Below are 288358 nucleotides of genomic sequence, written 5' to 3'. Positions count from 1 at the left end.
AGCATGACCCCCCTAAGGGCCTGCATTCTGGCAGTGACGTACCAAGACCTTGATGGGCATTTGAGGGGAGCACAGCAGCCACAACTGGGTGAGTACAGGGCATATCCTTGCCTGTCACATAGCCAAGTTGATGTGTTAAGTTCTGACATCTCCTCCTGATTACTGAGGATGGGCCATGTATGACACACAAGATTAATAACTGTAGATATGTAACTTGGTGCATACTGATGTGCCTTGCCTATTAGCCCAGGTACCTCAGGCACAACTGAGTACAATCTACTAAACAATTGCTCTCCAGGGACAACACAAGGCTTTTTACAGTGATCAATCAAGTAAGGTTTGTTGTTGTAGTGGGTCTAAATTATACAGAACAGACTTAGTGTCTGGCTAAGTGAGTAAATTAGCGTCTTCTCCCGAGAGGCCACTTGTTTTCAGTGTGTGACGAGTGCTGGTACCTCACTACTATCTGTCATGTGAAGGTGGCTATCATACATGTGATAGACCATACATTGTTCTTTGGGTGTAGCTACAGATCAAAACTTTCCTTTGGTAAGTGGGGAATGTCCATTGACATGATTTATGGCCTATCACTGTTGCCACAATTCCTTGTGTCAACATGTTAGCATGTGTCCCGTTCACTTTTGATAAAATGTGTACACTGCTGTTTCATGCATCATTTACCTGTGTTCAGGGGATTATTTCTGTATTCCCTCACATATATTTGCATGCCAACCTGTCTTTGGAATTGGACATATGCAATGGGGCTACATTTCATGTGGTGCCCCAGGCAGGAGTGTGTCACGATTGATTGTTTGCTCACACATACCCTCACCCTTCATTGCAGGTCATTTGGCTGCAGTAGCAATAATAGACATGACAGGTAGGACTAGAGTTTTTACACACAATGTCCATTTTCATGACATTGATGTGACATCATGTGGCAAAGTGCACTGCACATGTGAAATGGGGAAGATATGTTACCTGACTGTTGGCATGCAACATGGAGTGACTTGCAGTTATGTTGGAATCACATGTGGTAGCGTACAACCATTCATTCACGGACATCTAGGTTTGTAGGACCAAAATGGAGACAGTGGTGTAGCTTCCCATTGGGCAACATATCGAGGGCAATCTACAAGTACTTGCAAATCCCTGGGCCTCTACAACATATATAGGATTAATGGCATCTACTGATGCAATCAGAATATGTCATAGTAAGGGGTGCCAAGACGTAGTCTAGATTTCCCTGGGGCTAGCTGATTCATTGTGTTGTGGATTTTAGAGCTATATCTCCCTGACGATTTGCACATTTTGTTTACAGTATACATTTCCATGCGAAATATGTAGTTATCTCAGCTACATTAGTACTACCTCCATGACTCCATTGGGACAATTTACACATGGTGAAGTGTGAATTGTTGATATATTTCCAGTTTGACATGGGTATTTCCATGTCACCTCCTTCAGAATACTGTACTGCTGTCAGCAACATGCCAGGATTTTGGAGCATCATTTCCTATTATTGTGTTATTGTATATGTGACAAATAGATGTCTGCATGGCCTTGTGTGGGATCTGTTGGAATGAACTTGGCATTGGCCTACTATTGTATAATAACAGGTAACAGGTATGCTCCACAAGGCAAAGCATTGAATGTGATATGGTCTTCTATGTGTTCAATGGTTACTGAGATTGCACAACTTCACCCAGGCAATTGGAGTTGTCTGAGATCCTCTTTTTCCTGTGGACAACTGTTGACAGTTCACGTGGCATGCATGCATAAGATATGGTACATTTAGGAGCCACCTTGATGTAGTTTGTTGCTGGGGCCTACTTGACGTCATGGTAATGGTTGCTAATCACAGCTGTTCAAGTGTGATCAGCAACATGTGGTGACCCTTTTCCCCTTTGCATTTGCAGCATCATCCCAGGCAAGTGAAGGAGACAGGTTGCAACCAAGTGGTGAAGCATCTGGCCACAGTACCTCAAGTCATGACACCATCGACATGGAGAGATCCAGTGGCCCGGAGGGTGAGGGGAGTGCCACAGAGAACACAGGATCGACATCGTCACCTTCATAATCTACCTCTAGTGGCCACTCCCTAGTGGTGGGGAACCCATCAGGACCTGCTCCCGTACCATCCTTGTCCGCCACCCCCAGTTCTATCACCACCCTCCATGCGGCTTCCCACCCAGTTGGCCATGCCCACTCGCCCAAGCGGGTTGGTGTCTCCTTTGCCCCAGCCATCGCACCACCAGCCCCTGTGTACTGCCATTTGTTAAATTTTGTTTTGACCAATGACTTTGTGTTTCACCACTGCGCATATTAGTTGCTCAATGTTCACCAGTAGCACATGGTATGTTTTATTCAGTTTAGCCGCCTATGGGCTTTGATATTGCATTAGCCATTACATTCTGTATTCTGCCTATTGGCTTTGACATGCTGTATCCAGTCTAGCCGCCTATTGGCTTTGACATTGCATTCCTATTGGCTTTGACATGATGTATTCAATTTAGCTGCCTATTGACTTTGACATGCTATTAGATATTCTGCCTATGGGCTTTGACATGATATTATATATTGCATTTTGTATTCAGCTTAACTGCCTATTGGCTTTGACATGATATTATACATTATACATTGCATTTTGTATTCAGCTCAGCTGCCTATTGGCTTTGACATGACACTAGACATTGCATTTGATATTTAGGTTAGCTGCCTATTGCCTTTAACATGACATTGCATTTGATATTTAGGTTAGCTGCCTATTGCCTTTAACGTGGAGTTAGACATTGCAGTTGAGAATCCAAGCTGTATTTTTCCAAGCTGTGTTTTTGCACAAGATGAACCAAGATGTTTTGTTCTCACAGTAGACTAGACCTGATAAGAGAGAGTACATGGGTGTTTTTCTCTTCGCTTGAGCTTGGGAACAGGAGTAGTCTTGGAGACCTGGCCAGTCTCCAAAAGGCTTGCTCAGTTTCCCGGGTCTGAGAGGAGGGGGCACACCGTTGTAACAAATGTAACAGGCTGCAGAGAGTCAGATTCGAATCTGCCGGACCTCGTGCTGGAGCTTGGCGCCAGCTGCCAGCAATCCCGTGTGGGTAGATGAATCTCTTTCTCGCGGCTGACAGGGGTCATCAGCTTGCAGACCTTAGCAAGATGAAGCTGTAAATAGTTTCCCACACGGTGAAGTATTTGTTTTGCTTTGCATTCAATATCTTATAAATATAACCTGCTGTGTATATTGCAAACTGATATATTTTGTTTGATTAACGCGGGCTTGAAAGCTACTAATTCGTCAACATAAAAATTGTGGTTGGGGAAGAATTAACAACAATAAAAGTCTTCTTTGACCTCAGAAGTGCATTTCTGTTGTGTTATGTTAGTGCTTAAAAACTAGCTAAGAGGAAAGCACTACACCCTGTTACCCTTGCTGCCCTGAGTGAAAAGATTATTGACCTCCTGCGGAATATCTCTGTGGAGCAGATTGCCATTGTAAATGCCATCCATGGGTTGGCAGGCCAACTTCAGCAGGCAAATACTTTCTTAGAAGGCATTCATAGTGACATGTCTGGCCTACAGAGATCTTTTCAGGCTTTGGCCTCCTCGCTGATGACAGTCATCCACCCCCCAATCCTCCTTCCCACTACCTCTCACTTCCCAATCCAAATTCCCTATTCTCCTACCGGTCCTAAGCACACAGACACATCCGCATGCACCTACCTCAACACACACAGCAGCAAACATCGACACAAACATCACAAGACACACCTGCATGCAGGCACTTGGCATTCACCCACAGACACCACATCAGCCACCATTTCAACAGACACCCCCACCTACCCACACACCACATCCACCATACCCACAGACACCACCACAACACCCAGTGACACATCCACCATACACCCAGACAACAGCTCACAACCCACGGAACCTCACTCCTCAGACACCATACCCCGAGAGACCACCACAACACCCGCAGACACATCCACCACTTCCACCATCCCATCATCACCCAGCACTTCCACCTGCCAGCCCCCCTAAAACACACAAATGCCCACACTCACACACACAATAGACACCACCCAAACACAGGCACACTTCACACATGCACACACCCAAGGCATCTACACCCACAGACAAGCCCACCACTCCATCAACCTCCAAATCACCAACCCCTTCTGATGACCCTACCTGTTTTCCCAAGGAGAATATTCTTTTCGACTTTGCCCTTTGCCCTTTTACCTCCAAAACCCCTCCCAAACCCCCACCTACATCCCAACCCATCCCTTCGACATCCAGGTCCTCTCCTGTCACACCAGTTCCCCTGCAAGCACCCACACCCCTCCCCCCACAAGAAGATGCACACCCCTCTGAAGAAAAAGCCCCTCCTCCCAAACCCACCCATCCCAAATCTGACCACACCACACAGAAGGATGAGCTCTGAGATGCCTGCCTGCCACTTGATACCCCTTCCTGTGGAGGGTCCCTGGCAGTGATTGGAGTCTAGATTGGACACCATAATGTGCATAGACTCATATAAAGTGGCCAATGGCCTTTGCTTTTCAGCATTTGAATTGAATTAACCCAAGCTGTTATTTTGTTGGGTGCACATTTACCCTGCCATTGCTACTCTACCTTTATGTTGTTCCTTAATCACTTGTGCTGTATACCTACAGTTGTGTGTGTTTCACCCTGATTGATGATCCAGTTGCTGTTGTTTGCAATATATGACTTAGTGGGCAGTGCTGGTCACCTAAGACAAGGGTAGATGTTCACTGTATGGATATGTGGGTATTTATCCAATTGGGGTGTCAGTGCATTGTGTTATGTTTGCTAGGGTAAGTATTTCATCTTGTGTTGGCCAATGTCAGCATGTATGGTGTTAGATTTGTCCCCCTGATATGGATTGTACTTTCATCCCATGTGTGGAAGGTAGAGTTTTATATGTCCACACATGGAAGGTGTTCAATTGTGGTAGCTTCCTTTGCATTTGACTGACCCTGTGTCCATTTTGATGTTTGTACCTTACAGCTACTTCATCTAGATGTATGGCCCATGATGTTGGTGTTGTGTGTGCTTTCTTGACTTGCACTTACACATTTGGCAGATAGGCATGTCACGTTGCTCAAATATTGTTTGTCCCTGAGATACATGAAGGGCCAGTTCCTGTCCAAAAGCAGTTTTTGGGGCATGTGTTCGGAGAAATGTGTCCCAGAGCAGCCTCCTTCCATTAATGCTCCTGATGCTGCCATCCCTATTCTTCAGGTATTGTTTTCATTGTAAGCTTTGGATATTTGTTTCACAACCTATTGTGCATCCCATTGACCTTCCATTGTGTTGCAATGTGGGTGCTGTGTCGGTTCATCGATGAGCAGCACCTGCTGCAGGACGTGTGTGATGGGTTCTATGGTGGCACAGGCTGTGTAACACGGCCTGTAGGTGAGTTGCTTCCTTTATTCTCTCTGTTTCCACCTGAGATGTGGTGGTTGGACTGCCACGTCACGTTGGTGGTTGGCAATATCATAATGTTTCCAACGGAAGCACTGTTTCCATCGGCTTGTTTGGCCGGCCTCACCACCGTGGTGGTCTGCACAGCCTGGTGGTGCCAGTGGGACATCGGCGGTCTTTCCTTTATGGGACTGCCAGCATCGTCATATGGTGGTCCAAAAGCCAAGCAGATGGGGGTCGGGCCGCTAAATTCATAATGAGGCCCTTAATCTTTGAACATTTGTATCTTTGCTTGTGTATGTTGGATTTATTGTTGTTTTGGTTTTATTTTATTCAGATAAATATTGGATATTTTTCTAAACTGGTGTGGAGTGCTTTTGTCGTTTTTTCACTGTGTCACTGTGTGTGCGTGTAAAAATACTTTATACTTTGTCTCTGAGATAAGCCTGACTGCTCATGCCAAGCTACCAAGGCTGTGAGCAGGGGTTATCTTAGCTGTGTGTCTCCCTTAGCCTGACTAGAGTGAGGGTCCCTACTTGTACAGGGTGCAAACCATGCCAACTAGAGACCCCATTTCTAACAACTCCCTTTACATCTACGTGCACATTAAAAAGTGTGTTATTTAGAAAAATACTTACCTGTGTGATAAAGTACTGTGTGCCAAATGTGGACATACTTACCTGCGTTGTAAATGGATGCATGTAATGGATGAGTGATAAAGGTTGGTTCTTTGTTTTATATTCTGTTAAATGTGTGGTATATTAATTTAAGCTAATCCATTTTAGTACACATCATACCCTTTGAGAATATATAATATTACATTTAATATGTAATATTAATTTTAAAGCAAATCAACATAAGGTCAGTGCAAATCATATTCATTTAAACAGAGTCATATACATTTAAGCAGGGCTTCTGTTCATTTTGATATATGCTTAATTCAGTTCAAAGCATGCTACATTTATCTCACAGTTTCATATTTGTTTCAAAAAGTGTCATATTCATGTTACAAAATATCATATTAATTTTGATGTGGGCAATATTAATTTCACCAGGTGTCATATTCATTTCAAAGTGCCTCATATTCATCTTAGCATGTGTCATATTCCTTTCAATGAATGCCATTCATTTCAATGGATGTCATATTCACCTTAACATCTGTCATGATCATTTTAACACAAGTCATATCCATTTTAACATAGGTCATATTCATTTCAATACATGCAATATTTATTTTGGTGTGTATCATATCAATTTCAAAGCATAAAATATTCATTTTGACAAGTTTCATTTTAATTTCAGCATTGGTCATATTCAGTTTAAGACATGTTGACTTAATTTCAGTGGAGCTCATATTCGATTCAATGCATGTCATATTCATCTTAGCATGTGTCATATTCCTTTCAATGGATGCTTCAGTCATATTAACACATCTTTATTTTAACATGAATCATATCCTTTGCAACATATATCATAATCATGTCAATGTATATCATATTACTTTCAATACAAGCCATATTCATTGCGATCAAAGTCATGATAATTTTAACCTTACTCATTTTCATTTGAAAACATGTCAAATTCATTTCAATGAAGGCCATACTCAATTCAACTCATGTCATATTCATTTTAACATGTTATATTCCTTTAATCAATGTTATTTTTATTTCAATGAACACCATATTCATATTAACACCTGTCATATTAATGTTAAGCTGCAACTTATCAATTTTAACATATATCATACTCATTTGAATATCTTTCATATTAATTTCAAGGCGTGCCATATTCATTTTAACAACTGTCATGAGTATTTCATCTTTGGTTGTACTCATTTGACGGCAGGCCAGCTTCAACTCAATGGGCTTACATTCATTTCAACACAAGCCACATTCATTTTCAAACATCTCATATTCATTGTCATCTGGGTAATATTCATTTCAACACAATTCAAATTCATTGCAACATTTTTAATGTTCATTTCAGAATACATTATGTTATTTTCAATGTGCATAGCTTTCTTTTCAGAATATAAAATATTCATTTCAGTATCTTATATTCATTTCAATCTGTCATATTCATTTCAATGTATGTCATATTCCTCTTGGAATATGGCAATCATTTAAATGAATGTCTTTTTTATGAATATTGTATTCGTTTCAGTGATTTTCTTATTGTTTACAGTGAGAGCCATATTAATTTGAGTATGACTGAGATATATATCTCAGTAGATTTCTTATTCAATTTGGTGTGTGTGTTATTCATATTAATCACTAAGTAGCATATTCACTCTGCCAGGTTTCATATTTGTTTTGGTTCAGTTCAGATTCACTCTGCCAGGTATCATAATTATTTTGACACAGAGTACATTCATTCTGGTGTGTTTCATTTTTATTTTGCAGCACGCTATGCATTTCAGAAGGCGTCCTATATGGGGAGCTGTCATTTTGACATGAACGGCTTCCCATACTTTTAGCTGCTCACGTCTGAGAACCCAGTTTAACAATTTATTGGACAAAACCATCGGACATCACGGATTTAGTTTTTGATCTATGAATGTTTATTTTTCAGTTTAAAGCGTTCTCATTCTCTGATGATATATGAAATTAAAAATGTTAATGAAAATATTAAACCACATGCAAAGAGAAGACCTTTGAGGAATGAAAATAAGTTTTTATACCTTCTCTTTGTTGAACTAGATAGAATCTCTTGGAGCAAACACTGCTAAAAAAGAAAAGCACATCAGATTTCAAACTAACCATAAAGTCTGCCAGGTTACTTTCAATCACCCAACTGTATGAAGAGCTTATTCTGCACAAAGGCACTCTTCAGAGGGTGGTATGCACGTGCTAATTAAAACCACTCAAAGAACTTAAACAAAAGCCATCAATTAATTTTTCAGTTCCTGGTACAGAGCCAGATGGTTAAACAGAATGGTATGCCCTACTGACAACTCTCTGGCAAACCACGCTGTATACACATTTCTTCTCATGTATAAAAAAAAAAAAGTAATGATAAAATAAAAATGATGCATAGAAAAATACATTAGTCATCTTATTTACGTGCATACTTCACTCATTATAAAATTAATTTGTGGCCGAGCTCAGTGCCCGGTCCCAGTTATTTCCTTTCACTCACCACACTCTGAAACGATGCATCCCATACTATGACGACTGCCCCTCGGTGGTCGTCACACACAACAGGATTGTCACACACAACAGGGAGACACTTCCTAGGGAGTTCCAAGAATAAGACAACGCTTTCTCAGCCACACTCACTTGATGTGTAGCATGCTTCCTGTTAGACCTAACAGCCTTAGAGTAGTCACCCCTAACTTTTTGCCTGCCTCCCTCCACTTTTTGGACACTGTTTTTGCTGGTTTTAGGACTCTGCACACTTTACCACTGCTAAACAGTGCTAAAGTGCATATGCTCTCTCCCTTAAAACATGGGGACATTGGTTTATACCCAATTGGCATATTTAATCTACTTGTAAGTCCCCAGTAAAGTGCACTACATGTGCCCAGGGCCTATAGATTAAATGCTACTTCTGGGACTGCAGCACTGATTGTGTCACCCACCTGAGTACCTCTCCACCCATGCGTCAGGCCTGCCATTGCAAGGCCTGTGTGTGCAGTTTCACTCATTTAAAAGTACTTGTCAATCCTTAAACTTCCCTTTTTCTACATATAAGTCACCCCTAAGGTAGGCATTAGGTAACCCATAGGGCAGGGTGCTATGTAGGTAAAAGGCAGGACATGCACCTGAGTAGTTTATATGTCCTGGTAGTGTAAATCTCCTAAATTCGTTTTTACACTGCTGCTAGGCCTGCTCCTTTCATAGGCTAACATTAGGGTTACCCTTATAGACTGTTTGAGTGGTAGCTCCTGATCTGAAAGAAGTAACAAGATCATATTTAGTATGTATATATTTAGTATTGTCAGAATGGTAATACAACATCCTGCTGACTGGTGAAGTTAATATTACTGTTTAAGAAATGCCACTTTTGGAAAATGGGCATTTCTCTGCACTTAAATCCTTCTGAGCCTTACAATCCACATCTGGCTGGGTTAATTGACAGCTCCCTTGTGCATACACTGAGACAAACCCCAAACACAGGATGCTCTGTCACACTTGCATACATCTGCATATTGAATGGGTCTTCCTGGGCTGGGAGGGTGGAGGGCCTGAGACTTAGATGTCAAAGGACAGTAGCCTGCCCTCACACAAAGGACTGCCACACCTCCTACTGGGACCCTGGCAGACAGGATGAAACTGAAAGGGGACCTTGTGCACTTTTAAGCCACTCTTTGAAGTCTCCCCCACTTAAGGCACATTTTGGTATTTAAACAGAGTCTCTGACCCTACCAACTCAGACACTTCTGGTCAAGATACCACATGAGAAAAAACCCTGAAACAGAACATGCAACCTGCCAAGAAGAACTGCCTGGCTGCCCAAGGGACTCACCTGGACTGCTTTTCTGAGAAGGACTGCTGCCTTGTTGTTGCCCTGCTGCCTTGCTGCTCTCTGGCTGTGCTGAGAAGTGCTCTCCAAGGGCTTGGATAGAGCTTGCCTCCTATTCCCTGAAGTCTCACGACCAAAAAGACTTAATTCCTGCAAAGAACTCCTTGTGCAGCAAAAATCAATGCACAGCCTACAAGAAATGACGCACAGCCTGCATCACAGCGAAAAATTCATTGCATACCAAACCGGAACAACGCAGTCTGACTTCCTGACGAGGAGATTGACCTAGCGCCAGCATTGCGACCAGAACTTGGACACACGGCCCACTAGATGAGACCCGGAATGACGCAGCCCGACTTCCTGAGAGGAATCGACGCAGCACCTGCCGTGCAACTGAAATTTCCTTGCATCACCCACCGGATCAACGCAACTCCGGTGAATTTGTCCTGCGAGCGCCGGATTTCAATGCATCATCCCCGGGGTGTCCAAGAACGCCGCAACCTAAAGAGCACCCAAGCCAGCGCGACGGAAAACAACGCAAAGTCTTCTCTGTGTGGAAAATAAACGACGCATGTCAACATCAAGGCAGTGCGTGCTCTACGGGCGTCTGGAATGCAAAAACCCAGCACTTATGAGATAACGTAATTCATGCATTGTATTGATATGCTGTTGTTTAACCTTTTGCATTGCAGAGTTTAATCCTGAAGACTTATATTCAAGGTGCTTGTGAATACTGTTCATTTGCAATGTATTGCAGCCGCTTTCAGAGTGTGTCAGGGTGTGGTCCCTTTCCAGGGCCTTCTAGAAGCTTTCTCTGCAGCATGACTGGGTGTGGTTTGTGGGCTGAGCTAGACTCTATATAAGGGAGCCAGCCTAGCTCCACGTGCTCACTATTCAGAGGTCCCGGTGCAGAGCAGCAGCAATTTCCTGAGCTCCTATTCCGGAGGCCTACCTTGATCTTCCAGGCCTTTGCTCTTTATTTGAATTGGAGATCCTTGATCAGGGCAGTAAGACGGAGGTCGGGCTGGTCCCCCGATCCCGTTTTCGAAGGCATCTCAGTTTTTGGGCCTAGTTTTCATGTTGGAAGATTTTTCCTTGTGCGTGTGAAGGTGCTCTTGGTTTCTGGCATTTACATGTTGATATTTGAATCAGCAAGACGTGCGATTCATTCTAGGCATTTGACTTTTGAGATTCGGGTCAGCAACAATATGCGCAACCATTTCTAGACATTTGCATATTGATATTCGTATCGGCAAGACTAACGATTAATTCCCTGCATTTAACTCTTGATACTCATTGTGTGCTACCATTTCTTGGCATTTACATGGTGGCATTCAAATCGTCAAGACACGCAATTCAATTCCTTGCATTTAACTCTTGATATTCATTGTGCACTACCATTTCTTGGCATTTACATGGTGGTATTTGAATCGGCAAGACGCGCAATTCATTTCTCTCATTTAAAACCGATGTTTAAGATCGCTTGCAGAGTGCGCGATCATTTCATGGCATTTATATATCTTTGTTGAAATCAGCAGTGTGCACGATTCATTTCTCGCATTTAAAGCTAGGTGTTAAAATTAAAGATGTTACATTATATGTGCATATTAAGTCCTTAATAGAATTCCTATTGTGTTCCAGGAAAAGTTCAGATAACTTTTTGTCCTCATGTAAAAAGATCATGTTTGTTCTGAAAACATCATTCTAGAAGGTTCCTATAATCCTAGACAAGTGTATAACATTTCATGAAAAGTTTCATTGAGAAGTTGTATTAATCATTCTTGATTACTTCCCAGGTACCCAGACGTCTTGAGGCCTAGTTATAAGTCCTTTCTTAAGTTATCCATGGTTACAGTATGACAATGCTTAGAATCATAGTCTAGTGAAAATCAATGTGATATAATTTTGATATTGTGTGGTTTTAACTGTTTGCTTCCTACAGGTCTCCTTCCCAGCTGTTCCCATCCTAATCCCCTTTGCCCCCGCTTGGACTCTCTCAGGCTCTGTGATTTTAACTATTGGAGTCTTGGAGCTGTCTAGTGGTGGACATGGTGGGAACGTGTGCAGACCCTGAGGATCTGGTCTCCCTGACAGAATAGTGAGCCCACAAATTAATTATCCTCCTGGTTTGCGTGTGTTCTCAGCATGGCCACATTGGGCGAGCTAGTCAAGGTTATCTCGTAGCTCCAAGCAGAGGTAGTGTCATCCAAAAATATAGCAGCCACCCTAGCTGAGAGAGTGAGTCAGTTACAGGAAAGGGTAGCGAAGAAGGAACAAGATCCCTTAGGTGTGTCCTGGCCTGGTCCTTCTTCTCAAGCTTCTGGCGCAATCTTTCCTGGTTCAAGTGGAATTACATTTTACCTGCCAACCACACACTTTCCCTGATGCCCAATCCAGGGTGGCTTTCTTGTTATCATACCTGACTGGGGATGCAGCTACCTGGGCAATTCCTCTTGTGCGTAAAGACAGTCCCCTGCTTTACAATTGGATAAATTTTGTTTGTGAGTTCGAACGAGTATTTAATCGTAGAACTGTGACATTGTCGACAGATCGTGAACTATTAGACTTGCGACAAGGTAACCAGGATCTAGGGCCAGATGTAGGAAAGGAAAATGGGATGCAGAAAGGTGTCTCAGACACCTTCTGCGACTCGCTATGGGGTCGCAAAGACCCACCTCATTAATATTCATGAGGTGGGACGCAGTTTGCGACCCCATAGCAAGTCCCTGCAGCCACAGGGATGGTGGCCTGCTGTAGTCAGCAGACCTCCATGTCTGTGACTGCTTTTTCAATAAAGCAGTTTTTTGTTTAATTTTTGCAGCCTGTTTTCCTTAAAGGAAAACGAGTTGCAAAAAGAAAAAACTTCCGAAACCATAGGACCACTGCCTGCTCTGAAAAAATATTTTTTTCGGCATTCACAAAGGGGAAGGGGTCCCATGGGGACCCCTTCCCTTTTGCGAATGAGTTACCACCAGTGTGACACTGGTGGTAACTGAGAGTTGGTTTGCGACCGCATTCGCGGTCACAAAGCAACTCAGCATGGCGATGCGGTCGCAAATAGGAAGGGAACACCCCTTCCTATTTGCGAGTCGCATCCTCAAATTGCGAGTCGGTACCGACTCGCAATTTGAGGATGAGCATCGCGTTCGGCCTTTTGCATGCCGCAAACTGCGTTTTTCGCAGTTTGCAACATGCAAAAGGCTTCCTACATCTGGCCCCTAGTGTCCTACTTAGCTAACTTTAATCGGCTGGTGGCCGAGACATCCTTGCCTCAAGAAAAGCAAGCGCCCTTGTTCTACAAAGGACTTAAGGACGAATTAAAAGACATCCTTGCTCAAATAGACCCGCAGCCTACAGACTGTCAAGATCTAATAAATCACGTTTTGAGACTGGATCATCGTTTAGCAGAACGAAGGGGAACACACAAAAAGACTGAGAAATATTATTGGCGTGTTCACGATAATAGAGAATCAAGAACCCAGAAAGAAAGAACTCCTGAACCTATGGAAATCAGAACAATCAGGAGGCCTTTGACCAAAGACGAAAAGGGCCTACGTAGAAAGAATGGACAATGTCTTTATTGCGGGCGCAAGGGTCATTTCGCCAAAGAGTGTCCAATCAAACCAAAGAGCAAACGAGGTCCTGTCCAGAAACTTGCAGCCAATGCACAAGTCGAGCCGGAAAACTAAATCACCCAAGATGTAAAGAAGAGTTGCTCTTGGGTATCACTGTGGACCCTTCACAGTCTAGACATCTCAAGCTGGGCATAAAAGTTTAAGTAAAGAAGAAGAACTATTTCAAGAAGGCCCTTGTAGATTCTGGGGCTACCGGAAACTTTGTTGATGCCCAATTGGTTCGCGCATGGGGGATCCCAGGTATCGAGAAGAAGACTCCAGAAATAATACAAGCAGTAGATGGAAAACTCTTGACTGGAGGCCCAGTAACTCTTCAGACAGTCCCCTTGTCGGTGATCTGTGAGGGGGAGAACCAAAGAACCAAACATAAAAAGAAACTCATCCTTGACGGGATCCATGCTCCTCAGGATGGAATTATCCTTGGCTTACTCTGGTTAACTCATCACAATCCTGAGATTAATTGGGCAGAACGGAAGGTCGAGTTCTCTTTAGCTCTATGTGAAGAAAAATACTTCCAGACGTCTCAAGTAACCAAAGATTGCAACTCTTACATAGCCACTGCAGCGGAGAAAGAAGTAAAATTGCCCAGACAATATTCATCCTATGAAGATGTATTCGATGAAAAAGGAGCAGAAACCTTGCCTCCTCATAGACCTTATGACTGTCAAATTGATATAATACCAGATGCGATACTCCCCAGCTGTAGTGTATACGCCTTGTCAGAACATGAAAATCAACATTTACGAAAGTATCTCGATCAATTTTTGGAGAATGGTTTCATCCGCCCTTCCAAGTCTCCTGCAGCCTCTCCTTTGTTTTTTGTCCCTAATGTGAATGGGGACCTGTAGGAGGCTGTCCTGGCTTGTAGTGGGTACCAAAGGTACTTACACCTTGTGCCAGGTCCAGTTATCCCTTATTAGTAGAATAGAGGTGTTTCTAGCAGCTTAGGCTGATAGAAGGGAGCTATGACAAAGCAGCTTAGGCTGAACTAGGAGACATGCAAAGCTCCTACTTTACCACTTATATCATATGCACAATATCATAAGAAAACACAATACACAGAGTTACTAAAAATAAAGGTACTTTATTTTTATGACAATATGCCACAAGTATCTCAGTGAGTACCCTCAGTAAGAAGGTAAGTAATATACACAAGTTATATGTACACAAACCATAAATAGATAAGTAAGAGTCAGAAAAGTAATGCAAACAGTGTAGAATTACAATACGTTGCACTAGGCAAGCATAGGTATAGGGGCAACACAAACCATATACTCCAAAAGTGGAATGCGAATCACGAATGGACCCCAGACCTATGTGAGCTTGTAGATGGTCGCTGGGACTGTAAGAAAACAGTCAAGGTGTCCAAGATACCCCACCCCAAGACCCTGAAAAGTAGGAGTAAAGTACACCTACTACCCCAAGAGAGCACAATAGTCGTGAATGGGGGATTCTGCAAGAACAAAAAACACCAGCAGTGCACTGACAACGGATTTCCGGACCTGAGGACTTGCAAGGCAAGGGGACCAAGTCCAATAGTCGTGACAGTGTCGGGGGGCAGGAGCCCAGGAAAACCCCGGATGAAGGTGCAAGGAAGCTGCCTCTGGATGGAAGAAGCTTGGAATTCTGTAAGAACGAAGAGGACTTGGAACTTCTCCTTTGGAAGACAGATGTCCCACGTTGCTATGAAGGTTGCAGAAGTATTCCCACGCAGAAATACCGCAAACAAGCCTTGCTAGCTGCAAGGGTTGCAGTAGGGGTTTTTGAGTGCTGCTGAGGACAAGGAAGGACCAGGATGTCGCCCCTTGAAGGAGGAGACAGAGGGGCCACTCAGCAACTGAGAGAGCCCTCACAGAAGCAGGCAGCAACTGCAGAAGTACCCCAACAGGCACTTAAAAGATTAGTGAACCGGAGTCCACACGAAGTTACAAAGGAGGGTCCCATGATGTTGGAGGCCAACTCAGAGGGTTGAGCACTGCAGGACAGAGTGCTGGGGACCTAGGCTAGGCTGTGCATGAAGGAAATCCTTCAAGAGTGCACAGAAGCCGGAGCAGCTGCAAATCATGCAGTACACAGGTTTGCAGTCTAGCGTGGGGAGGCAAGGACTTACCTCCACCAAAATTGGACTGAAGAGTCACTGGACTGTGGGAGTCACTTGAACAGAGTTGCTGTGTTCCAGGGACCACGCTCGTCAGGCTGAGAGGGGAACCAGAGGACCGGTGATGCAGTCTTTTATTGCCTGCATTAGCAGAGGGAAGATTCCGTCGACCCACAGGAGATTTCTTCAGAGCTTCTGGTGCAGGGTGAAGGCAGGCTACCCCAGAGCATGCACCACCTGGAAACAGTCGAGAAAGCCAGCAGGATTAGGCGCTACAATGTTGCTGGTAGTCGTCTTGCTACTTTGTTGCGGTTTTGCAGGCATCCTGGAGCAGTCAGCAGTCGATCCTTGGTAGAAGTCGAAGAGGGAGATGCAGAGGAACTCTGGTGAGCTCTTGCATTCGTTATCTGAAGAATTCCCCAGAGACCCTAAATAGCCAGAAAGGAGTTTGGCTACCAAGGAAGGAGGATTGGCTACCAAAAGAGGTAAGAGCCTATCAGAAGGAGTCTCTGACATCACCTGCTGGCACTGGCCACTCAGAGTAGTCCAGTGTGCCCCCGACACCTCCGTTTCCAAGATGGCAGAGGTCTGGGACACACTGGAGGGGCTCTGGGCACCTCCCCTGGGAGGTACTGGTCAGGGGAGTGGTCACTCCCCTTTCCTTTGTCCAGTTTCACGCCAGAGCAGGGCTGTGGGATCCCTGAACCGGTGTAGACTGGCTTATGCAGAGATGGGCACCCTCTGTGCCCATCAAAGCATTTCCAGAGGCTGGGGGAGGCTACTCCTCCCCAGCCCTTCACACCTATTTCCAAAGGGAGAGGGTGTAACACCCTCTCTCAGAGGAAATCCTTTGTTCTGCATTGCTGGGCCAGGGCTGTCTGGACCCCAGGAGGGCAGAAACCTGTCTGAGGGGTTGGCAGCAGCTGCAGTGGAAACCACAGAAAGGCAGTTTGCAGTACCTGGGTTCTGTGCTAGAGACCCGGTGGATCATGGAATTGTCCCCCCAATACCAGAATGTTATTGGGGTGACAATTCCATGATCTAAGACATGTTACATGGCCATGTTCGGAGTTTCCATTGTGACGCTATACATAGGTAGTGACCACACAGTCCGGGGAATTTGCCCTGAACGATGTGGGGGCACCTTGGCTAGTGCCTGGGACCCCGCACACTAAGTAACTTGGCACCCAACCTTCACCAGGTGAAGGTTAGACATATAGGTGACTTATAAGTTCCTTAAGTGCAGTGTAAAATTGCTGTGAAATAACGTAGACGTTATTTCACTCAGGCTGCAGTGGCAGTCTTGTGTAAGAATTGTCTGAGCTCCCTATGGGTGGCAAAAGAAATGCTGCAGCCCATAGGGATCTCCTGGAACCCCAATACCCTGGGTACCTAGGTACCATACACTAGGGAATTATAAGGGTGTTCCAGTGTGCCAATCAGAATTGGTCAAATTAGTCACTAGCCTGCAGTGACAATTTTAAAAGCAGAGAGAGCATAAACACTGAGGTTCTGGTTAGCAGAGCCTCAGTGACACAGTTAGGCACCACACAGGGAACACATATAGGCTACAAACGTATGAGCACTGTGGTCCTGGCTAGCACTGGTAAATGGCTGTGAAATAACGTGGACGTTATTTCACGCAGGCTGCAGTGGCAGGCCTGTGTAAGAATTGTCAGAGCTCCCTATGGGTGGCAAAAGAAATGCTGCAGCCCATAGGCATCTCCTGGGACCCCAATACCCTGGGTACCTCAGTACCATATTCAAGGGAATTAAGTGGGTGTACCAGTATCCCAATGTGAATTGGTAAATTTAGTCACTAGCCGGTAGTGACAAATTTGGAAAGCAGAGAGAGCATAAATACTGAGGTTCTGGTTAGCAGAGCCTCAGTGATACAGTTAGGCACCACACAGGGAACACATGCAGGGCTCATACTATGAGCACTGGGGCCTTGCCTGGCAGGGTCCCAGTGACACAAGGACTAAAACAACATACATACTGTGAAATATGGGGGTAACATGTCATGCAAGATGGTACTTTCCTACAGGACCTTCGAACTTGTATTGACTATAGGGGTTTGAATAAGGTCACCATCAAGAATAAATACCCCTTGTCTCTGATTCCTGTCTTGCTGGAACAAGTAAAAAAAGCTAAAATCTACACTAAGGGGGTCATTCTAACCCTGGCGGTCCAAGACCGCCAGGGCTAAAATGACGGGGGCACCGCCAACAGGCTGGCGGTGCCCCGCTGGGCATTCTGACCGCAGCGGTTCGGCCGCGGTCAGAAGTGGAAAACCGGCGGTCTCCCGCCGGTTTTCCGCTGCCCAAATGAATCCTCCATGGCGGCGCAGCAAGCTGCGCCGCCATGGAGGATTCTGACACCCCATACCGCCATCCGGTTCCTGGCGGTTCTCCCGCCAGGAACAGGATGGCGGTATGGGGTGTCGCGGGGTCCCCGTAAGAGGGCCCCAAAAAGAATTTCAGTGTCTGCTTTGCAAACACTGAAATTCGCGATGGGTGCAACTGCACCCGTCGCTCCTTCCCACTCCGCCGGCTCAATTCTGAGCCGGCGTCCTCGTGGGAAGGTAGTTTTACACTGGGCTGGCGGGCGGCCTTTTGGCGGTCGCCCGCCAGCCCAGTGTAAAACACAGAATAGCTGCAGCGGTCTTCCGACCGCGGTGCGGTATTCTGGAGGGGGGAAGTCTGGCGGGCGGCCTCCGCCGCCCGCCAGACTTAGAATCACCCCCTAAGTTCGATCTACAAGGTGCTTACCACTTAGTCAGAATGAGAGAGGGTGACGAATGGAAAACTGCATTCAAGACAAGATATGGGCCCTCATTACAACATTGGCAGTAAAAGCCACTCACCGCCGTGCAGAAGACCGCCAACACACCGCCGTGGCCGCTATTATGACCCACATTTCTGAATCCGCCAAAATTCAGACACCCACACAAGTTCGCCACACCAAAGGTCAGTGATAAACTGGCGAAAACAAAACCTCCACTGTTTCAACAGAAATACTCCCACACTATTACGACAAACGAATCCACGTGGCGGTCTTTCAACCGTGGTATTCCATTGGCGGTACACACCGCCGCGCTCAAAATACACACACTTCTACAAAACACAGCCACATTGGACAATTCGAAATACACACACCTGATACACATACACACACCACTACCACACATCCATTACAATATAAAACACACACCCACATCACCCACAAACCCCTACTACCAAAAATTCTGAAAGAAGGCCAGAGAGAGACAGCACCAGCAAGAACAACAGCATCCACAGGCACACAACACCATCACCCACAGAACTTCCACGCACCTCACACAACACACCACTACATATAGGCACACTTATCACCACACACTGCACCCCACACATCACCTACACCACCCCATGGCACGGCAAAGACACCCCAGGTTCTCGGAGGAGGAGCTCAGGGTCATGGTGGAGGAAATCGTCTGGGTAGAGCCACAGCTATTCGGATCACAGGTGCAGCACACCTCAATTGCAAGGAAGATGGAGCTATGGCGAAGAATAGTGGACAGGGTCAACTCAGTGGGACAGCACCCAAGAAATCGGGAGGACATCAGGAAGAGGTGGAACGACCTATGGGGGAAGGTGCGTTCTGTGGTCTCAAGACACCACCTGGCGGTTCAGCCGACTGGCGGCGGACCCCCACCTCCTCCCCCACAACTAACAACATGGGAGGAGCAGGTCTTGGCGATTTTGCATCCTGAGGGCCTCGCAGGAGTAGGTGGAGGAATGGACTCTGATAAGACAAATCTTAACTATTACATCCCCCACCCTACCTGCATGCCATCACATACCCCCACCCTCACCCTCACCCCCACCCCCAGCACTCAAACTCCTCACGTATGTCCCAACATCACAAACCACCCATCCCAACACCAAGCCCTGCATGCAACAACAAAGCATGGACACCCATCACTAAAGCAAGTCCACTGCACATACCCATACAACCCCCTAAACAATCATCACACAAGGTCCCACACAGGAATGCAAGCACTGGGGTACACGGTCACCCACCCATTGCACACCATGACACACACAGATGTAATAACCATCCTTTTATACCCCTGCATGACTCCTACCCAACGTCACCGGACAGGAGAGTCCACACATGTCCACACCACCAACAGAAGAGGCCCACAGTGATGACAGCAGCTCTGTCCAACTGGATCTAGATGACCATCCCGGCCCATTGGGGACCTCGGGACAGTCGGTTCCCCTCACCCAGTCACAGGCCACCACAGAGCTTCCCCCCTCTGGAAACACCAGCACAGCACCCACCCAGCGGGCCCATACCTCTGTCCCCAGGACACGTCAATCAGCTGTGTGTCCACCACTACAGGGAACCAAGGATAACCCACCACCCCAACAACAACAGGGACCTGGGGGGAGTGGTAGTGGGCACACGGTCCAGGGGACGGAGGCCCAGGAACACAGGGGAACTGGGAGGGCTGCTGTGCGACAGGGGGCAGACAGGCCAAGGGAACCCACTCTCCACAAGGCCCTCTCCTCCATCATGGGAGCCTACCACCACTCCCAGGAGACGATGGCAACGGTACTGGCCAAGTTTCAGGAGACCCAGCGCCTGCAGGAGGAACAGTATATGGGCTTCAGGGAGGAACTCAGAACCATAAGCTCCACCCTGGGCACCATCGTAGGGGTGCTGAAGGAACTCGTCAACACCAGGAGGGACACTGTGGCACTACAAGGGGCCCCTGACACTAGCATGGAAGATGAACTGCCCACTACCTCCGCTAGTGGACAGGATGCCCCACAACAGGACCACCACACCAGCACCCCACCTCCTGCAGAGGGAGAACCACCCCGGAAACGGTCCCTGAGATCAAGGAACAAGACAGAGCACGGTGCAAAGACCCCGCTAAGAAATGAGACCACCCTGATTCTCATCCTACTGTCCCACTTTGTCACCCTGTCCATACTTAAACTGCCCCAGCTCCACTTCCTATGCCCATATGGGCAATGCACCTGTGAGACTAATAGACTGGACTCTGCTATGGACATTCCTCCGCCATCACCCCTCACCATTTTACTACCCCCTCCAATATTGAGCACTTAAATAAACACACTTAAAGCACAAAACAATCTGGAGTCTGTCTGTGCTTTTGAAATAGTGTATTAGCAATTACAGTGACAAAATGCTCTTTCAATTGTAATGTCAACATACCTATGTCACACAGCTCTAGTCCATGAGGAATCTAAGCAGATGTCACACAGTGGGACCCACATCTGTGAAATCGTAAGGGAAAGTGACAACTCAGTGACCATACACTGGGTGAAAACGACAGACAGTTGAGAGGTAGTAGTGTTAAAGTACATGTAGTAGGCAGGTCTGTACTCTTACCTGTGTCTCACTGGAAATATTTCTGGATCACTGAGTCCCTGTTGTTCATGTCTTCTTCCTCTGCTTCCTCGTCTTCACTGTCCAGAGGCTCCACAGCTGCCACAACACCGCCATCTGGACCATCCTATTGCAGAAAAGGCACCTGTCGTCGAAAAGCCAAGTTGTGAAGCATACAGCAGGCCACGATGATCTGGCACATCTTCTTTGGTGAGTAGAATAGGGATCCACCTGTCATATGGAGGCACCGGAATCTGGCCTTCAGGAGGCCGAAGGTCCGCTCGATCACCCTCCTAGTTCGCCCATGGGCCTCATTGTAACGTTCCTCTGCCCTTGTCCTGGTATTCCTCACTGGGGTCAGTAGCCATGACAGGTTGGGGTAACCAGAGTCACCTGCAAATGGCGAGGGACAACTGTTAGACACGCACTAACCTGGAGGGATATCCCCAGACCCAGACAACCATTCCCACTGTCATGCTTCTAGGTGCTCACCTAATAGCCACTACCGGTGCCTCTGGAGTTGACCCATCACATAAGGGATGCTGCTATTCCGCAGGATGTAGGCATCATGCACTGAGCCAGGGAACATGGCATTCACATGGGAGATGTACTGGTCTGCCAAACATACCATCTGTACATTCATCGAATGATAACTCTTCCGGTTTCTGTACACCTGTTCACTCCTGTGGGGGGGACCAAAGCCACATGGGTCCCATCAATGGCACCTATGATGTTGGGGATGTGTCCCAGGGCATAGAAATCACCTTTCACTGTAGGCAAATCCTCCACCTGAGGAAAAACGATGTAGCTCCGCATGTGTTTCAGAAGGGCAGACAACACTCTGGACAATACGTTGGAAAACATAGGCTGGGACATCCCTGATGCTATGGCCACTGTTGTTTGAAAAGACCCACTTGCAAGTAAATGGAGCACTGACAGCACCTGCACTTCAGGGGGGATTCCTGTGGGATGGCGGATTGCTGACATCAGGTCTGGCTCCAACTGGGTACACAGTTCCTGGATTGTGGCACGGTCAAGCCTGTATGTGATAATCACATGTCGCTCCTCCATTGTCGACAGGTCCACCAACGGTCGGTACATCGGAAGATGCCGCCATCTCCTCACATGTCCCAGCGGACGGTGCCTATGAAGGACAACAGCGAGCACAGAGTCAAACAACTCAAAGGTACGTACCCACAGTTTACACAGAACACCATTCATACACAAAAGGTGGCCTGTATGTGTGTTGAGTCTAGGCCTAGATATGTGTGAAGCAGTTGAAAAAGGAGCCATGTGGGCCCCTGAAATGGCGGCTGCCTGACCTCTAAAGTGGGACAATGGGAGGTGAGGTAACTGCGCTGGCATTGTACACCGTTGCGGTAGGCGGTCGAAGACCGCGGCGCAATGCTACATTGGTTAACATTGGACCCTATGGGTCCCAGGAGCCAATGACGATGTACGCCGGTGGTGACGGTACGCACCGCTGCGGATGTGACCGCCATTTTCTATCTGTTCAATCACTCGATACCTGATCTTCGACAGTAGAGGACCTACACTGCAAGTGCTGCTGTGACCTCGGTCTGGAAGAGACAATGGCTCAAGTGTCTGGGGAAAGGGCCCCTGCCTTCACATCGGAGGAGCTGGAGAAACTCGTGGAAGGGGTCCTCCCCCAGTACACTCTACTCTACGATCCTCCAGACAAACAGGTAAGTACACAGGGAGCATGTTGTATGGGTTATGCCTGTGTAGAGGGCTGGATGTAAGAAGGAAGGGGAGAGAGTACTGCGTGCATGAAAGACGGTGAATGCATGTGCCACATGGCAAGGGTACGGATGGGGGCCAATCAGTTTGACGGTGCAGTTGGTAATAACTTCTCTTTTTCACCCTGTACATTTCATGTAGGTCAGTGCCCACCAGAAAAAATAAATTTGGCGTGCCATCGCCATGGACGTCCAGACCCTGGAGGTCTACCACAGACGGAGCACCCACTGCCGGAAAAGATGGGAGGACATTCGCCGCTGGAGCAAGAAGACGGCGGAGGCTCAGCTGGGGATGGCTCCCAACGTGGGAGGGGTGCCCGTCGCACCATGACCCCCCTGATGTTCAGGATCCTGGCGGTGGCCTACCCGGAGTTGGATGGGCGCTTGTGGGCATCACAGCAGCCACAAGGGGATGAGTACACTCTCATTATGCTGACTTTGCGTGCAGTGGAGGTGTCTGGGTGGGGGAGGTGGGCTGTGGGTTTCCCTAAGCCAGGGCGAGTTCCGTGGGCAAGGCGCCTCCGTAAGGCAGGCCATGTGGCACCCCACCCCACCTCTGTAGAGTGACAACTACACCTACTCATGCCCCTGTGTCATCTATGTGTGCAGATGTCGTCCATAGCCTTGTAGGCCATTTCCCAGGAATTGAACAGTGGAGCCCAAAAGCGTGGCGTAGTGCAGGGGGCTTCTGTGTCTGTCCTGTCCGCCAACGGTAGCGATAATGCATGCACTCAACATGTCTTTCTTCTGTCCCCCCCCCCTTTTTGTGGTCTCCCTGCTCTTGTGTGCATTAGCATCATCAGGCAGAGGAGCAGTGGCACAGGAGCACCAGGGGGCTGCATCCCACATGGCCATGGAGGGCCACACTACGGAATTGGACTTCACCAGTGGGACGGAGGGTGAGGGGAGCTCCACGGCGGGGACAGGAGCTGACACCAGTGACACAGACTCGTCCTCTGATGGGAGCTCCCTTGTGGTGGCGGCAACATCTGTGCCACCCCCATCTACAGGTACAGCTGCCACCCCCCCTTCCAGCACCGCCCTCCCAGCAGCCCCTCAGCCTTTGCCCCGTGCCTTCGCCCCAGGCACCTCGGGCCCTGCCCCAGTCACCCCTGCTACCCTCAGTGAGGAGACCATTGACCTCCTCAGGTCCCTCACTGTTGGGCAGTCTACCATTTTGAATGCCATCCAGGGTGTAGAGAGGCAGTTGCAACAAACAAATGCATTCCTGGAGGGCATTCATTCTGGTCAGGCGGCCCTTCAGCAAGCTTTTCAGACTCTGGCCTCAGCACTGATGGCAGCCATTGTCCCTGTGTCTAGCCTCCCCCCTCCAACTTCCTCCACCCGACCTAATCCCCTGTACCTCAGCCTATCCCAAGCACACCTACAGACCAGCATACACACACTGCAACACACAAGGGAAGCTCAGGCAAACATAAGCACCACACATCCCACAGGCACTCACGCAAGCATCACACACATGCAGACACACCAACATCCACTGCCTCCACTGTGTCCCCCTCCTCCTCGTCTCCCTCCTCGCTCCCAGTCTCGTCTACACTTACACCTGCATGCACTACCTCTACAGCCACTACATCCCTCTCCAGCACACCCACCAGCACACCCCACTCACGTGCAGTCACCACCCCCACTACCATTCACACGTCCCCTGTGTCCTCTCCCAGTGTGTCTGTGACGCCCCCTCCCAAGATACACAAACGCAGGCACACAACCACCCAACAGCCATCCGCCTCACAACAGCCTTCAGCGCATGCACCTTCACCCAAAGTCAGCAAACGTACACCTCCTACAACCACCACCTCTTCCTCCACTCCCAAACCCCCTCCAGCTACCCGTCCCAGTGTGTCCCAAAAACTTTTCCTGTCCAACCTTGACCTCTTTCCCACACCTCCCCCACCCTGTCCGTCTCCTAGGTCCCGAACTAGCACCTCAGCCACAACATCTCCGGGACCAGTGGTGCCTGTAGTCACCGGAATCTGGAGTGCACCGGCCACCAGGGCAGCCAGTGGTGCACGGAGCCACAGCACAGACAGTCCCCCACCTGTGAAGCATCAGAAGTTGGCCAGTGCCCGGTGGGAGAGGAGGAAGACTCCAGCCACCAAAGCCACTCCCAGGGGCCCCGGTGGGAGTGTGGAGTCAGCTGTGACACCTTCCAAGGTGGGGAAGGGCCTCAAGAAACCCGGCAAGTCTGGGAAGAGCAGCACGGCGGAGAAGACCGCCATCATCCCCGCTGCCCAGGATGCCACCTCCAGCACAAGCCCAGCTGCCCAGGACAGGCCCGCCAGCACAAGCCCAGCTGCCAAGGACAGGACCGCCAGCACAAGCCCAGCTGCCCAGGACAGGACTGCCAGTACAAGCACAGCTGCTCATGACAGGACCACCAGCATAAGCCCAGCTGCCGAGGACAGGACCGCCAGCACAAGCCCAGCTGCCCAGGACAGAACCGCCAGCACAAGCCCAGCTGCCGAGGACAGGACCGCCAGCACAAGCCCACCTGCCCAGGAGGGGCCCGCCAGCACCAGCCCACCTGCCCAGGAGGCCACCGCCAGCACAAGCCCCGCTGGGCCATGAAGGACCGCCAGCAAAAGCCCCGCTGGGCCATGAAGGACCGCCAGCAACTGAGTCCCTGCAATGGAGACCGCCACCTCAAGCACAGCTGAACAGGGCACCGCCATCTCAAGCACCACTGCACAGGGCACCGCCATCTCATGCACCGCTGAACAGGGCACCGCCATCTCAAGCACCGCTGAACAGGGCACCGCCATCTCAAGCACCGCTGAACAGGGCACCGCCATCTCAAACACCGCTGTACAGGGCACAGCCATCTCAAGCACTGCTGAACAGAGCACCGCCATCTCAAGCACCGCTGCACAGAGTACCGCCATCTCAAGCACCGCTGAACAGGGCACCGCCATCTCGAACACCGCTGAACCTGAACAGGGCACCGCTGTCTCAAGCACCGCTGGCCCATGAGCGGCAAGGACACTGACGCAACTGAGTCCGTCACGGGGTGAATGATGCACTCTGGGCACCATGCCCCCTCCAGAACCAGTGGAGACTGTCACCCACTACCTCTGTCCTTAGCAGGATGAAGCACTCTGGGCACCATGCCCCCTCCAGAGCCAGTGGAGACTGTCACCCACTACCTTTGTCCTTAGCAGGATGAAGCACTCTCCAGAACCAGTGGAGACTGTCATCCACTACCTCTGTCCTTATCAGGATGAAGCACTCTGGGCACCATGCCCCCTCCAGAACCAATGGAGAGATCCATCCACTACCTCCGTCCTTAGCAGGAGGAAGCACTCTGGGCACCGTGCCCCCTCCAGAACCAGTGGAGACTGTCATCCACTACCTCTGTCCTTAGCAGGATGAAGTACTCTGGGCACCATGCCCCCTCCAGAACCAGTGGAGACTGTTATCCACTTGAGAGACTGTGGCTTTGCACTCCCCAGGATATGGCAGTGGGCAAACCACCCATTGTAGAGACTTGAGAGACTGTGGCTTTGCACTCCCCAGGATATGGCAGTGGGCAAACCACCCACTGTAGAGACTTGGGAGACTGTGGCTTTGCACTCCCTAGGATTGAACAGTGGGCAAGCCACCCACTGTAGAGACTTGTGAGACTGTAGCTTTGCACTCCCCAGGATATTGCAGTGGGCAAACCACCCACTGTAGAGACTTGTGAGACTGTGGCTTTGCACTCCCCAGGATATGGCAGTGGGCAAACCACCCACTGTAGAGACTGTGGCTTTGCACTCCCCAGGATGGAACAGTGGGCATGTGGCCCCCTCGTGGATTTGGCGTCGTACACTCAAGTGGCTGAGGTGCCCCCCCTTTCCCTCCCCCTGAGGTGCCTGTTTAGTTGCTCTCTGATGCCCCTCCAGTGTTCTCTCCATCATGGTCGGGGATCTTGTGTGGGCCTCGCCCATACAGTGTGGTCCCAGTGTTCCACGGACTTTCTTAGAGCACTACCTGGACTACTATGCTTGGTATATATTTTGTACATGGTGTATATATATATATTTCTGCCTACTTGCTTTTAATATATTACAATGGTTACACTAATTTTCTATTGTCTTTGCATTCTTCCGGGGGGCTTGGGGGGATGTAACTGTGATGTATTGATTTGCATTAGTGTGTGTGTTGTAGTGGGTGAGGGTGGGGGTGTTGCGTGTTTATGTCCCTGTTTTTTCCCCTCCCCCTCCCCTGTGTCGTAGGTGCAGTACTCACTGTGGTCTTCGCCGCCGGCGGTCATGCTCCTGGTAGAGGAGCAGGAAGACTATTGCAGGGAGAATTTGGAGTTCCGGATCCATGGCATCCTTGTGGGGTGTGTAGAGGTGAGCGTTTTTCCTTCGGGATTCCTGTTTCTGCTGTGTTTTTATCCGCGGTGAATCCGCCCCGGAAAAGGTGGCGGATTGGCCTGTCATAATAGTATGGGCGGTACATTGTCTCCCGTCTGTCTGTTGGTGGTGACCGCTGCGCTGTTTGTTTGTACTGCCGTGGCGGTCGGAGTGTTAAAGTGGCTGTCTTTGTTGGCGGTTTCCGCCACGGTCGTAATTGTAATTCTTTTACCGCCGGCCTGTTGGCGGTCTTAACACCAACCACCAGCTTTAACACCAACCGCCAGGGTTGTAATGACCACCATGGTCTCTTTGAATACACCGTCATGCCTTTTGGTCTGTGTAATGCTCCAGCAGCATTTCAGTTTTTCTTGAATGACGTTCTTAGAGAGTATCTAAACATATTTGCAATAGTCTACATCGATGACATTTTGATCTACTCTGACAATGAAACCGAACATGTGCAACATGTCAAGAAAATTCTTGCAGCCCTTCAAAATCACCATTTATATTGCAAACTAACCAAGTGTGAGTTTCATGTTACCACAGTTGAGTTTTTAGGGGTTATCCTTACCCCTCAAGGTTTGGTCATGGCATCAAAGAAAGTACAAGCTGGATCTGATTGGCCCACTCCAAAGACTGTTCGAGATGTACAATGTTTCCTGGGGTTTGAAAACTTTTATCGCAGGTTTATAAACCATTTCTCTCAAACAGTGGCCCCAATCACCAAGTTATTGAGAAAGAAAGAACAATTTGTATGGTCTCCAGAAACTGACAAAGCCTTTTCAACTTTGTAAGAAGCTTTTTCCATTCCCCCAGTCTTGACTCACCCTGATGTGGATTGTCCATTCATAGTGGAAGCTGATGCCTCAGATGTGGCAACTGGTGCAGTCTTGTCACAACGAAGCAAAGACACTGGCCAACTTCATCCTGTAGCTTACATGTCTCGAAAGCTGAACAAAGCCGAACAGAACTATGTCATTGCTGAAAAAGAGCTTCTGGCGATTCGTGACACCTTTAAAGAATGGAGACATCATTTGTTGGGTGCCAAGTACACTGTCACAGTATATACTGATCATCGCAATCTCCAGTTCATGAGTTCAGCCAGACTTTTGACTCCTCAGCAATTACGCTGGATGTTGTTTTTTGCCGAATTTGATTTTGTGGTAACTTTTCGTCCTGGTAAAGACAATCGCAAAGCTGACGCCTTGTCCTTCCAAGAGTCTACCGCAGTGCCTGCAGTCCATCCCTCCAGAGCTATCATTGCTCCAGACAAGGTCCTATGCATCATAAAAACTGAAGATTTCTTTGAAGATATCCGTAATTCCTTCACCATTGAGAAAGGGCAGACATGGGCTCAAGCAGACCCCAAAAGGTCAATAAAGCAAGGACTACCTTTCCATGATGCTCGCTTGTTCGTGCCCACTACCAAGCTTCGCAAGTTAGTATTTCATTGGTTGCATATTATACCTACGGCAGGTCATCCAGGAACTCCTAAAACTCTTGAATTAATCCAACGCTACTTTTGGTGTCCTACTCTGACAAAAGACATCAAAACAATGGTAAACAACTGCGAAGTCTGTGCTCGCACCAAGACAAGTCATTCAAAACCGAAAGGGTTGTTGCATCCACTCCCAACTCCACGTCGACCTTGGGAACACATCTCTTTAGACTTCATTACAGGATTACCATTGGTCCAACAACATTCAGTAATCCTTGTGGTAGTAGATAGCCTCACAAAATATGGACATTTCATTGCCTGTAAGAAATTGCCCACCTCCAGTGAACTGGTGATCATCTTACTAAATAGAGTGGTCCCTTGTCCTGGGCTGCCAAAAATGATTCTTTCCGATCGAGGGTCACAATTTGCCTCCAATTTCTGGAAAACATGGTGCAAAACACTTCAACTCATGTCCACACTATCTACTAACCATCATCCTCAAACAGATGGGCAAATAGAGAGACTAAATCAGACTTTGAAGCAATACCTGCGTGCTTACGCTGAAAAAGCACTTCATTCTTGGACATGAATGCTCTGGTTAGCTGAGTTAGCCTACAACAACTCATTTCACACTTCCACTGGTGTTACACCCTTTTTTGGCTTGTTTGGCTATCATCCTGAAACTTTGCCCATCACGATCCCTCAAGAAAGTTCTCTTACACCAGCTGTGTCTGAAACCATTCAACACCTTCACCAAACCCAGAAATTGATTCAACAACATTTAGAAAAGGCCAAACAAAAATACAAAAAGAATTACGACAAGAAACATTGTGAGGGACCTCAGTATCAACCAGGTGATAAAGTGTGGCTTTCTACCAGACATATGGACTTCAAGAAAAAGCACATGTTTAATCCCAAATTCATCGGTCCCTACACTGTCTTTCAGCAAATCAATCCTGTGACCTATATACTGCAATTACCAAGGTCACTACATATTCATCCAGTATTCCACACTTCCCTCCTGAAAAAAGCAGTCCAGAAGGTCCGCCCTCAACCAGCTCCAGTTCTAGTACAGGGGGAAGTGGAATACGAAGTCAAGAAGGTGTTGGATTCCAAACTGAGAGGGCGTAACCTATGGTACTTAATCTCGTGGAAAGGTTATGGCCCTGAAAGTAACTCATGGGTTTCCGCATCTGATGTTCATGCTCAATTACTTGTGAGAAGCTTTCATCGTCTCAATCCAGGCAAGCCAGGCCCCAGAGCGCGTCTGGGAGAGGGGAGTACTGTCAACATCAGGGCAGTGCACGCTCTACGGGCGACTGGAATGCAAAAATCCAGCACTTCCACAACAACTTAATTCATGCATTATGCTGATGTGCTGTTGTTTAACCTTTTGCATTGTAGAGTTTAATCTTGAAGACTTATATTCAAGGTGCTTATAAATACTGTTCATTTGCAATGTATTGGTGCAGGCTTTCAGAGTGTGTCAGGAGTGTGGTACCTTTCCGGGGCCTTCTAGAAGCTTCATCTGCAGCATGACTGGGTGTGGTTGTGGGCTGGGCCAAGACTCTATATAAGGGAGCCAGCCCAGCTCCACATGCTCACTATTCAGAGGTCCCGGTGCAGAGCAGCAGCCACTTCCTGAGCTCCTGTTCTGGAGGCCTACTTTGATCTTCCAGGCCTTGCCCTTTTGACTTTGTTGGTGATCCTTGATCAGGGCGGTGAGACGGAGGTCGGGCTGGGCCCCCGATCCCGTTCTCAAAGGCTTTCGAGTTCTTGGGCCTAATTTTGCATGATAAACAATTTTACTCTTGTGCGTGTGAATGTGTGCTTGGTTTTTTCATGGCATTTACATGCTGATACTCGAATCGGCAAGACGCGCAATTCTTTGTTTCTGTGCAACTCTTGATATTCATTGTGCGCTACCATTTCATGGCATTTACAAGGTAGCATTCGAATCGGCAAGACGCGCAATTAATTTCTTGTGCTTAACTCATGTTATTCATTGTGCGCTAACATTTTATGGCATTTACAAGGTAGCATTCGAATCGGCAAGATGTGCTATTCATTTCTTGTGCTTAATTCATGTTATTCATTGTGCGCTACCATATCATGGCATTTACAAGGTAACATTCGAATCGGCAAGACACGCAATTTATTTCTTGTGCTTAACTCATGTTATTCATTGTGCGCTACCACTTTATGGCATTTACAAGGTAGCATTCGAATCGACAAGACGCGCGATTCATTTCTTGTGTTTAATTCATGTTATTCACTGTGCGCTACCATTTCATGGCATTTACAAGGTAGCATTCGAATCGGCAAGACGTGCGATTCATTTCTTGTGCTTAATTCATGTTATTCATTGTGCTCTACCATCTAATGGCATCCACATGATTGCATTCGAATCGGCAAGACGCGCGATTAATTTCTTGTGCTTAACTCATGTTATTCATTGTGCGCTACCATTTAATGGCATTCACATGGTGGCATTCGAATCGGCAAGACACGCGATTCATTTCTTGTGCTTAACTCATGTTGTTCATTGTGCGCTACCATTTCATGGCATTCACATGGTGGCATTCGAATCGACAAGACGCGCAATTCATTTCTTGTGCTTAACTCATGATGTTCATTGTGCGCTGTCTCAGCAACTCCTCTTCATTGTCCAAAGGACATTCCACTTTTCTCATATGGCTTGTTTGTATCCAGTTCAGAACTCCAGCACACTTCACAGCTGTGGTCGTGATTAGTACTATCTGGAAAGGGCCTTTCCTCCGAGGTTCCAAACACGTCTTCCTCATGTTTTCGGACCACAACCCAGTCACCTGCTCTCAGGTTGTATCCTTGAACTTAGTACGGTTGCAGTGTGGTGGCTTCCACCTGCTGAAAGAAAGAGTGAAACACATAAGCCAGACCTTTGCAGTAGTCCAACACCACACAACTGCTTCAGAAACTTTACGGATTTTTCACTGACAGTGTTTCGCTCAAGCAGCAACTCCTTCTTTCTCAGTCTCCCTGATTTGCAAGTAAAATTTGACCTGCAAATTTCACTCTCAACTGATCAGTGGGTCTGTCCTGGGGCACAAACAACTTGCCAGATTTCAGTCAAACTTTTTCATTCACTCACTTTGACTCACAATCTGACTTGTCGACCTCAACTGATCAAATGAATAAACCGGACAAATTACAACAAAACCCAAGTGTCTCATATACTTTTTTCAATGTACTCCGGAGTCTTATACCATGCAGGGTACTTATACCAATAACCACGTGGACAATTTTTTAGCACAAAGCGCAACACACATGTGAAAGTTCGATGACTTTCCTACTCTCACACTTCGGAGTATGTACACTCCTACCACAACTTCATTTGGAGTACACAAACTCCCTAGGCCCTCCGAGACATCACAATTCACCTGTGATTTGCATAAGCTGTGCAAGCGCAAAACCTACTTCATTCACACCATCACTAAAACGCTGAGGTCATCCTCAAACAATCATTGGCAAGCTCTAAGATTTTAGGAAAGTCAGTTTAAGTACTTAGGGGCAAATTTTCTTTCCACTTTGTATCATTGAATCTATAAAAACCTTCAAATTTTCACCAATTTTACTGAATCTGCTAATAAATTTGCTCTTACTACCATCTGTGGGAACACCTGTTGTTTCTCACTTACTATCTCTGGGACCAAATACTCTACTACCTCTCTCTGGACTGTATGAGAGGCTCTTAAGGAGACAAACCATGAACCGGGCTTTTCTAATGGGCTCTTAAGGAGACAAACCTTGTACCGGGGTTTTATAATGGGCTCTTAAGGAGACAAACCATCCTCTGCTACCATCTCTTTGAACGTGTCAGGCCTTATTAAGTCAATTTACAAGAGAGATGCGTATAGGTCGATGGACCTTATGGCTGTGCTTCGAGTAGTTCCCACAATATATCCCATGCCAATAACAACTAATGACATCAATAATCAATAGGAGTCAGTAATTTCCACACACCATGACCTCACGCCATGAATAACCACACCTTTATGTAAAAGTTAGAATATGTATTTCCCTATATTAATAATGCTAATGTCACGTAACTTAGGCCCTCATTATGAACTTGGCGGCAATCATCGCCGACCACTGTGCTGACGGTGAACAAAAGACCGCCAGTGGCAGTGAACTGCATACCACCGTATATTGGTGCAAAAAGACAAACCTCAAAAAATCTTGCAAACTCCACCCACCGCCAGAGCCAACGACGGAAGAAAGGCAGTACACCTCACCCCGCCACCACCAGGCAGACAAATCCCCCACCCACCAAATAATGATGTACAATTCAGCTCAGCAGGCAGTGAATATAGAACGACCATTGGCAGTACGGACCGCCACGACCAGCAATGGGACCCACCAACAACAAATGCACACATTGGCAAGATTGAAAAGCAAACACCTGACACACATCCACAACACTTTAAAACACACACTTACACACCCCACAATCCTTTGCAACGCCAATAGCAAAACAGAGATTGACAACACAACACGCATACACTGAACTAACCATCACACAAGTCACACACACAAATCACCACCAAAACTCATACATTGCACACCCACAATCACAAGACACACACCCAACCACACAACAGCACCATCACCAATACACCTGCAACACACCACCCACAACACACACCATAGCACCCCCTAAGAACCCCCGCTTCACAGACAGGGAGCTAAGGACCATGGTGGATGAAATACTCAGGTTCGAGCCACACCTAATCGGGGCACAGATGCAGTAGACATCCTTGGCCAGGAAGATGAAGCTATGGCAGAGGATAGTCAACAAGGTCAACGCCGTGGGAAACCATCCACACAGAAGGGATGACATCAGGAAGAGATGGAATGACCTGTGCAAGAAGGTGTGTTCCATGGTATTGGAAATGGCCCTTCTGCAGGGTCACCCCCAAACCTTTTGCCTTCCTCCTCCTAATTTCCTGACCTCATTTTTGCTGGCATTAAGGCTCTGTGCACTTTACCACTGCTAACCAGTGCTAAAGTGCATATGCTCTCTCCTTAAAAACATGGTGACATTGGCTCATACCCAATTGGCTTATTTAATTTACTTGTAAGTCCCTAGTCAAGTGCACTACATGTGGCCAGGGCATGTAAATTAAATGCTACTAGTGGGCTGCAGCACTGGTTGTGCCACCCACATAAGTAGCTTCCTAACCATGTCTCAGGCCTGCATCTGCAGTGCCTGTGTGTGCAGTTTCACTGCCACTTCGACTTGGCATTTAAAAGTACTTGCCAAGGCTCAAACCCCCCTTTTTATACATATAAGTCACCCCTATGGTAGGCCTTGATTAACCCACAGGGCAGGGTGCTATGTAGGCAGGACATGTACCTGTGTAGTTTATATGTCCTGGTAGTGTAAAACTCCTAAGTTCGTTTTTACACTGCTGTGAGTCCTGCTCCTTTCATAGGATAGCATTGGGGCTATCCTCATATACTGTTTGAGTGGTAGATCCTGATCTGAAAGGAGTAGCAAGGTCATATTTAGTATGGCCAGAATGGGGATACAACATCCTGCTTAATGGTGAAGTTGGATTTTATATTACTATTTTAGAAATGCCACTTTTAGAAAGTGAGCATTTCTGAATATTTGAATCCTTCTGTGCCTTCCAATCCACGTCTGGCTAGGTTTAGTTGACAGCTCCCTTTAGCATTCACTCAGACACACCCCAAACACAGGATACTCAGCCTCACTTACATACATCTGCATTTTGAATGGGTCTTCCTGGGCTGGGAGGGAGGAGGGCCTGCCCTCACACAAAGGACTGCCACACCACCTACTGGGACCCTGGAAGACAGGATGGAACTGAAAGGGGACCTGGTGTACTTCTAAGCCACTCTTTGAAGTCTCCCCCACTTCAAATGCACATTTGGGTATTTAAACAGGGCCTCTCACCCTACCAATTCAGACACTTCTTGGGGTAGACTACCTCACAGACACTTCCTGGAGACGAAAACTGGAACCAGAACCTGCATCCTGCCAAGAAGAACTGCCTGGCTGCCCAAAGGACTCACCTGTCTGCTTTCTGTGAATTACTGATGCCTTGCTGTTGCCCTGCTGCCTTGCTGCTCTCTGACTGTGGTGAAGAAGTGCTCTCCAAGGGCTTGGATAGAGCTTGCCTCCTGTCCCCAGAAGTCTCAGGACCAAAAAGACTTCATCTCTACAAGAAGGAATCCTTGTGCAGCGATAAACGACGCACAGCCTGCCAGAAACGACGCACAGCCTGCATCGCAATGAAAATGTCCCCACATGCACTGCACCATGCACACCCACATGCACTGCACCCTCAGACACTGCTGCTGCCCCCATTCCTGTAGTCACCACAACAGCAAACATCCAGTCATGCAACCCAGACACCACCCCTGCACTCGCCACGACTACATTCACAGACAGTTGCAGAACACTCACTGTAGGAGGCTGGCCTGGCTTATAGTGGGTACCTTGTGGTACTTAACCTTGTGCCAGGTCCAGTTATCCCTTATTATTAGATAAGTAGTGTTCTAGCAGCTTAGGCTGACAGAGGTAGCTATAGCAGAGTAGCTTAGGCTGAACTAGGAGACATGCAAAGCTCCTACTATATCACTTATATCACTTAGCACTATATCATAAGAAACCCAATACTCTGAATTACTAAAAATAAAGGTACTTTATTTTAGTGACAATATGCCAAAAGTATCTCAGGGGATATACTCCCTTAGGAGGTAAGTAACATACACAAAATATACACACAAACCAAAATCAGGTAAGTAAACAGTTACAAAAGTAGTGCAAACACTGTAGAACACAATAGAATGCAATAGGAGACAATAGGCCCAGGGGCAACACAAACCATACTCTCCAAAACTGGAATGCGAACCACAAATGGACCCCAGGCCTAGTGTAGTGTGTAGAGGGTCGCTGGAAGTGTAAGAAAATCCTAAGGGTGTCCAAGATACCCCACCCCAAGACCCTGAAAAGAAGGAGTAAAGTTACCCTACTACCCCAGAAAGACAGTAAGGTCGAGATAGGGGATTCTGCAGACAACAGCTGACTGCAAAGCACTGAAGACGGATTCCTGGACCTGAGGACCTGCAAAGGAAGAGGACCAAGTCCAAGAGTCACGCAAGTGTCCAGGGGGGGCAGGAGCCCACTAAACCCCAGGTGAAGGTGCAAAAGGGCTGCCTCCGGGTGGAAGAAGCCAAAGATTCTGCAACAACAGAAGGCGCCAGGAACTTCTCCTTTGGTCAGAAGATGTCTCACGGTGTGCTGGAGGATGCAGAGTTGTTTCCAAGCAGAAAGACTGCAAGCAAGCCTTGCTAGCTGCAAGAGTCACGGGTGAGGATTTTGAGTGCTGCCAGGGCCCAGGAAGGACCAGGAGGTCCCCCTTTGGAGGAGGAGACAGAGGAGGTGCTCAGCAACACAGAGAGCCCATGCAGAAGCAGACAACACCCGCAGAAGCACCTGAACAGGCATTCAGAAGATCTGAGCATGGCGGTCGTCTCAGCACAACAAAAGGGAGTCCCACGAAGTCGGAGTCCAAGTCAGCGAGTTGGGCAATGCAGGACGGAGTGCTGGGGACCTGGGCTAGGCTGTGCACAAAGGAAGTCTTGCAAAAGTGAACAGAAGCCCTAGCAGCTGCAGTTCACGCAGTACACAGGATTACTGTCTGGCGTGGGGAGGCAAGGACTTACCTCCACCAAATTTGGATAGAAGGGCCACTGGACTGTCAGGTACACTTGGATCCAGCTCCTGTGTTCCAGGGACCACGCTCGTCAGGATGAGAGGGGACCCAGAGGACCGGTGATGCAGAAGTTTGGTGCCTGCGTTAGCAGGCGGAAGATTCCGTCGATCCACAGGAGATTTCTTCTAGGCTTCCAGTGCAGGGTGAAGGCAGACAGCCCTTAGAGGATGCACCACCAAGAAACAGTTGAGAAAGCCGGCAGAATGAGGCGCTACAATGTTGCTGGTAGTCTTATTGCTACTTTGTTGAGGTTTTGCAGGCGTCCTGGAGCAGTCAGTGGTCGATCTTTGGCAGAAGTCATAGAGGAAAGTGCAGAGGAACTCTGGTGAGCTCTTGCATTCGTTATCTGATGAGAAACCCACAGGAGAGACCCTAAATAGCCCTCAGAGGAGAATTGGCTACAGAGAAAGGTAAGCACCTATCAGGATGGGTCTCTGACGTCACCTGCTGGCACTGGCCACTCAGAGGTGTCCATTGTGCCCTCACACCTCTGCATCCAATATGGCAGAGGTCTGGGACACACTGCAGGAGCTCTGGGCACCTCCCCTTGGGAGGTGCTGGTCAGGGGAGTGGTCACTCCCCTTTCCTTTGTCCAGTTTTGTGCCAGAGCAGGGCTGGGGGGATCCATGAACCGGTGTAGAATGGCTTATGCAAGGAGGGCACCATCTGTGCCCTTCAAAGCATTTCCAGAGGCCGGGAGAAGCTACTCCTCTCAGGCCCTTAACACCTATTTCCAAAGAGAGAGGGTGTGACACCCTCTCTCAGAGGAAATCCTTTGTTCTGCCTTCCTAGGACTGGGCTGCCCAGGCCCCAGAGGGGCAGAAATCTGTCTGAGGGTTGGTAGCAGCGGTAGCTGCAGAGAAAACCCCGGAAAGTTAGTTTGGCAGTACCGGGGCTCTATGCTGGAGCCCCAGGGATGCATGGAATTGTCACCCCCAATACCAGAACGGTATTGGGGTGACAATTCCATGATCCTAGACATGTTACATGGCCATGTTCGGAGTTACCATTGTGACGCTACATATAGGTATTGACCTATATGTAGTGCACACGTGTAATGGTGTCCCCGCACTCACAAAGTCTGGGGAATTTGCCCTGAACAATGTGGGGGTACCTTGGCTAGTGTCAGGGTGCCCTCACCCTAAGTAACTTGCACCTAACCTTCACTAAGTGAAGGTTAGACATAAAGGTGACTTATAAGTTACTTAAGTGCAGTGTAAAATGGCTGTGAAATAACGTGTACGTTATTTCACTCAGGCTGCAGTGGCAGTCCTGTGTAAGAATTGTCTGAGCTCCCTATGGGTGGCAAAAGAAATGCTGAAGACCATAGGGATCTCCTGGAACCCCAATACCCTGGGTACCTAGGCACCATATACTAGTGAATTATATGGGTGTTCCAGTGTGCCTATCAGAATTGGTCAAATTAGTCACTAGCCTGCAGTGACAATTTTAAAAGCAGAGAGAGCATAAACACTGAGGTTCTGGTTAGCAGAGCCTCAGTGATACAGTTAGGCACCACACAGGGAACACATACAGGGCACACTTTATGAGCACTGGGGTCCTGGCTAGCAGGATCCCAGTGACACAGTCAAAAACAAACATACATACAAGTAAAAATGGGGGTAACATGCCAGGCAAGATGGTACTTTCCTACAATCACCAGACCTGCAGACACCCACACAACATCCATATACACAGGCAGCCTGTCTTCTCCCACCATGTCCACCCCCCATCCTCCCAAAACACTAAAACTTTCACACTCATCCACACCACACACATCCACCATACATAAGCAGACTAAACAGGCACCTGCATTCACGTCCAGCATACCTACCATTCCCTCAACCTCCACTTCCAGACCTGGCTCCAAATCCCCTCCAACTACACCTAAGAAACTTTTCCTCTCTCGTGTTGACCTGTTTGAACCCACTCGCCTCCCGGTTTTGTCCCTAAACATTCCCATGCCCTAGCCCAGTCCAATCCTTCCTCTTCAAAGTCCTTAACAGTCCACCCTACCCATTCCTGTGCCCCTTCCCTAGGGAGGAAGAAGCCCAATGTTGCCCCAGGTCCCTCTGTCACCCCCCGGTCCAGGCCCACTCCCCCTTCCTCCAAGGGTAAGCCCAAACCCTCTCTACCTCCTAAACCTAAGCCCAAGACCCCACCTTCCAAACCTGACTCACCACCCCCGCCACCCCTGCCCCTGATCCCTGAGGTGCCTGGTTGCTCCACAGATGCCCTTTCTCAGTGGAGTTTCCTTTGCCATTGTAGGAGTCAAGTGTAGCCTATATTTGCCTTTCAGAGACTTGACTACGGACTGGCCTATGGCCTTGTTTGGACATTTTATATTATTTATTCTTATTAAATTTGAGTGCCCAGCAGTCCTGTTGGCACAATATAGACTTGTTGTGCAGCGTTTCACTGTGGGGGTGTGGTGTGCACAGGTGTGTGCATTGGTGCAGGTATTTGTTGGCTTGTGCCTGGTAAGTACATCTTGTTATGGTATGTATTGCTTGGGTTGGTGGGAGGGTTTGGGAGTGTGTTGCGGTGTGGGTGGGGTGGATGTTTGAGTAACTGTGCCCTTTTCTCCCATGTGTACTAGGCTGCGGTACCTACCGTCATCGTTTTCATCGTCGGTCACGATCTGTAAGAAATATGGCAAGGAGAAGCACTGGGATTATTTCCAACTCTCGCTCCATGTCTGCATCAGTATGTTCTGTGTGCCTCCGGTGAGTGTTTCCCTTTATATGGGTCATTTCCACCAAGCTTTTCATGGCGGTGGTTCCCTCCCCTGAACTGATGGCGGTGTGGTGTTTAATATTTTTGTGGGCGGGTAGGGCCTTTCCGCCGGGCTGAGGGTGACCCCCCCCGTCGTCTGAGGGGCTACCAAAAGTGGGGGTGGGTGGATTAGCCCGCTGTCTGTTTCTCATGTGCTTTATTATTTGGCGGTCCGGACCGCCAGCCTGTTGGCGGTAATTACCTCCACCTCCGGCGGAGAGGTGTTTACTACCATGTTTATAATGACCACCTTAGTCCCAAAATCAAATGCTAAACATGCGAAAACAATACAGGCTGACCAAAGTGGCGAAAGAACCACAACCTAATCAAAGATTGAGCCACATTCTAAAGTTACAGTACAAACTAATAGCAAGAATAACTGCGCAAACGTAATAACATACATTTAGGTTCAGCAAAGAAAAGACATCAACTGTTATTACATGTAGCGAACTTCATCAGTGAGAACCCTAACTAACATCGGATTAGAATGGTATGTTTGGACTTCATGCAAACCACATTTAACTATGGCTCTATCAAAAGTAGCGGTTGGTACCTAGGGACAAAAGCAAATAGACATAACAATCAATAACATCGACTTATACTTTGCCTCTATATGGTTCTGCAAGCTGTGACAGTCTTCATTAACAGGACATCAGTTCGGTCAGCAAAACATCAGGATTCAGCATCAAAGTTCAGAAAAAGCAAAGTCTTTTCATGCAGTTCAGAAAAAAATAATAACTAAACTCTCAAGAAGAAAGGTGAGAATGGCCTCTCTCCTCTTAGTGCAGTCCGGCTAAGTTAGATTTCCTAAAACTACTTCCCACGTCCTCATTGGTCAGAGAATTTGCATGTTTACACTTAGTCCAATTAAAATAAAACCCCAAATCCACAACTTTACTAGCATATGGTTCACATGTCAATGACTGGCTCCTCTTCTCCTGTTCCCATCATTTGGCTTGTCAGGTATTATTTCTAATGAGACTACTGGATTGGGAGTGGCAGAATCATCTTCGGTGTGGGAGACTAAGGGGGTCATTCCGACCCTGGCGGTCCAAGACCGCCAGGGCCGGGGCCCACGGAAGCACCGCCAACAGGCTGGAGGTGCTTCAATGGCCGGCGGTTTCCCGCCGGATTTCCCCTGCTTGGGCTGAATCTCCATGGCGGCGCTGCAAGCAGCGCCGCCATGGAGATTCCGACCCCCTTCCCGCCATCCTGTTCCTGGCGGTTTTTACCGCCAGGAACAGGATGGCGGGAACGGGTGTCGTGGGGCCCCTGGGGGCCCCTGCACTGCCCATGCCTCTGGCATGGGCAGTGCAGGGGCCCCCTAACAGGGCCCCATAAAGATTTTCACTGTCTGCATTGCAGACAGTGAAAATCGCGACAGGTGCAACTGCACCCGTCGCACCCCTGCAACTCCGCCGGCTCCATTCGGAGCCGGCTTCATTGTTGCAGGGCCTTTCCCACTGGGCCGGCGGGCGCTCCTTTGGCGGGCGCCCGCCGGCCCAGCGGGAAAGCCAGAATGGCCTCCGCGGTCTTTTGACCGCGGAGCGGCCAAATGGCGGTTTCCGCTTGGCGGGCGGCGCCCGCCGCCCGCCAATGTCGGAATGAGGACCTAAGTCTGGCCCACTGCAGGTAACACCTGTCGCTCCAATCCGGGTTTTGCTCAGGCTAACTAACAGTGCCTCATCTCTACCCAAGAATAGGGATGACTGGGCAGCCGAGCACATTACATACTTGGGCCCATACTTATACTTTTTGACGCAAAACTGCGCCGGTGCAAAAAAATTACCGCTGGCTAACGCCATTTTGGTGCACCGTGCGGGCATAATATTTATACTTTGACACATGGCGGCGCAAACAACAGGTGGGAGTCATTATTTTTTACTCACACCGCGGCGTCAAGTCGTAAAGGAAAACTACGTTAACGCGGCGGAAATGACTGTGGGTCGATTTACGACACCACAAACCGGATATGCGCAGTTTTTTGACGCAATAGCGTCAAAAAAACCCGCGAACACTGCCAGTTCACCAAAGGAGAGCCAAAATGGATCCCAGATGCCACTAAAGACCCCAGGAAGATGACAGCAGACCAGGAACCAGCCAGGAGGATCCACACAAGAACCAGGACACTTTTAAGAAGAAAAGAAAGTGTTGCTTCAGTGCAGAGGAGCAGGAAATCCTGGTTAAAGAAGTGACGGAACACCAGCACCAACTGTTTGTCACCTCAAAGTTGCCAATCAGTAGGAGAGAGGCTATATGGCAAAAAATTGTTGACAAGATTAACAGTGTGGCAGAAGTACGCAGAACAGTCATCGAGTGCAAGAAACGCTGTCATGACTGCAAACGCGGGACCAAGGAAAAGATGGCCAGGAACAGGAAGGCAGCACTGCAGACTGGAGGGGGGAGTCCAGCACACCAGGAGACCCTGGACCACATGGAGGAGATGGTTGCAGCCGTCATCCCTGAGGAGATCGTCACAGGGATTCAAGGACAGGACAGCGCAGACTACCAGGAGACAACGCACATGACGGGTAAGTCGCATGGGGAATTATAATGCAATAATGTCAACTTCAACCGGGGGGGGGGAAATACCTACTACACATTGCATGTAAGTCATCATATACATGGAATGGCATGGGTAAAGGGGCACGGCAGGGGGGCATGGCCTGCACAAACATAAGCTGGGGCACACCATTACACTACACCAACAACAGTCCCATGGGGGCATGCTGTCATGCCAACGATGGTGCAAAGGGAAAGCAACGACAGGAGGGAAGCCCACTACGTCAAACTGACATCCTGGCACTCATCAGCCAACATACCTCCTACATTAACTAGGGCCCTATTAGCAATCATCTAGCCAAACTGACAACTGCAATGTAACTGCAGCAACAGTTGCCACTACCAGCTCTGATCTGTGTACAGCTCAAGTAGCCAATGGCAGTAACCTCCCCATGGAACATACATACCTAAATTAGGGGGTGAGGATGACAACTGCAACAATCTCCAGAAACAAGACAAAGGCCCCAGTACACTCAAATGCCAATGCCCATAGTTGCCGCAAGCATCAGCCAATGTAAACAACAATAGGAGCGACCCATGCTGCATATGTCAGGGTCCATCCTGTGCCTGGGTAACAAGGCAACATCACAAATGTCATACTGCTCAGACAACAGCATTGAAGAGGGGACACATGTAACTGGTCACTGAAATACACCTGCACAGTCAGAGGGGGAAATAGGACACTGATACGATTATCAGGGCAATCCAATGTACCACACATTACCCAACATCAGCAGGAAACATTAACAATGTCAACATTCATATCACATCATAACATTGCCATGCATAGGATATCCTACATGTAAATTACAATTAAGTCGATGTGAAAGATCAGGGATTGGGGCAGGTCCTGATAGTTAAGTGTGCTGCCAGGGCCATCAGAACACCCACAGCCAGTGAAAGGTCTCACCATGAGAATGGATATACACGGAGGGTCGAGTAGGACAAAAAGGTGGCAATTCTCTATTTGGCATAAAGCAGCACCTAGAGGCAATGAGGCTGACAAGTCTGATAACTCAATAACATACATATAACACACAGGTGGGCCATAGGCCTGAAACAATGCCCATCTGAAGGACTGCAGATATTAATACAAAACAAGATCACAAAGTGAATTCATCAAAAGGCAGGCACGTCACGTCAAAATTGTCACAACACAGACACACTAATTGTACCCTGTTTCATTGCAGAGGAAGATGGATCTCCTGATGATATGCCTGTCCCAGATTTCCCTGATGACATGGATGACGAGCCGATAAACATTCCCCAGGAGACTATCCAAAAGGTCCTTGAAACCCTCCAGACCCCACCTTCAGTCACAAGGAGGAGCACAGAACAAGCAGCCATCGCAGAGGATCCACCCACCACCCCAATTGTAAGACCTGCCAGCTCCAATACAGCTGAGGACTCAGACGACACTGGCACCAGCTTTGAGAGAACTGTAGTTGGAGTACAGCGGGAGCTGGCCAAGGAGGTGCGGGTGGGGATGCAAAATATGGCAGCCAGACTTGAGGGGGGTGCGTTTGTGCATGATGTCATCTGCAGATCAAGCAGCAGCTATGCAAGCCCTAACATCCATACTGCAAGGACTACAAGAAACTGTCAAGGAATTCACCACTGCAGTAAGGGAGTTGCCACAACACCTCGCACCCCAAACCTTCCACTGCATGCACAAATGCAATCATGACTCCCTCAGGGCCGACCTGGCTGCCTACCATCATGATGTGGCTGCTATTCTCAAGAACAAGCAGATCCTCCTTGCTGCAGTACTGCCCTCAAGACCTTCACAGGGAGCAGCGACCGGGATGTCTGACTCCACGTCTTCTAACACTGAGGACCCTGTTCTCAGGCCGGGTCCGCTCCCCCACCGCGCTAGCGTTCCCTGCTAGTGCTCTGCCTGCTGCCTGCTCGCCGCAGTTGCTGATCGAAGTTCGAGGCCCTCCTCCACCCGCAGGCTCCCGCCTGCGCCTGATCCCTGGTGGCCCAGTGGTGGGCGGTAAGTATCAAATCTGACCTCTTCCTCTGTCCGTCTTTCTCTCTCCCGATTTCCCTCCTCCTGCTTGTCTGCTGCCCTTAATTGTACTCTGCCTTTAGCCTCTGCTCGTTTTAATCTCTTTCTGCCTTTAGCTTTCTGCCTCTAGCTTGCCCGTTTTGCTCTCGCTGTTGGTTTCTTTCAGTGCCCTTCTCCCCCCGCCCGCCCCCGCTCTCCTTTCCCGCTGCTGCCTCCCCTGCAGCCCCGCCCCCATCCTCTCCCATTCGCCACCCGCCTCCCAGCTGCTGTTCCTCCCTCCCTCCACCCTTCTTAATGCAGGCCGCTGCGCGGCGAGGGTGCGAACCTTGACCTGTTCTCAGGCCGGGTCCGCTCCCCCACCGCGCTAGCGTACCCTGCTAGTGCTCTGCCTGCTGCCTGCTTGCCGCTGTTGCTGATCGAAGTTCGAGGCCCTCCTCCACCCGCAGGCTCCCGCCTGCGCCTCATCCCTGGTGGCCCAGTGGTGGGCGGTAAGTATCAAATCTGACCTCTTCCTCTGTCCGTCTTTCTCTCTCCTGATTTCCCTCCTCCTGCTTGTCTGCTGCCCTTAATTGTACTCTGCCTTTAGCCTCTGCTCGTTTCTCTTTCTGCCCTTAGCCTGCCTGTTTTGCTCTTATTGTATTCATTGTTTCTTGCCTTTAGCCTCTGCTCGTTTTAATCTCTTTCTGCCTTTAGCTTTCTGCCTCTAGCTTGCCCGTTTTGCTCTTGCTGTTGGTTTCTTTCAGTGCCCTTCTCCCCCCGCCTGCCCCCCGCTCTCCTTTTCCGCCGCTGCCTCCCCTGCGGCCCCGCCCCCATCCTCTCCCATTCGCCACCCGCCTCCCAGCTGCTGCTCCTCCCTCCCTCCACCCTTCTTAATGCAGGCCGCTGTGCGGCCGCGCCGCCGGCGCGCCAGAGGCAAGCCCGTCTGCGCCCGTCCGCACCTGGACCGCGCCCAGCGCCAGGACCCCTGGCCCCCGACGTTGCCAGCCCACACGACGGACTTACGACGCCGCCACCCTCAATGCACTCAAACCCGACGTGAACCCCCCCTGCTACCGAGCCACCCCGAGGCGCACCCACGGACCCTTCACCTGCCAAGCCTGCAATTTCACCTGCCTCCGGACCTGCACCGCACCTGAAAGGCCAAGCACCAGCAACAACCACCTCAAGTGCATCCTGCTCAACACCCGCTCCGTCCACAGACACGCCGTCGAACTCTGGAATTTGCTTGACACAACATCACCCGGAGGGACCGCGTCAACAAGACCGGAGGAGGCATCGCCATCGTACACAGGAACACCATCCGCATCACGACCAACTCCGACGACACCCTCACCGCCGCCGAGCACCTTCACTTCCTGATACACACCGACCCCAAGACCACCCTCAGAGGCACTCTCATCTACAGACCCCCGGGACCACGCACACAATTCAGCGAAGCCATCACAGACTTCATCAGCCCGCACGCCCTCACCTCCTCGACTACATCCTCCTAGGGGACCTCAACTTCCACCTGGAGAACAACACTGACAGCAACACCACCACCCTGCTGGACAACCTCACCAACCTCGGACTCAAGCAACTGGTGATCACCCCCACCCACTACGCCGGCCATACGCTTGACCCCATCTTCTCCTCCAGCAAGCACATCTCCTTCAGCCACTCCACCGGACTTCATTGGACTGATCACAGCTGCGTCCACTTCAACTTCAGGAGAACCACGACCCACCACCACCCGCAACAGGCTCCCCGCAGGAGCTGGAGCAAGATCACTGCCGACCAGCTCACCACCTCCCTCAGCCAAAACCCTCCCGCTACCGCAACGGACCCCAACGAAGCAGCCCGCAACTTCACAAAGTGGCTCAACAACTGTGCCGACGATCTCGCACCTCTGAAGAACCCACCCAGCAGACCCGGCAGCAAGAAAGCCTCGTGCTTCACCAACGAACTCAAAACATCCAAGAAAAACTGCCGCACCCTCGAGAAAGCCTGGCGCCACGACCAGACTACAGAAAACATGACAGCCCTCAAGAACGCCACCCGCATACACCACCAGCTGATCCGCACCACCAAAAGAACAACATTCAAAGAACGACTGGACAACAACACCCACAACAGCAAGGAACTCTTCAGCATCGTCAAAGAGCTCTCCAACCCCAGCGCCGGAAACAACGACATCACACCCTTGCAAGACCTCTGCGATTCACTCGCCTCATTCTTCCACCGCAAGATCGCTGACATACACAACAGCTTCGGTGCACAGACTGCGCACCACCACCCTCTGCAACTGGACCCTGGTCAGCACCGAAGACACCACCCGCACGATGAACACCATCCACTCCGGATCCCCTGCCGACCCCTGCCCCCACCACGTCTTGAACAAGGCCAACTCCATCATCGCACCCCAACTCCGAGACATCATCAACATCTCCTTCACCACCACCACCTTCCCGGAGAGCTGGAAGCACGCCGAGCTCAACGCCCTCCTGAAGAAACCGACAGCGGACCCCACCGACCTCAAGAACTTTGCCCCATCGCGCTCCTCCCTTTTCCTGCCAAAGTCATCGAGAATACCGTCAACAAACAGCTCGCCGCCTTCCTCGAGACCAACGGATCCCTCGACCCCTCACAGTCTGGTTTCCGAGCCAACCACAGCACCGAGACCGCCCTCATCGCAGCCACCGACGACATCAGATCCCTGCTCGACAACGGGGAAACAGCTGCCCTCATCCTCCTGGACCTCTCTGCAGCGTTCGACACAGTCTGCCACCGCACACTGATACAGTGCCTCAGCAACACCGGAATCCAAGAAAAGGCATTGGAATGGATCATCTCGTTCCTCGACGGAAGAACCCAGAGAGTCCTCCTCCCCCGTTCCGGTCCGCAGCCACCGAAGTCATCTGCGGCGTACCTCAAGGATCCTCGCTCAGCCCCACCCTCTTCAACGTCTACATGAGCCCCCTCGCGGCCATCGCACGCCAACACAACCTCAACATCATTTCCTACGCCGACGACACCCAGCTGATCCTCTCCCTCACCAACGACCCCGCCACGGCCAGAGCCAGCCTACACGAAGGAATGAAAGACGTCGCCGAGTGGATGAAGAACAGCCGTCTGAAACTGAACTCAGACAAGACGGAAGTCCTCATCCTGGGATCATCTCCCTCCGCCTGGGACGACTCCTGGTGGCCCCCTGCCCTGGGCACCACCCCCAAGCCAACGGACCACGCACGAAACCTGGGCTTCATCCTGGACTCCTCCCTCTCGATGACCAAACAAGTCAATGCCATCTCGTCATCCTGTTTCAACACCCTGCGCATGCTCCGAAAGATCTTTCGTTGGATCCCCACGAAACCAGGAAAACGGTCACCCAGGCGCTCCTCACCAGCCGACTGGACTACGGGAACGCCCTCTACGCAGGAACCACAGCCAAGCTTCAGAAAGGACTCCAGCGCATACAGAACGCCTCCACACGACTCGTCTTGGACATCCCCCGCCACGCCCACATCTCCGCCCACCTGAGAGACCTGCACTGGCTCCCCGTCAACAAGAGAATCACGTTCAGACTTCTCACCCACGCACACAAGGCTCTCCACGACCTGGGCCCCAAGTACCTCAACAACCGTCTCACCTTCTACACGCCCACCCGCCAGCTGCGATCGACCAGCCTCGCCGCCGTACCACGCATTCGCAGAACCACCGCAGGAGGAAGATCCTTCTCCTACCTGGCGGCCAAGACATGGAACTCCCTCCCCATCAACCTACGGCAGACCCAGGACCATCTCTCCTTCAGGAAGCAACTCAAGACCTGGTGTAGTGAATCCTAGTTTATTTTAACGGGTTAACAGGAGTTAGCTTAGCCGTAGGCTTGTAAACTCGTGCCCCCGTCACCCAGTGACTTTTAACCTACTTAGCTTGCTCTGGCTTAGTCCATTTAATTATTTATTTCCTTTAAAATGGCGGCCTTGTTTATAGTTAGGCCACTTGTTATGGGTTCTATTATCAGTGTCACTGCGCCAAGGCGTCAAGATCAAGCACCAAAGACAAACATACAGTAGGCATTCACACTTAGGGATTTTCCCTCTCTATACTTTCGAGGGATTGTTGATATTAATTGCCGTCCCAAGCATGCCTGTTATCTATTGTTATGAATAACACTTATGTCAGGGGACCTTGTAGATCTGTATAAATACAACACACTTTTAGACAGATAATCAGAGGGATTCCGACCAGAGGGCATCGCCACCATCGCTGATACCGATGCTGCAGTCATCTTGACACTAATCCAGTCTTCGTGTCCCTGCGGAGTCTGAGATTGAGACCTCATTCCAAGGTAACGAGGGTTGGGGGCTCCTCTCATGGACATGGTTTTGGCAGATTAGGTTTAACGAACCCAGCTCTTCCTTTTTAAGTAGAAGGTTAGACCTACTCTCCTTAGGGTGGTAGGGTTTATTCCATCTTTTACATATACATATATTTTTATCTTATATTGCATAATGGTGGGGGTCTTTATAACAATGACTCTCCTCTTTACTATACTGTTGCTTGGTATATTCATTATCCTAATCATTGCAGTTCATGCAACTTATCACAAATTGCAGTTATGTTGAATAAAAACTATTATAACTTTACTGCATCTGTGTTATTGCCTTTGTTTGTATGAGACATTATAAATCTGTGAGAAAAGGGTAATTTCCGTTTAACCACGACAACCCTGAGATATTGTATTTTGAGTCCATGCGTAAGCGACTGCTACAAATCACCTTTTACTATTGTGTTTTCGGTGAGGTACTGCTAGTAAGCCGGTAAAGGTTTGGACAACAGTTACAAATAGTTGTAGGAAGAGACCTAGTCACCTACGAACGAAAGTACTGTCATCCTGAGACCAGCAGTCTTGCTCAAAGCAAGAGTCCAAACTACGACATGGCGCCACCAACGATGGTGTTTAGGCACTAATTTACGGGTACCCTGACTATCACTGTCTCACAGACAACAGGTACCCTCAGTACCATTATACGGAGACGTCCGTGGTCTTTGGGAGAATCCTCCTCAGCCAAACAGGTAACACCTGCTTAGGCTGTAGGTTGTTCGAGCTCGAACTCACAAAAGGAAAAACTTCCCCTATTTTGGTGTTCCGTTTCTCTAAAAACAACTATGGCTAATACCATAGAAATTCCTGCAAATGCTAGACATGCACTTACACAACATTTATTAGCGCATGGCCTTACAGAAGAGGGCGGGGAAGTTACTTTGATTATAGAAGCAACTGAAGCATACCAAACGGAAACATTTTATTGTTGGGTTGCCTTTCCTGAGGCTGACCAACGAACGCACACATTTCACACTTATGACATTGCGGACGTACCCGTAAGGTACGAAGCATACCAGTATCATGAAATATCGCTCACATATCAGGAGCATCAAAACTGGTTTGAAGGCGCCCTACCACATATACTGCGGCGGGTGAGGCTAGGTCCTTTAAGTAATGAAGGGCCGACGTGGCCCATGTTTGCCACATATACACCTCATCCAGGCATTCAGACTATGCCGCTTGTAGATTTAAGGATATTATATAATGAATTAGTGGCATTATATAGACGATTAGTACAGTTCGTAATGCGAACATTGAACACTGCACCAGCGCGTCCAGCACCGCCAGTAGCTGGTGGTTATCAATTGGCTACTGGGATTAATCCACAAACGGTGCATACCATTATGGGTAAAATGCCCTCGGATCGAGAAAGAATACCGTTCTGGATTGCTCAGAAAACAAATCAGCTGGAAGCTGTGTTCCCCCATACGGGGCCACAGGAGAAACATAGATTGCTCACTATGTGCTTGCCATTCGGGATGGTTCCCTCGGTTGATGAATGTGCCACTTGGGGTACAGTCTTCGCTGCCGTTTATACTACCACGCATGGTACCCCTACAGTGGCCAATTTGCCAGAAGTATTGAAACAAATACAAAATGAGCATGGGGCTGCACCAGCCCTAGATCTGGGGATGAAATTGATGCGTAATTTTGACGCCGTCTCCTCAATAATATTGAGTAATATTAAAGGGGAAGCAGTAGCACTGGCGATACGCCAGCGTCTCCGGGAAATTCCACACCAGGATCAAGAGAGACAGCTACCCAAAATAATCTCTGATACCTATACTAGTATAGGACGGGATGGGCTGGGAGCCAAACCTAAAAAATTAGACATAACAAGTACCACCCTTAAGGAAGGTACGAAGCAAGCACAAGAGGGCTCTAAGAAGCACTGGGAAAAACAAAAAGATTTCAAGGATAGGAGAACTAAAAGAGCTGATTCTCCTCATCCGGAGTACTCCGAGAGGAGATATAATCTCAGAAATAGGGATATCATTAGAACTCCAGACAGATATACTGATTCACGTCCTTCTCGTTCCTTTCAGGACGCACCGGATAGACGTAGCGAGAGAGGGGGCCGTCAAGATCGACGTCCGGAATACGTGAAAGAAAAGACAGACTCGCCACAGTCTACTGTTAAAAAAGAAGAAAAGACTCCTCAACAAAAGCCACAATTTAAAAAGAAAAAAGTGGCTGCACTGACCATTAAAAATGCCAGTAGTATTGAGAACACTGTTGAGGAACAAGAAGTGGGCAGTGACTCTGTTGGACAGCGCGGCAGAGGTCACGATATGTCGCCAGAATCTGAAAGATCATCTGGATGCGACAGCATCTAGCGATTACATCGCAGTTGAAACGGCGGATGGCCGCGTACTTCCACCCGATCGGGTTTTTGATTTAACAATTCAGATAGAGGGAGACGTGGAACGCATTATTAGTGTGATATTCTGGGATGAACTTACTAGTGATATCCTGTTGGCCGAGAGAGACTGGCCACCTGAACATGTCCGCATGCTCCCACATGGGGAAGATGTCATTTTGCCTTCTTTCTCCAATCTTGTTCCGGAGACAGAAAAACAAGCATTAGCTGCTGAATGGGCTTTAGCGCAGGCACCTGCATTATACCGTAATCATGTAGGATGGGACAAGGACTCTCCTTGCCATGTTATTCCCGTTCGGTCTACACCACACCCGCAGCCACAATACCCTGTTAAACATGACGCAAAAGCTCCAGTGACGGAGATACTGTCACAACTTGAATACCAGGGAGTAATTGAGCCCTGTACATCGGCAATGAATAATCCGCTATTTCCCGTTGCGAAACCTGATCATTCATATAGAATAGTGGTTGATTATAGGCACTTGAATAGTCATGCACGCACTTATGCTATACAAAATTCACACAGCACAGCGCTAATAAATAATATAGTGCGTAAAAAATACAAAACTACATTGGATATATCTAATGGTTTTTTCTGCCAGAATTTAGCACCTGAAAGTAGAGACCTAAGTGCATTTTCCTATGGTTCTCAGTAACGCTTTTGTCGTTTACCCCAAGGCTATAAAAACAGCCCATGACTGTTTTCCGCCCGTGTCACATCAATCTTACAGGAGCTTGATTCCGAGGCATTATCATATGTGGATGATATCTATCTCACTGATGACACCATTGACATTCATCTTGCCAGGGTCGATCGGATAATTTTGGGATTTGCCACCTTCGGATATAAATTTAATTTTAAGAAAAGCAAGATAGCATTTCTTAGTGTATTGTTCCTCGGATATGAACTATCAAACGAGGGGGAGAGCCTGGCCCGCACTTCCTGGAGAAGTGTGCTCAGCTACAGCCTCCGAACACGCTTAAGAAATTGCAGTCATTACTGGGTTTCTTTAATTTTGGCAGAACATATATTCCAGATTATGCTGAACGCGTAAAGCCACTATATAACTTAATTCAGCCCAATTATTCTGGCAGGCACTGGACAATTGATCACACACACATCCTAAGGGACTTACAACGAGACATGCTAGAAGCTAGACACTTGTACACACGGGACAATAAAACAAATTTGGTCATCAGAATAATAGCTGGTGCCCTAGGATTTACCTATGTCACCTTTAATGAGGGTGACACGGTGCCAATAGCATACAAATCACATTTGTACTCCAATGCAGAAAAACGTTTTGCTCCTACTGAAAAAATTCTGACGGCAGTTCAGATTGCCGTCATAAAGGAGAGACCGCCTGCCCAGGGGAAACGCATTGTTGTTGTCTCCCCGGTTCCGGCCTTAGAGGCTGTCACTAAAGCGAGCGTTCCTAACGCTAAGGCATTGCATCCACGCTGGATTCAATGGGCAACATCTCTGACCGCCACTGATGTTGATTATGTGTTTGACCCCAGGCTTCAGACACAAGAATTTCTCCAGTATGAACAGGAGTACCCCGCTCCCTTACACATATTGCCAATAGACAGTTATGATACCATCATTTACACTGACGGATCGGCACAACCGGCTGTGGGTACTAAACATCAATACTGCTTGCGCAGCCGTGTGCGGGGTAATGGAAGACGGAGTTTTTCATCCTCATAACACGTACCTTAGGGGACTGCACAGCACAGTTGGCCGAGCTTAAGGCTCTTCTTCTAGCGCTCGAACATTCAGAGCCAGGAACGCAGACTTTGATCGTCTGTGATTTGTATTACTGCGTCCAGTCATACAATGAATACCTCAATCATTGGATACTGAACGGGTTTAGAGATTCTAAAGGGAACACCATTAAACACAAAATATTGTGGGGAAGGGTGGCTGATCTTAAGGATAAGCTGCCACGTGTCCATGTAGTTCATACATTGGGGCACCAACGTGTAGGAATACATGTTGCCGGTAATACATTGGCTGACGAAGCAGCCAAAGCTTCAGTAGCTACGGCTTCTGTGGCTGCAGTGACTCGTTCTCGGACGAGATTGGATAATGAAATACTGCTTGCCGTTAAAGCCTCGGCTGCAGACAAGCACCTTCCGAAAGGATACCCTACGAACTATACATATCATATCAGTGCACAGAATATTGCTTTTGCAACAATTCCAGATGTTTGGTGATCGAGTGATCCCAAATGAAGATCAGAGATTGGATTTAATTACAGCTGCACATGAGGGTGTCGCTTCTGCACATGCTGGTATACAGGCCACTATCACCATTCTACAACAACGGTACTGGTGGCCTGGTCTATGCAGACGGACTAAACAGTATGTCCTTTGCTGTGACATTTGTCAGCAGATTAAGGGCTCGGCTATCAGACGCCCTCCGCAGACATCTCTCTTAGTGTCAGACAAACCACTCCATTGTGTGTACCTGGACCATTGTGGTCCTTTGCAACCTGATGGTGCATACAAATACATTTTAGTGGCTGTAGATTCCTGTTCTAGATTCCTGTGGGTATGGCCACAGCGGTCGGCTGACGCCCGGACTGTTATAAAAGATTTGCTGATCTTTATCGGTACATATGCGGTTGCAGCATTCCATCCGGACCAGGGCCCTGCATTTGCCTCTAAGGCTTTCAGGGACACCATGAGGACGATGGGTGTTGAACTCCATTACTCCTCACCATACCATCCCGAGGGAAATTCGGTCGTGGAGAGGCGGAATCGTAATCTAAAGCAGTCCTTAACAGCTCGAGTATTAGGTTCAGGCCGTAGTTGGTTACACCACCTATATGGGGTCCAGAGAGCACTGAATAATCTGCCAAGACGGTCTTTGAGGGGCAAGTCTCCATATGAGGTTCTCTTTGGGACAACTATGTATGTTCCCGATCTTGATGCCCCTGGTATGGTGGCAGCAGAAACACCATTTGACATAAAAGAACGTCTCGCTGTTTTACAGGAGCTTCAACAATTCTGTGATGATAAATCATCTGCAAGCGCTGCCACCTTGGGAGTAAGGGATTTGGCGAAAACTTCGACTGGCTGGATTCCTAACGTTGGGGATCTGGTTCGAGAGAAGATCGCTGTGAGAAAAGAGTTTGGTCCCGCATACAGAGCACCTGTACCGGTCTTGGGAATAAAAGGCACCAGGACTGTCATCCTACCGCCATTGTCTGGTTCCAAATCAAACAGATTCATCTCCATTGATGACATCAAATTACACCATGTGGCCGATTCTTCACAGTAGACCAGGAGGTCCCTTGGGTAGTTCCCGATCCCCTCTCACTACCCAACAGGACATCCCTCTACATAGTAGGATGACCATGGCTACTACTGACTATACAACTATGTCAGCTGCTGTTCCAGACACTTCCTCGACCATGGGGAGGGCAGAAAATGAACTTTTGTTGGTTCCTGTAACAACTTCGGAGAACAGACCGCTACAGGATTTGGCTGTATTTTACACGAACACTTCCACGACTGGTAACGTCATCTATCATGAACCTCCAAGACCAGTGGATGGAAATTCGATGAGTCCTATGTTTGCGGAGACTTCCTCTGGCTATTTTGTGGACATTGATGATTTTTCTTCAGATTCATCCTCAACTGAGGCTGACAAACTTTCCAGAGGTAGCAAGTTCTATCGATGGCTTAAAAAGAACTATTTGATATATCCATGGAACTATCTCTGGTTCTGTTTGACATTTATTGCATTGTTTTTATGGATTGGTTTTGTGACTGTTTTCTTTTTACTGATTAATGGTCACTATATTGCTGATCGCTCCTCAGTGGAGCCTGTTGATGTAATTTTAACACCGCATCATTCATCACATAAGGTCCGACGTGATTTGTCCCCTGTCAATATTACAGCTATTCCAATTTCTGATGGGATTGTTTGGGACAAAGTTCCGTTCGATATATACGGGCCTACAGAGATAATTCAAATACCATACGTGTTCAAAATTTCTATGTCTGATGTTATTACACCTAATGTTGTCTCTGATGATTGGGATGTCCAAACAGTGGATTCCATGCTAAATGAAATGAAGGACTACTCCGCTTTTGGAAGTGATGATGTATATGATTTTACAATGAATTATGGTGAAATGTTCTGCTATAATAATTGGGGACATCACTACCTGCACCGTGCAACTAGATATAGGCCTCCTTTTAACTACACACAATGGGAACATTGTTCAACACCACGGGTGGGGAGTCCACAGTATTACAGTGACAAATTCACATACTTTTCTGTGCATGATACAACGAAAGCTGAATCATATTATTTTAAATTACCTGAGACACACATTAGAAAACTGTTGCTAACAGATACCAAACTGATTTATTCAGATCCCTTTGTTTCCCGACTTTCAATTGAGGGTTATGAATATTGGAAGAACACTATCGATTTGAAGAGTGTATGGGGGACACATGATTGGCAGATACAGGGTAGGGAGGCTTTGTTTCGAGCTTGCTTAATTCCTGTGCAAATGATTTTTTTAAATGACACTGTTGAGCAGACACTTTTCGAGCAGTAATGGACCCCCATCCCCCTCTACCCAGCGCCTTGAGACCCTTGCGGGTGAGTAGCGCGCTATATAAATTGTTGATTGATTGATTGATTGATTGAGGTGTGTGTTGCCCCTTCATAACCAACAACAACAAGGACAAAGCAGGCAACACACACATCAGAAGAAGAAGACATGGAACAGATCACATTCACAAGGAAAAGTACCCGGAAGCACTAGTCCCTGCCACATGGCCGACATTTACCAAGGTCCTGCGCTTTGTAACTTGCCAGTCGTGCAACATTTGTACTCAAGCAATGTTCTGCAAACCACTGTATATCTTGTCACCCAGCCCAGTGATTGTCTCTCTCCTACTCATTGCCAAATCCTGTCCCTCTGCACTGTCTGAAACAGCAACCCCAGCATGACAAAAGCATTTTGGTAAACCCTTGTGTTGGATCCCAATTTAAAATGTCACTATAATGGACTCACAGAAATGGACAATGTACATATGGCACTACAGCACTTTTCAAAAAATAGCACTTACACCACAAATCTGTCTCTGGGTATGTGACATATCAACTGCGCAGTAGATAATTGGAATGTCCCTACTGTCAAATAACGTAGCTTCTCAATACAACTGTCCAGATATTATGTAGTTAGAGAAATCTGCACAGTGACCATGATTGCGTCATACTCTGCCCATCCTGAGGGAATAATCTGATGAAGTGAGAAACCATACACCACCATGCTGTGTTGGACTTTGCTTTCAACATGTATGTGTGAAATAGTTGTGGTCCTCTGCTATAGGCCTTCAAAGGAGATATGTACATGATATATGTCATTAAGAGTGTGTGTGTATGTGACCATTGTATGTTAGGCATCACATAAGCTCTGGGATGTTCCGTGTCCTACTCAGTATCTCAGCAATGCTCCATGAGGCAACACTCTTATTCTGATAAGTAGAGATGAAGCTGTGTAAAAAAGGAATAGCCAGACCATGATATGGTGATTATAATAGGTGTTTATTTAAAATAGTTAACTAAAGTGGTGAAGGTGATCATATTCAGAAGAAATTATTTACAATCTGTTGCCGCCTGCGTATACCAGCAGCTGTGTTCTGTGGTTCCCCCTCCTGTTGCAGGCCAGCATCCTCCTCTTCCTCCTCCTCAGGCATGTGTGGCTCTGGTTCCAGGAGGGGAATGTTTCTTCTGACACAAATGTTGTACAATATTGCACATGTGAGGATGATCCTAGAGACCATCTCGGGGGAATATAGGAGGCTACCACCAGTGATGTCGAGGCCGCGGAACCTTGACTTGAGGATGCCGAAGGTCCGCTCGACAATGCTGCGTGTCCTCCTATGGGCCTCGTGGTATGCACGCTCTGCAGCTGTACTCGGGTTGCCAAATGGTGTCATAATCCATTGCTGGATGCCATACCCCTGATCAGCTGCAATAGAAAATGAATGGGATCACGTTGATGTAGCTGGCACTATTGAAAAGACCTTTAATGGCAGTAGTTGTCTTGTGTTGTCTGTGCCTCTTTTGTGTACTAATGTGACATCCTATGCTTGTAGGCTATACCATCTGCATTGTGTTGTTTCCTTGTCTGAACAAGTGTTTGTCTGCTAACCGTTTGTCAGCAATATGTTTGGGGATTTTCAGTACAGTGTGCCCTCCCTAGCATTTTGACTTGTGATACAGGTGTCCGTGTGTCTTCACTGGGGGTGAGATGATAGTTCCATGCAGAGTTAAAATTGAAAGTGTTGTTAGCACGTTCATATGAAAGTACTCTGGACATCCCATACCTTTAGACTTAGGCAATGTATTAATGTAAAGGTCATTGGGACACTTACAATTTGCAAGGTGACATTTAGGCAACCACACTCATTGACGTCTTTACATTAGGCTGTACAGTAATTTCCGATGTGTGACAGGTTCAATGGTGACTTCAGAAACATGGCTAGTGATGTCATGACCTCAGTGAGTTCCTGTTGACATGTTGCTGTTGTGGTGTATGTGTTGTGTGTCCTAGTGGGTTGCTGTGCAGTGTATATATAAGTAGGTTTTTGTACTTACCAACAAATAGTCCATTGCCATACAGTCCATCCTGGAAGTGTTGATTGATGGTGCAGTGACGGAAGATGAATGAGTCATGGACACTCCCAGGATATTTAGCCACGATGTTGGTGATCAATCCCTGGTGATCGACAATGGCCTGCATGTTGATGGAATGTGTGTGCTTCCTGTTGCGGTAGAGGTGTTCAGTTGCAGCAGGTGGCACAAGGCGTACATGTGTGCAGTCGATTGCACCAAGGACGTGTGGGAAGCCACTGATTGCGTAGAATCCCTGTTAAGTTTCCTGCTGCTTCTGCAGTGTGTTAGGGAAGCAGATGTGGTGGGGTGTCAGTCGAATGATGGCATCCAGTACTTTGGGCAAAAAGGCAGAGAATGATGGTTGTGATATTCTGCCTACCAGGGCACCAGTTGTTTGAAAAGAGCCACTTGCCAGCATATGAAGTATGGCAAGCAGCTTTGTTTCTGTTGGGATGGTGTGGGTGTCACCAAAGTGGGGGCCAACTGCTGTTCAATGTTTCACAGCAGCTGCTGAATGGCCTGCCAGTTCAACCGGTACCTCTGTATGATGTCGTGTTCCCTGAGGCCCTGAAGTATTGTTCTTGGGCGGAATATCCTGTCCTGCCTTCTGCGCTGCCTTTGGGGTCCCTGCTGGTGTTGTTGTAGCTGCTGTTGTTGTTGCTGGGCTCTGTGTCTGCGTGCATGCTGGATTAGAATGACCTCCATGGCTCCCTGTTGCTGCTCTGCTGCTCTGCTGTTTGTTCTGTGTGTTCTGATTAAATACAGGTGTGTTTGCCCCATTTTAACGCCTGCCCTGACCCAGGCGATAATTTGTGAAGAAAATTGGGCTGTGCGTAATTTTCTGGCTCCGCCTCCTGACCGTGCGTCATTTTTGCCCGAAAGCATAAATACGACGCACGGCCCTTTAAGCCATTTTTTGGATGGGAATGCCTACCTTGCATATAATTAACGCAAGGCGGGTTGCCGCATCCCAAAAATGACACACACGGCGGAAATTTGTCGTCCGCGGGCTCGTGCGTCAAAGTTTAAATACGGGGCAACGTTTGCGCTGATTGTGCGTCAAAATTTTTGACGCACAATCGGCGCAGACGGAGTATAAATATGCCCCTTGGTTTCTCAGGGAAGCCGTGGTCAGTCAAATCTCATCCATTTCTCTCAGTTACATTTAGTCTCATAAATAAATGATAAACAGAGGCAGTGTATGTTTCAATAATGAGTTTAATAAAACAACTGCATCTTAGATAGCAAAGCGTTAGCTGCAATAATCAGGACAACACAACATGACAGTATTAAAATTGTGACGAGGAGAGTGAAGCATAGAAATAACGCTATCATATTGTCACTGTTGTCAATAGACTAACTCCTATCTAAACTATGATAGAGCACAGCGTGTTGAGCTCTAATTCTGCCCTTAAGGTTCCCCTGGGAAGACATTATCCACCATACCTGAGCAAAGGCCTGCAGTCTGCGTTAGCCTCTGTTGCAAAGCATTCGGCAATCAGCATACAGTCGTGGCTGTAATCTCCCTCTAATGTGTAAGGGACAAGGAAGTGTTTTTTTAACAACACAGCTGATGTTCTGGGAAAATGTCCCTACGTAAGGATGTGTGTTTTCTACGAATGTTGGAGGCTAAACTTCTACCACGTTCATCGGCAATGTACCGTGCTGTAGCCTTGGAAGAAGCACAGAGTGATCAAGAATGTCTTGTTTGAGAACAGAGTGCTGACCTAGGCGAAAACAGTTAGATAACCAGAAAATAAAACAAGACCGTAAAAGTTGCTATTGTAACAATAATAAAATGAAGCTGAATAAAAATATATCTAGGTTAAGGTGCATAGCGGCTTGGCTTGGTATTTTAAAATAACGTGCGTGGAACAATAGCTAAAATGGCTACACAACAGTATCAATATTGTTGCAGCTTATACTCCAGTCAGTGCATCCATTGTCTTCTCCCGGAAAGGTCAGTCTTACACATACTACCATATATAATGTTTCTCTAGTAAGTACAGCATCTTTTATCAAGCAGTTTCTCATGAAAACGAACTTCAGCTATGAGCACTTGGTCAGCACAGTGGAAAATCACAATTTAATTCTCTAAGCATCCATTTTATAAGTCACCTAAGAAAATGCAGCTTGACATGAGGCCGTGCAACTAGGTCCAAAACCTTGCTAAATTAAGGCCCACGATTTATAATGCTAATACATAATACATAACCCTTAAAATTACATATTACTACATTAATCAATCCTAAGCTCAACATTTTACATTAATAAGCTATTAATAGGTACACTTCGTAAATATTAGTGGGAGCACCTTCAAATACGTGCCTTAATTTTCTCTACGTTAATACATGTTTCTACGGAAATTCATCACTCAGAATACATGAATATTCATTCGTAAAATTCTGCGTTAACATTCTCATATGTACTAATAAAGAAAAAAGCGGCATGGTGAAACAAAATCTTTCTCTAGGATCACATAATTTGGTCAAGCAAGAAAGCTAGGATTGATTCCATATTTTGTTTGTAGTTTCACATAGTACAATTTAGACACTATATAGAAATGTCTTTATATCTCCTGGTTTACAGCAAAGATGAATACTTTGACTTTGATTTTTGCCACCTGGACTGAGAGCGTGGGTGGCAGGCAAAAGCCAAATTAAGAGCTGTCTCGTCTTAAGGTTGAAAATGCAAGAGGCACTAGAGCAGAGCTACAGCAGGCATCTGGATTGAACTTTGAGTGTCTCATCCACATCTACCTTCTCACCACTACAACCAGCAGCAGCAGGTAGTGTCACAGAGTTGGTTAACCAAGTCCTGCTCCACCATGGCTTAGTCTGCTGTTTGTTCAACTGGTGCCATCTTCAAAGTGCTCAGAAGTGATTATGTTGTGCATAGAGCTATACAAGCATAGTAGCATTAATTCAATATTAGCTGGCCCCAGCCCTTAATTTATAAAAGAATAAGTGCAAGGGCCCAAGGTTTTGCTCTCAAGGCCATGGAGGCACTATCAAAGAGTTGTTGTGCCAAATATCAAGGCTGCGTAGTCTTGATTCTACTTTGTGCCTCCTTAATCCACAGCAGACACTCCCTGTCCCTCTATTGGGCTCTTCAAGGTTCTTTTCATCTCTGCTTTCTACATTTCTGGCTGTTTTCCGTATTTTTCTGCATCCTTCTTTCCCCCTTTTGATTCTTCTCTCTCTTGTCCTGGATCCGATATTGTTGAGGAAAAATAAGTGCCCGTCCCCAGAAACAGATAACGGTGGGCTCCACCTGCAACCACTGGCTCAAATTAAGCACTGAATGGATCATGTCTGTGCATTAGTTGAAGGAGACGTTGCACAAGTATGGGGGGTCCTCCTTTTTGCCCTGGTCACACACACACTTTTTGGACAGATACTGGTGTTTACCGACTCTTGGCTGTGCCCTGGTTACTGCTTCCCAGTCCCAGGGCCAGAGCTCTGTGTAAAATGGATATGTAAATTAGGCTAATTATAATTGGCAATATTAACCTACCTATAAATCCCTAGTATATGGTAGGGCATGTAGGTTTATGGACCCCAGCATAGATAGTGCACCCATAGGTGCACTGCTGAGGTACCCAGTGTCATTGTAAGGGCAGGTCTGCCTTGCTGGCTGCTTTTAAATTAAAGTTACATGCAAATTCACTTTGGAATTAAAAGTACTTCCAAAGTCTTAAACTACCTTATTTTTACATATGTCACCCCTATGGTGTGCCCTATGTTCCCCTGGGTTTGGATGCCATGTAACTATAAGCAGGGACCCTATAAAAATTGTTTTAGGAGCCCTGGTGAGGTAAACAGCCAAATTCGTTTTTCCCTCATTGTAATGAATGGGCCCCATAGGCTAGAATGGGGAGACTTTATTTTAATTTATAAAGCCCCCCTAAGTGTCAGATACTTCAGGTTTGGTATCAAAGTAATTGTTATAATAAATCCCATAACTTACAATTGTTGGATTTAATATAACTTGTTCAGGTCAATAGTTTTAAACTATTCCTAATAAAATTGCCAACTACAGCCCTGTAGTGCTTTGCTCTGATTGTCCAGCTTCTGGCAGCCTGGCCAGGCTGCCTTGATGAGGTGCGAAGTAGCCTCGGCTGAACACAAAGAGATATGCCTAGGGGAGGAGAACTTCCCTCAGCAGATGGAAAAGCAGGAAGAGGGGAGGGCTGCCAAACTGGTCTTCAAAGGCAGGGAAGGACATTTGGAGCAACCCAGCACCTACCTCACATCCCGAAAACCCAGACAATTAGGTGCTCCCTTGATTACATTAGGAGAGGGCAGGAGAGGGGTGTGTTTAGGATTTTTACCCACACCAGTGGGTGGGCTCAGTCAGATGTAACCTTCAAAAATCATTGTCAGCCATGATGGGTTTTTGAAGAATATTGTTCCCTGGGATTGATTTTTGCCACACTTCCCAGGAAGTGGTCATCACAGGGTGAAGGACCCTGTACCTGATTGGAGAGCTAGGACCCCCCTGTTTTTCACCCAGGAGCAAGGATAAAACAGGCAGACCTACACCCTCACTTCAGATCCCTACAAGGAAGAACTAAAGGAGAAGAAGGACTGCCCTGCTAGACCACTGACCTGCACCTGGACACTGCACTCTGGAGGACTGCACCAGCTGCACACTTGGGCTTCACCACAAGAAGGACTTTTCCTGGCTTCAACTGGTTCAAGGAGGGACTCCCTGTTTGCTACAGGTGAAAAATTGCTAACCAGAGCCCCTTGCACCAACTCCAGAAGAAACTGACCAGCTGACCACTGTCCAAATTGGAGTGTGTACCAGGTGCATTCTGGGAGTTGTAGTCCGCACCCTCAAGGAGCCATCTCAGAGCTTCTGGGACCTTGGGGGTGAGCTGTGAACCTCAAAAGAACCTTAAAAAAACATCTGGGAGAAAATCCAGAAGTTTGGAGAACTTTTTTTAAAAAGCTCCATAAAGGGACCGACCTGCCGCGGCAACTCTAGACAGCTTGCCTCAACCGCGACCCAGCCTGACTTGCAGGTTCGTCTTGGTGAACAAAATCTCTGAAAAAGTGACTAAGTCCGAACGTATAAAGTTGACCGGGACCTCCCAGGTAGTGTATCCGAAGAGGGCTCCAGGGACGTCAGATCAAGATTCAGGTTTGCCCCGGTCGAAAGATATTCATCTTGAAAAAATGACTAAGTTCGAAGGTAAAAATCTCCACCGAGGGCTCCCACGACGAGTATCCGAGGAAGAGTTCCAGGAGGTCAGATGGGACTGGCGACTTGGTCCCACTGAAGAAAATATTCAAGAAAACTACACAGCCCGAAGGTAAACTTTTGACCGAGGCATCTCGCGGGCTGTAGCCAAGCAGGGCTCCATCGCGGTCAGCCTTCAACTTTGACTTTGCCACGGTCGAGGTGCGACCAGAAGACCAGATTATCGCTATTAATTTCTAAGCACTTAAAAGCATTAATTCTGTAAAAATTCATATATCCGGTTCCCTTTTTCCGCTTTTCTTCATTTTGGTGTCATTTTAAAGGTAATAATATTTCCTATTGTTATAAATTGGTTTTAGATTTTTAAACTGTTTTATATAATTACTGTTTTGTGATATTTGAATGCTTTATGCTTTGTCTCCTAAATTAAGCCTTGTCGCTCGTTGTCAAGCTACCAAGCGTTGAGCTGGATTTAATTTATTGAGACCTAACTAGATCTAAGTGGAGGTTGGTGGCCAATTGCTAAGTGTAGGTACTTATCTGCCCTTACCAGCAACCCATTTTCCAACATCCTCCTATTATTATCTTGTTTTAGACTCTTTCAGTGGGGCTTAAACCACGTTTTATTTCTTCTAATTGCACGATGACCAGCTTTTCAAAACCAGGAGCCAGGAGAGTCAGTAAATGTTAGCACAGGGATACAAAGACGGGTCATTCAAAGATCACTGTGGTATCACACAACTCGAGAGACATCCCTATTGTTTTTGTGGTAATCAGACAGTAAACATGAAATGAAAACATTGGGCTCCAATTTAAAATTTCTTATTTTAGCATAGGCCTGTGAGGTTTTAAATGAACCAGGACTTTTGGGATCTGCTGAGTCTGGAATAGTATGTTGTCTGATCTGTGTGCTCCAATTTAGTCATTTTCACTAGCAATCTCATTGTAGGTAAGCATAGCATCAAACAGAAATACTGTTGCAATGGAATTTCTTAAAAAGGGAAAGATGGAAATGATTGACAATTTGAGCTTTTACCCCTTCTGCTGCAGCAATAGTAACAAAAGGCAGCAGCTCTGCTCCTAGAAGAGCTGCCAGGTTTACTGAGTACATAAGTGACTAGGCACACCATACCAGTTTTTTTTTTTTTCTTGTTGGTACTTGTAGTCCTTGTTTATAATCATGTAAGTAAGTGTAGAAGTAAAGAATGCAAAGGGAAAGCCTAGACTAGAGCAGCTAGTCATGCATAGCCTTGGGAACCTTGGGGTAAATGCATAATATGATCCAATATTGGTATTGAGGGGTTTTGATAACATCATAAACCACAAGGATGAAGACCGAATGGCTTGTAAATGTCCTCAGAACCTCAAAATGGCAACATACAGAACCATATTACGCATGTGACTCCATATATTTTTTTTTTGATAATGCATGCTTATTTCAGTAGGTAGTTTGAAAAATCTGTGTGATTCCAAGTGCATCTAACACTGAGCACTGTCTGGAATTAAAATGTTTAAGTTTAGGGTTCATGAATAAAGTGTTAATAATGCTATAGGAAAGGCTTATGGATATTTGTGGTTGTGGGTCTGTGGTGCTTAACACATAATTATAGATTTACCTTTGTTTCTAGCTCAAAGGAATGAACATAATTCTACCAGTAATGTGCAGCATAATTCACCTGTTTTTTCTACATAATTTAGATAACCTCACTGTGGAGTTCTAGTGGCCCCGACAATGGTAAAGGTATAGAGCATGGTTTGAGGTATTTCACAAGCAACTGTGAACTAGCTCCCATATTTCATGGTTCCCTGTATGAAATATGGGTTTTTCTACCATTGCATTTTGTGCAATAAAGTGACCGAAGCAGATAGATAGATTAACAGAGATATAGCTAGATAGATAGTGCCAACACAAACAGATATAAACAAAGACAGAGATACAGACATACAATTAAAGATAGAGTGAGGTAGATAGATTATAGATAGTTGGATAACTAGATAAAAATAGAAGCAGATACAGATGTCCCTTCCTGTTTCTTCCTCAGTCTCTCCCTGTTGTTAGCTCTCATTGACCTTTTGTCTCTATTTTTCTGCCTCTGTCTCTCTCACTTTCTGTCTCGCTCTCTCGTACATTCTGTATCACTGTGTACCTTTCTTCTGTCTCTCCCTGTCTTTCCATGGACTTTCTTCTCTTGTCCTTTGTCAATATCCCAGTCTTTCTTATCTGTCTTTCTATCTCTTGCCATCTCTGTCTAAACTTCTCTCTCTCTCTCTCTCTCTCTCTCTCTCTTTCTCTCTCGGTCTCCCTGACCTTTATATCTCTAATATTTCTCTCTCATTCTTGTTTCCCCCATATCTTGCTCTTTGTCTGTCTCTCCTGATTATCATCTCTTTCTACTCATCTTTCTTTCCATCTTCCTTTTACTCTCTCACTGTCTTTCTCTCACATCTGTCTTTCTAATTATTTTTATGTCTCTGCCGTTCCATATCTTTCCTGATGTATCTCTCCACCTCATTTTCTTTCTCTTTCCATGCTTTCTCTCTCCCCTTTTCCTTCCCTTGTTCTTTATCTTTTCGTCTCTCCCTGTCTTTATATTGTTCTTTCACTCTCTCTCTGTCTCTAGTTTCTCATTTCTCCCTCTCTTTATCTGACATTTCCATCCCTAGCTTTCTCTTTCTTCTCTTGTTTTTGTCCATGTCATGCTCCCTTCCTCTTTTCCTCTCAATCTCTCCACATCTTTCCCTGTCTCCTTCTTCTTGGCCAATATTAATGTCATGGGATTAGATGTGTTTTGAAGTCTGATACCTAGGTGGACCATGTGGGAAGGTGTGTCTATTAGGTCTCCAAGACGGCCTTTGTAGACGTGTGCAGAACTACCAAAGCTATGATACACACATCAGAAATACAATATTTATTGATGTCGAGTACTGTCAAGGTTTTGTTTTTTAAAATTTTCGTTGGAATTGGTGCATCATTACACATTATTGAAGAAAGACTAAAATGAGAACACTAATTAGGTTGAGCAGATTCAGACCTTCCTACATATACCTATAATTATGCCTTATTGTTTCAGCCACTCATTGGTATTCAGCAGATTTTCTCATATGTTATTTGTGCCTAGCTGAATTCTCTTCTCTTGGTGTGCATGTCGTTTCCATATGTCTACTGCGATTCAATTCATGTATTCAGTCATGGTCTTTTCTCAAAAGCAAGGCTTTAATCTCTGGATGATCCGTCAGGTCTCTACTCAGTATTGCTCATCTTGAAGGTTGAGTCATGGATGTAGAGCCTCAGCCACATGAGAGGCAATGGGTGGTGGTGGTGATAAAACCTTGAATATAAATGGGTACCATGACTCGAGGTATTCAGCCTCAGTTACCCTAATATCATTGATACAAGTCTAGAAGTGCAATTGAAGGATTCATTTTTGTTGGACTGTACTGGATAGACAGTCTGTACCATTTTATTAATTAACAATAGATGGTAGCAGATCCCCCTATTGCAGTCAGTCTCATGCCTTTATTCTTTCTATGAACAAGTATTTATTGAGACCCCTTGAGAATGCTGCATCATATAGGCCATTGGTTTGAGTCCCTGACAAAGCCAACACAGGCTTTCATCCTTCTCAGGATAATAACTTGACTATGGTGTAGGAAAGTGCCCCTTTTGATATGGCTACCTCTCCCCACTTTTTGCCTGATATTGATGCTGACTTGATTAAGAGTGTGCTGGAATCCTGCTGACCAGACCCCAGCGCCAGTGTTCTTTCACAAAAACGGTACCATTGTTCCCACAATTGGAACACCCATGGCACACAGTTAAGTCCCTTGTAAAAGATACCCATGGTACAAAGGGCCACGTGGCCAGGGAAGGCCCCCAAGGGCTGCAGCATGTGTTATGCCATGCTGGGGAACCATTCACCAAGCACATGCACACAGCCTTTGCAGCTTGTGTGTGCTGGTAGAGAGAAAAAAACAAAGTCGGCATGACACCCCTCTCAGGGTGCCATGCCCACAAACCACTGCCTGTGGCATAGGTAAGTCACCCCTTTAGCAGGCCTTACAGCCTTAAGGCAGGGTGCACTATACCACAGGTGAGGGCATAGCTGCCTGAGCAATATACCCCTACAGTGTCTAAGTCCATTCATAGACATTGTAAGTGCAGTGTGGCCATATAAAGTATATGGTCTGGGAGTTTGCCATTACGAACTCCTCAGTTCCATAATGGCTTCACTGAAGTCTGGGAAGTTTGGTATCAAGCTTCCCAGCACAATAAACCCACACTGATACAAGTGTGGGATATATTGAAAAATGCACCCAGAGGGCATCTTAGAGATACCCCCTGTTTTTTAGCCAAACGTCTAGTGCAGGACTGACTGGTCTGTTCCAGCCTGTCACTTCCAGATGAATTTCTGACCACATGGGGTGAAAGCCTTTGTGGTCTCTGTGGCCAGAAACAATGCCTGCACTGGGTGGAGGTGCTTCACACCTCCCCCTGCAGGAACTGTAACACCTAGTGGTGAGCCTCTTGTTACAGTGCCCCAGGGCACTCTAGCTAGTGGAGATGCCCGCCCCCGGACAAAGCCCCACTTTTTGTCAGCAAGTCCAGTGGGAAAATTAGGGAAAACAAGGAGGAGTGACCACTTCAGCTGGGACCATCCCCAATTGTGTCCAGAGCTGAAGTGACCCCCTCCTGAGAAAATCCTCTATCCTGGTTTGAAGGACAGGGACCAACATGGTTAGATCTGTGTCCCCCTCCCCAAAGGGAGTGGACACTGAAAGGGTGTAGTCCCCCTCAGGGACAGCAGGCATTGGTTACTGCCTTCTGACCCTTGAAAAGCACCTAAATCCAGGATTTAAGGGCTCCCCTGAACCTGGCTCAACAGATTCCTGGCGCCCTCAAGAAGATGAAAGAAGAAGGACTACTAAGCTGACCCCCAGCAGAGAAGACTGATGACACCAACTGACTTGGCCCCAGGCTTACAGGTCTGCCTCAAGCTTCTGAAGCCAAGCAACAAAAAGGTGACACATCCTGCAGGACCAGCGACCTCTTAAAAACCTCAAGAGGACTGCCTCCACCCCAGAGGACCAAGATCTCCTGTGGACAGTGGCCCTGCCCAGAAGGAATCACCAACAAAGGACCCCAGAACCGCCCCAGATCCGTGGCTCGTGCCCACTCTGCACCCGATGCCCACAGCCCATGCCCAGGGGGCCCAACTGACTACAGCTGCTCCCCAGGCGATTCTGACCTAGTCCCCACCCTGGGTTGACTCCTCCTGTCCAGCACGCCAACACCTGCAGCCTAAATTCGGAGGACCCGCCTCACTGTGAGAAAACCAGATGAAGATTCCTGACGCCAAAAGGTACCCCTGCACCCGCAGCCCCCTGGCCTACGGGACTCTGACCTCTGGTGAAGCATTGTCCAGCAGGCGGCCCTCCTCCTTGTTCAGCCTTTTGTTTTCTTGAACCGACCCAGTGGACTTAGCCTGCAGCATCTTTGTGACCCCCGGGTAGCCCCCTATTGTAAAGCCATACGACCCCGATACTGTGTATGCACCCTGCACCCGACCGCCCCTACGCTGGTGAGGATATATGCTTGGCGCTGACCTGTGGCCTCCCCGGTGCTCCTCTAAACCCCCCAGGTATGCTCTCCGAAGACGCGGGTACTTACCTGCAAGCAGGCCTGGTTCTGAGTGCCCCCAGTCTCCGAAGGAGCCCATGTTAATTCTGCCTCAACTTTGACCTCCGTACCTGGCCGGCCCGTGTTGTCAACAATTTTGTGGTTCTCAGAATAAAGTAACAAAATATATTTTTGTTATATAAAAACCATTGGCCTGGAGTTAGTCATTGAGTGTGTGCTTCCTTTATCGATTGTGTGTGTTCAACAAATGCTTTGCACTACCCTCTGAAAAGCCTAACTGCTTGACCGCACTACCACAAAAAAGATCATTAGTATTATCTACTTTAGCCTCCGTTAAGCCTCTGGAGAACCCCTGAACTCTGTGCACACTACGTCTCATTTTAATATAGTATATATACATAGCCAGCTTCCTACATATGGATAAACTGGGTAATAGCAATACCAGATATTCACAACACTTTGAATTTAAAACTGCAAACTGGTTGCATACCTGCAAATATTGAAACATAAAACATCTAAAGATGTCCAGGCACACAAAAACCACAATGCCTTCTAACACACATGCACAAAGTCCAGCCACATATAAATCCATGTCGACAGCCCACCAGACATTCTGTCAGTCACTCATACACACAGACCTCGAGACATGGTGCATTGTATTGGATGCTCATATAGATTTTTGGAAAAGCTGTACAAAAGTGTTAGATCTAACAGGAAAGACAAAGGGGAATAAAAGAGAGAAAGGGAATGAAGAATCTGCCTTTCAAACAACATGATTTTACTCAAAACAGAGCAATACGTGGTAGGCGATTGCTTGTCAGAGAAAGCAGAAGAGTAAAATATGCTGCATTTTGAGGAACACTATAGTAAAAAGGGCAAGAGGTGTGTATCAAGGAGGAGAAACCAATAGCGTGAGGGACAGGGGCTCTAAGAGATGCTTACAAATGGTAAATTATGAGAGATATGTTTATGATGACCACTAACTACAACACACAGGCTAACGCATAAGCAACCACAATTCTCAGCTACAGTCCCATACAACAAAGATAGTCAAAGAACAACAGCCACAATTTGTTATTAATTTTTATTTTGCTTTTCAGGAGAATCCCTATTCTCCTGTACATTTGTTTTTAATTATAAAAAGTGTAAGTACTCCAATAAGCTTTGTGAAGTATCATCTTCCACAGTCTTCAATAAAACTCCTATGGTGGAAACCTCTATGTTTCCTTAAAACGTTGTGACCAGGGTTCCAGATCTTCCATGCTGTATGTGCACCACTGCACATTAATGTTCCCAAATCCTCCTTGTGGAAAACCTGACAATCCTGCCTCATCTGTAAAAATGTTGTTAGACCTGGCATCCTTGGCAAGGTCCCATGATTTCTATGCCTTCAGACATCCTGTTTTTGCTGACTTCATTTTTGCTGGCCTTAGGATTCTGCAGTTTACCACTGCAATCTGTGCTAGGGTGTTTGTGCTCTTTCCCTAAAACATGATGACATTAGATCATACCCAATTGGCATATTTAATTTACCTGTAACTCCCTAGTAAAGTGCACCATCTATGCCCAGGGCATGTAAATTAAATGCTTCTAGCAGGCCTGAAGCACTGAATGTGCCACCTACTTAGGAAGCCCTCTAACCAAGACTCAGGTCTGCCGCTGCAGAGCTTGTGTGTGCAGGTTTACCCTGCCATGTCACCCCAGAAAAGTAAACCTTTTCCTAGGCCTAAACATTCCCTTTTCATAGCTATAAGTCACGCTTGGGTTAGGCCCTGGCAAGGCCCAGAAGATAAGGTGAAATATATGTAAAAGGTAGGACATGTACTTTTACATTTTACATGTCCTGGTAGTGAAAACCTCCCAAGCTCATTTTTCACTACTGCAAGTCCTATCTCTGCCTTAGGATAACAACTGGATGACATTATTACAACTTCTAAGTGTAATTCACAATTTGAAAGAAATTGACTTTTCGAGTTTGGTATCTCTGGAACCACAATTCAAAATCACAACTTATTGTGGTTGGGTTTTTGAATTGCAATTCTGAAAATGCCACTTTTAGAAAGTTGGTATTTTCTTACTTTAGCTACTTGGTGACTACTGTCTCTGATCACATGCCTGGGTTGGATGACACCTGGGCTTTGTGTTTTCCTCCTAGACAGCAACACATAATGGGAGCTTAGGTGGGACTTGATGGGCTATCTTAGCAGGATGGGAGGGAGGAGCAGGACCCAGCTTCACCAACACCTGAATAGGCTATGTCCAGTCTCCACACAGAGGGCTTCATACCTGCTTGTATTGAGTCTGGAGCCAGGGCAGGGAAAGCAGGGAGTCTGTGCGCTTCAAAGGAATGTCTTTGAAGTCTCCCCCACTTCAAAGGCCCATTTGGGTAAATGTACTGGACCTCTGACACCCCAACCTGCTTCTGCACCTGGATGCTGCTATATGTGAGTCTGTCCTTCCAAGTGGTGCCACCCCAGTCCTGGGCCTTTGGAAGTGGACCTCAGGTATTTACATAAGCAGAACCAACGCATCCTCTGCAGAACCAACACATTGCCACGTCTGCATGGATTGAACTTGGAGCAAAGGTCTTGTATTGCTGCTGCATCTGTCATCTTGGGATGCATGTATCACCTTCAGAACTGCCACTACGCAACGCTTTCCCCAGAGAAAGTTTCTTGCATCTCCGTCAATGGCAATTTCAACAACAACGTTGAAACTCCGCATTGCAGCTTTACAGGTCATCGGGATCGACACATTGCCTCGACTGTGCAATGCATTCTCGATACCGGTCCTTGGATTCCAAGCCCCGTCGCCTGGATCCTTGATGTCAATGCAGCAAGATCTCACACCACGGCCTTGTTGCATCTCAGAACCAGTGCGTCGTCTCTGCTAGAAAAGTTTTTTTTACCCCGAATCTACGCAACGCTCAGCAACCTCGGATTAAGGTACCTTTGTTCAGCAAGCCTAACTGAGTCCCTGTAGCCGGCCAGCACTCCATCACAGTCGGCCTGAACTTTTTAGTTTGTCAAAGTCAAGCATGACTAGCTAACCCATTTTTGCGTTTTATGCTCCTTAGCACTATTTTCACTCAAAACCTTTTAAAAACTATTTCACAAGTTCTACTTATTGGACTTTTGTCGTTTTTGGTCTTGCTTTATTTAGCAAAGTCAAATCTATTTACTAACTTGGTATGCTATCTTTTTGTGTGGTGTTTTCACTGATTTATTGTTTGAAGTGTTGCACAAATACTTTACACACCGCCTCTAAATTAAGCCTAACTGCTCTGTGGCAAGCTACCAGTGAGTGAGCAAAGTTTAAATGATGATTTGCCTGACACTTACCCTCTCCCATTTTGGACCTCTAATTGAGGAGGTATGCTGTGTCAACAAACTCCTTGTCTGCAGTTACCTCAAGCACCCGCATGTAATAACTCCAGCCACGGCACACCCCGTCATTCTTTGTACAATAACGTTTGCCGCGGTCCCTCCCTAGGCAACCAGTTGTGGGACGTAAACCGTGTGGCATGAGCCGGCACGTGACCCCTGGGCTCCTGTGAGTAACAAAATGCCGCCCAACCCCCCCCCCCCCCCCCCAGACCCCTCCGCCCACCCTCTTCTGAAGGGACTGCACTACAGAGATAGTGTGAACCGGACAGAGCAATTTGGGAAATTCCCCAGCACGGTTACAGCCGCAAGACCGCAACACCTAACACACTGCATTCACCCTGAATATATACATGTGGAAAAATACGACTAGGAAACTGCGTGTAATTAGAAACAGAATCATTCAGCTAGAGGTCTGTAATGCAACTCTGCCCCAATAAAACAAACACAATTAACTCATTATTCAGAAACGCAGTTTTAAAGCCCAGAAGACGACCTCGAAAAGTGAAACACTGACATCTAGTGGAAGAACAAAAAAGCAAAAATCTGATTTTTTTTCTTTCAAATTAAAATGTTGGTTCACAGCCCATTTGGGACACAATACGCCAAACACTTGTTCACTATCTTAAGACACTTTCATGTAAATTTTCAAGAAAATAGACTGAAAAATCGTGATTAACACTTGTTTTTTTCATTAATTAGAGAATTTGATTAATGTGCGCTCAGTAGTGCTTTTTGTAGCATATTTGCCCTAAATATATGGATAAAGCATGGCGCGCCAGTGTTGCCTTTTACATGTAGCACACATTCCACTGACATGACTTTAAAAAGGCTACTAAATGTCCATCAGACATGCTCCTTTATTTGTAAACCTACGTAGCAAACAAACGATAGCAGTCAGAAATCAGATTTCTGCACATTTTTATTACTTGTGCATTAGATAAGTGAAGTCTCTTATTTTGTTTTGATCCTATTAAAATCGTTGTACCCATCACACATTACAAAAAATGCATTCATCTCATTTAATCTTTTGATGCTGCTGCTTTATTTTGAAATATTTGTAAAGTTTTTTTACAAGCATTTAAATGTTATGGTGTCTTAGAAAACATTAGAATTTGACATCCTCCAGCCTTTCCTTTCACACTTCATGTACCCTAGCAAGATCGGAACATGGTTCATATTTATTTTTTGCAGTTTTGTATAGCAGGAACTCGTCCGGAAGGTACTACAGCGACTTGCAGGAACACCAGTTACATTACACAAGGGCACATTCATTTTTGTTAGGCATGGGGATGAAGTGATTTGACCAGAATCACAGGATATTCAGTTCCCCAGTGTTCCCAGAATCACAGGATGTTGAGTGGATGCTGAGACTCAAACCTGGCTCTCCCACAGTACAACATTCTCTCACTTTGTAATCAAACAAAGGAAAAGTGAGCACTGTAAGGGCCTCTCAGCAGAGGTACCACACACTCACAATACAGTACACAGGGAAGGTGATAACGGGAGACAGATACACTTGATACTGGGTATCAGCAAGTGACCACGAGCGATCATCCAGCCTGAATTTATACCTTCGGGCCTGCCCGGCCCTTTAGGCTATATATTTGCTACAATGAAGGATAGAGACCAGATTATCACTTTACACCCCTTCCAACTTTTACTGGTATAGGATAACAACAGGATAATCACAGAACTGGGATGAAACATGCATGGTCTCTCAGTCTGCTGCTGGGTGCCCTTGAGTATTGGCTCGTGGTTTGTCTATCACTCATGTCCATCTGGGTTTCAGGGGTTTGGTTGCTTGTTTCTCTCTGAGCCATTACTGGCCGGAGTCTGAGTGTAGCCATATCAGGTATGGGTGCGTCATCAAGAGATCCCTGGCTGTTGTCTTGCTCATGATCAGCTGACCTGGCTGGCTTGAACCAGGATATAATTCTAGGCACCGTGGAAGCTCCTCCTTCAACAGTGACCATGGTTCTTTGGATTCTTGTGATGTCCCACAAGGTGCGGAATTTCGATCCTAGGTGTCGATCTTTCATGATCACTTTGTCTCCAGCGACGTGGCCTGATACCATTGCCCTGCGAACTTGGCTGGCCTGGTCATTTGTGACTTGGTGCTTCTCCTGCATGACGTGGACATCAATGACTGCTGGCCTCCAGCTGGTCCAAGCTGGAATGATGTCACAAATGCACCTCCTCATTAACCAGTCGCTTGGGGCACACCGCACAGTGCTGTGTGGTGTGTGTGGGAAGGCCCTCCGAAATCGGTGCAGGCAGGATTGTACGTTTTCTTCCCATTCCAATCTGATTCTTCAGGCTCTGTTACGGGTGGGCATGAAGCACTCCACATCGCCACTGGCCTGGAGCCACTTCAAAGTCACTTTCTGATGTTTTATGTTTGAGCTGTAGAGATACGATTGGAACTCTTGCTCCTGAAAGGGGGGCCCATTGTCAGTCTGTATTTCGTCTGGAATCACTAGTAGCATGAAGATCGTTCCCAGCGCGGGTTTGACACATCCGAACACAGTGGATATCATTAGTTACATTATACAGTACTTGAGTTCCACTATAGGGTACTTGCTGTGGCTGGCTGGTCGTTACTAGCCCTGTGTGTCCGCCATCAGGAAAACTGCTGAAGTCCATGTTGACACATGATCATGGAGTTAGACATGCCTCTTTGGTGATTAATGGGGCAGCTAGTGGGTCTCCGCTTGTGATGGAGAACGAGTGGTTGTGTCTGACTCATTCATCCAACCATTTGTCCATGCCAGGGAACCACACCTTGTCTTGGAGATGGTCTTTGCAGTGCCCTGGTGCCTGCCCCTGGTGTGCGCGTTCAATAACTCTTGCCCATAGACTCCTCAACACGACAATCTGACGTCCTCGCAACAACAGAGCTTCTTCACTTGTGCTGAGCTCGTCTCGTATTGCCAGATCTGGCTCATTGCCGCTTGCTTCTCCATGGTGAGTGCTCTTGTGCCATCTAGGTAGTTGCATCATTGTCTTCCCCGAAGCATATCTTTGGCTTTAGGCATGCATTTGTCACTTTCAGTGGCCTTGTGGATTTCTGTCAGAGAGAGGGCTCTTGGGCAGGCATCATGGACAATCATTCTTACAAATTCATCTGCACCCTCATCCTCTTCAACGTTAAAGACACCAGTGGGTGTAATTGGTGTCTAGATAGGTAGTTTGTGGGGTTGTTCACCCCTGGGTGGTATACAACCTCAAAGGAGTACTGTTGAAGTTGGACAGCCATTTGCTTGATACGCGGTGGTCCATTTATGACTGTGCAGGCAAACAGGTTAACCAATGGTATATGGTCCGTCACTACTATGAATTTCTGCCCCCAGAGAAATAGGTAGAAGTACCGGCATGCCCACTGAATTGCCAGTGCCATGCACTCAATTTGGTCATAACAGGTCTCTGTGTCTGTGAGGGCCCTGCTGGCGTAGGCAACGGGAACCCACAACCCTTCATGTTTTTCTTGGAGCAGGACGGCTCCAAGGCGCACAGGGCTTGCATCTACTACCAGTTCTATTCTGCACTTGGGGTTGAAGTATGCCATTGGCATATTTTGTAGGAGTGCTTCCTTCACCATCCTGAAAGCCTGATCAGTTCTGCTGTCCCATTCCCAGGGGCAGACATGTTTGGATAGGACAGAGTGGCCAGGTTGAAAATTAAATCACTCACAGTAGTAAGCCATACCCAGGAAGCTGTTAGTACGGCCTCAAACTTCTTTCCATCCGTCACTCGAAAAGTAATATCCGAAGAACTCGACAACATTTGTGTAGAGGGAGCACTTTTGTCTGACCACAGCCAGCTACGTCATTAAGGGCCAGATGTAGCAAAGAGATTGCGAGTCGCAAACGGCGAAAATCGCCACTTGCGAGGCGCAAATGCCTCTTTGCTATGTAGAAATGCATTTTGCGAGTCGGATCCGACTCGCAAAATGCATTTCCACATAGCAAATAGGAAGGGGTGTTCCCTTCCTATTTACGACTCGCAATGCAATTCATTTTCATTTGCGACTGCGAAAAAGGTCGCAAATGAAAGCGAAGTTACCATCCACTTGAAGTGGATGGTAACCCAGGCGCAAACGGGAAGGGGCCACTACCTGCCCTGAAAAATACCGAAACTAAAGGTTTCGTTTTTTTTTTCAAAGTGCAGCTTGTTTTCCTTTAAGGAAAACGGGTTGCACTTTGAAAAAAACAAACTGCTTTATTAAAAAGCAGTCACGGACATGGTGGTCTGCTGTCTCCAGCAGGCCACGATCCCCGTGAGTGCCCCTACTCGCAATGGGGTCACAAACTGCGACCCACCTCATTAATATTAATGAGGTGGGTCTTTGCGACCCCATTGCGAGTTGCAGAAGGTGTCTGAGACACCTTTCTGCATACCAAATTGCGACTTGCAATATGCGAGTCGCAGGGACTCGCAAATTGCAAGTCGCAATTTGGATTTTTGGTACATCTGGCCCTTAGAGTGGCTCTCAGCTTCACGTGGTGATTTTCTAAGGTGTCAGAGAATATTAATATGTTGTCACTCATGTTCAGTACGCTGACAAGCCCAGACAAGTTCTCTGGGATGAAGTCTTGGAACACCTTTGCTGCAGACGAGATACCAAAGTTAAGTCGTCTGTACCTACAAAGACATATATGGGTGAAAAAGGTAGTGACATATCTACTTGCTTCATCAAGCTCAAGGTGGTGGTATCCAGCATATCTAAAACAAGCAAGCATTATTCTGATTAGCTACTATGGGCCTGATTACAACTTTGGAGGAGGTGGTTAATCCGTGGGTCGACGGAATCTTCCCCTGCTAACGCAGGCACCAAAAGACTGCAGCACTGGTCCTCTGGGTCCCCTCTCATCCTGACGAGCGTGGTCCCTGGAACACAGCAACTCTGTCCAAGTGACTCCCACAGTCCAGTGACTCTTCAGTCCAAGTTTGGTGGAGGTAAGTCCTTGCCCCCCCACGCTAGACTGCAAAGCTGTGTACCAAGTGATTTGCAGCTGCTCTGGCTCCTGTGCACTCTTCCAGGATTTCCTTCATGCATAGCCAAGCCTGGGTCCCCGGTACTCCATCCTGCAGTGCACAACCTTCTGAGTTGTCCATCGGCGTCATGGGACTACCTTTTGTGACTTCGCATGGACTCCAGTTCACTTTTCTTCTAAGTGCCTGTTGGGGTACTTCTGTGGGTGCTGCCTGCTTCTGTGAGAGCTGCCTGAGTTGCTGGGCACCCCCTCTGTCTCCTCCTCCAAGTGGCGACATCCTGGTCCCTCCTGGGCCACAGCAGCACCCAAAAACCTCTACCGGAACCCTTGCAGCTAGCAAGGCTTGTTTGTGGTCTTTCTGCGTGGGAACACCTCTGCAAGCTTCATCGCGATGTGGGACATCAATCTTCCAAAGGAGAAGTCCCTAGTCCTCTTCTTTCTTGCAAATGTGATGGATATCCCGCCCGCCATATTACGAGTCCATTATATCCTAGGGAACTCGTAATACGGTGGGCAGGATATCCGTCACATTTGGGACGGATTAACCCCCTCCACCAAAGTTGTAATCAGGCCCCATGTCCTCAACCATCAGGTTGATGTGCTGTTCCGGGCGTATTGCTTTGTTTGGGAGCTGCATGTTGATGAAAGTCTTATGGTCCTGGTTCTTTTTAGTCCTGAGGGGTATCATGAGGGATGCTACCTAAGGGGTCTGTCCTGTCACTTTTTCAATTACTCCTAGCCATTCAAGTTGTTCCAGTTCTTTTTCTTCCAGTGGGCATAGGTGGAATAGCATTCTTCTGTGTTCAAGGGCTACAGGTCTTCTGGTCTCATCAATATGGAGCTTTATTGTCAACCCTTTTAGGTGTCCTAGGCCTACAAACAACTGCAGGATTTTTTCCAGGATGCTTGCTACATGTGATTTATGCATCTGACGGGCAACGAAGACCAGACCTAAATCCTTCACTGTGTGACATCCCAGAAGGGTGGTGGTGTTTTCTTTGGTTACATGAAATCTGGCTTGCAATGTTTTTCCTTCATTTTCTACCATTACTTCCACAACTCCTGTCAGGGATCTTGACTCCTGTTAGAAATGGGGTCTCTGGGTGGCAGTCAGTTTGTACTCTGTCCAAGCAGCGACCCTCACTCTAGTCAGGGTAAGGGAGACACACAACCAGAATAGCCCCTGCTCACCCCCTTGGTTGCTTGGCACAAGCAGCCAGGCTTATCTCAGAGGCAGTATGTAAAGTATTTGTGCAATCACACACAGTAACACAGTGAAAACACTACAAAAGGACGCAACACCAGTTAAAAAAAAATAGCCAATATTTATCTGAGTAAAACAAGAGCAAACGACAAAAATCCAACATACACAAGCAAAGTTATGATTTTTAAAGATTAACCTTCAATATAACGATTAGAAATACAAATGCTTTGAATTGGTGATAACACAGATTCATGACAGAGTCGTTCCCTACAATCTGACGCTAATGGCGCCAGTCACGGAGTCGCCCAGACCCCCAGGTATAGTACCTTGTGAAAATGAGGAAACAAGCAGGTGCACGGAGTTGGGGATCGAGGCATCACTGGATCCGGTGTTGTGCCAGTTTAGGTGCTGCGGAGCCAAGGAGCGGAGGTGTCTTTGCTACAGAGCTGTGGAGGTGAGGCAGCATTGGTGCAAATTGTTGGATCCTTGCACTTCCGGCGGGGTCGAGATCTGGTGGTCATGACCTGGTGCGGCTACCTCGCTGTCCCTCCACGAGGCTACAGGGGCTGGGGCGGAGTCGGGTCTTATGGATGTCAGTGACACAGCACTTTAGGACTCACAGAGATGTGGACTTCAGCAAGGCTGTATCGTCTTTGGGTCTGTGTGGTCGTCGCACTACAGCAAGGACCATGGCTTCAGTTGCAGGCGGAGGCGTGGGATACGGCCGCGGTGCCAATCCGGAGTTGCTGCACTTGGTTCTTCTTGGTTTTTCACCAGCTTCTCCTTTCAAGTGCCCAGGGACTGGATTAGGCAACACTTGCCAGGATAGGAGTGTCAGCAGAAAGTCCAGGTGCTGGCAGAGGAAGTCTTTGATGGTCCTGAGATTTCAGAACAGGGGGCAAGCTCAGTCCAAGCCCTTGGAGAATCTTCACAAGCAGGATACATAGCAAAGTCCAGACTTTGTTCTCTCTAAGGAAGAAGCAGTAACTGCAGGCCAACCCATCAAAGCACTTACAGCAAAGGGGCAGTACTCCTTCTCCAGCTCTTCAGATCTTCTCCTTGGCAGAGTTTCCTCTTGATCCAGAAGTGTGCTAAAAATCTGGGGTTTTAGGTATGCTACTTATACTCCTTTCTGCCTTTGAAGTAGGCAAACTTCAAAGGAAAGTCTCTGTTGTTGACAAGATCCTGTCTTGCCCAGGCTTGGCCCCAGACACACACCAGAAGGTTGGAGACTGCATTGTTTGAGGACAGGCACAGCCCATTCAGGTATAAGTGTCAGTTCCTCCCTCCCCACTGTAGCCCTCGGGACCCATCACGATATGCAGGCTACACCCCAGCTTCCTTTGTGTCACTGTCTAGAGGGAATTCACAACAGCCCAACTGTAAGTCTGACCCAGACGTAGAATGCACAAGCAGGCAGAGGCCAAAATGGTTAAGCAAGAAAATGCCTACTTTCAAAAAGTGGCATTTTCAAACTGACAATCTAAAAACAAACTTTACCAAAATAAGTATTTTTAAATTGTGAGTTCAGAGACCCTAAACTCCATATCTCCATTTGTAAGTGCAGTGTGGCCATATAAAGTATATCGGCTGGGAGCTTGTCATTATGAACTCCTCAGTTCCATAATGGATTCACTGAAGTCTGGGAAGTTTGGTATCAAACTTCCCAGCACAATAAACCCACACTGATGCCAGTGTTGGATATATTGAAAAACGCATCCAGAGGGCATCTTAGAGATGCCCCCTGTATTTTATCCAAACTTCCAGTGCAGGGCTGACTGGTCTGTGCCAGCCTGTCACCTCCAGATAAATATCTGACCACATGGGGTGACAGCCTTTGTGCTCTCTGTGGCCAGAAACAAAGCCTGCACTGGGTGGAGGTGCTTTACACCTCCCCCTGCAGGATCTGTAACACCTGGTGGTGAGCCTCAAAGGCTCAGGCCTCTTGTTACAGTGCCCCAGGTCACTCTAGCTAGTGGAGATGCCCACCCCCCCGGGCAAAGCCCCACTTTTTGTCAGCAAGTCAAGTGGGAAAATTAGGGAAAACAAGGAGGTGTGACCACTTCAGGTGGGACCACCCCCAATTGTGTCCAGAGCTGAAGTGACCCCCTCCTGACAAAATCCTCCATCCTGGTTTGAAGAACAGGGACCAACAGGGTTAGATCTGTGTCCCCCTCCCCAAAGGGAGTGGACACTGAAAGGGAGTAGTCACCCTCAGGGACAGTAGGCATTGGTTACTGCCTTCTGACCCCTGTAAAGCACCTAAGTCCAGGATTTAAGGGCTCCCCTGAACCTGGCTCATCAGATTCATGGCGCCCTCAAGAAGATGAAAGAAGAAGGACTACCAAGCTGACCCCCAGCAGAGAAGACTGAAGACACCAACTGACTTGGCCCCTGGCTTACAGGTCTGTCTCAAGCTTCTGAAGCCCTGCAACAAAAAGGCGACGCATCCTGCAGGACCAGCAACCTCTCAAAAACCTCAAGAGGACTGCCTGCACCCCAGAGGACCAAGATCTCCTGTGGACAGTGGCCCTGCCCAGAAAGAAACACCAACAAAGGACCCCAGAACCACCCTAGATCCATGGCTCCTGCCCACTCTGCACCCGACGCCCACAGCCAGTGCCCAGGTGGCCCAACTGACTACAGTTGGTCCCCAGGTGATTCTGACCTAGTGCCCACCTTGGGTTGACTCCTCCTGTCCAACACGCCAACACCTGCACCCTAAATTCGGAGGACCTGCTTCACCATGAGAGAACCAGATGAAGAGTCCTGACACCAAAAGCTACCCCTGCACCCGCAGCCCCCTGGCCTATGGGAATCCGACCTCTGGTGAAGCAATGTCCAGCAGGCGGCCCTCCTCCTTGTCCAGCCTCTTGTTTTCTGGAACCGACCCAGTGGACTTGTAGCATCTTTGTGACCCCCGGGTAGCCCCCTATTGTAAAGCCTGGGGACCCCGACGCTGTGTATACGCCCTTACGCCGCTGAGGACATAAGCTTGGCGCTGACCTGTGGCCTCCTCGGTGCTCCTTTAAACCCCCAGGTAGGAGCCCATATTAATTCTACCTCAACTTTGACCTCTGTACCTGGCACGCCCCGTGTTGCTGGTGATGGGTGTTTGTGGTTAACTTGAACCCCCATCCTGTGTACATAGTAATACCAGATACTGGAATTGTAGGTCTTGTACTTACCTCAAAACTGTGCTAACATTTCTTCCCCCCAGAACTGTTTCTGAAAATTGCACTGTGTCAACTTTTAAAACACATTATTGCTATTGATTCACAAACCGTATAACTTGCCAAATTGAAACAACTGTTTGATACTTACTCTCAAATGGACTTACCTGCAAACTGAATTTTGTAGTTCTCGTAATAAAGAAACAAAATATATTTTTGCTATATAAAAACCATTGGCCTGAAGTTAGTCACTGAGTGTGTGCTTCCTTTATTGATTGTGTGTGTTCAACAGATGCTTTGCACTACCCTCTGATAAGCCTAACTGCTTGACCAAACTACCACAAAAAAGATCATTAGTATTATCTACTTTAGCCTGCGTTAAGCCTCTTGAGAACCCCTAAACTCTGTGCACACTAGATCTAATTTTAATATAGTATATACATAGCCAGCTTCCTACATATGGATAAACTGGGTAATAGCAAAACCAGATATTCACAAAACTTTGAATTTAAAACTGCAAACTGGGTGCATACCTGCAAATATTGAAACATAAAACATCTAAAGATGTCCAGGCACACAAAAACCACAATGCCTTCTAACACACATGCACAAAGACCAGGCACATTCACAAAGACCAGGCACATATAAATCCATGTCGAGAGTCCACCAGACATTCTGTCACTCATACACACAGACCACGAGACATGGTGCATTGTATTGGATGATAATATAGATTTTTGGAAAAGCTGTACAAAAGTGGTAGATCTAACAGGAAAGAGGAAGGGGAATAAGAGAGAGAAAGGGAATGAGGAATCTGCCTTTTAAACAATATGATTTTACTCAAAACAGAGCAATATGTGGCAGGAGATTGCTTGTTAGAGAAAGCAGAAGAGTAAAATATGTTTCATTTTGAGGAACACTATAGTAAAAAGGGAAAGAGGTATGAATCAAGGAGGAGAAACCAATAGTGTGAGGGACAGAGGCCCTAAGAGATGCTTACAAATGGTAAATTATTAGAGAGATGTGTATGATGACCACTAACTAGAACACACAGGCTAACGCATAAGCAACCACAATTCTCACCTACAGTCCCATACAACAAAGATAGTCAAACAACAACAGCCACAATTTGCTGTTCATTTTTATTTTGCTTTTCAGGAGAATCCCAAACTCTCCTGTACATTTGTTTTTAATTATAAAAAGTGTAAGTACTCCAATAAGCTTTGTGAAGTATCATCTTCCACAGCCTTCAATAAAACTCCTATGGTGGAAACCTCGATGTTGCCTTAAAACGTTTTGACCAGGGTTTCCGATCTTACATGCTGTATGTGCACCACGGCACATTAATGTTCCTAAATCATCCTTGTGGAAAACCTGACAATCCTTCTTCATCCGTAAAAATGTTGTTAGACCTGGCATCCTTAGCAAGGTCCCCTGATTTTTATGCCTTCAGATGTCCTGTTTTTGCTGACTTCATTTTTGCTGGCCTTAGGATTCTGCACAGTTTACCACTGCAATCTGTGCTAAGATGTTTGTGCTCTTTCCCTAAAACATGATGACATTAGATCATACCCAATTGGAATATTGAATTTACCTGTAACTCCCTAGTAAAGTGCACCATCTGTGCCCAGGGCCTGTAAATTAAATGCTTCTAGTAGACCTGCAGTACTGATTGTGCCACCTACTTAAGAAGCCCTCTAACCAAGTCTCAGGTCTGCTACTGCAGAGCTTGTGTGTACAGGTTTACCCTGCCATGTCACCCCAGCAAAGTAAACCTTTTCCTAGGCCTAAACCTTCCCTTTTCATAGCTATATGTCACCCTTGGGTTAGGCCCTGGCAAGGCCCAGAAGATAGGGTGAAATATATGTAAAAGGTAGGACATGTACTTTTACACTTTACATGTCCTGGTAGTGAAAACCTCCCAAGGTCATTTTTCACTACTGCAAGTCCTATTTCTGCCATAGGATAACAATTGGATGACATTATTACAACTTCTAAGTGTAATTCACAATTTGAAAGAAATTGACTTTTCGAGTTTGGTATCTCTGGAACCACGATTCAAAATCACAACTTATTGTGGTCCGGTTTTTGAATTGCAATTCTGAAAATGCCACTTTTAGAAAGTTGGTATTTTCTTACTTTAGCTACTTGGTGACTACTGTCTCTGATCACATGCCTGGGTTGGGTGACAGCTGGGCTTTGTGTTTTCCTCCTAGACAGCAACACATAATGGGAGCTTAGGTAGGACTTGATGGGCCATCTTAGCAGGATGGGAGGGAGGAGCAGGACCCAGCTTCACCTACACCTGAATAGGCTGTGTCCAGTCTCCACACAGAGGGCTTCGTACCTGCTTGTATTGAGTCTGGAGCCAGGGCAGGGAAAGCAGGGAGTCTGTGCGCTTCAAAGGAATGCCTTTGAAGTCTCCCGCACTTCAAAAGCCCAACTGGGTAAATGTACTGGACCTCTGACACCCCAACCTGCTTCTGCACCTGGATGCTGCTATATGTGAGTCTGTCCTTCCAAGTGGTGCCACCCCAGTCCTGGGCCTTTGAAGTGGACCTCAGGTATTTACATAAGCAGAACTGACACATCCTCTGCAGAACCAACACATTGCCACATCTGCATGGATTGAACTTGGAGCAAAGGTCTTGTATTGCTGCTGCACCTGTCATCTTGGGACGGATGTATCACCTTCAGAACCGCCACTGCGCAACGCTTTCCCCAGAGAAAGGTTCTTGCATCTCCGTCAATGGCAATCTCAACAACAACGTTGAAAATCCACATTTCAGCTTCACAGGTCATCGGGATCGACACATCGCCTCGACTGCAATGCATGCAATGCATTCTCGATACTGGTCCTTGGATTTCAAGCCCGGTCGCCTGGATCCTCGATGTCAATGCAGCAAGATCTCACACCACAGCCTTGTTGCATCTCAGAACCAGCGCATCGTCTCTGCTAGAAAAGTTTTTTTTAACCCGAATCTACGCAACGCTCAGCAGCCTCGGATTAACCCCTTGGATGCAGGGAATCGGCCACTGGCCGACGCCCGCACTACCTCCCTGGTGCGGGTCACGACCAGTGGCCGACACCATGGAGGGAGTTAATAAATCCTCAGATGTGTTGCACCCAAGGATTTTTTTAATTCCCCGGGAGACACAGAAGCTTTTCCGTGTCTCCCCCCACCCCCCACCCGCCCCTTTGTGATGTCCGGCGCGCTGACGTCACTTGCGGCTGCTTCCTGCTCCGATGGGGAAAACGGCCACAAAGTGCCTTCCCCACGATCGGAAAGGCCTCGTAAGAAAGGGGAGACTCTCCCCTTTCTTACGAGGCCTTCCTGAAAGTGTTTCCTGGCCCCCAATTGCAGCACAGGAAACACCACTAGGCACCAGGGATTTCACTTGGGGGGGTCGGCTCCCTCGGAAAACGGGACGCCCCCCTTCCCCCCGGGGGCATATTTAAAAAAAAAAAAGGGTAGGTGTCACCTGGGGGGGGGGGGCGCGATCGCGCGCAATTTTAGCCCCTGCTACATTTTAGCCCCTGTGGGGGCAATTTATTTTTTGTTGTTGTAGGGTTTCCCTGGGGCCCATTTTGGCCCCCAAGGAAAGCATACAACAACTAAAAAAATATAGATCTATATATATATATATATATAGATCTATATATATAGATATATCTATGTAGATATATCTATCTACATGGATATATCTATAGATAGATCTATATATATATATATATATATATATATATATATATATATGGTTCTATGGAGATAGATATATATATAGAGATAGATCTATATATATATATATATATATAAATCACTTTTGTCAATACGTGTGTGGTTCCAGACCCACATATATATTTGCCACCAGTTGTCTTGCAGTTGCAGCTTGCGTCTTCAAAGCAATGCACATACTTCGACTGACGCATTTCAACTGTAGCTTTTAGGCAGCAATAAAAAAGTCAAGTAAGTATTGTGATTATGTTTCTGCTACAAAAGGGTCAGACTTGTCTAGTGGCAGTTTTAGTGCCATAAAGAAGCGCAGAAGGTTTATATGCCTACTGCAAAGAGCAAATCTGTATTTTATGTAAATAGCTGAGTACATTAGTAAAGTCAGCCATTACCTGCGCTATAATACAAATGAAATGTATGTGCGGGGTGGAGGGCTGCTATGGAGAGATGAAGGGCACTTTTGCTGGGTGGTAATGAGGGAATCTGAGGAGGAGGGAGTGGGAGCACCAATAATGATTGTTAGACTGGGCGCAGGAGGTGCTAAAGACTTTGACGAATGGTAGGTGACAAGGTGTTTTTTGAGTGTCTTGAAAGAACATGCTGATTGAGGGAAGAAGCGCAGGTAAGGTGGCCTCTACTGTTGCACGTATCTCACATACACCATCGATTTTGTGACTGTCTACGTAGGCTAGTGTTTTAGAGCAACAGTTTAGCCAATAGCAGAGATGGCATCTTGATGGATGACTGCTACCGTCACTCGGGTTATAGAGGACAGCTCTGACATAGGATCAGAGACTGAGACATCAGATACTGAGACAGCATCTGAGGGATAGGACAATGGTGCAAACTCTGGGAGTGATTTTTCAGTCTGATGAGTCCCATTCGATAACTCGGCTTCCAGTAAATTATAAGGGAGGTGATGAGGACAGTCCTGCTGTCACTTCGCAAGCACAGTCTGTGCAACGGGGTAATAGTGGGTTAGCCCAACCCAGAGAGCAGGTGAATGCAGCGCCAAGCAGAAAGAGAGAGTGCTCTCTTGGGAGCTCCCCAATTTAGTTCAGCCCCAAATTCCACCGCCCAAATCGTATTGTGGAGACATCAAAATTATCTATTGCAAAACAAACTGGTTTCGTAAGGCAGGCACCTGTGTTTTTGGTCCTGGGTTTGACACCCATATAGAGAAACACACTAAACCCAAACATTTCTAGAAACTAGACATTCGGGGGAGTCCACAGAGGTGTGACTTGTGTGGATTCCCCAAAGTTGTCTTACCCAGAATACCCTGCAAAGCTGAAATGTTGAATAAAAACTCTATTTTTCTTGCATTTCTGTCACACAAACTACAGGAATATGCTGGGATCCACAAAATTCCTACCACCCAGTGATTCCTCACCTGTCCTGATAAAAACACTACCCCACTTGAGTGCCTACACCTAGTGCCTGCTTCAGGAATCGATCACCCCAGGGTCAACAGCTGCCTCATGTAAGGACCAACATTGACCGTTGGGTGATCTATTCCTGTCGCGGGCACCAGGCCTACCCACACAAGTGAGGTACCATTTTTATCGGGAGACTTGGGGGAACGCTGGGTGGAAGGAAATTTGTTGCTCCTCTCAGATTCCAGAATTTTCTGTCACCGAAATGTGAGGAAAATGTGTTTTTTTGGCCAAATTTTCAGGTTTGCAAAGGGTTCTGGGTAACAGAACCTGGTCAGAGCCCCACAAGTCACCCCATCTTGGATTCCCCTAGGTCTCTAGTTTAAAAAAATGCACAGGTTTGGTAGGTTTTGCTAGGTGCCCGCTGAGCTAGAGTCCAAAATCTACAGGTAGGCACTTTGAAAAAAACACCTCTGTTTTCTGTCAAAAAATGGGATGTGTCCACGTTGTGTTTTGGGGCATTTCCTGTCACGGGCGCTAGGCCTACCCACACAAGTGAGGTATCAATTTTATCGGGAGACGTGGGGGAAAGCTGGGTGGGAGGAAATTTGTGCCTCCTCTCAGATTTGCAGAACTTTCTGTCACCGAAATGTGAGGAAAATGTGTTTTTGTTAGCCAAATTTTGAGGTTTTCAAAGGATTCTGGGTAACAGAACCTGGTAAGAGCCCCACAAGTCACCCTATCTTGGATTCCCCTAGGTCTCTAGTTTTCATAAATGCACAGGTTTGGTAGGTTTCCCTAGGTGCCGGCTGAGCCAGAGGCCAAAATCTACAGGTAGGCACTTTGCAAAAAACACCTCTGTTTTCTGTCAAAAAATGGGATGTGTCCACGTTGTGTTTTGGGGCATTTCCTGTCGCGGGCGCTAGGCCTACCCACACAAGTGAGGTATCAATTTTATCGGGAGACTTGGGGGAACGCTGGATGGAAGGAAATTTGTGGCTCCTCTCAGATTCCAGAACTTTCTGTCACCGATATGTGAGGAAAATGTTTTTTTTAGCCACATATTGAGGTTTGCAAATGATTCTGGGTAACAGAACCTGGTCAGAGCCCCACAAGTCACCTCATCTTGGATTCCCCTAGGTGTCTAGTTTTCAGAAATGCCAAGGTTTGCTAGGTTTCACTAGGTGCCGGCTGAACTATAGGCCAAAATCTACAGCTAGGCACTTTGCAAAAAAAACGTTAGATTTCAAGGTAAAAATGTGATGTGTCCATGTTGCGTTTTCTGTCGCGAGCATTAGGCCTATCCACGCAAGTGAGGTACCATTTTTATCGGGAGACTTGGGGGAACACAGAATAGCAAAACAAGTGTTATTGCCCCTTGTCTTTCTCTAAATTTTTTCCTTCCAAATGTAACACAGTGTGTAAAAAAGACGTCTATTTGAGAAATGGCCTGTAATTCACATGCTAGTATGGGCACCCCAGAATTCAGAGATGTGCAAATAACCACTGCTTCTCAACACCTTATCTTATGCCCATTTTGGAAATACAAAGGTTTTCTTGATACCTATTTTTCACTCTTTATATTTCAGCAAATGAATTGCTGTATACCCGGTATAGAATGAAAACCCATTGCAAGGTGCACCTCATTTACTGGCTCTGGGTACCTAGGCATCTTGATGAACCTACAAGCCCTATATATCCTCGCAACCGGAAGAGTCCAGCACACGTAACGGTATATTGCTTTAAAAAACTCTGTGTTGTAATTTAGTTGTAATATTTTAAGGTAGCAACATGTAATTACATATAGGCAGATTTTGTTAGATTAGAGGTTATGACATATTTAAATATAAGTGGTACGTTCCCCCCTCACCTTCCCTTTAGAATGGAATGTTCTGACTGTTAGGTAGAGGAGTTCACAATAGAATGTTGGGAGAGAGAGCTGAGAGAAGAGGAGATGTAAAGAGCTGATGAGGAGAAGTGGAGATGAAAATAAAGCGTGATTCTAAAGAACCATTGATCTCTTTTCATTACAACACTGGCGACGATTGAAGTGCGAAAGGGGGCACTTTCATCTCTACCCCTTGTGCTGCATCCTCATCAAAGTGACCACCATTTACTTAAGGTACTGTTATTCTTAATTAAATGACTGGATAATCTAGGAGTCATAAGGATCATCCCGTTTATTCAACAAGTACTTTACTACAAAATGCAGCTATGCAGATAGCACTATTACAGATTTTTCAAGTCTTAAAATATTAAGCATAGTGTTGACAAAACATAACGAAACCTAATATTGGCAAAGTTAATTTAGAAAGAAGAGCGTAAACCTATGTGGAATTATCATACTTATTCAGGAAGAAGTGATATGAAACCGGCAAGAAGAGTTCATAAGGTTAGCCTTTCAATTCAACAATAATTGTACAAGGAAAATAATATAAGGCACACATTATGAACCTTTTCTGAGAGGGAAGGTCAAGAAGACACAATCAATCACATGACAGATATTCCTGGAAGGAAAGGAAAATAAACGTGTCTTTTACCAGCATTATTTCAGGAGAGGCAAGCACAGGTTATGAACAGCGACCTTTTCTGAGAGGGAAGGTCAAGAAAATCAATCTATCACACACAAGTATTTCATCTATGAGGATATATTTTTAAATAACACAAGTTAATCACCTATACTGACATTAATGCAAAATGAATGCACAAGAAAATAAACAGGTCTTTTTCTGATTACATTTTATGAAAGGCAGCTCTGAAACGGAACGTTCGTATTATATTTAACTGTGTGGAAGCGCGCACAATTACATGAGGAGCATATCTCATTAACTTTTAATCCACAAGAGGTTGTACTTTGCTAATTACCTCAGCTTTAGTGGAGTTTTTGAAACGGTTGAGGATCATCTGTACTTCGGTTTCAAACGCAGTTTCACTGAATTGTCTTACTCCAGCAATTGGACCTGCATATTGTTGTGACGCTGACAGGCACAGCATGAACATTTAAGAAGCATTGGTAATGATATTAGCCTGTTGGTGGTAACGCTGACAGGCACAGCTCTTTCCTGCTTGTGGCATTGTGGGAAATTTACTGTTCTCAGGGCTTTTTCTCTAAATCGGCCTACTGTTCTCAGGGCTTGTCCTCTAAATCGGCTGCAACACTAGACTGTGCATTTTCTTTAATGTCTTCATAAATATGCATTCAACTGTTACTATTTAGATTTAATAACATGTGATGATTGCTATATTTATTTTCTAACTTTTTAATGTTTATAGTTGCACTTTGAGAATACACTTGATAGTACATAGTAATTGCTATATTTTATACATACATAACTATTTAAATCACACTATCCTTTAGAAATGCTGCAGCGGGCATGTCCCAGCCAATTCCATTTTTAAATGAAACTGGAGAACCTAACATCCCATGGAAAGAATGGTTCAAAATTTTTGAATCATATTTAATTGCCATCGGTGGAGATAAATTCAACCCACTCAGGAAACAACACATATTGTTACACAATTTAGGGACGCATGGCAGAAAAATGTATGATACGTTACCTGAACCTGATTTTCCAGATGGACAAGTACAGGATGATTATGTCACCACATATACGAAATTGGAAAAACAGTTTGGAGACAGAGTAAATGTGGTCTTAGAACGTCATAAATTTTTCTGTCGTTCCCAAGGCAAACAAGAGAGTGTGACTAATTACGTTGCTGCTCTAAGGGGATTGAGTACATTATGTAACTTTGGGAATCTTAATGACTCACTGATTCGAGACCAAATAGTCCGTTGTACTAGTAATGTAAAAATTCAGGAAAAATTACTACAAAAACAACCTGATCTGCAGGAAGCAGAGGAAATAGCAAAATCCATTGAGCACATACAGCTATATTTACAAGAAATCAGATCTCCTTCTGCTTCTTCTGATCAAGTTGCAGAGATTAAGGTAAATGCAGAAGAAGAAAAAGTTATGAAAATTAAAACTGGAGGTAAACCACCTATAAAAACCACTAATCCTACAACAGGATTAAAATGTTACCGCTGTGGGAGCAGCACTCATTTGGCGAACTCTACCTTTTGTCAAGCCAGGACAGCCATATGTAGAAAATGTAATAAAAAAGGCAATTTTGCCAGAGTGTGTAGGGAGGTGTCTAAATTTGATAAACAATATGAGCATAAAAAGGTAGATGATTCTCAAGAAGTTAAAAAGATAATACTGCAGGTTAAAAAGGAACAGGAAAATTCTTTTAAATATCCTCAGTGTAATATTTCCCTTGATGGCAGTCCAGTAACAGTTTTCGCTGACTCTTGCTCACCCTTTACAGTCATAAATGAACTGGATTTTAAAGGTATTGGTAAAGAAATGTCCGCCAGATTGTCAAAACCAGACATTAATCCCAAGGGTTATAGCAAAGACCCCATCCCTCTTAAAGGGATGTTCAAGGCTTTAATATCATTTAAGGGTCGTACCACTGTAGGGAAAGTTTATGTAGTTGAAGAAGGATGCAGTTTACTGGGTTGGCAGCATCAGAAGGAGTTGGGAATCAAACTGGACCCTAATAATCCGGAACAAGTGCTGCTCATGGACAAAAATAACTCTAATGAGTTGATTTTCCAGGAATTTCCTGAGATTTTTACTGAAAAGTTAGGTCTACTGGCAGGCTTCCAACATAAAATTAAATTAAAACCTAAGGCTAAACCGATAGTACATAAAACTAGACAAATTCCACACTTACTTAGAGACCCTCTTAAAAAGGAACTTAAGAGACTAGAATCTCTAGGAATTATTCAACCAATTGAGAGTTCAGAATGGTTATCTCCCATCGTAATTGCCAAGAAACATAATTGCGACGACATTAGGGTGTGCATTGATTTGAGAGATTTGAACAGAAACATTTGGGTGGAAAGACATCCACTTCCTGTTATTCATGAAATATTAAGCACCATGGGGGAGGCAGCATGTTTTTCCGTGCTGGATCTCTCCAGCGCATACCACCAGGTTGAACATGACCCAGATTCTAAATGGCTCACAGCTTTCACTACACCCCTAGGATCGTATATGTTCAATAGAATGCCGTTCGGGCTTGCATCAGCTGCGGCCGTATTTCAAAAAATCATGCAACATGTTTTGGAAGATACCCCTAAGACTCTATATTTTCAGGATGACATTTTAATATATGGAGCAAATGTAGAAGAACATGATACAAACTTGAAAAAGGTACTTAGTAAACTAAAAATGGCGGGTTTGACATTGAGAAAGGATAAGTGTCAAATTAGAGTAGATTCAGTTGATTATTTAGGGCACACTATTTCTAAAGATGGGTTCAAACCTAAAACTTCATTAGTGGAAGCTGTTAAGAAGGCAGAGGCACCAAAAAACAAGGAAGAATTAAAATCTTTTCTAGGCCTTGCTGAGTATATGACAAAATATGTCAAGGGATTCTCAGAGATATCATATGACCTAAGAGAGTTATTAAAAAACCACACACCTTACAAATGGATAGAATGTCATGAATCTGCATTTCAAAGGATTAAACAAGCCATTGTAACAGCACCATTCCTGGGTACTTTCAATCATGAAAGGAAGACTATTCTTACTACTGACGCAAGCAAAAAGGGTTTGGGAGACACTTTATCCCAAGTGGTTGATGGTAAAGAGAGAATTGTAGCATTTGCTTCTAGGGCTTTAAATAAGGCAGAATCCAATTACTCAGTAATTGAAAGAGAAGCTCTGGCTTGTTTCTGTGCTATAAAACATTTTAAATTCTTCCTTTGGGGTGCACAATTTACTTTACGTACAGACCACAAACCACAAGTTTATGTTTTCTCTACAAAAAGTTTCTACAACTGTACACCTAGAATTGCTAGATGGGTTTTAGGCCTGGAGAGCTTTTGTTTTAAGATTGAGTACCTACCGGGTAATAATAATTGTGCTGCGGATTTTCTATCTAGAGTACCGTTGACTATAAATGAAGATATGAGACCCCGGAATACCCAGTAATGGTTGTTTGTACTCTGGCTATCAGTGAAGAAGAATGGAAGTTGGCTGATCATAAGGATGAATCCCTATCCTTATTGAGAACATTAGCGAAGGAGGGATGGCCGGAATTTAGGAGGGATCTGGACGAAACTCTAAAAAACGATTGGGAGGTTAGACATGAAATAAATGAAAACTGAAATTTTGTTTTAAGAAATGATAAGATAATACCACCGTCAGGATTGATACACAAAATTATCAATCTGGCTCATGAAGGTCATTTAGGCAGGAGCCTCACGAAAGCTCGTGTTAGAGAAAGATATTGGTTTCCTAATATGGACTCTATGATAGAAAATGAAGTAAAAAATTGCATTAAATGTGCGTGCAGTGACAAAACTAAAATTATTCGTAAAACTCCTATATATCCTGTGGCTGTACCAGACAAGCCTTGGACAAAATTGGCATTAGACATCATAGGGCCTGAGAGAGCGTATTTAATATTACATATTATAGACGTGAAATGCTTATGTCTAACAATGCTGTACTAAATAAAACACTCATTAAAGCGTATTTACAAAAATGGAGAATCATTAAAATTTATAAGCTAATGTCAACTGTAAGAAATAATCGTTTATAGTTTGCCTAACGGAGTACATTAAAAAGTATAGAACTGCATTCATTAGAACTCGTATATCTTAAGTTAGCATGAGCCAAGCAGAAGCTGTATAGCTCTCACATTAATTAAAGCATATTTTTCCTGTTTCTTCAGTGTGCGGACTTGCAAACGACCATGACCCAGCTATTGTTCTTTCTGTATTAGTTTGAAACATGGGGACATTTTCCCATCCGCATGCTAGCATCTTTTAGTATAAAATGATGTGCTTCGAAACATTTGTAGATACTTCCAAGGACAATGAGACGAGGGAATGAGAACTTTTAACCTGAGACGTGTGCCAAGATGATGAAGTAACCCCGGATATGCCACCTACGAAAAGCCGATTATGAAGACCAATCAGAAGACCAAACAATATTGAGAGATGACAAATGCATTACTTAATGTATAATTTGATAGGTTAACAATGATGGGGTGTATTGACTAACCAATAGAATTTTGGGGGAATGAATCACGAGAAAGGGATAAAAACCCATGACACAGGAAGTAAATGTCATTAGGTAGGGAATGATATTGATTGCATCCCGAAACTCTGTCACACTATTTTATGACTTGAGGTTTAGACAAACCATCCTTGCCCATATTACTGTCCTTTTACTCTCTTCTCTTTAAGAGGAGAGTGTCTTGCCTCTAACTTAGATAGACTGATGGTGATCTGACTGGTGTCCTGAAGACGAAGACTGATCCTGAATGCTGACTTAATCAGAGGAGGGTAATTATAAAATTGCTAATGAAAACTCATTTTGCCTTTCTTTCTAGGTACCAACTGCTGTATGTTTTATTAGAGACCGTAGTTAGATGTTTTCCAAATTGGTGTTCAAAATTGTTTTGCATGACGCCCAACATGCTAATGCTAATTAGAGGATAGACGAGGTATTTATTCTGACTGACAAACTGACGTGACTGACATGGTGCTATGCTGAACTAGTATCTTAGAAAATCCGATGTGTCATAATCTGCTTATATCTATCTGATTGTCTATGCTACTGATCTTTGCATTTATTGAAACTTATTGTGTTTGTCATCTTGTAATCGTGCTTATATGCTTATTGACTTTGAGATTAATGCCTTTGCTACTAGATTGTAATCAATAGGGAATAAAACTTATAAACTTCATCAAGGTGTGGTTATTCATGACTGAAAGGTCATGGTTGCGCCAAAGGTTTATTAATGTCTAAAGTAAGATATAATTTGGTGTTAAATGTTGACAATGTTATTGACATATTGATTGATATTTTGATCAGTTATCTCGTCCTATGGTGTCTCACCACTGGGCCCAAAGATTCATTGGCCTAAAACGAGTCCTGATGTGTATAAATTGACATAGACGGACGCGTTAACAGTTCTGGTAGCAGAGTACGGTTTGGCCCTTGGGGGCCCTAGGACGGAGTTTTCATTGTTAATTTTGTTTTCTGTGATAATGAAATTTGGCAAAGCGATGAGTGGCTAGGTTCACTATGGGCTTTCCCGGGATCTCGGAGCCTGCCTAAATGAGTTGGGAATGTTCTCGGCGCCATAATATGTGTGGTTAGGGACTTTTGCGCTTATTAAATCTTATGCACTTTTGCAGGTGATTGTGAATATTTGAGTATGATTAGGCCAAATTAAGTGTTGTTTAGAAGGAGTGGGCGTACTCCACAGCATGAGAGTAGGGAAGTCGGCGTACTTCATGTGAATGCAGCGCTTGTTGCTCAAAATTATCCACGTGGTTGGTTGTTGTATACAGGCCTATTGAGGTCTGAGACTCCGGAGTATGATGTTAAAATGGTTTATTTTGTAATCTGTGCGGTTTAATAGGTCAATCGGGCGTGGTTGACAGGTCGAGTTTCGAGTTATGATGCATGCGTGAAACCTTCGATGGAGATTTGACAAGTTCTAAAGTGCACTAGAAGGAGTCATTGACAAGTCGAGAGTAGGATTTGCAGGTCGAATTCTGCTTGCGTATGAGGGAACTGAGAAGGAGAGAGTAGCGGCCGAGGCTTCAAGTGAAATCTCTGTAAAGTTCTGACGCAAATGTGTTACCCTTCCTGTAGTAAACCGGCAGATTTGTGTTGTCATTTAAGTGCTAGCAATAATTTGCATTAGTTTGTATGAGTTGTAAGAAGTTAGTAAGGTGTGGACAAGCCGCAAGACTTTGTCAGCTGCAGTGTGTGAGTGTGACGTCAGTGGTGCCGCGCTGGGATAGGTCAGATGTCGAGAGGGGTCACACACGGATTGGCTGCCGTCCGTGAGAGGCAATAGGTTGAGCAAAGGGTAGGTGAAGAGTGTCCTGGGAACTAAGCCGTTTTCCTGAGTAAAAATAAAATAAAATGAATTTTGTTAAGGCATTCAAAAGCGCTTTAAAGGGAGATGTATATATCGTTGCAACTGATGGGGAACCTACACCACCTGAGGGTACACCAGCTTACACGGTTATGGAGGAAAAGGGTGTCGCACCGTGTTTATGGATAAAACAATGGTGTAAACTAACAGAGAAAGAAGGGTGTCTAGCGTTTCCTGAACATGGAACGTTTAATCAAAAGGTGTTAGAAAATCTGAGGTGGATGTTAAGTACGCAGAAACCACCTCCTCGACCAGCACAATATTAGGCTTTGGCAATTTGGGATCTGATGGCTCTTAAACATAGACAAGAAAGATTTCACAGGAGATTGACAAGAGCAGAAAAATCCTATGCAGAGGCTAGATGGGATAATGAGAACAAAATGTGGAGACGAGGAATAGTGGATGGGTTGAAGCTGTTTCCGGCAATAACCCAGGGAGAGGAAATACAGGGAAAGAAAGCTTCTTGCAAAACTGACAAAGAACCAGGCAAAAACAAAGAGAATAAAAGATCTTGGGAAGAAGAGGACGACTCAGATGATGAGGCGTTTATGGATAGATTGTTACATGATCGTCCGCCACCATATGCGGTGAACGACCGTGCTCCAAGTACTAGCTTGGATCCCGGGAACCAGACGAAAGAAAAGGGTGTTACTGATACAGTGCAGTCTAGCGATACAGCTTTGATACAGAATGGTGTCAGTGTACCCACTGCTCCAGACCCGCCGATACAATTACAGCCTCCACCACAGATAAAAAGAATTTATCCCGATGTTCCAGTACTCGAGACTACTACGAACTTGGTGGTGCCCCCAGACCCGATATTTACAACACCAAGACTAGTTCAGATCGAGTCAACCCCACAGTTAGTGTCACAACCGCCAAAATTGATACCTGGGTATAACCCAGTAGCGGGTCCTTTAAAAGAACCTGCACCAGGATTATTAGAGCAGACTTATGGTGTTGAAGCTCCAAGAAGCTTGGGAGCAGGCCAGACACCTGCCGCTATATCACTACCCATTACGGTTGGTCCCCCGGTGCCGTTGTATGCACAGGAGAAAACAAGGACGTGTGAACAGGGAGTCATAACTCATGAAATGATAAGAGGAGGGCCTATTATAACCCCACAAATAATGGCACAGAGAGGACAGGATTGTGAACAATCAAGACCCTTAATGGACCTTAGTCCAATAGGGGCACCTCTTGAGGCAATGCGACAAGCAGGATTGGGAGTCCTGACTCCCCAAACTATGAGTACAAATACCTCATATACTCCAATGATACATGCAGGGAACATCTCACTGCAGGGTTTTACAGTACAACAGCTAAATGAGTGGTTAGAGAAAACTTGCACATCACAAAAGGCTACAGCAACTGCAATCGAACCTGAGAAAGAGAAACGCGATGAATACCTAAATCTAGTACGATTAGGGGCAGAAGCTGCTGAATTGGTGGATGGAATAATGGGAGTAAATAGATTGGAGTCTTACACTGAGACAGAATTAAGGTACTTATGCCCTAAAATCACCAAAGAGGTAGGCAAAGTACACCAGAAATTAACGAATTTGGCAGACAAATACAATATCGACATTGGAAACACGAAACATTTGAAACGGAGTTACAGATTAGATTTTGACTCAAAAGATTTTGAGCACATGAGATCTGCAGGCATGAAGACACATTTGAAAGAGCTGCTGCAAAGCGCACAAATTTGGGGAGCACTAGAGAAATGGGAAGGCCGATGGATGAAGAAAAGAGACAAGGGGAAAAGAGATAGTCCAGTATCTAATGAAACAACAGTCACACCAAACCTAGAGACAGTGAAAATCCTACCTATGAGAGAAACAGCTGGTGGTGTTTTGGTGCATGTGCCTTGTTCCAGGGGAGACATTTTGTCCTTTACGAATGATTATCCCAGGTTAAGAGAAAAACCGATCGAGTGGTACCAACAGACAGATAGATTCGTGAAGCTTGCGAAGTGTCTCTGGGAAGACTTAAATACCTTGTTTGAGATTATTGTTCCGCCAGACTTGTGGCTTGAGTGTAAAAGAGGGGTAGATTGGCCCACAAAGAAACCAGCAAGGGATAAAGTGAATGGAGCGCCTTCTGAAGAGGTGATGAAATATTATCATAAAGTAATTGAGTTTTTGAAACAAAAGGTGTCGCCGAAGGTGACTGATTGGCAGAAAATCGACCGGACCTCTCAAGAGGTTAAAGAGTCAATACATGCATATTATGAAAGATTGTTGAAGGCATTTAAACATTACAGTGGTACTGACACAATTGAACCGAAGGACATGAATCATCTTGTGTTCAGATTTGTCGAAGGGCTGAGACCAGAGGTCAGCCAAATGATTAAAAATCATTTGATTTGTTGGCAAGCTAAACCGATTGATGAAGTATTACAGTACACGAAATACTGTAGTGATGAAATTGAGTTAAAGCAGAAAAAGTTGAAGGAGAAGGTGATGGTGATGCAGATAAGGGCTGCACAGGCTGGAATACAGGGAAATGGTGTTCAGCAAATGATACAGCAACAACCACAATTGAATGGTGTGTTTCAGGCACAGCCAAGAGGTAGAGGTCGAGGGTTTGTGAACCGTGGTTCGGACATGAATAATGTTGTTGTTCAAGGTGATGGTCAAGGAGTGAAAAAGATGTCACCATGCCATGCGTGCGGGGCCGTAGGACATTGGAAACGGGATTGTCCAAATATAATACAAGATGGTACAGTTCAGCAGAGTATCAATGCCGGTACATTGCAAAATTTACGAGGTTCAAGAATGAGACACCCGAATCAGAACTATCAAAATAATTTGGTGCAAATGTCAGGGGTGCAACCTATGCAGCAAATGCAAATGCCGCGTTTCCAAACAGTGTCAGTACAACCAATGCAACAGCAGATCCCTATGGTGCCTAGACAGCAAATGCAGTTACCCCTAGCTCCGATGGGACAGCAACAGGTGACGCTTCCTCAACAGGTCACAGGTCAAGTAACAAATCAAAATAACACTGTACAACAATTCCCATTACGAGGTGAAAATGAGATGAATGAGGACTGGTCAGATGATAGCTCAGACAGTGAAGAGTGCAGACTCGCCGCATCCTTAGAGGTAGACCAGAGAGGCCCATATGTGGAGGGAAAAGTAATGGGCTACAAAGTCTCATTTTTAGTCGATACAGGAGCTACACGCTCTACTGTTCGCAGTGCAGAGGTACCAAGATTACCTCTCTCAGGGCACACCATACGAGTGGTTGGTGTGGCTAATCAATACCTGACTAATCCAATCACTGACCCAGTGCAGGTTGAAATTGGAAATTTCCAGGGCCTGCATAGATTTGTTGTATGCGATTCAAGTCCAGTATCCTTGTTAGGAAGAGACTTATTGTGCAAAACCAAATGTTCAATTACCTGTTCCAATGGTGGAATAGAGGTTCAGACAAACAGTGATGATGAGGCAGATGAGGGTCAACTCATGGAAGAAGGAGGAGAGATGAATGAAGATTACCCTCTAATTACCCTTTTTCCAGTGTTCACCTTGATTGATCTACCTGCTGATCTGCAAGGATCAGTGATAGAGAAGGTGTGGGATTTGACTTGAAAGGAGGTTGGATTAATAAAGGGAGTAAAACCAGTCAAGGTGCAGATAAAACCGAACGCAGTGTTCCCACAAGTGTCACAATATCACATGACTCAGGATGTCCTTATTGAAGTAACACAGATAATTGCAGATTTTCTCAGACAGGGAGTTTTGAAAGAGGTCCTGAGCAGTCCGTGTAACTCTCCAATTATGGGTTTGAGGAAGCCCTGTGGGAAAGTTCGAATTGTGCAGGATTTGAGAAAAATAAATGAAATCGTGATAAAATGCTGCCCTGTGGTTCCCAACCCAGCAGTAATAATGTACCAGGTTCCTTGTGATGCTGAGTGGTTTACCGTAGTAGATCTATCACAAGCGTTTTTCTCGATTCCACTTCACGAAGACAGCCAGTTTTTGTTCAGTTTCAAATTCCTGGATAAGGTATACAGTTGGTGCAGAATTCCTCAGGGGTTTTCTGAGTCACCATCCATCTTCAATCAGATATTGAAGAAGGATTTGGAACCTCTTGTGCTACCTTATAATTCGACTCTTGTGCAGTACATTGATGATTTGTTGATTGCATCCAAAACCAAAGACAACTGCAAATATGATACCATTGCCTTATTGAATCATTTAGGGAAAAACAGACATAAGGTGTCACCTAAAAAGCTGCAGTACTGCCAAAAAGAAGTAAAATATTTGGGGCATCTGATTGAAAAGGGGTCTCGAAGAATATCAAAAGAGAGAATAACAGTTGTTTTACAAATGAATCCGCCAACAACAAAGAGAGATGTCAGAATGTTCTTGGGAATGGTGGGCTACTGTCGCCAGTGGATACCCAACTTCTCGATCATTTCAAAACCATTACCAAAACTGAAAGGAAAGGAAGTTAAGGATGAACCATACACAATCTCATTGACAAAAGAAGAGCTTGAGTCATTTCTAGAGCTGAAAGAATGCATGTGCAGGGCTCCAGCATTAGGAATGCCTGATTATGAGAAACCATTTTTGTTGTTCTGTCATGAACGTGATGCTTGTTCTTTGTCTGTTTTAACACAGGTCCATGGAGATGCAAATCGCCCTGTAGCATATTTCTCAGCTACTTTGGACCCTGTCGCAGCAGCCTTACCGGGTTGTTTGCGAGCAGTCGCAGCAGTTGTTCAAAGCCTTTCACAATGTGAAGGCATAGTCATGGGATATCCCTTGACAGTATTGGTTCCACATTCTGTTGAAATTCTGCTGACACGAACTAAGACACAACACATGACAAATGCCCGACTTACCAAATATGAGACAATTATTCTGGGGTCACCAAATGTCACATTGAAAAGGTGCACTGTACTGAACCTGGCAACTCTACTTCCCATTGAAAATACAGAAATAAAGGATGGGGAAGAGTTTGAGCATGATTGTCTGGAGGTAACTGAGCTCAGTACCAAACCTCGCTCAGATATAAAAGATACCCAGTTAAAGGAAAACGATTACATTATGTTCGTTGATGGGTCCTGTCTAAGAGATTCATCAGGAACTTTGAGAGCTGGTTATGCAGTATGTACCATATCCGGTATAGTTGAGGCCTCCTGCCTCGAGAAAGTGTTTTCTGCACAAGTGGCAGAATTGATAGCTCTCACAAAAGCCTGCCATGCTGCTGTAAATCTGAAAGTCACAATCTATACAGACAGCAGATACGGATTTGGAATTGTACATGATTTTGGTCAACTCTGGTCACAAAGAGGGTTCATGACAACCTCTGGTTCACCAGTGAAAAATGGAGAACAGATAAGAGATTTGTTACATGCGATTCAGTTGCCTCTCGAAATTGCTGTGGTGAAGTGCAGTGCTCACACCAGATCACAAGATTTTGTGTCAATGGGGAATGGTTATGCAGACCAAGTTGCCAGATTTTGTGCATTGAATTGTATATCATTCAAAGAACAGTGGGAACTGTTACCACAACCTGAGAATGACACAGCCTTAAGTTTAGCATTACGGGTGGTTGATACTTTAGACGAATTAAAGACACTACAAAGCCACGTTGGTAAGGAAGAAAAACGTTCCTGGCAGAAAATGCAGTGTGTACAGAGAGCAGACGATATTTGGGTATCAGGAGAGGGAAAACTAGTTTTGCCAAACAGTCTTCTGTCACAATTTGCCCGATTGTATCATGGGCAGGCACATTTGGGAAGAGATGCCATGATCAGATCATTTAAGATTGATTGGTTCAATCCAAAATTCAGACATGCCGCAGAGATTACTTGTCACAGATGCGTCATTTGTCAACAGATGAACGCTGGGAAAGGAACTGTGGTAACTTTGAGCCACATTGGGAGAGCTGGTGGTCCATTTAATAAGATACAAATGGATTTCATTGAAATGCCTGTTTGTGGAGGTCTGAGATACGTGCTGGTGATTGTGTGTGTTTTTAGCCATTGGATTGAGGCATATCCCACACGTAGGAATGACAGTCTTACAGTTGCAAAACTACTACTCAGAGAATTAATACCCAGGTTCGGGTTTCCGGTTTCTATAGAATCGGATAGGGGAAGACACTTCGACAATGAGGTGATTAAGCTTCTGTGTGCCGCACTCAACATTGAACAAAAGCTGCATTGTAGCTTTCGCCCTGAAGCATCAGGACTAGTCGAGCAGATGAATGGTACTTTGAAATCAAGAATAGCAAAAATGTGCGCAGCAACAAACATGAAGTGGCCAGATGCATTGCCTCTAGTGCTGATGTCTATGAGAAACACGCCAGATAAGAAAACGGGATTGTTCCCACATGAAATCCTCATGGGCAGAGCAATGAGGTTACCGGCGGTACCTGCAAATGCACTAGTGAATATTACAGATGATATGGTGTTGGATTACTGCAAAAGTTTGGCTGACGTGATTCGCTCTTTCTCTCACCAGGTGGAAGCTAACACGTTACCACCAATCGGCGAACCAGGACACTCTCCGCAAGCTGGAGATTGGGTGGTTGTCAAGAAGCACGTAAGAAAATCGTGTCTTGAGCCGCGTTGGAAGGGGCCATATGAAGTGATATTGACGACCACCACTGCTGTGAAGTGTGCCGGGGTTCCCAACTGGATACACGCCAGTCATACAAAAAGGGTAGCGTGTCCTGTTGAAGAGGAACTTGAAAATTCCGGTACAGCAACTTCAAGAGGAGAAGTCTCAGAGTCAGAAATCAGTCAAGAAGAATCTGAGACTACAAGAGAGCACGCTGAGAACAGCTGTGTCCCTCAAAATATCAGTGAGTTCGAGAGAGGTGACGAAGTGCCAATCTCAGTGGAGGCAGCAGGAGAACAAAGTCAAGGAGAGGTTCTCCCAGAAGCAGACGAATACAATTCAGAATCTGAATACAGTGTCGAACAAGGAGAGAGAGGCGAAGAAGTGGCAAATTTAGATCAGAACGAATCAAGGTCTGCCGAACGAGTTCCAAGCCTATCAGGAGAAAACACTATATTATCAGAAGAAGGTGCTGTCCAAGGTACTGAAGGAAAACGCCGAAGTAAGACGAACAGAGGTGACAATTGGCCAGACAAATCACACTTTAGAATAAGAGAAATAGCAAATGAAACAATAATAGAGGAAAGCGATACCTCACGAGCAGACGATCTGAGTGAAGGAGAACAGCAAGGTGAACGAAGAATAAAAAGAAAAAGAATAGCAAACAGAAGATATACCGGTCCTGAATGGGCATATGCTACAACCTCTGAATGGCAACAAGAATTCTTAGCATTCTGTTTTGATCGAGAAATACCAGGACAGTACTACGGTACCTGAAGAAAATACAACAAGAAAACTGAAGGTAAAAACATCGAAAATTGTGAAAGCTGAAAAATAATAAACAAGAATCTTAGAGAAGAAATAAAACTACCGGAAAGTGACATTAAACCTGGATTTGACTTATAGAAACCTGATTACGACAAGCTGCTAACCTGAATTGACGAAAAGGGTCCTCGAGTGAGTGAAGACGCTGTAAATTACGCAGAAAAAGTTTGCTACTCAGAGTTGATTGTTAATCCGCTATTTGATTCTATACAAACATGGCTTATAGTAACAAAGGAAGCAAAGTGTGTGGTTGGTTAGGACTTATGATAGGCGCTATATGCACAATAATGATTGTGGGAGTGATTGTGGGAATGCCATGGAGAGAGAGTGAAACTACTAATGCAATTTCAAAACCTGAGACTACTACTACAACTAATAAACTATCACCATGGGAGAAATTTGAACAAGACACAAGACATCTGCATGAGGGAACTAATGCAAAAGGGGAGCTTTCTACTAATGTTTTCTATCGCCTATTAAATGAGTATGTGGAAACTATGAATGCGAAGGACTGTTATGTGTGCACTAAAATTCCTTCATCTGTGCAGGAGGGAGTTACTTATCATAGCCTCCCTCTTACGTATGGGATCAGTTGTAGCTTGCTACTAACAAGATTTTATGATCAAGAGCATGTGCAATATTTTTATTCAAATTTAGACGTTGTGTTTTCTTTTGTGCCTGTTATTGAATTCTTAAATAAGTTAGCTAAAGTGCATGATATAAAATTAGTTAGAGGATTCTTTGAGCCAACACTAACATTTGGAACTGCTTTTGCACATCGCAATAACTTAACATGCTTACTGTCTCCTGTAGAGAAAAGTTTTTTAGATCACACAGATGATAGACGAAAAACATTAAAGGAAAGATTAGAAAAAGGTTTAGAAAAACGCACTTATGCAAATGATTATGCTTATACTGAAATTAAAACACAAGGCAAGTTAGCTATAGATGCATTACACGTAGGTAGACTCTGTATATATAGACCAAAATCTGATCAAGATAATTTGTTTGTGGGAACGAGTGAATGTAGGCATGTGTTTTTGTTTCAGAGCAAATGGACCTTTATGTTAAATGGACAAGACCCAGCGATTCCTGGAATCTATTACATCTGTGGGTTAAATGCATATTACCGTCTCCCTAAGGGATGGTATTGGACATGTTATTTGGGAATAATATTCCCAAAGATTTACCAGATTGATGACTTAAAACAACTACCTAAAACGTCTGAATTACATCATACCAGACAAAAACGAGAATCAGTGGCGGCTGTCATTGGTGACATATTTGGAGCTATAATCCCTTCAGTGGGGGTTATTGTAAACTCTATGAAAATTCAAAAGTTGTCTACTATTGTGGATAACATGCTGACAAACTTTACAGGAGCTATACTTCTGATGGATACTGAACTTGCTGCAGAAAGAGCTATGACTCTTCAAAACCGGCTTGCTTTAGACATTCTTTTAGCAAAGAGTGGCGGTGTGTGCAAAATGCTTAATGAACGACATTGCTGCTCGTATATACCTGACAATAGTAAGAAAATTAGAAACATGCTTACTAACCTGATTAAAGATAGTATAGATTTGAAGGATCTAAAAGAACTTGGTGTTTGGGAGAAAATTGGAAAGGGAATTGCCTGAGTGGGTAGCTGGTTTACCAACATTTGGAATGGGGTACTTGCAAAAATTATGATGGGATTATTAATTGTTCTGATTTGTATACTGGGATTTTGGGGAGCATGCAAAATTAATAATAAAGTGAAGAAAAATCTGGCTAACAGAACAAAAAGAAACGAAGAAAGTGAAAGAGAGAAAATGTTTAATGAAATGTGGGAAAGCTCACATAAGGGAAAAGATGTTGAAATGCACATTATGCGTAAAGTGAAGAATTAAAACCTGGAAGATTTGTGATGACGAGCGTCATCAGAGGAGGGACTGAGAGAGCGTATTTAATATTACATATTATAGACGTGAAATGCTTATGTCTAACAATGCTGTACTAAATAAAACACTCATTAAAGCGTATTTACAAAAATGGAGAATCATTAAAATGTATAAACTAATGTCAACTGTAAGAAATAATCGTTTATAGTTTGCCTAACGGAGTACATTAAAACGTATAGAACTGCATTCATTAGAACTCGTATATCTTAAGTTAGCATGAGCCAAGCAGAAGCTGTGTAGCTCTCATATTAATTAAAGCGTATTTTTCCTGTTTCTTCAGTGTGCGGACTTGCAAACGACCATGACCCAGCTATTGTTCTTTCTGTATTAGTTTGAAACATGGGGACATTTTCCCATCCACATGCTAGCATCTTTTAGTATAAAATGATGTGCTTCGAAACATTTGTAGATACTTCCAAGGACAATGAGACGAGGGAAAGAGAACTTTTAACCTGAGACGTGCCAAGATGATGAAGTAACCCCGGATATGCCACCTACGAAAAGCCGATTATGAAGACCAATCAGAAGACCAAACAATATCGAGAGATGACAAATGCATTACTTAATGTATAATTTGATAGGTTAACAATGATGGGGTGTATTGACTAACCAATAGAATTTTGGGGGAATGAATCACGAGAAAGGGATAAAAACCCATGACACAGGAAGTAAATGTCATTAGGTAGGGAATGATATTGATTGCATCCCGAAACTCTGTCACACTATTTTGTGACTCGAGGTTCAGACAAACCATCCTTGCCCATATTACTGTCCTTTTACTCTCTTCTCTTTAAGAGGAGAGTGTCTTGCCTCTAACTTAGATAGACTGATGGTGATCTGACTGGTGTCCTGAAGACGAAGACTGATCCTGAATGCTGACTTAATCAGAGGAGGGTAATTATAAAATTGCTAATGAAAACTCATTTTGCCTTTCTTTCTAGGTACCAACTGCTGTATGTTTTATTAGAGACCGTAGTTAGATGTTTTCCAAATTGGTGTTCAAAATTGTTTTGCATGATGCCCAACATGCTAATGCTAATTAGAGGTTAGACGAGGTATTCATTCTGACTGACAAACTGACGTGACTGACATGGTGCTATGCTGAACTAGTATCTTAGAAAATCCGATGTGTCATAATCTGCTTATATCTATCTGATTGTCTATGCTACTGATCTTTGCATTTATTGAAACTTATTGTGGTTGTCATCTTGTAATCGTGCTTATATGCTTATTGACTTTGAGACTAATGCCTTTGCTACTAGATTGTAATCAATAGGGAATAAAACTTATAAACTTCATCAAGGTGTGGTTATTCATGACTGAAAGGTCATGGTTGCGCCAAAGGTTTATTAATGTCTAAAGTAAGATATAATTTGGTGTTAAATGTTGACAATGTTATTGACATATTGATTGATATTTTGATCAGTTATCTCGTCCTACGGTGTCTCACCACTGGGCCCAAAGATTCATTGGCCTAAAATGAGTCCTGATGTGTATAAATTGACATAGACGGACGCGTTAACAGGCCTATCAACATGAAAGGTGTTGTGAAACGTTTTGCTTTAGTACTGATTGATTATTACTCGCATTGGATTAATGTAAAAATGGTAAGCCAAATCACCACTGAATCAGGTATAAATTTCCTTAAAGATGCTTTTGCTATGGAAGGAATACCCGCCACTTTGATCACTGACAATGGAGTTCAATTAACTTCATCAAAAATGAAAGATTTTCTTAACTCTTTAAACATACACCACCTCACTACAGCGCTATATTGTCCCAGGGCAAATGCTTTAGTCGAAAGGACCAACCGCATGATTAAAGAGTGCATCCAGTTAGCTAGTGTAAACCAAATAATCATTGAAAATGCTATTCGAGACATGTTATGGGCGTACCATTCTACTCCAAATTCAGTTACAAAAATGTCTCCATTTTCTGCTCTAAAGGGCAGGAAACCAAGTACCAAATTCTTCCCTTCCTGGTTAGGTGGAGGAGGAAAAAGTGATGCCATAACTCCACAATTCAGACTTAGAATAGAAAATCATCAAAACAATTACAAAAAAAGATACAATACTAAACATGGTACTAAATAATAAGATAAGGATAAGGTTTATGTTAAAAATCCTGTAAGGGGTTTTTGTCCGAATATGCGAGGCACTAAATTTTCCGGTCCTTTTGATATTGCCAAAGTGAAAAACAATGTGGTTACGTTAACAAATGGTCAGTGTTGGAGTATGGACAGGATTGTCCAACAGCCATCAGCCCTCGTGAGGAGTGAAGGAAATTCCATGGAGAAAGGCGAGAGTGAGGAGATTCAGCAGAGACGTGATGTCGGTACAGAGAGTACTAATAGAACTTCTTTTAAAACATCGATGTAGTGTATGTCAAATTATCTATTGAATGTATATATTTAAGACATCCATGTAGGTATGTCAAATTATTATTGAATGTATATATTTTTGATCACTCTGTATATATTGTATGTGGAAGGGAAAATGTGTTGTAATTTAGTTGTAATATTTTAAGGTAGCAACATGTAATTACATATAGGCAGATTTTGTTAGATTAGAGGTTATGACATATTTAAATATAAGTGGTACGTTCCCCCCTCACCTTCCCTTTAGAATGGAATGTTCTGACTGTTAGGTAGAGGAGTTCACAATAGAATGTGAGAAGAGGAGATGTAAAGAGCTGATGAGGAGAAGTGGAGATGAAAATAAAGCGTGATTCTAAAGAACCATTGATCTCTTTTCATTATAACACTCTGACATTGCAGGAAAAAGTTACAGAGTAAAACGTGGAGAAACATTTATGTTTTTTTCAGCTCACTTTCAATATTTGTTTATTTCAGCGGTTATTTTCTGTAGGAAAACCTTGTAGGATATACACAATGACCCCTTGCTAAATTCATAATTTTGTCTACTTTTCAGAAATGTTTAGCTGTCCGGGATCCAGCATTGGTTTCACACCAATTCCTGTCACTAACTGGAAGGAGGCTGAAAGCACCAAAAATGATAAAAATGGGGTATGTCCCAGTAAAATGCCAAAATTTTGTTGAAATATGTGGTTTTCTGATTCAAGTCTGCCTGTTCCTGAAAGGTGGGAAGATGGAGGTTTTAGCACCAGAAACCCTTTGTTGATGCCATTTTCAGGGAAAAAACCACAAGCCTTCTTCGGCAGCCCTTTTTTCCCATTTTTTTTTTTTAAAAACGAATTTTTCACTGTATTTTGGCTAATTTCTTGGTCTCCTCCAGGGGAAACCACAAACTCTGGGTACCATTAGAATCCCTAGGATGTTGGAAAAAAAGGACGCAAATTTGGCGTGGATAGCTTATGTGGACAAAAAGTTATGAAGGCCTAAGCGCGAACTACCCCAAATAGCCAAAAAAGGGCTCAGCACTGAGGCGGGGAAGGCCCAGCAGCTAAGAGGTTAAGGTACCTTTGTTCAGCAAGCCTAACTGAGTCCCTGTAGCCGGACAGCACTCCATCACAGTTGGCCTGAACTTCTTACTTTGTCCCAGTCAAGCATGACTAGCTAACCCATTTTTGCATTTTTTGCTCCTTAGCACTATTTTCACTCAAAACCTTTAAAAAACTATTTCACAAGTTCTACTTATTGGACTTTTGTCGTTTTTGGTCTTGCTTTATTTAGCAAAGTCAAATCTATTTACTAACTTGGTATGCTATCTTTTTGTGTGGTGTTTTCACTGTTTTATTGTTTGAAGTGTTGCACAAATACTTTACACACTGCCTCTAAGTTAAGCCTAACTGCTTGTGCCAAGCTACCAGTGAGTGAGCAAAGTTTAAATTATGATTTGCCTGACACTTACCCTGACTAGGATTGTTTTGAAACATTTTAAGTCATTAGAACCTGGTTGAAACCTTCTCCTGAGTTATCATTATATGGACCATGCCCCCCCCCTCCCCCCCCCATTCTTCCCCACAACCCCGCCTTCCCCAAAACCAAATGTTCCTGACTACGGGCCTGGTTTTATGGGAGTAACTCCCTGATGTAATGGAAAGGGAAGACATCTTTGGAATGGGAGAATGAGGGACACTAATGCAACACAATATTCATTTAAGGAGGTACTGGGACGAGTAGGGAACTGTTGGAGGATTGTTAATCCATCGGAGCATTTTACAAAGTCTTGACGGATCCTATGGCACTTTATTCCCTCTCACATTTTGGACCTCTAATTGAGGAGGTATGCTGTGTCAACAAACTCCTTGTCTGCAGTTACCTCAAGCACCCGCATGTAATAACTCCAGCCACGGCACACCCCGTCATTCTTTGTACAATAACGTTTGCCGCGGTCCCTCCCTAGGCAACCAGTTGTGGGACGTAAACCGTGTGGCATGAGCCGGCACGTGACCCCTGGGCTCCTGTGAGTAACAAAATGCCGCCCAACCCCCCCCCCCCCCCCCCAGACCCCTCCGCCCACCCTCTTCTGAAGGGACTGCACTACAGAGATAGTGTGAACCGGACAGAGCAATTTGGGAAATTCCCCAGCACGGTTACAGCCGCAAGACCGCAACACCTAACACACTGCATTCACCCTGAATATATACATGTGGAAAAATACGACTAGGAAACTGCGTGTAATTAGAAACAGAATCATTCAGCTAGAGGTCTGTAATGCAACTCTGCCCCAATAAAACAAACACAATGAACTCATTATTCAGAAACGCAGTTTTAAAGCCCAGAAGACGACCTCGAAAAGTGAAACACTGACATCTAGTGGAAGAACAAAAAAGCAAAAATCTGATTTTTTTTCTTTCAAATTAAAATGTTGGTTCACAGCCCATTTGGGACACAATACGCCAAACACTTGTTCACTATCTTAAGACACTTTTATGTGCATTTTCATGAAAATAGACTGAAAAATCGTGATTAACACTTGTTTTTTGCATTAACTAGAAAATGTGATTAATGTGCACTCAGTAGTGCTTTCTGGACTATATTGTCCTAAATATATGGATAAAGCATGGCGCGCCAGTGTTGCCTTTTACATGTAGCACACATTCCATTGACATGACTTTAAAAAGGCTACTAAATGTCCATCAGACATGCTCCTTTATTTGTAAACCTACGTAGCAAACAAACGATAGCAGTCAGAAATCAGACTTCTGCACGTTTTTATCACTTGTGCATTAGATAAGTGAAGTCTCTGTATTTTGTTTTGATCCTATTAAAATCGTTGTACCCATCACACATTACAAAAAATGCACTCATCTTATTTAAACTTTTGATGCTGCTGCTTTATTTTGAAATATTTGTAAAGTTTTTTTTACAAGCATTTAAATGTTATGGTGTCTTAGAAAACATTAGAATTTGACATCCTCCGTCCTTTCCTTTCACACTTCATGTACCTCGGCAAGATGGTAACTTGGTTCATATTTATTTTTTGCAGTTTTGTATTGCTGGAACCCGTCCGGAAGGTACTACAGCGCCTTGCAGGAGCACCAGTTATATTACACAAGGGCACATTCATTTTTGTTAGGCACGGGAAGAAGTGATTTGACCAGAATCACAGGATATTTAGTTTCCTAGTTTTCTCAGAATCAAAGGATGTTGAGTGGATGCTGAGACTCAAACCTGGCTCTCCCACAGTACAACATTCTCTCACTTTGTAATCAAGCAAAGGAAAAGTGAACACTGTAAGGGCCTCTCGGTAGGGGTACTAGGTACTCACAATACAGTGCACAGGGAAGGTGATAACGGGAGACAGATACACTTGATACTGGGTATCAGCAAGTGACCACGAGCGATCATCCAGCCTGAATTTATACCTTCGGGCCTGCCCGGCCCTTTAGGCTATATATTTGCTACAATGAAGGATAGAGACCAGATTATCACTTTACATCCCTTCCAACTTTTACTGGTATAGGATAACAACAGGATAATCACAGAACTGGGATGAAACATGCATGGTCTCTCAGTCTGTTGCTGGGTGCCCTTGAGTATTGGCTCGTGGTTTTCTATCACTCATGTCCATCTGGGTTGCAGGGGTTTGGTTGCTTGTTTCTCTCTGAGCCATTACTGGCCGGAGGCTGAGTGTGCCATATCAGGTATGGGTGCGTCATCCAGAGATCCCTGGCTGTTGTCTTGCTCATGATCAGATGACCTGGCCGGCTTGAACCAGGATATAATTCTAGGCACCGTGGATGCTCCTGCTTCAACAGTGACCATGGTTCCTTGGATTCTTGTGATGTCCCACAAGGTGCGGAATTTCTATCCTAAGTGTCAATCTTTCATGATCACTTTGTCTCCAGCGACGTGGCCTGATACCATTGCCCTGCGAACTTGGCTGGCCTGGTCATTTGTGACTTGGTGCTTCTCCTGCATGGCTTGGACATCAATGACTGCTGGCCTCCAGCTGGTCCAAGCTGGAATGATGTCACAAATGCACCTCCTCATTAACCAGTCGCTTGGGGCACACCGCACAGTGCTGTGTGGTGTGTGTGGGAAGGCCCTCTAAAATCGGTGCAGGCAGGATTCTATGTTTTCTTCCCATTCCAATCTGATTCTTCAGGCTCTGTTACGGGTGGGCATGAAGCACTCCACATCGCCACTGGCCTGGAGCCACTTCAAAGTCACTTTCTGATGTTTTATGTTTGAGCTGTAGAGATACGATTGGAACTCTTGCTCCTGAAAGGAGGGCCCATTGTCAGTCTGTATTTCGTCTGGAATCACTGGTAGCATAAAGATCATTCCCAGGCGGGTTTGACACATCCGAACACAGTGGATATCATTAGTTCCATTATAGAGTACTTGCTGTGGCTGGTCGTTACTAGCCCTGTGTGTCTGCCATCAGGAAAACTGCTGAAGTCCATGTTGACACATGATCATGGAGTTAGACATGCCTCTTTGGTGATTAATGGGGCAGCTAGTGGGTCTCCGCTTGTGATGGAGAACGAGTGGTTGTGTCTGACTCATTCATCCAACCATTTGTCCATGCCAGGGAACCACACCTTGTCTTGGAGATGGGCTTCGGTCTTTGCAGTGCCGTGGTGCCTGACGCTGGTGTGCCCGTTCAATAACTCTTGCCCATAGACTCCTCAACACCATGATCTGACGTCCTCGCAACAACAGCACTTCTTCACTTGTGCTGAGCTCGTCTCGTATTGCCAGATCTGGCTCATTGCCGCTTGCTTCTCCATGGTGAGTGCTCTTGTGCCATCTAGGTAGTTGCACCATTGTCTTCCCGAAGCACCTCTTTGGCTTTAGATATGTATGTGTCACTTTCAGTGGCCTTGTGGATTTCTGTCAGAGAGAGGGCTCTCGGGCAGGCATCATGGACAATCATTCTTACAAATTCATCTGCACCCTCGTCCTCTTCAGCGTTAAAGACACCAGTGGGTGTAATTGGTGTCTAGATAGGTAGTTTGTGGGGTTGTTCACCCCTGGGTGGTATACAACCTCAAAGGAGTACTGTTGAAGTTGGACAGCCATTTGCTTGATACGCGGTGGTCCATTTATGATGGTGCAGGCAAACAGGTTAACCAATGGTTTATGGTCTGTCACTACCGTGAATTTCTGCCCCCAGAGAAATAGGTAGAAGTACCGGCATGCCCTGTGAATTGCCAGTGCTATGCACTCAATTTGGGCATAACAGGTCTCTGTGTCTGTGAGAGCCCTGCTGGTGTAGGCGACGGGAACCCACAACTCTTCATGTTTTTTTTGGAGCAGAACGGCTCCAAAGAGCACAGGGCTTGCATCTACTACCAGTTCTATTCTACACTTGGGGTTCAAGTATGCTATTGGCATGTTTAGTAGGAGTGCTTCCTTCACCATCCTGAATGCCTGATCAGTTCTGCTGTCTCATTCCCGGGGGCAGGCATGTTTGGTTAGGACAGAGTGGCCAAGTTGAAGGTTAAATCACTCACAGTAGTAAGCCATACCCAGGAAGCTTCTCTCTTCCAATTCATTTCATGGGACAGCTACTGATCGTATGGCCTCAAACACCTTTCCATCCATCACTCAAAAAGTAGTATCCAAAGAACTCAACAACATTTGTGTAGAAGGAGCCCTTTTGTCTGACCACATCCTTCTAGGTGATTTAGAGTGTCTCTCATCTTCACGTGGTGATTTTATAAGGTGTCCGAGAATATTAATATGTTGTCACTCATGTTCAGTACTCTGACTAGCCCAGACAAGTTCTCCGGGATGAAGTCTTAGAACACCTTTCCTGCAGACGAGATCCCAAAGTTAAGTCGTCCGTTCCTGCAAAGACATATGTGGGTGGAAAGGGTAGTGACATATCTACTTGCGTCGTCAAGCTCAAGGTGGTGGTATCCAGCATTTATGAAACGAGCAAGCATTATTATGGTTAGCTCCTATGGGCCTGATTACAACTTTGGAGGAGGGGGTTAATCCGTGCCAAATGTGACGGATATCCCGCCCGCCGTATTACGAGTCCATTATATCCTATGGAACTCGTAATGCGGTGGGCGGGATATCTGTCACATTTGGGACGGATTAACCCCCTCCACCAAAGTTGTAATCAGGCCCTATGTCCTCAACCATGACGTTGATGTGCTGTTCCTGGCGTATTGCTTTGTTTGGGAGCTGCAAGTCTCATGGTCCTGGTTCCTTTTAGTCCTGAGGGGTATCACGAGAGATGCTACCCAAGGGGTCTGTCCTGTCACTTTTTCAATTACTCCTAGCCATTCAAGTTGTTCCAGTTCTTTTTCTTCCAGTGGGCATAGGTGGAATAGCATTCTTCTGTGTTCAAGGGCTACAGGTCTTCTGGTCTCATCAATATGGAGCTTTATTTTCAACCCTTTTAGGTGTCCTAGGCCTACAAAGAACTGCAGGATTTTTTCCAGGATGCTTGCTACATGTGATTCATGCACCTGACGGGCAACGAAGACCAGACCTAGATCCTTCACTGTGAGACATCCCAGAAGGGTGCCGGTGTTTTCTTTGGTTACATGGAATCTTGATTGCAATCTTTTTCCTTCATTTTCAACCATTACTTCCACAACTCCTCTCAGGGATCTTGGTTCCTGTTAGAAATGGGGTCTCTGGCTGGCAGTCAGTTTGGACTCTGTCCAAGCAGGGAACCTCACTCTAGTCAGGTTAAGGGAGACACACAACCAGAATATCCCCTGCTCACCCCCTTGGTAGCTTGGCACAAGCATCCAGGCTTATCTCAGAGGCAATGTGTGAAGTATTTGTACAATCACACACAGTAACACAGTGAAAACACTGCAAAAGGACGCAACACCAGGTTAGAACAAATAGCCAATATTTATCTGAGTAAAACAAAAGCAAAACTACAAAAATCCAACATACACAAGCAAAGTTATGATTTTTAAAGATTAACCTTCAATATAACGCTTAGAAACACAGTTGCTTTGAATTGGTGATACCCCAGATTCATGACGGAGTCGTTCCCAACAATCCGACTCTAATGGCGCCGGTCACGGAGTCGCACGGATCCCCAGGTATAGTGCCTTGTAAAAATGAGGAAACAAGCAGATGCACAGAGTCGGGGATCGAGGCGTCACTGGATCCGGTGTTGCGCCAGTTCAGATGCTGCGGAGCCAAGGAGCGGAGGCGTCAGGTCCTTGCTACGAAGCTGTGGAGGTGAGGCAGCATAGGTGCAAAGTGTTGGATCCTTGCACTTCCGGCGGGGTTGATATCTGGTGGTCATGACCTGGGGCAGTGACCTCGCTGTCACGCTAAGAGGCTGCAGGGGCTGCGGCAGAGTCGGGTGTTGTGGATGTCAGTGACACAGCACTTTGGGTCTCACAGAGTTGTGGTCTTCAGCGAGGCTGTAGCATCTTTGGGCCTGTGGGGTTGTCGCACTACAGCGAGGACTACAGCTTCGGTTGCAGGCGGCGGCATGGGATACGGCAGCGGTGTCAATCTGGAGTTGCTGCACTTGTTTCTTCTTGGTTTTTCACCAGCTTCTCCTTTCAAGTGACTAGGGACTGGATTAGGCAACACTTGGCAGGATAGGAGTCTCAGCAGAGAGTCCAGGTGCTGGAGAGGAATTCTTTGATGGTCCTTAGATTTCAGAACAGGGTGCAAGCTCAGCCCAAGCCCTTGGAGAATCTTCACAAGCAGGATACATAGCAAAGTCCAGACTTTGTTCTCTCTAAGGCAGAAGCAGTAACTGCAGGCCAACCCAGCAAAGCACTTACAGCAAAGGGGCAGTACTCCTTCTCCAGCTCTATAGATCTTCTCCTTGGCAGAGTTTCCTCTTGATCCAGAAGTGTTCTAAAAATCTGGGGTTTTAGGTATGCTACTTATACTCCTTTCTGCCTTTGAAGTAGGCAAACTTCAAAGGAAAGTCTCTGTTGTTGACAAGATCCTGCCTTGCCTAGGCCTGGCCCCAGACACAGACCAGAGGGTTGGAGACTGCATTGTTTGAGGACAGGCACAGCCCATTCAGGTGTAAGTGTCAGTTCCTCCCTCCCCAATGTAGCCCAGGAGACCCGTCACAATATGCAGGCTGCACCCCAGCTTCCTTTGTCACTGTCTAGAGGGAATTCCCAACAGCCCAACTGTAAGTCTGACCCAGGCGTAGAATGCACAAGCAGGCAGAGGCCAGAATGGTTAAGCAAGAAAATGCCTACTTTCGAAAAGTGGCATTTTCAAACTGACAATCTAAAAACTAACTTTACCAAAATATGTATTTTTAAATTGTGAGTTCAGAGACCCTAAACTCCATATCGCCATTTGTAAGTGCAGTATATGGGCTGGGAGTTTGTCATTATGAACTCCTCAGTTCCATAATGGCTTCACTGAAGTCTGGGAAGTTTGGTATCAAACTTCCCAGCACAATAAACCCACACTGATGCCAGTGTTGGATATATTGAACAATGCACCCAGAGGGCATCTTAGAGATCCCCCTGTATTTTAGCCAATCTTCTAGTGCAGGGCTGACTGGTCTGTGCCAGCCTGTCACTTCCAGGTGAATTTCTGACCACATGGGGTGAGAGCCTTTGTGCTCTCTGTGGCCAGAAACAAAGCCTGCACTGGGTGGAGGTGCTTCAAACCTCCCCCTGCAGGAACTGTAACACCTGGTGGTGAGCCTCAAAGGCTCAGGCCTCTTGTTACAGTGCCCCAGGGCACTCTAGCTAGTGGAGATGCCCGCCCCCGGACAAAGCCCCACTTTTTGTCACCAAATCCAGTGGGAAAATTAGGAAAACAAGGAGGAGTGACCACTTCAGCTGGGACCACCCCCAATTGTTTCCAGAGCTGAAGTGACCCCCTCCTGACAAAATACACCATCCTGGTTTGAAGGACAGGGACCAACAGGGTTAGATCTGTGTCCCCCTTCCCAAAGGGAGTGTACACTGAAAGGGTGTAGTCACCCTCAGGGACAGTAGGCATTGGTTACTGCCGTCTGACCCTTGAAAAGCACCTAAATCCAGGATTGAAGGGCTCCCCTGACCCTGGCTCATCAGATTTCTGGCGCCCTCAAGAAGATGAAAGAAGAAGGACTCCTAAGCTGACCCCCAGCAGAGAAGACTGAAGACACCAACTGACTTGGCCCCAGGCTTACAGGTCTGTCTCAAGCATCTGAAGCCCTGCAACAAAAAGGCAACACATCCTGCAGGACCAGCGACCTCTTAAAAACCTCAAGAGGACTGCCTGCACCCCAGAGGCCCAAGATTTCCTGTGGACAGTGGCCCTGCCCAGAAAGAAACACCAACAAAGGATCCTAGAACCACCCCAGATCCGTGGCTCCTGCCCACTCTGCACCCGACGCCCACAGCCCGTGCCCAGGTGGCCCAACTGACTACAGCTGGTCCCCAGGCGATTCTGACCTAGTGCCCACCCTGGGTTGACTCCTCCTGTCCAACACACCAACACCTGCAGCCTAAATTCGGAGGACCCGCCTCACCGTGAGAGAACCAGATGAAGATTCCTGACACCAAAACGTACCCCTGCACCCGCAGCCCCCTGGCCTAAGGGGAATCCGACCTCTGGTGAAGCAATCTCCAGCAGGCGGCCCTCCTCCTTGTCCAGCCTCTTGTTTTCTGGAACCGACCTGGTGGACTTAGCCTGCAGCATCTTTGTGACCCCCGGGTAGACTCCTATTGTAAAGCCTGGGACCCTGACGCTGTGTATGCACCCTGCACTCGATCGCCCCTACGCCGCTGAGGGTATATGCTTGCCGCTGACCTGTGGCTTCCCCAGTGCTCCTCTAAACCCCCCAGGTCTGCTCTCCGAAGACGCGGGTACTTACCTGCAAGCAGGCCTGATTCTGAGTGCACCCAGTCTCTGTAGGAGCCTATGTTAATTCTACCTCAACTTTCACCTCTGTACCTGGCCGGCCCGTGTTGCTGGTGATGGGTGTTTGGGGTTAACTTGAACCCCCATCCTGTGTACATAGTAATACCGGAGACTGGAACTGTAGGTCTTGTACTTACCGCAAAACTGTGCTAACTTTTCTTCCCCCCTAGAACTGTTTCTGAAAATTGCACTGTGTCAACTTTTAAAACACATTATTGTTATTGATTCAAAAACCGTATAACTTGCCAAATTGAAACAACTGTTTGATACTTACTTACAAATGTACTTACCTGCAAACTGAATTTTGTGGTTCTCGAAATAAAGTAACAAAGTATATTTTTGCTATATAAAAACCATTGGCCTGGAGTTAGTCATTGAGTGTGTGCTTCCTTTATTGATTGTGTGTGTTCAACAAATGCTTTGCACTGCCCTCTGATAAACCTAAGTGCTTGACCGCACTACCACAAAAAAAGATCATTAGTATTATCTACTTTAGCCTCTGTTAAGCCTCTGGAGAACCCCTGAACTCTGTGCACACTAGGTCTCATTTTAATATAGTATATACATAGCCAGCTTCCTACATATGGATAAACTGGGCAATAGCAATACCAGATAGTCATAACACTTTGAATTTAAAACTGCAAACTGGGTGCATACCTGCAAATATTGAAACATAAAACATGGTTCAGTTGGTCACATTTCAAGCATGATTTTCCTTGTGCTGGGCACACATTGGGTGTTCTCTGTGACAATCCACAGTTTTCACACCAGTTCTTGGATTGTTTGGGAGTGGGAGATGTGCTTGGCCGGGCAGGGCGTTATTGGATGGCATGGATTTGCTCTTCCTTGTTTTTGACCGTTCTTGTTGCGCTCAATGGAGCTGCACCTCTTGCAAGTGCCACCTCCATGTCTTCAGCCCCGCTATCTGCCAGCTTGTAGGATCTCAGCAATATCAGGATATTGTCTAACGTGATGCCTGGTTGGCCTAGTATGAGTTTTCATTGGGTGGATGACCGGCAGTCTTGGTTCAGTTGAGCTCTGATTTCATCTGGCTGGTCGATGTCAGTGCAGGTGCTTGCAAGTTTGCATAGGTGTGTGTAGAACACATCTACAGATTTGTTTTCTGTTTTCTGCGCCTGGCTCAGTTTCAACCCTTCGTAGTTGGGGTTGAGTTGGAGGTCAAAGTGACGGTTTATGGCAGCCACAGCAGTGTCAAAGTCATTGTCTTTTCCTGTGTTGGGAAGATGTTTGAATAGGTTGCACAACTCCACACCATCCACGTGAGCATCCCAGATCTCTTTACTGCTCCGTCTGTTTTGCGTGTGATGTAAAAGTACTGCTGGAGCCGCCCAATCCATTGATGCCAGCGTAGGGCAGCCATCTCATGGTCCACCATCTGACTAAAGGACAGCAGTGTAGTGATGGACTAATTTGCACAATGTTGGGGAACAGGGTACGCTGTGTCGCATGGCACTTGGCCTAATCAACAGTGGAGGTAGGCATCTCTTCCACGTGGGAGCATTACTAACCTCATCACCAGTATAAGAGTCTCTCAGTGGACGGATTAGCCACTCACAATACAGCACACAGGGCAGATAATAACGGGAGACAGACACACTAGATACTGGGTATCGCTGAGTGACCACGCGCGATCACCAAGCCTTTAGTTATACTTTTTGGCCATGTCCGACCCTCTGGCTGTATGTTTGCGTACTTCACAGACGGACAGACCCATCTGCTACCTAAAGGACTTACCAGGGTCCATGCTACCCTTTTTTTGGAAACTTTGGTTTTCACACAGATTACTACCTGTGCTTACCACTACGGTTACTAAGCCATTTAACATACGGACTTCCCCACAGATACGGACATCATACCAGACACCATCTGACACAGTTTTCCAGTCTTACCCTATTACCTCTTTAACGTACTCCTGGGAGTTAGCGCTCCACACACGGCCTTGTGATGAAACACGTGTTGGCTGTACCAGTTTCTGACTGTACTTTCGATTCATGATTAACAATCCGAATGAAGGACTGTAGGAGGCTGGACTGGCTTCTAGTGAGTACCAAGGGGTACTTACACCTTGCACCAGGCCCAGTTATCCCTTATTAGTGTATAGGGTGTCTAGCAGCATAGGCTGATAGATAATGGTAGTTTAGCAGAGCAGCTTAGGCTGAACTAGGAGACGAGTGAAGCTCCTACAGTACCACTAGTGTCATATGCACAATATCATAAGAAAACACAATACACAGATATACTAAAAATAAAGGTACTTTATTTTTATGACAATATGCCAAAGTATCTCAGAGTGTACCCTCAGTATGAGGATAGCAAATATACACAAGATATATGTACACAATACCAAAATATGCAGTAATAGTATTAGAAAACAGTGCAAACAATGTATAGTTACAATAGGATGCAATGGGGACACATAGGGATAGGGGCAACACAAACCATATACTCCAAAAGTGGAATGCGAACCACGAATGGACCCCAAACCTATGTGACCTTGTAGAGGGTCGCTGGGACTATTAGAAAATAGTAAGGGTTAGAAAAATAGCCCACCCCAAGACCCTGAAAAGTGAGTGCAAAGTGCACTAAAGTTCCCCAAAGGACATAGAAGTCGTGATAGGGAAATTCTGCAGGAAAGACACAAACCAGCAATGCAACAACGATGGATTTCCAGTCGAGGGTACCTGTGGAACAAGGGGACCAAGTCCAAAAGTCACAAGCAAGTCGGAGATGGGCAGATGCCCAGGAAATGCCAGCTGTGGATGCAAAGAAGCTGCTACTGGACAGTAGAAGCTGAAGATTCTGCTGGAACGACAGGGCTAGAGACTTCCCCTTTGGAGGATGGATCCCCCACGCCGTGGAGAGTTGTGCAGAAGTGTTTTCCTGAAGAAAGACCGCCAACAAGCCTTGCTAGCTGCAAATCGTGTGGTTAGGGTTTTTGGATGCTGCTGTGGCCCAGGAGGGACCAGGATGTCGCCAATTGCGTCTGGGGACAGAGGGGGCGTCGAGCAAGACAAGGAGCCCTCTCAGCAGCAGGCAGCACCCGCAGAAGTGCCAGAAACAGGCACTACGAGGATGCGTGAAACGGTGCTCACCCGAAGTCGCACAAAGGAGTCGCCGGAGGACAACTTAGGAGGTCGTGCAATGCAGGTTAGAGTGCCGTGGACCCAGGCTGGACTGTGCACAAAGGATTTCCGCCGGAAGTGCACGGAGGCCGGAGAAGCTGCAAAAGTCGCGGTTCCCAGCAATGCAGTCTGGCGTGGGGAGGCAAGGACTTACCTCCACCAAACTTGGACTGAAGAGTCACTGGACTGTGGGAGTCACTTGGACAGAGTTGCTGGATTCAAGGGACCTCGCTCGTCGTGCTGAGAGGAGACCCAGGGGACCGGTGATGCAGTTCTTTGGTGCCTGCGGTTGCAGGGGGATGATTCCGTCGACCCACGGGAGATTTCTTCGGAGCTTCTAGTGCAGAGAGGAGGCAGACTACCCCCACAGCATGCACCACCAGGAAAACAGTCGAGAAGACGGCAGGATCAGCGTTACAGAGTTGCAGTAGTCGTCTTTGCTACTTTGTTGCAGTTTTGCAGGCTTCCAGCGCGGTCAGCAGTCGATTCCTTGGCAGAAGGTGAAGAGAGAGATGCAGAGGAACTCGGATGAGCTCTTGCATTCGTTATCTAAGGAATCCCAAGAGACAGAGACCCTAAATAGCCAGAAAAGAGGGTTTGGATACCTAGGAGAGAGGATAGGCTAGCAACACCTGAAGGAGCCTATCAGCAGGAGTCTCTTACGTCACCTGATGGCACTGGCCACTCAGAGCAGTCCAGTGTGCCAGCAGCACCTCTGTTTCCAAGATGGCAGAGGTCTGGAGCACACTGGAGGAGCTCTGGGCACCTCCCAGGGGAGGTACAGGTCAGGGGAGTGGTCACTCCCCTTTCCTTTGTCCAGTTTCGCGCCAGAGCAGGGCTAAGGGGTCCCTGAACCGGTGTAGACTGGCTTATGCAGAAATGGGCACCATGTGTGCCCATGAAAGCATTTCCAGAGGCTGGGGGAGGCTGCTCCTCCCCTACCTTCACACCATTTTCCAAAGGGAGAGGGTGTAACACCCTCTCTCAGAGGAAGTCCTTTGTTCTGCCATCCTGGGCCAGGCCTGGCTGGACCCCAGGAGGGCAGAAGCCTGTCTGAGGGGTTGGCAGCAGCAGCAGCTGCAGTGAAACCCCGTGAAAGGCAGTTTGGCAGTACCAGGGTCTGTGCTACAGACCACTGGGATCATGGGATTGTGCCAACTATGCCAGGATGGCATAGAGGGGGCAATTCCATGATCATAGACATGTTACATGGCCATATTCGGAGTTACCATTGTGAAGCTACATATAGGTAGTGACCTATATGTAGTGCACGCGTGTAATGGTGTCCCCGCACTCACAAAGTCCGGGGAATTGGCCCTGAACAATGTGGGGGCACCTTGGCTAGTAACTTAGCACCCAACCTTTACCAGGTAAAGGTTAGACATATAGGTGACTTATAAGTTACTTAAGTGCAGTGTAAAATGGCTGTGAAATAACGTGGACGTTATTTCACTCAGGCTGCAGTGGCAGGCCTGTGTAAGAATTGTCAGAGCTCCCTATGGGTGGCAAAAGAAATGCTACAGCCCATAGGGATCTCCTGGAACCCCAATACCCTGGGTACCTCAGTACCATATACTAGGGAATTATAAGGGTGTTCCAGTAAGCCAATGTAAATTGGTAAAATTGGTCACTAGCCTGTTAGTGACAATTTGAAAGAAATGAGAGAGCATAACCACTGAGGTTCTGATTAGCAGAGCCTCAGTGAGACAGTTAGTCATAACACAGGTAACACATTCAGGCACACTTATGAGCATTGGGGCCCTGGCTGGCAGGGTCCCAGTGACACATACAACTAAAACAACATATATACAGTGAACAATGGGGGTAACATGCCAGGCAAGATGGTACTTTCCTACAAGGACCTACTGGAACACAAAGAAGGACTTTGGATTATTCTCTTACTGCTTTACTACATTTGAACATTTGCTCATACTGTATTTGAGCTATACGCTATTTGAGTGTTGTGGTCTTTATTTGTTCATTTTATGTTTGCAACAATGAAGGGTAAAGGCCGGGTGGTACTCTACAAACACTATTCTGAAGCACACATAGAAAGAGGAAAAAGCATCCCAGGATTGTTTTTGAGCAGGAAGTTGTCCCTTCCTGCACAAAAATAATCCTTCATGCAATGCAGGTACCCTTGCACCACAGGGCAAGTGTGCCTGCATTGATGCTAGGCTGCCAAAATGGTGCCAGCGCAGTGGGAAAGGACAAGAATGCGATGTATACCATCCTGGGCCAGGCCTGGCTGGACCCCAGGAGGGCAGATGCCTGTCTGATGGGTTGGTAGCAGCAGCAGCTGCAGTGAAACCCCAGGAAGGGCAGTTTGGCAGTACCAGGGTCTGTGCTACAGACCACTGGGATCATGGGATTGTGCCAACTATGCCAGGATGGCATAGAGGGGGCAATTCCATGATCATAGACATGTTACATGGCCATATTCGGAGTTACCATTGTGAAGCTACATATAGGTAGTGACCTATATGTAGTGCACGCGTGTAATGGTGTCCCGGCACTCACAAAGTCCGGGGAATTGGCCCTGAACAATGTGGGGGCACCTTGGCTAGTGCCAGGGTGCCCTCACACTAAGTAACTTTGCACCTAACCTTTACCAGGTAAAGGTTAGACATATAGGTGACTTATAAGTTACTTAAGTGCAGTGTAAAATGGCTGTGAAATAACGTGGACGTTATTTCACTCAGGCTGCAGTGGCAGGCCTGTGTAAGAATTGTCAGAGCTCCCTATGGGTGGCAAAAGAAATGCTGCAGCCCATAGGGATCTCCTGGAACCCCAATACCCTGGGTACCTCAGTACCATATACTAGGGAATTATAAGGGTGTTCCAGTAAGCCAATGTAAATTGGTAAAATTGGTCACTAGCCTGTTAGTGACAATTTGAAAGAAATGAGAGAGCATAACCACTGAGGTTCTGATTAGCAGAGCCTCAGTGAGACAGTTAGTCATAACACAGGTAACACATTCAGGCACACTTATGAGCATTGGGGCCCTGGCTGGCAGGGTCCCAGTGACACATACAACTAAAACAACATATATACAGTGAACAATGGGGGTAACATGCCAGGCAAGATGGTACTTTCCTACAAGGACCTACTGGAACACAAAGAAGGACTTTGGATTATTCTCTTACTGCTTTACTACATTTGAACATTTGCTCATACTGTATTTGAGCTATACGCTATTTGAGTGTTGTGGTCTTTATTTGTTCATTTTATGTTTGCAACAATGAAGGGTAAAGGCCGGGTGGTACTCTACAAACACTATTCTGAAGCACACATAGAAAGAGGAAAAAGCATCCCAGGATTGTTTTTGAGCAGGAAGTTGTCCCTTCCTGCACAAAAATAATCCTTCATGCAATGCAGGTACCCTTGCACCACAGGGCAAGTGTGCCTGCATTGATGCTAGGCTGCCAAAATGGTGCCAGCGCAGTGGGAAAGGACAAGAATGCGATGTATACCATCCTGGGCCAGGCCTGGCTGGACCCCAGGAGGGCAGATGCCTGTCTGATGGGTTGGTAGCAGCAGCAGCTGCAGTGAAACCCCAGGAAGGGCAGTTTGGCAGTACCAGGGTCTGTGCTACAGACCACTGGGATCATGGGATTGTGCCAACTATGCCAGGATGGCATAGAGGGGGCAATTCCATGATCATAGACATGTTACATGGCCATATTCGGAGTTACCATTGTGAAGCTACATATAGGTAGTGACCTATATGTAGTGCACGCGTGTAATGGTGTCCCCGCACTCACAAAGTCCGGGGAATTGGCCCTGAACAATGTGGGGGCACCTTGGCTAGTGCCAGGGTGCCCTCACACTAAGTAACTTTGCACCTAACCTTTACCAGGTAAAGGTTAGACATATAGGTGACTTATAAGTTACTTAAGTGCAGTGTAAAATGGCTGTGAAATAACGTGGACGTTATTCCACTCAGGCTGCAGTGGCAGGCCTGTGTAAGAATTGTCAGAGCTCCCTATGGGTGGCAAAAGAAATGCTGCAGCCCATAGGGATCTCCTGGAACCCCAATACCCTGGGTACCTCAGTACCATATACTAGGGAATTATAAGGGTGTTCCAGTAAGCCAATGTAAATTGGTAAAATTGGTCACTAGCCTGTTAGTGACAATTTTAAAGAAATGAGAGAGCATAACCACTGAGGTTCTGATTAGCAGAGCCTCAGTGAGACAGTTAGTCATAACACAGGTAACACATTCAGGCACACTTATGAGCATTGGGGCCCTGGCTGGCAGGGTCCCAGTGACACATACAACTAAAACAACATATATACAGTGAACAATGGGGGTAACATGCCAGGCAAGATGGTACTTTCCTACAAGGACCTACTGGAACACAAAGAAGGACTTTGGATTATTCTCTTACTGCTTTACTACATTTGAACATTTGCTCATACTGTATTTGAGCTATACGCTATTTGAGTGTTGTGGTCTTTATTTGTTCATTTTATGTTTGCAACAATGAAGGGTAAAGGCCGGGTGGTACTCTACAAACACTATTCTGAAGCACACATAGAAAGAGGAAAAAGCATCCCAGGATTGTTTTTGAGCAGGAAGTTGTCCCTTCCTGCACAAAAATAATCCTTCCTGCAATGCAGGTACCCTTGCACCACAGGGCAAGTGTGCCTGCATTGATGCTAGGCTGCCAAAATGGTGCCAGCGCAGTGGGAAAGGACAAGAATGCGATGTATACCACTGAAACAGCACATGACTGCCCTTCCACTTTGACGCAGAGCAGTGCAGCAAGGTGACCCTAAATTTATATGTCTCTTTACTGCTCTTTCCCCTTCTGACCTTATGAACTCCTGCAGGATTACCGTGGGCTACTGCAGGGTCTGAGGCACCCCTACTTCCAGCACCCCAACAACCATCTCCTTTCAAATAAAACTACAGATATAACAAAAGAGCTCTGCTTTAATTGTGGTCTTACCTTTTCATGATTCTAAGAAAAAACACACACGCACCCCTCCATCTTATCTAATGACCATCCACATTGGAGAACTGGATTGTAGGACTGTGAAGAATAAATAATCCAGTACTCAGAGAAATGCGTATTGATAAGCAATTGAGCCACTGCCATCACTCTGAAGGACAGCTTAATGAAAAAAAGTTTTTTCTTCAGGGCACAGTGTATGGCGTAATAATAATGTCAAGTGAGGACCAAGCATTGCAGAGAAGGCCGTATAAGAGCTATATGATCCAGACTCAGGGTTCTTGACAAGACATAGGTACCTAGAAGGGCTATTCCCCCTAATAGGTGGCCATAAGGTGTTGCGGTAGCTGTGATAGCTCGTTCATTCTAACAGAAAAAAAGTTAAAAAGTGGAAGGTAATGGGGTCAGGTGTGAGGAGGTAGTGATGGTGCTTAAGGCTCACCAGTGCCGCTTATGGATGCTTGAGGTGATCCTGCTGTCTTGGGTCATCGTTGGTGTGCGCTTTGCCTCCTTGTGTTAGCACATCATTGAAGGAATGATGCTTTGTAGGACAAGGCAAGGCACAGTGTCAGCTGCAGGAAGGGGTAGGAGCCTCTGGCTGGATGAACTATCGGAGAAACAAAGGCCCGTATTTATACTTTTTGACGCTAAACTGCGCTAACGCAGTTTAGCGTCAAAAAGCTTTGCGCCGGCTAACGCCATTCTGAAGCGCCATGCGGGCGCCGTATTTATTGAATGGCGTTAGCCGGCGCTAACAGACCGGCGCTGCCTGGTGTGCGTGGAAAAAAACCACGTACACCAGGCAGCGCCGGCGTTGGGGAAAATGGCGTTAGGGCGTCTTAAAATGGTGCAAGTCAGGTTGACGCCAAAAAATCGCCTCCACCCGATTTGCGCTATTTTTAACGCCATTTACATGACTCCTGTCTTAGTAAAGACAGGAGTCATGCCCCCTTGCCCAATGGCCTTGCCCAGGGGACTTATGTCCCCTGGGCATGGTCATTGGGCATTGAGGCATGTAGGGGGGCACAAATCAGGCCCCCCTATGCCAAAATAAAATATAAAAATAATAAAAAATTATACTTACCTGAACTTACCTGAATGTCCCTGGGATGGGTCCCTCCATCCTTGGGTGTCCTCCTGGGGTGGGCAAGGGTGGCAGGGGGGGTCCCTGGGGGCATGGGAGGGCAGCTGTGGGCTCATTTTGAGCCCACAGGTCCCTTAACGCCTGCCCTGACCCAGGCGTTAAAATCCGGCGCAAATGCGGGGTTTTTTGCCCCGCCCACTCCCGGGCGTGATTTTTGCCCGGGAGTATAAATACAACGCATTTGCGTCGCAGTCATTTTTTTAGACGGGAACGCCTACCTTGCATCTCATTAACGCAAGGAAGGCGTTCACGCAAAAAAATGACGCTCTTTCCTCATACTTTGGTGCTAGACGCGTCTAACGCCAAAGTATAAATATGGCGTTAGTTTTGCTCCGAATTTGCGTTGTAAAAAACGACGCAAATTCGGCGCAAACGGAGTATAAATATGCCCCAAAGTTTCTCAATGGAAAGAGAAAAGAGATTGGTGAAAAAAAAAATCTGTGGAGGAGAGTGTGGAGAGAGGGATGGTTATGCATGTATGTATGTTATGGTTATGCATGTATGCATGGTTATGCGATGGTGTTCTTGGGGAGAAGTATTTGGTTGTTCTCATGGGGTGGGTTTGGCAGCCAGGAGGAACAGAAAGCAGGTGACCACTCATAATGGAGTGGGAACTGGCTTCATTGGAAGAGAGTATAAAAGTGGTAAGTATGTTTGGGAAAAGGGAGTGGGCACAATACAGCTGCCCTTAGTGAAGGATGGTGAAAAGGAAATAGATAGTAGCCTATAGGGACAGGCCGGATAGCGATGATGGACAGGATTTGGAAAGAGGAGTATATTGAGGTTTTTAAAGTACTTAATAGAGCCCTGAAGGCAAAGGAATGGTCTAAAGATGAGGAGTTGGAGTCATCAAGGTGGTCTAAAGTTATAGTTACTGGGAGGAATTGGACGGTGGCCTTATTAATATATGCTAGTCAGGGATGGTTGGTGTTCGAGGACAAAAGAGACGGATAAGGGAATTCAAGCAGTTTGTGTTAAATAAAATAGCTTCGATTTTTTTCTTTGTGATGGATTGGTGCTAAGACTGGAGAGCCCCGAATATGTGTGGAGAGGAAAGCCTTGCCCTGCAGGCACATGCCAGGGCAGTGATATTTAGTAGTTGGCGTTGGAAGGTTTAGCAGTGCTAAATGTGTTTGCATGTGGGCTTTTAAAGCTCTGGCCTAAGGTAGAGTCAGCGGAACCCCATTCAAGTAATGAGCTGGGGTGGAGAAGGCCGATGAAGGCAAGGAGGGAGTGAGTGGTAACCAGCTAGGTGTGGGTTCCACCTCCTCAACTATCGCTTGCTGGTGGTTTGCTTTTCAAAACTAATCGGCGGGCTGGAGGAGGAGTCTAGAGTCTTTTTAGCCTGACTTTCAGTTTCATTTGTTAGAGAAGTGTTTGAGTGCGCGTTGTGCAGAGGAAGAGCTTCTTGTCTTCATCTGCTTAGCCGACTTATTAGTGAGTGTTTCGATAACTTTATTTACTTTTTAACTTAGCTAATGCCTTCCCCTGCACTGCTTGTTCAATAAAAGTAAGCCACTCATGACTGAAACAACAGTCACATCGCTGCTTGATTGGCGTGTTATTGTTGCTGCAGTCAGACCCTCCAGCATTTCGTTGCATAAAGCCTGTATACTTAACCTAATTTTCTATGAAACATTGAAAAGGTTTGCACTTTCTCCTGGTGGTGTTTGTATATACTCCAAAGCTTCCGAGTTATCATAAAATGAGGCCTTGCTGCAGGTCATCAGGGGCCAGATATATCAAAGACCCGTTTTGCTTTTCTAAAAAAACGAATTTTAAGAAATCCCTATTTGAGAAATGCAAAATGGGATGTAAGAAAATAGCGAATCCCTAATAGCAAATTTCTTAAATCCGCAATCGCTATTAGGGAATCGCTAATAGGGAATGGGACTCCATTCAGCTCTATGGGTCTGAAGACCCATAGGTGCGAATGGTTTTGCATTTCCTAATTTGCGAATTCCTGTTAGGAAGTCGCAACTTAGGTAATGCAAATCCAAGGGTGCTGGGGACCTAAGGCCCCCTTTGACGCACCACCCCAAACAATTGTGCACATGTAAAGCGCACACATGACCTAGGGGCAAGTGTGCACTACATGCCACTTTTCAAAATGCATTTTTAATGCATTAAAAAAAATTGCACATGGTTACCACCAAATCTGAATTTGTGGCAATTGCATTTCCTAAATGCCCAGTTCGCATTTAGGAAAAGCATGATACATGTGCATAGGTAATCGCAAATAGGTATTCCCTATCTGGTGATTACCTATTTAGGGAATCGCAATTTACGATTTGCTAAATAGAGTCGCAATTTTAGGGAATCGCTATTTTAAATCCTGAAATGCTATTTTGCATTTGCAAATGGTGTAATTTTGCGGTTTGCACCGTTTGCAAATGCAAAATTGTTTGATACATCTGACCCCGTCACACCCATCACTTTCACTTGCTTGTGGGCTTGCCTTTCAAAAATCCCTCAATGTAGATGGTGCTTTACGTTTGTCCCACTTTGGGGCAGTTTTGTTACCGCCTTGCAGACTGCCCCTGTTACATGGATGATTACACGATTGGCCATAAAGTTTCCTTTGTGCGCACTCCTTTTTAGGGTCGAGTCTGCGTTGCATGCGCTCGTGCATGCATATTGCAGCAAGACACTTTAGTTACTTTGAAAAGGGCTTGGAGCCCTGTCGACAGTGTCCTTCATTGGTTCATGGGCTTGCCTAGTAAAATCTGCTTGCTTTCATTAGTCGAAGGCACGTACACGTCATGCCTTTTCCGGTGGCTAGCCCTTCTTGAGCGCAGTGACCAAGTACAGAAAACATGCAAGGCTTGCTGTTTTCTGTCTGATCGTGGACTACTTTTTTCTCTATTTTCCACGCGATTTCGCTTGGCAGAAGTCGAGCCAAGACATCATGGAAGTCTTTATATGGTGCCGGAATGGCCAGTGTGTCGTCCGGCTTGATAGCCAGTCTGTGCGTGGACCCACAATGCAAGGGTGTTACTACTAATGGTTTGTCTTGGTAACACGAGTGCCAGCAATGTTTAGAGTCTAATATCACTGTCCTTGCTGCCCAGTCAATATTGGGATTGTGTAACTGAAGCCAGGGTATCCCCAAAATGGCTCCAAATACTGGGGTATCTATGAGGTCAAACTGAATTTGTTCTGTATGGTTGTTTGCACAAAGCATGGACAAGGGTGTTGTTTGATAAACGATAAGCCCGGAGGACAATGCTAAGCCATCTATGGCTCTGACTGGTTCAGGGACATCTTTTCTGACAGTCGTAAAATTTAGGGTTTTAGCCAAACCCAAGTCTAAAAAGTTTCCGGTAGCCCCAGAGTCAAGCAATATGGGAATTACCTTACAAACCTGAGGGGACAACACTAACATCACAATAAGAGTTAGATGTTGAGGTACTGGACTGGTGGTATTAGCCAGAAGATGTGAGGCCATATTGAAAGAAGCGCTCAATAAAATGGTCTGAGAAGTTATCGAGCCAGTTAGTTTTCCGCCTGGTCAGGAAGAGAGAATTCAGGCCCTGTTACTGCTCAGATGGCTTTCTTTGGGGCAGTAGGCTTGTTAGGACATTCCAGAGCAAAATGCCCTGCCTTACCGCAGTATAAACACAGTTTCAATTTTTTCCTACGTTCTTTCTCTTCCTTAGATAGTGGGCCCTGAACACTGCCAATTTGCATGGGCTCAGGTGTATCATTAGTGGGAATGGTGGACTCCTTTTTCTCAGTTTTGTGCACCACTAAGCGTGTGTCACCTCGGAATCTTTCTCCCTTACGTTCACTCAAGCGGTGATCCAATCGTACCACCAGGTCAATGAAATCGGAACACTCTGTAGGAGTTTCCACAATTTGGGATAGACCTTCCTTGAGATCATCCCGAAGGCCACGATAGAAGAGGGAGGTCCTCTTCTCCTCGGGCCACTCAGTCTCTGCCACCAACCGATAGAAAGAGGTTATATAGGACAGTAGATCCTTGTTTCCCTGGTGCAAATTCAGCAACTCATTGTCACTGACTTGCACAAAGAGGTGTTTGCCGAACAGTTTCCACAAGGCTTCCTTGAACCGGTTGAAATCATACAGTATAGGGTCATTGCGCTCCACCAGCGGAATAGACCAATTAGCTGCATTGCCTCCCAAATAAAAGATAATAAAAGATACCTTTGCAGCATCGTTGGGGAATGCAGCTGCTCGACACAAAAACGGTAGCTGGCACTGCTTAAGAAAAATGTTGAACTTGGCACTATCTCCAAAAAACCTTTCCGGAGGAGCTAAGGGCACAGGGGTTGGCGTTGTGACCATTACCTGCATGGTTGTGTGGTGGAAGTCGTTGGGCCTGAATAGGGTCTAGGAACATGATTAGATGGATCAAACCGAGGGGCCTGTAGTACTGGAGATCTTTGTTTTAGTTTGACTCCTCCCCAAGGGGTGTCTTTTGGTTTACACCACTGTAGTTCAGTGTGCAACTCCAGGTTCTCTTGCTTTAAGGAAATAACTTCCTTCTGTAATCCCACTAGGACCCTAGTTAAATCTAATAAAGATGGAGCATCCTGATCAGCTGGTAAAGCCTGTGCTAAACCTTTGAATGTACCCATTGAGGAATCCATTGCCCAGTCAGCCCTGTATGTTGTGGCTTGGCTTTATGTCGACATGAGGCCACTCACCTGAAAAGCAGGATGTCTGCAGGGGTGATGGTATGCATCCCGACCTCCGGGTACACCTATCTGCACTTCCTCGCAGACACAGAAACCCCGGCAGGTGTCCCAAAAGGAAAGGGGGAATGGAAGAGAAAGAGACAAAACACTGCCAGGTCTTGCCGGTCCAGCCAGGCACCCTGTATCTTTGGGAGGGCAGGTCGTTGTTGAACGAGTGATAGTAGAGTTAGTGCACTTAACTTCCTTGAAACTGAATCTCTCTTTCTGATATGGGCACGGGAGCGGTGGAAGAACACTGGGATGCTCCAGCACTTTTCTTGGATAATAATAACTGTTAGTACAATTACTGCATTACCAAAAACCCAAACTGAGTACCATAACAATAAGTACTGCAACACTAGGGCTGGATTCACAGAGATTCACTGTTGCACACCACAATTAGAACTGCGGTTGCACTTATCATGCACAAAAAAAAAAAACAAGGGCATTAATTATATCACATGTAACTTTCCTGCATCCAAAGGGTTAAGCTAAAAGGAACAAAAACAATCCAAGAAATACAAATGTCTACTCTGGGTTCAAACAGTTAGGGTGACACAGTTTGGTTTGGTTTCATTGTGTGTGTGAAAAACCCTTCAAAAAGCAAATTCCTCAAACCTGAAACACAGGCATGTCACAATTTAAATCCAAGAGTTATGCTATTAGAGAAACAAAAGTCACGTAAATGCTCTTTTAAAATTGCACTGTCACTTTTTGTAGTACTTGAGCTCAAGCAGATTTCCTGAAGCACACTTAGACAAGTAACTACAATAATAATGTAGAATGTTCAGAAATGCATTTGTCTCTTCAAGATAAGCACTCTGCCAAAATACAAGGTCTGAAATACACCAGCTGTTATAGGAAAGCGCGGCACTCAAAGAACAAACTCCCAGGAGAATACTAGTCACTTAGCTGCAGTTTTTTCCGGAGTGTTGGAGGAATGCCTGGTGTCAGCTGGTACAGGAACGAAGAAAACAACTGCCTCAAAAGCCCTGAACACGAGGATGACAGCAGGGGCTCGACTGCCAAGTCAGATGCTGAGATCAGGAAGCAAAACAAAGCCAAGCAGGGAGGCATGCTTCACTCTGCTATTTATAGCCAATCAGGAAATCAGTTGAGTTTCCACATGTGGATGAATCACCACACCCATTTAGAAGCACATGTCTACACCACAACCAATTAAAAGCACATGTCTACACCTGCTCACATTAGCAATCAAACATTGGTAAAACAAGCATTGATAAAATCAATTGTGTAACATAGCACATTATGTTCACTTAGAAACATGAATGTTCAACCAAGAACAGATACATGATTTAACCCTAATCCCTGGGGATGCTGACAGATAATGCAGGAGGCACCTTGGGGATTCCTTACAACATGTCTAGTGGCTGAATTGCACATTCAAACCAAGAAAACTGTGATCAATCCTAGCTTCCTTGCTTGATCAAATTATTTACTCGAAATACCTTCGTTCAGTGTATATTCCATGAAAATATATTCTCCCTTGGTGGTTTTATAGACCAAAATGCTGCTCCTTCTGTAATAATAACCTAAGCCAAATACAGGGGCACACAGTGTCTGAGTTGCCTCTCACAGTTCTCTAAAGACATTGTCATCAAAGAAGAAGGGGTTTGTTTCCAGGTTCACTTTTAGAAACCTATGACTTCTAACAATTGCCCCTCAATACAGTGATATCATGTAATGTACTAAAGTGCAATGTTCCGGGAAGCCTTATTCTATCTTTACGTGATGTTTGTTGAATGGTTTACATGAAAATTGTTTAATGGCTTAGGCAGTGCATGGACTCTTAGCACCACACCAGACAATGGACTATGTTGTCCCTATTAATGTGCTCACTTTCCCACCTCTATCCACCAGTCACAATATCACCTTTCCCCATCCATTAAAAGCTGCTAATGAGCATTTTAATTGTTGGGACAATGGTGAGAAACAGTGTTCTGACGCTGTTTCATGCAGAAGAGTTGTGAAAGGAGAATGAGCCACTTCTGGGCACAATGATTCTTCTACTTTATGCAATTTTTCTTTTTTTTCGAATCTATAGAAGCACAGATAGGCCCGTACCTTCATGAACCATATCAGGATTTATGTAAACATTATGGTAGACATACTTGTTATGAGTTTGTTTGCTTTATTCTTATGCTGTCTCACTTGTATTTTCTCTAAGACGTCCATCTTTAGGATGTTCAGAATGAAGTTTAGGCAGCAGCTGGTATCCCTCCCATAGGCAGGGTGCCACTCTCTGTAGCAGTTAATTTTGGGTAGCACCATATCTCATTACCACCTGGCATATGCCTTTTCGCTTGTTTCTGGAATGTGCCAACTGTGCTGTGAACGGACCTGGACAATGATAGGTGTGGTGGCACGTTGTTCCCTATTACCAGTGTGCAATAGTTATGTGTGAGGTAAGGTGCAATTAACTGGTACTGACAGGATACTCCATCAGTTGGTGGAAGATCAGGGGCTGAACTATGCACTTCTTAGATATTTTGCAATATAGCCTACGGGTTGGGGCACAGTGATGTTTGTAGCCTGGTGGTGGAGCAAAGATATTGTTCATTTCCTTTTTGCCCATATACTGTGCAAAGTTGGAAGAGTTGGTGGTTTCTGTAGGTGTTGTGGACCTTGTTCTGTGTTGTGTGAGTGAAATGTTATGTCTGAGCTGCCTGGAAGTGCTTGTAGTCTGAAGGGAGAACCTCATTATCTGGTTAGTATTGTGTTCTGCTATGGCCAATATAGTGACCATTAGTGGGGTTACACGATAGCACTGGTCATGCTAGTGTGTCACTCGAGGGGTTCACATAAAGTACTGAACCATCACACATACTAACACACTGAGAATATCGAAATGTCACATATAAGCAAAGTAAAAACTTAACAGCAATGCCCACCTGTACCCGAATAACTTTGATCATGTCCTCATTGAACAGCCCTTTCTGCAACAGCAGGTCCCAAAGATCGGACACCTGTTACTGAGTGACAAGGTGCAGCCTGTTCCTCTGCAGGTGGCTCTGCTGGGGTTCGTCAAGAAATGAGAAACTATCACCAACCATGAGTCTCCGGAAGTTTGAATGTATAAACAGGAAGTGTGCCATGGTGAAAACAGAATGCAGAAGAAAGCTGCATTTACCGGAAGTCAACGTCCCCAAAAAAATGGGGCTCTCGTTTGCTCGACTTGGAGCTATTAGCGTTGCAAATTCCTAACTGGACTTTTCTAGTCACACAAATTGAAAATGAAAAGTAAAACAGTTGGTAGAAGCAAGACAAAGCGCCACCGCCGCCATGAGTGTGAGCGCGAAAGTTATTGGCTCCCTGCGTGAATGTCTAGAAAGGATCGTGGCTGGGAAGAAAGGTAAACCAAAACCAGAGGAGGGGCCATCACATGCCGTAACAGGAGGAAGCGTGACGTAGTGCGATGGCCAACAAAAATGATCACTTAGTTAAATCGCCTGTGGGAGGGAACTCAGCACATAAAGGAAGGACATTTCACAAAATGCACCAATTAAAATGAAGCATTTAAAACAAGCACATCAAAGAATGAATAGAAAGAGTAGGCGTGGATAAAAGCCCACAGAGAGATTACAACAGGCCAAAGCGCTTGCTAAAACGAAAAGGTAATGAGGTGTCAACCAGCATGTGTCCACTTCTTGGTCTCTTGTCAATTCAGTTCTCATACTATGGAAGAAGGAGAGTGGAAGACCTGATTTTTTTCTTTCCAAAGATATCTGGATGTTTAACTCTGCCCATTCTCCGACCCCGGGCAAGCTGAGGCCAAATGCATGCAGCTAAAGAAAGAGAACAAGCATTTGCAATGCAGTAGGTCTCTCGTTAACTTGCGTTGAAGCTATTTGCATTTTAAATGCATAACTGGACTTTTTTGCTGCATATTTTGTTCCTTTCTGCCACATAAATCCAGAGGCCCTGCATATAACTAAAGGGCTAGTAGGCCCAATGGAATATTTTTAGGTTAAGGGCGCAAGCGCTTTGACGTGTTGAAAGTCTTGTGGGCTTTTAACCACGCCCACCTCACGCCCATCACCTTAATTCGTTGAAAAATCCTTTGAAATCATTGGTAAATGCTTTATGTTTGTCCTGCCTTGTGGAGGTTTTGTTACTGCCTTGCAGTCTGCTCCTGTTAAATGGATATTTGCACGATTGCTGATGTGTTTGACTGTGAGCAAACATCTTTTCCTTTTTGTGTCTCTTCTTCGCACTCATGCTCATGGCGGCCATGGAGCTTGGAATCAGCTCGCTAATGTCAACTAATGTTTTACTTTTCATTTAAAGTCGCAAGAAAAGTCCAGTTAGGAATTTACAATGCTAATAGCTCTAACCCGAGCAAATGCGAGACCCATTGCATTGAAAATGCTTGTTATAGCAAGGCGTTCTTTAGTCTTGCAGCTGCAAAGGCGACTTATGGAAGAACAAGCTGCTCTGCATCATATGTAAACATATTGTTGTTATAACGAGAAGGCAAGTGGTCCTGTATTATTAATTCATTGCACTAGTCTGCATGAAACAATAAATCACCATCATACTGAAAGAAATAAAATGCAGGAAGTACCCACTGGGACCCAAACTGCACATCCTTGCTTACCAGCTTCAAATCTCTTTAAAAACACTAAACAAGACCTACTGAACAGGTTCACTGCCTTGCTACTTTAAAAATAAAATATGCATAATTGTTTTACTGTCAATGAAAAAGGAGACAGTAGGCAAATCAGTTTACTTGCACATAAGCTCTGCAAAAATGGTCTGTTTATTTAAATAAACTATTGCTTAACTCTCAGATATTTTATTATTAAAAGCCTCCATAGCTCAGGCTCCAAAAGACATTGACATACTGTACAAAGAGTGCAAAAAAGGAGCATATGTTTAAAAAAAAAAAAAAAAAAAATAGAATATGATGGACATTCAGTATATCGACCCTAAAGCTATTCATCAAGCAAATAATGCACAAAATGTTACTTTCATACTTAATAAATGAATCAGGGTCCACAGCTTCCTGTATCTTTTAATCAGCTAAAAATATTCTGAAAATCATTCAACTCTACACATAGAACCATTCATGTGTCTTCCTTGGAAAAGATCACAATGGTATAGTTTCATAGAAAAAAAATACTGTTCTATATGTCTACAGCTTTGTGGTTTTCGTATGACACCTCAGTGCCCCATGGGGAACCAATGAAAACAAACAAGCAGTCAGCACCTCGAAGCTGCAGCGAAGAGGGTGCGATCATGGGTCCCATGGACTACATGCTTAGAGAAGGCTTCCTATTGGCTGCCGTCAGGGAAAAGTCCTGAATCTGCATAGAAAAGGAGTTAACATAGAAAATTAATAAACATGTTTGATAATGTGCCTACTTGAGTGACCACCAATAATCACACAAAAATGTTGAGCTTATGTTTGGATTAATGTAGTAGTATGTCATATAAATGGTTATGAATTATGTATTTGCTTTATTAATCATAGGCCTTAATTTAGCGAGGTCTTGGGCCTAGTTGTATGGCCTCATGTCAAGTTGCATTGCTTAGACGAATTGTAAAATGGCTGCTTAAAGAATTAAATTGTGATTTTCCACTGTGTTGAACTGTTGAACAAATGCTTGTAGCTGAAAGTTTTTCCCATGAGAACTGCTTGCTAGAAAATGTTGTACTAGCTATAGATACTTTGTATAATTTAGTATGTGTATAGGCGATGTTTCCAGGAGCAGACAATGGAAGCACTGACTGGAGTATGAGCTGATACAATATTGATACCTGATGAGTACAATGACGGGAACAGGAGAAGAGGAGCCAATCATCGACATGTGAACACTGGCTTTAGTAAATTCTTAGATTTGGGGTTCTACTTTCATTGGACTAAACCTTAACGTACAATTCTTTGACCAATGGCAACGTGGGAAGTAGTTTTAGGGAATCTAACTTAGCCAGACTACACCGAGAGGAGAGACTCCATTTAGCCATATTTTTTCCAGCCTGCTCTGAGAGGGAAGAGGCCATTTCACCATTATTTTCTTGACCGTTTGAGAGGAGACGTGCTCAACTTTCCTTAACTTTGTTGCCTAGAAGAGACATTCTGTTATGTCTATTCTTGAGACAGTTCTATCTTGAACTTTAATGCTGCATTCCAATGCTTTACTGACCGAACAAGATGTCCAATTGACGAAGACTGTTACCAAACTGAGGCAAGGTATAAGACAATGTTACTGATTGCTATGTCTAATTGCTATTGTTCTTATGTACCAACTGCTACTTTTGATAGAGCCATAGTTATAGGTTTTCCAAATTTGTGTTGACTAAATTATTTTGCATGAAGCCCAAACATGCTATTCTAATCAGAAGGTTAGCTAGGATACTCACTGACAATGCTTGCTAAATATTAACACCAGTTGATGTCTTTTCTATGCTGAATCTAAATATATGCCATTTAATTTGCACAGTTATTCTTGCTATTGATTTGTACCGTAACTTTAGAATGTGTAGTGGTCCAAGCTTTGATTAAATTGCTGTTCTTTAGGATATTTGGTCAACCGGTATTGCTTCTGTATGTTTATCATTTGATTTTGAGACTAAGTTACGTGATATTAGCATTGTTAATATAGAGAAATAAACATTCTAATTTTTACATAAAGGTGTGGTTATTAACGGCCAGGGGGTAATGGTGTGTGGAAATGATTGACTCCCAAGATTATTATTGATTGGTATTGCTATTGATTTGTTTTATGATTGGGTGTGGTGGGAACTAATCTAAGCACAGTCAAAAGATTTATTGAACCTCTAACGCGTCCCCTTATAATCTAACGATAAGAAACCAAATAAGGTCAGACGCGTTAACAGTGGTAAAGAGTTACTGGGAAAGTTCAGCGAGTCCAGCACTGGGTGATGTCTACGACCATGGGGAGGGCTCTTTTGCCAGAAAAAGAGTCAAGGGATGGCACCAAGCTGAATGTACACACAAGAAAAAAAAGTAGCTATCCTTTCTCTGGTGGTGCCATTCAGCACAGAGTACCCTCTCACCAGACTCCTCTTTACCGTGGTTCTGATCTGGTTGCTGCACTGGCCGGCCTAAATGTGCACTATTTCCTTCAAGGCTGAGCCTGTGCTCTGCTGTTGCACTGGGAGTCCCGGGAGAAGCGGCGCAAATATGGCACCAGAAGTGGGATGATCCCAGCTGACACAGGATGAATACTGCGGCCTCCCGCCATGGTGCTGTGCAAGCAGAGAGCAGCTGCTCTATTGCACCGGAGGTCGGACGAGGTTTCAGTGCGACTCCATCAAGACCAGCCTCACTGACACTCAAGTCAGCCGCAAGTGGCCATGTAGCACGAAGGGGACAGACAAAAGTAAACAAGCATTTGCAATGCAACGGGTCTCGCGTTTGCTCATGTTAGAGCTGATCGTGTTGTAAACTCCTAACCCGACTTTTCATCTATCGGCAAAAGTATGTAGGTAACCCAAAAAAAGTTAAATTAAATGTGTAAAGCTTGGATAGGTCCAAGGTACAGGCAATCCTGGATTGGGTAGCCCCAAGATCCATCAAGGAAGTGCAACAGTTTTTGGGCTTTGCAAATTTTTATCGGAGATTTATACCCCACTTTTCTACCATGGTATCTCCCATAACTCGTCTCCTACAAAAGGGGGTTAAGTTCCTCTGGGATGCAGAAGCTGAGAAAGCCTTCCAACATCTTAAAAACACATTCACTGAAGCACCCATTCTCCATTATCCCGACCCAACTCAGCCATTTTTCGTGCAAGCAGATGCTTCCCAAATGGCAGTGGGTGGTGTCTTGTCCCAAAGAGATCCTGAGTCTGGGCATTTCCTTCCAGTAGCTTACTTCTCAAAGAAATTGCTACCCGCAGAGCAAACTTACACGGTGACGGAGCGGGAACTTCTGGGCATCAGGCTTGCCTTCCAGGAATGGGGTCACCACCTACTAGGAGCTAGACACACCGTAACTATTTACACAGATCACTGTAATTTACAGTTTTTTCAAGCTACCAAGGCCCTGACACCTTGTCAATTACTCTGGCTTCTATTCTTTAATGAGTTTGACTTCGTAATCACCTATAGGCCCAGTACTACACAACAAAAGGCAGACACATTGTCTAGGATGGGTTTCTCCTCTGATGTTGCGCTAGAACAGGTCAGAAGCATTATACCCCCAGAAAAAATCGAGGCTGTGTGCACTTCCCAAGAGTTCCTTGAGAAAATACGGGTAGCCCAACACAAAGTTCCCTGTTCAAGTGATGTGTATAGAAAAGAGGGTTTAGTGTACCATGCTGATCAGTTGTACATCCCTACCAAAGAATTACGGGATACAATGTTACATTGGGGACATGATTCTGTCCTACCAGGTCACCCGGGTGAGAAAAGATGTTAGCTCTCTGTCAAAGATGGGTTTGGTGGCCTACACTTGTGCAGGATGTCAGAAGCTACGTCCAGACTTGTTCCACCCGTGATAGGGCTAAAACCCCACATATTCCAGCCACAGGATTGTTACTTCTCATGCCAATTCCGGTGGCCCCATGGCATACCATAAGTATGGATTTTTATTTCTGATCTCCCAGCTTCCAACGAACACACTGCAATATCGGTGGTTGTAGATTACCTAACTAAAATGGCTCATTTTGTTCCATTAAAATGCCTCCCTAGGGCTTCCAAGCTCTCTGATTTGTTTGTCAAACACATTGTATGGCTTCATGGGTTGCCCACATCAATTGTTTCCGATCGTGGCCCCCAATTTATATCACGGTGTTGGCGTAGCTTCTGTTCCTCTGTCAGTATGGACATCCGCTTGTCCTCTACATATCATCCACAAAAGGATGGGCAGACTGAACGTGCCATCCAATCGCTGGAGCAAATCCTGAGATGTTACATTGACACACGGCCTACTGAGTGGGATAAGGCTTTACCTCTTGTTGAATTTGTATATAACAACAGTGTCCACATGGCTACAGGAGTATCCCCAATTTACTGTTTGTTTGTTCTACACACAAGAATGCTACCTATAACTGGGTCCCAAACATCCACAAGAGTCCCATCAGTACAGAAACACCATAAAGAGTTACAGGAGATTCAAAAACAATTACACCATTTAAAACTCTACCAAGCTCAAGTAAAAAAACAAGCAGACAAAAGGAGACCTGCTCCCTCTTATTAGATATTAGATCAGATGTAGCTCTCATAAACAAATCTCCATCTTGCAGTATCCAGAAAATGAAACCCCCAATTTCTAGGCCCCTTTCCTATTGCCAAAATCATCAATCCTGTGGTAGTAGAACTGACATTGCCAGATGATTTCAAGGTACACCCCGTGTTTCGTGTGTCGTTACTCCGTCCCTATTGCCCTGATATCCGCGATGCCCCACCACCTCCCCCGGTAAAAATACACAGGTAATGGAAATATGAATTGGCCAAAATTCTTGACTCCTGGCGTGTCCGTGGTGCTGTACACTATTTATTGGCTTGGAAAGGCTATGGGCCTGAGGACAATTCCTGGGAACCCGCGTCCACAGTTCATGCTCCACGTCCTACTAAAAAACTCCATCTCCTGCACCCTTCCAAGCCCCGCCCTTTGAGAGGGTCCTTGGTGGGGAGGACTGTCAGGAATTCCCAAGGTGCCTCCTGCGTGATCTGTCAGCATCTCCAGGGATTAGGGTTAAATCATGTCTCTCTTCTTGGTTGAACCTTCATGTGTCTAAGTGTACATAATGTGCTGTGTTACACAATTGGTTTTATCAGTGCTTGTTTTACCAATGCCTGTTCGCTAATGTGAGGAGGTGTAGACATGCGCTTTTAATTGGGTGTGGTATAGACATGTGCTTCTAATTGGGTGTGGTGACTCATCCACATGTGGAAACTCAACTGCTTTCCTGATTGGCTATTAATAGCAGAGTGAAGCATGCCTCCCTGCTTGGCTTTGTTTTGCTTCCTGACTCAGCATCTGACTTCGCAGTCCAGCCCCTGCTGTCATCCTTGTGTTCAGGACTTTTGAGGCAATTCTTTTCTTCGTTCCTGTACCAGCTGACACCAGGCATTCCTCCAGCACTCCGGAAAAAACTGCAGCTAAGTGACTAGTATTCTCCTGGGAGTTTGTTCTTTGAGCGCTGCGCTTTCCCAGAACAGCTGGTGTATTTCAGACCTTGTATTTTGGCAGAGTGCTTATCTGGAAGAGACAAATGTATTTCTGAACATTCTACATTATTATTGTAGTTACTTGTCTAAATGTGATTTAGGAAATCTGCTTGAGCTCAAGTACTACAAAAAGTGACAGTGCAATTTTAAAAGAGCATTTACGTGACTTTTCTTTCTCTAATAGCATAACTCTTGGATTTAAATTGTGTCATTCATGCCTGTGTTTCAGGTTTGAGGAATTTGCTTTTTGAAGGGTTTTTCACACACACACAGTGAAAACAAACCAAACTGTGCCACCCTAACTGTTTGAACCCAGAGTGGACATTTGTATTTCTTGGACTGTTTTTGTTCCTTTTAGTTTAACCCTATGCATGCAGGAAAGTTATATGTGATATAATAAATGCCCTTGTTTGTTTTTCTTGTGCATGATAAGTGCAGCCACAGTTTTAATTGTAGTGTGCAACAGTGAATCTCTGTGAAGCCAGCCCTAGTGTTGCAGTACTTATTGCTATTAGTTGAGACACTAAACTAATTATGAAGTAATTACCAGTGGCGGCTCCTCCGTTTGGGCGGAGGAGCGTCCCCCCCTCCACACCCCCAGCAGCAGCAGCTGCAAAACCTTTTAAAGAAAACAACAATAAACTATGTTTATTATCGTTTTCTTTGAAAGGGGTGGGGCCACCGGGGTGACGTGCACTGAGGGGGAGTGCTGAGCACTCCCCCTTCACAGCGCATTTGTGTGTTTGGCCGGCCGTCTCGGGCCGGCCAAACACACATGCGCTGTAGGCTCTTCCCAGCCCTGCACAGGCTCCCAGTCTGCCTTGGAGCGCCCTGGCTGGGTGCTCCCGACCAATCCTGATGCTGCTCTGAGCAGCATCAGGATTGGTGCAGGGCAGGCTGGGAGCCTGTGTCTGCAGCGAGGAGTGTTGAGGGACAGAGGAGCGGCAGAGGAGGTAAGTGATTTAAAAATAAAATAAAAATTAAGGTGGTCATTCCAACCCTGGCGGTCGGTGTTAAAGCTGCGGCAAAACCGCTAACAGGCTGGCGGTAAAAAAAATGGAATTCCGACCCTGGCGAAAACCGCCAACAGAGACCGCCACTTCAACACACCGCCGCCACGGCGGGACAAACAAACAGTGCGGCGGTCACCGCCAACAGACAGGCGGGAGACAATGTACCGCCCACCCTATCACAACCCACCAATCCGCCACCTTTTCCGGGGCGGTAGCCCCGCCGATAAAAACACGGCGGAAACAGCCATTTCAAACAGGAAACGCTCACCTCCATACACCCCACGAGGAATCTGGACAGCATGGAACCCGAACTCCACATCCTCCCAGCGATTGTCTTCCTGCTCCTCTACCAGGAGCACGAACGCCGGCGCAGAAGACAACGGTGAGTACTGCACCTACGACACAGGGGAGGGGGGAGGGAAAAAATTACGGGGACACACATATGCGACACACGCACCCTCACCCTCACCCACTACAACACACACATCAATGCATATCAACACATCACAGTTACCCCCCAAACCCCCCAGAAGAATGCAAAGACAAAAGGAAATGATTATAAACTTTGAAATATATTGTATGACTGAGTATAAAATATATCACACATCTAAAACTTTATATACATAAATTGTCAAGTCCGATATGTGTATCAGGCATTGTTCGTAGGCCACTGGGCCCAAATCACATGGGCAAAGCCCACACAGGATACCTGACTCCAACGGAGAGAACACTGCAGGGGCATCAGATAGGAAAACTACAGGCACCTCAGGGGGAAAGGAAGGGGGGGCACCTCAGCCAGATGAGTCCACGACGCCAGATCCACCAGGGGCCTCCATGCCCACTGTATCATCCTGGGGAGTGCAAAGCCACAGTCTCTCAAGTCTCTACAGTGGGTGGCTTGCCCACTGTGCCATCCTGGGGAGTGCTAAGCCACAGTCTCTCAAGTGGGTGGCTTGCCCACTGTTCCATCCTGGGGAGTGCAAAGCCACAGTCTCTCAAGTCTCTACAGTGGGTGGCTTGCCCACTGTGCCATCCTGGGGAGTGCAAAGCCACAGTCTCTCAAATCTCTACAGTGGGTGGCTTGCCCACTGTGCCATCCTGGGGAGTGCAAAGCCACAGTCTCTCAAGTCAATATCAGTCTCCACTGGTACTGGAGGGGGACTAGTGCCCAGAGTGCTTTGTGCAGCCCTGCCCGACACAGATGAGGGCCTGCCCCTTCCGCCAATGGGCCAGTGGTGCTTGAGACGGCGGTGCCCAGTGCAGCGGTGCTTGAGCTGAAGGGCCCAGCGGAGCGGTGCTTGAGATGAAGGGCCCAGCGCAGCGGTGCTTGAGACGGCGGTGCCCAGCGGAGCAGTGCTTGAGATGAAGGGCCCCTCGGAGCGGTGCTTGAGATGAAGGGCCCAGCACAGCGGTGCTTGAGACGGCGGTGCCCAGCGGAGCGGTGCTTGAGATGAAGGGCCCAGCGCAGCGGTGCTTGAGACGGCGGTGCCCAGCGGAGCGGCGCTTGAGATGAAGGGCCCAGCGGAGCAGTGCTTGAGATGAAGGGCCCAGTTCAGCGGTGCTTGAGACGGCGGTGCCCAGCGGAGCGGTGCTTGAGATGAAGGGCCCAGTTCAGCGGTGCTTGAGACGGCGGTGCCCAGCGGAGCAGTGCTTGAGATGAAGGGCCCAGCGCAGCGGTGCTTGAGACTGCGGTGCCCAGTTCAGCGGATCAGCCCATGGCGTGGAGGTCATTCGCCATCTGACCTGTGGCTGGCTGCGCCTTCCTGCCCACCTGAGATGGGCCTGGTGGGGCCCTCCTGGGCTGCAGTACCGGGCCTGTTGGTGTCCTCCTGCCCACCTGGGATGGGGCATGCGGGGCCCTCCTGCACAGCTGGGCTGCTGGCGGTCTTGTCGGGCGTGCTGCCATTCCCAGCCTTCCCTGGTCGCCTGTGGCCCTTCCCCACGTTTGGCGGTGTGCCAGGTGGCACCACACTCCCTGCCGGAGCCATGGTAGGGATTTTGGTCCCAGGTGTTTTAGGCCTCTCGCGCCGGGCACTGACAATCTTCGCATGTTTTTGCGGCGGTGGGCTGACCGTGCCTCGGCTCCCTACTGAGCTGTCTGCCCTTGAGGGTGGGGGACTCCACAGTCCATGGCAGACTGTCTTCATAGGACCCGCTGTTGTGGTGGCTGAGGTGCTGACTGGAGTCTTTTTAGATGGACGGGGTGGGGGAGTTGTTGGGAAGAAGTCAAGTTTGGAAAGGAAAATAAGTTTAGTAAGAGAGGGACGGGTAGGTGTAGTAGGTATGGGAGTGGAGGAAGAGGTTGTGGTTGTAGGAGTTTGAAGTCTGGTGTCTTTGGGTGCAGGTGCTTGGGCTGGAGGCTGTCGTGAGGTGGATGGCTGTTGGGTGGGTGGCTGCCTGCGTTTGTGTATCTTGGAAGAGGGGGTGACAGACACACTGGGAGAGGACACAGGGGACGTGTGAATGGTAGTGGGGGTGGTGACTGCACGTGTGCGGGGGGTTGTGGTGGGTGTGCTGGTGATGGACGTAGTGGCTGAAGATGTTGTGCATGCAGGTGTGAGTGGAGATGTCACAGGGAGGGAGGAGGGAGACGAGGAGGAGGGGGACACAGTGGAGGCAGTGGGTGTTGGTATGTCTGTATGTAGATGTTGCATGTGTGAATGCTTGTGTGATGTGTGGTGCTTATGTCTGGATGAGCTTCCCTTGGGTGTTGAGGTGTGTGCAGGCTGGTCTGATGGTGTGTCTGGGATAGGCAGAGGTACAGGGGATTGGGTCTGGGTGGAGGAAGTTGGAGGGGGGAGGCTAGAGACAGGGACAATTGCTGCCATCAGTGCTGAGGCCAGAGTGTTGAATGATCGCTGATGGGCAGCCTGACCCGAATGAATGCCCTCCAGGTATGCATTACTCTGGTGCACCTCCCTTTCTACACCCTGGATGGCATTCAAAAGGGTAGACTGCCCAACAATGATCATCCTCAGGAGGTCAATGACCTCCTCACTGAGGGCAGCAGGGGTGACAGGGGCAGGGCCTGAGGTGCCTGGGGCGAAGGAGATGCCCACCTTCCTGGGTGAGCAGGCACGGGGCAAACGCTGAGGGGCTGCTGGGAGGGCGGTGCTGGTGCGCTGGGTGGCGGCTGTACCTGTTGTAGCGGGGGGCACGGATGTTGCCGCCACCACAAGGAAGCTCCCTTCAGAGGACGAGTCGCTGTCACTAACATCCGCACGAGTCCCCGCTGTGGAGCTCCCCTCGCCCTCCGTCTCACTGGTGAAATCCGAGTCAGTTGCATGGCCCGCCATGGCCATGTGATATGCAGCTCCCTCGTGCTCCGATGCCACTTCTCCTTCGCCTGATGATGCTAATGCACAAATGAACAGGAAGACAACAAAAATAGGGGGGTGGGGAAAAATAAAGAAATGTTGAGTGCATGCATTGGCGACACCGTTGGCGGACAGGACAGACACAGTAGCCCCCTGCACTACGCCGTGCACTTGGGGTCCACTACGCAATCCGTGGGACATGGCCTACAAGCCTATGGGCGACCCCTGCTCACATACATGACACAGGGCAATGAATAGCTGCACTTGGCACCCTACAGAGGTGGTGGGCGGGGGCACAGGGCCATGCCTTACGGAGGGGCCTAGTCTACAGATATCGCCCTGGCCTAGGGATACCCACAGCCCTCCTCCCCCACCCAGACACCTCCACTGCGCGCAAAGTCACCAGGATTTGAGTGTACTCACCCCCTTGTGTCTGCTGTGATGTCCTCACGCGCCCATCCAAATCGGGGTAGGCCACCGCCAGGATCCAGGACATCAGGGGGGTCAAAGTACGACTGGCACCCCTCCCACGTTGGGAGGCCATCCCCAGCTGAGCCTCCGCCGTCTTCCTGCTCCAGCGTCGGATGTCCTCCCATCTCTTCCTGCAGTGGGTGCCCCGTCTCTGGTGGACCCCCAGGGTCCGGACCTCCTTGGCGATGGCACGCCAAATAGCGATTTTCTGGTGGGTGCTGACCTATGTGACATGTACAGGGAGAGAAGAATAATCATCACCTTCTGCATACTCGATGTGAGTGGCCCCCCCATCCCCACTCTTGCCATGTGGCACATGCTCTCATCCGTCGTTTGATGCATGCCTCAATCGCTCCCCTCCCCACCATCTTTCATCCACCCCACTCAACACAGGCATTGGCCACAAAGCATGGTCCCAGTGTACTTACCTGTTGGTCTGGAGGACCGTAGAGTAGTGCATACTGAGGGAGGACCCCATCCACGAGTTTCTCCAACTCCTGAGCAGTGAAGGCAGGGGCCCTTTCCCCAGTCGCATGAGCCTTTGTCTCTTCCAGACCGTGGTCACAGCAGCACTTGCTGTGTAGGTCCTCTCCTGTGGAAGATCAGGTATCGAGTGATTAGGCAGATAGAAAATGGTGGTGACGCCCGCGGCGGTGCGTACCGCGGCGGTGCGTACCGCGGCGGTGCGTACCGCGACCGCCGGCGCACATCGTCATTGGCTCCTGAGACCCATAGGCTTCAATGTTAACCAATGCAGCTTTGCGCCGCGGTCTTCGACCGCCTACCGCCACGGTGTCCCACGCCAGCGCATTGACCTCACATCCCATTGTCGCACTTCACAGGTCAGGCAGCCGCCATTTCAAGGGCCCACATGCCTTATTTTATACTGCGTCACACATACCTAGGCCTTGCATCGACACTCATACAAGCCATTCAATGCATTGGGAATCATGTTATGTACAAGCTGTGGTTACGTACCTTTGGGTTGTTTGACTCTGTGCTCGCTGTTGTCCTTCATAGGCACCGTCCGCTGGGACATGCGAGGAGATGGAGAAATCTTCCCGTGTACAGACCGCTGGTGGACCTGTCGACAATGGAGGAAAGACATGTCATACTGACATACAGGCTTGACCGAGCCACTATACAGGAACTATGTACCCAGTTGGAGCCAGACCTGATGTCACCAATCCGCCAACCCACAGGGATCCCCCCTCTAGTGCAGGTGCTGTCAGTACTCCATTTCCTAGCAAGTGGGTCATTTCAAACAACAGTGGCCATATCATCAGGGATGTCCCAGCCCATGTTTTCCAAGGTGTTGTCCAGAGTGTTGTCTGCCCTGCTCAAACACATGCGGAGCTACATCGTCTTCCCTGAGGTGGGGGATTTGGCTACAGTGAAGGCTGATTTCTATGCCCTTGGACATATACCCAACATCATTGGTGCCATTGATGGGACACGTGTTGCTTTGGTCCCCCCCAGCCGGAGTGAACAGGTGTACAGGAACAGGAAGAGTTATCATTCCATGAATGTCCAGATGGTGTGTTTGGCTGACCAGTACATCTCCCATGTTAATGCCAAGTTCCCTGGGTCAGTGCATGACGCGTACATCATGCGGAATAGCAGCATCCCTTACGTGATGGGTCAACTCCAGAGGCACCGTGTGTGGCTATTAGGAGACTCTGGTTACCCCAACCTGTCATGGCTACTGACCCCAGTGAGGAATCCCAGGACAAGGGCAGAGGAACGGTACAATGAGGCCCATGGGAGAACTAGGAGGGTGATAGAGCGGACCTTCGGCCTCCTGAAGGCCAGGTTTAGGTGCCTCCATATGACTGGTGGATCCCTAATGTACTCACCAAAGAAGGTGTGGCAGATCATCGTGGCCTGCTGTATGCTTCACAACCTGGCTTTGCGACACCAGGTGCCTTTTCTGCAGGAGGATGGTCCAGATGGTGGTGTTGTAGCAGCTGTGGAGCCTGTGGAGAGTGAAGAGGAGGAAGGCGAAGAGGACGACATAGACAACAGGAACACAGTAATACACCAGTATTTTCAATGACACACAGGTAAGAATGCACACCGGCATATTACATATACTTAACCCCTACTACCTCTCTACTGTCTGTCCTTTTCCCCCAGTGTATGGTAACTGAGTTGTGACTTTCCCTTCCGATTTCAGAGATGTGGGCCCCACTGCGTGACATCTGCTTTATTTCCCCATGGACTACAGCTGTGTGACATTGGTATGTTGGCATCACAATGTGAATATGCCATTTGGCACGGTAATGTCTAATACATTTGTACAAAATCCCAGCCAGACTCCAGATTGTTTTATGCAATAAGTGTGTTTATTACAGTGGTCAAAATTGGTGGGTGGTTGCAAATCGTTGAGGTGTGATGGTGGATGATTGTCCATGGCAGAGTCCAGACTATCAGTATCACAGGTGCATTGTCCAGATGCCTGTGGAAAGTGGAGCAGGGGCAGTGTAAGGTTGGACAGGGTGTCAATGTGGGACAGTGGGATGACAATCAGGGAGGTATCCTTTGCTGGCGGGGGTCTTGGCCTCTTACTCTGTCTTCTTCCTGGATCTCAGGGCCCGCTTGCGGGGTGGTTCTCCTTCTGCAGGGGGTGGGGTTCTGGTGGCCTGTTGGTCTTGTGTCGGGGCCTCCTGTCCACTAGCGCCGGCGGAGGTGGTAGGCAGGTTCTAGTGTCAGGGGCCCTTTGTGGTGCAGCAGTGTCCCGCAATGTGGTGACTACCTGATTCAGAGCCACTACGATGGTGCCCATGGCGGTACTGATGTTTCTTAGTTCTTCCCTGAACCCCATATACTGTTGCTCCTGCAGAAGCTGGATCTCCTGAAACCTTGCCAGGACCGTGGCCATCGTCTTCTGGGAGTGGTCGTATGCTCCCATGATGGAGGAGGGGGCCTCGTGGAGGGTGGGTTCCCTGGCCCTGTCCCCCCCCTGTCGCACAGCAGCCCTCCCAGTTCCCCTGTTTCCCTGTGCCTCTGTCCCCTGGACTGTGTGCCCACTACCACTGCCCCCAGGTCCCTGTTGTTGTTGGGGTGGTGGGTTAACCTGGGTGCCCTGTAGGGGTGGACACACCGCTAATTGACGTGTCCTGGGGACAGAGATATGGGCCCGCTGGGTGGGTGCTGTGCTGGTGTTCCCAGAGGGGGGAAGGTCTGCTGTGGCCTGTGGCTGTCTGAGGGGAACCGACTGTCCAGAGGTCCCCGATGGGCCGGGCTGGTCATCTAGATCCAGGGAGACAGAGGTGCTGTCATCACTGTGGGCCTCTTCTGGGGGTGGAGTGGACATTTGTGGACCCTCCTGCACGGTGACGTGGCATTCGGGTCCTGCAGGCGTATAAAAGTATGATTATTGCTTCTGTGTATGCCATAGCGTGCAATGGGTGGGGGCCCGTGTACCCCTGTGCTTGCATTCCTGTGTGGGGGCTTTTGTGACGGTGGTTTGGGGGGGGGATGGGTATGTGCAGTGGGCATGCTTAGGTGATGGGTGTCCATGCTTTGTGGTCGCATGCAGGGCTTGGTGTTGGGATGGGTGGGTTGTGAGGGTGAGACATTTGCAAGGAGTAGGTGTGATGGGGGTGGGGGTGAGGGTGGGGGTATGAGTTGGCATGCTGGTGGGGATGAAGTAGTTAAGATTTGACTTACCAGAGTCCATTCCTCCGCCTACTCCTGCGAGGCCCTCAGGATGCAGGATCGCCAAGACCTGCTCCTCCCATGTTGTAAATTCTGGGGGAGGAGGTGGGGGTCCGCCGCCAGTCTTCTGCACCGCGATGTTGTGCCTGGATACCATGGAATGCACCTTCCCCCGTAGGTCGTTCCACCACTTCCTGATGTCGTCCCGATTTCTTGGGTGCTGTCCCACAGCGTTGACCCTGTCGACTATTCTGCTCCATAGCTCCATCTTCCTGGCAATGGTGGTGTGCTGCACCTGTGTCCCGAAGAGCTGTGGCTCTACCCGTACAATTTCCTCCACGATGACCCTGAGTTCATCGTCAGAAAACCTGGGGTGTCTTTGCAGTGCCATGGGGTGGTTTGGGTGATGTGTGGGGTGGATTGTGTGGTGCTAAGTGTGGTGATGTGTATTGGTGTGTAGTTTGAGGTGCGTGGTAATATTGCTGGGTGACAGTGAATTGCACGTCTGGGTGCTCGGGTCTCTTATCTCTGTGCGTGTTCACGAATCTCTAGGAGTAGGGGTTTGTGGGTGATGTGGGTGTGTGTTTTATATTGTATTGGGTGTGTGGGAGTGGTGTGTGTATGTGTATCAGGTGTGTGTATTTTGAATTGTCCAATGTGGCTGTGTTTAGTAAGAGTGTGTGTATTTTGAGCACGGCGGTGTGTACCGCCAATGGAATACCGCGGTTGAAAGACCGCCGCGTGGATTCGTGTGTCGTGATAGTGTGGGCGTATTTCTGTTGGCGTGACGGTGGAGGTTTGGTCATCGCCAGTTTCTCGCTGCCCTTTGGTGTGGCGGACTTTTGTGGATGTCTGTATTTTGGCGGTTTGCCTGTTGTGGGTCAGAATGACCGTGGCGGTTTACCGCGGCCACGGTGGTGTTATGGCGGTCTTCTGCATGGCGGTAAGCGCCTTTTACCGCCGAGGTTGGAATGACCCCCTAAATGTTTATTCCCTCCCTTCCCCCCTTCCTGCCCCTCCCTGCCCAACTGCCCAACCCTGCCCAACCCTGCCCTACCCAGCCCCACCCCCCCTTCCGTGGCTCACAAGCTTGCTACTAGTATTTACAAGTGTGTGATGAAAAGGTACATGCTTTAAAGTACTAAAAGAAACCTATGCCTACCCAACGGCTTTTTTGAAAATTACCTTGCTGTCTGCTTACATTTCCAAGCACCTTTTAGAGCTTGCACATGGTAGGTATAGTGTGAACGCTGACAAAACAGGTGAAAATAATGTAAAAAAAACTGAAAAAACACTGATAGTTGTGTTTTAATCCTCACCTCATCATCCCTCATATGCTTAAGTGGGATCCAGAGCACAGATGCGAGGAATGTAGGGGGAGAAGGAACCTGATTGCACAATAAACATGAATGACACAGCTCTGAAATAGTCATGGCTTATCAGTGATTTGCTGAAAAAGCTGGTGCTGAGTGCAGATTTTTCACATGTACCTGATGGTGTTTGCCGGTAGCAAAGGCAGCCTAATGTTGATGCCACCACATGCTTCCGAGTTCCTCGCCCTACACTTCCTTGCTCTTTATCTTACTCCTACAGATTTTGTTTTTAAACCTGCCTTCTCCTTTTGCCAAGGTTTAACTATCTTTCTTCTTCCCTCTTTCCCACTTTTCTCCCTTTCCCTCTCTTGCTTTGGATTAATGTCTGATGATAAATAAATAAGTCCTGGTCTTCAGAGCCCAACACTTGCAACCACTGGCACAATGTAAACTGCTGTTAGCATTAACTGAATAAATAAAAAAGAACCTTGGCCTGCTCATCGGATTACTGGGAGTGCACTGGTCTGCCTCTCCCAGAGAAACCCATAATTTAAGGAAGTATCTTAATGTGGAAGAAGAGGACTGTTTATCTAATAATCTGCATGACCGGATTCATCCTAGCATGTTTGACGTGGGCTCACCTGCACTCATAATTAGATGTATCCATCTCGCTAAGGCCTGCTGGAGGATGGGCATGATGGGAATACAGTGCAGCATATGCATCAGAGACCAGGCCTGGCAGAGAGCAGGAAGGGAGATGAGTGGGAATATGAGGGATAAGGAAAAATGATTATAGAAACACAGAAAGGGACGGTGGCTAATGGAAAGGGTGCAGAGGGGCACGGAAAGTGTGGCAGTGGCATACGCTTTAAAGGTTAGTCAAAGACGCAAGATGGTATGGCACACAGAAACAATGAGTAAAGGTTGAAAAAAAGAGGAAAGCCGGACAGAAAAGGGGACAGGTGATGAACTGTGACACGACGTGGTGCTTAAGTGTGTGTCTTTCACAGTCAGTGGCATAGCAAGGGTCTCATGGACACTAATGCAAGTAGGAAAAATAGAACTCTGGCTTCTGGGTGGCTATAACAAAATAGCAATAATTAGATGCATGGGCCCCTTGCACTCCTGGGGCTCGTGCAATCTGCTACTGACAGCTGTGCCTCCATTTCCAATCCTGCAAAAGTCAGCAGACATCGCAGGTGTTGACTCAACTGAGAAAAACTCTTTCACAACATACAAAAATACAAACATTCATTCAAACAAAAAATTATTGGGATGCTCTCTACAATTTTCAATGGAAAGTCTCATGTATACCCCCAAGAGAATACTTGTGCTGAAACAATATTTGAAGAAATTCACATCAGAGGAAGAGGCAGTCGGAACTTGTTCAGTGGCTTGGAGAGGAAACCAAAGGGAGGGTTGTGGCGCTGATATGCAACCTGTTTCCTTACTGGCCTCTTCTGCACACATTGCCCTTGAAGCTGCTGTCAAATCCATTTTCTGCATTTCTAAATGAGAAGTGCTGGTCAGAAATATTAAGTCAATTAATTGATTCCCACTGTTTTGGGGGCGGCAGGTAAACTAGAAATGTGGATATAAAGTGCTGCAACAATTTTGCAAAAAACTGCATGTAGCATTTTTGCTGCCCCAAAATTTGCCAGTCCATGCCGCAATATCCGGGGGGTGTCTCTGCAGTTGCCTACTTTATTTCCTCAATATACTTCCATTCTCAGGAATTCAGCTCAGTGAGTTATGTTACTGTGGCTTTATTAAACCTGAAGGGTCACTGATTAGAAAGTGTAGCACATTCTTGCAATGGGATTTCATGCCTGCATTGTTTGTGTGTCCGTGATCCATAATTTTTTTCTTTACTGCCTGAAGGACGTGGATGACTGCAAGTTTGCACTGGAGAGTTTTTAGAACTTAGAGACTTTGCCTCAGCGAAGGCGATGGGCCCAACTACATTAACCGTTTTAGGAATTACGTTGAATTTAAAGTTGCTGCAAGCGAGGTTCTCACAGAAGACTATAGCTGTAGATTTGTTGATGGTAGACAAAATGTGTAAGTAAAGTCGGTACAATGTTTTTTAGGTCATCTTAACTTTGTAGGGTGGTGAGATCTGGAAGACCATTTTTCAGGAGGTTGGGGTTGACATTAGCAGGCACCTCCTATTTACCATATCCCAGAGCAGGACTGTTTGCATGTGTGAAGTCAGATGTATGTGTTTGGCAGCTTTTGTGAATAATTTCACTATTGTTACTTTGAGAAGTCTTGCTGATAGGGCAGAATAGAAAAACAACTTTTTATATGCATCTGATGGTTTGATTATGAGTTTGGTTTGTTGCTGCAAGGGAAGCAGTGCTTGTAACACTGCTCAGGGCCTAGGTGAAGGAGGAAATAAGTACTCAGTTTTTGGAGTACTATCCATCACTTGTGGTGTACAAATCTGTGGGGAAGGTCTTTCAGGAACAGAAGCATAAAATGTAATGTTGACAAGACAGCAATAGTTGAGATGTTAAACAAAAAATATGCATGAGACAGCTGGGTTCTGTGGTTCCTCCGGCTTTATTTTCTTGGTTGTTTGCATTAGAACATTGCGTTTCATGCACACCATGTGTCAGGAATTTATAATGATATTGCACATGTGTTGTCCTGTTCACAGTTGATGTGATTCCATGGGATGGTACTAGGAGCAGATGGTGGAAGACAAAGCTGCCAGTGGTGGTGTGGGAAATAGGAGGGTAGAGCAGATGACTGAAAAGTCGTTGGCTGTCTTTAACCAGTGCATTATCTGGAATTCAAAGAGATGGATGGTGAGCAGAGAACAATTTTAAAATAGACGTGAAGAGGAAGTTGCCTTAGTGTGGTCACTGATTGACAAGGGTTTGTCCCCATTAGCAATGGGATGTAAAATGGTGAACATAGCATTTCATGGGAAGTTATTTTAGGGCTATGAGCCTTCAGTGAGCATTTTAGAAGTTTTGAAGTTTGGGTCAGAGAATGTAAGGGACAGGAGAGTGAGGAAGCCAGTGACAACTCCATTGCCAAGACTGATTACAGTGTATTTGAGTAAAGTGTGTTTCAATACTTGAAATAAAACACATTTGTCTAACGAATACCTTGGAAGTATTTTAGGACTTTTAGGATTTTTATATTATTGCAGGATAAGAGAGGGAATGGCCTTTTAAATAGTGATGTTGTTGGTAAAGGGGGATTAACGAAGGGTGGCTAAGAAGATCTAAATTTAACCATGGATTATTTGGTTGCAGGCTTGTAAGGTGTATTTGGTTTGTCCAATTGTGTGGTGACAGTTCCCTGGGGACAAGGTTAAGGTGTGTGGAACAGGTTTTGCACAAGCGAATGGTACCCCAAGACCCACAGTTTCCAACTTTTGAAGGTGGACAAGTAGGGTTAATTTGAGAGATATTTTGGTACACCTTCCTTTAGGTTAGGCACAGTGAAAGAGACAGACAGAAGGGGGCTGGCAGATGCACAGATGATGGAATTAGAAAGCTAGAGTTCCAACTGTTTTAGGAGATATATCAGAAGAGAGGAGGAGCTGGATGTGATTTGTTGGTTTGTTTGACTGTTCTTCCTGTTGATTACATTGTTTTGTTGTGTTCGGTTGAAGAGTTCACTAAGGTGTGGATTTGAGGCCCTCTTTATGAAAGGGACTAGCAGGTATGCAGCACAATGCCCCAGTGGAAATACCTGGGGTTTTCTGAAACTTGGCTACATATTAAATGGTGAAGTTGATGTTCTGGGAGCAGTTGTTTAAAGTGAGGCATTGCCCTGAGGCTTTGGTAATTCATCTTTGGGGAATGACGTTCTTTTGAGGTGTATTGCTTTATTAAGCAATATGAAATTAGAGAGTTGAAGCATTGTTGGTGAAGAAAACAATTAACTGAAGGAGAATTTGGGCAGATACAATGGTTATGGGAACAGTACCAATTCAAAACAAGGCAATAAAGAATGCTAATATTGACAGTGCCAGCTGTTATGTGAACATGGAGATAAGGAATTTCTGCAGGCTGGATCATATTGAGAGGGCTAGATGTGGTGACCTCCATTTTCTTTTGAGGGGACAGGATGCATTTGTAGTGATGCAGCTTTTTTCTTTTAGGGTTGAGAGAAAGGGCTAGGGTTTAAGTGTTTGGGGGTCTAGGTTTTGTTAGACTTAGGGCAGGAAACTCTCTGGAGGAGAGTGAGCAGTAGGCTGTAGCGAAGGTTAATCTCACTAATGATCGTGTGTACCAGCTCAAAGTGGGCAGGGAGGGGAAAGATTGATGAATTTCAGGTGAAAGGTTTCAGAATTGGAAAGGATGGATGTTGCCAGAAGAGGTAGGGAGCAGGCAGCTACGACATGTAAGCGTATTGTGGGCTGTTTTGGAGTCTGGGTTTGTGAGGTTCAAGATGGGAAAACTGAAAACAAACATTCATGTGTTGTTTAAGTGTGGGGAGTAGTTTTGGTTAGGTTAGTGAAGTTGTGTTTCATTTCTAAAGCAGTGGCCAAGATGCTGTACATTGTAATACACAGATGCCTCATTAGAGCAGTATTTTCAGCATACAATTGGAGAGTTGGTTGATTTTGTGCATATCTTCCAAAGGTGTTTTTGGAGGTCAAGTAGCTGACTGAAAAATGTTGGCCTAGGAAACACCTCTAGACTCTGGCCATGATAAAGAAATACTTCCATGGGAGCTGCATGAATGCTCTGAGGTAGTGGAAGTGAACTCCTGATTTGTGACACTGCAGAGCATGATGTGCCAACCTAAAATGGAGCAGGACTGTTTTCCCAAGCGTTCCCAGAATTACTGAAGTTCCAAACATACATAATGAATGTCAGAAAGTCTAGAGTGATGAAAAGTGCCACACACACAAATCTGTTCCACATAAACTAAGGTTGCCTAGTTCACCCAATTGTCTGGCAAAGGTAATATCTACAATAAAAATCACATTAAGAAAAATATAAAGCATTGTTGCCAAATCTCGAGGTTCAATCCATGGTCTCTGCAGGACCTGGAAGACTACTGGGGGAGATCCCAGTTTGTTAAAGGCAGGAAATCACTGACCTCTGATTTCAGAAACCTGGAGGAGTTTTGCATCACATGGCTATTCCTCTGTCAAAGACCACAAGTCGGTGTAGATTATCTGATCACTGTTGGATATAGCTGCCACCTGGTTAGCAAAGATTGGGACAAATCTGTGAAATCCATTCTCTCTATCGTGCAAATATAAACTTAAAATAGCAAACACATGGAAGAAACCACAAAAACGTTTTGAAGGACTATCTAAACGAACATTGCAGAAAACGGAGAGATTACTGCCATGTTCAAAAAGTACAGTGATGATTTTACGCAGATTCTTATTTTACTACTAGCCTTTCAAGAACAGCAGAGCATAAATAACTCACCTGCTAATTTTTCTGATAAAGCTGGCAATTCGTCTGCACACCGACACTATTAAGGACATAGTCAAACCGTTTTTGATCTGCTAACAGAATGAGCTTCATGGATGGGCATTTTTGGAAGGGAACCCATGTCGAAAAATGACAGCAGTGATAGATGGCAGTCTTTGCCGACTCCTAAGGTTTCTGATTTCAGTTGAAACCTATTTTAACCACCACATGAAATATTTGTTTTACAGTAAAAACCATAAGGCATCAAATTCTGCTGTAATTTTACTGCTTTGGCACACACTAATATCAAACATTATAATTGGAAACCCCACCTCTTTGCCACCTTTCGGAGGCCAATGCTAAGTCATTTAATATACTGTTGTGGCCATCTGCTCGGTTCCTGTAGCACTAGGGCGTTCTTCCATTCCCATTTTGGGAGCATGGCACACATCATATTGCTTCAACTCTCTGTATTTTGCTGGTTAGTGGCCAGCAGGTTCAGAGCCGAATTCTGAGCATGGCCTCTGTCCAGGGTAGGCAGCACACCCACAGTTGTGTTCTCCTTCACTGAGAGTGGCACAGGGCCTTACTTTCAAGAAAGATCAGTATTTTGGCAACCATGAACACTGTGTATATGGATGCCTCCAGAATCAATAACATCTCACAAAACAATGCACCTTACACATCTGTTATTAGATTTATCCTGTATGGTCTAAAAAAGAAGGCCTAAGGTAGCTGCATCCCTTCATACAGAAGGATCATAGGTAATTTCATGAACAAGTCAAGTGCCCATGAACCATACAAAGAGGCCCTTTAGCTGGTTTTGGTGCAACTGCACAGCTTGTAGTACATACATTAGCTGAGAACTATGATGAATTAGTATATGCACCACAGAGCATATGCTCAGAAACATTAAGAGTCAAGCACTACTCTATGTTTCCTAGTATGTGCAGCAAATGGTGCAGGTTCAGCAAAACAGGTGCATGTGCCTGTTCTGAGCCTGCACAAAGACATAGACACAGCCTCAGGATCACCAAGTTAATCTTTTATTCTTAATGCCTCCATGTCAAAAAGAAGCTTGAACCCACTGGGGACGAAACAAGGCTTCACACTTGGCAATAACACATGTTCAAAACACTGGTGGGCAGATATGATATTTTTTATGCAGCACAGTGCAGCAACCAAAGTTACCGTGCTTCGTTGTACAAGATGAAAAAAGAAACAAAGAGCTATGTTTTTTAAACCTGGCCTACTGTTTCTCACTACCCCTCTGCTGACACACAAACAGGCTGCCCTAGCTCCATGCAGGCTTGCACTATGGTATAGAATACAGAATCCTGCACCTAAATAAACTGTTAAACACTCCCCACATTCTATTTGTGCTGTACAGTACACATGTGAGTTGTGGAATGCTTGGAAAAATGAGAACAGTGGCTGCTTCAAGAAAGCATAATTTCTTCCTGCAAAGGCAGGTCTGGCTACTGTAGATGGGGCTTTGTGTCGAAATTTACAGGTGCAAATTTGGTGCAAATTAGCTTCTGCTGACAAAAAGGCAAACTAAGTACCCCTGCAAGAGTTTGCTTCCAAGAGTTTGTTTTGATTTGAGTCACTATAGGACTTGGTCCCGACACAAGACTTTACTAAACCCGGCCCTGTGACTTCATTTAATGGAAACATATTGAGCTGTGCCTGTTCTTTCCAGCAAGTTGGAAAATGCATTATTACAGTGCACAATCCACGGAATACAAAAGTAAGGAGCCTTGTGCAACTGCCATAAATGCTGGAAAGGAACATAGCTGCCCCAACCCCAGCCACTGCTTTTAATATATATATTTAAAAAAAACAATGCTTAGAGGTGCTTATGCTGGCTTTCAAATAAACACAAATTCCCGCACACATGGCCCAACAATAAACTTGAATTGTACAAGCATCCTGCAGGTGATGAAGCGTCTGAGTGGAAGAAGGTCCTGGTGTTGAGATAGATGCTGTAGTCCTTGCTCCATGGTGTGTCCACTGCCTTCTTACAGTTTATCCACCAGGGACTCTTGAACACCTGTGAAAGAAGAAGGAAAATAAAGGCAAGGCTAGTAAAACCTTCAAAGTTCCAATAACGAACATCACAAAGTAACACTGCAATACTACAATTGTGGGAGTGTGTTCAACAATTAACAAAATAATGCTTATTTAGTGATGTGTTTAAGTTAGCCTAATAAGGCCTCAGTCAGCCTGTGTTGACATTTTGTTTGTGTTTGCAGAAAGTGTGCACTTTTTTTCATGTGAACGTGCCTCTCCATGTTTATGTGTTCGGTGTGCTTTTCCATTTCCGAAAAAATCAACCAAATAGAAGCTAAAATCTATTCATTGTCTATTAATTGGTGTCCTGCTGAGGAAAACATGTTCAAGATGTTTTTGATTTTCTAATAATTCAAGGCCCTTTACTCAAACGTTTCAGAATGATCACTAACTAGAATAAACTCACAATTGTATTGTTGCTTTCTTTAAATGACATATTACATTTCCTAACTTCTGTGGACAAGCTAATCACCTTTCAGTATGTGTTTTCTCAGAAAAAAATTATATTCAGAGTGAAAACGATTCCTAGCTTCCTTAAAATGAATTAAAAATAGTAATTAGCAAGGTTATGTCCATTGTTAAGAATGTGCAGAAGAAACTGTGTAATGTTTCCTCTAATGTTTTTTTCTTTTTTGTGGTTATATCATGTATTAGGTTAACCAGTCACACTCTTTTGGAAGTACGTGATTGCAAACTAACTATTTTGACTGCTATGCAAAAGTAACATTATTGCAGTCAATTTACGAAATGTCATGATATGAATTTGTGTGTTTTCATTGTCCGAAAACCCCCCAAAAGATTATTTTTGGGAAGTTTGCCAGACTTTCATGGGGATTTCAGCTGAGAGAACCACTGTTAGTGTGTGCATTGCACTAATATTTGATTCTAGCTGATTGCTTTATTTGGATATTACTTTATTTCAGTCCTCTTGCAGAATATTACTTTGACTATTTTGATTTGAGCTAATTCATGATTGACTAATGACTTTTTGCCTGCTCTAATGATTGTAATTATAAATAAACCTTGGTTTTAACTTGAAATCTTGTCTTGTGAAGGTTTTATTGTCACTAGGTATTGTAGGTGGCATGTTCTGGTTGGCTTAGGCGAGACCCTAGTCAGGCAGAACCTACCACTCCCGTTAGGGGTGGGTGATTACACTCACTATATAACCTGCGCTAACCCTTTGGTAGCTGGGCACCGAGCAGTCAGGCTTATCACAGGGGCAATGTATAAAGCACTGGCACAGCATGCACTATAAATACACAGTGTCACAAAAGAGACTTCACACGAGGTGTATGTAAAGAAAGATTGTATTCAACACACATTAGTTAACACAACATGAACATCATGTAAATCTGGGTATAAATCATTCAGAAAAATCACTATCAGTACTAGGCCAAACCATGTTTAAAACAATATTAGCAGTATGTACATTTGGAAAAAATCCTACTTTCCCTCCCAGCACCCTTGTGTGGTGCAAAACATTTTCAGCACGAGACCCATCCCAGCAAGTATCCCAATTCAGTATTACACTGTTCTAGGCTGCACCCCAGTTCACAACGTTAGCAGCAATGTGTACACACTCGTAATCTAGCACTTTCAAATAGCTCCACGGCCTAGGCCGGACAGGTAAGAACCAATGTCAACCGTGATAGACTTCTGGCAAGGAAACAACATGTAAGGCAACACCACTGTGCAGTGTTGTCAATCACAGGCAGGCACTCCCACACACTCAGCCCACACTGCTGTGCAGTGCCACGGATATCAGGCAGACTCTAATAGCACACACTCGCACGTACTCGCTATGAGCACCCTAATGCAGTGCACAGATATCAGTCAGGTCAGTTTTCACTGTACCCACTAACCCCGTGACATAAACCTCCCTCCACCCTTCAACCAATCCCTACTACCCCAACACCCCACAAGCTGGAGATGAAAGCAACCCTTCCCCCGATACTAGGCCGATTGTGGCCAGGGTCACACTTAATCGGGGTTCGGGGAAAAGGTGGTGGGAAAGAAAAGATAGCAGGCTGATCAGGCAACAGTTGACAAATGGAGGCTTGGCCACCAGTCCAGAAATTCACTCAAAGGTCTCCGCACCATGCCTTGAGGCGCAGACCTAGGTCTGCAAAGCACAGTGTGAGGGTCACCATAGGACAAACTCTGATCACAATAGTCCTCACCCAGGCCAGGCACTCCGGTACACAAATAGTTACCGATTCCGCACCTCCCTGGAATGAGGGACAACGTCTGGTGTGCGATGACCTGAGTCACACCAGATGATTCAGTTTGCACACAAAAAGTTACCAAATGCTGTACCTACCTGGAATAAGGCACAGCATCTGGTGCACAATGATTTGAGTGGCACCAGACAATTCCGATTCACACGAAACGTGACCAATGACGTATCTCTCTCGCAAAGGCACAACTTCTGGTGTGCGACGATTTCAGTCGCACCAGACAATTTGGATTGCCCAGTGAAAAAACCCATGTCCATTCCTCCCTGGAATGAGGCACAAAGTCTGGTGCTCGATGATTTGAGTTGCACTAGACAATTTCAAACACACACAAAAGACGCAAGTTCAGCGGTGCACAGAAGGTAGAATGCAGCACTGCTCCGGGTACTCCCCCACCTCCAAGGGTTGCAACCTATGAATTGGACACGTGATGAGCGTGCAGTCGGCTTGTCGCATGAGAGAAATGTGGCATGATCGACAATTCAGGTCACGCACAGCCCCATAACCGGTGAATCCACTCACAACCAACAAGACACTTATGCGAGTAATGACCCCACAATGAAGGGCCACACTCCTTGAATGGGGCAGTAATTTGAAGGCTCTGCACCAAGCAATTCGGTCTCCAGGCACAATACTTGGTTTCACACCACTAACGGGTGGAATCCAGCAGTTGATGTAGGCAATTAGGAGGGCACTGCTCTCCAGAAGACACAGGTAGAAGGTATAGGCCCCTCGCAGGAGGTGTTTGATTTACCCAAGACCTCCATTGAGAACAGGGGGCAAGCCAACAAGCACTTGGAGAGCAAACTTCAGAGTGCCACAAAGCAGCAGGCAGGATTCCCAGGCCAGCCACAATGCAGGAAGGGTGTGTGGTCCTTCCAAGGTCAGTAATACTCCTTTGCACAACAGATTCCTCTGGTAGTGAGCACCATACGGTCCAGGGTTGCTGGTCGCACATCCCTGCAAGTGTATTCCTAGTCTGCTGCAGTGGGATCCCAGTAGTTATACTGTAGTGTGCCTTTGAAGTTGGGGGTGGTTCAGAGGGTTGCCCTTTGAACCACAGATGTCTCCCCTAAATGTTAACCCTATCTGCCGACAGGTCATGGAATGCAGATCTTATTCTTTAGTGGGGCAATGATCTGGCCCGAGAGGCCAAGTGTCAAAACCTCTCCCTCCAATCTATCCAGCCAGGTCCTCAAATGCAGAGGTCTGTCATTCTAGATGTGTGCCCAAGGTTTACAGCTGTCACTGGGGATTGCATGGATGTGGTCCCCAGCCTCCAGTGTGGAATACAGTTGAATTTAAAAAAAAGCACACATAGCATTTTAGAGGAGAGAAATGCCCACTTTCTAGAAGTGACATTTCTCAGTGATTATTGACAAAACCACCTTTACCATAGGTCTAGGTTTGTCAGGATGATTTGAATGATAGGAAACAGTAGGAGGCTGCTCCACTGCAATCCACTATTGCAGTTAGGAGTAATAGTAAACTTTTCCTGTGTTATCCTCCGGGCAGAGCAATCCTCATTAAAAGTGAAAACACACAAGGGTATTCTTCCCTCCCTGGCACATTTGCCGTGGCACACACATAAGCCTGCAGGGGCAGGCTGGACACAAGTTTGAGAACACCCAAAGGTTCAAGTGCGCCTATATAGGCCTACTGTGACAGGCTCAGTACATATAAAAACACCATTGTGCAAGAGCGCACCCACTGGTTAGCACCACTTCCTGACAAATGTAGGAAGGACATGTGCGCTTTCCCACTGTATGAGAGAATTAGCTACCAAGGTGGAAGAGCCGAAATCCTAGGTAGGGAAAACACATGTGGAGGTTCTTCACTTCCATGGCATGTAACACCTTGAGTACCTGTCCTGCTCTAGGGGTAGTGTAAGGCCTACTCAGCATCAGCCACGGAGTGGAAATTGCCACTTGGGGGCAAGAGCAACTGCCCCTCCACAGGCCTGCGCTGTCAGGCCTAACACATGTTTGAAAGGCTATTCTTGTGGGTGGCAAAATCAGTGCAGCGTCCCACTAGCAGCCAGGGCCGTACCCATCCCTGGTTTTTGGTGTTCCGTTTTTAAAGGGCACTCCTGGGTACCGCACCTCAACCAATCACGTAAGCTCCCCTTCCTGGCATGAGTAGGAAGGGCATGTGTACTTTCTCACTGCAGCACAGTCACACAAAGAGTGTCAGCAAAAAAAAAAAAAGAAAAAAGAAAATGGGAGTAAAAAGACAAAAGTTTCAGGGAAATCCCCTAAGAAGGGCCAGGTCCAACATTACGACTTAGTCATACAAAGACATAGTAGGTTTAATGAAGACTTTGACAGACCCCATCCTGTGCATCAACCCTTTTAATCATTTAATTAGTGTCAACAACTTTAATAAGAAAGTGCGCAGTGCCATTTCTAACCAAGTTTAAAGGACCCTTTAGAAGTACTAGTTGCAAATGGAATATCCTATTATAGAGATCAAACCCTGGAGCAGGTGTACCCAACCAGTCCATTGCGAGCTAAAAGTACTTCCCAGACACCATCAAAGTAGCTTGTGGCCTTGAGCTCATTTTTAAATAAGCACAGGGTCACATTTTCCTTTTAAAGTTAAGGGAAGGCTGTTTTATTTTGCATTATTATCATCAGGTTACAGATTGTGGGGCCTGATAATGAGCAGTGCTGTCAGATTTATGACCCAAGCTGCACCTGGGGCACTGAGGTAAAAAACTGAAGCAAAAAGGTATTTAACTCTTAAATAAAAGTCATTGTCAACTCAAAATTGGAAGGTGAGAACAAAATGATGTTTCTGAATGCAGTTAAAGGGGGTAAAAGGGACAAAATGAAAATGTATCTTAATGATTAAGTTAACTCTTCATTTTAATTTTCTGCCATTTCAAATGTGACATTAACAAACAGCAGGCCTCTTGCTCACAGTGTCCTGTCAACACTGTGTCATATGTATAACTGAAAAATGCCTATATTTTTAATTGGAGACATATTTAAGTCAAAAAACTATTTTCTGCACTGTAAATGTTTTCCATTAAAAAAAAATGGTTGTATGTTTATAATGTATATGAAACAGTGCCACATATGGCGGAAGGTATGTCCTGCGCCACAAGTACATACAACACAGGCTCTCAGTCACCCATACACATATATCCCATTCATAAACATACATGTTCATACATCCCCCAAAGACCACGCTCTCACAGGCGCACATGGTAGCCTGGTCATGGTGCCACTGGTCAAAGTATTTAGTTCAAAACATAGTGTCTGCCTCAATGGACAGTATGCTTAATGTCAATAAAGCAGGCCGTTGGGGTGTCTAGTAACAATGCACAAGTTGTTTAGCCTTCAGTAGCTCACTATGATTTTCACTGAACAGAAGTAGCTCTCACTACAGAAAAGTTTGGCGACCCCCTGCCCTAGAGTTTTACGGAAAACATAAAAGGAGGACAGCATTTTCTTTAATGGAAGAATCAAGAGACAGTTTAAAGAGTAAACAAAGACCACTGTAGACATTTTGAGAGAGTGCAAGATGTTAACATGGTCTGCAAGAACATTTCATTTTCTGGCAATCTCAACCTACCCTCTGAATGTTCCACCCCCTCCTAACCCAGTGAGGTTTGTAAATACACTACTAAATCATGAGTGTACGAAACTTATGGAGGAAGTAGTTAGATCCATGTTGTTACTGCACTGGTCAAAAGTCAAAGCATACAGGTTGGTAGTCTTAACGCAGATGTGACTTCAGACAACTATTCTATACAATTCATTTCACCTCCTGCAGGGTTAGGAGTTGTGTAAATTCCTTGCCCTCTGAACAAACCATGATCCTTGGCCTTGTAAGTAAAAATATATTGTTTAATATTGATAAGAGCTATAGCTCTAACTTTACAATCCCAAGAGCAGTGACTGGGATGATATTCAGTGTTTTTTCTGGTCAACAAAAGTTGAAATAGGTAAGACACTTGAAAACACACATTTGTCTGTGAACAATTCATTTCCAGATGAATACTCTTCAACAAGTTATGAAATTAGTTTCTCAGACATAATTTCTCACAACAATAGATCTACTGAAAGCATTCAGGAAATGCTAGTAAAATGTCCTCAGATTTTCTGTATGAGAGGATTACTGGCAAATTGGACCATTTAGTCTAAAAGCTTCTGCCAGGGAATTTACAAGGGTGTTGCCTCCTTTGATGACATTGTTGCATGCAGATGAAATTGAAGTCCAGCCATGTTTGAAAGACCACCTGGTCTTTTCTTTCCCCAGAGATCAAGCTCTCAGAGATGTGCATTGGCAGTGCAACTTCTTCAAACCTATGGCTTTCTACATCAGTCAGAGGAAGCCTACTCAGTATATTGGCACCTGACTCCACATGTATATAGTTAATGGTGTTCCTTTGTGCACAGAGGGCATGCAGCCCATGTGCTGTAAAAGGATTTGTATGCAGCAAATTATTGACTTCCATTGAAGGGGGTATGGTAGTATTCTTGTGAGTCACAATAATATTATCTGCTCTTACCGATTAGAAGAAATTACCTTACCTATTGTATAGCATAATATTGTACTGACTGTTTGTGTATATGTTGCATTGTGTGGTAGAAGTAAAGTATTTTTTCTGAGCATTGGCCTGACAAAAATGTTTCTTACCTTAGATAACAATCTTTCTGGTGGACACTATCTAAAAGCAGATTTCTCACCAAATTAATATTCACCAGGTGTCAGACTGGAATCGGGAACTTTACAGGTGTACTATTGTGCGCCAACAGGTGGCTCCATTTAAGCACTACCCATGCTTGCTAAAGACAGTTGCTTCAAAGGCTGTCTGTGCCTTCAAACGCAGAGCCCTTCTGCAGATTGGCATGACCAGTGTGCAGATCTCTAGACTTGGGAACTTTTTAGATGGAAAAAGAGTCCAGTTCACAGAATGGGGAGGTGAGTAGGTCGGTGAGGAATCTGCAGCTAAAGTATCCACCAGAAAGTTTGTTAACAAAGGTAAGTAACTCATGATAGATAGGCCTAACTACAGATTGCTCCCCTTGTGAAAAGATACCCTAGGACTACCGCCCAACGTGGTGGGTCTATGAACTGATTCATACTAAAATGTCTTGCAGGTCCGAGGGGGCAAACACTCCTCCTGAAAGACCTGAATGTGGAGGCAGAGTGCTTTGTGAACCTGTGTACTAATACACACATAGCTCCCTGACAAATATACAGGAGTCAATGCAGTGGTAGCAGCTTTGGCCCTGGTGGAATAAGCACATAAACCTTCTAGAGGCTGCTTTTCACCAGTGCATAGCACATCTTTATACAGAGAACAATCCATTGAGAAATGGTCTATTTTTGCACTGTCTTGCCCTTCTTCGCTCTGGACGACCACACAAAGTGCTGATCATCTACGTGATGTTCTTTGGTGCAATCTATGTAAAAAGCTTAGAACCCTCTTGGCGTCCAATCAATGGAGTCTCTCTTCCTCCTTAGAGAATGAAGTGGAGCAAATAATTCCAGGTTGACAGCCTACCAACATGAAATGAAACAATCATTTTTGGTAGAAAGGAAGCTTGGGGCCTCAACAACAACTTATCTGGAAAACATATTGTATAATGGAGGTTCACAGAAAGAGCCTGCAGCTCACTCACATCTCTTGCTCTATGTTACAGTGATGAGAAAGACAGGTCTTGAATCTCAGAAGCCTGACTGGACAGCAATGCAGCAGCTCAAAAGTGGCTAAGCTCAAGTCCCACTTTGGTACAACTAATAGTTATAGCAGAAATAAAACAATGTGTGAGAATGAATGGAAAACAAAAACTGAGAAACTACATTGGAGGAAAACAAATCATGGAAAAGCAATTTAAAGGAAAGATAATCTTAAGGAAATACAAACAAGGAAAATAAAAGGAAACATTTTAAAGGAAAGATAGTTTTAGGGAAAAGACCAAAATTGGGTAGAATTTAGGAATACAGGGGGGTTTTGGGTTCATGGATTGGCAATGTTGGGGATGATGCGGGCTTTGTAGGGGGTCAGGAAAAAATGGAATTCTGGCATTGAAAGGGGTTTTTAGGGTTCAGAGATGGATGGAGCATAGGGGTGATGAGGGCTTTTTAGGGTTCACGCATGAGCAGTGTTTATGGATGTGAGGAGTTTTTAGGTTTCTGAGATGGGTCAAGTCTAAGGGTGTTGTGACATTTTAGGGTTCATCGATGGGCAGAGTTTTGGGCTGGTGAGGGAGTTTAATGTTCAGATATCAAGTAGCAACTGGGGTGGTGATACATTTATACTGGACGGGGTGGAGGTTAGGGTTGCAGGAGGTTTTAAGGATTCTGGGATGGGTGGATGTTTGATGTATAAAGGGATATGAGTTCTTATGGGTCATGGGTGGCTGGTGTTAAAGGGCTGTGAGGGATTTTTAAGGTTCAGGGATTGGTGGAGTTTAGTGGGCTGAGGTGTTTTAAGGGGTAGGCATGGGTAGGGTTTAGGCGTAGAAAGGTTTTTTTTACAGTTCAGGAATGGAGAAGTTAGGGGTGGTGAATGATTTTATGGTTCAGGGATGGTGGATTTTTGGAGTAGAAATGGCTTTTAGGCTTCAGGGATGAGTGTAGTTTAGGTGTGGTGAGGGATTTTAGAGGGCAGGGATTGCTTGTGTTTAGGGGTTGTGAACAGTCAGCAATGTATTGGGTTTAAAGGTGGTGAAGGATTAGCGAATTAAAAGCATATAAAGTAATTGTCTGAAAAGGTAATATCAGATAATGTCCCGCTGAAGTACACTCAAATACATATAGCTGACTAAACTGTTTCTGAAAGTAAGACCTGCGGACATTTCATTTGCACATAAAAAAATAAGCATTTAAATGCTCATTCCAATTAAAAAGATATTCTATGAATTGGCTTCTATGAAAAAGCAAATGCCATTCATTCTGAGAGTTTCCATTAAGTAGTTTAGGTGAAATGGTTTCTCAGTAATGGTATTCCATGAAATTGTTTTTCTATGAAATCACATACAATCAAAAGAAATGTTGCAAAACTTTTAAAAACATCATCACCACACATGATTTAAATAACAAGGTGGTACGGCCAACACAAAAAAGTCAAATAGCTGTTAACAGTGCCCAAAACAAGTCCGTATTGGGCCAGGGACAGAACAAACAACAGAATTTCAGACAACTTAGCTTGTAATGGGTAAATCTGTCAGGTGACACACCAATTCACAAATTAGGCCCAATGACTAATGTACACTGATTTTGTGAGAGGACGACTCAACTGCCATCACTAACCTCTGGGGGAAGATTGAAGGAGGTCAATCTCGGCCACTCAATCTCCCAGCATGAAAACGCACATTGTGCAGGCCCAAGTTCATTACCCTGCCCTGCTGCTGCAACAAAAGATCCTCCCAAAACAGCAAGCTTGTCCTTAATCTGAGGACAGATGCTCATGCCCAGGAGTTACGACACTCTCTCAATTCAGCACCAGGGGGATGACTTGGGTCCAGACGTTCCTGATCTTCTTCAGAATTTGGTACAAGAGAGGCAGTGGCCAGAAGGCATACAGGAGTACCAAGCTCCACTCTAGATGGAAGGCGTCTTCAAGGAACAGTTGCTTCGGAAACTCCAGCGCATAAAAGTGCTAGCATTGTGCGCTGTCAGAGGTGGTTGGCAAAAAGATCAAAACAGGGTTCTCCCCCTTGATGGAAGACACCCGCACTACATCTGGCTGTAACTGCATTCATGGTCTACTTGGCATTGGCAGCTGAGTTCATCTGACCTAATATTTAAAGATCCAGCTAGTTGGTTAATGTAATAGGCCTTAAGAAAACTACAGAGGGCCTACTCTGGTCAACACACAAATTAGAAAACAAAAGTGCAGAAGTCTATATTATACAAGAAAAGTACAGGCCTCGGTTTGAACATAATGGTCAATAAGGAACGCAGGGACAGAAAGGAGAATGAGAAGAGAGGCCAGGTTCAGGGTAAAGGAGTTACGATTCAGCTTAGCATACCACAGATAACTTAGAAGGATGCACACACACAAGGGAGAGTCTGAGTCACTTTCTGATATCAGGGAAGGAAAAGGGTAAATCATGACAGACTTGAAAGGGAGACACGGCGTTAGATGTTTGTGTTCGTAGGCTGGCAGAAAGGAGGAGACAGGATGTAAAGCTTCAGAGACTGGTAGACGTGTAGGGAGGACATATTGATAGATGTCACAGGGCAGGATCGAAGGACATTGTGTTTGTTAGATAATATGAACGTAATATATCTGCATGAATGTATTTTTGTAACAAGCAGTCAGCGTTTAAAGAATTATTGTTATTGTTAATTATAAGTGTTGTGAAGGAGGTGGATTTTAAGTGCCCACCGAGTGTATAAAAATCACCGTGTGTAAGAGTTGAGTGTGGCTTTAGTTGCAGAACTGTGCTGTACTCCCGGACGTATTTTATTTTGCTTATAAATACTCAATTATTACTAGAATTGTGTCACTTATTTATTATGGATAAGAAATTCAACTACACTCACTATGAGAGAAATTCTTTGGTGATTCAGCCACTTCCAGATACATAGCCTCCTGGCAGAGGATCCAAGAGTACACCCCCTTGTTGCAGTACCACACAAGAGGTGTTGTTGTCCTTGATGGTGCACAGGAAAGCCTTCAATGTCAAGAGACTCACTTTCTGTCAACATCAGGACAGTGCGCACTCTATAGGTGACTAAAATGCAAAAACCCAGTCTTTATGCGAGAGCATAATTCATGCATTGTGTTTATATGCAGTTTGTTAACATTTTGCATTGCAGAGTTTTACCTTGAAACCACTATTAATGATGTTTGCAAATAATGTTCATTTGCAAGGTATTGCTGCAGGCTTACAGCGTGTATCAGGGTGTGGTCCATTTCTAGGACCTTCTAGAAGCTTTCACTGCAGCATGACTGGGTTTGGTTTGTGGGCTGGGCCAGACTCTATATAAGGGAGCCAGCCCAGCTCCACCGGCTCTCTATTCAGAGGTCCCGGTGCAGAGCAGCAGCAACTTCCTGAGCTCCTGTTCCGGAGGCCTACCATGATGTTCCAGGCCTGCCCTGCATTATATTGGTGATCCTTGGGCAGAGTGGTAAGGCGGAGGTCAGGCTGGGCCCGACCCAATTCTCAAAGACTCTTGAGTTTTGGGCCTACTCGTTAAACTTTCAGAGTACGCGATACATTGCTTGCACGCAAAACTTGGTGTTCAGATCGGCAACAGCTTGGGCGATCATTTCATGGCATTTGCGTATTCTTGTTCGAATTGGCAGTGTGCACGATTCATTTCCAGCATGTTAAACTTGACGTTTAGATCAGCAACAGAGTGCGCAATCGTTTCATTGCATTTAAAACTTTGGGGTGTTGTGTTTGTTGAGGTGCACACATTTATCCCAAGCGTTTGGATTTTCAGTGAAGATGCTTAATTCAAAATGTGACATTCTTTGTGCATATTAAGTCCCTAGTACAATTCCTATTGTTTTCCAGGGAATGTTTCAGATAGTCTTTTGGCCTCATGTAAATATGCAATGTTTGTTCTGAAACATTATTCTAGAAGGTTCTTGCATTTCTAGACTGTATGTGATGTTTCATAAAAAGCTCATATGAAACATTGTATTAACCCATTCTTGATTTTTTCCAGGTACCTAGATTTCTTGAGGCCTAGTTGGAGTCTAGTTCTAGGCCATTCATGTTTCTTCAGTCTAAGTGTTATTCCATGCTCTGAGTATCATTGAACCCTAGACTCAACAGCGTGTTATTTCATGTTCAGAGTATCATTGAACTCTAGATTCAACATTGTGTTATTTCATGTTCAGAGTATATTTGAACCCTAAATCCAACAGAGTGTTATTCAATGTTCAGAGTATAGGATTATTTAAGAATATAGATAGTTCCAAACAAAGTCTATTGAAAGTCAATGTTATTATATCTTGATATTGTGTTATTTAACCTTTTGCTTCCTACAGGTCTCCTTCCCAGCTGTTCCCTACCTAATCCCGTTTTCCCCCACTTGGACTCTCTCAGGCTCTGTGATATTTCTATCGGAGCTTTGGAGCTGTCTAGTGGTGGACATGTTGGGAATGTGCGCAGGCCCCGAGGATCTGGTCTCCCTGACACTTTCAACTCCAACAAATTATTGTGGAGTTGAGTTTCTAGCAGAGGCCTGTGATCTGCACTTCCCCTATCCCTGATGGGCTTCACAACCTAGAAGTAATGCGGTCTCAGCACTGTCAAATTTGAGTAGGGCAAGGAGAGGAGCCTTCCATTGACCCCATTTTGGTCCAGCAGCCACCTCTGCAAATCTTTTGCAGTCTCCTCCAAAATTGGATACAATCGGAAATATTCCTCTAGTGCTGTTCCCACTGGGACTTTAGGTCCTACTGCAGAGCCTCCACATGCCATGTGGAATTTTTCTCCAGCAGGATAAATGGTGCCGGTAATCCCAGGAGCCTCAGGGTCATCTTCACTGATATCCAAGACAGGGGTTGAAAGATCAGGATCATAGCATGAAACTCATGGACTCTCTGTTCCAGAATAGCTCCATTAAACAGGAGTGCCTGGTAGGGAGTCAGGTGGGACTTTGCCATGTTGATAGTTAACTGCAACAATGGTAGGAGGTTCTCAGTCACCTGGAGGGCGCCCTGTGCCATCTCTGGGTGTAACTGCTATTAATGAGCATATAAGCGTCTCAACTCGCCCGCTCAGATGTTAAAAGATCCCAGCGGATGGTTTATCACCAGAAAAACTCCTTGGTGGTCTAGCCACTTTGAGAGTTGCAGAGCCATTTGACACATGGCACAAGAACTCCCAATCCACTTGATGCAATGCCACATGCTGGTGTTCTTGTCACTAAGCCTTGTGGGGATGGTGGCCAGGAAGCCTTCAGTGTCAAGCCAATTGCCCTCAATTTCACCAAATGTTGTGGAGTCGAGAATTAGATGGCTCTAATCAGCACCTCACCCAAATGATTTTCCCAGTCCACTAGTAATGCATCCATGACCACTGTCAGCTCGGCATGGGGTAAGGAAAGGGGCCAGCCACTGACACAGTTGAAGTCCAGTAGACATCACTGCAGGTTTTTACAGTCTCCTCTGAAATCTGTATACAATCCAAAAGATTTTCCTGGTGCTGTTGCATGGTTGGTCACCACGTGAAGAGTCCTGGAAGCCCGTGAGCCACAGAGTCACTTGCACTAGTGGATCCAGGACCAAGGCTCAAACATCAGAATTACAGCCTGAAGGTCCTGGAACCTCCCCTCTGGGGGAAAGGCGGGAAACGTACAATATACAGAAAAGCTCTGATGAGTGTGAGCATCTGCGAAGAGGGAGGTGTGACTTCTGCCTCTCAATAGTAAACCTTAATGATTCTAAGATGTTTGCCGTCGTCTGGATGTGGTTGATGACTGCTTGGGGCAAGCCTGCTTTCAATACCCAGATGTTGATGTAGAGGAAGACTGGTAACCCCATCATCATGTTTGTGCTCATGAGGGGCACTGTTGAGGCTGAAAGGGAGCCCTGCAAATGGAAAATGCTCCTGGCTCACTGTGAACCACATATAGTGCCTGTGGGTCGCCAGTATGGGGATATGGAAATAAGCATCCTGTAGGTCCAACACAGCCATTCAGTCTCTGGGGCGCAGGACGCACAGCACCTGGGCTTGCATGATCCTCTTGAATTTGTCCTTCTGTATGAGAGCATTGAGAGGTCGAGGATCTAAAAGAGAACCAAGGCCTCAGTCCCTTTTGGCACAAAGAAGTGGCAGCAGTAACATACAGTTCCTGCTTCTGAGGCTGAAACTATTTTTTGGCTATTCCTGCTGCAAGACAGAGAGGTGGTCCTCCGTCAGTCGCCCCATGGTGGTTGAAGGTGTGGGCGGGGCAGAAAGAAATGGGAGGACGTAGCCTGAATGGAAAATTTGGAGGACCCACTTCTCTGAAATAATGGCATGCCATAGTTGGATCATGTGCCAGAAAGGCCATACAAAAGGAGTTTTGCGGATGCTGTTGGGGTAGAAGACTGAGCTGCACGTTGTCCCTGCTGTACTGAGGGTTTCTCTGAGAACTGTGGACATGAATGGGCTAAAAGGCCTGCTGGGCTAATTAAGGGCACCTGCATTGGTGAAATTGAAAACCCCAACCATAGCCACAGACAGGGCGAATTGTCTTGTGGGAGTAGAAAATCCCAAGTAATGTGCTGTCACTCTTCTCTCCTTGAACACTGCAAACCAAACTCTGCTCTCTCACAAATGAAGAAACAGCCAGCATCGCCCCACCCACCCCCAATTGCCCGCCAGCAGCGGCATCTGCAAACCTCTTTCCCAAAAAACAATCTAAACTATGTTTAGGATCGTTCTTTGGGGGGAAGGGGTGGGGCCACAGGGGTGACAAGTGTGAGGGGGAGTGCTTAGTACTCCCCCTCTGAGTGCATGTGTGATGGGCCGGCCAAACACACATGCGCACAGGGCTTAACAGCCCAGCAACACGGTTATTAACAGGAGGACCTGAACATGGCTAAAACCACATGCCCAAAAGGATTGTCATAAGGGCCTCATTAAATGGTAACAGGGGCTCTGTGGTATCCTGACTATGTTGAAGTACCCCAGTTAACATATGTGTCTTCACCTTCATAGTGGAGAAGTATAAGTCTAGAGCAGGCTTCTCCAACAAGTAGCTCATGAGCTACTGACATCTCTCCATCTACCTGTATGTAGCTCTGTGTGCTGCCCAGTGAACTAAATCAGAAGATTTTGCTTAGTGTGTTCAAGAGAAAAATTGGCATATGTTTAGAGCTCTTATGTTGATGTTTGAAGGGAAATGGCTGAATTCCCAAAGTACATCTAAAACTTGTACTTGAATGGTAAAAATCAAATGGTTTTGGGGAGACATTACTAATATTATTAGCTAGGTGTGAGGGGCAATGCAGCTATGGCTGTTATGTTTTACTCATGTAGAGGCATTCCTTAGTGAGAAAGCATTTTTTTACATGATTACTGGCAGCCATGCCTGATATACTGAGGTGATCACTGCTGCTCGTGTTACATATGGTGGCCACTAATGTATTCTTGTCTTGTATGGCTGTCACATTTCTAGTAGTAGTTGTAGTTGCTCAGTACGAATTTCACTGAACATAAAGTACCTCTTTGGGTTAGGGACCCCTGGCCTAGAACGTCTGCTGCCCTTTGCATAACAACTGCTAAAGAGGTGCTTTCCTCTGTGGCAGGACCAGTATCTGGAAAAGCATCCTGAAGTTCTTCATACCAGTTTTCCTCATGATATTGTGGAACATAGTTGTCCCCCTTATCGTAATTGCCATTGTCTGAATCAGTGCCAAAAACATTGAGTGAATTTTAAGCTGTACCACAAGGTAAAGGCAGGGTATCAGAATCTGAAGGATTACACAGTGTTGCGTGCTGGTTGGGGATGGGTGAAAACTTGGTGGAAGTCTAGGCGGATTCTGATAAGTCACCACAATAGGCTGTACATCTTCCTAAAGCATCAGCACCAATGCAAAGGAAACAGACTGAAGTCAGTATTGGAGTCAGTGATCGACCCAAAACTGGCTCAAGCGGTACAGACAGCGCCAAAGACACCAGCAGGCATGCAGGAATGACCTGGTAAAGTGCTGAAAATGCATGTTATGGCCTGTCTGAAAGCATTTACTTGCTGCAGCGTTGCCTGGACCAGACTCTGAATCAGCTCTGATGGAGATTTTGAATGAGATAGAGGGCACATTGACAACCTTTTACTGTGGGAGGAGGAGGCGGCTGCATCATCAAGGGCAGGAGCCCTTTAAATCAAACTTACGCTCCTGCCCTGCGGGAAGCGTGTTTACAGGAGGAGGAGGCGGCAGCTGCATCATCAAGGGCAGGAGCCCTTTAAATCAAACTCGCGCTCCCGCCCTGCGGGAAGCGCGTTTACTGTGGGGGGAGGTGGCGGCTGCATCATCAAGGGCAGGAGCCCTTTAAATCAAACTTGCGCTACCGCCCTGCGGGAAGCGCGTTTACTGTGGGGGAAGGTGGTGGCTGCATCATCAAGGGCAGGAGCCCTTTAAATCAAACTTGCGCTCCCGCCCTGGGGGAAGCGCGTTTACGGGAGGAGGAGGCGGCGGCTGCATCATCAAGGGCAGGAGCCCTTTAAATAAAACTCGCACTCCCGCCTCGTGGGACGTGCGCGGGCGGCGCCCGGGCCAAGGGTGGGCCCGTCCTGCACCTGACAGAGGCTGGGCTGGGCCACCCACCTGACATCTTTATTTATTTTTTGGCAATTACTGGCTTTGGGCACCTACATATGGTATGACCCTCGTATGGACCACATTACCCAGTGTGTTATAGGGCCACGAGGAGACGCTTAAAGACTTTGAGCTGCTGCTGGTGCCGGTTCTATAGACAGGGGCAGGAGCCCTCTAATAACTCCTTTCTTTGCACTCCCGCTTTGCGATTGTAGCTGGTGCCGGCTCTGTGGACAGGGGCAGGAGCCCTCTAAAAACTTCTTTCACGATCCCGCGTCATGCCTGCCAGAGCCCGGAGGAGGATGGGCTGGACTCATTCTGTTGTTATACGGTTTAGTGATTTGCATATATTTTGTCATGACTAGATAAGAGTGTTCAACATAGTAACCCCATATATATAATATACATAATGGGGAAAAGAAAGCAAAACCAAATAGGGAACAGTATTAATAAAAAAAAAAACAGAGAAGTGCTAATACGATCACTAATTATCTCACAGATGCAATGGGGAAAATTAATGAAGAAATTATTAATGCTGAAGCACGTTTAGTGGCAACAAAAAATGTCTTACATGAGGCTATCACTGAAGTGAGCACTGAGGCTGTAGGTTTGATCTCTGAACTAAAATCCCCAAAGGAAAAATGTACTGGGACGGATCCTAGATTTTCCTTAGGCCCTTTATTACCTACAGATATAATAGAAGAAATCAATTCCTTGAACAGTACAGATGAACAAATTCCTTCACCACCAAAGAAAAAAAGAAGTAGTCAGACTATTAAATCTAAGTTTATGCTACCATCTTCACAGTTTTCTATGGGTAGCAAAATAATAACTGAAATGCATGGGGGTCATGCAGTAACACTATCATCAGACAACGATGGCCCCTTACAAAAACGTATGGAAACCCTTTTCAAGAAACTGCATGGCAAGCTAGACCAGATAGAGTCAAAAGTATTGATAGAATTCAAGGAGATAAAAGAACGTATAACTAAGATAGAAGTAAGTGTTAATTCAATGACTAAAGCGAAAAATTTGTCCCATGGTTGTGACACTATATCAAATGAGAGCCAAGCTACTGTAGATATAAGGAATAGTGCAATGATAGGGAAAGCAGATTCTAACAAAAGAAGTATAGAATATCGGCACCCCATACAGAAAGAAATTCCCCTGCCTAAGGAACCTATGATCAATCATATGGAGCAATTGGATAGAAATCATAGATGCCAGTCCTCGATTAGAAATAGACCTGTGAAAGAGGTATTACAAGTACCGCCAGATGCTACACCATATACAATCATTCTTAAAAATGTTCCCAAATTGGGACCAAACATCGTTGAGACCTGGGCAGATTTACGTAACAAAGCAGTACACTGGATGGCAGGGAATATATGTACACCAGATATACTATTTTGTGAAATCTTATATGCAAGAAGAGTTGATTGGGTGGGATATTTGGAGGAAGAAGAGGGAGATTGCATTGTGGTTAATTTTCGTAATCCTCGCTTTGTGGGTCAATTACTAGCGGACCTGGATATAAGATATCAAACTTGTAAAAATCTGAGAAAAGAGATTATGGCTGTTCCTTTAGGATATTTTTACAGAATGATGAATACCTCAGGCACAAGAGACACGTGGGCCACGGGGAAAACACCTAGTAATTTGGAGAGGTATAACAAACCAGAGTGTTCCAATCAATTCGCTCCCCTGAGTAACATGGAGGATTTGGACTTACAGCAGGAGGACATGAGTAGAAAAGAGATCTTATTACCTGACAAAATACAACCTACTACTGTAGCCCCCATTCCAAAATTTTCAAGTTGTAATGGTGACGCTGAGTCAGATGGGAGGCCCCTAGCAGGAGACTTAATTATACTCATGTCGTGGAATATAGCTGGAGTAAAAACGAAAATGGTTGAGAAAGAAAGGCAGACCATAATAAGCTCATCACATATATTCTGCCTACAAGAGACATGGCACACGGGATCCTTTTTTATTGAAGGATATGCCATATTTTCACCCCAGCTTCTGCCTCACCTAGTGGTAGGGCAAAGGGAGGATTAGCAATACTGATCTCAACATTGGTACCGTATATATTGGTGAAATCCTCCCTTGATTCCCCTTATTATCAGTTTTTATATCTTAGGATAGATGGAATTTTAGGGATTGTTTTAATAAACTACTACAACAATAAATTTGATGGCACCAACAGAGTAGTGGCATCGACTCTTCAGGACGATTTACAAACTTTTGTAAATTATATAACTTCAAGCTATACAATAATATGGGTTGGAGATTTCAATATTGGGTCATGTCAGAATACTATAGGAAAGACGTGGATTTGTCGATGATGGGGGGAGCGCACAATCGCACTTTTTGCATAACAATTACGGAATTGCACTGAATGAGATATTATTTAGATATGATTTAAAACTGATTGAACAAGACTGGCTTAAAGGAATGAAGCTTCCATCGTTTATAGGAAGAGGACATTCCTCATTAATTGACCATATATTAATGTCAAAGAGTAATATGGATATGGTCGAATCACTGAAGATTGAGCCAACCTTTTATAGTGATCAACATCCCTTGCTATTACCTATGAGATTGGCTAAACCGTTTAATATAGGTGAACGATTGGCAATAAATATAGGAATAAGAAGGGAAAATGGTATTGTAATTAAAGGGACTGGGGTAAATGAAATATATGTGATGAAAAAAGGTGTGACACGACACTATCAAGAAATTCTCACATGTACAGAATATAAGCAAAGCCCAAATGAGATCCTTTAACCAGCTTAGAAATGCCATTGCAGGAAGCCTAGTGAGAACATTAGGGAACAAAAAGAGTGAAAAAGTGGGGTGGTTTGATCACAATTGTTCATTAGCAAGCCAGGAATTAAAACAAGCCCTGCAGGCTCGACCAAGAAATAGGGATGAGGTAATTATTAAACGCTCTAACTACAAACATGCACTAATGACGAGGAAGGCACAATTGAGAGCTAGGGCATGGGCTAATCTTGAGCAAGCAACAACATTAAAAGATAGTACTCTATTTTGGAAAACAATTAATCAACCATTCCTAAAAAATAATGATGTACCCCAAATAACAGTACATGTTCCGTCATCATAATGGCTTTCACATTTTGGCTCAATTTTTAACCCAGATAATCTGACTACTCACATATCGAATAGAGGGATAATTGAGATAAAGCCACTTTTTTTTTTTTAAATCAGTCAGTATAGGGGAAGTGAAATCTGCTATGGGAAGATGCTTGAACGGGAAGGCACCAGGCCCTGACGGGGTGCCAGTAGATGCCTACTTGACATACATCGATCTATGGTGCCCTATTTTGACCCAAGTCTTTTTGAGTGTGACAAAGGGATATATTTTAACATCTTGGACTGAAAGCATAATTGTTCCTATTTTCAAAAAGGGAGATAAAGGTGACCCCAAATGCTATCGGCCAATCTCACTTTTAGATACCTCTGTCAAATTGCTGGGAAGAGTACTCCTAGAAAGATTAGAATTATGGGCAACCAAAAACCATATACTCACAGAGGCTCAATTGGGATTTAGGCCTGGGGTTCGTACTCTGGAACAATGTATAAACCTTAATTTAATAATAAGCAAATATACAATAGCAAGGATGGGTCATATGTTCCTTTGTTTTGCCGATCTTAGCAGTGCTTTTGATTTGGTGAACCATGCTAAGTTGTGGAAAGTTTTAACAGATATGGGTGCACCCTTAGATAAAATAAGTTTTTGGGCACAATTATATAATCATCTAACAGCGCGGGTGAGATATGGAAGAAATGGCGAGTGTACCCCAGGTTTTAGGATAGGGAGAGGAATACGTCAAGGCTGTGTTTTGGCGCCTCTTCTATTCTCCCTTTATATAAATGGAGTAGATGCCCATTTAAAAAATATGAAAATCGATACCCCTAAAATAGGAGAATGCTCTATCCCAGTCCTTTTATATGCAGATGATGCTGTACTGCTGTCACGAACTGCAAATGGGCTGCAGCGGTTAATTGAGGGCTTTGTGGAATTTATAAAGGAAAGAGATATGTTGTTGAATATGAGCAAAACTGTTGTAATGACTTGTGGACAGGGAAAGGTCAGGAAGAAAGCTTTTTTTTTTTTTTAATCAAAGGTTATAAATATGAAGAGGTGAATGGATTTACATATCTGGGTATACAGTTTTCTAATATGGGTCATTGGAAACAACATCTAGAAATTATCAAGATGAAGTATGTTAGGACAACTGAGGCTGTTTTTAGATTTTAAAAAAAATGGCAATAAACCCCTTAGGGAAATGCTGCAAATCTACAAAAGTAAATCAATTAACAGCATTACGTATGGTTCTTCCCTTTGGGGTTCGATGCCCGAGATCCGTTCATTACAAGTGCTAGAGAATAATATTTTTTGCAGGCTACTTGCAGTGCCAAATACTACTTCCACATTTATGGTACACAAGGAGTTGGGTTGCCCTTATGTGGAAGATCTAATATACACCAATGCGTTGTTGGCCTGGCATGGTATCTGGTCTAAAGAAGGGATGCATTTTACCCGAAAGATTATTAAAGATTGCCTTACACTAGAATATTGGGATAGAATTCCATGGTCCGTGCATTTCAAAGATTTGTTGGAAGGTATACATCTAGTTCCAAATTTGGACAATCCAGGTATTATCCTTCAATTTAGCAAGAAAGAATTGAAAAATCAACTTATGGCATGGAGGGTCTGTGATAGAGAAAATATAGAATGTAGGAAGTCAACAGTAGCACTATATATGACTGAAAATAACGAGATAATGCCAAATTATTTGCTGAAAGTAGCAAACATTCAGGATAGATTTTATCTTACTCGAATGCGCTTTAGAATGTTGCACTTTTTGGTAGCTTTCCCAAAGGTGAGGATTTGGAGTAAAAGCCTACCGAAGTGCCCCTGTGTGGGACAGTTTGTACAATCCACAATGCACTTTATTAAATCTTGTAAATTTTATCACGATGCTAGGAAGCAATTTTTAAAACCTTTATTATTAATAAATTATTTTATAGTAGAGAAGCTTTTAACTACTTATGTAAACTGGATACCAATGAGAAATGTGGTGCAGTGATAAAATGTATCCTATATGCCATTGAACTAAGGGAAAAGCTGTCGTACTTAGAAAATCTCTGGTATGAGAATGAAAAATTTCCCAATCTGTAGTAGTAAGTGTTTTTATTTATTTATTTATCAGTAATGTTTTCTCGAAGTATCTTACTGTATATTTTTACCATTTTAAAGAGATTGTTTTATCTTTTATGGAGTAAAATCTGAATAAAGATTGATTAGAATTTGACAACCTTTCTGAAGTCTAAGCACAGCAGGAAGGTGCTGATTTGCACTAGAGTCTCATGCTTGTTCTTGGACTTACCCAAAGACTTTGACCATGATGAAGATCTGCTGCGAGAACAACTATGGAAGCAGGAACCAGACCTCAATTTTGACTTCAAGGTAAAGTTTTGCCTCCTGTTTCTGTATAGGGCGGGTTCATCCTGCAGCAGTTGTTGCAGGTCCTGGACTTGTGCTTCCCAAGGCACCATAAGCATGCTTCTTGAGGGTCCCTTACAGACATGTTTGTGACATTCCCTACATGGTTTAATCCCAATTGTGTTGGCGAGTGAAATTGTCTCTTGCACACAGGTAATGTTTGGGAGATTTGTAGTCTGAAGACCAAGGAGAAACATCGAATCCATGTCCAAAGGGGGATAAAGAAGGGAACTTACGTTAGCATGCATAGGTGGCGCATATATGCAGCTTTGCTCACCTCTTCCGGAGTGAAACTACTTCGGCATCGAGCTGGAAGATGCCACACACTGGAGCTCAGGAGTATTGCTTTAAAGTATCCAGATCAAGTCATATTTATATGGAATCTGTAGTTAGTAGTATCGATCAGAAAATAATATATTAAGTACTATTAATTAAATCTTCTACTTTTTTAGTCTCAAACCCCACACCACCTCCCTGATTAATCCTTGGATTGCTGGACTTTGCCACCATGAGCGTCAAGTGCAAATGTGGGTAGCTCAGTTTTGGGTCTAACAGAAAGGAAACGGCCAAAGACACGTGCTTTGGCCAAATGACTGTCAATTAGCCCAGGAAACCCCTTTTGCCCTGAGACTCCCATAGGGACTAAATGGAGAGGTTGGAGTGACCTCACTCTCAAATTGCCAGTGATTTTGGTACTGGCCACAAGTGAAATAGGATGGTGCCATACAAATGTGTACATATGGTAAATATCAGCTGTGATTACAGCCCCTTGCTGTGGAGATTGGGTCACGTCAGCATGTATGACTGACTGAAAGGCATCTTTATCCAAGTGTGTATTGTGCGTTCATCCATTAAACAGACTTTATCCAACCATGAGGTTAAAATTGCTGGGACTGAAGTCCAACCAATGTGTTGTTCATGGTCCACTTACAACTGATTGAATGATCCACAGGTTAACAACTGCAGTCTTGTTTTTGGGCCTGAAAGGAAGGAAGGCTGAGTGGACCTGTTGAGATTTGAACCCATGACCAGTACCATACTGCAGTACAATTATGTACATTTTTGAAAGTCGTAAATCTGCAAGAATGCAAGGACATACCAACAGGGGCACTTGTGTCTTTCTGTAAGAAATGGACCTTTGTCCTACATTCATGTTGCCCACAAAGGCATTACACGAATTGTCTCTCATTTATTTATTAAATATAGATATGCATCAAACCCATTTTGGTGACTGAGAAACAGTACTTAAAAGTTGAACAAAAGAGACAATCTTTTCAAAAATCTGTGTTATAAACTGGCAGAGAATGGGGTTTTCCTTCAAGAGACTGGGCATACTTATCCTGAGGACTAAGTAAACATGAAATCTCAACACCCTTTTCCCCCAAACAATATGTCCCAGGCGTCAGGCACAATTAATTCCACACCGCTGATATCCTCCATGGAAAAAAATCAATCATCAATACATTCCACAAATGTTCATGGAAATATGACCATCTCCATCTAGCATATTGAGAATGTAATGGGCCAATCCACTGTCTGAATTTGACAGTTTCTTCAAAAACCTTCTTTCCCATTAAGAAATCACTATTTTCGAAATGCTAAACCAAGGATGGCTATGGGCATAAGGCCCCCCATGATGCACCCCAAATATACCGGTGCACATTTAGAGCCCACATATGTCCTAGGGGCATGTGATCCCTCTACTGCACTTTAAAAAAAAAAAAAAAAAACATTTTTGGGTGCTTTTTTTCAAAGTGCACAGGGTTACCATCGACTTGGAGTCGACGGCAATTGCATTTCCTAAATGCTTTGTACATGTGCATAGAATTCGCAAATCGGTAATCCCCATTTGTGATTTTAGGGGAATCACACACTGCAATTTCTATAGAGTAGACATCACAATTTGTGGCTGCCTATAGGGTTCTGTATATATTAAAAGCTCATTTAGCATTTCTTAACAGGCTAAAATAGCCACTTGGTCCGTTAAGAAATGCTAAATGGCTTCCTACATCTGGGCCAGAACATACAACCTAGAACAATAAGAATCTTTGTCTTAACATAGCCCCTCAAGATCTCTCATAATTCTAGAAATGATCGACTTCTCTCATACTGCACAGGACATCAACCCCCATCATATGCTGTTTGGATTCCCATCATTGAAAGGAACATCTGCCACTCCCACAGATCCACGTCCAATTCTGAATCCCAAGAATCTCAGCTCAATTTTGCCTCAACAATCTACCACCTCCAAACCTGAGGCCTCTGGTGGATACTCTTTGTAGCTGCAGATTGTTCATCTAGTGAATATTTGCCAGATATCAGACTGGATCTGTAAACTTCAGAGGGGTAGCTCTGCACCAACCTCATCATGTTCTGGAAGTGATGAGCAGAGCTGCATAGAAGCATCACTCATGCATGCTGACATCAGTTTCTTTCTTAGGCTGTCTGCACCCTCAGACTTAGAGCCAATCAGATAATTGACATGACAAGGTTACCGGTCTCTAGAGTTTGACATTTTTAGATAGAAAACAGTCCGGTTTACAGAACAGGGATGTTAGACCTAACAGCCTTAGGGCAGTCTTCCCCCAACTTTGTGCTTACCTCCCTCCATTTTTCTGACCTTGTTTTTGCTGGCTTTAGAACTCTGTGCACTTTACCAGTGCTAAAGTGCTTGTTCTCTCTCCACTAAACATGGCAATATTGACTCATATGAAATCGGCACAGTCACAGAACATTAGTGGCGTAGGTAGGAATCATAGATCTCACATAGTGACAGTATGGTGGGACTTTTCTTGTGTTTCACTTTCCTTGTCACCTTTCTATTTTTGGTATGTTTTATCTTCCTAATTATTGCAGTCCCTGTCTTTATCTAGAAGGCAGCTGAATCAGAAAAACTTATTGAACCATTTTCTGCTTCGGTTTGTCTTTGCATGTGTGAGAAGCATATCATTGGGAGAAAAGGATAAGATCTGATCCACCATGATTTCCCTGAGCGGTCACAATGTCATGCGCCCGGCTGCGACAAATCACCCCTGCTCCTGGGCATAGGTGAAGCGCTGGAAGCGGACTGGCCTGAGTCGTTACATGGTGTGGAATCTAACTCAGTTCCCCCACAATTAAGGTGATGCTGCCACCCAAATCTGGCATCCTCACTGGTGCAATGAGAGCAATAGCGACAATTCTTGATTGAGAAAGAGTAGCTATGTAAGGTTTAATATCTTTGGAAGGATAATGCCAACTCCTCTTCACTGGTAATTTGGGATTTAACATTGGTATTTTAGAAATGCCACTTTTTGAAAGTGGATATTTCTCCACTATTTTAGCTATGTGCGTGCCTGCAGCCTGTCTCCAATACACTTCTGGGATGGCACCCACTGTGCCAGAAAAGCTTTGGTGAGCAGTACCAATTTATCTGGAAAGAACGTGGTATAGCATGGTGGGGAAGAAAGTGCCTAAAGCTCGCTCACATAAGATGATGTTATGGGAGTCAGGAATACCATTTTAAGGGTCAAACAGTACATATTAAAATACAGTTAGAACCAATTTTAACACCAAAGTGGCATCATAAATGGCTGTGGGGGAAATAAATGTTGCAAACATTAAAAAAAAAAAAAAAAAAAAATCTATTCACAGTTATCGATTTAAACATGATGGCCAATCCAGCAATAGAAAAAAATAAAAAAAAAATAAGAAAAAATAAAAAAAACTGGCACTCAACATGTAGCATGTAACAGTGTTAAAAGCAAGTTTTTGCTAGGGCAGCAATAAAACAACCAGACATCAGACAAATTGGCCTGCAGTGGATCAATCTGACAGGAGTCACACCAAACTACAAATGTGTCCCAATGACTAACATACACAAATTTTGTAGAGAAACTCCTCACCACAGAAGGAAGGGATGCAAGAGTCCTGAGATCCATTCTAGGTGGAATGAGTCTCTGAGAGAGCCTCCTTGGGCACGTCAGTGTGCAAAAGTGCTGACATGGCACATACTCTGCAATGGTGAAACAATCAAGCCAGCATTTTTCCCATTGATGGAAGACACCCTGCCGCACTCCGGCATCTGAGTTAGTGCACCTTGGCATTTAGAGACACTGCCAGATAGTTGAAAACGAGAGAAACTCCCTGGCGGTCAAGCCACTTCCAGAGGCATAGAGCCTACTGGCACAGGATCGAAGACCCCACACACCCTGCTTTCTGCAGTATCACATGTTGGTGGTGTTGTCCGTGAGCACCTGCACCAGCCTTCCTCTGATGGTGATTAGGAAAGGCTAAAATTTTAAGGGAATGAATTTCAATTTTACCAACTCCAAAGATGTTAGGAATTTCGCTATTGTCTAGAGGTGGTTGACAACTGTCTGGGGAGAACCCACCATGAACAGCCATTCATCGAGATAGAGGAATACTCGTACCGCAGACCTCTGAAGGCGTACTGTGACTACTGTCATCACTTTCATTAACACGAGGGGCACTGGTGAGGCCAAAAGGGAGCATCAAGTACTGAAAATGCTCCTGTTCCATAAACATCAGGCAGCACCCGAGGGCATGCAAGATGGGGAAATCGAAATAGGCGCCTTGCAATTCCAACACCACCATTCAGTCTCTGGGACCTAGGGCAGAGCTTGCATAAGCATCCTGAATTTGTCTTTCCAAAAGAAAGGCATTGAGAGGGTGAGTATTTGAAATACCATGAAGGCCTCCATCATTCTTCAGCACAAGGAAGTAACAGGACTAACATCCAGTTTCTTATGAGGCCAGAATACTCAAGAGGGCCCTGCACTTCCTGCTCTAAGACAGACATGGGGTCCTCTATTAGATCTCCTGATGGTAATGGAAGGCGCAGCGGGGTAGACACACAGGAGGCCACAACACTGAGCGACAATTTGGAGGACCTACACGTCTTTCTTGATGACTTGCCACTCATGGAGGAAATGCTAGATTCAGCCTCCAACAAGGGGGCTGTGTGCCACCAAGGACACACATAAGAGGTTTTACAGCTGCAGCATGGGGAGAGAGAGGCAGGGGACTGAGCTGCCCATCCTCCCCAATACCCTGGGCGTCTTTCGAAGCCACAGCCTCAGCCACAAGAAGGCTGAGAGACATATTTGGATGGCGGATATGTCTGACATGGACAGCATTGGAAAACCATATCATAGCCTCGAAAGGGGAGAAACTGTTGGTGAAACTGTGTGGATGGAGCAGATGGGCTCAAGAACTGTGCTGTGGCCCTGCTTTCTTTAAAACGTTCCAGGGCAGAGTCAGCTTTCTCGTCAGAATGGCATCTACCTCAGAGACTTGGACATCCTCAGAGAAGCCAGTGGACCTCATCCAGGAGTGGTGCTGAAGCGCCACACTCGGACCGAACACCAGACGTAAGCAGTTGTTTGGGCCCAATCACAAATTCCGCGTTGTGGCCACCCAGGATAGCTTGGGTCAGTGATGCATTGAAGTTGCCAGGAGTTGCCGGTAAAACTTGAGCCTTACAGCATGGGAGTAGCAGGTGGGTGTCTGCACCACTAAGCCAGGCAACCTGGCTATTAACTGGTGGTCCTGTACATGTATTTGCCCAAGTGCTCAAGAAGGTGCTTGTGAGGGGCTCATTAAATGTTAACAGAGGTTCTGTAGGTGCTTAACCAGACTGGAGTACCTCTGTCTGTTCATGGGTCTCCATACTACAGAATTGGAGGTAAAGCACCTCTGCTTGAAATCGCTTTCTTCGGTGACAGGGCGGAAAAAACAAGGGCAGTATCTGGAGAAGTATCTATGCCTCTAGCATCCAGTACGTCTTCCTACCAATTTCCCTTATCATATTAAGAAACAAAACCATTCCCCTTCATCAAAATTGTCAGTATCTGAATCAGTGTCAAAACAATTATGTTAAGTGGGGCCCCTATTGTGTGGTAGGGGCAAGTTATGACAAAGGGGTTTTCTGTGCTCTGGTGGAAGCAGGGAACTGTCTCAATCAAGGTCAGTGTGGATTCTGCTCAGAGTTGGAAAGCATATTGGGCTGTGAATCCTTCCCCCGGCATCAGCCGCGTTAATGCAAAGGAAACTGGCACCGTTGGTGCCACCCAAACTTAAGTTGGCATTGGAGTCAGTGCTGAACATGAAGTGGGATCAAGTTGTTCCAAAATCCAGATCCATCAGTGGAAGTCTGACTGAAGGTGCAACAGACGAAACAGGTAAAGGGCTGAAAATGTGCAGCATGACTTTTCTACAGGCCTGTAATGGCTTAGACATTGCTGACGGACCCAGAAATCTAGGTTGCATCAGGACTAGGCTTCTAATTTATTTCTGATGAAGATCAGAAGTGAGACCTGGTGGCATGTTGATGCCCTTGCACGCTCTCTAGGGTTTAAGAGTGAATGGAAGGGGCTCATTCCCCACTTTGACTTATTACGTTTATTCTTAAACTTATCCAGAGACTGACTGCGATGACGATCTGCCATTGGAATGATTTAGGAGAAGGAACGGGACCCTCCTTTCAACGTCGACCAGTCACTGCTTGGAGTCGTCCAAAGTTTAGTCAGATACACCTTCACCTGGCGGTCCTAAATGGGCTTTGGATTAATTTGACTGGAATTGTCATAGGCCCTGGAATCGTGCTGCGACCTCAGGAACCAATTATATACTTTTTGAAGGTAGACATCTGTCTGCGACCGTCCCTACACAGCTTAAACCCTGTTGTCTTAGAAGCTGACATTTTCCCTTGCAAACTGGAAAATATTTGCAAAAAGTGTCTTTAAAAGACCAACAAGTAGCTCCAGATCTGTGTCTGAGTGTGTGCAAAGAAAAGAACTAACGTCGGCATGCATGGGTGCCACCTATATGTGGGTCTACTCATTACTTCTGAAGCAGAAAGATGACTATGTGGTGCTGCACATCACTTACCAGAGCATACGAGTACTGCTTTGAAGTTTCTGGATCCAGTCCAACACATGGGAATATTAACAAAGTAATTAATATGAGGTTAGAAGCATTCATGCATCCAGTCACGAGTCAACAACATCTGGAAACACCTAGTTCGTTACACATCATAGCCAAAGAATATCCACGGAAAATACAATAAAATCTCTGAGGAGTTAACAGTCTATTTGTTTCCACTTAAGTCTTCTTCACAATGGATGTTCCTGAACTACTCCCTCTTCACAATTAACATCATAACTTTTTTAAGTAACTCTATACCAGGTTTAATTTTGTTTTGAAGTGTTCCGCTGAAATCTACATAGGGTTGGTTCACACTATGTAGACGTAAAATAAATAAATAACGGAGCACAAAAGAGGAGTGTGTGCAGAGAACTGTGAGGCCCTGGTAGGCATGCAAGAAACAAGTCACAGATGGTAAACACTTTCTCCAACAGACGGTAGGGGACGAGAGGTACAATAACTCATACTTTCTAGGAATTCCTGAAAAGATGGAGGGGGCCCAAGGTGCAATGTTTGATTGAGCACTGAGAAAAAAACTGCCCTGAAGTGGACGAGTCTGTGATACCTTGAAACCGGTCCCAGGATGCTTGTTTCTGGTCCAGGGAGGACCTGGCCTCGCAGTTCGGGCTGGACTGTTCCCATGGGGAACAGGGTCAAGACTGATTTGCATATGGCTGGGTCTGAGCTGGAATGGCATGGCAAGCAAAAAGAACGGATGGATTAAACCCAGATCTGTGACTGGGGGGTGAATGTTTGATTTGTTCTGCATTCCGTCCATTTTCTGTTGTTTTTGCAGTGGACGAGTCGGTTTACATTCTAATCAGTGGAAAGATCACATGGGATTTTCGTTCAGTCCCCCTCTTCACGATCCCCTCCACGCATTATATTTGCTACATTGCTTAATTACAAGTCCTGCGATTCTGCAATTCAGGTTATAAGGACTGAAGGCCATACTCCCTACGAAATCCAGAGCGAAGGCAGGCGACAGAGGAGCTGGCTGTCTCTGAAATAGAAATCTAAATTCGGGATTGCTGGAGGTCTTTGAAAGCAGTACATTCAGATGGCAGTAGTAGAACTGAAAATGGACAACCTGATGTATAAAGCCTCATAGTGCAAGGATCTGTTATTTTTACTGCCTGCCGAGACACAAAAAAAAGAAAGCATGTTTAACTCTGGTGCAGAATTCGATGAATACCGGTTGGCAAGGTGGCATAAGGAACAGGATATTTTTTTGCTGTCCAATGCATCTCCTGGTGAGTTTCTCCGAATTGGGCGCTCTCGATGTGGACAGAATTGCAGTTGCCTTAGAGTGATTAAGGAGAAGAAAAATTCTGCTATGGACCACTATATTTTGGAAGAGGAGTTTCTTGCTCTCATGATTATTTGAAATTCAGTATTTTGTTGTAGTTTGACTACTTTAGTTATATTAGTGTAGCAAGCACTTTAAGGTGGTTTGGTTATTTTTACTCGAGCTAACATAAGATGGGTTAACCATTAGTAACGTGCACATGCATCCATGTCCTGTGGCGGCTGCAAAGCAACAACTGTTCGCACAACCCAAAGTCACAGAAAGTTGAAGGTTCCTTCTGTGGAAAGTGCATGACCTGGGAAACAAGACAGACAGGGGTTGGGAAACACATTTCACAAACAATACATAACTAATGCCACAGCAGTACATGCACTTAACTTGTAACAGCCATATCAAAGGTAGAGTGAAAAATACATTGCCAGACCATATGAGATACACAAGGGGTTCCGGACTATCCCACACCCCATATATACCTGGGTAAGAAAAAAAAATTGTTGTCCTAGATTTTGATTTGTGTTTTTGAATCACTAGAGAAGTAATTTAGCTTGGGTAGGCATTGCTGATCTGTGGCGAATTTTTCTGGACATGGTGGAAGTGGTGATGTAGTATTTCAGGAACCTTGAGACCTATATACTTCATTTTGGTGTCCAAACACAGGTTTTCGGGGTCAATATACAGCAAATAACCCTTAAAAGCAACCCTGCCCACATTTTCCAAAATGTCGTCTAAAATAGAGGAAAAAGAGACATCTATAGAAATTAAACAAATGGTAATAGTATTTAATCTTTTTATGTATACACCAAATAATGTTTATGATTTGAATGTGAAAAATGTTTATCACTCCTGTTTTAGACAGATTTTCATAGTTCACTTTATAAGTTTCGACAATCGCTCATGGTACATTTGCAGAATGCTGAATATTTGAGAAGAGCATATCAACAAAGACATATTTTTGCAGTGCAGGTTTTGCAAGTAGATGTATGTGTAAGTTCCATAGGTAGAGGCTTTAGAGATGTCGTAGGTTTTAGGACCCAATCAGTATCTTCTCAACCCAATTAACACGGATCTTTCTCTACGTGTGCATGATCCAAAACATTTACACATCTTCTGATCAAGTAGAATGGTCTGTTAATATGTCCACACACAGAATATGACGTTGGTGGAAGGTCACTTAGCAGGACTCATCTCTTGAACGTACTTTATTTAAGATCTTAAAATGTGTGACAGTCATGGACTCTTCTTCCACACATGCACAAGGTATATTTCTACATCTTTAAGGTCTCTTATTCTGTCTCAGCAAATCCTTTTAGAAACGTCACAGGTTTGGCAGTAAAGCTCCAACCTTTATTCCATTGTTTCTCATACTTTCATCACCCGTAAGAATATGTGCCTTGATAACAACACTGGGCACCTCTGGGTCAAGTTTTTTTTTTTTTTAAAAGAACATGAAGCAGGATTAAGGGCCTCATTTTGAGTTTGGCAGATGGGAAAGCCTGTCTGCCAAACTTCCAAGAGGGTGGCTGCCGCCATAGTGGTGACCACCCCGCGGGACCTATTAGGAGTTTCCCACAAGGCTGGAGGGTGGAAACCTTGGTTTCAGCCCACAGGCCTAGAGGGAAACAGGCTACAGCATTGTCTCCCACTCGTAAATCGAGCCAGTGGCAATGCTGTAGCCTGAAGGGTGCACCAGCACTCTCACAATGTGCAAGCCATACAGTGAACGTTGCAAGGGTGCTGGACAGGGGTACCCCTGCACTGCCTATGCCAAGTGCATAGGCAGTGCAGCCCCGCCCAGCACTCTCACAATGTTCACTGTCTGTAAGACAGACAGTGAACATTTCAAGGGTATTGGGAAGGGGTACCCCTGCACTGTCTAAGCCAAGTGCATGGGCAACATGTGGCACAACACTAAGGTCAGCTTCCTACAATTTGCTATTACGTTCTTGAACAATATGGATGATACCTTTTTGAATCTCTCTCTGCAGGCACCAACTCCTCATTGACAATCATTCCTCTTGCAATAATTAGAATTTCAGAGTTCAGTGAAGCCTCAGCAATGTCTTGGAGAGTTAACATCTACAAGTTCATTTTGCTCTATGTTGATGACCAGAACATATCAAGTTGTACAGCTAAAGGTGGTGAAGTTGTGATGCAGGTAAGGTCAATTGTTTCACTTGTAGAAATGTGTCCGATTCTCTCACATTCTTTGACAGATCGTTCAAGATAACTGTCAAAGAAAACGTGCGGTTCTTGCAAGGTGGACACTGACTTTGATATCTGTAAAACATTCTGAACAAACCCTCCGAAGTTTTGCATGGATGAAATCGTGACCATTTTTTTGAGCTCTTGTACGAGTTTGTGCTTCACTGGTTTGTTCACAGTATCTCCATCACATAATGCGTTTGTTGGAATATCAAGTGACAGAATGTCCTCGATAAGTTCACTCCCTTCTTTTGCTACATCCATCTCTCTGTGTGCTTGAGAAAAGTTTTTTTTTTTTTTTTTTAACCTGCTTTGTAGTGGCTGAATGGATGAAACTCTTAATATGGCAATTAAAGCGTGGAAGTTTAGCTGTAGTGATTATGTCAAACAGCTTTTTCTCTTTCAATACAAATCTTTCCTGCTTCAGTTCTGCGTATAGTTTAGTTCTATGTTCCAGGACATCTAGCTGATGTCTTTATATTGTTATCCACATATTGTTTGGTCACAGAGTTGTGTAGTTGCACAGGCTCAGTCATTTCAAAGGGGTTTCCTTGCTGCTGCAGGAAATGAGAAGGCTGTCAACATGTTTATTAAAGACATTCCCCTCTCTTTCCCACAAGTTCGTGGTGCGGAACAGTTTCAAAATGGTCTATTAATTTTTAATTTGACATCTTTCTGAACACATTGCACATAGCAAGGACTTCATGGTACTCTAGCTGCTATTCTGCAACTTATACACTTTTACATGTCTGACGAACAATTCCCTTGGAACTTTTCTGTGATATGTAGATCGTCTGTTCCAGTTTCATATCTGGAGCCACCGCTTTGAACCTTCCCCCATGTCTCTTTCACCACAAAATGTCTTTGGATGAATTTTCTGTAGCGATATGGTATTTCCACCACTAGCTTCTTCAGTCTTTCCAAATACCATGGCATATCTTGGGTAGTTTAAATAATCGAATTGGCAAAATACAGTAATCAGTGACTCCACAATCTTCATGTGCAGCTCCCAATCACCTTCCCGATCAGGACGTACCAAGTTTTTCCACTAGGGCTATCATGTGTAAAACATTTTCACAGTACTTGCAAACTTCTCATTTTTCTTCACATACTTTGACAAACTCTACAAACTTAGATTTCAGTTTTTTTTTTTTTAAACTGAGTGTACTGGACATTGCCTCGCTTTGCATTATGTCTTTTGAATGAAGTGCACCCTGTGCATTGTTCACTTCTGAGATAAGATATGCAAAACCTATTTGTCATTCTTGTTCCAGAAAGCATTCAGACTCAATGCTTCTATAGCCTCAGATATGATGAGCATACCTTGTAACCAACAAACATAATGAGGTCCGCTGACTGGACAATTTTGTTTCCAAAGAATTCAGCCTCAATAAACGCATCGTCTATACCACATCCACCGAGATGAATTCCTGCACACAGCAACACAACTTTTATCAAGTGGAAAACGCCCAACATTGGATATAGATTATGGTCACAAAGATGTAGCTTGCATTGTGACAACCAACAAACACCCACACCAGAAACTTGGTGAACTGTAATAGACAACTGCATAGCTGCAACGTGAGTGGAATGATAGCAAGTGATGGAACGTTTGTGTTCCACAACGATACTTCATATCAATTTTAGGAGGTGGACCACAAAGTGCAGACTACAAATTATGGATCTGTTCTTGGTACAACATGGTTGATGGGATGGAATCCTGCTTTTTACGAGAACTATGCTGTAACAATTGTATATGTAGCCAAAAAACAATATTTGTTTTTTAACAATAAAATGTCCATTTACAGTATGTCTCAGCTGGAAAATTGAGGATAGGAATCGGACTATGGGAACAAGAGTTGAAAAGAACTTTGCATTGTAATTCATTCAAAATCTGACAAGATCTGTAAAAATATAAATAGGAATTAATACACGACTGAAAAGCAAAAACTTGTGAACAAAATATGCTTGCTTTATTTATTTGTGACTTAATACATAAACATTTGAATTAAATCCCTTTTCATAATCTACCAATGAATAGGAGAGAGCGAGGAAAAATGAGAAGGAAAATAGAGAGAGAGAGGGAGACCTAAAAACAGAAACTCATGAAAAAAATAATCTGAAATGGAGACCAGAGACCGAAACTGAATGGATGAATGAATGAATGCCCGAGTAATTAGCAGCATATTGAGGAGACAATGTAATAACACTGTTACGCAAATCACACCATAGCATATAGTTAAAAAGATTTTTTACAAATCATTAAGTGCATTAGTACTCCTAAAAATGAGTAGGGAGAGCAGATGATGTGCATGCAATTTGTAGTCAATGTTAATGGTTTTAAAAAAGCACCTTTCCCATCACCAAGTATTTTTCAAGCAGGCTTGCAGGCTAAAACACAAAGATACTGCATATGGAGCTCCACCATAGCTTCACTGGAAGAAGCCCCCAAAGCCTCCAAGAACCTGCAATAAAAAAGCATAATGAAGTGCACTGAACACGGAGCAGCTTCTTTAGCAAACATGACATTTAATAGGTATCCAAATACAATGTCCGTAAGCTCCCAGTATGTTGGTAAGAAGTAACACTTACGAAGTGATACTGGCCCAATATCAGGCAGCATGCAAATAGATTAGGAGACTGATTTAAAGTTCAGAGGGCAGTATGTCATATGTTACGGTAGCTTAAGACATTGCGTCTGCACCCTGCTGGACTGGCGTCCACCATACATAAAGATCATCGCCTGTCCAGCAGTAATCTCTGCCTCAGAAGAACCACAATTGTGTGGGTCCTCTGAAGACACTGCAAGCTTGATGTGCAGCCACCATCTTTCACCTCAATTACACGATGCACTAGGAAGTAGACCCCATTTTTGAATATTTATTTTCCCCATTAGAATATCTGTGGGCAATATGTATATAGTATAGACCAGTGGTTCTTAACCTGTGGTCTGAGGACCCATGGGGAGGGGTTCCATGACACCTATTCGTGGGGTCAGCGGCTGGCCATAAAATGTTATAATTTCAGCTGATTAATAAATTACAAATACGTTTTAAAACTGTATATGTGAAGAAATTGAAAGCTAAATATTAAGTTGGTATCCTCTTGATTTGTGGGAACAGCGCAAGTAAAAAATAAAAAAAAATAAAAAAAATGGAATCTAGTATGGACTATCGGTAGCCTGAACTGAAACAGCAATGGTATGTGCTGACAAAACAGAGAAAGACTTAGAACCAAGAAAGACAAAGTGATAAGCTAGAGACTTGCATATCGCTTCGTATTTTACAAATAACACTAGGTTTGGAAAAGCTCCAACTTTATCATTAAAATTCCGATTCTCACTTTTGTTTTGCTTGTGGATTAATAACTTTCTTAATTTGGCCGTCTGTTCAATGTATATGTGTTTTTGCATAGTGTTTTGAGGTTTAAATCATAAAAGTTGCTTATACGGCGTCCCTGGCTTCTGATAGTGATTTATTGGGGGGCAAAGGCAGTCAAAAGATTAAGAACCGCTCGCATAGATAATGGAATTCTGCTTATGCCTGTCCCTGTGAGGCAGGAGGGTAGCATGTGACTCATCAATAAAACTTCCAAACTTGTTACAGGATAGAAATAATTTACGTTTACAGAATGCTGATGTATATCACACCATGGATTAACTGAAATGCAGTCTCTCTCTATTGCTTCGGCAGGGATTAAGATGCAGAATATGAAGCAAATAAAGCTTTTAAAAACCCTGCCCAATGAGTTAATATTTTCTAGCGTAAATAGCCATATAGCAAAGTTATTTGAATGTGTGGAGGATGTTCATGTAAATGCAACATCACAAAACAAAATAAAATGAAGGACGGAGTGTTGAAACTTTTCAAACACTCACCCCCAGTCACAGATCTGGGTTTAATCCATCGTTATTTTGCTTGCCACATCACTCCAGTTTGGACCCAGCCATATGCAAATCAGTATTGACTGTTTGCATTGTTCAGCACTCTGTCCATCATCCTTTTGTATTGCTAAAGTTGTCCTAAGTGGGAAGGGTCTGCCCAGACGTGGGTCCCCTGCTCACTGTCCCACTGGATTCAAGCTAGCCTGGCTGATGAAGGGTGCTACCCTGACATCGGTCCCAGGATGCTTGTTTACGGTCCAGGGAGGACCTGGCCTGGCAGTTTGGGCTGGACTGTTCCCATGAGGAACAGAGTCAAGACTGATTTGCATATGGCTGGGTCCAAACTGGGGTGGCATGGTGAGCAAACACACGATGGATTAAACCCAGATCTGTGACTGGGGTGAGTATTTGCATTGTTCAGCACTCCGTCCACTACCTTTTGTATTGTTCATGTAAATGCTCCTCAGATGTGAGCAGAAGAATGTTTGCAATGAATGACAATGTGGCTCCCTGATACAAGTACGATATCCATGTGGCAAACATAAGTGATTGTTTTGTTCTTGCAAATGTGAATACACTCAACAATCCATCCAGCAATGCCTGCTCTAGAAAGGTCTTTGCTTCATGTGGTTAGACAAAATCAAACAAAACACTGGGTTTCGTGAAAGGTATAGTACGCTCAACATAGTTCACAAGTTCTCTTTCAACATGAAGCATCTGAAAAGACCTTTCGCCAATAATTAGAGGATCAGGAAAAAAAAAAAAAGTCGGCGGCTCCATAGGTTGATATGGAATGGACAGACCACGTTTGGTAGAGTATGCATCATAACTGTCTGTACTTTAAAGTAAAGCTCTTTCACTAACGGACGACAATTATGCTACCGCTGCTAAGAACACCGCCTTTCATGCCAGCTCTCAGGACACGCATGAGTGCTCAAACCGTAATCCTATCAAAAAAGCACATACAATGTGAAACCCCAAATGGTGCCAGAAGCCGTCCAAGAATGCCCTAGTATCAGTTATGTAAAAGTGGAGGTATGTGGATGTATGCTGCCCGTCCTGTAAAGAGACCTCAGTAGCTGCCAAGTGAACTTGTATCAATATGTGAACCAAGCTTGGCTTTTGCAGGCAGAATGACAAATTGGATTGCGGAAAACAACCTGCTAGATTAAGCTATTGTTGATTTGGATTAAAAATCGCTCTCCTTATTGAGCTAGCAGATCTACTTATATTGGTAACACTCAACAAGGGAAAGCCGTGGCTGCCGTGCCAATGTTGGAGCATCCTGCATGTGATATATGGCAGCAAAGCCTGAAAGACGAAACGAGGGAGCAAACGTCCCCGATTAATCTGTCCACAAAGCATTGCTTTATAGGTGAAGGGGTAGATACCAGGAAGCACTGCTTGGATCTCTTCTGTCTGTTGCAAACTTGTGTGTGGGGTCAACTTATGAAAGTATTTGTGAAGAACCCTGGACTTTATCGCCCAGGAGTGTTTCTCAGGTTTTGCTGATAGTGCCTCTAAATATTTATCCACCCGAGGTTCATCTTCCCGTCAGAAGGTTAAACTGATAAGCATAGGGCCAATGCCAGATCTGCTGTGCTAGCTCGAACTGGAAAGAGTGTGGGACTCCCTCTTTCTGTATTTAACACACACTCGTTGCACAGTTCGTTCAGGAAAGCACTGAGTGCCAGACTCACTGCAGTCACCTGTAATAAACACTGGACTGAAATTCTTCATCTACTGCCCACTTGCACCGAGTAGTAATTTCTGGCATGTTATCTATTTCAGTGTTGTACTTTTTATTTGAGGCTAAGGGACTGCAAAAGGCTTGCCCCGTAGCGGATAGTGCCATTTCGCTGCTGAATTGTGTGTCATACACCGGGAGACAACAACAGATCCTTCTACACTTCATTAGCTTGAAACAATGGTTTGAAGACAGGCAGAAGATGCATCGCGAACACGGGCCGTTGAAATCAACAACATTTAGGAGAACACCACTTGCTAGTTTTATCTCCTAGTGGGAGGTCTGGAAAAAAAGAATTCATTTTAGAAATGTCAAATTCCTTACGGTTCATAAACTCGAGTGTGTAGCTGGCAGTCCGAGCGGCCCTTCTCTTTGCCAGTTACTCACCCGGGTAAGCACAGACATGAGTACACTGACCCTTTATTATAAATACCCGGTATCACTATCTGACTTATTGATTTTTATACAGAAACGCGCGTCCTTCAATTCCAATTTAGTCACTACGTACCTTTCCTGCAGCAGCTGAATTACTCATTCATTGCTGTAATCTGGAAACGCAGCTTCCTGTTATACTGGTTCTTAAATTTAGGATGGTAGAAATGACATTCTTCCGGAAGAGCCAGACGATCAGTTTGTTTTGTAGTTTGATGGATGGTTTTGTGGCAACTGGTTGAATTGTATACAGTAAAACAAACTTAACTCGGAACAGAATCACTTGGTCCGAAGCGTCCCCTCAATTTTACTTTCAAATACTTCGTCACCCGAGAAAAGTGTTGTGTGCTCTTTTAGTTGCAGAACGCAAGCTCTTGATCTGATCATTCCATGGAAGGGACTCCTTTACCACTGAGCTTGACCAAACTGATAAGTCTGACCTTGCTGGTGATTTTGTGGTGAATGGTGGAGTTGTCTCTGACCACTTAACTGTCGACATGATTGAGATTGCTCATAATATTGGAATTTTACGGCAGGAATTTCAAAGTATGCGAGATGAGCTGCAGGAATTTATTTCAAGGTCTTCGTCCTTTTTTAGTGTTTATTACATTTCATCTACATTTGCCCATCAGCAGCGGCTCAGAAGGTGCTATTGAACCTCCAACCCAAAACCTAAAACGTTCAACCATGCTACGATGCGCAAGCTGAGGTCCAGTGTTGATTTATACACAGTGGATATATGCAGTATCAAGTGCACAATGTGTTCATGCATTCAATATGGTTCCTCCATCCCCAGTTGACTCTACGTCAGTGGCGGCTTGTGTCATTTAAAGGTGGTGGGGCATAAATGTTTGGGAGTGAGTGCTTTGCGGCCAGCGAACATGGTGAGTGAGCCCGACCATCCTAAGAGAGGTTCAGGGGGGGTTCTCCCCCCAGAAAATGTATTTAAAAAAAAGTGACATCAAGGAATAAATATAAAAAGGCTGTAGGGCACCCTAAAACTAGAGTACAGCACGAGGCAATATGCTGGCGCCATCCCCTGGAATTAGTTCCCAGGCCCTGTGATTTTATTTATGTTCTGTCCATTGTGAAAAGTTTATTTACATGCGAGTGAGCCGCGAGCCGCAAGCATTTTTATAGATAAGAGTGCCCTTTATAAAAGCCAAGGCTCTGCTACAAAGATATGTAAAAAAAAAATATATAAAATAAACATTGCAGCTTACATACAGTGTTCACCACACACACTGTAATAATTTTTCCTCCTGGCATTGCTTTCTATTGGGTCTTTCCGTTACCCTCAGTGTATCTCTCTCTCTTTCTCCCTCTCTCTCTCGCTCTCTCGCTCTCTCCCTCTCTCCCTCTCTCTCTCCCTCTCTCCATCTCTCTCCATCTCTCTCCATCTCTCTCTCCCTCTCTCCCTCTCTCTCTCCCTCTCTCTCCCTCGCTCTCTCCCTCTCCCTCTCCCTCTCCCTCTCCCTCTCGCTCTCGCTCTCTCCCTCTCCCTCTCGCTCTCTCCCTCTCTCGCTCTCTCTCTCCCTCTCTCCCTCGCTCTCTCCCTCTCCCTCTCCCTCTCGCTCTCTCCCTCTCGCTCTCTCCCTCTCTCGCTCTCTCCCTCTCTCTCCTTCTCCGCCCCCCCCTTCCTCCCCTCCCCTGGTATTGTAGTAACAGTTTTGGGGCAAGGGCTATGCATTTGGCAAGTGCACTTTGCTTTACAGCTAGCTATTTACAGGCTGTCTTGTAAACATCTGAGAGACATTTGCTGTGAAATAAAAGGGTTCAGTATATGGTTGCGCACACTTTCTTTGAATGGCGCTCGCTCACACAGTAAATGAGGGCCATTGCATCCCTGGTGTCTAAGATGCGCAGCCCTGTTACTGGGTGTTTAAGTTTTATTTACTGAAATTCCACTTTTTAGCTGCTCGCAAGTGTCCGCTTCAAGATTTTCTATATTTCACATATTGTCCCCCACCCTATTTCCATCCCTGCCCCAATGTATCCAATACAGTTATCTCTACGGTAGTGAAAGGATCGCTCCAAAAACCACTTGCACACGCCACCGTACGCTATATTTAAACACGAGTTAAGCAATCGATGTATCTTCATTCGTTTTGCAGTTTTTTATATAGTGTGGAACAGCTCTCGAGGCGCTTGCGTGCTTTACATAGAAATAATACAGGAAATCTGCATGTAATATACAAACACCGCCCGGTCTCTGACCTGTCATTAGAGGCAACAATATGATGGGGCACAACGTGTATAAATAAGAGGGGAAAAGTTTCACTCTAAAAGGGATTATTCACGTTGGCAATAAACGTAAGTCGACGACTTGCAAAGGGAAACCATTTACTTACACCAAGCACTCCTGCAAAGAGCAGAGCAGGCCTCATTCCAAAAAGTTATCCCTTTAACATTTCTGTTGATGGTGGCAAATCCTTTACTGCAAACAACAGTTCTCAGGGGCGCTGCGCGGGGCAAGAGGGCAACACCTGTGCCGGCCCGGAGCACGGCCACGAGGCACCTGGAAGCCGTGCTGGTGCGGGCTGCTCAGGAGCAGGCGGCGCGGGAAGCAAACACCTCGTGTTTGCTAACAGTGCATTAGCTGCGCAGTGCGCAGACTCTATTTTCGCTGCCTTCCTGAAGCCCCGCCCACCATTTCCCAACTTGTCACAGGGCTACACCCATACTCTGTGACAAATTGGGAAAGGGTGGGGTGACCATCCTCCACTACCCTGACTGACATGAAGCCCCTAGCACTACAGGGCTTCAACCTGAAGCGCCCGGGGCTAAGTTTATTTCCACGTCATTAGGGGGTGGAGACTGGTCCTCTGAGCTATGTCTGTGCCGAGCTGATGACCTCACAGGCCTCAGGCTGTGAGCTTTTCCGCCCGGCAAGCATAGACTCAGTCAGGGGAGGGCCTGGCCTGATCCTGCCAGTCTAAAATGACGTGACCCAGCCCCAAGCAAGAAAGAGGTGTGTACATTTCTTTTAGGGAGGGACTGGGAGTTAGGGGAGTTTGTTTTCACCTTTTTTTTTTTGTTTGTTATGTTTACGAGGGCGGAGCCCAGACGCCCTCGTGTAGAAACCGCCACTGCTCTACGTGCCCTGTTCCTGTTTGTTTTAGGTATGTATATTGGAGGGTGTTCTTTCCGCTCTAATTGCTGCATGTTGCAGTGAAAATGAATCGCTCTTCTACTAGGAGCATCAAGTTGCATGGTCTTCACATCCAGAGTCTGGACATCGCCTTCCCCTTGAGCGAAATCCATGGTCTTTGTAGCATGTACCACCGCTGGGTCAACCTGTCCCTAACTGGACCTAAATATACGGTCTGCCTCAGGAGACCCAGGTCTTGACTGAATTCTTGAAATCCTCAGGCCCAGTCTTGAGGACTCCAACGCCAGTTAAACAGTGTTTTCTCAGTTCTTGATAAGAAAGAAAAAAAAAAAAAGCATCTCCCTTTTCCTCGTGTTCAAGGAACCATCAAATTCCAATGTTGCTTTCCTTATTACCAGATGGTTGAGGAAGATTGTTTAACTTCATGTGCATTTTAGATTGCCAGCCAATTACAGTGCTTCTATTTGCGCACACATTCGTAAACATTTGCGATTTATTAGAGGCCAGAGAGACACAAATTTGGATTTTCCTTAATTTTTGGTAAACTACTGAACAGATTTACACCACATAAAGTGTAATCTGTGCACCGACAGCTTGCTCTTGCCAAATTTGGTGTAATTCCGACAAGCAGTTTGGGCTGTAGTCGTGTCTGAAAGTCCCATGAGAAATGCAACTTTTTTGACACCCCCCTTTTCTTTTTCTCTGTCCCCCCGATTGACAGATCACCCCAAAACTTTCCATGTGCAACAAGAATCACTGGAGCACTTTTTTTTTTTTTTAAATTGTGAAGATTCAAAGGGTGACAAAGATTTAGGCAAGTCAAAAGCACTTTTTCTATGGAAACATGGTCCTAACTATAGCTACCTACTGGCGACCACCAGTCACATTATATATATATACACATATATACATATACATATATATATATATATACATATATACATATACATATATATATATATATATATATATACATATATACATATACATATATATATATATATACATATATCTCTCTTAGAAATTAAAGAAAAATATTTTGAGAAAAAATAAAAACCCACCTAGAAGGAGGGACGGAGGAGCACCTCAACCCATGTCAAATTTGACGATAAAGGATACTGCCCCAATGTAAGACTTATGGGATTTAGAACGAGAACCAAGTACAATGCCTACCCTGGATGAGGAAGGCCCATCGGATTGGCAGTTTTGCATGAAAATGGAAGTGGAAACTGATAGATCAGGAGTGAGTGGATGTAAAGTGAAATCTATATTTTCCCCACAATTACCTCTGGGCAATAAGGTGGATGCGTTCCAGGAATAGATGGCTGATGACCTCTGGGACATAATTAAGAAGGAGAAACAAAAACATGGCTGCGCATTTAATATGACAAAAGATGATTGGTGGGCACTGCAGGATCTACACAAGGACAAAAATATTGTGATAAAGGCTTCAGATAAAGGGGGAAACATAGCTATAATGGACCGTAGTGGATGAAGTCAAGAAATCAAGATGCAATTATCGATCTAAGACAACTGTGAGAAACTAAAGGCACAGCCAACAAAGGAAGTTCTATGATAAATTGAATAGCTGGCGTGAAAGGGGCCTTTTGGAAGATGAGGAACTTATGTAAATGAAAGAGAGATATTTGATAACAAATATGTGTTACCAAAAATATACAAGAATTGGAGTAATCCCTAGGGACAGCCAATGGTGAGCTCATGTGACTATTGATGCATTCTCCAATGTTTAGACATTTTTTTCATTTCTATATGTGGCAGCACTCCCATCCTATATCAGAGATTCCATGTATTTCTTAAATCGAATAAATGGTATATCATGGAGACAAAACTATATTCTGGCAACAGAGGATGTTATGTCACTATATACCTCAATAAAACAGGAGGATAGTCTAAAAGCCTGTGCAGATTTCCTATGCAGCAGGTCATTGAGTCTCTTGGAGCAAACACATATGCTGCTAGAAATGATGGAGTTTTGTCTCACCAATAACATCTTCATTTTTGAGGGCCAATATTATATTAAAAAGAAAAGAACAGCCATGGGAACATCCTTTGCTCCTACCTATGTGAACCTCACGATGGGCCACAGAGAAGCGGAATGTGTGTGGACAGAAAAAAAAATGCTGAGGTCCTCAATAAAGTCATTCTTCGGGTCCGCTTCATAGACAATTTATTTTTAATCTGGGAAGGTGAACAGGATAAATTGGAGGTGTTCCTAAATTCACTAAAACATAATTCACTTGGATTAAAATTTACATGTGAGACAAGCAAGGAGAAAATAACTGTTTGGGACACTGAGGTTTATACGGATTGTGATAAGATTTGTACGAGGCTATAACGCAAACCCAGCAGTTGTAATTGTATTTTATTTGCCAAAAGCTCAAATCCTAAATCACTCAAGTGGAGTGTGCCGTATGGAGAATTTTTAAGAGCTAGAAGAAACTGTTCTGAACTGAGTATCTTTAAAATACAGGGTGAAAAGATGTTCAGGAAATTTGTAAAAAGAGGGTATCCGTATTGGACAATGTCATAGAAAGAGCTATGGAAAAGAACAGAGAGGCTCTATTAGTCAAAAAAAAAAAAAAAAACACAAGAGAAAGAAAGGTCAGGATCATACCATTAGATATACAATGGACTATAATCCTTCAGATAAAGAAATCAAAATAGCCCTTGGAAAGAATTGGAGACTCGTGAGTGTTAGGAATGGGGTTTCTGGTTGGCTAGGGTATGCACCTAAGCCAGGCAGAACTCACCCACTCTAGTCAGGGCAAGGAAGTTACATGTCCAGGATAACTCCCCTTCTTACCCCTTTGGTGGCTTGGCACGAGAAGTTAGGTCTATCCCAGAGGCAATGTGTAAAGCGCTTGCACAACACACACACACAACGCACTATCCCCATCACAAAGGAAAAACAACATCAAGTTATATAAAAATAAACTATTGTACACAACATTATTAGACCAAACAGGTCAGTAATACCCTGCTACCCAAGCAGTTGTCAGAACATTACACAATACGGTTACTCTGCAGAAATAAGCAGTAGTCACATACAACACACAGGTTACTTATTATTCTGCAACATAGCAGTAGTCAGGAAAACATTATTATAGAAATGCACTTGTCATGAGAGTATCATAAATGCCCATTCCAGAAACATTAGAAACCGTATGGCAATTCATAAAAACATATCAGCATAGCATGCCCATACAAGAAACTTTAGCAAATATATGGCACATAAAAGAAACATGTTAGTTTAACAGTCCCAGCATGCCCATAAAAGGAACATTAGCAAGATATATGTTCATTCCAAAGTACTTGTCTTTCTGTGTGCAAGGCACCTACAGTGTGACGAAGATCAATGTGAGGGCCCCTGGCGCTCCTCCGTGCAAAACGTGGGCTGTTTGATGATTTGGGAGGAGAAGGGGCTGGAAAGCACCCCCTCCAAAATTATAGTGGACCCCGCACCCTAACTGGACACCTGCAATCTTAGTTTCCCCCCCGGCCCCCAACCGGGTCAAAACTGGCCCTTCCAAAAAAAGAGGGGGGCGGGGCCCAAAGGCCAAAACCCCATCAAGGGCAAAAGGAAGGGGCCTTGCGGTGCGGGCGGGGTCTCCGATGAGGCCTCCCTCCCTGATCCGCAAAGCCAGGGAGAAGATAAATGGAGAGGCTTGGCAGACTGGGAAACCTCTGATGAAGCTTCCCTCTCCAGTCTGCGAGCCGAACTTGGGGCTCAGCATCTTCCAGTGGCAGCCGCCTGCACAGCAGCAGCCCCCTCTCTCGCTCGATCTGATCCGATCCTTCGGGCAGGCCGGAGGGAACCACGGTCCTCTCCTGCCCTTTGCCGGCAAGCGCGCGTCAGCTTTCTCGGGCTGAGCGGTGAGTTTGTCTTCAGTGGGAATCGGTTAGTGCCCCGGGGGTGCTTTCCTCAGTGCATATCCCACTGGGGGCACAACCCAGCGTGACTCCAACACGTTTGGCATAAAGGAATGCCTGGGCTGCGGCAGTGACTTTTTTCCAGTGGTAACAGTAACCTTGGGGCGCGAAGAGAAAGAGCACCATCAAGGTGCTCGTTATTTGAAAGAAAAGGTGCTCTCCCAGCGCGACAAACGCAGGATAGAACGCTACTCCATGCGCTCCGGCAGATTCATGGGTCAGGGGCCACAGCACCCAGCACCTGGGAAACACAAGGATGGATCACAGGGCGGCAGGGCCCAGCAGCAGGCCAGCAAAAAGGGATGCAGACAGTGGCAGTTCCTCCAAGCGACCTAGCAGGTCACAGGTCTTCACAACAGCAGTCCAAGGTGGTTCCTGGTGAGTCCCTCCAGCAGAATTCTGTGTCTAGTTAAAAGTATGCTTCAGCGCATCAAAAGTGTTCCAAATCGTGGGGAAAATCCCCTGTGCTTCTTTCAGTTTTGCAATGGTTTAACAAAGAACGGGAGAGGAGTTTCCAACCAGTTACAACTGGTTCTGGGAGGGCCCCCTTTCTCCTCCAGCACAGGCTTCAAATATCAGTTGGGGGTAAACATGCCTTTTGTGTGAGGCCCGGGCACAGCCTTTACAGATGCAAGTGTGCCCTGCCTCCCGTTATCTCAGCCGGCATACCATTCAAAATGCAGATGCACCTCTGTGACACCTCCACCCTCCCTATGTACAGGCTGTCTGAAAAGTATGCACAAACTGTCACTCTACTCAGACATGGATTGGAGTCAAGCTGTAAAACACCAGAGTCATAAGCACAGAGAAATGCTCACTTTGTAGAAGTGGCATTTCTGTAATGATAAAAAAAATCCACCTACACCAGTAAGCAGCATTTCTTACTACCATTACAATCATACCAAACATGCCTACGCTACCCCTCATAAATTAGACAATACCCCCTAGACCCAAGGCAGGGTATTTCCAACGCAATCTTGTGAGATGGCAGCACTCACAGCAGAGAGAAACCAAATAGGCTATTTGTCACTACCAGGACAGTCCATGCAACCAGGCACATGTCCTGCCTTCTACGTACATAGCACCCTGCCGATAGGGCTAGCTAGGGCCTACCTTAAGGGTGACTATATGTAGTAAGTGTAGGAGGCTGGCCTGGCTTGTAGTGGGTACCAGAGGTACTTACACCTTGTGCCAGGTCCAGTTATCCCTTATTAGTGTAGAAGAGGTGTTTCTAGCAGCTTAGGCTTATAGAAGGTAGCTATGGCAAAGCAGCTTAGGCTGAACTAGGAGACATGCAAAGCTCCTAGTATACCACTGGTGTCATATGCACAATATCACAAGAAAACACAATACACAGAAGTACTAAAAATAAATGTACGTTATTTTTATGACAATATGCCAAAAGTATCTCAGTGAGTACCCTCAGTATGAGGATAAGATATATACACAAGATATATGTACACAAAATATATGTACACAAACCAAAATTATGCAGGTAATAGCAAAAGGAAGTAATGCAAGCAGTGTAAAGTTACAGTAGATTGCAATAGGAGCACATAGGTATAGGGGCAACACAAACCATATACTCCAAAAGTGGAATGCGAACCACGAATGGACCCCAAACCTATGTGAGCTTGTAGAGGGTCGCTGGGACTGTAAGAAAACAGTGAGGGTTAGAAAAATAGCCCACCCCAAGACCCTGGAAGGTAGGTGTAAAGTGCACCTACTACCCCCAGAGAGCACAGAAGTCATGATAGGGGGAATTCTGCAGGAAGAACAAACACCAGCAATGCAACAACAGTGGATTTCCGGACCTGAGTACCTGTAAGACAAGGGGACCAAGTCCAATAGTCGCGACAGTGTCGAGAGTGGGCAGGAGCCCAGGAAATGCCAGCTGAGGGTGCAAGGAACCTGCCACCTGTTGGAAGAAGCTTGTAGTGCTGCAAGAACGAAGAGGACTAGGAACTTCTCCTTTGGAGGATGGATGGATGTCCCACGTTGTGAAGAAGCTTGCAGAGGTGTTCCCACGCAGAAAGACCGCAAACAAGCCTTGCTAGCTGCAAGGGTCGCGGTTAGGGTTTTTGGGTGCTGCTGTGGCCCAGGAGGGACCAGGATGTCGCCACTTGGATGCGGAGACAGAGGGGGCGCCCAGCAATGTAGGGAGACCTCACAGAAGCAGGCAGCACCCGCAGAAGTACCTGAACAGGCACTTAGAAGAAAAGTGAACCGGAGTCCTCCCGAAGTCACAAAAGGGAGTCCCACGACGCCGGAGGACAACTCAGAAGGTTGTGCACTGCAGGTTAGAGTGTCAGGGACCCAGGCTTGGTTGTGCACAAAGGAAATCCTGGAAGAGTGCACGGGATCCGGAGCAGCTGCAAATCACGCGGTACCCAGCAATGCAGTCTAGCTTGGGGAGGCAAGGACTTACCTCCACCAAACTTGGACTGAAGAGTCACTGTGGGAGTCACTTGGACAGAGTTGCTGAGTTCCAGGGACCACGCTTGTCATGCTGAGAGGGGACCCAGAGGACCGGTGATACAATATTTTGTTGCATGCGGTTGCAGGGGGAAGATTCCGTCGACCCACTGGAGATTTCTTCAGAGCTCCTGGTGCAGAGATGAGGTAGGCTACCCCCAGAGCATGCACCACCTGGAAACAGTCGGAAAGCCGGCAGGATGAAGCGATACAAGGTTGCTAGTAGTCGTCTTGCTACTTTGTTGCGGTTTTGCAGGCGTCCTGAGCAGTCAGCGGTCGATCCTTTGGCAGAAGGTGAAGAGGGAGATGCAGAGGAACTCTGGTGAGCTCTTGCATTCGTTATCTGGTGAGATCCCCAAAGCAGAGACCCTAAATAGCCAGAAAAGGAGGTGTGGCTACTTAGGAAGGAGGATTGACTACCAAGAGAGGTAAGAGCCTATCAGAAGGAGCCTCTGACGTCACCTGCTGGCACTGGCCACCCAGAGCAGTCCAGTGTGCCACAGACACCTCTGTTTCTAAGATGGCAGAGGTCTGGGACACACTGGAGGAGCTCTGGGCACCTCCCCTGGGAGGTGCAGGTGAGTGGTCACTCCCCTTTCCTTTGTCCAGTTTTGAGCCAGAGCAGGCCTGGGGGATCCCTAAACCGGTGTAGACTGGCTTATGCAGAGATGGGCACCATCTGTGCCCATCAAAGAATTTCCAGAGTCTGGGGGAGGCTACTCCTCCCCAGCCTTCACACCTATTTCCAAAGGGAGAGGGTGTTACACCCTCTCTCAGAGGAAGTCCTTTGTTCTGCCTTCCTGGGCCATGGCTGCCTGGACCCCAGGAGGACAGAAACCTGTCTGAGGGGTTGGCAGCAGCAGTAGTGGAGACCCCAGAAAGGCAGTTTGGCAGTACCCGGGTTCTGTGCTAGAGACCCGGGGGATCATGGAATTGTCACCCCCAATGCCAGAATGGCATTGGGGTGACAATTCCATGATCTTAGACATGTTACATGACCATGTTCGGAGTTACCATTGTGACGCTGTACATAGGTAGTGACCTATGTACAGTGCACACGTGTAATGGTGTCCCCGCACTCACAAAGTCCGGGGAATTTGCCCTGAATGATGTGGGGGCACCTTGGCTAGTGCCAGGGTGCCCACACACTAAGTAACTTTGCACCCAACCTTCACTAGGTGAAGGTTAGGCATATAGGTGACTTATAAGTTACTCAAGTGCAGTGGTAAATGGCTGTGAAATAACGTGGATGTTATTTCCCTCAGGCTGCACTGGCAGGCCTGTGTAGGAATTGTCAGAGCTCCCTATGGGTGGCAAAAGAAATGCTGCAGCCCATAGGGATCTCCTGGAACCCCAATACCCTGGGTACCTCAGTACCATATACTAGGGAATTATATTGGTGTACCAGTATGCCAATGTGAATTGGTAAATTTAGTCACTAGCCTGTTAGTGACAAATTTGGAAAGCAAAGAGAGCATAACCACTGAGGTTCTGGTTAGCGGAGCCTCAGTGAGACAGTTAGGCATCACACAGGGAACACATACAGGGCACATACTTATGAGCACCGGGGCCCTGCCTGGAAGGGTCCCAGTGAGACAGACTAAAACAACATATATACAGTGAAATATGGGGGTAACATGCCAGGCAAGATGTTACTTTCCTACAGTAGGAGGGGAGTTCTGGACCTGGCAAGTAAATTTAGATGCCAGGTCCATATGGCAGTAAACTGTGCATGCAGTCCCTGCACTAGGAGGCCTGAGACAGGTTTGAAAGGCTACTTCTGTAGGTGGCACAAGCAGCACTGAAGGCCCACTAGTAGCATTTAATTTACAGGCCCTGGGTATAGGGATACCACTGTACAAGGGACTTACAGGTAAATTAAATGTGCTGATTAGTGTAAGCCAATCGTACCAACTTTAGAAGGGAGAGCACCTGCACTTCAGTACTGATAAGCAGTGATAAAGTGCTCAGAGTCCTAGAGCCAACAGCAAGAGGTCAGAAAAATAGGAGTAAGGATGCAAAAAGTCTGGGGGATGAACCTGAAAAAAGGGCCAGGTCCAACAATAAGGAAAGATGAAGAGTTAAAAGATTGGGTAGCAGAGTATTCTAGAATCACCTATAGAAAAACACCATCCCTAAACCACTAGTTGGTTAAAAGTTACCTACCTTTGCAAGGGAGTGGGACACGAAATTGGCTTCAGTTGGAGGTTTTATTTAAATGCACTAAATGTAAAGCATGCCGGTACTGTAAGAACATGACAGAGTTTAAATGCCTTGATGGGTACATAAGAAAAATCTGAGAATGGATACCATGAGAAACCTCATTTGTAGTTTATTCCGTGGAATGAGGTTGTGGCAAGAGATAGGGAGTACTGTAAACAAACAAATTACGCATATCGCATCATTTAAGAGCAATAATAAACAAAGATTATGCCTATGTTATTGCCAAACATATTTGGGAACAGCACGCTGGGGAATATAAGGATGTACGCTACTATGGTATCCATCATGTGAAGACAATATAAGAGGAGGAGATTGTGAATTGACCCGTAAAAGAGCAGAGTCAAAGTAGATTATGATAACTGGAACGGAAATACCTTGGGGTCTAAATACAGATGCTGACTAAGTACATTTATGAACAAATTATTGAACTTGATGAGATGCCTGCACTTTGCTTTATGATTAATTATTTGGGGATTCAAATTGCGAAATAGAGTATAATAAATGTTGTCCTTCCATTTATCATTCTCTATATTGAGGTAATTTATGATTTACGCTGTCTTATACATTCTCTTTGGCTATACAAACTATCACAGAGGACTCACAGGATCATGAATTTGCTTGTTGTCATGAGATTAGTTGCTCATTGGGATGAGGAGATGCTTTTGATACCTTGGTCAAATCGGTACTTCACAAGGACTGCAAATGTAGAATGTAGTAGAATACCTGCTGTGTTGCTTATCTCCTTTTGATGAATGTTATTATATTATCGATGATACTTAACCATTAGTGAGTAACAACCTGAGCAAATCATTGGCAAACTGTGATAATTATATGAATTGGATGTCTTCCTCAGTTTATTGAATTTGCTTGTTTTCATGGGATTAGGTGTTCATTGGGATGAGATGTTTTTGACACTTTAGTGAGATCGGTGCTTTACCAGATTTGCAATTGTAGAATGGAACATAACTGCTGACCTCGCAATATGTGCGGCATATTTCCTTTTGTATGAATTATGTTATTATATTATTGATTGTACTGTACCATTAGTGAGCAACAACTCGAGCAAATCATTGATGAATTATGTGATAATTACATGAATTGGACTTTTGTTTCCTTCATATGAGGGGTGTGGACTGACTAAAATCGACTGTCTAAGGCAAGGAGTAAATTGTTTATCTCACGTGCTCTGTGTGTACACCTTTATGAAAGTGTCTGGGCAAAAAGGAGAAAGTTCCTTTAAATTGACGTTTTGCACTGCACTATGGGATGGCCCAGTCGAAGGCTTTTGCTCAATCGCATAGGCCAGTTTTTCTTTGTGGCCACTCGCATGTCATAATTATGAAATAAAAAACCCTTTTTACAACAGCAAGTCAACGTGCACCGGTTTGTGCCATCTCTTGGATCTGTCCAAAGAAAAAGGTTGTGTATTGGGGCAGGAGTCCTGGGAGAAAAAAAATGAAAATGTCACTTACCCAGTGTACATCTGTTCGTGGCATTAGTCGCTGCAGATTCACATGTTTGGCACAGTCCGCTGCCTGGTGTTGGGCTCGGAGTATTACAAGTTGTTTTTCTTCGAAGAAGTCTTTTTGGTCACGGGACCGAAGGACTCCTCCCTCCTCGGCTCCATTGCGCATGGGCGTCGACTCCATCTTAGATTGTTTTCCCCGCAGAGGGTGAGGATGGAGTTGTTTGGTATAAATAGTGCCCATGCAATGGAGTGAATATGTATGTACGTTAAGAGTTTCTAATAATTATTTACAAATGTTCAGATGTTTAAGATTTATGATCTACTTCTAAACGGCTACAGGCTTCCCGGGGAGGTGGGAGGGTACATGTGAATCTGCAGCGACTAATGCCACGAACAGATGTACACTGGGTAAGTGACATTTTCAGTTCGATGGCATATGTTGCTGCAGATACACATGTTTGGCATAGACTATAAAGCAGTTACTTCCTAAAAGCGGTGGTTTAGCCTGTAGGAGTTGAAGTAGTTTGGAATAATGTTCTTAGTACAGCTTGGCCCACTGTAGCTTGTTGTGCATTTAGTACGTCTACACAGTAGTGTTTAGTAAACGTATGAGGCGTAGACCAGGTTGCAGCCTTACATATTTCGCTCATAGGAATGTTTCCTAGAAAGGCCATTGTAGCACCTTTCTTTCTGGTTGAGTGTGCCTTTGGTGTAATAGGCAATTCTCTTTTGGCTTTAAGATAGCATGTTTGAATGCATCTGACTATCCATCTAGCAATGCCTTGTTTAGAGATTGGATTTCCTATGTGTAGTTTTTGAAAAGCTATGAACAGTTGTTTTGTTTTCCTGATTAGCTTTGTTCTGTCAATGTAATACATTAGTGCTCTTTTGATGTCTAATGTATGTAGTGCCCTTTCAGCCACAGAATTTGGTTGTGGGAAGAACACTGGCAATTCTACTGTTTGATTTAAATGGAATGGTGAGATTACTTTTGGCAGAAATTTTGGATTTGTTCTTAGAACTATTTTATTGTTGTGTATTTGAATAAATGGTTCTTGTATGGTAAATGCCTGTATTTCACTTACTCTTCTGAGGGATGTGATTGCAATGAGAAATGCGACCTTCCAGGTTAGATATTGCATTTCACAGGAATGCATGGGTTCGAAAGGTGGACCCATGAGTCTTGTTAAGACGATGTTAAGATTCCATGAAGGAACTGGTGGTGTTCTTGGTGGTATAATTCTTTTTAGCCCTTCCATGAATGCTTTAATAACTGGTATTCTAAATAGAGACGATGAATGAGTAGTTTGTAGGTAAGCAGATATTGCTGCGAGGTGTATTTTTATAGATGAAAAAGCGAGATTTGCTTTTTGCAAATGTAGTAAGTATCCTACTATGTCTTTAGTAGAGGCATGTAATGGTTGTATTTGATTGGCATGGCAGTAGTAAACAAATCTTTTCCACTTAGATGCATAGCAGTGTCTAGTGGAAGGTTTTCTAGCTTGTTTTATGACCTCCATGCATTCTTGTGTGAGGTCTAAGTGTCCGAATTCTAGGATTTCAGGAGCCAAATTGCCAGATTCAATGATGCTGGGTTTGGATGCCTGATCTGTTGTTTGTGTTGTGTTAACAGATCTGGCCTGTTGGGTAGTTTGACATGCGGTACTAGTGAAAGGTCTAGTAGAGTTGTATACCAAGGTTGTCTTGCCCATGTGGGTGCTATCAGTATGAGTTTGAGTTGGTTTTGACTCAACTTGTTTACTAGATATGGAAGGAGAGGGAGAGGGGGAAAAGCGTACGCAAATATCCCTGACCAACTCATCCATAGAGCATTGCCTTGTGATTCGCGGTGTGGGTACCTGGATGCGAAGTTTTGGCATTTTGAGTTTTCTTTTGTTGCGAACAAATCTATCTGGGGTGTTCCCCAAATTTGAAAGTACTTGTTCAGAACTTGGGGGTGAATTTCCCATTCGTGGACTTGTTGGTGGTCTCGCGAAAGGTTGTCTGCTAGTTGGTTTTGTATTCCTGGAATAAATTGTGCTATTAGGCGAATGTTGTTGTGAATCGCCCACTGCCAAATTTTTTGTTAGGAGGCACAATTGTGTTGAGTGTGTTCCTCCTTGTTTGTTTAAATAATACATTGTTGTCATGTTGTCTGTTTTGACAAGAATGTATTTGTGTGTTATTATGGGTTGGAAGGCTTTTAACGCTAGAAATACTGCTAACAGTTCTAGGTAATTGATATGAAATTTTGTTTCGTGTATATCCCATTGTCCTTGAATGCTGTGGTGATTGAGGTGTGCTCCCCACCCTGTCATGGAAGCATCTGTTGTTATAACGTATTGAGGCACTGGGTCCTGAAATGTCCGCCCTTTGTTTAAATTTTTGCTGTTCCACCATAGAAGCGAGAGGTATGTTTGGCGGTCTACCAACACCAGATTTTGAAGTTGACCCTGTGCTTGTGACCATTGTGATGCTAGACACTGTTGTAAGGGTCGCATGTGTAGTCTTGCGTTTGGGACAATGGCTATGCATGATGACATCATGCCTAGAAGTTTTAGCACAAATTTTGCTTGTATCTTTTGGTTTGGAAACATAGCACTTATTACCTTGTGGAATGCCTGCACTCTTTGTGGACTTGGAGTGGCAATTCCTTTTGATGTGTTGATGGTTGCTCCTAGATATTGTTGTGTTTGACACGGTTCTAGGTGTGATTTTGTATAGTTGATGGAAAACCCCAGTTTGTGAAGGGTTTGTATGACAAATGTGGTGTCGTTTGCGCATTTTTTTACTGTGTTGGTCTTGATTAGCCAATCGTCTAGGTAAGGGAACACATGTATCTGTTGTCTCCTGATGTGTGCTGCTACTACTGCTAGACATTTTGTGAACACTCTTGGTGCAGTTGTTATTCCGAATGGCAACACCTTGAATTGGTAATGTATTCCTTTGAATACGAACCGTAGGTACTTTCTGTGAGAAGGGTGTATTGGTATATGAAAGTACGCATCCTTTAGGTCTAATGTGGTCATGTAATCTTGCTGTTTGAGCAGTGGAATGATGTCTTGTAGTGTGACCATGTGAAAATGGTCCGATATGATGTAGGTATTTAGTGTCCTGAGATCTAATATTGGTCTTAATGTTTTGTCTTTTTTTGGAATTAGAAAGTACAGGGAGTAAACTCCTGTGTTTTTTTGTTGTACTGGTACTAACTCTATTGCATCCTTTTGCAGTAGTGCTTGAACTTCTAGTCCTAAAAGTTCTAAATGTTGTGGTGACATTTTGCGTGTTTTGGGGGGGATGTTTGGTGGGAAGTTGTGGAATTCTATGCAATAGCCATGTTGGATTATTGCTAATACCCAATTGTCTGTTGTAATCTGTTGCCAAGATTGGTAGAATTGGCTTAGTCTTCCCCCCACTGGTGTTGAGTGAAGGGGTTGCGTGACTTGAAAGTCACTGTTTAGGTGGAGGTGTTTTTGGAGTCTGGAATCTTCCCCTACTCCTTGGGAATTGACCCCCCCGATATCCCCTGAAACCTCCCCTTTGGAAGGAACCCTGATATGGTGTGGTTCTTGTTTGTTGGCTGGTGGTGTCTGTGGGTTGGCCACGAAACCCCCCTCTAAATGGAGTTTTTCTGAAAGAGCCTCTGCTCTGCGGGGAGTAGAGTGCGCCCATGGCCTTGGCCGTGTCTGTGTCCTTTTTAAGTTTTTCAATGGCTGTATCCACTTCAGAGCCAAAAAGTTGTTTCTCGTTGAAGGGCATATTAAGGACAGCCTGCTGGATTTCAGGTTTGAAGCCTGAAGTGCGTAGCCAAGCGTGTCTCCTTATGGTGACAGCAGTGTTGACTGTTCTTGCTGCAGTATCGGCTGCGTCTAGTGAAGAGCGGATTTGATTGTTTGAGATCGTTTGTCCCTCTTCCACTATTTGCTGCGCCCTTTTTTGGTATTCCTGGGGAAGATGGTCTACGAGAAGTTGCATCTCGTCCCAGTGTGCGCGGTCATATCTGGCCAGCAGCGCTTGTGAATTTGCGATGCGCCACTGGTTGGCTGCCTGTGATGCTACTCTTTTCCCTGCCGCATCAAATTTTCGGCTTTCTTTGTCCGGAGGTGGGGCATCGCCAGATGTATGTGAATTTGCTCTCTTGCGAGCTGCCCCTACTACCACGGAGTCAGGTGGTAACTGCGAAGTAATAAACACTGGGTCTGTGGGTGGTGGTTTGTATTTCTTATCCACCCTTGGGGTGATGGCTCTTGATTTTACGGGCTCTTCAAAAATTTGTTTTGCGTGCCGTAACATCCCTGGTAGCATTGGGAGACATTGATATTGGCTGTGTGTAGCCGAGAGGGTGTTAAATAAAAAATCATCCTCTATAGGATCGGAATGCAGTTGGACATTGTGGAATTCTGCTGCCCTAGCCACCAGTTGCGAGTATGAGGTACTGTCCTCTGGCGGTGACGGCTTTGTGGGGTATGACTCGGGATCATTGTCCGGCACTGGGGTGTCATACAGGTCCCAAGCGTCTTGATCCTGATCGTCATGACTTATGGTAGTTTGCGCTGGTGAGTGCATTTGTGGCGGTGTTTGTGCCGGCGATGCCTGTGGTGGAGAGGGCGGAGGCGTGACTTTTTTAACCACTTTGGCTTGTGGTTGTGCGTCATCCTTTGGAAGCCCGATCCTTCTTTTCCTCATGATTGGGGGAAGGGTTGATATCTTCCCTGTGTCGTGCTGGATGTACAGTCTCTTTTGTGTGTAGTCCGATTCTACACTTTGGAGCTCTTGTCCAAATTTGTGCATTTGGCCACTTATTCCTTGTTCCTCTGAGTAGGATGAAGGTGTGGTATTTTTCGGCGCCGAGAGAGAATCTTTTTTCGGTTTCGGCACCGACAGAATTTTTGTTCCTTTCGGCATGGATTCTCGGTGCCGATGTTTTTCGGTGCCGGTATCTTGTTTTTGTCTCTCGGAGCCGCTTTCTCGGCTCCGAGGTTGCTCCATGGCGGTCCCTCGACCGGAGTCGGGTGTCTTCGCTATGGGCGTGCCCTTTTTCGGCGCCTTCGACGGGTCGCCTGTTTTATGGGTCGAGCCATGGCCTGTTGGCAGTGGCGTCCCCTGGGCTTTCGGTTTGTCGATGGATTTACTTTTCGACGTCTTACTCACAGTTTGTTGCAGTTGTTCGACGTCGGAGTCTCCGGATTCTGATTCCGGAACCGAGAAAGTTTCCTCTTCCTCGTCGAAACGTTGTTTTGTCGACGTGGACGCCATTTGTTGACGCCTGGCTCTTCGGTCCCGGAGTGTTTTTCTGGACCGGAAGGCTCGACAGGCTTCACAGGTATCCTCCTTGTGCTCGGGGGACAAGCACAAGTTACAGACCAAGTGCTGATCTGTATAAGGATACTTACTGTGACATTTTGGGCAGAAACGAAACGGGGTCCGTTCCATCGGCTTCGATGTCGCACGCGGTCGGGCCGACCAGGCCCCGATGGGGGATCGAAACTACCCCAAAGTCTTCCGATGATCGGTGTCGATGTACCTAACTATCCCGATACCGAACGGAACAATACCGACGCTTTCTTCCGAGATTCTGACTAACTTTCCGAACCGAAACACGGAGCGAAAAGGAATACGTCCGAACCCGACAGCGGAAAAAAACAATCTAAGATGGAGTCGACGCCCATGCGCAATGGAGCCGAGGAGGGAGGAGTCCTTCGGTCCCGTGACCAAAAAGACTTCTTCGAAGAAAAACAACTTGTAATACTCCGAGCCCAACACCAGGCAGCGGACTGTGCCAAACATGTGTATCTGCAGCAACATATGCCATCGAACATATATATATTATATATATATATATATATATATATATATATATATATATGTATTATAGTAATAGTGCCCATGCAATGGAGTAAACATGTATGTACATAATGTAGTTTAAAGTGCTATATTTACAAATGTTCAAGATCAACTTCGAAACGGCTACAGGCTCCCGGGGAGGCGGTGGGCGCATGTGAATCTGCAGCGTCTCATGCCACGAACAGATGTACACTTGGTAAGTGACATTTTGCGTTCGATGGCATGTGTAGCTGCAGATACACATCCTTTGCATAGACTAGTAAGCAGTTATCTCCCCAAAAGCGGTGGTTCAGCCTGTAGGAGTTGATGTTGTTTGAAACAAAGTTCGTAGTACTGCTTGTCCTACTGTGGCTTGTTGTGCTGTTAGCACATCCACGCAGTAGTGCTTGGTAAACGTATGAGGCGTAGACCATGTGGCTGCCTTACATATCTCAGTCATTGGAATGTTTCCTAGAAAGGCCATGGTAGCACCTTTCTTTCTAGTTGAGTGTGCCCTCGGTGTAATAGGCAGTTCTCTTTTTGCTTTGAGATAACAGGTTTGAATACATTTAACTATCCATCTAGCAATGCCTTGTTTGGAAATTGGATTTCCTGTATGGGGTTTTTGGAACGCAACAAATAATTGTTTTGTTTTCCGAATTTGTTTTGTTCTGTCAATGTAGTACATTAACGCTCTTTTGATGTCTAATGTATGTAGTGCTCTCTCAGCTACAGAGTCTGGCTGTGGGAAGAACACTGGTAGTTCTACTGTTTGATTCAGGTGGAACGGTGATATGACTTTTGGTAAAAATTTCGGATTTGTCCGTAGAACTACTTTATGCTTGTGTATTTGAATAAATGGTTCTTGTATGGTAAATGCTTGGATTTCACTGACTCTTCTTAGAGATGTGATGGCAATTAGAAATGCAACTTTCCATGTTAAACATTGCATTTCACATGAGTGCATGGGCTCAAACGGTGGCCCCATGAGTCGTGTTAAGACAATGTTGAGGTTCCATGAAGGAACTGGTGGTGTTCTTGGTGGTATCATTCTTTTTAGGCCCTCCATAAAGGCTTTTATGACTGGTATCCTAAACAGTGAAGATGAGTGGGTAATTTGCAGGTAAGCTGAGACTGCGGTAAGATGTATCTTAATGGATGAAAAAGCTAGTTTTGACTTTTGCAAATGTAGCAAGTAGCTTACGATGTCTTTAGCAGATGCGTGTAAGGGTTGAATTTGATTATTATGGCAATAATAAACAAACCTTTTCCACTTATTTGCATAGCAATGTCTAGTGGTTGGTTTTCTAGCTTGTTTTATGACTTCCATACATTCCTTTGTAAGGTTTAAGTGTCCGAACTCTAAGACTTCAGGAGCCAAATTGCTAGATTCAGCGATGCTGAATTGGGGTGTCTGATCTGTTGATTGTGTTGAGTTAACAGATCTGGTCTGTTTGGTAGTTTGATATGAGGCACTATTGAGAGATCTAGTAGTGTTGTATACCACGGTTGTCTTGCCCAAGTTGGTGCTATGAGTATGAGTTTGAGTTTGTTTTGACTCAACTTGTTTACTAGATATGGAAGGAGTGGGAGAGGGGGACAAGCATATGCAAATATCCCTGACCAACTCATCCATAACGCATTGCCCAGAGACTGATCTTGTGGGTACCTGGATGCGAAGTTTTGGCATTTTGCGTTTTCTTTTGTTGCAAACAGGTCTATTTGTGGTGTTCCCCAATTTTGGAAGTAAGTGTGTAGTACTTGGGGATGAATCTCCCATTCGTGGATCTGTTGGTGATCCCGAGAGAGATTGTCTGCTAATTGATTCTGTATCCCTGGAATGAACTGTGCTATTAGGCGAATGTGGTTGTGTATCGCCCAATGCCATATTTTCTGTGTCAGGAGACACAACTGTGTTGAGTGTGTTCCTCCCTGTTTGTTTAGGTAATACATTGTTGTCATGTTGTCTGTTTTGACAAGAATGTGTTTGTGGCTTATTATTGGTTGAAATGCTTTTAACGCTAGAAATACTGCCAATAGTTCTAAGTGATTTATGTGAAACAGTTTTTTGTCGGCAGTCCCATTGTCCCTGAATGCTGTGTTGATTGAGGTGTGCTCCCCACCCTATCATGGAGGCATCTGTAGTTATTACGTATTCAGGCACTGGGTCTTGAAAAGGCCGCCCCTGGTTTAAATTGATATTGTTCCACCATTGAAGCGCGGTGTATGTTTGGCGGTCTATCAACACTAGATCTAGAAGTTGACCCTGTGCTTGTGACCATTGTGATGCTAGGCACTGTTGTAAGGGCCGCATGTGCAATCTTGCGTTTGGGACAATGGCTATGCATGAGGACATCATGCCTAGGAGTTTCATTACTATTTTGACTTGTATTCTTTGGTTTGGATACATGACCTGTATTACACTGTGAAATGCTTGTACTCTTTGTGGACTAGGAGTGGCAATCTCTTTTGCTGTGTCGATTGTTGCCCCTAAGTATTGCTGTGTTTGACACGGCTGAAGGTGTGACTTTGTATAGTTGATTGAGAAACCTAGTTTGTGTAGGGTTTCTATGACGTACTTTGTGTGTTGTAAACACCGTTCTAGTGTGTTGGTTTTGATTAACCAATCGTCTAGGTACAGGAACACATGTATTTGCTGCCTTCTGATATGCACAGCTACTACTGCCAGGCATTTTGTAAAAACTCTTGGTGCAGTTGTTATTCCGAATGGCAACACCTTGAATTGGTAATGTACCTCTTTGAATACAAATCTTAGGTACTTTCTGTGTGAAGGATGTATTGGTATATGGAAATATGCATCCTTTAGGTCTAAACAATCTAAGATGGAGTCGACGCCCATGCGCAATGGAGCCGAAAGGGGAGGAGTCCCTCGATCTCGTGACTCGAAAGACTTCTTCGAAGAAAAACAACTTGTAACACTCCGAGCCCAACACTAGATGGTGGGATGTGCAAAGCATGTGTATCTGCAGCTACACATGCCATAGAACATATATAGGGAGTGCAGAATTATTAGGCAAGTTGTATTTTTGAGGATTAATTTTATTATTGAACAACAACCATGTTCTCAATGAACCCAAAAAACTCATTAATATCAAAGCTGAATATTTTTGGAAGTAGTTTTTAGTTTGTTTTTAGTTTTAGCTATGTTAGGGGGATATCTGTGTGTGCAGGTGACTATTACTGTGCATAATTATTAGGCAACTTAACAAAAAAAAAATATATACCCATTTCAATTATTTATTATTACCAGTGAAACCAATATAACATCTCAACATTCACAAATATACATTTCTGACATTCAAAAACAAAACAAAAACAAATCAGTGACCAATATAGCCACCTTTCTTTGCAAGGACACTCAAAAGCCTGCCATCCATGGATTCTGTCAGTGTTTTTATCTGTTCACCATCAACAATGCGTGCAGCAGCAACCACAGCCTCCCAGACACTGTTCAGAGAGGTGTACTGTTTTCCCTCCTTGTAAATCTCACATTTGATGATGGACCACAGGTTCTCAATGGGGTTCAGATCAGGTGAACAAGGAGGCCATGTCATTAGATTTCCTTCTTTTATACCCTTTCTTGCCAGCCACGCTGTGGAGTACTTGGACGCGTGTGATGGAGCATTGCCCCGCATGAAAATCATGTTTTTCTTGAAGGATGCAGATTTCTTCCTGTACCACTGCTTGAAGAAGGTGTCTTCCAGGAACTGGCAGTAGGACTGGGAGTTGAGCTTGACTCCATCCTCAACCCGAAAAGGCCCCACAAGCTCATCTTTGATGATACCATCCCAAACCAGTACTCCACCTCCACCTTGTTGGCGTCTGAGTCGGACTGGAGCTCTCTGCCCTTTACCAATCCAGCCACGGGCCCATCCATCCGGCCCATCAAGACTCACTCTCATTTCATCAGTCCATAAAACCTTAGAAAAATCAGTCTTGAGATATTTCTTGACCCAGTCTTGACGTTTCAGCTTGTGTGTCTTGTTCAGTGGTGGTCGTCCTTCAGCCTTTCTTACCTTGGCCATGTCTCTGAGTATTGCACACCTTGTGCTTTTGGGCACTCCAGTGATGTTGCAGCTCTGAAATATGGCCAAACTGGTGGCAAGTGGCATCGTGGCAGCTGCACGCTTGACTTTTCTCAGTTCATGGGCAGTTATTTTGCGCCTTAGTTTTTCCACACGCTTCTTGCGACCCTGTTGACTATTTTGAATGAAACGCTTGATTGTTCGATGATCACGCTTCAGAAGCTTTGCAATTTTAAGAGTGCTGCATCCCTCTGCAAGATATCTCACTATTTTGGACTTTTCTGAGCCTGTCAAGTCCTTCTTTTGACCCATTTTGCCAAAGGAAAGGAAGTTGCCTAATAATTATGCACACCTGATATAGGGTGTTGATGTCATTAGACCACACCCCTTCTCATTACAGAGATGCACATCACCTAATATGCTTAATTGGTAGTAGGCTTTCGAGCCTATACAGCTTGGAGTAAGACAACATGCATAAAGAGGATGATGTGGTCAAAATACTCATTTGCCTAATAATTCTGCACTCCCTGTATATATATATATATATATATATATATATATATATATATATATATATATAGAGAGAGAGAGAGAGAGAGAGATACATATATACACACAAATATATACACACACAAGTTTGCACAGTTCTAACAATATTTGTTTCGCTTTCTCATTATAATACTGATGTAGTTTTATTTTTTTCATGATTCACGTTAAATATTATATTTATAGCAAATATATGTTGGAAAGATCTTTAACGATGTGACATTAAGTACCTTTCTAACTTTAAGTAGGGATAAAAGCTTCTAACAAAAACACAAGGACCTAAAGTCAACAATAAATTCCATTTATTCAGATTTAGTAAAGGTGAATATCATCTATGGGAGGTTAAATCTCAAATGTACTTGTAATCACAGAATTGCCTTATAGGTTATCAATAATAAGATTTTATAAGCATATTTGATCACCTATTTTTTCTAATTTGAGATAATTAAAATCGGACTCCTTCATGTGCCATGAAAAGAAAGGGAAGAGATGAAAAGCAGGGGGGGCAGAACTCAGCAAAGTGCCAAAAAAAAAAAAAAATCTTTGCTGCGCTATGTGGAGTTCAGCGAGTGGCAGAGTTTGGGTAAGTTGTGCTGATTTTCTGCACCAGGAGTTTCTTCTGCGCTGTAAATTCAGCACAAACGACATCACGCAGAGATTTTCTACTCGAGCTGCAGTTCTCATCGGGAGCGGCTGCGGCCTACCGCGACCGCTCGTGTTGAGAAATCTTGCTCACTAACCTACCTATTTCTGCCGCTCACCATTCTAACGCTGCCGGGAGAGAGAAAAAAAAAAGTCGGTTCCTCGTCACTTTGCTGAGTTTTTCAGAGCGCGGAACGGTGAAAGCTCAGCAAACTTCGCCAGCAGAGTGGAATTCTTCGCCCACCCCTAAAAATGACTAGCAAATGGTATTAGGGAGAATTACTTCAGTTTCCTCACATACACAGTTATGTTACAAAAAGTGTAGGCCTGATGGAAAAAGCATCAATGATGGCTACATGACAGACATACAACAAAGCAGCATCGTCATATGGTAATCACTTTTGAGCCATGCACTTATCCACCATTTCTTATCTGCAATCCATCTATCCCTGGAGGATGGCAATTTTATGGCTGCTATTTAGAGGTTAGTTTAACACATTATTTGGTACCTTTTCTCTGTTTTTCTCAGAAGTTCTTTCGCTGACTCAGCATCCTTTTTCAGGAAGGTTTGGAACATGGAAAAGGATTCGATAAGGCCAATGAAGGCAGATACAGGGAGCGACACAGGGCACACCTTGTTAGCTAACCTGCAAGTATAAAGAAGTAGCAGTGTCACCGCAACTACTGAACAACTTGATCTCATATCGTAATTAACATTATCACATCATCAAGCACAATGTAAAAACAGGCTAAGTTAGTAGAAATAACATTTTATACCAAAAGACTGCAACAAAATAAAACTTAGTCTGCAGTTATGGAATTTGCCCCTTACAGGAGAAGAGGCAAAACCATTTAATTAAAATTAATTGATCAATGCAGTGTAGCTGCTATACATTTGTTGCCAGCTGTTTACAGCAACAAGTGACTTATTTTCCGTAATGTTTTTTTCTGGTGAGTATACTATGCAACACAATTTCACTACACAGGCGTCACACTGGATGCAGAGTGTTTTAATAGACAGGGCATACAGGTCATGGCACAAGTCTTGCAAAGATCATAAGCTATTATCCAAACTTTGAAGCGGTTTGAAGAGTTCCTGACATGCGCTTGGCCTTCTTGCATTTATGATATGAGTTGGACTTAGAAGATTTCGAGCCAGAACAAGACTTTGCGCCAGATCAGCCCCAAAATCGAGGCCATGAGCAGATCATCTGCCTACAGCGCAAACTCTTTCTGTGATGACTGCATTCGGGTGCCTAAGGATACACTTGTTGCAAGACTTCATGTCCAGAGCCCATTTATCACAAGCACACATAATGAGGATCTATGACTGGCATCTACTTTCTGCAGTAATGGCATGGCCTCAACCCTCTTGTATTTGAAGAAGACATCGTCCCTAGCACACTGTCTTGGAGAAATCAGGAATCATCAGGAGAATAACAAAGTTAATAGGGGAGCTTTAAATCTGCCCCTCTGGGAACAGAAAGGAAATAACCAAAGTCAGCATGTACCTTGACTATCTCACTTGCGGGGTGGTACAAAGTCACAGTGGACCCACATGGCCCCACCAGCACACAGGTAAAATTGGTGGAAAAATCTCTGGATCCACTCTGCGCCCTAAGGATTATTCTTAGGTGAGGAACTTGCGCTAAGAAGTATCCATCACAAAAAAGTTCTCATTTTGCTGGCAGATCACGGTCATTCTCTAAAAAACAAAACCTAGAGAACAAGTTACTTACCTTCAGTAACTATTTCAGGAAGATACTCTAACTGCAGATTCCTTACCTTTAAAATGTCCCCAGGCACTAGACTGGATCCGATTTTTTTTTTTTAAATCAGTGCTCTTGTGTTCTGGTAGGTGTCACTGTGAGTCCGTGTTAAAGTCATTCTGCTGCGGAAGTGGTAACAGGAGTGGCCTATAAGCTCCACCCATGTGCACTGAAGTCAGTATCTTTCAGGACTCTTCTGCACCCTCAGACTAGGAATATATTTTGGATACAGAGAGTATCCATCACAAAGAATGTCACAAAAGGTAACGTGTGCACAGATGCCCACATAGCAGTTTGAGTCCTCAATCTTCAAGCTCTCAACTCTTCAGGTAGCTGATTCTTTGCCAAATAGCAGATTTTTATTCGCAGGACTAACTGGGGATGATGCTTTTCTGCACTGCCTTGCCTTTCTTAGCACCAAGGAAGCTCACAAAGAGTTGATTGTACACTCAATAGTCCTTGGTATGATCAATGTAGAAACTGAGGTCTCTAATGGGCTCCAAACGATGGAGTCTCTCGTTCTGATTCGATGTGTGTGTGGTGGGACAAATAAAATCATAAGGGTGATAGCCTGCCTAACATGGAGCCATGTTACTACCTTAGGCAACAATGCAGCTTGAGTTCTCAACACAAATTTGTCTGAAAAGAATATTGTATAAGTGAGATGGACTGAGAGGGCCTGCAGCTCATTCATGGCATGAGCTGATGTGATTGCGACCAGAAGGGGCCTTTTCAGTATCAAGAGACAGAGGACAGCTGTGCTTTGGTTCAAATAGATTACACATCACAAATGTGATAGCCAAATTCAAGTGCCACTGTGGTGTCACAAAAGGCTTCGAAAGAAACATTTGCTATAAACCTTTAAGAAGTCCCATCACAAAAGGTGATTTAAAGACAAAAGGCTGATCCTGCTACCTCACAAAAGATGCTGACAAACAGCCCCTAACAATGGCCTAGAGAAGTCCTTGCTGAGACAGATCAGCTTGTACAGGGTCAATCTGAAAAGTACCACACCGAGCCACAAACTTGTCCAAACGGTCAGAGTACACTGATTTCGTTGATAGGAGCCTGGCTGCCAAAAACACATCAATAACTTTAGAGGAAGATCAAAGGACAACTATCTATCACTGCTCAATTTCCATCCATGCATGGAGGTGCGGTGTGCAGAGGCCTGGGTGCAGGACCCTGCCCTGTTGCTGCAACACTAGGTCCTCCTGAAACAGCAGCTTGATGAGAGTACAGATACTCATGCCCACATGTTCTGCATACCACACCTTACTGGCCCAATCCAAAGACACCAAGAAGACTTGGGCCTGGTTGGTCTTGATCTTCTTCATGGCACAAGCCAGGAGGGGTAGAGGCAGCAAGGCATGCAGAGTCCCACACTCCACTCTAAGCAGAAAGCATCTCCAGGAAATAGCATTCTTGGGAACTTTAGTGCACACAAATGCGGACTGAGTGTTCTCGATTGAGGCGACTCATTTGTGACCCCACTAAGGGTTCGTAACTGGCATTTTGAGATCCCACTAGTGGTTCTTGACCAGAGAAATGCCCTGGCAAGTTAGCCAATTCAACGTGCAGAGCATTCTGGCACAGAACCCAAGACTCCACTCTGCCCTGCTTATTGCAGTACCACATGGGAGCAGTGTTGTCTGTGAAAACCTGTATTAGCCTATCATTGATGGTTGCTAGGAAGGCCTTCAACACAAGCGGATTGCCTGCAACTGCAACAAACTGATATTCAGGAGGATTTCTGCCCAAGATCTCCATCTCTCCTAGATGGTTTACTCAGCTCAGTAATGATATTTCTGTGACCACTGTCTGCTCTGGGTGGGGTAAGGACAAGGTCTGCCACTGGCCTAATCGCAGTGCAGTAGCCACCAATATAGATGTTTTGCAACCTCCTCCAAAACGTGGATTCAATCATCTTGGTTGCCCTGGCAATGTACCCACTGAGCAGTAAGTCCCAAAGCAGAGCAGATATGTGCCATGAGGCATGGTAAAATAGTAGGATGCAGGAGGTTAAGGCACCCAGCTGCCTCAATACCATTCTCATGGAGATCCAGGACGGCGACTGAAACATCTCGATCACAGCCCAAATATCCTGGACTCTCCACTTCTGGGGGCAGAGGAAGGCACCAGGTTCACTCCAATGAACCGGAGCATTTGTGAAAGAGTCATGGGCAACTTTGGCATGTTAATTGTAAACCTCAATGATATTAGGAGGTTTAACGTGGTCTGGAGGGGATCTAAGACCGACTGGGATTTGCCAGTCTTCAACAGGTAGTCATCAAGGTACGGAAAGACTGGTACATTTGACTTCTGAAGGCGAGTGGAGACCACCACCATTACTTCTGCGGACACAAAGGGCAATGGAAAGACCAAAAGGGAGCACTGCAAGCCAAAAACACTCCTGTCCCATTGTGAACAGCAGGTAACGTCTGTGTGCCTGCAGGAAGGCAATATGAAAATATGTATCCTGTAGGTCCAACAAAAACATCCAGTCTCTGAGATCCAGGGCAGACTAGACCTGGGCTAGCGTGAACATCTTTAATTTTTTATTCCGCAGCAAGTCACTGAGAGACTGGAGATCTAACAAAGGACAAAGTGGTCCATCCTTCTTTAGCAAAAGGTAGTAGCAGGAGTAACATCCAGTTCCTGCTTCAGAGGCCAAACCCCTCTCTAAGGCTCCTTTGGCCAAGTAATGCTGATGGGGGTGGCAGGTGCAGCGAGGCAGAAAGAAATGTGAGGGTGAAGCCTCTGGATCAAGCTAAGGACCCATGTGTCAGAAACGATATGGTCACCTTTAGAGGAAATGGCTGATTCGTCTTCTACAAGATGGGTTTGTGTGGAAAAGGACACACTACAGTGTATAGTGGTTTTGCAGTTGTGGTTGCAGGAACATCGGGGGACTGACCTGCATGTTGTTCCAGATGCCCTGAATGTCATCTCTTGTTGCTGCAGCTGTGAAATGGCTGGGACTGTTGTGCCAGAAGCCGGATTTTGCGTGGTAGATCCTGGTACACCCTACAGTGCCCACAAAAAGGGTGAATCTGCTGCGATAATCACCTAGTAAGGGAACATAGCTCCAGGAAACATGCTGTGGCACAACTCACAATAAAGGGTTCCATGTCCGATTCCACTTTAACAAAAAAAGGTGAGAGCCTTCAAATGAGATGTCCTTTAGAGATGCCTGGACATCCCCAGAGAAGCCCATAGACCTCTGCCAGGTGTGACACCAAACCACCGCGCTCATGTCTGTTGCCAGACCCAGTCAGTTGTGTTAAGGCCAGACTTTATGAAACATTTCGCTGCATCACGGCAGTCCTGTATGGTTTAGGATAAAGATGTCAGTACGTCCTCTAGAATTGCGGTAGGATCTGACCAATTGTATCCCATAAAACATGGCTGCTGCAGCCCAAAAGGCAGTTGGCACTGACTGACCACAAAGAAAGACTAGCAAATGAAAAAAATGTGCATACCAAAAGTTTCAATGCATTTAGACTCTCAGCCAGGGAGAGTTGTGTTAAAGGCTTCAGGGTTGACTCTACTGGTAGATACCTGAACCACCAGACTCTCTGGAGAAGGGCCATATATAACAACGTTAGGTTTGCCTCGTGCCAGTCAATGGTGATGAATGAGCTACCTGCCTCTTTCTTGGAGGGGGCTGGGGGTGGGGGGAATTGTTGGCCAGAGTACAGCACTGCCCACGTGCCCAAGAGGGTAGCTGTCTGGACCTCACTTAATGGCAAAAGAGGTTTTGAAGGTGCCTGGCAACAGCAAGGCTGAAGAACCTCCTTCAGGAAGTTCATTTTGACCTCCACTGTAGGGAGGAGCATGTGAAGGTCCTCTACAGCCTGTCTCATGACCACAGCAAAAGACGCACTGTCCTCTGTGGCAGGAGGAGGGGGAGCGAAGACACACATTCAGTATCTAGGAAGGTATTCAGACCACTGGCATACTGTAACTTGGTATACTAATTTTCCTCATCGTATGGTGGGACAAATGTGTCCCCCTCAACATAGTCATTGTCTGAATCAGATCTAAAGAGCTGATGTAAAGGGTGAGCTCTGCCATGTGGTAAAGGCAAGGTCCTAAGGATTTCCTATAGACTGTGCTCCGGTGGGAAGAACAGGGGCATCGGTCAAGGTCAAGGTCAAGACAAAGCTGTCTTGGAGTTTGGAGACCACTATAGGTAATAACTCCTCTTCTGGGGCGGACAGGGTCGCTGTGGAAGGATCTGGTGTGGAGAGTGCCACCAGAACTTAAGTGGTGAAGATAGTGCTGAGGGCAAACTCACTGACGTGATCCTGATTGGTCGCTCCAAGACATGCCAGAGAGAACCAAATATGCACAGCATGGCCTCCATAAAGGCCTCTATGTGCTGCGACGTCGCCAACAGACCTAGAATTTTGGTAGCAAGGGGACCAAACTTCACATTAGCTTTTCAGGATTTCAGGACCAAGAGGCATGTTGTTGCCACTGCATCCTCACCAGAGTTTGAAAGTGGAAGGAAGGGGCCAACTCCCACTTTGATTTCTTGTGCTTCTTTTTTGGACTTGCCCAAAAGACTTTGAATAAGATGAGTACATGCCACATGAACCACAGAGTGGGAACTAGACAGTCCTTTCGACCAATCACAGTGTGGAGTCTTCCAATGTATAGTTTTGCCTTGCTGCTCTGTATGGCCTTTGGCTCACCTGCTGCAGTTCCTGAAGTCACGTTCCGACCGCAGGCAAATATAGTAGGGATTTGTTGCAGACAGTTGACAAGGGTATGGAATTTAACAAAATATCTACTTGTCCATGGAACAGGTTGCACCATAAATCTTCTCCTGTAAAAATATCTAGTGTTCCTTTGGTGCCATGTAGTGAGTGACAAATTATGCCAGCAATCTCATTATGAAGAAGCTCCAATAATAGCCGCTCTGATTAGCTAATACGTAAGTAGGGCTTGAGTACTAACAATTTCAAGCCCTACTAGAGTAATTTCCTTATTTTGCCACCTTTCTGCAGATCTAGGTACTGGGACTGGAGGAGGCAGTAAGCAATAGTTCCAGGGCTATCATGCCTTGGAGTCTGTGCAAACCAACTAACTTGCATGTTTTAAGGATTTTCACCAGCTCTTCTCTTTTCCCATACTGAGGAAGGGTGAAAATGTACTCCTGACAAGGGCAGAAATAGACATGCTTGTGGTTCGAGGGAAATTGAACTTGTAAACACACAATAGATTTTTGCATGAGCAAATCTACACATGCATATTTGCTCGTGCTAAATACGAGTCACAAATATTTTTCTAGGAGTACGATTTCCGGTCTACTTCGTAAATTAAAGAAAGCCACTAAGGCAAAGACATAAACCATGGGCGTACTCTTGTGACTTTCTTTAAAAATTGGGGTGCTAATTATGTCTGGCGTTAACCAAGACATTTTGGGCTAGATGTATCATTATCCCGGTTTGCATTTCCTAAAATAGCGATTTTTAAGAAATCGCTATTTAAGAAATGCAAAATGGGATGTATGAAAATTCCAATTCGGTAATTGCGATTTCTTAAAAGTCGCAATCGCTATTACCGATTCTCAATTAGGGAATGAGACTCCATTCATCCCTATGGACCTGTGTGCGAATGATTTTGCATCTCTGAATTTGTGAATTCGCAAATTAGGTAATGCAAATCCCAGGGTGCTGGAGGCCTGAGGCTCCCTTTGATGCACCCCCAAAAAATATCAGTGGACATGTGAAGCGCACACATGTCCAAGGGGCATGTGTGCGCTACATGTCATTTTTAAAAATGCATTTTTAAAATTGCACATTGTTACCACCAAATTGGACTTGGTGGTAATTGTATTTCCTAAATGCCCGATTCGCATTTAGGAAATGCATGATACAAGTGCTTTGGAAATCGCAAACAAGAATTTCCTATTTGCCATTTCCTATTTAGAGAATCGCAATTTGCGATTCCCTAAATGGAGTTGCAATTTCAGGGAATTGCTATTTTAGCGATTCCTTGAAATTGCACTGCGAATGCCTTTCATAAATCTCAAAAGGTATTTTTGCATTCGCAAACTGTCAAATTTTGCGATTAGCGTAGTTTGCAGATGGAAAGAGCTTTGATACATCTAGCCCTTTGTCTTATTAAAATTCTATTTTTTGCTCAATCCATCCATCGGCTGGCTTTACTATGAGAGATAGCATTCTGCTCTTCCACAAGGAGCATACTGGCACTCAAAGTAGTTCTGTTCAGTCCCAGGAAGTACTGTGGCAATGTGTGCTTCTTGAGACCAACTTTTAGGTTTCTTTTTTCTTTTTGCCAATGTTTGTTACAATGGTGAGGGCCTGACAGCTGCCACAACAATAAAGTGTTACAAAAGCCCTGTCAAAAGAAGACAGCATTTACAAAACCAAAAGACAGACCACCAATGACGGATCGTTGGGTTTGCCAGTACTTGTGTGTCATGTTTCCTATAATCTTGTTAAAAATGGTTTAGCTGATTTTCCAATAATGAATATATATTTTTTTTATATACTAGCATGCATCAACACATTTTACTAAATGATGCTTCAAATAAATAGTACCTACAATTTCACAGTAATTTAGCAATAATTTTGTTTCCTACTTGCATTTTCTTTTACTGAACATATGAAAGCAAAGAATCATCAAGTCTTGCTTACAAGCTTCTACAAACATCTGAATCTAATCAGATAGCATTCCACATAGCCTCATATTGTTAAACTTCTTAAACATGTTCCCATTTTGTTACTGGAACCACTGTCAGTGGTGCAGTGTGACCTTAAGTTTATTTCAAGCGCTCACCCTAATAATAATAAAGGTTTTGCATTAATGAACTATTAATACAAGTTCGAACAGCATTAACATATGGACAAAAACATTACCTCAACTGCAAACATTTTCCTTCCCTGTAAACTGTCAGCCAAAGGGTTTGTGCTACAAGGGTTTGGGCCTACTTGTCCCAAGGACATAATAAACATGAAAACATGATGCCCTTGACCCCAAACAATGTGTCCTGGGCGTCAGTCGGGCCATAGTAATTCCCCACTTCTGCAGTGATTTGAGCTAGACCCTTACAAGGTTTTAACCCTGCTGCTTTCTCCCTTGTATACTGTAAAAAGTAAAAGTTTGGTGGAAAATACTCAAAGACAAGAGTATGAAAGCTCCGGATCTAAGACTTAAGATGCAGAGTGAAAGGAACTGAATCAGCATCCCTGAGTGGCCCTTTATCCGTATACAACGTTGGTGCAGAGCCATACAGCACCACCTATCAGCGTGCAGAGCCACTACTTTTGAGTTTCCAGATCTAATTTGATGCCTGGAGTTTGGAATCTGCGGTTGTAAGTGTCCATGAGAAAATGAGCCCCAACGATATTCTTTTTCAATGTACAATTGGGTCATATACTAACGAGCTTTTCTAGTGTCCCAAGCCACATGTGATTGCACTGATCATCCAAGATAAGAATGAGGTTTTTACCTTGGATTATAGTTTTGTAATTTTGATTATTTTTCGTAAAGGCAAAACTACAAGTCATAAAGCAAAATGAGCAATACAATTAACAGCCAGCATGCCATACCTACAACGTTAAAAGTAAGTATTTACCAGACTAGGCTTACCCCAAACCATGATTTTTCATGATGAGTAGGATGGGAGCGAACAATGACTTCAGGCTATCGAGGGCCTTCGGAACAGCTGTAACAGTACACCACTCTTAAAACAATAGCTTAAACATGTGCAATATGGACGTTTACAGCATCAGCCCAGTCTGCCAGTGTACAGTGTTCCATATGTAAAAGCCACAGAAAGGGAGTAATTATCTCAACTGTCATTTTTTTCAAATGATATATCTTTTATCCTTCTTAACCCCATTCATTACATCTTGCATTACCTGCACTCCACAGAAACCACCCTTTTTCCATTCTCATGCTTACACACCAGTCCGCCACCCTTGAAACCCTCAATTGCATTAGTTTTTGCTCATCCTTAAGTCCACAAGGCATCAAAGGTCTGATACACAAATGGCTCACTTCTTGCCTCTCTGATTGATCATTCTCGGTTAAATGGAATGCTAAGAAAAACACTTACCCCCTTGGTTTGCTGAGGCTCGATATTTGGAGCCCTACTTTTCGACCTCTACACCTCCTCCTCTGGTGGTGATATCTTCTCATTCAGATTCCTCTTATCTGTATGCTGGCAAAACACGTCTTTATACTTGCCTAACTGTGTACCACAAACATAGTCATGCATCACTGACTGGTTTACTGCTATCAGACATTAGACAAAATAATGATCAATAATTTCAAACTCCTCTAACACTATGGTCCACACTTTCTCTCTACAACATTTCCCATCTCTCTTACTGACCTCATCCACTTTCCCCGATTCTGTAATTTGAATCCTTAGCCATAAACGATGGTGTTCTTTTCGGTGCAAGTATTAAAATGGAGCACCATAATAGCCCACTGTCACTAAGCCGAAAATCCAACTTTACACAAGTTTGAAACACTTTTATTCAAAGCAACCTACCTCTATGACCTCATATCCTGAAACACCCCTATCCAATACTTATGATGCACTAACAAAAAACTTGTGCTACACTTAAGTGACCATGCGCAGCCTCCAAGTTCCGATCTTTTCATTTTTCATGTCCTCTTTATCCTTACTGTAGGAAGCTGGCTCCCTATATGATGCACGAAAAAAAGTACACCGTGCAGGGAGTCCAGTAGATTCCCCTGCTGGTTTGCAGAGACAAAGGTTGACAGGTCTAATGCTCTATTTGTGGTACTGTGGGCGAGTAGTTAGGCTTATCAAGGAGTTGTGTTAAGCATTGGTTGTACGCACAGAGGCAATAAATGAAACACACACACTCAAAGAATAAATCTGAGACCAATTAAAAAAAAAAGAACTATTCTTTTTATATATATGTTTCAAACCCAAGAACTTCGTAATAAGGTAAGTAGAATTTTAAGCATAAATACTTTGCAGTTTCAGAAATCAGCACTTAGTGTAATTCTCAGAGTTCTTTCAATGGTATCCTATAGAAGAAAACAATGGTCAGCAAACACAGGTCTAACAACGACTTACAAGGTCGAGTTCAGGGAGCAAAGGTAAGTACTGGGCACTGATCAGAACCACACCAGCTTGTCACACTGGGCAGCACTGGGCCAGCCAGGTGCAGGGGTGCAGTAATGTGTCGGGTGCCCAATGGTTTTCTATGGGAAGGTGGGCCTCATAAAGACAGGCTGCAAGCTCTGGCTAAGACCCCAGTTGGTGACAACAAACAGGCAGGTAGTAAACTTGGGGTGCTTGGGACCCTAGGTGCACCTTCGGTCCTTTTTGTCAGGACCCAGGGGCGATGGATGCAGGGGTGTCCTTAAGCATTAGGTTTTTCCATCCAGGAGCACTCGTGGTCAGGGGGTCCTGTGTGATGAAGTTGCAGGAGTAGTCAGGGAGTCCAGCAAAGGTAGAACCCGGGTGAACTCGGCCTTGGCAGAGTCGGGGGATGTTGATGACACCGGTGACCCACCTCAGATTGTGCTGGGGGCGACAGGTGCATTGGTTGCTGGAGGCGTTGGGTTTCCACTCACCACATGGCTGCAGGAGAAGGAGGGGGGGCTGCATGCAGAGGCTGCACGTGTCATAGGGGAGTCCAAGAGAGATGAAACTCAAGCGGACTGACTCTGTACAGCTGGGGAACCTTGCTGGCACCATTGGTTTGCTTTGCCTCGGTTTGTGGACGTTGTGTGCAGATGTCACTTAAGGAGTCAGATCTCTGCTGTTCTTGAGGCTGCAGAGTGTTTTCTTGTTACTTTGCTGCTGAGCAGGCCTGCTGCTCAAGGGAGTCTTAAGTCTTTTTAGAAGGCAGGCAGTCCTCCTGGGTTTCTTGGAGGCTCAGCTGCACGACGTGATATTTCCTGGGGCAGAGTTCTGTGAGGTCCAAAGGTGGGCAGGCACGTAGGGCTGGTACTGAGTCAGCTGCTGCTTCTTTTCTCTTCTGCAGGGGTGCGACTCTTCTTTGTCCTTGCTTCGTAGGTCGAGATCTGACTTCTAGGGTGCCACCTGAATACTCAATTTAGGGGGTGTTATAGGGAGTGCCAGGTGGTAGCCAATGGGTTGCCCACTTTAGGGTGACTACACCCTTCTTATGACCACCTTACCTGGGAAGTGGGCGTAACCCTAACACTAGTGGCCCAATTCCTTCCATACAAGATGAAGGAATTAAAAAAAGTAGTGTCCACTTCAGCTCGCCCACCTTAAGGGGGGCAGGGAGGGAGAGGACTGGGGCAGAATCAATCATCTCCATTTGGAGAGACCTAGGTTGGATTTCAAAGGCGGCTAGGACTTTGAAGCTCCATGCAGTGGAATGTGCATCCTGCCCAGACAAGGTGATAGCACCTCTGTCAAGAGCAGCTCTCTTCTGGGCCTCCAAGAGCGTTGGCTCTCAACTCAGGGGGCCGGAACACTGGCTAGGGTGTCTGCATTGGTTTTGACCAGTCAGTGAACATATCAGTAGCTGGATAGTTTTTCAGAGGGCACCTGAAAGGTGCCCTCTGGGTGCAGTTATTAATAACTGGCATCAGTGATGGTTTATTAATCTGAGATGTTTGATACCAAACATCTTTATATTCTGAGAAGCCAACATGTAGTTGGGACACTCTTAGTGACCAGTGTCCAGCACATGCATTTAAATTGGCTTCCCTGGTCACTTACTATGTCTGAGAATCGACAGACACAGCAGGGGCAAATCTGCACATGTAATATAAGGCACCCTGCCTTAGGGCTCTAAGGCCTGCTAGAGGGGGTGACTTACATATATTACATGTAGTGCTTAGGGGAAATGGCACACAGGCTGTGTGCCATGTTGTGTTTTAATTCCGGGTGCACCTTGTCACATAAGGTTGGTGCCGGGTCCCTCAGAGTGGCACAAGCTGTGTTGCAGCTCTGAGGGACCCTCTTCATTACCCATGCCCTAGGTACCAGAGGTACCATTTACAAGGGACTAACAGGGGGCTGAAGGGCCTGGTCTCTCGAGTATGAAGTGGCAGAGTGTCTTGTTTTAGGGAAGGGACACAGGCACTGGGGACCTGGTTAGCAGGAACCAAGTGCACTCCAATCAAAGTTGCATTTAAAAAACAGGCAAATAGTGTGGAGAGGGTTACTCAACCAGAACCCAGCTCCCTACACTTACCATTAGGTATTCAGGATTCTTTATTCTTGCAAAAATTCAAAACAGCCCTGAAGTCACCTTTTGCTATGTAAGAGGAGACCATGACTATGTCTTGCTGTAAATATGTATAATAATCACACACGCTCACTCTAGTATCTGTTCCACTCACCTTGACAAAAAGAAAAAATATCTATGCAATTTCATCTAGCAAATATGTCATGTGCATAGTTATTGTTTTGCCATTGCCAAATTCACCCACAAAGGGTGCAATTCATCCAAACAACTGAAGTTCTTTTATACAAACTACTATAAACACCATATTCATCCTTGATTGATACATTGTTATAGATGTTACTGTAAAGAAATTCTGATAAAAATGTTGGTATCGGAGTCATATTTAGCTGAGTAGAAGTGTTTCTGCTAAGTCCCAAGACCTAGTTCACAAAGAACACAAGCCCAAATTCAAGACATGTCATATTTAACCACCATTACGTATCAGGGGCAGCAATTAAGGACATTGCTTAGAAAAAAAAAAAAATTGAAAAAAAAAGCAGCTCCATTCTTTTATCTACCTTGTCTTATCTGGAAATGGAATGGCATCAAATATGTCCTTGTAGCCAGACTTGACATGGGTGATATTTACAGAGCCGAATGGTACAAGAACATCCTCCACCTGCAATGTGAATTAAAGAAAAATACCTTTTCAGTCATTCCATAAAATCTATTAATACTTAATGCTATAAAGGACACAGACACTTTTATCAAAGGAAATCCATCACATCATAACAATTAAAAAGAAAAAACGAAAAAAAAAAAAAAAAAAAAAAAAAAAGAGAACATTTACTGCAGCAACGTTTCTGCGTTCAGAATAATTATAATATTTTTTTAGGAGTGCACAAAAAAATTCCAGGATTTCTTCTAAGAAAGCTTTGACATTCACTTCCTTCAAGGTAAATGCATTTGCAAAAGCATTTACACCTACTTATATGTATCATATGTTCATTAAGTGATTATAAAGCAGCGTTTCATAATCAAGGTCGACGGACCCCTTGTAGTTCGCAAAGCCAACTCAGGTGGTCAGTGACTGTTTAGAAAAGCAGATTGAAGAAGAAAATATACATGAAACAAGCAAAATACCCTGTAAAAGTGAAAGAACAAATTAATTTCGCGTCCCTAGCTTGATATGTGGGAGCAGAGAAAGTACAGCAAACTGAATAATGCATTAACAATTGGGCACCTCAAACGAATCACTGGTATAGGGGGACAAAAATAGGGCATGAATTGAGTGAAAGGCTAGGAGATATGCCAGAATCTAGCATATTGCTTCCTCTACGACATAAAAGTATATTTTACAAACAACATTTTGCTTTTCGTATGTTTGTAAAATACAATATGTCATAATTTGTGCAGTTGTATACAAGTACATGCCATTTATAAACCGCATAAACCTTAACAAGAGTTATCCAGGTGCTTTGTACACTTAACCCTTGAATGGAAAGACAGAAAGGAGTACAGACATCTCATTAGATCTTACAGAATTATTTCATAAAGGTAAGTCTTCAACTGTTACAAAACGCAGAACAATTTTTTGACACCAACAAGACAGGCATGGAATTCCAAGCTTTGAAGGTAGTTACTGAAAGACACTGTCCCCTCATGTTCCATGTTTTTTTGTATCTTGAAATGGAAAGCAGATGTTGAGGTGCTGAGTTCAAAGTCTGCAATGGTTTGTGCTGAACAAAAAGAGCACATGAAATTGCCCTTTATTGTGTTATAAATTGTTTTGTGGCAAGCATCTGGCCAGATGCAATAACATTAGTAATTACAATTACCAAACAGTGATTTTTTGCGAATCAATAGCATTTGCTGCCATCACAGGGATTGTGGCCTGCTAGGGTCACCAGACAACAATGTCTGATTTTTTTCTTTTAAAAGCATATATATATATATTTTTTTTTTTTAAATATAAATGTAGGTAGTTACCCTTAAAGGAAAATGTGATGTATTTAAAAAAAAAAAATGTTTCCTTTTTCCCCTTTAGTCATTTTTTATTTATTTATTTTAAGATTAGGCAGTGGTTAGTGGCACCACTAACTGCTCTACAAACATTTTAACCTTCTCAAAAGGGGAAAGGGTCCTCTTCGGACATCTTCCCATTTGTGAATGGGTTACTAGGGGCCAGATGTAGCAAAGGTTTTTACCCATTCTGTGTCTATGGTCATAATCATGTTCCAGGCATTAGTAAACGGTTGATCCAGTTCCGAGGAAAGGGAGGGGGGGGGGGGGGGAGGGGGGAATCTGTAGCTGCAAACTAACACATGGCACTGCTCCTGGGCTGGAGAAGCCGAAGCCCAAGCCCAAGGAAATAGAGTAGGAAGGTCAGACCTCTGAAGCCAAACACAAGAGGGACCCCCCCTACCCCCCCTTTGAGGTTTTGGTGTAAAGGGATCCAGCAAATGTGCAACATGGGAAGGAGCGGAGGCTCCCAAAGAAGGTCTTTTCATAGACCACTTTAAGCAGTCACCTTAAAATGCCCAGAAAGCAATGCAGGAGGGTTGTGACAGGGGCAGAGGGAGGATGTGCCACCTTAGGATTAGGCAGGGCGCCTGGTTTCTAGACCTTTCCACCCCTCATTTACAAATCCCTGCACAAGGGCAACATTTTTCAGGCATCACTGTACTTAGGAGAGATGATGGTGAATGAATGCCTAGCTAGAAGAAGCTACCTGTTGCCTGGAAGAATGGACGGAAGGACATCGACTTCAGCTAGGTTGTCGGACTTGAATGTGTTTGTTCAGTCCCAGTGAAGCTGGCCTGACTTCTATGACCTTGCCCTTGATTCCGTTATGCTGACATGTCTTTCAAGAAGCCAAATGATTGTGGGACCTAAGGAGTGTGGCAGGGGAGGTATTTGGATTGTTAGCTGTGGAGAGGCTTTGGAAGTTGTGTCTTAAGCAGGAGAAAGCACCAGAAGCCCGGACAGAGGGTAGGTCTGGTTTAAGGAACCAAATCAAACTGGCAGGCCAGAGCCTCATAGGGTATGCCTCCCTGTGCCAGCACCAACCCACTGACCGATGTGGGTGAAGAATACACAGAATCCTGCTCCTACCTGCGCCGATACCTGTGGGCATGAGCACTGAAGGAGCCTGCGGTATAGTGTGGGAGTGGGCTTCCCACCCTGCCCCTAACCCAAGAACCATGGGTAGTCCCATTAAAAGACAGGGGCACCCATCCTCTAAAAACAGAGCACATGTGAGCCTGTAGGACAAAGAATTGCCTATGCTGATAAGCAGCAAAGACGCTAGTACAGTATTTGGGCCACTGGGTAAAGAAGTGCACTATAGTCACCAGAGTTGGCCTGAAATTTGCACAAAGCTCTCCTGGTGCCTCCAGGTGGAAGAGGGGGCACCACCAACATTGTTCAAAGTGTGTTTGTAGGGCTGCTGGAAGTGAAGGACTCACATCTTTCACAACTAATAACCCCATTTTCTACAGGTAAGATACAAGGCTGTTCCTTTCCCCTGCGCTCCGCCCTTGCCCCAGAACTGCTGGCTTCTTTGATAAAGATGATCTGTTTAGAGGAGATACCATCCGATGAAAGAATCTTCCTGTGTGTGTGTGTATGATTCTATTGTAAGTCTGAACCACACATGACCATTGGCAGGGTCGCGCACATTTGAAGATTATTCAGGAAGTATTCTAATCTTACTATCAATTGGGATAAAGATGTATTGTTACAGTGACACTATATTATCCACCTCACAAGTTAACAGGCCCTAGAGGGAGGAAGTGGAGTTTAAAAAAAAAATATTTGGATATGAATGTTAAAAGGGGTAGAAAGGGTATTTCTGCACACTCTTCACCAGTTTAAAGAAGACTTTAGTCATTAGAGTTGCCTTCCCTTCAAGCTTCCAAGTTAAGCAATGTTACAGAACATGCCATTATAGTCTTAAAGTCCTAGTACATCCTACGATATGCCAGATCTACACAGTTATTACTGGGCCCTGCACCTGGCTGAGAAAAGGAATGGGCCTTCTTAGTGCAGGAACACTATTTAAGGACTGACAGGCATGTCTTAAAAGATAAAGGGTAACCAGCAGCTCTTGAGAGTACTGCTCAAGGCATACAGAGACGTTGGGGATAGGCTGGCACACTGCAACAGCTATCATGGGGTGAAAAAGGAGCAGGCATAGAACCCACTCTGGGTGGGCACTGCCTTGAAAGAACTGCATCACTTGGAGGCTTTTTATATGTGGGACGATAGGTATTCCCGCCATGCTTGACATTTTGAGACTCCGGAGGCTAAATACTTTTGTGCAGCTACTAACATTTTCAATTGGAAGATTATTCAGAGACCTCTGGTTTAGGCATGAACTAGTTATCAATATTCTGTTACATTTAATTCTATCACATACCCCAGGGTGGATCTCTGGCAGAGAACATAGTACTATCTGAAGCATTACTCTGAAGACAGCATCCTTAAACGATAGGACTTGTCAGTAACACATCACGCACATTAGAATGGTCTATATCTTGGTTTGAGCCAATATAGTGTAGATGACTAGGCAGGAGGACGATTTGCAATACCCCAGGGAGGTAGTGATGAGAAGTCTTTCACTTGTTCAAGTAAAAATCGTGCATAGGATATAATATACTAAGGTGCATTTCAGACCTCTTTCAGAGGGCCACAGGCCAGACAGAGGCTACTAAGCTCTAATCGTGGTGGTTGAGGTAGTTTGACATAGTAGGACAGGTCCAAAGATCCATCCTACTATGGCCTGCAACTGGGCTAAGTACAAGCCTTTTCACACCCGACACTCAAGATGGTAAGGGCAAGCTGTCGCACGTTTCTAAGGGAAGTATCATAGGGGCAAGTGATCAGAACTCAGACAACCAACAGACATAACAATGTATTGTCCCGCCTACTGTTCATCTTTGCAAAAAGAAAAGTATTCAAGCACACAGCAGATATAAATAGTATACAGTTCTATGGAAACAATTGAGGGTTGCAAATGAAGCTGCATTAAACATGCAGGTGCTTCACCCTCCTTCCTGGTATCATCCCAGCATCCTCCTGCCTTGGTCAACATCCCCTATCCGCAGTCTCCCAAAACACTACAGCTTTAGGCACGATTAGCCACAGGTGCAGATGGCTCAAATATACTCTCACAGTTCAAAAGTGTAACTCAGGTCAATGTCTCTTTACCAATTTGGTAAGCCGTCTCATGTAGGAGCAGCAGACTCATATGCACACGTTTACTCTTTACCCTGGTACAGGCTAAGCCCTATGTTTAAACTGCTGCTTTATGTGGCAGTATTGGCTGTGCTATGTATATATTTCAGACACCTGCCTTGTGGTAAGGGATCCACCCCTGTGTGGGGCTGTACTGGGAGCATCACTTGATGTACAGGGAGTCAATTATGGAAACGGATATACATGGCAACTCATTTCGGGCAGCAGTGGTCTCCCAGGCAGACAGCAGACAGTTTGCTGGTGCCCCAGTTGCGGTCTCCAGGCTGCATCAGTCAGACTACCAGACAAGTAAAGCGATAACAGACCCTACATGCTTAGAACATGATAACGGTGGAGAACAGTACAGAGGAGGAAACAGAAATACATAGACAGAACTAGTGCTTCCAGAGGTAGGCGAGATTAGGTGCTCTGGAAATGCCACAGTACAACTGTGTCTACCAGTATCAATCGGAGGTTAGTAGTGGCAGTCTGGCACTATCTGTTGCGTTCATTACCTGCATTCACTTTTATTTTCACATCCGGCCTTTCCATTCCCTCATCCTTGCTGTTTTCCTCCCTCCTCAGTTCCCTTGGTTTCCTAGCCTATTTGGCTTTTGTCATTTGAAGTGTTCTTATGTGTGTTGTTTTGTTTCCTTAATCCAAGACTCAATCCTTGCTTGTTCTGTGGGTGATGTTACATCTTAGTTTGATTCCTCGTGAGAGTCCAAGTGCGCTGGTGGACTAGTTATAGCCTACCTGCATCCTGCAGTGGGTGAATTATCAATCCCTCAATTGTGACCAGAGATACTCTGCCTTATGTAATCCAGTCCAGTTTTCTGATAACACTGCAGGAGTGGGTCTCTTTCTTCCTCTCCTTATCCCATTTTTCCCCTACGCTCTGACCTTCTTCACAGACCTTGATATATTCACAAGGGGGTAAGGCAGACCCACAGGGGGAGGAAGGGGAGATTGCACCCACCATCTGCACACCTGCATGAATGTAGTGGTGTCATTCTGGTATTTGCAGCTCCAAGCTGATCATGGCTTATCACTTTGGTGATAGTACAGCTTTCACTCACAGTATCGGCCAGGGCAGAACCAGACTCTGAAGCACACTGCTGGGCGACATGGTACCATTTGTTCTGGTGAAACGTTACTGCAGCTTAGACGAGAACTGCGCAGAGCAATGGGGTGTGAGAAGGGGAGCCCTGGGTTACAGGACCCTTCATGACGTAAGTCAACCCTGGCTTCACGCTCCGGGATAATCTGTTTTCTCTTGAGTGTTCCTCATGCCATTAGGGTGATGGTGGTCATGGTGGCATAATGCAGATTTGATGAGACAAGACAATCATCTCTCTAACTTACTGTACATCTTCTTTCATGCCTGTTGTCAAAGCCTTCTTAACAATGTACATCAACTTTCTTCTCACAAGAAAGGCAAGAAGTCATGTAATACTAGAACCTTCCTTAGAGGGTGGTAAGAATGTGTTGCTTGCACTGGTGAAACTTTAAAGCAATAATCCTCCTGAGAATATACAATGGAGCCCCATACAAAAGAATAACACGTTTTTATTTAAAGTAATGAGTTACATTTATAAAAACTGCAGTTTTAATCCAGACTTCCCAAAAGAAGTATATCTTGTTAAGATACGCCTCACCAGACGATGCCTTCCCAGGCCATTATCTATACACACCTTTACCCTGGAAATTCATTGACACGAAGAATGTAGTTACACAAGCAGTAATGCTATTGGCATGATCCCACAATGTCAAGACACTTTAGTCCTTTTTTTGCCCCCTCCATTTTTTCATGGTCTCACCTCACGGTAGATTGCAGTCAAGTTATCAGAACAGTCCTTCGCATGAACTTCCAAATGCTGAGTGTAGGTCAGCAAGGCCATACAACCGTGAGGTTTAAGGACTCTGTTCGCTTCCTTCATGAATTTCTCAAGGTTGAACCAGTGCGCTGCTGATGATGCTATGACGAGATCCACAGAGACATCTTCGAAAGGAAGCTCCTCTGCAGGGCTGACACTACACAGTGCAAGAAAAGGTCGATTATGAATAGGGGATTGCATGAAGAAGGACTTAACACACTGAGGAGACGCATTCACAGTGCAGGAGCTAGGTAAGTAAGCTTGTTCATTGTCAGGTTTAAAAATAATATCCTAGAATACTCAAGTAGTGAGATTTCACTTTCACTGAATTCAAGCAAGAAAAAAAAGGTAAAGCAAACAGAAGCTCAATAAACAGAAATTCCATATATCCCAAAAATTTAAGACATTTTATTAAAAAAGGTACACAAACACAAAATTAAATATGACAAAAATAAAGTACCCAAACGTGGTCAGATGAATGTTAAACGCAAATACTGGGTTGAAATGCAGAATAGCATATACTGCATGCCGAATGACGCTGCTGAAAAACAAACAAATTCTAGAGACGACCATCGTTAGTTGGAAGGCAATGCCTCTTTTTGCATGTTCACCCTTACATTTTTGGAGTAATGACGTTGGTTTTTGGACTCCGAGTGCACTGAGGCCTGCTAACCAGACAGCGGAGGTGCCTAAACCCCTTACAAAGTGTATGTTGAATTGGCTATCCCCAACTGGCAAGTACTGACTTTCTCATATGTCCCTGGTATATGGTATGCAGGGTACTAAGGGCATGTAAGGCAGAGTGTCCACCCAGGGCATCTTTGGACCACTGCCTGCTCTTAAACTTTCTTTGCATGCATTCACAAAGGGGAAGGGGCCCCTTGGGCCCCTCTTCCCTTTTGAGAATGGGTTCCCACCAATTTGAAATTGGTGGTAACTGCAACTGTTTTGCGACCGCATTCATGGTCACAAAACAATCGTACATACCACTGCGAGTTGCTATTAGGAAGGGATGGCCTTGGCACACTCCTTCCTAACAGTGAGTCGCAAACCCATTTTGAGATTGGGTAAATAGATTACCGAATCTCAAATTTGGGTTCGTACATAGTGAAATGCTTTTTCTTGGACACAAACGGTCCGATTCTGCAAACCAGGCAATTTGTGACCAAGAAAAAACTACATACATCTAGTATCTGCACTAGTATCTGTAATGAGCTCCAAAGTTTAGAAGCACAGAAAGAGAAAAAGCAGCTCTAGTCCTTTTCAAGTTGTTGAGTCTCATAAGAAAAACATTCTTTGGATAAGCAAAGAACTTTGGTGACATACAGGGGACAATTCTTTGTTTTTAGGTAGGGCACAATGACAGATGCATAAAGCGTTGAAGATGGAACACTTGGCCACGGACAGTCAATGTGTTGACTACAAATGAGAGAAAACTGTGGAAGGCAGAGGAAGACCCAGGATGAGTCAAATAGCTGCATCCTGGATAATCAGAAGCCAGTGAGAAAGACTGTTAGCAGACAAAAGCATATTTCCTGTAGTCAAGGCCTCAGAGGATCATTCCTTGGACTACAGAATAACAACAATTAGAAGGAAGGAAAGGAATCATTTTTATGTAGCATATAGACATATAAAAATCAGAAATAAGAATCCCAATTGTTTGGTCACTAAAATCAGTGTAAAATTAAATACGAAGCCCAGGTTGCCGGTAAGAGGCACAATCCACCAAAGACGGAACAATCTGCCTCAAAGATTAACATCCCTGTTTTGTCGACACAGAGCTTTTAGGAGTTGATTTTCATGCAGAATGCCAGTTTCTTCAAATTCTTCTTAAACGAGATGATGATTTAGGTGCCATTGGTATTTGACTAATGATAAAAAATATAAACAAATAAAAAAAAAAACAATAAAGAGGCTATATGGGCAATATAAGTATTTAAGAGTAAGGCTCAATGATACACCCCATGGTATCTAAAAAAAGATAGAGGTTTAAATGAAGACCATTACTGAGAAAGATGAATTGCAGATGGATCCGTCAAAAAGGTGTGCAATCCCAGCCAAAGGTTTGCCACAGAAGATTAGTTCACAGTCATGGATACATACACAAACACCGAACACTTGTCAACTGCAACAAAAGAATAGATGTTGCTACAATGGTAAATAGTAAGGGACGTAGAAGAACCATGATGTGCTAGAGATAGGTAATGACTTCCTTCTTTTCTTCTCCTTTATCTAAATATGCACAGACTAATCTACCGAGCTGTTTCATGAATTACATGTGTGGTTCAAATAGTCACAGTAAACAAAACTTTTTAAAGTTCATACATGCTTTGCACTGTAAATGGAATTTCCGTACTTTTAAGTGTGAATAAAAGGTTTATTCACAATGGATCTGCCTTTTACCAAGGCATTTTACCATAATGAAAACGTTTTTTTAAGTTGGTAAATGGCTAATGCTACGAAACTAGAAAACCTGTACAAGATAGCAACCGGACAATGGATGAGCGATGTTGGAAACTGCCAAATATGGAGAAAATTAAGTTTAAATAATAAAAAATAAACTCTCTAAAGAAACACATATCTGGGAAATGGATGAGGAATAAACATGTCACATCAATAACCCCATTATCTTGATATTAACATATGTTCAAGAATATAATTTTGGGTAACTATCTAAAATGTTTGATTTGGAACGTTCATTGAAATTATATTGCAGTGTTAAGAACAGCATGTGTATAGGAGAAAAAAAGTAATCATTAGTCTGCTTTAAATAACTCGGAATAAACCTAAATATAAATTTTCTAGCTGCAAGTGCAAACAGCCTACAATACAAGGAGTATCCTAATTCACCAGACAGGAATCACTATACCACCGCAAGCATTTCACATGAATACTCCACAAACACATTCAGATGCAGTTCTATATTTAATTCATATAGGAGTAAAGGGAGAATTAGGGCCACAAACCACACAAGTTACTTACCTTTGTTAACTCTCTTTCTGGTGGACACTACCCTCAAATTCCTCACCTTAGAATACCCCACCAACTAGAATAGATCTGGAAAACGTTTACCAGTAAGGGTTGTGCACACCTCCAGGTGGTGCTGAGTTTGTGGAGCAGACTCAGACCAAAATGTTCTGCAGGACCCGAGAAGTCACAATGGCCTTCCAGCCGGGCCCGGCTGTCAAGGCAGTACTGCTTCAGAGACATATACGCACAGATGACCCTGCACAGCCTAGCAGATGTCAAGGACAGGCACTGTATGTGCCACCACCGTGGTAACAGCCTTAGCCCTGGTGGAATTTTTCTTTGACCTTCTGTGGCTGCTTCTTGTTCAGTAAATAGCAGATCTTGATGCAGAGGACTACCCACTGAGGCATAAATCATACATGTCACTTGGTATGATCAGTGTAAAAGCTTAAAGCCCTTTTGGAGGCCAGCCAATAAAGCCTCTCCTCAGCTTTTGAGGGGTGAGGGAGGTCAAAGATCTTAAGCAGGGTGATAAACTGCACAACTAACAAAGGAATCACAGCTTTAATACAAAAATGCTGTCAGAGTGCTCAACACCAGTTTGAAAAAAGGTGGTCTAGGACAGATGTACAGACAGTACCTGAAGCTCCCTCATGCAACAAGGTGAAATCATCGCAATGAAGAAGGTAGTCTCCAAAGTGAAGAGATGCAGCGAGCAGGTTTTCATCATCCCATAGGGTGTATACAAGAGAAACACTGAGCAAATGAAGACCCTTCTGTGGCATCACAAACTACTTCAGAGGAAACTTGTGTCAAACCTTTAATAAACCACATTAAAACAGGTGATTTAAATAAGGTTGGTTGGTCTGGCACACATAGAAAGGTCAAAAGGGCTGACAAATAACCTTTAATAGTGCCCGTCGCAATGCTTCAGTGGGCCAAAGACAAAGCAAACAAAATAACATCAGATAGAGAGTAAAGCGACAATCTTGTGGTTACCACACCAAGCCACAAACTGGTTGCATAGCCTGGCATAAACAGACTTTGCAGAAGGGCGACTTTCAGTGAGGATGACATCTAGCACTTCCAGAGGCAGATCAAATGCAATAAACTGCTGCTGCAGAACCTCCATGCAAGGAGGTGTAAATTGAGTAGATTTGGCTAAAGGACCCTGCCCCGATGCTGAGACATGAGGTCCTCCAGTAGTGGTGACATGTTCAGAGGATAAATGCTCATACCCAGATCTGGGTAACATACTCATGTGGCCCAATCTGTGGACATTATAATGACTTGGGCCCAGATGCTCAAACTATGTAGGAACCCGCATTAAGCGAGGCAGTTTGGAAGGCATACAAAAGTCTTGAGTTCCATTCCAGCTGTAACCATCTCTTACTGAATGCTCTCATAGAAACTGTTGTGAGGGTACCTTAGCAGCTTTTTATGGGCACGTTATTTTACCATAGGCCTTCAGCCTGTGCCCTTTCGACTAGTTGCAATTCATTTTATTCATGTTTATTTTCTGAGCAGAAGCTCTCTTTTTTGGTGATGTTTTATTTTCATTTATCTTGTATGCTTCTAGCACAGGAACTGTTTTCATTCTTTTTACTCTGACAAGCTCGTTCTGTGCTCTGTTCAAGGCTGTCTTCAATGTGTTGCCGCACAAAGTGAAACACCACAATCTCTGCCACTTCACGGAAACATGTGTATTTTACTTTAGGGCAGTTTTCCTAGAACACTAGCTGTTTTATTATAAAACATCTGTGTCCCCTATACGTTAGAGGGAAGAGTTCCAGCCAGAAGATTGCCACCGCATGCTGTCATTCATTGCAGCCGTCTGCTGAGTCTTGATGTCTTTCTCTGCCTACATGAGAGAGGACTCAGTAGACTAACAGCCCTCATCGCTACTACCAAATCTAGGTATGGGGATGGTGTCTTCCTAGGAATTCTGTAGGGCGGATTAGGGCTAACACTGCTGTGCTCTGATATAGTAATTTAGTGGCATAGGTAGGAATCCCAACACCTAGCCTTCTGACACTATGGTGGAACTTTTCTTACGTTTCACTCTATCACGGCATTATATTACGTTTTATCATCCTAATCATTGCAGTACCTCCAATTTTATCTAGAACACAATTGATTCGATAAAGCATATTGGACCAGTCTTAGCTAAATTTGGCCTGTGCATGTCTGAGACGAACGTGACAGAGAAAAGAATGAAATCTGTTACACCACAATTTCCCTGAGAAGTCAGAATGTCATGCGCACGACTGCCACAGATCATCGCCACTTTAGGTGCTGGTGAGGTACTGCTAACTGGTTGAATGGTTAGGCCGACAGTTGTAACAAGGTGTGGTATATGACTAACTTCCCCACTGCCTGGTGGTGCTGCGGCCCTAATTCAGCAGCCCTGTTGGTATAATGCGAGCCAACACGTCAAAACTCCACACAAAACTTTTTACACTGCATGTTCTCAGAAGAGGCAAAAAGATCTAGCCAGGGTTCTTCACTGCAAAGATGCCTTGGCGCCACCTCAGTATGTAGTCGTCATTTGTGTTCTGCCAAACACCATTTGCTGAGCTTCTGTGCTACAGCATTTAAAGACCCAGCCAGGTTATTTGCAATTAGAAAGATGCCCTGACTCTCCAACCAACTCCAGAGGCACACAGCCTCCTGGCACAGTGCCCTGGATTCCCATCCACCCTGTTTGTTTCACTACGAACATGGCAGTGGTGTTGCCAGTCAGTGAGAACCTACATCGCCCACCATTTGATGGATCACAGGAAAGCCAAGCAAATGGCTCATACGTCGATTAAGTTGATAATCAAGCTTCCATTGGAGAATAAGGTCCTCTAATGTGGACAGCCCTTATCGGACCTTTCAACCCAGCAGGAATACGCTAGTCACTGCCGTCAGCTATGGGTAGGTAAAGAAAAGAAGCCTGATGCTGATCAAATTGTGGTCAAAGCCATCATTGTAGATTGTGTGCTGTCTCCTATGAGACCTGAACGCCATTCAAAATGTTTCCCTGGTGCTGGGCCACTGGAAACTGAGGTTCCATTGCAGTGCCCGCATATGCCACCCTAGCTTAGTTAAAGAGAACGCAGGAGGCAAAAATACAAAGAAACCTCAGAAATACTCTCACTGAGACCCAGGACTGAGCCAGAGTGTCCTGACTCGTTTCAATAGAGGGAAGGCCCTGAACTGTACCATATCTAGAACAGACCCAATGAAAGAAAGCCTCTGCGAAGGAGTCAGGTGCTCTTTGTCTCCTTCATCATGAACCCCAGAAATCTCGGAAGGTTTTTCGTCATTTGGGGATGTCGAGTTAGGGGAAAACTAGCACCCCATATGTCTGTAGAAGGACAGGTACATCCACCATTACTTTTGTGAACACCCAAGGGTCACTGGTGAGGCGGAGGTGAAGCATGGCAAACTTAAAATGCTCCTGCTTTACCTTACACCGCTGGTAATGTGTACAGATCATGTATATGAAAATACACATCCTGCAGATCAAAGGACATCATTCAGTTGATCAGGTCCAGGGAGGACAGGATCTGGTCCGGCAAAAGCGTTCTGAATTTTCACTTCTGCAGGTCACACAGAGGTTGATGGTCTAAGATGGGCCAAAGACCCCCATCTTTCTTATGCACAAGAAAACAAACGAGAACAACAGGTGTCTCCTATGTCCAAGTCTGGAAACCTCTCAATAGCTTCTTTGGACAGTAAAACTTGCAACTCATTCACCAGATTGGACTGGTGTCCCCCTGAGATTCTCAGATGTTTGGCAGGGGGTGGTGGGGGTCGTCAATCAGAACAGAAAAAAGGAAAGTAGATAGCCTTGCTGAATGATCTGAAGGACATGCTGGATCTCCACTACGGGACTACATCTTAGGGGGGGGGGGGCTTGTATGTCACCGGCTTCAAAAGGACTTGGGGCGATAGTGGCAGTGCTAGGGAGGCCGATGGTGCCAATACGCTAGGGCCTTAGAGTCGCCTCTGAATTTCCTAAATTTGTGAGGAAACGGTTTGGCAGGTGTCAAAAGACCCAGGGAGTGTGCAGTGCTCTTCTTTCTTTTAAATGTTTCAAGGCAGAATCTGCTTTTTTGCAATCCATCTAAAAGGCATTATCTTAAGAGGATAGTATGTCTCCAGAAAATCCTGTCAAAAGCCTCCACACGATGGCCACACTGGTGCCACCAGCCCTTTCCAAACCATCAGATGTATCGAGGCCAGCACAAATCATGTATCTGGCCACATCCTGACCATCTTGATTGGTCCGAGCCAGTAAGGCCCTGTGGTCTTCCAGGACAGCAGGCAAGATCTTGCTGGTCATGTCCCAGAGAGGATGCGGATATCAGCAGAGTAAACAGACTGCACTGACCAAGCTCAGTGCTAGGCTCGCTGAATAGAACATTTGTTTTCCAAATGCTTCAATTCTCTTAAGACTCCCTTATCTACAGAAGTCATATGGAATAGATTGGGGTTCGCCTTTCGAACAGAAGCCGGAATTAATAGAATATCTGGAGTAGGATATTTAGTGAGAAAATCAGGATTGTCAGGCGTCACTGACATCTGGCCAGCTGCCTTTTCACTGGTGATCAAGGACAGGGCTTTGACCAGGTTACCATTAAGGTGTCAATTACAGCCTTATTGAAAGGGAACAAGGGCTCAGATTTAGGTGGCCCAGGCTGTAAGATTTCTATAAGGACATTTGTCCTAATCTCAATAGAGGTTGGCTGTATGTCAAAGACCTTAACTGCTCATCAGATTATCACTACAAATAATGCACTATTTTGTTGGCTGTACAAATGGTGTGTTCAGCCCTGTGCCAGGAGAAGTATCAAGCTCAAATTGTCTCTCATGAGTACACGTACAAATTGTTATCATAATAACAGTATAAATCATCAGCCTTATCTTTCAGCAGTGGTAAGCTTCCGTCAGAATCAGAATCTAAAAGATAATGGAGCATCTGATGGCACATCCATCCTAGAACATGCAGATGAGAATCAGGCTGTGTGGTGGCAGATTGTGATTTTGCAACTTTATAGAGAGTGACATCGGTCAGGATTAAGCTGAAGTCGTTTTGGGGTCAGATATCAGAACCAGCACCATATCAATGTCCGGCATACCAGACTATTGGTTCCTGCAGATCCCTGGGACTCAAAGGCATGCCAGAGGGACCCAGAAGCACTCCAAGTATCTTCTGCATGGTCCCCTTAAGGGCGTAAATTTGCAGAAGCATCACAAATAGCCCAGGGAATTCATGGAGCACCGGAAGCAACTGTGGAATCGGCTCTGCAAACAGATCTGGAAGGGGACTAACACTGTGATGCACTTGTGTCTTCTCTCTGGATAGAGAGTGGTGGGATAAGGTAGAGTACTACTTCACTTTTTTGTGCTTTTATCTGGACTTTGATTTACACTTACCAGAGGACTTTCACCGTGAAATTGACCTCTTGTGGAAACAACCTCAGGGTTGGGAGTGCCTCTCTGCCTTTGACTTGAGTTGAACTTTCACATGTCCAACAACATCTTGTGCTCATTAGCATACAGGTTCACTTCTCAGTACTGGACCACTTTTAGGTGTACGAGGGCACACTTATCACACAAATTCAAGTCATGTCCCGAGCACAATCAGAAACACAAATCCTACGGGTCTGTGACTGGCATCTGTTTTTTGCAGTTGTGAATGGTCTGAAACTTGTAGTCTGAGAAGAAAACATCTTTCAATAGCATTAGTTCTGTTCATTAGGAGTTGTTGGAAGACTATAATAGAGAGAAGAGCTACTGGCAAGTTTTGGAAGGCACGGATAGAAAGGAAGTAATGCGTAGACGCATGTGTGTGCTTATATGCTGGTCCGCTCAGTTACTTCCAGAGTGGTACAGAGTCAACGCAGAGCGCACATCGATACGTGCTGGCACAAGTGAGCATTGCTGATGAAAGTTTTCCCGGATCCAGTCCAGCACCTAAAGCATAATCTAAGGTGCAGAATCTGCTGTCTGAAGTATCCATCAGAAAATCTTATTACAAGATAGAAAATCAATAAGAAAAACTGTAGTATTCTTCTCAATCCACAGGTTACAAGTACACCTCAACCATTCACTGTAGGAGTGGCCTCCAAGGAGCGAAAATGTGGATAGAAAAAAATAAATAAATGAAAATTAAATAAAAAAAATTTTTTAAAACACAGTGCAACTCAACAGTCCTGTTGAAAAGTAGGACATTATCCAAATCTGTCTGTTGTCCAACTGAGAAACGAGACAGGACGGGGCAGGTTAGTGTTATACAGGGAGTGCAGAATTATTAAGCAAGTTGTATTTTTGAGGATTAATTTTATTATTGAACAACAACCATGTTCTCAATGAACCCAAAAAACTCATTAATATCAAAGCTGAATATTTTTGGAAGTAGTTTTTAGTTTGTTTTTAGTTTTAGCTATGTTAGGGGGATATCTGTGTGTGCAGGTGACTATTACTGTGCATAATTATTAGGCAACTTAACAAAAAACAAATATATACCCATTTCAATTATTTATTATTACCAGTGAAACCAATATAACATCTCAACATTCACAAATATACATTTCTGACATTCAAAAACAAAACAAAAACAAATCAGTGACCAATATAGCCACCTTTCTTTGCAAGGACACTCAAAAGCCTGCCATCCATGGATTCTGTCAGTGTTTTGATCTGTTCACCATCAACATTGCGTGCAGCAGCAACCACAGCCTCCCAGACACTTTTCAGAGAGGTGTACTATTTTCCCTCCTTGTAAATCTCACATTTGATGATGGACCACAGGTTCTCAATGGGGTTCAGATCAGGTGAACAAGGAGGCCATGTCATTAGATTTCCTTCTTTTATACCCTTTCTTGCCAGCCACGCTGTGGAGTACTTGGACGCGTGTGATGGAGCATTGTCCTGCATGAAAATCATGTTTTTCTTGAAGGATGCAGACTTCTTCCTGTACCACTGCTTGAAGAAGGTGTCTTCCAGGAACTGGCAGTAGGACTGGGAGTTGAGCTTGACTCCATCCTCAACCCGAAAAGGCCCCACAAGCTCATCTTTGATGATACCAGCCCAAACCAGTACTCCACCTCCACCTTGCTGGCGTCTGAGTCGGACTGGAGCTCTCTGCCCTTTACCAATCCAGCCACGGGCCCATCCATCTGGCCCATCAAGACTCACTCTCATTTCATCAGTCCATAAAACCTTAGAAAAATCAGTCTTGAGATATTTCTTGGCCCAGTCTTGACGTTTCAGCTTGTGTGTCTTGTTCAGTGGTGGTCGTCTTTCAGCCTTTCTTACCTTGGCCATGTCTCTGAGTATTGCACACCTTGTACTTTTGGGCACTCCAGTGATGTTGCAGCTCTGAAATATGGCCAAACTGGTGGCAAGTGGCATCGTAGCATCTGCACGCTTGACTTTTCTCAGTTCATGGGCAGTTATTTTGCGCCTTGGTTTTTCCACACGCTTCTTGCGACCCTGTTGACTATTTTGAATGAAACGCTTGATTGTTCGATGATCACGCTTCGGAAGCTTTGCAATTTTAAGAGTGCTGCATCCCTCTGCAAGATATCTCACTATTTTTGATTTTTCTGAGCCTGTCAAGTCCTTCTTTTGACCCATTTTGCCAAAGGAAAGGAAGTTGCCTAATAATTCTGCACACCTGATATAGGGTGTTGATGTCATTAGACCACACCCCTTCTCATTACAGAGATGCACATCACCTAATATGCTTAATTGGTAGTAGGCTTTCGAGCCTATACATCTTGGAGTAAGACAACATGCATAAAGAGGATGATGTGGTCAAAATACTCATTTGCCTAATAATTCTGCACTCCCTGTAGATTCAGGAATGGACAGGCTGGTGTTATAGCACATCAAGTGCCAATTCGAATTTGTTCCAGAGACGAGTCTACTTTGCATGGCTTTGGCATAGATGCAGGAAATAAAAATAACTTACAGAAAAGACACGTTGGGAGGACTAGACATTTTCTTGGCCTCCTTTATCTGAGCTTCACTGATGTCTGTTCCAACCACTTTCTCGAAGTGAGGCGCCAGCACACAAGTAGTCTGACCTGTCCCACAGCCAACATCTGCTGCCAGCACAAAGGGCTTACCCTTCTGAAACAGAGAAAACAGTGTCCCAAAGTTTAACTAGTCTTTCACACAGAGGGATGCTAGGTTTTCCTATTAAGATAATGCCCCTGCATGCCGGTATGGCTGGTGCACCTTAGTTTGCATTTACATTTTATATTGAGTATTTCTCCGAGAAATTACATGAAAAAGAGTGTGGTCAATAGGGACTTGTATGGTAAATCAAAAAGCTACAATAGTACGGGTAGGCAAAAGCCACCTGGAAAGGGGGATGAACAAGAGGTTGACACTACAAAATAGTAAACAAATATTGTCAGGGTCCGACACTAGGATGAGTTTATGACCAGCTCATCCTTCCATGTACAGATGAAAGCTACTGATTCCTGGTTTGAAATGAATAATGAATATTGTGGCTCTTATTACAAGAGTTATTCAAGTGGGGAGACTCGAGGTTCCAGATGCATTGGAGGTTGTGGGTGGAGAGCTGAATGGTTTGGTAGCAGAAAGGACTGAGGGCAGTAAGAGGGGATTTATTGTGCAAGATCGAAATAAATTATGAGGAACTTTATGAAAACCAGGGCGTATAATTTTTAAGGAGTCCAATTGGCTATCAATAGTCATTATACTTCTTGCCTCTATTGAAGGTGCAGGTATGGAATGTGCAGGCAACAAATCGAAGGATTATACTATGGACATTGGAAAGAGCTATAAGTTAAAAGCAGCAAACATTTTTGAAGTGGCGGGCAAAATGGAATAGGATTTTGTGGATTATGCGCTGACAGAAGCAGGCATGGATGGAGACAGACAGGATTCTGGTGTAGATGTGCGAGTGGATATTTAAGGCTGCAGGCACTGCCTCTGATGCCCTGGAGTCTGTCATACCATGGCTCTGCAACCTGGGCCAAACATAACCCCTTCTGCACTTGACTTTCAGTGGTAGCGATCCAAGCTGTCAAAGGTTTCTCAGGGAGGTAGTGTAGGGGTGCATAAGCTCAGAACTCAACAACCACCCAGCAGCGCAATAAACGATTGTCCAAATAGCCCTTTACTTAAAAAAAGAAACGTAAATTAATACACATACTGAAAATGGAATACCATACAGGTATATTAACAGACAAGAAAGAATTAACTGCTGCTTGTGCCACATCGCCTTTGGATACCGTCCACCCCTTCTCCTTGCCTAAGTGCCCCTCCTCTTGTGAGTCAACACAGGTTTCCCAAGAAGTAGAGTGTTCGTGTGATACAAATCAAAGCTTAGGTATAACAGAACCCGATTTTAGTAATGATAGTGCTCAGTTTAGTACAGTCCCTTAATACAGTCTCACACCAATGCAGATCTAATGTTCTCTCTGTGGCCAGCAGGAAAACTGCCAACACATGACTCCACTGCTGAAAGGATTTGCTGGCTGCAGGAGCAGCTGGTGGTGAGTCTGAAAGGCTCAAGCTTCAGATTACGGTGCCCTAGGGCACTCCAGCTAGTGGAGTTACCTGCCCCCTGGACAAAGCCCCACTTGTGGCAGCAAGTCCGCCGGGAAAATTAGGGAAAACAGTGAGGAGTGACCACCCCAGCCAAGACCACCCCTAAAGTGTCCAGAGCTGAGGTGATCTCCTCCCCCCCCCCCCCCCCACACACACACACACTTTCAGAATTCTCCATCTTGGTTTGTAGGACAGGGACCAATAGGATTAGGTTTCTTCCCCCCTCCCCAAAGAGTAGGCACGAGGAGGGTGTTGCCACCCTCAGGGACAGTAGCCATTGGCTACTGCCCTCTGACCCCTAGAACACCCCTAAATCTCAGATTTAAGGGCCTCCCTGATCCCAGCTCACCAGATCCCTGGCGACCTAACAAAAAGAAGAAGGGCTGCTAAGCTGAAACCCCAGCGAGAAGAAGGAAGAGGACAACTGATTTGGCCCCAGCCCTATCGGCCTTTCTCCTGCTTCAAAGAACCTGCAAAAGAACAGAGATGCATCCAGCAGGACCAGCGACCTCTGCCAAGCACCAGGGGACTGCCCTGCACCCAAAAGGACCAAGAACTCCCATGGACAGCGGCCCTGTCCAAGAAGAAACCAACGACTAAGGACTCCCACCTCACTCCAAATGCATGAGTGCTAACCACTCTGTACCCTATGCCCACAGCCCGTGTCCAGGTGGCCCAACGAGCTAGACAGGATCCTCAAGCAGGTCTGAGCAAGTACCCACCCTGGGTTGACCTCTCCACCCCTCCACGACAACGCCTGCAGAGGGAGTCCCAAGGACCCCCCCCCGACCGCGAAAGGTCTGGGCAACAATTTCCGATGCCTTAAGACCTACTGCACCCGCAGCCCCCAGGCCTTGGAGAAACTGACACCCGGTGCAGCAACGTTAAGCAGGCGGCCCGCCTCCCTGTCCAGCCTGTGGTTTGCTCAAGACGACCCACTGGACCTCACCTGCAGCCTGTGAGTGACCACGGGGTCCCTTCATAGAGAATCATTGGAGACCCGACATCTCATTTGCACCGGGCACGCCGGCCTCCCCATTGACGCTGAGGGTGTATGTTTAGCGCCTACTTGTGACCACCCCCCCCCCCCAGTGTTCCTCCAAAGCCCCCAGGTCTGACCTCCAAAGACATCAGTACTTACCTTCCTGCAGACCTGAAACAGAGTGCCCCCAGTCACCGAAGGAGCCCATGTTAATTTTGCCTACACTTTGACCTTTGCACCCGGCCGGCCCAGTGTTGCTGGTGGTTGGTGTTTGGGGTTAACTTGAACCCCAGTCTGTGGACTTCCTAACCCCCAGAGACTGTAACTGTAAGTCAAGTACTTATCTATATATCGTACTAACGTTTCTTCCCCCTAGAAACTGTTTCTGAAAACTGCAGTGTCCATTTAAAAAAAAGATTATTGCCAATATTTAAAAAAACTGTATAACTTATCCATTTCAAACAAAGTACTGTTGATACATGTGTGAAATATGAATCTATTGAAGTACTTACCTGCAACTTGAATCTTGTGGTTCTAAAAATAAATTAAGAAAATATATTTTTGCTATATAAAAACAATTGGTCTGGAGTTAAGTCCTTGAGTGTGTGCTTCTTTTATTGTCTGTGTGTGCACAACAAATGCTTTGCACTACCCTCTGTTAAGCTTAACTGCTCGACCACACTCCCACAAAAGAGAGCATTAGTATTATCTACTTTAGCCTCTGGGGAACCCCTGGACTATGTGCACACTATCTCATTTTGATATAGTATGTACAGAGTCAGCTTCCTACAGTAGTACCTAGCATGAAGCACCCAGAACAGAAGCCAAGGAGGTGTAAGCTATTTGCACCTGTGCATGAACAGTCACACTGAACAGTGATCAGGGAAAGATAGAAAGCTCGCCCCTACTAAAGGGTCTCTTTTACCTTGAACAACAGAGACCATAATTCACACTTCACCCCCACCACCTTCTAAATGGCAGTGCTATGGGAAGACTAATCAGCAGCTCGGCTCAGCAAAAGCTCTAATCAAACTACTGAAAAATACTTCTCTCCTTTGCCCCACTTCAGTGTCTAAGTGTCTGAAAGAAATTGGAGCATTAGTTGTGGGGTTAAAGAAACAACCTCAAATAATAAACAGAATTCTCATCAGGGTGATCCACTAGAATCACAAAATAACCCTGTGCTCATCCCTTCCCTCTGGTACCTTGCCCCAGCGCAGTCAGGCTTAACTTAGAACCAATGTGCTAAATATTTATGCAGTACTCAAGCAGTAAAAGTCAAAACACAAAACAAGAAAAATCCCAATTAATTTATTAAAATAGAGAATGTTTTATTAAATAAAGTGACAGCAAAACAACAAAAGTCCAAAAAGTAGAACAGGAATGACATTTTTAAAGTTTGAGATACAATAGCACCAAAAAGAGCTAAGTATCAACTATGAGTATCAGGCTGTGCTAGTCTGGGTCAAAGTCAAAACGTTAAGGCCGCCTGCAGAGAATTACTTTCGGACTTAGAAAGTTTTATGGTAATAGAAAGTCTTCAAAAGGGAACACACAGCAGGCTGGATCCAAATAAGAGCTCGATGGCTAGGGGGAGGCCCTGTGCAAGGTCTTGAATTCAGGCCTGGTGGAGCAGTTGACAAAGGTTGATGGGTTTGGGGAGGTGGGTGACGTTGTAGATTGGGTGCTGTACAGCGTTGAGTCTGGTGAATCAGTCAATGAATGTTACTGGCATCTGGTCCAGTGAAGCTTTCAGTTAGGCTGGGGGAATGCACTCTGGCCACAGCCAAGAGTCCAGGACCTTGAGCACAGGGCATCAAGATCAGGATCCATTCACAGAGGCCAGATCAGGTCCCTTTGGGGCTGGTCAGCTGGAAAGTAGGACAAAACCTCAGGAAGCTTGTTGTAGCCCTGTAGCTCAAACAGGAGGTCAGCCAACTGAGCTTTGGAATCAATTTTGGGGTCCTGGAGTCAAGGCAAGCATTTCCAATCTTCCTTCAGGTTGTTTCAGACAGGAGGGCAGTCCTTCTGATTTTCAGGATGCCACTTTTATGCCCAGTGCTACCGTGTGCGAGAGGGCAGTTCTTGGGTTTGGAGCCAGACTGACTCTAAAGACAAACGGGAGGCATGTCTAGATAGGAGCTTCATCTACCAGTGTAAGGATAGGCATCCCCTGAGGATTAGAAAGGGGCAGTTCACAGCCCTCAACTACATCCTGTGAAGGAGTGAAACTGCCTCCCAACACCCTGGGCCCTTTGTCCGCAGTCTGGGAGCAATGCACATCTCACCATGGAGAAGCCATCAATGGTCAGGTGACAGTTGGGCATTAACAGAAAGACCTTTTGGTTTTAGGCAGAAAGAAACAAATTTCAAAATGTGTCCTTTCCAAAATGGTAATGTAAAATCTGACCTTACCAATAAAATAGATTTTTATTTACTATGAAAATGAGTACTTAAATTACTTTTCTATCTGCTCTCAAACTGTAACTTAGCATTATAATTTGCTATAATGTAACCAAGTGCTTTTCTATGGAATAACCAGTCTTTCCTGTCAGGACATGTTAAATATTAACTACACATCATACTTTTAAATGTCATGCACTTTGTCTTATGGGCAATAAGGCCTGCCTTAGGATGATGTACAAACCTAAGCCTTCCCTTCTTTTTAATATCTGTCAAGAAAGGCAATTTTGCCATGGTGAATTTGCAGATTTAAAATTTCAGAATAAGCTGCAAAGACAGTGTTTACAGAGTCATTTTAGTAGTTTGACCATGTAAGATCATATATAAGGGACTTCAAGTAAATTAAAAGTGTCAGTCAGGTGTACAACATTTTTAACATGTTTAAAACGAAAGAGCACAAGTAATTTACCACTGATTAACAGGCATAACATTGGTCGAATCCTTTGGCCAACAAAAACAGTTGCTCCACAAAAGAAGGCAAATATCTGGGGGTTGACCATGCATAAAGGGCAAACGTCCAAGTTTCCACTCTCCATCATCAGCAATGTCAACAATACACTTAAACTGTCTGGGAAAACAACCTCATCTCCATCTTGAGGAACAGACAAAGGGCTTCTAAAATGACAAATACATGCCTAATCTGGCCCACACATACTCTGAAAGCGTAGGAAAGTACCCCATGTTTGCTATGATTATCCCCATTTTCTGCCTGGTGTCAGTGTGCTTGACTTCTCACTGGGATCCTGCTAACCAGGACCCCAGGGATTATGCTCTCTCTTTAAATGCTGTCACTGCATACTGGAAACCAAGTATTTCACCCACAATTGGCAATCTGGTGCCCCCTTATAAGTCCCTAGTATATGGTGCCTAGGTACTCAGGGCATCGTGGTTCCAGGGGATCCCTATGGGCTGCAGCGTTTCTTCTGCCACCAATAGGAGCCCATGCAAAGGCTTCTGCAGCACTGCCATTGCAGCCTGTGTGAAAAGGTGCATGCACCCTTTCACGGCCATTTACACTGCACCAGGTCACTTGTAAGTCACCCCTATAGCAGCCCCTCTGGCCCTGAGGGAAGGGTGTAGAGTACTTGTGTGCGAGGGCAGCCCTGCACTAGCAGAGGTGCTCCCACGACCTCCAGGACAATATTTCCCAGACTTTGTTAGTGTGGGGATGCCATTTTACGTGTATACTGGACATAGGTCACTACCTATGTCCAGTAACATAATGGTAACTCCAAACATAGGCATTTTTAGTATCAAGCACGTTGGAATCACACCCCAAGGCTTTTGTAAGCATTGGTTGTATGAGTCCATGCACTCTGGGGACTCCTTAGAGGACCACCAGTATTGCCATTCCAGCCTTCTGAGGTTTTCCAGGCAGCCCCAGCTGCTGCCACCTCTCAGACATGTTTCTGCCCTCCTGTTGATTGAGGAGCTGAAGCCCAGGAAGGCAGAACAAATGATTTCCTTCGAGAGAGGGGTAGTACACCCTCTTCCCTTTGGAAATAGGTGTCAGAGGTTTGGGAGGGGAAGCCTCCCTAAGCCACTGGAAATGCTTTGAAGGGCACATTTTGTGCCCTTCTTACATTATCCAGTCTATAGAAGTTCAGGGACCCCCAGTTCCTGCTCGGGTGCGCAACTGGACAAATGAAAGGGGAGTGACCACTCCCCTGTCCATCACCACCCCATGGGTGGTATTCAGAGCTCCTCCAGAGAGTCCCTGGGTTTTGCCATCTTGGATTCCAAGTTGGCAGGGCACTCTGGGAGCATCTGAGTGGCCAGTGCCAGCAGGGGACGTCAGAGCCCTCCCCAGATAGGTGCTTAGCTGTGTAGATGACTAATCCCCCTTTCCAGGGCTATTTAAGGTCTCTCTCTTGGGTGGTTCTTCAGATTCGGATTGCAAGACTCCAGCGGGAATTTTCTGCATCCTTTACTTCACCTTCTCACCGAAGAAACTGCATCTGGACCCTCCAGGAACTCTACAAACTGCAACAAAGAAGCAAAGACGCCTTCTGCAACATTATATCTTCAGCACTTGCAACAGTTTACCGGTCGTGCATCCTTAGAGGACAGCCCGTCTTCAGCCTGCACAAGAAGAAAGAAGGAATCTCCCTTGGAGTGAAGGAGTCACTCTCCTGCTTCAGCAGGCATCTCTCTGCAACAAAGACCGGTTGTGTGGGACACCTTTCCTGACGAACGGCATGAATCATGAAGTGGTCCCGATGGACTTGACGTCCAACTGTCCAGCTTTGGTGGAGGTACGAGCTTGCCTCCCCACGCAAGACAGTACCCCTGTGCATCGCGTGTTTTGCAGTTGCCAAGGCTTGTTGGCATCCTTCCACGAAGTTCTTCGTGTACTGTACAGCTCGGGCCCCAAGCACTCCTTCCTGGGATGCACAGCTTCCTGGGTGGTTCTCCGGAAGAGTGGGACCCTTTGCTGTAGTGCTGCATGGGCCTCCTTTTGCACCTGCTTTGTCCCTGTGCTGTGGGAGTCCTGTGTGCGCTACCTGGTCTTCTGGGGGCTCTCCGAGTTGCTAAGAGACCCCTCTGACTCCCACTCCTGGGTAGAGTCCACCAGGTCCCTCCTGGTCCCGGGCAGCGCCATTTTCCGCTAACCACGAGCTTTGCGTGTGGCAAGTCTTGTTGGCAGCATCCAGCGACGCAACTAGACTGTAACCATCCATCTGGCGTGGGACATCATCTGCACCAACCAGGAACCCGCATCCATCCTCCAGTAATGACTGTTGTTCTTCACCAGTGGTTCTTTGGCACCTTCATCTGGGTTAGCAGGGGCTCCTGTTCTCCCTGGACTCTTCTGCCCTTCTTAGACTTAGTCCCGTTCTTCCACAGGTCTTCAGGTCCAGGAATCCACTGTTGGTGTCTTGCAGTCTCTTCTGGTTCTTGTATAATCTTCTTTCTTGTGTTCTTGTATGGTCTAGGAAAGTTATTGGGATTTACTCCTGCTTTCCAGGGCTTTGGGGTGGGTGCTATTACTTACCTTTGGTGTTTTCTAACACTCCCAGCGCCCCTCTACACACTACACTTGCCTAGGTGGGAAACCGACATTCGCATTCCACTTTCTTAGTATATGGTTTGTGTTCCCCATAGGCCCATTTGTAACTATTGTGATTTTCACTATTTGCACTGTTTTCTAACTGCTTTTACAGCTATTTCTGCATACTAGCATATATAATTTGTGTATTACTTACCTCCTAAGGGAGTATAGTCTCTATGGTATTTTTGGCATTTCTGTCACTAAAATAAAGTACCTTTATTTTTGTAACACTGAGTATTTTCTTTCATGTGTGCGAGTACTGTGTGACTACCGTGGTATTGCTTGAGCTTTGCATGTCTCCTAGATAAGCCTTGGCTGCTCTGCTACCCCTAGAGGGCCTGGCTTCTAGACACTGCCTACATTTCACTAATATGGGATAACTGGAACAGGTATAAGGTATATGTACCTTAGGTACCCACTACAAACCAGGCCAGCCTCCTACAGAAAGCATGTACCATACAGACCATAAACACAAACATGCACAATATACACTTGAGATGTAAGTGCTTGGATCTGAAATAGTGCATAGGTGCTGGCGTCTGTGAGTGGAACAATAGAAATTGATGTCTTGCTATAACAGCTGAATTTCATCCCTGCCCAGTGCACATTAGTGTAACCACCTGCATCTGTTAATCTCTTTTTATTGTCTCCCTCTGCGTCACTGTCTATAGGAGAGGTGCAAACAGCCCAAATGTTAAACTAACCCAGACAGGGAATCCACAAGCAGGCAGTGACAGAATGGTTTAGGCAAGAAAATGCCTACTTTCTAAAAGTGGCATTTTCAAACACACAACCTAAAAGCAACTTTTACCAAAAGATGTATTTTTAAATTTTGAGTTAAGAAACCCTAAACTCCAAATTTCTACCTGCTCCCAAAGGGAATCTGCACTTTAATAATATTTAAAAGTAGCTCCCTTGTTAACTTATGAGAGAGATAGGCGTTGCACAGTGAAAACGGCAGTATTTCACTGTTAGGACATATAAAACACATTAGTATATGCCCTACCTTAAACATCCACTGCACCCTGCCATACCTTAGGAGTGCCTTCCATGTATGAAAAGAGACGTTTTAGGCCCGGCAAGTGGGTACACTTGGCAAGTCGAATTGGCAGTTTAAAACTGCATCAACAGATACTGCAGTGGCAGGTCTGAGACATGCTTACAGGGCTACTTAGGTGGGTGGCACAATCAGTGCTGCAGGCCCACAAATAGCATTTGACTTACAGGCCCTGGGCACTTGTAGTACACTGTACTAGGGACATACCAGTAAATCAGATATGCCAATCATGGAAAGCCAATTACACATTAATTTTACATAGGAGCACTTGCACTATAGCACTGGATAGCAGTGGTAAAGTGCCCAGAGTAACAAAAACAGAGTCCAGCACACATCAACAACCTTTGAAACAGAGACAAAACGTTAGGGGAGACCACGCCAAGGATGCCAAGTCTAACAACTGACAATAGATATAGCCTTTACAGATTTTCTAGAGGACTCCTTTAAGTCTTAAAGGAATCTCTTGGATCCTCTTTCTGGCAGCGTAGACGCTTCTGATATAATCCGGAGGGAAACTGGCAGGTGGTGGTATAGGAGAGGCAGAGGGTGTTGTCACACAATTGGCCCAGTCATCTCTGGCCGATTCTTCTCTCCCGGTTCAGCATATACTTTTCATGGGTGGTAATAGGATCCAATATTTAGGGCTGTGTGGGTGGTCTCTGCTGAAATAGTCTTTTCCCCTGATGAAATAAGCAAGGTGCAAGGGAGGTGGGGAGGTGCTTTGAGGAGCAGGAGTGAGTTGTGCAGGTGGAGGTGTTTTCCCTGATTTGGGAAATCTTTTGTGGTATTCATTGAGCATTTTGCAAAGGTCTATAACCAGACCAACAGTAACAGGAACCTACATCAAAAGCTCTAGGTACCTATCCCTGTCATACAAGTCATCATATGTATTATTCTTAAAACAATAAAAAAAAATTAAAAAAAACCACACACACACACACACACACACACACCCCCCACTTGATTTCACCTCCGACCTTTAATATATATAAAAAACAATTGTCTCCTTCAATGTACTCATTGTCCTGGTCATCGTCTAAGTTCTGTTACTTCATGTGAAGCTTGGATGGACTATTTGCGATGCCAAAGAGACCATCATTGCATCTGTCATCTTCAGACCCTCCTAGTTCTAAGTGACATAATGGAGAGACTTTACTCGGAGAAGTCTGGTCTAGTCCATTGGGAATAAACTCTTGGTCTCTGTATCAGGTCAGTTGAAGGTCAGCAGAAACTAACATCAAACTTACTTGCAGCAAGCTCGAGTGAAATGCAGCACTGTCATGTGGGGTGGGTATATTTCAGTTACAGGTTTGAACAAGTTTCAAATCATTTTGTTAATGGATACATGTAATTAAATTGTGGCTTGCAAAATTAGGAAACCGAAGGACCAAGCCCACAGGAAAGAAGGTGTGCCCCAAGAATACAAGTAGGTATGGGCCAAGGGCCAACCCTTCATAAGCACGTCTTAGCTCAAAATATTTTTACAAATTACTGAAAAGCAACCAGACCTTTACCAAGTCTTCAAGTGATCGTCATTCAGTGTATATTAAATAATGTTTACACTCTTACTTAGCTATTCATGTACACCACAAATGCCAACCATTTTATTTTTAGCAATAATGATGTAGAAGTAACAGTGTACAGTTTGAGACACTTTATTACCTCCTGTGATGGTGGGAGACTGGTGTTTTAGGTCAACAAGTACATCTATCTACTGGTCAGCAGTAGAGCAGCAGACATCCTGTTGGTAGATCCTGCGTCTGTACAAAGGCACATCTCTGATTCGCAATATTGCAAACACGTCGGACACTGCATTTGTGATGGGCAAACAGTAATGGTTATCATTTATAAACATGCAAACTTCAGGATTGGGGTTAGACAGGTGGTAGATTTGGAGGCTGTTGAGGATTCTAGCACCCTGTAAAGTAACCCCATAGTACTTATTTCAATGGGGGGGCTCTGGCAACAAAACCTGCACCAATACCTCACAACAGGCTGATAAACTAAACTTCCTGAGATTACTGGCATGTGATCAGAGCATTATCTTTTCATTCCACTACCAAGGAACAGTGAGGCTATCCTATAGCCACATGTTTGTACTTGGTTACACATCACACAATTACACTACATAATTCAACCCCTAAGCAGGTATCCAAGACAAATATGTAAAGACATAAGTTTTATAAACTTATCAGAGAAGAAGTTGGTTTGCTTTAGGCGACAACAAAGGCCATGAAATTCACCATACATAAGTACTGCTTAGAATCCTCACTACAGCTGGGATGATCTGTCTAGAGCCTTCTAGAGAACCCAAAACTGATGACCCACACATCAAATTTTAGGATCTTGAAGTGTCAAAAAGGACATCTAAAGTAAATCAATATGTGCATAGAAGAAAATACAGGAAGACAACCCTTTGTTTAAATTGCACTCCTGAGAATCTGGAACAACATCTTCTCAAAGATCACACTAAGACCCATACTTATGTGTTTTTGGTGCAGGGCAGTGACGCAAGTCCCCTTGCTGCGCTGTGTCAAAAGGAAAGGGCAGAAATGCACCATATCTACAGCATGCATCACATTCCTATCCTTTTCCCCTGCATGGACGTACAATGGGCAGCCTAACGCCAATGCAGGCACCCTTGCACCATGGTGCAAGGGTGTCTGTGTCGCAGCCAGGATTGTCTTCGTGCAGTAAGGGACACCTACGTGCACAAAAACAATCCTGGGAGGGATTTTCCTCTTTTTATACGTGCTGCAGAACGCATATAGAAAGAGGAAAAAAACAAGGAGAAATAAAGATATTTTATTCTTGTTACGCCTCCCCAGGTTTACAAGGTCTTTTTAAACTGGAGATGCACCACAATCCATGGATGTTGAGTGGGAACACCCATCGGAACACCCAGGGAATGCCTTCCTTGCATAGAGTGAGGCAAAGCAGCAATTTGCACTGCCTTTCCTTCCTGCATATCTAGGAGGCCATTCAGAGCCTTGCAAAGTGGCTTACTGTGGCCTCATAGACAGGATTTCAAGATTTGAGCCACAGTTGTGTCACAAAAAGTGATGTTACGGTGGCGCAAAGGGCTCATAAATATGGCCATTAGTCCTTCTCTGCTCCATGTCAAATGGATATGAAAACATATTTCTAAGTAAATCACGTCTGCTGTCCCTAGAAATATCCCAGCTCCTCTGGTTTGGAGCATGGTGTGCAACAATGAATTGGAAATAGCTACACAAACATGAAATCACCTTCCCTACTGCATGCAGCCATTCACTGCTTATTTCTACCTTTCATGCTATAGAAGTATCAATACTACAATGTGTAAGAAAGTGCCCCTTTTTTTACATGGTCACCGCACTTTTTGCCTAGTACGTGATGCAATTTTGACGGAAAGTGCACTAGGTTCCTGCTATCGAGGTCCTCGGCGTCAGAGCTCCTTCCCTAAAACCGTACAATTGTTCCCCAATTAGCAATACCTTTGGTACCCCTGTAAGTCGCAAGTAAATGGTACCCCAGGTACCTAGGGCATGGGTACCAAAGAGGGTTCCCCCATGGGCTGCAGCACATATTGTGCCACCACAGGGACCCCTCACCTAGCTCAGGCAGACTGGAACTGCAGGTTTTGTGCAGCTAAAAGTGAAAACACAACATGGAACACAGCCTGTGTGCCATGCCCATTAACACTGCATACAATATATGTAAGTCACCCCTACAGCAGGCATTCCAGCCCTAAGACAGGGTGCATTTTATTACATGTGTGGACATATCTGCAAAAGCAGATATGCCCCTGCTATGTCTGTTGATTCTTAGATATAGTGAGTGATCAGGGAAGCCATTTTAAGGGCATGTGCTGGACACTGGTCAATACGAGTTCCCCAGCTACATGATGGCTTCACTGAAACTAGTGATGTTTGGTATCAAACATCTCATAATTATAAACCCTCACTGATTCCAGTGATGGATTTATTAATATATGCACCCAGAGGGCACCTTAAAAATGCCCCCTGAAAACCCGACCAACCGCTAGTGCCCTGGCCGACTAGTTTTAGCCAGCATACCACCAACAGATGTTTCTGAACACCCACCCTTCTTCAAGGAGATGCCAGCCTCCCTGCACTAGGGCCCATTTGGCACCTGGGTAGGAGGCAAAATTAGTAGTCGGAGGTGTGCCTACCTCTCAGGTCAGGTCCACCCTTAGGATGAACTGCCTGAAGCGGACATGACTTTTAGAAGTCTGCCATGTTGGAGTTGACAGAACTAGAACTCTGGGACAGGGTTATGCCCACTTCCAATAGGACGTGGTCATACAGGGAAAGTAGTGACTTCAGAAGTAAGTAGCCCATTAGCTCTACCCAACACTCCCCTAAATTAATTATTTAGGGAAGCCCCTGGCACCAGAAAAATCAGATCCTGCTGACGAACTCCAGAGATGGAAAAGTGAGAACTGATGACCAGTGACAGACTCAGCACCAATCCTGCCAGGTGACTCCAACAAATGTTTTCTATCACATAGGGTACCATTGCAGCTTCAGAAATTGTCGACTTTTCAAAATTGGAAAGATTTCTCTCACAAAACTACTTACATGATCGTATCGATTTGGGTGCCTAAATTTTATAATATATATATATATATATATATATATATAAAAAAATAAAAGATACCTGTTTTTTTATAAACTGGTGTGGATCTCCTTTTTTAGTTGTGCGTCTCATTTATTTACTGTGTGCCTATAGTGAATGCCTAACCACTCTTCTCTGATAAGCCTAAGGCTGCTTGCCCACACTACCGCTTAAGAGAGCACCGATTGCTAGATCAAGCCCCTGTCCACTATTAAGGGAACCCATGGACTCTTTCTACAGTATAAATAATTCTGATATATAATATAAAAAGAGTCAGCTTCCTACACAATGTATGTAAACTGTAAGCACCACATAAGCCAGAGAGAATAAATGTAAATGATGCGAGCCAATGCAAGATTGCTGCACGTCCACCATGTCTCACATGTAAGGATCATGCATCAATCTCTCAAAAACCGCTGTGATGAATAGTCCAGATGGATCAGCACTAGCAGCCGCAACCAAGAAGCACTATGCTTTACAAACGAAGCTTGGAGAAACAAGCCTCCTCACTGGGAGAAACACAACAGAAGGCAAGAGGCCCATTTCATGCCGACCCTGTAGCATCATTGAGAAAGACTATCTGAGGCAAACTGGAGGCAGCAAGGTACTTCTATACCCAAACCAACAGTGCTATTGCTATGAGAGGTGAATGTGAAATTAGGATGGGCAGTGAAATGCCAGTGTGGCGGCACAGGTCCGCCTCAGATATTTTCACAAACATGGAATAGGAGATAATACAAATGTAATAGGAAAATGAATGCATTATTACCTTCAGCAACCATTACGCAAATGTAACTTTTGCACACAAAACAGACTTCTTGTATTTAAATTCTCTTCCTGAATGAACATGCTTAATTTTCACACTCACAGTGTGTAACTACAGCAAACTGTAGCCTGACCAGTCATGCACATATCCTAAGGCAGGGATACTCAAAGTACGGCCCTCGGGGCAACAGGAGCACTGGGCAGCTGTTCGCTCAACTCCGCACTAACAAAAATATTAAATACACACACAATCATTTATTTCAAACTTAACTGGTGCTAAAGAAAGGAAGTAACTAGGAACTCCTACACTAAAAACTTTAGAAATGCCTTCATTCTAAAAGACATCTTGCAGCATAAGTGTAAAACTAAGACAGTCTCTTCAAAATTAATTAAATGTATTTAGTTAACATGCAGAACCTTATCGCCTTAGTACAATTTATTTTATCAGTGCATTGAGATGTATTCCTTTTAAAGTGATAGTTTTCAAACATAAATCTGGAAACATTCATTATTTCTCTTACCCTGAGAACACCACCAATAGTAAATTAAAGAGGCAAGTCACTTGGTATGTGCACTTTATGGGTGGCCTGGGTTCCTATCATACGTAAACATTATAGTTTATTAAATCAAACATAGAAGCAGGTTTTGTGCAGCGCACACCATGAATCATGTATTTCGAGGTCATCCTAAATGTGATAATGCAGAAAAAGGAGAGAAAGTGACACTAAACAATTGCCTAGGATCATACAATTTGGAAAAGTGGTTAAGCTGGGATTAATTTCAGGTTTTCTGGTTTCCCATTGTTTATTTCAGCCACTAGATGTATAGCCTTTGCTTCCCCTACACCTTGCCACCAATAACCCTAGTCACCCCACCACCCTGGCATCTATGCGGCCCCCAGGCACGTCACAGACCAAACTTTTTGGCCCCTCGGAAAATGTTTGCGAGTACCCATGTCCTAAGGAGTAGCTACCCTTATATAACTCTCCGATATAGAATATCTTTTGTAAACAATTGTTTGTGACAATCCCTGTTTCCTGCCTACATGCAGGTCATAAAGGATCAATTTGGATCTCCCCTTCAGAAAAGGTCAGATATGTATCTGCAGATAGGGTGGCAGATTCTCCATATCATCAGACTCCGTGACTCTGTGTTGGATATATTCTGAGATGCTACCAAATAAAATAAAAAAATAAATAAAAAAAAACACACGGTCTTCCTAGATCCTGCATCAGGTGAGATCCAAGGACAGCAGCATACTAAGACGCATGAAAACCCCCCACCACATTTAACACTTGAAAGCTTTTGATAAATGTGTTCAAACTACCACCTTACATGCACCGCTTTACTAATGTCAAGGGGATGGAGTGGTTGTGCGCTGTGACCAACATTGCGTGGAGGTAATTTGGACTTTTCTGGGAAGGTTTTTTTTGTTTTTGGGAGCAGTGACACATGGTTGGACGAACAGATACTAGCAGGAGAGGTCATCAGATGTAATTGTTTGATTTGCAGTAAAGCATATTTCTACATATTGTTTATTTTTATTTTTGTCTTTGCTTGCCTACTCATTTTGCTTTCACACTCGTCTGTGGCATGAGGAACTTGAATAATGAAAGCATCTCCAGTTCAAGCTGACCATCACCATCCTTGATTGCCAGCGAGGTGTGTGAACCATAGTACCAAAGATTACTCCTTCTCTTTGTGGTTGAGTTGTTTAAGACAATCAGAATATAGACTCTTATGCATGGGCGTAAATTCACAAAAATGCCAAGGGTGAGCAGAAGTAACATCATACACCATTACTCGAATAGTGAATAATATTATTCACTATTTGTGTAATAATGAATTTGACAGAGAACCAAGAATATGAGCTACCACCGACGTCCATTAGAATGAGCGACCCTGGTGTTGCAAGCACTGATTTTGCCACCTCTGAGGCCAGGGGTCGCTAAGGCTTTGCCAGGGGTCACAAGGGGCAAGCCAGGGAGTCGCAGCTGCGAACACTGGTGAAAACTAAGTGATGTCTATGGGATTGGAAAACGTTCTCTTAATACCCCCAGGGAAGCAAATACCAATAAAAAGCAACAGAAATATTGCCTACACTACATATTTCCTTATATTTATTTAACACATGAACAATACTCTCAGCTTTAGCAACAGGGACCTATTTTAATTTAAGTAAAAATATTGTGTGTGTTTTATCTAGAAGTGTTTTCAATAGTACTGCAGAACGTCTCCTATCACAGAACTTCTTAAATGATTACTTGTGGGCTTGGCCTAGGGCACCTGACATAACAGTTGCCTTAAATGGATAGGGGTGTGTATTTTGATCAGCTGTTACTTCACAGATCCAACCCAAAAGAAACACAAGCCCTTTGAGGGAGCAGTCTTACGCCACTTAAAGGTTAACTAAAGGGATGCACACAGAGTGGAGGCAAGTACAGGTGAGAGCCACCATTTTCTCATCACAGTAGAGTGTGTGGGCAGTTACGTACCTCGTAAACTATATGAAAGTGCCTCAACAGTAGTTGATAAAGGGCATTTGAAAAGCGTCAGACTATAAATCCTCAGACTGCAGAAGTGCTTTTGACTGCAGGTGTCAGCATCCACAACGGAGAGGAAGCTGGAAACAGAAAACACTGGCATTGTTTCAGCATCAACATCTCATACACAGTCAGTACTGGCAGTGGAAGAGGCAGTAGACTTCCGCCAATGTAGCCGTGACTTACCACTGCCCAGATCCTGGATAATCACTGCAACAGAAGATCCAGTGAACAGTCACTGGATATTGGGGAAATGTGTTATATTTTGCCGTTTGATGGGGGCTATGACATATGTAGTCACCAGTGCCTACCAATTTTACTGGTGGAAGAGAAGCTATGGAGGTGGGATGTAAATATACCAGAGAGAGAGAGCAGCCACATCTAGTGTAAATCACTGCACACCAGTGGCCTATATTTAAGGTCGGCTCACCAAAGTCTCTGAGCACACACTATATTTCGACATTAGTACCGATTCATTTTCAAATATAAGTCTCTCTAAATTGGAATCACAGGCAGATTAAACAGTCAGTACTAATTGCTGGTCGAACCCATAAAACTGCAACATGGTTTTTGTGTTGATCTCAAGGTACTGAGAGAGAATTTCAAAAGGAAAAGCCACTTAAGGCCAGGATCTTCCTTCTCACCTTTTCTTCCAGGTAGGACAGAACCAGCCTCTGCATCTCAAGAGGCAGAGAGAGCCGGTATTTCTGGTAAAGAGAGGCATGCTCTTCGCCTTCGAAAAGCCGGGTGTCCATGTTTTCCATTTTAGAAGTACGCCTGCAGCAAGAACAAAAAAAGACGACTTTACTTTCACATTTACTTCTTGTTAAATAACCTAAGCCACAGTGTTAATGCATGGACTTTGGCAAGGAAATATTTAGTAACCATACTCAAACACTGCAACCAACACTCCACTCATCCAACTATCCTGCCAATCCCTTACTAGACAGTGAAGCACACAAGATTCCATTAAACAAAATTACAATTCCCTCCATTTATCTTGGAATTAATAAAGAGGGTTTAGATACTAACTAACATTTGCCTTGCAGCAGTCTATAGCTGTCATGAGTATGCAGGGTCTGATGGGGTTCAAAAAAAGAGGAGCTGTTTGATACCAAGCCTGGTATACAGGGGTAGATGGAGTGTTGAGAAGTACACTTGCGGGCATGCACGTTATTCAACTGTTAGTACGATCTATCATGGACTCTAAGGAAAAGATTTCTGCAGGTCGTCTTAATTTAGTGACCAGAATGGGATCCCACAGAGAGAAGCACCTGTGCTAGAGGAAACTCACTGCCACTAATCTTTTTGTCTTTCTGGAGCTGCGTACCGCAGTAGGAAAGGTAGAGATCAGCCTCCCATGTTGTGGACCTTGGTCAACATCTACCACGAAGAACAAGAGACCCACCAGTACTGCAGTTATGCGATTGCTGCTGACATTTGTGGCGGTTAAGTGCTTCTCAGGTCTTTACAGGTTAGAGAGCAAAGTATAACAAAGGCCTGGAGCTTTTAACCCTATATCCCGTTTAGGCTCCTCCCCAGTGCATTAGTGGAATGTAACCTCTTTGTATTTCACCCTGGCTGCAGGAACAAGGGATGTGAAAGTGATCATCCAGTTCAGCTCTACCATCCGCACTAGGAGTAGGTAACGCGCAGGGTCATAAGCTTCACTGGTATGTGAACGCATGCCACGTCATACTTTATACTTAGGAGTGCTAGTGTCCTGAAGGACTGTTCTACTTCCCCATCATGAAGGGCTAATGCTCAGGTTACTATGTTGGAAATTGTGCAAGAAGAAGCATTGGTCAAGAGGTAAGGGTGCTATTGAGTGGAATCCCGTTACCTGGAGAAGGCATATATTTTGCACCTAGATGGATAAGATGGAGAAAATTCTGAACAATTTCAGCTTGTTGCACTTTTGTTTTTTTTTATTCCTTGATCAATATATTATGTTCTTCAAACCCTTGAGTGATGAGGACAGAACAGTTACATCCTCAGCCATGGTGGGCACGTGCTGTGCACCTGCCCATGGGGGAGTCACTGGAGCTCCCACCATAGGCTGCCCATTACAACCCCACCACCACCAGGGAAGGCAGCAGAAGTGCTTCCACTACCACCTCCAACCCCCGTTGTTGATCTGATAACGTCATCAAATGCAGCCAACCTTGCTGGAAGCCATTTACTTCCAGTGTGTAGAGGAGCGAGGACACAGTAAGTCCTTCTCCTGGGGTGGGGCTCTTGTAGGAAAACAGACGCAGGGGGAAAGGAAGTAGTTTTTCCTGTCCCGGTGTGCCTGTTTGAATTGATTCCTGTTCCGCGACCGTGGGTGAGGCCCACTAGACACCCGGGATTTTATTTGATAAATTTGTGCAGAGCGACCTCTTGGGCAAGCCAACTAGACACAAAGGATTTTCTTTTTTATATGTCAGGGGGTGGCTAAATGGGGCCCTTTAGTGTGGAATTGGTATTCTTTTGGCCATTTTCTGCTCCCCTTCCCTCCACCAAGGCCAGATTGGCAATATTTTTAAACTAATCTGCCCCCAAAGCCACTAGACACCAGGGAAGGTTTGTGTGTGTGTAAAGTGGAGTTTGGCTGGCGGTCTGCATGTACTGGTGTTTGGCTAGCTGTGTGTTTAATGGCATTTGGGTAGTGGTGGGTAGCATTTTATCATGTTAACTGTTTTATTTCTAGTCAGCATTTGCATTTCTAATGGTAATGTTTTATTTATCCTTTTTATTCTAGTGCAAAGTTTTTGATTTCTTTTGCTGAGACTCCTGTTTGTGGTATTAGCACTAGTAAATATGCAGGTTGCGCAGCTGCATGGGTTTGGTAAGAAAACGTTTTCTTGTATGGTTTTCTCTGAATGAGTCATTTCCCTGCATGAATGTGTTTTTTTTGTGAATGGTGTACTAATAGCAGCAAATTTAGTTTCTGTTTTGTTGTGTGCAAATCCTCCTTGGAATTGTGCATGATGTGTATTGTGTTGCCTTGTGTGTAATTTTGTTTTTTTTACTTTTCCTTTTTAGTGGGATATCGTTGGTGCTTGCTCTGCCTGTGCAGAGGAGGTGCTGGTGAGTTTAGTGGTCTCTGGCAAGTGAATGGTATTTTTTTTTATTTTTTTTTAGCAAATAGGTCTAAGTGATAAAGCCACACTTTATTACGTTTTTCTTTAAAAAATATATATATATATATATATATATATATATATATATATAACACAATGTTGGGTATTGTTGACTTATTTGTCAAGTTACTTTTCTTAGTAAAGATTATGGCTAGCCGCAGGTTAACTGCTCAGCAGGTGGTTATTATGCTTTTTAAATCTTCCTCTGACCATGATTAGCAGACGGACTGCATCTGAGGCAGAGGAGGAAGTGCAAGATTCTAACAGTGAATTTTCTGTCCAAGAGGAATCATCTGATGATGAAGCCACTCTCAGTGTGGAGGAAGTGCCTGTTTTAGAAGAGGACACTGATGTGCTGATGGTGCAGCAAGAGAGATCTGGATTGCAGCCTGGGGCTGAAGAACTTCCCATCGGAGGTGCTGAACTGTGGGTTGTCCCAAACATGATACAGCCTGCATTGCCTGCCTTTACTGGTGTCAGAGGGTGTAGAGTGAATTCTGAAAACTTTTTGCCTACAAAATTATTTCAGCTGTTTATGGACGATGTATTTTTGGATGAGATTATTGACCAGACTAATTTGTATGCTAAATAGTATTTGAGGGACAACAGTGCCAGACTTTAGCCCCACTCTAGAGCTAGCCGGTGGACTCCCACCATTCTGGATGAGTTGAAGAAGAACTTTTTTTTTGATGGGCTTGAGAAGGAAGCTGTTGCTTTCTTCATATTGGTCTACTAGTCTCTTGATGGCAATATCTACATCTCCTACAACCGTGAGTCGTGCTTGGTTTTAGCTTTTGGTTCCGTTGCTGCATTTTATTGATAATGCTTTAGTGTTGCCAAAAGATCACCCAGATTGTGACTGCCTTTTTTAGATTCGGCCTATCCTTGATTACTTTGTAGATCAGTTTACAGAGATCTATGTTCCAGGGAAAGAAATAGTTGTGGATAAGTCTTTGGTTCTGTTCAGGGACTGTTTGATTTCTAGGCAGTACATTCCTGGCAAGGGGCATAGTATTGGCTTAACATGTATATGCTGTCTGAGAGTAAGACTGGATATGTCTACAATTTCAAGGTGTACACTGGTAGGGATTTTAGTATTGACCTCCCCCCACCCTGGTTGTCTGTCCACTTTCGAAGGTAAGAAAATTGTGTGGGAACTTGGAAGAGAAGACTATTAAAACAAAGGTCACCATTTATACGTACATAACTTCTACACAATTGTTCAGGGAACTGGTCAACGTGTACACTGTTTGTGGCACAATCAGCTCTAAACATAAATGTTATATAAAAGAGCCTGTGTTTGTAAAAACACACGTGTAAAGGGACATTGCAGTGCCTTGCATAGTGATGAATGTCTAGCTGTGAAATTTGCAGACAGGAGAGATTTCTACATGCAGACTACCATCCATGATGAAAGTACTTCTGCTGTGACTGTTTGGGGTCAGGTTGCTGAAGTGTACAAACCTGTGTGCATTTTAGACTACAATAACCACATGGGTCATGTAGAAAAAGTAGCCCAGAGGTTAGAACCTTACATTGCTGTTTGTAAGGCTTCCATTTGGTATAAGAAGTTAGCTATCCATTTATTCAGCTTAGCAACCTTTAATGCTTCTGCTGTATTCAAGGATTGTTCTTCAAAGATGACATTTGGTCAGTTTTAGAAGTCTGTAATAGGAAGCCTTGTTGTAGTGGAACAGGCAAGTGTCCCTAGAGCTGGAGTGGTGGAGGACGTGACTAGATTGAAAGATCGCCACTTTGCTGATCACATTCCTCCCACGTCAAAAAAAGAAAATAAAGACTTTCCCAGTAGAAGTTGTTGAGTCTGGATGCAAAGAGACGTGCAGAAGGAGAGTAGTATGTACTGCCCCAATTGTCCTTCCTAACCTGGTCTGTGCGTGCCTGCACGTTTCAGATTGTACCATACGCAAAAGAGTTTTTGGGAGCAACCATGAACGTAAAAGTGAACTGCCTGGTCTGTATTGTTTTTTTTTTTTGGTTCAGTTTCACAGTTGGCTTTAGTGTGATGTATTTAGTTAGAGCTGTTTTTGTAGTTTTCTATTTACTTACAAATGGTTTGTGTTTTCATTTTTGTTTAAAAAAAAAAAAACAAAAAACTGTGCATGGACTGGCGCTTGGCCAGCGGTGTGTGAGTAGTGACTTGCTGCTGGTCACTACACCCACTGCTAGCCAAACACCAGTCCACACACTTCCGTCAGCCGGTGTGATTGCTGTGTCAGGCATGTGGGTGTATGAAAGTGATGGTCCCTTGAATAGCACTGCCTGTTGATGTGAGTGTTGTAATGTGCTCTGTCCAAGGCTGGAAGCATGAAAGGCCTTGTGTGTGTCACGTATGAAAGGTATGTGACTGGACTGTAAAGCGGTTGGTGCCTTGATGCGGCTTTACAGCTCACGAGCTGCAAGTCATTGGTTCCATTTTGTTGACCTTTCAATTATTAACAGTGCATTTCTTTTTTTGTGAACTCTTGTAAATAAAGTTTTATGTTCTGAACCTTCACTCACCCTCATACCAAATCCAATGATGTGTGTGTACCAGGTCTCCAACGAGTAGCTCATGAGTTACTAAAATCTCTTGAGCTACCTATAAGGAGCTCTCCTGAGTGTAGCCCCGCCTAAAAAACTTAAAGGTTTAGATTTACAACAAATATGTAAACTTGTCAGATGTGGTCAGTATTACGATTCTAATAATATTTCACAGCTCTTGATTATTTTCATCTACAAAAGTAGCTTTTACTTCCAAAAAGTTTGGAGACCCACAGTACCAACAGAGTGAGAAGAGAGAGCTTGCTCACCTTCCCAAATTACTATCAACAACCACAAGAAGTGAGCAAGCTAACATGTATCTTACTTCTGTGATGTCCCAAACACTCAAATTATTTAAAAAAAATAACAGTTTTTAATCTTTGTCCAAGGATACACAATTATAAACATGCCATATTGGTGACCTGACAGACTGCCCATTCCCATGCCCTACAAACCTGACTGATCCCATACAGAATAGAAGTCAGGACTCTCCAAGCTTCAGGAGTTCTGGAAGGGGGGGGTGGCAAAATGTGAACCGCAAAGGAGAAGCTTCTCCCAATTGTCCTCATCAAAAAAAAAAAAAAAAAAAAAGGAAGAAGTGTACTGCATGTTGCATCTGGGTTGCCAAATAATAGAGTTACTAAGCACAAAGTGTTAGCAAATCTGCCCCATAAATATTAAACAGTGATAGGGGTGTCATACTAATACAATTGTCTTGATACCCAGAGAAACAGAAACTCTTTATTAACCTTAGACTAACGAAAGACAGGAGGGGGGAGCTACAAAGGTTTTACACCTATAGCTTTAGATTTGCATTCCGCACTACTGTAGGAAAGTACCCTCTTTTTGGCATGGTTGCAACCCTTTTTGTCTGCTGTCAGTGTGTTTTGACTGCGTTCACGGAGATCCTGCTAAACAGTGACTGTGCTCTCTCCCTTAGGACTTAGCACACCCCGCAATTGGCATACTGGTGCCCCCATGTAAGTCCTTAGATTAAGGTACCTAGGTTCTCAGGGCAGTGGGGCACCAGGGGATCACCATGGACTGCAGCATGTATTATGCCACCCATGGGATCCCATGTAAAATAGGTCTTCAGCCCTGCCTTGGCAGCCTGAGTGAAAAGGTTCATGCACCCTTTCACTACAGGTCACTGCACGTCACCCCTATTGTAGGCCTTCCTAGCCCAGAAGACAGGGTGCAAGTATCTGTGTGTAAGGACATTCCTGCATGAGCAGAGGTACCCCTACGAACTCTAGCTCCATTTTCCCGGGCTTCATAAGTGCAGAGAATCCATTTTACCCATGTACTGGACACAAGTCACTACATATGTCCAGCTACATAATGGTAACTCCAAACCTGGACATGTTTGGTATCAAACAAGTAGGAATCATACCCCAATACTGTTGCCAGTATCGGTTGTATGATTCCATGCACTCTGGGGGCTCCTTAGCACAGCATTTCTCCTACCAGTCTTCTGGGGTTTTCCGGGTAACCCACGCTGCTGCCACCCCAGACAGGTTTCTGACCTCCTGCTGCTTAGCCTGCTCAAGCAGAGTAAGGCAGAACAAAGGATTTCCTTTGTGAGAGGGAGGCAACACCCTCTCCCTTTGGAAATAGGTGTTACATGGCATGGCAGAGGCCCCTGGGAACATCTGAGTGGCCAGATCAGGCAGGTGACACCACAGCCCCCCACCCCAATAGGTGGTCACCCTGCTAGGTGACCAATCCTTCTTCCTGGGCTATTTATGGTCTCTCTCCAAGGTGGGTCTTCAGATTCGAAGTGTAAGATCCCAGCAGGACTCCACTGCATCTTTTACTTCATCTTCTGGCCACCGGTACTGCAGTTGGACCCTCCCAGGAACCAACAATCTGCAAATCCAGCGACTACTCCGCTCTGCAACATTGTTTCTCTGGCTCCTTCCAGCAACTGCAACATTTCCCTGGCTGTGCATCCTCTGAGGGCAACGAGTCTTCAGCCTGCACAAGAAGCAAGATGGAATCTCCCTTGGAGTGAAGGAGTCACTCCCCTGCATACGTAGGCACCAAATGCAATGACGTCCAGCTGCGTGGATCTCCTCTCCTACAAAACTGTGTGGATCCTGCAACACAGATGGTGGTCTGGAGTGGTCCTCTCTCCCAGCTGTCCAACTTGGGAGATGGTAAGCCCTTGCGCGACAGTAGCCCGGTGTCCCGCAACTCTTGCAGCTACCAAGGCTTGTTGGCTCTTCTTCCAATGGATCTTCAGGCTCCATGTAGCCCCGGCCTCTAGCACTCTTCCCCGCAAAGCAGTGTCTCCTGCCTGCTGCTCCAGCGACGTAGGACTCCTTTCCAAGTGTGCTGAGTGGGCCTCACTGAGACTCCTGTCCCTGTTGCCTGTGGGGGCTGCATCCTCAACTTCTGACTCTCCTAACGGCTGAGGGTCACCTGGGACTCCCCTCCTTGGATTAAGTCCACCTGGACCTTGCTGGTCCCCTGAAGCTATGCAACTCTTCATCTGCAACTTTTGCCTTTGCCAAGGTTTGTTGGTGGTTTTCCAACACCACTGGCCGATTTCAACTCTACTTCCACTGTGGGACATCGTCTGCATCACTTCTGGAACTCTTCTCCTACTCCAGTGAAGCACATCTGACTGCTTGTCTTTACCCTCAACCTGGTCCTGCACCTCCAGAAGGGTAGGTAGTGGCTTCTGCCCTTGGTCCCCTTCTTTTGCAGGCCCTCTTCTGTCAGGATCGACCTTTGGTTTCTTCCAGTCTTGCTTCGATCTTGCACAGTTCTTTTCCAAAGTTTACCAGGGGGTTGGGGTTAAAAAAAAAAAAAACACAGGTACTTACCTCTTCTCTCCTGGTGCTGGGGGGCACCCTAGTACATACCTTCCCTCTATAGATTCCACTTCCTTGGGTGAGGGACTGCCTTTTGCATTTCACTTACTTAGTATATGGTTTGGTCTCCCCTTTAGGTCTTCAATATTTTCTATTATTTTACTGTTTGTTATTGCTTTCTATGCTAATCTCTGACTTCTAATATGTATATAATAGTGGGTTATCTCATAGTGGATTATTGCCTATATAGTATTTTAGTAATTGTGTTACCATAATAAAGTACCTTTATTTTTCTAACACTGTGTTATTCTTTCATGTGTGTAAGTGCTGGGTGACTGTAGTGGTATTTCATAAGCTTTGCATGTCTCCTGGATAAGTCTTGGCTTCTCATCCACAGCTACCTCTACAGAGCCCTGGCTTCCTAGACACTGTCTACACCTCACTAATAGGGGGTACCTGGACCTAGTATAAGGTGATAACTCCATAGGTGCTCACGACACACCAGGCCAGCTTCCTACTGTCGCGTAGGCTCTCATTATCCTAATGAGACTACTGGATTTTTGAGTAGCAGGGTTGTTCTTAGTGTGGGGGACTAAGTCTAACCCACGGAGAAGGACCCTTGTCACCCTCAATCCGGTTTTGCTCCGGCTAACTAGTAGTGCCTCATCTCTCCCAAAGGGAAGGGATGATTGGGCAGCTGAGCGCATAACATCTTAGAGCTTCTCAGGGAAGTCGTGGTCACTCAGATCCCAACCAGTTCTCTCATACCAAGTGTGGTCTCATATACAAATGACAGAGGCAGTTTAAGTTTTACAGACTGATTTAATAAAACGACTGCAGTTTAGATAACAAGGCGTGAGCCGCAATAACCAGAACCATACAACGCAGTAGGATTGAAATAGTAACGAGGAGAGTGAAACATAGAAATAACGCCATCATAGTTGTACCAGATTGCGTTCTCTCTTCTAAGTTCTATTTTGAGCACAGCATGTTAAGCTCTAAGCTTGCCTTTCAGATTCCCCAGGAGGACATCAACCCTCATACCTGAGCAAAGGCCTGTGATCTGGATCAGCATCTGCAACCGGGGAGTCAGCGTCTAGTTGTGGTTTCCTGGTCGGAATCTCCCTCTTACGTGTACCAGGACTAGGAAGTGTTTTTATAACTAACACGCCGTTGTTCTAAGAAACGACCCTACGTAAGAATGTGTACCTTCTACGAACCCTAAAGACTAAACTCCTACCACGTCTATCGGCAATGTACCAGACTGTATCCTTGACTGAAGCACAGAGCGAGCAAGAATGTATTGTTTGAGAACTCCGGTGCTGAAGTAAGCTAAACAGTGCGACTGAAGAAAATTAAACAAGACCGTGAAACTGGTTATTAAAAAATAACAGTGCGAGGCTGAATAAAATGCATCTAGGACAAAGTGCACAGAGGCCTAATGCTTTAAGCAAACATGCAAAGGCTATATTAGAAATGGCTACACTACAACTATTATGTTATTACATGGCTTAATGAGCTATATTAGGAGGGTTGTTACCTATGAACTCCAAGTAACAAAATCTGTCAGAAAAGCAATAACCCACTGAGTTATCTACATAAAATACAAATCTGTGATCTGCTTGTCCCACATTGTGCTTTGCAGCAGGAAAACAAACCCTATGCGCTACTACAGCATAAATCAAATCTGTGATTAAACAAATAGCAGATCTATCTGTCCAGTAGATTAGCCACCACACTTATCATGCCGTTGGAATTATATCCTACAAAATGCTGGGCACATAGACCTCTGCAGACTGCTTGTAACTCAATTCTGTCTGCCATGCAGGGGGCACTCCCTGGACCTTGGCCTCACCCTAAAGCTGGCAATGTGCTCAAAGCATTCCTATACATGCAGGTGTGCATGATGGAAGAAGTGGGGTGGGCTGGGTTCTTCTCACTTGGCTATGGGAGGGATTTCTTGTTAGATGGAGAACTTTGATATTCATCCTTCTGTTCTGACAGTAGGTGCTGTGAGGATTCATTGCAAATTATAATAAATACAATTAGAAAAATGGGACTGCACCTGTGTTTGAATGCCAGCTGTGAAAGACAAGCATTGGCAATGTCAATCAGTCTTGCTTACCTAGCAATCAAACAAACAAAAGACAGATTGGCAATTCCAAAGAATGTTTATGGTAAGCTTCAAGTTATGTCACTATCAGTATTAAATCTTACACATTCCTGCTTCAGCTTTTCAGGTGACTACTAGGTGGCATTGAAATGCAACAAACTGGTGATGGTTAAAAATAGCTTTGCTTTTTCAGATTGAGCGTATTATCGGTGCAGGACGAACAACAATTTACCCACAGCAAAACCAAAAAGTTCCTGAGGGCGGGACAAACACAAAGGGAGGGAAGCATAAAATCAAATCAAGGCAACTGAGACCGAAATGAAAACCATCGAATCTTGAGCAATGAGTGGCTCTGTGGAGAAATATATATATGTAACAAATAGCCAAAGCTGTGTGTAGTGAGGCCGCCATGAAGGACAACAAAAGACTGGTTACATAGGCCAGAGCAACCATGGCTCTGTAGAATTACATCTGTCATGGTAAGAACTTCTGAGACAGTCAAGGCGTTTTTACTGAGGTCTATCCTGGAGTGTTATTTGGTAACTGTTCAATTTTGATCTCTCCGGCCTGTAAATCTATTGACTAAACTTCATAGAAACCCAAGCCATATGTAAATACATGCAACTCAGTTTGCTATCATGAACTAAACTTATCATACAGGGAGGGGCATATTTTTTTTATCACAATTCTCAACACTGCTCAGTACGTTTGGCTCTTAATAACAACAGCCTTCAACCTTCCAAGACTACCAATTTCAGATCAGTCAACTCAGGACATAAAATATTTTTTCTTTACGTCTTTAACACTTACAGATTGTGGGGGTGAATTAAAAACATTTCATGCGTAGAAAGATAACCAACAATACCTAACCTCAGTGGGTAAAAGGTGACCTAAAGCAAAGTTTTATTGAAAGCTAGTCACCTAACTACAATATGTTGTAAACAGCCCTTTTATTCTTCAAGTAATATTTATGAAATGCTGATGTAAATTAAAGGTTTGTGGATTCCCCAGGAAAGGGACTGAAAAATAGAGCTACATTTTGAGTTTTGGGGGAAATATAAGGAAAAAGTGCTCACAATAAAAGTGCCTATTTTTTCCCCTAAAACGGCATCAACAAATAAATAGTTTGCTGTGCAAAAGTCACCAACTCCCCAGATTTCATGAACAGTAGGAGTTTTTTTTTTTTTTTTTTATTTCACCCCCAGTTTTGCCATTTTCTTATTTGTGTGCCCAAACCCTACTTCCAGTTTGATGTACAAACCAGTGTGAAAATCCCATGGGATTTCTGAAAAGTAGCCACATTTTGAAATTCAACAAGGGGTCACAGGTGTACATCCCTCAATGTTTTCCCAAAGAAACTAAGGGCCTGATTATGACCCTGGCAGTCTGACCGCCAATACAGTGGTCTGGAGGACGCCGCCAAGCCAGCAGCCTCCAGACTGCCGTATTATAAAATGCCCGCGGCACTGGCAGGACAGTCATTGCAGCTGCACTGGTTTCAGCTCTAAAAAAGACAGCAGAGGCCAATGCCAGCTACACTGACTGTGTTGCCAGCACAGACTGAATGTACACTGTCTGCCAAAGCAGAAAGTGCACATTCCTCCTGTGCTGGCAAGGGGGCCTCTGCACTGCCCACAACATGGGCCTGGGAAGTGCAGGAGCTCCCCTGTGGCCCTGTCTCTCCAATTTTGCCAGCCTTTTCATGGCAAGTCCTGATCAGCACAGCGTTCACCACCGCCAACGTATTGGGATACACGATCCTGGCAGCAGTCTTGTGGCAGTCCTACTGTCAGCATTGTAATCCGGAGGTGGGGGGCACTAAGGTTGCGGCAGTTAGACCCCCCCCCCATCACGGGTACGGTGGTCTTAGAACTACCATACTCATAATCAGGCCCTACTTGTTGAACTAAAGAAATATTGAAAGTATGTAGGAAAAAAACGGCCGTTTGCAACAACGTTTTCATCTGTAACTTTGTCACGATGGTTGATTTAGAAAAGCAATACATAATTATGTCTGCTAGACCCTTCTGTTTGCAAGGATATGTAGGTTCTCCAAAAAAACAAGGAACTCAAAGACAGCAAATGAAATGCACTGCACAATGAATGTTCTTTGGGTACCAAGTATAGATCAGTTCATGTGGTGAAATATGCAGAGTGAAAAATGGGTATCAAGTAAACCTATGTATTTCTGACATTGGCACAAGATAGAGTTTAAGAGCAGGGATTATTTGTATCTCTTTGAATTTGTGGAGGTTAGAAATGGGGTCTCTAGTTGGCAGTTGGTTTGCACCTTGACAAGTAGGGACCCTCACTCTAGTCAGGATAAGGTAAATACCCAGCTTAGATAACCCATGCTCACCCCCTCTGTAGCTTGCACGAGCAGTCAGGCTTATCTCAGAAGCAATGTGTAAAGCATTTGCACATAGCACACAGTAATGCAGTGAAAACACTACAAAAGGACTCCACACAAGGTTTTTAAAAAAAGAGCCAATATTTCTCTGTGTAAAACAAGACCAAATTGAGAACAATCCAATACACAATAATAAAGATATTTAAGTATTAACTTAAAAATACAGTTCCTTGAAGCTGTGAACAAACAATCCAACAGTTCAGGCCGGCTACGGTGCTGGGAAGACCCGCAAACAGTACTTTGGAAATGTAGGTCATTGTGATCCTCGTGATGAGATTCAGAGCGCGGCGTCACATGCGCCATTCCAGAGGTCAGTGTGGGGGTCGTCGGGCCCTTGCAATCACATGCATTGCAGACCGAACTCTGGGCTGATGACAAAGTCAGGAGCCGCTGGCATGAATGGCATAGGGGCTGCAGTGCGAAGGGGGACGATGCATTGTACGGTGCCCACAGGTCACGGTGCAGGCAGCGGCTCAGTGACAGCATCCTGCGGCGCCAGTGAGACCAGGTCTGCGGTGTCTCCAGGTCACAGTGCAAGCAGCGGCCTTGTCTCTACGCTGTTATAGGTAGGCCCAAAGCGGTGGTGCGGGCTCAGAGTAGCGCCCACGGGGGCGGTGCAGACAGGGGCACCTATTGATGACACTGGAGTCAATGGCGTTGGTGCTCTGTGTACTTCGCTAGCAGTGTCCTCAGGACAAGGTGCAGGCAGTGGTATCGTGTCAGTGTGAAGCGTTGTCGGGGATGCATAGGCTGCGGTGTGAGCAAGGTGATGTGGAGTGCGGGCCTACGGAGCAAGCAGCAGCGAGACCAGGGTTGCGGTGCGATGTGGGGCACGGCTCTGTGCACAGTCGTCAGGTCACAGTGCAGTCAACAGCGTCAAGGTGGTTTTTCTTTTGTTGCAACACAAAACATAGTTTCCAGTGCTGTAGGCAGATGAAGCTGAAGTCTTCGATATCCCTGAGAGTTCCAACAGAAGGCAAGGTCTACTTCAAGCCCTTGGAGAAACTTCACAAGCAGGATACACAGCAAAGTCCAGTCTTTGTCCTCTTTAAGGCAGAAGAAGCAACTGCAGGCAACCAAGCAAAGCACACACAGCAAAGGGGCAGTACTCCTCCTCCAGCTCTTCTCCTTGCTCCTCAAGTGTTCTAAAAGTCTGGGTTTTTGGGTCTACTGCTTATACCAGTTCTGGCCTTTGAAGCAGACAAACTTCAAAGGGAAGTGTATTTTCCACAAGATTCTGGCCCCGGACACACTCCAGGGGCTCGGACACTGTAGTGTGTGAGGGCAGGCAAAGCCCTTTCAGGTGCAGGTGTCAGCTCCTCCCCACTCTAGCCCAGGAGACTCATCGGGATTTGCAGGCTACAACCCAGCTCCCTTTGTGTCACTGTCTAGAGGGAATTCACAGACTGCCCAACTGTCAGTCTGACCCTGATGTGGATTCCGCAGGCAGAGGCACAGATGGCTGGTCTAAAAAGTTGCATTTTCAAACAGAAAGACAAACTAAAAACCAACTCTACAAGAAAAAGTATTTTTAAATTGTGAGTTCAGAGACCACCAATTCCATATCTCTATCTACTCCCAATGGGAAATTACCTTCAAGAGTAATGTAAATGCAATTCCCATGTTAACCTATTGGAGAGATAGGCCTTGCAATAGTGAAAACGGACTTGGCAATATTTCACTATCAGGACATGTAAAACACACCAGTACATGTCCTACATTTTAAATATACTACACCCTGCCCGTGGGGCTATCTATGGCCTACCTTAGGGGTGCATTACATGTACAAAAAGGGAAGATTTGGGCCTGGCAAGTGGGTACACTTGCCAGGTCGAATTGGCAGTGCAGGACTGCACACACAGACACTAGAGTGGCAGGTCTGAGACATGTTTACAGGGCTACTCATGTCTTGATAAGAATGGTACCCCATTTGTGTGGGTAAGCCAAGAGACCAAGATACAAAAGGCCACTAAAGTGCTAAGTTGATACATAAGCAATGGGGATATCTGCAGTATTTGGGGTTGTGCTGTGGCACCACCCATGCTAACCTATGAACTACAGACATTTCGGAAAACTAGTGAAGGGTATGAGCCTGTGAATTGCATAGTTGCTGCCTTGTGCGAGTTTAACTATTCTGACTGTGTTGAACATTCACTTGTCTGTTAAACTTTAACATGTTTTTCTTTGCTTCAGTCACTGTTCTGCTCTTTTAAGACGAGAGGGAGCTGCCTATCAGAGCTCCCTTGAGGAGAGATTGCCTGACACAGCCCTCAGCTTACTGTAAAACTAGACAAATGGACTCAATGCAGCCAGAGCACACAGCAGTATCTTACTCCCCAGAAATGTAGTTCTACTACAGCAAGCATGCCGTCTAAACAAGAAGACTGTTGGACCTGACATCCTTGGAGTGGTTTTCCTCCCAACATGTTGCCTTTTATATTTCTGTTTTTCAGCGGAGTTCGTTTTTGCTGGTTTTAGGACACTACACCCTTTACCACTGCTAAAGTACTTATAATCTCTCCTTTAAACATGGTAACATTGGCTTACACTCAATTGTAACAATTTACTTCAAAGTCCCTAGTACAGTGGTACTGCATGTACCCAGGGCCTGTACAATAAATGCTACCAGTGGGCCTGCAGCACTTATTGTGCTACCCACCTACGTTGTCTTGTAAACATGACTCAGGCCTGCTGTTGGAGATTGTGTTGCAGTTTTAAACTGCCATTTCAACCTGCGAAATACTCTTTTTTTTCCAGGCCAAATACTTCCTTTTTAATACATATTAGTCACCTCAATTGTAGTCCCCAAACAGCCACAGGGCAGGGTGCAGTGTATTTTGAAAGTTGGAAATGTACTTTCAAGTTTTTCATATCCTGGTAGTGAAAAGCTCTAAGTTGTTTTTAACTACTGCAAGGCCTACCTCCCCATATGATAACACTGGGTCACCTTTTAACATTTAATAAATGTAAACTTTCAATTGGGTGCAGGTACAAATATCAACTTAGGTGTATAAAAGAATTGTAGTTTAAAACCCTCTTTAATGATAAAGTCAGATGTTAAGTCACAATTCTGAAAACACTTTTACAAAGTTGTCATTTTCTTGTCCTAACAATTAGATGCTTGCAGCATGGATCCTGGGCCATAAGACTAGGTGTAGTTGGTCTCGGTGTACTGGTGCCAGGCAGTGAGACAAAGAGGGAATAGGGGTTGGCAGGATGGGCCATCTCTGACATGATGAGGTCAAGGAGCTGTCCCCTACAAAACGTGTACATCAAAAAGCCTTTGCCTGAGCACACTCACGAAGGGGTTGATACTAGTCTTTTGTGCCATCAGACAAGCTAGGGCCAGGTCTGGGAAGCAGGGAATTCCAGACACCTCTGGGGGTGGAATACATCTGAACGTTCTCCTACTTTAAAGCTGGCACCAGGTATAAATGTTGGACCCTCAGATCCAACCCTTCAGTTCACCTCTGGACCTGTGGAAGGACTGCTGTGCTGTTCTGAAAGGTGGACTACTACTCTGCTGCTTGAATGAGAATGACTGGACCTGCATCTTCAACCCACGACCACCAGAATAACTCCAATGGCTAGATGGCTGGCCTCCTGATCAGAGCCTTAGGGACAGAAAAGGGTCTACCTAGCTTTAACCCAGCCCCTGGACTATCTGCTGGGAGTCTTACTCTCTACTGATTGCATTTTGTTGCTTTGGTCTCAAATAGTTTATTACATTTTAATCCATTTTTGTAAATTGATGTGGGAATTTTCTTGTGTTGTTATCACTTTATTAGTGTTTGGAGTGCTGCATTAATATTTTACACATTGCCTCCAAGTTAAGCCTGCTGCTTTTGTGCCAAGCTACCAGAGGGTTAAGTACGGGTTAATTTGGGGTTTTCTTGTATTTCACCGTGATAAGAACTCTGGTTGCTGCTTGAGTAGGATTCCACCCCCTCCATTTCCTACAAAGTTCTAAATTATTTTTGCAGAATGTGGCTACTATTTTCATTCCAATTCTGCATATCAGTAAGTTTTAAGAGAAACGTAAGTCAATTATCAATTTGATGTTTTCATTTCATGAAAATTTACAGTTTACACCCAGTAACCCCAGCACCAAGTGCCCCTACAGATACAACCCTAAAAAGAGCTTCAGAAAATGTTCTCCGTGTTGCCAAGGTAGTAACCTTACTTATGTGTGACATTTCCATGTTTGGGATGTGCTTGTGTGACATTTCATTGCCTTAAGAGACAATGCGTGATAATTTGTCACTAGCGGAACACTGCAGTAATTTTTTCGTACAAGGTGCAAAGATCTCTTCCGTGTGGCACAAAGTCAGCTTACACACCCTGAGAGGGTGCCACAAGGAAGGGGTGATGAATAATTAGGAATATCAGACTTGCAAGTAACAGGTATTCGAATCCTGCAAGACAGGGGCACAGTATGCAAAAACAAGCATTTGCATGCGATAGTGGACAAATCACTAACTCTCTGTGCCTAAAAAAATTGAAAGTGACTTTGTGTGGTAATAGGGTCACCAGATTTTGAAAAGAAGAAACCGGGACAGGAAAGGATTCTGATTCACATAATAACCTCACCTTTCTCCCGAAATTTTTCAAATTAACAAAGGCGTTAAGGTTTGCCCGGAATTTTGCCCCAAAAAACGATACATTTATTGAAAATAAAAGCGTCGGGACAGTAGGACAGTCCTCTGAAAGCCGGGACTGTCTGTTGAAATCCGGGACGTCTGGTCACCCTAGTGTAATATAACTAGGGCTCACGTACAGCGCTCCAGAACATTCGGGTGCAGTTGGCGCTGTACCAAACTGGAAAAAATAAAGAGACTTGTCTCCCTCCTTAGACCCCGCACCCACTCTCTCCACCCTCCATCTCTTTCTGCGCCGTCAGCAGCCGCATGAACAGCTCCAGAGTAAAGTTCAGGGAGATGGTCTCGTGGCTCAGGCTCAGACATGCGGAGAGCCCTCCTTAGCTGCTCGGTCAAGTCCCAGCTCACCTTAGCGCGGGACTGTTGCTCAGTGCTGGGGCTGTAGTTCCTAGCGGCGGAGAGGTCTGCGCCCTTTCACACCAGAGAGCCCAGTTAGAACATCAGCAGGCCCTCAGGCGTCACACCAGAGCGCCCAATAAGAACATCAGCACGTCCTCGGGGGCAACATCCATCATGGAAACGCTGAGTGAGTGAAATGCAAGCGCTGTCGCCCTTCGAAAGAGGCTCAGAGCACGGCCAGCCCATATAACGTTGGCGAGAGGTTACACGTATTCCCATATCCTCCAACCTGACGGGAAACCTGCAAACAGAAATTACGAGCAAGTTGCATTCTGAAACGTGTAGTTACTTTAGGGTGAACATATTTTCGGAAGCAAAAACCGGAAACGCCACATATCTAGAAGTAGGACCCGCCACGTGCCGTGAAGGTGTATAATACCACCCACCAACAGAGAAGGAGGTCACACTGGACTTAACGCCTTGGCTGCCCAGGGTTTGTGGATTGCCCTAATTTTTGTTTTTTTGGGAAGAAAAAAGTGGTGTAGAAGAAAGTGTCTGTTGTTTCCCCTGCAAATGGAATCAACGGAGTGTTTGCAGTGCTAAAATCACCATTTTCCAAAGTAAAACCAATGGTGGAAGCGGAAAGCTATACATACCTGAAAAGTAGGCAAAATTCTGAATTTAGCAAGAGGTCATTTGTGTAGGTCCTTCAAAGTTTTCCAATAGAAAGTACAAAAATATTGAAATTGAGTTGAAAAAACCCTAGTCATTTGTGTCTGCATTTTCATCTGTAACTTCTAACCATGGCAGAATTTCACAAGTAATATACTGTTACGTCCACTGGACCTCTCTGGTTGCGGGGATGTTAGACCTGACAGCCTTAGGGTAGTCACCCCTAACTTTTTGCCTGCCTCCCTCCATTTTTTTGGACACTGTTTTTGCTGGTTTATAGACTCTGCGCACTTTACCACTGCTAACCAGTGCTAAAGTGCATATGCTCTCTCCCTTAAAACATGGTAACCTGGAATCATACCTGATTGGACTACTAATTTACTTATAAGTCCCTAGTAAGGTGCACTTTATGTGGATAGGGCTGGTAAATTAAATGCTACTAGTGGGCCTGCAGCACTGGTTGTGCCACCCACTTAAGTAGCCCCGTTTTCCTTGTCTCAGGCCTGCCATTGCAAGGCCTGTGTGTGCAGTTTCCCTGCCACCTCGACTTGGCATTTAAAAGTACTTGCCAAGCCTAGAACTCCCCTTTTTCTACATATAAGTCACCCTTAAGGTGTGCCCTAGGTAACCCCTAGGGCAGGGTGCTGTGTAGGTAAAAGGCAGGACATGTACCTATGTAGTTATATGTCCTGGTAGTGTAAAACTCCTAAATTCGTTTTCACACTACTGAGAGGCCTGCTCCCTTCATAGGCTAACATTAGGGCTGCCCTCATACACTGTTGAAGTGGCAGCTGCTGATCTGAAAGGAGCAGGGAGGTCATATTTAGTATGGCCAGAATGGTAATACAAAGTCCTACTGACTGGTGAAGTCGGATTTAATATTACTATTCTAGAAATGCCACTTTTAGAAAGTGAGCATTTCTTTGCACTTAAATCCTTCTGTGCCTTACAATCCACGTCTGGCTGGGCTTGGTTGACAGCTCCTTGTGCATTCACTCAGACACACCCCAAACACAGG

General features: G+C 45.0%; 1 protein-coding gene across 2 annotated transcripts; it reads right to left on the bottom strand.

Annotated features, from left to right (window-relative positions):
• Nucleotides 1-156745: 156745 nt before the first annotated feature.
• On the bottom strand, nt 156746-286861 carry LOC138246455 (putative methyltransferase DDB_G0268948). Of its 2 annotated transcripts, XM_069201074.1 has the most exons (7): nt 286678-286861; nt 269308-269440; nt 251569-251729; nt 240573-240786; nt 234093-234193; nt 221084-221221; nt 192178-192691 (listed from the first exon to the last, which is right to left on the bottom strand). In XM_069201074.1, the coding sequence occupies exons 2-7, from the start codon at nt 269425-269427 to the stop codon at nt 192601-192603; spliced, it is 825 nt and encodes a 274-aa protein (XP_069057175.1). In that variant the 5' UTR covers nt 269428-269440; nt 286678-286861; the 3' UTR covers nt 192178-192600. The 2 variants fall into 2 exon arrangements, with proteins under 2 accessions (XP_069057176.1, XP_069057175.1); XM_069201075.1 differs by lacking the exons at nt 192178-192691; nt 286678-286861 and adding an exon at nt 156746-157768 and having other exon boundaries at nt 269308-269436.
• Nucleotides 286862-288358: the final 1497 nt, after the last annotated feature.

This window comes from Pleurodeles waltl, chromosome 7 (genome assembly GCF_031143425.1).
Source record: "Pleurodeles waltl isolate 20211129_DDA chromosome 7, aPleWal1.hap1.20221129, whole genome shotgun sequence".
NCBI lineage: Eukaryota > Metazoa > Chordata > Amphibia > Caudata > Salamandridae > Pleurodeles > Pleurodeles waltl.
Note: the sequence above shows the minus strand (reverse complement) of the source record. Positions and strands in the feature narration are given on the sequence as shown.

Coding starts and splice junctions, on each gene's coding strand:
- LOC138246455 (XM_069201074.1), bottom strand. CDS start 269,427: ATGGAAAACATGGACACCCGGCTTTTCGAAGGCGAAGAGCATGCCTCT. Junction 251,730..269,307: donor TGTCCTACCTGGAAGAAAAG/GTGAGAAGGAAG, acceptor TCTCTGTTTCAG/AAGGGTAAGCCCTTTGTGCT. Junction 221,222..234,092: donor CCATTTCCAGATAAGACAAG/GTAGATAAAAGA, acceptor TTATACTTGCAG/GTTAGCTAACAAGGTGTGCC.